The following is a 234,059-nucleotide window of genomic DNA, read 5'->3' on the forward strand; positions in this document are numbered from 1 at the left end:
TAACATGCTGAATTAAACAGTCTTATAAACTGGCGTTAGTCATGTACCAGCACTCAGCACCGTCTCACAAGCAGAAGTGACCCCTCAGCCCCATTCTGCTATGTCCCTGCCTCCTGCCACGCTGTTTGCTCTATCTTTTGAACCCTTCTGTGCAGAAATCACAGTGACAAGAAACCTACACACACCACTACTTCTCTTTCATTTCAAGGTACTCCTTTCTTTGCAATTTCTCCTTTGCATAAATCTGGCTCCTTGCATTGCTACAACGTCTGCTACTGCCTGGTCTGGGAAAGGAATCCTGGATTTCCTGGCTCTAAGAGAAGGCAGGATCAAGCCAACTGCCAAATTCCCACAGGGATAAAAATGTTTATCTGGAAATCGTGCTGGTACTGCAGATACTGGGATGGTTAGAAGTACACTGTTTCTGTGCTGTCCCACCTAAAATAATGAAGGACAGACAACAAGAGGAAGCTGTCCATGAGATCTGCCCTGACAAGGCTGCAAGTGGTCCAATGCATGGTGGATGAGCAGCATGCTGGAAGGGGCCCCTGGCATCAAACAGGCTGGGCGCACACACTCCCAACACACAGGAAACCACCACCTCTCCAAATATTAGCTGAAACCAGAACCACCTCCCCTCCCCCCTCATAGAAATTCCTGCGTCAAGCTAATGGAGTTCAAATAACTCACAGGGTTTGTTTGTTTTGGTTTTCTTTTTCTCATTCTTCCTCTTTTTTTTAATTTTTTTTTTTATTTTCCAAAGGACTTCGATCTAGCACTTCAAATTCTCTCCCCTCCATCCCATCTCCAAGCCCTGCGGTCCCCCCTTTTGAAAATGACAGCTGAATAGGGACAGGGCACAGAATAAACTGTCTTGTGAAGAACCCGTTTCTTCTCTGGTAGTTTACTGTTACTAAGACATTCTTAAATGCATGTTTCCAGCAGAATACATAGGCAAGCATTCTAGCAGCACAGCTGATGTATTTGAAGTACAAAAAGAAGCACATGGAAAATGTAAAAACAGCCCTGCAAGCAGGTCTAGTTGAACAGAAGACTCTCTTTTCAGATTAAATAAACTGTAAGGCATATATGTAAAACAAACATCTGAAACACAGTACCTTACCAATCACGATTTTTCAGCAAATTACCTGTATACTCTGCTTGGTCTTAAAGGTAAGAATTCAGACATCTTGTTGCTAGTTGAGAAGGATTGGCCCCCAGCAGTAAGCAACACAGTGTGTCTGCTTGCAGGGTTCTGAGTTGATCTTGGCCTAAGTATCCATTCTTTCCTCTGGCATAGGTTTACATGCATTTTTTAAGAATGCTTCAAGCTTCAAACTTTGTTTAGTCATTCCTGTGGAAAGCTGCCTCATCACCTCATTTACTCTTGGTTGGCAGCATAACATGCATAGATAGTTTTGAGCAGTTACATTCTCTGATCTCTGGCTCATTTCCAGGGTCATGTATCAGTAACAATCTTGCATTTAAGCTTACAGTCACTCTTTCTACTGATTGTTCAGTTCAGTTTATGCAAGATAAAAATCAGGAGAACGAAGACTTTTTTGATTCTAATTTAAGAAAGTTCTCATTCACACTGCTATCCCTTGGCAAGTTGTTATTACACTATTCAGACAAAAGGAAGGCCAAGGAAAAATTTACCCAACAGTGTTTTCAGTTTTCTAGACAAGCACGACCTATATCAAACCACTTCAAACTTTCCTTTACTATCTCTGTGGCCCAAATTGGCATGAAATGAAAGTAAATTTTACTGTAGAGAAGGTGACAGAGACAGCACCTTTATATCAGAAAGAGTTGCAAAGAGAAAAAGAGGCTATTTGCAAAAGTATGAAAAATTCTTGCTCAAAGATTGATTGATAGGTAAAAGTATTGGTTTAGTATAGCACTTCTAAATCTAGGACATTTAGTAGGGTGCATTATTAATGGCAGCTCTTGTGGTTCATTATTTTTGTGAGGAACAAAATGACTTTGTAATTTAAAGATGAGAAGATTCTGCACATATTAGCAATAAGGTAAGCATGTTTAAAATTATAAATCTTACACACCTGCTCACATAGGAACAGTTTCAGTGGGTGAAGGGGCTTGGGCAGCTCGGTTCCCATCATGAAGTTGGACATGCCTCAAAACCAAAAAAGATTTATTGTGCATGTACCATGCGTACTTCTTGCATACATATTGTATGTAGGATTTATATTATCCCATGGTTCTAAGGGGCCTCTAAGGAGCTGCGGTGCAGCTTCTGCTCATACTAACGTGTCCAGAGTTTGATCAGATTGCTCAGTGCCTTGGCCAGTCAAGATCTGAATATCTTCAGGTTCTAAAAGTCTTCCTGTCCTGCTCCCAAGCTTGGTGTCATTGATTGAGTGCACCCTTAGCAAGTTTGCAGACGACACTAAGCTGGGTGGAAGTGTTGATCTGCTGGAGAGTAGAGAGGCTCTGCAAAGGGATCTGAACAGGCTGGACGGCTGGGCTCAGTCCAACGGCATGAGGTTTAACAAGGCCAAATGCCGGGTCCTGCACTTGGGGCACAACAATCCTGTGCAGTGCTACGGACTAGGAGAAATCTGTCTAGAAAGCTGCCTGGAGGAGAGGGACCTGGGGGTGTTGGTTGACAGCCGACTGAACATGAGCCAGCAGTGTGCCCAGGTGGCCAAGAAGGCCAATGGCATCTTGGCTTGTATCAGAAACGGCGTGACCAGCAGGTCCAGGGAGGTTATTCTCCCTCTGTACTCAGCACTGGCGAGACCGCTCCTTGAATACTGTGTTCAGTTCTGGGCCCCTCACCACAAGAAGGATGTTGAGGCTCTGGAGCGAGTCCAGAGAAGAGCGACAAAGCTGGTGAGGGGGCTGGAGAACAGGCCTTATGAGGAACGGCTGAGAGCGCTGGGGTTGTTTAGCCTGGAGAAGAGGAGGCTGAGGAGAGACCTCATTGCTCTCTACAACTACCTGAAAGGAAGTTGTGGAGAGGAGGGTGATGGCCTCTTCTCCCATTTGACAGGGGACAGGACGAGAGGGAATGGCCTCAAGCTCCACCAGGGGAGATTTAGGCTGGACATTAGGAAAAAAATATTCACAGAAAGGGTCATTGGTCCCTGGCAGAGGCTGCCCAGGGAGATGGTTGAGTCACCTTCCCTGGAGGTGTTTAAGGCACATGTGGATGCTAAGGGGCATGGTTTAGTGTTTGATAGGAACGGTTGGACTCAATGATGCGGTGGGTCTCTTCCAACCTGGTTATTCTATGATTCTATGATTCTATGAGCTTGCAAAAGCTGACTTTTGTCCCATCATCCTGGAACAAAGACATTAAACATTGCTGCCACCTCCACTGAAGCATAAAGAATATAGCTAGCAACCAGACATCAGCTGGCTTTTAACTGCTCTCCATTATTTTCAAAGCCCAGTGGTCCAGTCAGTTTGATGCTCGTCTAAGAGTTCACCCACCCAGTCTCCAGCCCAATTACAAAGATATTATGGGAGACCATGCTGCAAGCTGTGTTAAAGTGAAGCTATACTACCTGTTGCTTTCTCCTCATACACTGAGTCAGTCACTTTATCATAGAAGGCAGCGAGTTTTGACGAACATTTGTTCTTAGCAAATCCACATGGGCAGTTCCCATTTGCCTTCTCCCAAGAAGATCACTTCTGTGATCTTCCCGAGGAATGACCAGTTGGTAGGTCCCTCGCTTCTCCTTCTTCCTCTTTTTGAACATGGCTGTGATGATGGCTCCTGCCAACTGGCTATAGCAGACTATTCCCTAAATCACAGCACCCCATGAAACATATGCAGTGCATGCACCACTGGTTCCGCTTACTGCCTGAGAATCTCAAGCAACTAAGTATGAAATATGTTTCTGAACTGTAATTTTATATAATACTCCACTTGGAAAGGAAGAAAAGGAAAGTTTTTTTGCCATTATGAAGCGTTTTTTCATAATTTGGGATTCACATTGAGGTCTATGGAACAGAAGGAAAACTGCAATCACAATTTATATAGAGGTCAGAATCTCTCCAAAATTGAAGTCATAGAGCATGGAGTGATTGCATTGCATATTTTTATCATTTATTCATGCTTATTTCAGACTGTCATCTCAATGGAGTACAAATACTACATTTTCAAAAGACAGGTTAATCTTTTATATGTAATATAATCTCTTTCTTGGAGACACTTAGGAATTTAAACTTTAAAGATGAAAATTATAAAATCCACGCTAAACAGCTGATCTACCATAGAACCGTACTATTTGTATCCAGTTTATACTGGCATGCTTAATAATATGCACAAATTATACATAATTTTAGGTGTATTTTATACAGTCATTACAATTTATGTGGAATTAAATAGACCAAATAAGCATATAACTAAATCCTTACCTAATCCGTACTTTGCCTTAGAGAGGTGTTAAGGAGGATACAGGTGCAGAAATCTGCTGATAAACAGAGGCTATCAAGAAAACAGAGCTAGGGTCCTCTTGGTGGTACAAAGAGAAAGAATGAAAGGCAATTTTTAAACATTGCAGCAAGGAAAATTCCAGGTGGACATAAGAAAAATGTTTTGGTTAAGCTCTGAAACAAGGTGGCTGCAGAGACTGAGAATGCCCATCCCTGCAGGTACTCAGAACTCAGTTGGGCAAAGTGTACATACATGTATCTGTACATTAACTGCGTGTTTAGAATAGGTTGTGGACTTTTGAGGATTGCATTATGGACAGTATCCTTGCCATCAGCTCTGAGACACTTCATTTCTTGGACCTGGTCCTGCATAAGCTTTCAAGGATTGCTGTAACTGATGGGTGCACCTTCACATACAATTGAATTTCACTCTAAATTTTTCTCAGCTACCTGGGAGAGAGAAGCATCCATTTGGAAACAGAACACATGAAATGCTACATTTTTCAAGGAAAGCATTGGTGATGAGAAACATTCAAGAAGAACCTGTATTTGTGACACAATTTTCTTTTAGGGTGACATTACATGAAAAGTGTTCTGACTATCTCAACAGTCCCACAGGAGTGGGACACAGTGAAACATTTATATTCCAATTATGCTTAAAAATCTTAATTGCAAACATTGACAGAACTGATCCTCATTTACTCTAGGTTGTCATTTTTATTGCCCCTCCAATTAAAGACAATGAAGCACTGGGAGTTGAAATAGATAAATTTTTAATATGCTGTAGTGCAGAAGGACAGAAAAAGCTAAATGAGGGGTTCAGAACATCCCTTCCCTCCAATATACATTGTGGTACCTCTGCCAAGATTAATCAGCCTTTGGCCCTTTAAACACAGAATAGCAGCTAGCCTGAAGCTCAGAAAAGTGTCTAACTCTTCCTTTTATTGAGATTGCTGCTTGATTGGTACTTAGAATTGTATTTTGGTTTCAATTTAGAGTAGCTAAGCTGAAGAGACATCACTCATTCATATTCTATGCTTCAAGGTTCTCCTAGCAATCAAGAGGACTGGAATTTGAAAGCAGCACATTTAAGGTTATAGCTAAAGGTCCTGAATTTATCACATTAAAACTCTGACATACTGCACGTCCTTTTACCTCTTGGGCTGTTACTACTGCTGTTTCCAGGTTATAGAGGGGATGGTGGTGTATTTTAGATTCAGTTATTCTCCTTCCTTCAAATAAATTATCGTTATGTCCTGATGTTCCTTCTAGCCCATGGTCAGCCTCTCACGCATCATTTCTTTGAGATATCATACATCAGCAATGCAAATTACTGCTGACAACTTATTGACTCACTTGCCTCTGAAGATCTTACTCCTTTTTGTTTTAAGTTTATGTGAAAGAAGTCTAATTAATCACTCTGGATAGAAAAGACCTGGTATGGACTTCTACCAGTCTGACTTCATTTCTCTGCCAAGAAAACAGTAAAAGCAGTCCAGTTATTTGTGACAGGTACATTGACTCACTAAAACCTGGTTATATATTGGCTTTTTTCTTATTTACCTGTACAGTAGGCAGTCCCAACACTGGACCCAATTGTGCATCTGCAAATATAAAGTAAATATTTGAATAAGTAAAAATGCTTTCTACATATCATCTGCAACAAGGCTGGTGCTGGAACAACTGGCTTTTAATCAACAGACCTAATTTCAGAGCAATAATCTAATAAGGGCACAAAGTGGCAAATCCCACTTCAGGTGAAAGTGAATGTGATATTACAAACATTGCCTTATTACTAGTAACATACCATTTTTCCCCAGACCATTTCTGACCTGTGTTTCTCCAGTTTTGTCTTGGAGTGCTCTGGATTTCATTTCAAGGATTACAAAACCAACATAATTTTATTTTAATCTCATTAAAATTCTAAAAATTACATTATGATGTTTTTATTCTCCTTCACATTTAATGGGAGGAGGACTTTCCCTGAAGACAAACATTTTAATTTGCGCACATTTGCCACCAATTTCACCAGGGCTATCGGATGGGCAGGTAAATACAGAACTGGCTTTGTATCTGTTTTGTCCTGTCCTGCTGGCACTCTGAGTGTCTTAGTGTGCTGGAGAAGAGCAGGATGGACCCTTTTACCCACTGAGCTGAACTTGTTACTGTCTCATGTCAACTGGAGGTCTCTTCCTAATTCCCAGTGAACTTGCAGCCACACAACGATGTGATTAAGTTTACATCTTTCACTTTCCACAAAGTAGTCTTTGTCCTGAATTCATCAGGCCTCATTGAGGGCTGTAATGAAGCCATGAAATTGGATAACAGTTGTTATGTTTTTAGTGCCAACTTCAAGATCTGAATAGCATGGGATTTTCGGAACTGGGCTTCCCATGTCTCTCCTGTCTCAAAACAGGTTTTGTGTGGCTGAGATGGAGGTAGGGAGGTACAGCTCACCACAGAAAGCATCCTCTCATGTGATCCTGAAGACTGATATCGAGCCACAAAAACCTTCTTAAGAAACCTCCATGATGAATCTAAGGATGAAAGTTCATCACAGAAACACAGAGGAAGATGGTGAGACCTATTTATAGTATTACAGCATTAACTTAATGATCTAGTGTTTATTTTGAAACCATTCACACTGAAATGCTTTTGTGAGCAATACAAAACTTTATGCAAGAGATACGGAAGTTTATCATCTTTTACTAGTGACTGAGTAATCGTTTTTTTCTCTTACATAATACTAGGAAGACTACTATTCCACCTGGATTTTCAGTTTCCATTACAAAAACCTTACAACACAGCTGCACTGCTTCCCTCCATTAGCCCCCTTTTATTTTCCCTGTACAGAATCTGTCAAATGCAGTCCTGCTTCCAAGAATCTTATTTCACTTAAGAAAAAGGGATGTTCTATGTTTTTCTGACACAAGCATCCTCTGAGACAGAGGATAATCTACAGATTATTGATCCTCCAGATATCTTTTCACAAGCTGCAAGCTTTCCAGCTTTTAGCCTTTAGGCGTGTAAGTTAGATGACAACTTCAGACTGTCTTGCTACACAATTTTAAAATATCTCAATGGCTTCTACTTAGGATTTTAAAGTCAGGCTGTTTATTGCAAATTAGCACAATGCTTCGACTCCCTAAAAGGCATGTAAAATCCAAAGAAGCCACTTTCACCTCTGATCTTCTTCCAACAGAAATACACCAGTTCTTGTTGTTGAATAATTTAGTTTTGAAAACTGCAGAGCATGGCCTTCTAATATAGTTCTCTACCCAGAAGTTACTAATGAAACATACTTCATTGTAGGGTTTCATGCAGATTGGTAGATGAATCACTGTGATTGACTGCAAAAATTGCAATGGCCTCACAATAGGGAAGACTTCACTTGGAATGTTGTAGAAGAATGCAGTATTCTTGATGCTTTCTATCATTGCTGGGTACCACAATGAAATACTGATTTCTGTTCTAGCAATCCTTTCTTAAACTCACAGAAATCAGTCCAACACATTAACTTTTTGGGTAAGAATTGCATATATAATACACTACATGTACATATTTATGCATTACATATATAAATATACATATTATATAGATTGTATGTATATATATTATACATGTACTTGTATTTATTAATGTATATTAAAACCCCATGTGGTTTCAGTGTTTTAGTGCATGTGAAAATAGTGACTTTCTTGCCAACATAGACCATAAAGTTCATAATTTCAAGTATATCTTTACTGAAAACATCTCATGGAGCTGGGAACATTTCCTATGTTGACAGCTGCCTTTGTATTTCATGAACAGCACTGGTTTTTCTCATAGAGGACCATTAACACAATGGTCTAAGTATGAAAATGCCAATTAAACAGATAAACCCAAGTAGTTCACAAGATTTGCTGAAACAGAAACTAGAATTGTGGTGGTGTGCCTGGTAACAACACATACTCAGTATCTCTAAAACATATTGGATTGCAAGGTGTCATGTCCACTGGACACATCCAATGGTTCTTACGATTTACATTTCATTAATTGTAAAGAATTATTAACACATCCACAGCCAAGAATTGTGATGTATAATTTAGTGCGCTGAGAGTAGTTAAGAAAACAAGATTTGCGCAAGAACCTACATGACAAATTAGAGGTTGAGAAGGATTGGATTTTTTTATTATCTGGCACAGATATATTTATACCATAATTTTAACAGCTACAGTGTTGTCAGCTAAGTACTTAGAGCATCCTTTAATTGTAAAATTCACTATTTGTTTCCATGTAGACTAGAAGTAGCATGCTTTATCACAGTGTGTTTGCTATTTCCTAACAGAGTTAGAACCCAGTTTTCTTAAGTGTTTTGAAAAGGTGTCCCTATTGTCATGATTATAAAGAACTAATATTATAAGAATATGAAAACACGTCAGTGCCATAAAGAATATCTGGGGACTAGGTGGATATTAACTCTAGCAAAACCCGAGTAAGTTCTCTCTCATAAAACTTTCATGAGATAACTGTGTTAGAAGGAAAGTAACAAAGTTGCTTCTGAACTCATATGATTATATTTTCACTGCTCTTATACCTTATGCAGGTCTATCTCTGAACCGTCCAGTTATATCAATACTGGGAGTTCTGCTTTCCTAGAAATGCAAAATTACTTGAACACATATGAGTTTTTTGTATGTATTTTTGAGCAGAGTGGAGTAAAACATTAAAAACCACTGGATAGCTAAAAATATTATAAAAAGTCTGACTTGCCAAGAAGAAATGTAAATGTCCTGATATGTCCAAGTCCACTAACCTGGCACTTTTGTTATTTCCATGCCAGGTGTTCAGGATGTCGAATCTGTATTCATAAGGACTGCTGATTCCAAAATAGGAAAAACTCCATCTGTTTATGAGCTCTCAAAGTTCAGGTGCGAGATGCAAAATCAAATACTCCCACATTCTTCTGCTTTGTCATTGAGGAGCTTGATAATGGTCAACAAATCCCTCCCTGTTTGGAAAATTTCTGATAAAACATTCATATCCTGGACCCATCAAGCTAAAGACCAGAGAGCCATGGATTAAATTTCCTCCCAGTGAAGTAAATGTTGGTAAAACATTTTCCACTGCATTCTCTCACAAACAGTAACAGCAGTTTTAGACCCTGAAGGTATTATGAGTCAAATAGGCTGTTCGATTATTCAATGGAGTGCATTAAAAAAGTCTTCCTGAGATCCTGTTGGAGATTTTCATGTACAAACAGGGAAGACTGACTCCTAAGGGTTTTCACAGACTAGAAGCTGATATATCTGCTTTGTAAACACCTAATGTGCTGTCAATATCTGGCATAGTTGAGGCAAATAACTAACAAAATAGTTGTCCTATATTCTCAGCTAGGCAATATTCTCTGAAAACTATGCACGGAGAACCTATTTCAAAGGAGAGAGATCTCCCAAGGACAGGCTATATCAAGAGACTCTGAAATCAATATTCCCCTAATCAAGCTTTTTCTATACTCAGGCATAGTAAAAAATTTTAGATTCAAAAAGAACAAAACATATGAAAGCAGTTAATTGTAAGCAAATTAATAAGCCTTATTTTACATTAAGTATTAAGCAAGTGGTTAAATTCTTTGCTAAATCACGATGTTTTGAAAAATCAATAAATTAATGTTTTTTGCTGTTTCAGAATTTTGTCAGGATTAATATAGGACTAAATAATATGTTTTTCATTAAGGCAAAGCTTTCTTCCTATTCATACACAGAAATATCTTCAAGGGCTCGTGATAAAGCTTCAAAATGCTTAAGCTCTGGTACAGAACTATGCATCAAAAATGTGTTGCTACCTTATACCTCATCATAATTTAAACCTATTCAGACAGAGGATTGTATTTTTGTTAGCAATCCACTTTCCCTCCCTCTTTGATCTCAGAGAGAGCTGCTGACAAGTTGAATATTTTTTTGATCATTGCTTAAAAGACAGAAAGGTTAAGAGTCGTATAAAAAGAAGTGCTTCTCTGAACAATTGTGAGGCCCATTGCAATGCAGAGCTGCAGAACATGAGCTCATTTAGACTAAAATAGTAATGTTCTTTGCAAGAACTTCCACTCCCCTGATGACTTTCAGACAGGATATAGGGATCTCTAAAGGAAAAGGAGAAAGCCTGAAAAATGCATTTTTACAAGCACTTTATTAACTCACCACCTGTGAACACCGGAACTAGCCTAATACTTCCAGAAAGCCAAAGCTTCAGAAACTAATTCCAATTTGAAGCAAGTCAGACACCTTTAAATATGGATACAGTACTTTTAAAAGTTATTTTAGAATTTTAAAAAGGAGAAACTACCCATCTAAATGCAATCTGTGAAACGCACGCATCTGGACTTCTCAGATGTGATCTTCAGTCTCCTGAATCTTAGGGCTCAGACCTCTGGTACCTAAAACTCATCAGTCTGGATTCTTTCCAGAGTCAATGGGAAAGTCTGCTGGGGGCAACATGTTCCAGCCAGCATCTCTTTGCCAAGCACAGCCCAAAGAACCTGGGCTCTTTAATTAGGCCCTTAGGTCAGTAGAATGAATTTTGAACCCAATACACAGCCCTGGTCATGAATCACGACTTCTGCAGCCTTCAAACAGGCAAATAATATTTTAATAGCATTTTCATTATGAATTATTTAGTAGAGTTTTTTTTAACAGACCTGCTCACTCTCTCCCTCAATTTCCACAACACTGAAGGCCGTTATATGTCAGAAACTTTATTCATAGAAGGAAATGACAATTTAAAATAAGTTAAATAGACACAACAAAAAAACCCTACCCTTGAACTCAAATTCTTCAATCATTTAACTAGTCCCTCATTGAGAAAAAGCTCCCAACAACGGGGCTCTCAATTCCATTTTCAAAATAAATCAGAAAACTGAAAGCAAACAGTAATCTTCCTTTTGACACAGGAATTGCTCACTTTGAAACTGCATTACGTTTTCCTGCTTTGTTTTCGAATTTTTATTTCCTCCATTTTGCACCAATGGAAACATAATTTTTTTATCTTTGTAAAAGAACAAAAAATAATTTCCTTTTCACTTTCTAGTTAGCTTGCTCTATTTTCTTGTAACATATTTTCCAAGCCTGTTCAAACCTGACCAAACCCATTTTTGTACTGTATTTTCAAGCATAAGTTATCACTATATGAAAACTTAAGGTATGCCCACAATTGGCATTGACTAGGAGAAGTCTGTCTAGAAAGCTGCCTGGAGGAGAGGGACCTGGGTGTGTTGGTTGACAACCGACTGAATATGAGCCAGCAGTGTGCCCAGGTGGCCAAGAAGGCCAATGGCATCTTGGCTTGTATCAGAAACAGCGTGACCAGCAGGTCCAGGGAGGTTATTCTCCCTCTGTACTCGGCACTGGCGAGACCGCTTCTTGAATCCTGTGTTCAGTTCTGAGCCCCTCACCACAAGAAGGATGTTGAGGCTCTGGAGTGAGTCCAGAGAAGAGCAACAAAGCTGGTGAAGGGGCTGGAGAACAGGCCTTATGAGGAACAGCTGAGAGAGCTGGGATTGTTTAGCCTGGAGAAGAGGAGGCTGAGGGGTGACCTCATTGCTCTCTACAACTACCTGAAAGGAGGTTGTAGAGAGGAGGGTGCTGGCCTCTTCTCCCAAGTGACAGGGGGCAGGACAAGAGGGAATGGCCTCAAGCTCTGCCAGGGGAGATTTAGGCTAGACATTAGGAAAAAATTCTTTACAGAAAGGGTCATTGGGCACTGGAACAGGCTGCCCAGGGAGGTGGTTGATTCACCTTCCCTGGAGGTGTTTAAGGCACGGGTGGATGAGGTGCTGAGGGATATGGTTTAGTGTTTGGTAGGAATGGTTGGACTCGATGATCCGATGGGTCTCTTCCAACCTGGTTATTCTGTGATTCTGTGATAATTAGGGCTATTACATTAAAATTCATTAATTTTTTTATAGCACAAAATCCAATTGGAGTATTCTAATAATGAACAAGAAAGCCTGAATCTCTCTCTTATAACAACAATTCATTGATTAGTTGTCCTGTTTTTTACAATAAGTTAAAGGCTGACCTACTTCAAAAACATTCTCTTTGCATTTCTTTATTTTCGTCCATAGGGAACACTATGTATATCCTAGCACAACAAATTGTTTCCCAGGTGCTCACTTTTTTTTTTTTTGCTGCGTATAACATATTGATGTTATTGTTGCTTCTTGGCAAGGAACAAGTATGTGATAATAGCAACAACTGTTACCTTCTTTGGATATTCATCTAAGAATCTGGTCTGAATGCATTTCTAGACCTCAGGCTGGCCTGGTGTCTTCTTGGAAGAGTGTTTAGGGTCTAAACTCAATGCCTACATCCCATACTAATCATAGAATGGCTTGGGTCAGAAGGGACATTAAAGTTCATCTAGTTCCAATCACCCTGCCATGGGCAGAGACACCTTCCACTACATCACACTGCTCAAAGCGTCATCCAGCCTGGTTCTGAACACCTCCAGGGATGGGTCATCCATGACTTCTCCAGGCAATCTGTACCAGTGCCTTACTTACCACCCTCACAGTAAAAGATTTCTTCCTAATGCTAATTTAAATACCCCCTTGTTCAGCTTAACTTGTGCAGCACCTTATGCAGCCTTGTTCACCTGCACTCCCTGATAAAGAGCCCATCTATTCTGTAGGCCCACTTTAAGTACTGGAAGGACTTAATGGAAGCTGATAACATGCAGGAGGTAGAGAACACTTTGAATTGTTCAGGGGGAGCTGAGTGTTCCTTGCTGAACTGAAGGTTACAGTAGCAACACATGAATACAGGAGTGACATGGGAACAGGGGAGGGAGAGGCAGAGAGGACATACCAAACCTTCGCCTGGGTACTAGAGCTTGTGCAAGTCACAAACCAGGATGAATTTGCAAGCACCAGGGGGATCCCTGGCTGTTCTAAATTCTCAGTGTTCTTGAGCTCTGCTAGGTACGTACTGAAACAAAAGGGGATTTTCTAGTTGATTCTCTGACCTTGAAATAAGGACCTCTGGGTTACACTGTAATTCCTGTTACATACATGATTTGGATCAACATTTTTTCTAATATTTTGCACTTCTATTTCTCTTATAAAATGAAGCTAAAAGTTTGCCAGTCTCATAATTCAGATTACATAATTTTGCAAGCATCTCTCTCTGCATTTACAAGATGGTCTTTCACAGCACACTCCTGGGATTTCAGCCTGCTTCTTCATAGCCAGCAATGTGAAATGTGTTGCCAAGCACCAGTATCATTTCAGTGCCATCCCGGTGATCTTGTGTACTTGCTGTCTCACAGAGAGGTTGCAGGAGACTCAGTCCTCTCTCAAAGACTGTTCTAGTTCCTATTGCTACAGAGGAATAGTTGAATAGTTGATAAAATAGTTGAATATTGTATATTTTTTTCATGTAATAATTTAAGTCTGCCCATAGGTGTTTAGTAGTTAGACATTTCTATAACCACTGTTTTCGTCTTTTCGCCTTGATCGCTATAGGCTGCCAGTGAACTTGCATGTATAGTACTAGAGAGGCTCAGAACTATGATGTGCACAATCAAGGTGGGGACCTTTACACTTTCCCTAGTGAGATATGATAATAAGCAAGTATGACTGAGGCTCTTCAAAGCTCTCTCCACACTTTTTCATGCATTGCCCTTGCAGCTTTAAGGTCACGCTGATCTGCTTATGAAACACCCGTAATTGTCCTTACGCAATTTGTTCTGTTGAAAATAATTGAGATAAGAATAACAGGAAATTGCTAGATATTGGCAATAAAGTCATTTATTGTAATTGATTGTACAGCATGCTTTATGTTATTATAAGGTTTAATAGTCAGAAACACATAACTAAGTCATCTCTAGCTGTGGAGAACCATGAACAATATGCGCCATAAAAATAGGAGCAGCTGTAGTCATTGATGTTCTCTGATCTTCTAAATGCACACTGGAAATTGTATTATCTGAGATAACAGAAAGGGAAATGTCTTGTTTCAGAAATATTATGAACATAATCAGATTTGTGAAACCAAATAATTTTAGCAATACGGGGCACTGTGCAGTGAGAGCAGAGAAATGGTTTTATGAATTATAACTCACTACTCAGTAAATAGCATAAAATAAACCACAGGGACTTCATCTTTCACTGTTAGTGTGATTCCTATTCTTGACAATCCAAAATAACTTCAGATTTCTCTGGTGCTATACATAGGAAATATCAAACGGGGAGAACACTTAGCAGAGTGGCTTCAAAGTAGACAGTTGCACTCTTAAGTAACATTGAAGAGAAGAACTGTATGGAAATAAACTAAGTCATTGAAAGTTTGCTCTAAGGATGCCTTCCTCAATGAAGTCATTATATTCCCACATTATTCATATGCAACTCCTTTGTGTATTTTAATTGCTGTTTTCCAAGTCCTGGTTTTGATCCCCCCATCAAGGGTGAAAAACAGTTAGCTGTTTTTCCTACTGGAGAAAAATAAGAGATATTGATATTCATTAAGTTGAAAAGTTACTCCTTTAAGTCAAAATACAACCCTTAACAATAGCGCCGGGCTGTGCTGAGTCATAATGCTTGAGACTATTTGTCTATATAGGCCAACTATATATTCATTATAGAGGAGCATAATATATTTGTCTGAAATTTCAGCTTTAAGGCATATCTAACATGCATTTCATGTGCTGAGCTACACAACTGGGACACTGATTTTGCCGAACCAGTGGGCTGCATAGTAGCTATCTGTTGGCTGTGACAATATGCTCTGAGGTGTACAAAACCAAACACAGAATATATCCTCATTTTACCAACATAATTTCTGTTTGGAGTGTTTGTCTCTGCATTTTCACTTCTAACTATTATTTAACAGTAAGTGGAAATTGTATTGAAATGCTCCCTTTCACCAAGAACCATTTAATGCTGTTCCAGATCACCATTTCTCTCACATTATACTCACATCTTTTTCCTGTAACTCACCTGTACTGGTGGACTGGAAGTTATCTCCTCCATATCCTCCTCCTCTTTCTGTTGTGATATGGTTCCTTGCTTTCTCCCATGCTGTCCATTGTACTGGAAAGGAATTCTTCGCTGATGCCCACAAAGTTACCTCAGTGATCTTCTTTCAGCTACTTCACTGCTCCTTAAAACTCAAACTGCAAACTGCTATATGCTTAGCAGAAGTTAAGCCTCATATGTTGGGCTGTCTCCATATCATAAAAATAAAACCTGTCTCATTGCTGCCTCTATTCAGCAACATTCTGGGGCAAAGAGTTTTCTCCCTATATAGTTACGTACATGCAAAAAGCGACGTGGACTCCATCGTGAGAGATAGCCAGGACATGCTCAGCTATGTTGAAAATATACCATCTAGCTCTTTATGTCAGTCTGATTTTGTCAAATATAATTCCCATTTATTTCTTTTCCTTTTTAAATAAACATTAATAAAACAGTGATCTAATGTTCATGCCACTGAACACTGTATTTTCTTTCCCAAGAATATTGTTAATTCATAAGCCATGGTTTGGATCCTTAGCTACTTGGAAGATTAACAAGAAAAAAGGAGCAGAGCAACTCCTCATCTGTATACTATTTACAAATATGTTAAAATAATTGCTACATTAGAACATCTGAATCAATCTGGAGGCCTATGCAGCTATAATTTTACATTAGGCTCTTTAAAGATACTTTAAAGGACGTTTGGGATGTAGGAATGCTAAAAGGATATTTAAAGATAATTTTGTATCACTTAAGGGTAAAGAGACAGAAAGTCTATTGTTTATAACCTTGATATTATTCAGTCAGATTCTCTATGAGTTAGATGAGGTGAGTAGAAATGTAAAATGAGATTCTGGAGTTTGAGCTAGGAGTTGTAGCATGTTATTTATGCTCATGGCACAGAAAAAAAAAGGGAAAAAAAACCAAAGAGGCATTTCTGCTGTGTCAGACTGCTCCAGTCAAAATATTTACAAGGCTATTTAGCAAAGAACTTCTTGATGAAGGTGAAATCTTATTTAGTGTATTTTACATTCCTGTATCACACTTCACGATTTTTTTCAATCCAGTAAGACTTCCTAGTGAAGGATTCCTAATGATGTACAGTACATCAATTAAAAGAGGAAGGTTAAAGAGAACCTACCCCCACTAAAGTTTGGGAATGTTGACCTCATATCAACCGATAACTGCTCTCCTCACCCCTGCTGGGTCATGGGACAGCAAGATCGTGACCAGAGGGTAAAAACCCTTCCACAGTAGAGGAGGATCGGGTTTGTGACCACCTCAGGAACCTGAACATATATAAGTCTACGGGATCTGATGAGATGCATCCCAGAGTCCTGAGGGAATTGGCCAATGTGGTTGCCAAGCCACACACCATGATTTTGGAAAAGTCATGGCAATGAGGAGAAGTCCCTGGTGACTGGAAGAACGGTAAGGTTGTGCCCATTCTTAAAAAGGGTAGAAAAGACGACCCTGGGAACTACCAATCTGCCAGCATCACCTCTGTGCCTGTGAAGATCATGGAACAGATCATCCTAGAAGCTCTGCTAAAGCACATGGAGGACATGAAGGTGATGAATGGCAGCCAGCATGGCTTCAGCAGGGGCAAATCCTGTATGACCAACTTAGTGGTTTTCTATGATGTGGTGACCACAGCAGTGGACACGGATAAACCGATGGATGTGATCTATCTAGACTTTTGCAAAGCCTTTGACATGGTCCCCCACAACATCCTTCTCTCTAAATTGGAGAGATATGGACTTGATGGGTGGATGGTTCAGTGGATAAGCAACTAGATGGATGGTCATATTCAAAGAGTAATGGTCAATGGCTTGAAGTCCAGATGTAGATCCATGTAAAGTGGTGTCCCTCAGGGGTCCGTACTGGGACCGGTGTTGTTTAATATCTTTACCAATTATATTGACAGTGAGATTGAGTGTACCCTCAGCAAGTTTGCAAATGGCACCAAGCTGAGTGGTGCAGTTGCCACATCAAACGGAGAAGAAGTCATCCAGAGGGACCTGGACAGTCTGGAGAAGTGGGACTGTGAGAACCTCATGAGGTTCAACAAGGCCAAGTGCAAGGTCATAAACCCGGGTCGGGGCAATCTCTGTTTTCAGTACACGATGGGGGATGACGTGATTGAGAGCTGCCCTGCAGAGAAAGACTTGGGGGTGCTGGTGGATGAGAAGCTTGACATGAGCCAGCAATGTGTGCTCACAGCCCAGAAGGCCAACAGTATCCTGGGCTGCATCTAAAGAAGCGTGGCCAGCAGGTTGAGGGAAGTGATTCTGCTCCTCTATTCCTCTCTTGTGAGACCTCATCTGGAGTACTGTGTCCAGTTCTAAAATCCTCAGCATAAGAAGGATATGGAACTGTTTCAGCTACCTTTTATTAGTATTTTTAACCAAACAATTCTCACTGTTGGATTACCAAATGCATACAAATATGCCACAAAAAACATTGGCCAAAAACTATTCCTTACAGCTAATAACATAACCAAGTATTAACCTAAGTGCAAACAGGAAAAAAATTATTCTCTTTCATATGCAATGCAAAGTCTTCCATTGTTATGGTCTTCAGAAGATTTTTGCTTTCACTTCTTGCCATTATAAAATCTACCCATAGAGCTGCTTAGTGTGATAAGGGCACAACTACATTAAATACCTGGTGCTAGCGCTTCAAGTTTAGAAACACAGAATCATTTAGATTGGAAAGGACATTTAGATCATCAAGTCCTACCATTAATCTAATACTGCTAAGTTCACTGCTAAGCCAAGCCCCTCAGCACCACATCTACACATCTTTTCAATACACCTAAGGATGATGAGATGATGACTCAACCACTTCACTGGGCAGCCTGTTCCAATGATTGGCAACCCTTTTGGTGAAGACACTTTTCCTAATATCCAGTCTAAACCTCCCCTGCTGCAACTTGAGGTTGTTTACTCTCATCCTATTACCTGCTACTTTGGAGAAGAGATCAACACCCGCATTTCTACAACCTCCTTTCAGGTAGTTGCAAAAAACAATAAAGCCTCCTCTCAGCCATCTTTTCGCCAGACTAAAATAATTCCAGTTCACTCAGCCTCTCCTTGTAAGACTCGTGCTCTTGACCCCTCAACCAGCTTCATTGCCCTTCCCTGGACACACTCTAGTTCTTCAATGTCCTTCTTGTAATGAGGTCTCAAAACTGAACACAGTAGTTGAGGTGCAGCCTCACCAGCACCGAGTACAGGGGAACAATCACTTCCCTAGTACTGCTAGCCACACTATTTCCAATAAGGCTGAGAGGAAGAAGAAAGCAATTCTAGTCTTAAAAGAGAATATTCTCTTTTATTTTGTTTGTGTGCGTTTTTTTTGTTTTGGTTTGTTGTTCGTTTTTTTTTTAAATCTAGGTCTATCTTGGATAGATCTTCAGTCATTAGATTAAAGACAGGATGGTAAAATCCAGTGGAGAAGAGTAGCTGCTCAACTGAACAGTTCTTATCACCATACCCTGGTTACCTTCTGAACAACATGTTTTTACCTGCCATGGGGTGACTAAGCAAGTCACAACTCTAACTTTTAAAGAGCAGCAGCCGTCCCTAGAGACATGTCAAAACACACTTCACACATCCTTCCCCCAAAGACAATTTCTTTCACAGGTTGTGACGATTTTGGTGCCAGAAGCCCCTTCTGGAAGGAATTGTGCCATCTTCACATGGATGGAAAGGCTCTATCTTCTCTCTTGTCCTTCCCTCGTACACCCCCTGCACCATTCAAGAGGCAGGTCACTGTTTGGAAAGGGAGATTAAAAGACAATCAACATTACTGTCCTGTTACTAACTTCATGGCAAGAGTAGAGGGTGGAGCTTGTCTGCCTTAACACCTGTTTTAAAAGCACTTTGCTTTCCTTGCATGGTATGTACTTTTAAAAAGCCAAGAGCTGTTGTTGTTACTAACACTTGGCCTGATTTTCCTCTTGCTCACAATAGGCTTCACGCTTGTTTAAGTCTGGATTGGGATGCAATAAGCAGGCTTTCTGCAGTCAGTGCAAGGGGAGACCCTGAGATGTGATGTACAAGAACCTTCAGAAAAAGAGGCAGCAGGAATAAAACAGAAAATATTTCAGTTAAGTGCTCCTTCCCTTGAAGGCTGAGCATGGAATCAAAACAACACCGATTGCATAAGCCTTTGCCCTGTATGCTGCTTTGTTGCTTGAGTGAAAAATAGTCTCATTTGGAAAATTACTTTTTCCACAAGTGCTTTTTTCCTTTTTAGTGTGTCAAACTGCTTATGATACAGCTGGAATCAAAGAGATTCCGCTGAGATGCTTTGATCAGAAAAAAGGACAAAAGAAAGAAAAAAAAGGAAAGGAGACATGGCTTGTGTTCTGAAACACTATTCTGTAAAGCATTAAGATATTTGGAGAGGGAAAAAAATACCCCAACAACCCCTATCAAGTTCTAAAATCAGTCCGAGAGGTTATAAACAAGTCACGGGAGGCCCTTTAGTTTATCCTTTATCCTTTTGAGTAGCTGGAAATGAAAACATGATGCAGAAGCTGCAGCTTCAATTGGACATAATATTGGAAAAAAAGTTGATAGTTCTTCCTTGCTAATGAGGAAAAAAAACAAGTACTTGGGAAGAATGCCATCCCGCCTTGCTAGCTGACATCAATAGAGCCATCACACACATCTAAATATTATAAAATTCAGGGGAACTCACAAACAAGTTTTGCACATTTGTCCTCCGGCTGCTTCAGAGTTGAAGCTCGATCTTTCCCTTCTCCAAAAAAAACCAATTAGGAAAGTAGGTGCTGGGTTGGGGTTTTTTTTATGTTTTGGTTATCCCCTGCCTCCAGTTTACAAATTACACCAAGGAACCAAACCAGCTGCTTCTGAAGTCACTGTTATCCCATTGGGTAACGTTGCCCTAATATTGTCGTAGAGAAGGGGTCTCTAAGCTTACACTGGACAGATAATACTAACTTAGGACAGGAGACACAAGAAGGAGCTTAAATACCAGTTTCAGTCCTCATTCAACTGAACATGGCTTGTTGTGTGCATGGATATTTAGGACTATGTAAAGCACCTGTGCCTTTGCTTTGTGCCTTTCCACTTAAGACAGTTTATTTTTCGAAGGGCAGAAAGAGGTTTGGATTAAAAAAAATCCACAACAACAAACATCCACACAAGGAAAATAACACAGTCTTTAGTCTGTTCAACTAGATTCCGATACTGCCACCAGCCTGCATGAATGACACAAGGAACAGGTAGCCTTAACTCCTAAGTTAATGTGATGATTGACAATCACGTCAGCCTGGGTCTTGGGATGGTCATGTTCAAGATCCGTATGATCAGAGTAACAGCAATGTTCATGCAATAACTGTGCACTGAAGCTCCATATGAAATATCTAAATTTTGTAGTCTACATCAAATACTTTGCAAACATTCCTCCATTTTACAATAGGACTCAGAAAAGGGCCAGAAACATGATTTTTTTTTCTTTTAAATGATCATTACTGTAGACCCAAGTAATCAAATCTCTTCCAGTTAAAAGATATTTTCTTTCCTACATTCAGAGGGTAGTAGATTCAGTTGTTTTCCTCCTACAGGTGCAAAAAGAAGTACTTTCCTAGCAAAGAGCATTGATAGGTGGGAAGAGTCAGTGTATTTATTTGAAAATAACCTTGCATTAAGCTACTTGTAATTTAAATACTGTATCAGTTACTATGATAAACTATCATTATTTTAAATATAATGTAAAATACACAGGCTACAATAACACAATAACACTCCCTTCCCTCCTCAGCATCAGCCATTGCTGCTGTCTTCTCTGGTGAGCAGAACAAGTGGTGCAGCAAAAATGAGCATCCAGAGGCCACTCAGTGACATCCCATTGGCCTTTCACCTCCTGCAGCTAAGCAGAGTGACCATTCTCACCATCAGTCCTTAATCCTACTCAACTCGGTTCTGTGCTATTTTTTCTTCTTCTTCTTTTTCCTCACTTTTTGTACATTTTGTTAAATTGAGAAATGTGAAGTGCTCTTCACTTTGTAACATTGTTTAGAAAAACATCCAGGGTCTTTCATGGCTTGCTATTTTATAGGAGAATTTACCAGCCAGATAAAGGACCGACCATTTTCTCAAGTAAGACTTGAGTAAAAAAACCAACCAAAACCACATGCACCACAACAAAAGCCTTTCAGAGTATCATACATTTCAACTTCTTCAAACAATTTGGTTTTAGAGTCTCTAGTACTACACAATTTTTGCAAGGCTTCTAGCCCAGGTTGCTCACAGAATTGCATAGCTTTGTCTGTTATAATGGAAGGTGTCAGGGAACTTTCCCAAGACTCTACTTTCAGTTAGTTTTAACTTTCCAAAACTCTAATTGCTTTATGGATTTTATGCCAAGGATGCAGACTCCCTAGATCCTATTAAAGGTACCCTTGAGAATCTTCTGTTTGCAGATTATTAGAGTCTTGCTGGACCTTGACAGCTAAGATGTCTAAAAATCTTACTGAGTATGGAGACCATGCACAGATCTTCCTGGTGATTACCTTGTACACTCAAGGTACTACAAATCAAGCTGAGTGTGTTCTAGCCTTTCAAAATGCCCTGCAATTCCTAGAGCAGTAAAATATCTGTGCAATTTGGAGACTTCTCTTCTTTCACATACAATGAAAGACAGTAAAACTGGTTTTGTGGAAAGCCCTACCCAGTTCATAGCTTTCCATACACATTTTATTCACCTACCATAAGCTAGTGTAAGCATAGTTCAGATTCAGTAACTTCACATTTTATAGCTAAAATAGCTGAAACCTCAGCATTTTCAGATGCTGAGACTTTGAAGAAGTCTTCTGCCCAGAAAACTCAGGCCTTTATTTTGAACTAGTAAGAAGAACGTACAAAAGTCATAATTGGCATTTTTACCAACAAAGACATAGATCACAGATCACCATAGAATACTAGCATTACAGATGTGCAGACCTTCTGAGCATTGCGGCAATGAAGCTGCAAGGAAAAAAACCAGGGATACTTCCAATCTATAGTTCTTACAGCCATTTATTACAGGAATTAACACTTCAAAAGTGTTTCTTATTGTAATGAAAAAAAAATATACTGCCCCAAATACATATGCCTTGTTTCTTATTCTTGTGCATGAAAACACTGTGTTTCCAATCAGCAATTTCAAAGCATATGATCACCACCACTTTCTGCTGTTTGGGATGGGCAATAGCTACACGGTTATAGAGACCACTGACAACGGTTTTAGCTTATAAAAAGAAATGGCAAGTGAATGGCAAGGTATTTTCTCTTATAGATGACTCTTCTTTGAGGAGAGACTAAGTAATTTCAGATAGAATAATTGGAGTACTTCTGCTACAGGGGACATTGCTTTTCACCATTGTGTATGGCAGAAAAACAGGACAATGATTAGGTATTCTTTTCTAGGAAAAATAAAGGCAGTTGCTTGAAATTACACTTTAACATTTTACCCACAAGGATAATATTACTACCATCTGTAGATCTCTTCAGATACGCAGGTGGAAAATTCTGTGAATAGGTTTTATAAAGCAAAACCAAAAACTTTCAGAAATAATTAGCCCTCCTCCATCATTCTTTCTTCCTTCTTTTCTGTGTTAGATGCGAAAAATAATAACATGTTTTAGTTACCATCAAGCAAAGGTGTAGGGTTATGCCAGTAGTATTCTCACGTTCTGATCTTGATTGAGTATCAGCACATCTCAAAAAAAAATTTTTACAGAAACTTAAAAAATATAGAAGACAGCAGTCCTGTGAAACTGGAGTTGGACATTCTCAGCTCATGCAGTACAAAAGGCAAGATTGGAATGCTTTTGATTAAGTCTATCCTTAATTATTGAATATGGTAGTATAAATCTGGGAGAGGGATGATGTGCTCAGGTCTGCAGCATTACTCATACTTTTCATTTCTAAGCCGGTCATTGTATAGCTAGTTTTTCAAATCACATTAATTAGCAGAAGTTGTGGTCAACTCCACAAAAGTCTTACTAGCAAAGGAGCCAGGCACGCTAGTTCACAAATGAGCTGTCAGCAGCTAAGCTAGCAAATTGTTTGGGGGATTTTTGGCAATTCCACAGAGGAAATAACTAACTTGCTCAAACAGTCTTAATTGAAGGATCTTAAGAAATGCTACACCAGCAAAAAAACCTATCAGCAACAACCCAGGCACTATGCTCAGAAATGCCTTAATTAGAAGCAGTCATGTATTCTTTGAAAATTGTTCTGAATTTCAAAGAAAGATCTAGAGCTAAATCTGAAACAAAATTTGATATTTGTATAATTTCAAAAGTATAGGAGTATTCAAATCTGAAGCCAGACACAAGCAAGCAGATTACCTATTTAAATAAAGCATGACCTTTTTAATACCTACAGTGCAATTGAGTGAAGGGGAGAGAATTATTACTCTCTTGATCAAAGTAGATTGCATTGTAATTTTCTTATCTGTTCGTTATGTTAGCATTTCATGCTTTGTTATAATGACAAAATGCATTGCATGTTGTGTATATATTGCTCTGTAAAAACAAATTATCTATATATATTAATATAAAAGGGTTTAGTTTACACCCAAATCAAGTTTTTGGGTAGTTCACAGTAAGACTTTCCTTTCCAGCAGATAAAAAGAAAATGTAAATAACTAGCTTTCAGATGAGTGCAGGTAAGAGGTGAATTCTGCCTGGTAAAATAAATCCAGAACCAGCAACCAGCAGTGCCTTTCTGAGAATATTTTTTTCCCTACTTAGTTTCTTTCAGACTTTTTTACCTCCATGAAGGGGGAATGTAATATTTTTTTTACTCCTTACTCCAAAAATACGTAATAAAATCTTCACTTTTTCTAGGACTTCCATTTAAGGTTACTAATGTAGCCTCATTTGGTGTTAGATAAGTCTTGATCTAATTTTAGTAAATTGCTAGAAAATTCCTATTTCTAGAAACATACCTGAAAGGAAAGGCCCATATTAAGTCACAGATTCTTCAATGAGGTTCATAGCACACAAAGGGCCTTAACCCTCTCAAAACCAGAAGTTTGCTCTTCATTTACAGTGCAATCTGCAGAAGTTCTCAGGGAAAGTGATGAAATAGCCGTTAATTTTCATGACTTCCCCCACGTCATTACAGCATGCAACTGGGAAGCACATCTGCAGAAGCACAAGTCATGTCTTATGCTTTTGTAATGTAAGATGACTTTTAGGGTAAGATAAGTGAAATATTACACGTCATTACAGCATGCAACTGGGAAGCACATCTGCAGAAGCACAAGTCATGTCTTATGCTTTTGTAATGTAAGATGACTTTTAGGGCAAGATAAGTGAAATATTGCAGCTGTGACAAAGATTTTCGAAGTTGAATTGTTACTCAGATGTTAAAAAAACCTGCTAATTTCTAAGATAGTGGGACAACTGCATCCTAGGCAGTTCTTCATCTTCCTCTGAAATCTCACAAGGGCAGATTGCTTGGCTGTTTTCTAATTTTGTAACACAAACAGCGATCCAGAACAGTTTCCCTTAAATCTGCAGAAATGAACTGCTAAAAGTATACTTGCTTAAAATGATTTCAAGCAAGAACTAAGTCCTGTGTCTAGGCTGCATACCACTGATTTAGGAGTTTAGGATCTATCATCTCCAAAATGACTGCAATAACTTAATTTCTTTGTGAGGTGAATAGTCCTTCCTTATTTGGAAGAAAAAAAAGAAAAAAAATTATTTTCATTGAAATGTATCTCCAGGGCACACTACTAGAACTCAAAATAATTTTTTAACAAACAAATATAAATTACTCTACTGACCACTTACAAAAGCCATCATAAAAAGTCATTCTTATCAAATTATCGGTACCCATTCAAGAGTTATGTGCACAGTAATCAAATTTAAACTCCAAAGCTTGAAGAAAAACCTCGCATAACCTTGGAGAGTCCAGCTCTTCATATTATCAACTATAAATATAAAAATAAAACCAGGTAGTACTATTGTACTGCTTGTCCTGCAGCTAAATTAAATGCAGAATCAGACACTGAATTAGTAAATCCAGTGACATCAACATATAGTCTCCAAGTTTAGTCAGAGATGATCATCAGGAGGCAGCAATTTAATTCCTGTCTCAATAGAAACAGAAATATGATTTGCAAACTTCTTTTTTTAAAAAATTGCCAGGAAAAATACCCCAAACCAGCAAAAAGAAAAAAAAAAATCCAGGCATGAAAATCTCTTACTTATGGTTTCCAAAGAACCATGTCTGTTATGAGTTTTAGCCTTGATTAAAACAGAGATGCCGTACACACTCCAGAGAAAAATACATATGCTCATCTGAACTTCTCTTTGATTCAAAGGACAATATCTTGATATTAACCATTAAATTATAAAAGCAAAAACGGTCAACACCACCACCAAAAACCCACTGTCACGTTAGCATGATTTTTACCTAAGACAAGTATGGCTGGCTGAGAACAAACTACAAAAAGTTGCCTCTTTTTGCAACACAAGATGAGCATTGATGAATGAGGTTCTTCGCTACTACAATAGTAAACTGAAATCCTGAAACAAATGACTGGGGCACTGCCAGTGTGAAGAAAGGACTGTGAAAGCATCCACAAGTAGCAATCAGTGATTAGAACTATTTTTGTTTCTGTTTGGTTTTGTTGTTGTTTGAAATAAAAATTTGTTTTCCATTTTAAGAATTTTTAGTGTTGTCTCGTATAAACTCACATTTTGCAGAGAGGGGATTTAGGCGTAGTCTTAGCCTGGCTGAATCCAGAAGCACTAGAAACATGAATCCACCACAACCAGACACCCAGAGGGCAGGAACCACCCAGAGGGCAGGAACCACCCAGAGGGCAGGAACCACCCAGAGGGCAGGAACCACCCAGAGGGCAGGAACCACCCAGAGGGCAGGAACCACCCAGAGGGCAGTACTGGAAGCTTTCTGTGTTTTCCTACCCCTCAGAAAATATAAAACAAACAATTTTGAACAAATTCATATTACTTATTAATTCCAACATATTCCAACTTCATTTTCTCTGCTGACCAATAGATCTTGAGAATCCAATATAACATCCCAAATAATAATAATGAAATATCTTTCACTTCCAAAGCACCATTGACAGTAGTAAATCATGGAACTGTAGCTCCTGAGCATCAGTGTCTTTGTCTTATCTGACCTGAGGATCTGCTCTCAGTTAAAAGTAAGTGACTGAGCAAGGTAGACTGATAACTTTTGATGAATGTTTCATAGGTATAAAATCTTTGCCTAAACATCTGGGATCTTCAAAACCGCTGTACTGTAGGACTTCCCTTTTCCTGCATGACTCTTCATTATTAAAATCCAGGAAGCACTGCTTTGATGAAAACAGCACAACACTTATACTACTGTGATCACTGAGCTGCATTTCAGTATTCAGAAATATTTCATTATTTCTAGAAAAAGGGTCCAAGAAAACTAAGGAGCACAGTATGGTTTAACTGACTCTTTAGTCACTCAATTCAGCTGTGGGCATCACGTGGACAGAGTTGTTCTCTTTTCTAGCTCCAAATGTTTCTAGCTCTGAGTAGGAAAAGCAGCTCTAGATGAGATCTGGACGCCAACCAAGTTTAGCGCCCTCCAGATTTTGCCTGATAAATACCAACTAGGTTATCTATACATTTCTACATCATTCAAGAACAAAAGGATCAATACGAGCTGAAGAAAGAAGTGACCGTTTTCAACCTTAATTTAGATTTCATTTTATCTGATCTCTAGTGGTAGGATGAAATGATCAGATACTTCTTTTGTTAGCATGACATCCAAGTGTTCATATGCCATTTCATTTTGAGGAAAGTGAGTGGATAAAGGCAAGAGACATATACAAATGGATTGCCTCTTTTCAAGGCAGTCCCCTTCTGGTACTGATTAACACAGAGGTAGCTCCAAATGAAGGTATAGATTTTGCAAAGGCATTGCCAAAAGCCTGTTGTAAAGGTCACATATGTGAAAGATGTCTGGATCCAATGACATTTGATCCACACAATCCATAATGGATTTCACCAGCACTTTTGAATACAAAAAATGCAGTATGTAACTGATCTCACATTTAATTCCTACCAACTTGTCTGCCTAAGCTAATAAAAACAAAAAGCTGGAAATGACTCAGCATGCCAGGACAGAAGCAAGCTGAGTAGATTTGCAGTTTTTATTTTGACTTGTAGTGAGTTTAACAGGATAGTTACTCCAGAGTTTAAAAGAATCACTGAGGGTTGGATAAAATTTGCCAAGCTTTACACTATACAAATAAAAAATAATTTGGTTATAGTTTAGAAAGTGAACAGACCAAAGAAGATGTTGTTTACTGGAAGTTTCAATAATTTCATTTTTAATACCCTCTTTGCTATTGGTAGGAACAGAACTACATAAAGCTGCATTTATGGAGGCTGGCTGTTTGCTGAAAATCTAACAGTTCCTTCAAATTCTGGTTGATTATCATATTGTTGCATTCTGCATATTAAACTACAATTACCCTCTTTCCATGGTTCAGCTACATTAATTTCTAGTTGACATTAGTGTTTTTCTATAGCAGATACACTTAAAACAGTTGTAGTTCCTTGTAGAGCTGTACTATTATTGAGACCATATGGCCATTATGCTGGTGGTGTTTCCTCTTTTGTCCTCTCTTCTTGACAAAATAATTTATCTGCAGTGCACTAACACTCTTCAGAGCAGACCTGAAGCCTGGTTTATTTTTATCCCCTGGGAAGCTAACAAATAATCAAAAGTCAAGGGAAGAGCATAGGAATTACAAAGGTAAAACCTGAAAAAAGTTCTCTACCTACCCCTTTCCTTCTTCATTAATATGAAGACTACAGCACAGTCTGAAAATAAACAATGCAAACAGATCACGTGCCATGCAAGTTTGTCCTCTTTTATACTTCCACTTTTTAGTGCTATAACACTGCCTGTGGCTCGAAATCGCTAAGAAAATAATTATCTGTCAGAGACACCAATTTCCAAAATTTTTGTTGTTTAACCTGACCCTGTTGAAAGATTTGCTAATGAGAAAAGCATGTAACATGCAGGATTTAAATTCATGGAACTCCACAACTAAGCTCAATATGACCACATAGGCTAAAAAAAAATTACTACCTGAAATGGGGGTGAGGGAGAAGCAGCCCTGTGGATATCAGAGAGCTGAAGATGGAAATTTGCTCGTGTCTTTGCTGCAGAAGAACAGAATTAACAGTTTAATTTTTTTGCAGAGTGCAACTCTACAACGCCTTTCCTAAACAACCTTAATTTAGTTTTAAAGTCCTGTTTGCAAGTAGTTTGTCTATATATTAAGGCTAATATATAACAAATATACATGCATATACTCGACTTAAAATTCTAAGTATTTTAAAAAGACTTGTATATTGCTGGGAAAAGCTATCTGGCAGCAACATCCTTCATTTTGAGCACAGGCTGTTATTTTAACCCTTGGTTTGATGCTTCTCCCAGTGCTTTCATAGACACATTTCAATTCATGTCAAATTTAATATTTCTAACAAATCTCTACAGCTAGAGCTGCTAAGAATGCAGTCAGAAAATCAGGAAAGAGTGACTTGCACATTGACTGGAATTTGAAATGTACCAGTTGGTAACACACGCAATCATTTCACAGTCTCTGCAGGTGTAGTCCCACAACTCATGGCTACTTCAGCTTGTGCCTGGCATAAAGATGGATAAAATTGGTAACCCAGGTGCCCACACAGATGGCTTTGTATAGAGTAAGACTCTACTGGAGAGATCTGTCTTGGGCTAGAGAGGTGCATTTGCAGCTTCCAAAGCAACAAGAAACTACTGTGTAGTTGGTGCAAAGAGAGCATCAGAGTGGAAGCAGGCTGAGACAAGCTAAAATAAGGAAAGGAAGTAGTATCTATACCTCTTGGATGCAAAAATGGAGATATTCTAATCAAGTATCTGGCAGATACAAACCAGAACCAAGCAATGCTTGTTTTTTAATCCATTTCTCTGCAGGAAGAGCAAATAAAACATTTCTAACTATTTGCCCACAGTACTGTAAGTGACAACTCAGGGTGGATATTGAAAACCCTGGATTCCAGACACTGTGGTCTCCTGCAAATGTCTTTCTGTGGCCTATTAGCATAGCTTGGTGCCATTGTCATCAGGCAGTCAGTTCAAAGCCAGGACAGGATCCTTCATGCAAACAGGAATGATGAGAACCTGAAGCTCAGGATGAGACGAGGAGGGAGAACAGCCTCTCCCAGAGTGATGCAAAATCAAACCAAGTGATTAAGTCAACACTGAAGAACAAAGTGGTAAATAACAGTTGTTTAACAGGAGGTTTTAAACATTAGACTTAGACATCTGTTAATTAGGAGCTAGAGTCCCAAAGCCTCTTAATTTTTTGATTGTTTTGTGTGTTTCTCCCCTGGATTGTTTAACTAATCTCCCTATATATCCAAACCTAGTGATGGTTTTTTTCAAAAACTTATATAGGAATTCCCAGTTAGACAAATTCACTGACTGCCCTAAGTTTTGCTTTACTTAAAAAGCAATGAATCAAACACGCACACACACAAAACACATTAACTCCCTCCAGCCCCCAACAGAACAAGCTATATAAATAAGAACACACAAATAAGAGTGGGAATAATGTACTTTTAGACATCATTCCTCCTGCTACATCAGCACAGAGGAATCTGGACAAAAGACAGAAGTAATAGAAAACTAAGGGCCAAAAAGGGAACTTAAAGAAAAGCTAGCTCACTCACTTTTCTTCCTTCTGTGCTAAAAACGTGGACTTTCTTGACTCCTCCTCCAAAAGTCAATTGCATATACTGGTAATTGCTTTAGCCCTTTAGTTATATCTGGCAAAATCCCACATTCATTAAGTAACCATTGGCAATAAACTTTTTTCATTTTTTCATTTTTGCAGTGAACTATTAATACAAAAAAAGGGAAGTGGTGTAACAGGCAATTCATATGATTTCACACAGCACTTTTTTTTTTCCTCATATGCATTTAATTTATATGCTGTTACTGCTTTATTTCTCTCTGCAGGATGGTTGCTTCTGGATTCCTTATCATCCTGCTTACTTAACAACACAGGGACATTTCCTACAGCTCTCCAGGAATGACATAACCATAGATCAATAATAATTTTCCATCACCAGTCATAATATTTTCTACAAGCTTGCATCATTATCTTGGTTCAAGTACAAGACAACCTCAGACCTAACAAAAGCCTTATTTCTGGGTTGAGAGAAAAGAAGCAACATGGTGTATTAGAAAATATGTTTCTTTAACTGTGGAACTGCATAACTATCCCTTTGATTCCGCATCTGGATTGAATCCACCTCTGGACAAGTGCTCCACTACTTGGCAACCACATGCATAGACTTATAATCCCTCCAGTCCCAGACCATCCTGGTGGGTAGTAGAATGGCAGCAAAGCCCTTACCCATAATTTAAAAAAAAAAACAAAAAAACCCCAATAACCACCACCAATAGTTAAGACAGCCCTTAACTCCTTTTCTAGCGTAGCCTGAACTCAATGCTCCCTTCAAAGTGGAGACAAGTGACCACACTACCCTCTTCGCTTGTTTTAACCCACTCACCCAGCTATGTCTAGAGGCACCAGTCACATTCTGAAGGAGACACAAGTCCTCAGCCCACAGCTTACTGTCCTCAGCAGGCCCTCTATGCATCCCAAGGACCCAAAAGACCCACCTGACATCTGACATCATCTCTACCATCACAGCTGCCAGGGACAGAGTGTAAGAAGAACCCAGCTGCGCCCTGCAGTGAATCACAGAACTACCATGTTTTACCAGAAGACATGGATCAATCCTTTCAGCCTCAAACCACTACATTTTTGGAATGACTTCCTCCTTAGACTAGTATCCAAGGACCTCTCCCAGAGTGGAGACTCTAACTGTCTGTATCTGCCACTAGAGCTAGTTACCTTGTGTTATGCAGACAGTGGGTCAGAATAGCGTTCAGCTGTGTAGGATTAACTAGCTGATGCCTCAGCTGCAGCATTTTCATCCCCTTAACCCCATGATTTACCACACACCACTTCAGTTTCTAGTAGGAGAAATTAAAATCCTACCTTGACAGGTTCAGCTGCTCTTCAGGGAAGTATGAACTCATCTTCTCCAGATAAAGACATTCAGTCTTCCAGAGAGTTGCTGGGTAAGAGCTATTGTGTAAAAAGAGGCAGTAGCAAACCCCACTTCAGCCTTCTCTGACTGCACATTTAAAGGTCCCGCTAAGTGCTCTGTGAGGAAAAAAACCCTCAGATTAGATCAAGAACTCGGAAGAAGCATGTCTCAATACCATAAGATATTTTTTTAACTTGCTTCTATTTCAGCATTTTCTTTTTTTAAAATGGGTCTAGATATGAGGATTCAATGGGGACCTGAAGGAAACTGTAGCTTGCGCAAGCTGCAGGTCCTGGTGCTTTCTATCAGATGGCAGAAGAGAGATTTGTTCCTTAGCCCCTCTGCCACTCCGCACAACTAGCAGAGTCATATCTAGGCTAGTTAATTGTGAGGCTGATGGCACTAACTGTAGTCCCTTTCTGATGATCTGAGAAGCTTTCTTGGCTGCTATGTTGCTCTAGCAGATCAATAACATTCCTTGGCTTCACGGTCCCTGTCTGATGACCAAATGCTGGAATATTAGGTTCTGTATTGACTATTTTCAGGTACATAAATTCTTTATTGGACCTAAATCTCAGAGCTATGCTAAATGAAGGCATCAATTTAATATCACCTCTGTAATTAGTCTTTCATCTTAGCTGGAAAGCTTAGCATTCCCTCATTTGATAAGAGGTCCCTGTCTCTTCTTCTAATTCTCTGTCATATCAGATATTTTTACATCAAGCCTGATCTTTTAAACTTGAAGGCTTATGAAATTGAAGGAAAATATAATAGTGAGGGGTAGAATTTATTCTAATGCAAGTTAATGCACTCTGTATTTTATTCTACAAAAAAAATCCAAACACTTGATAGGCACTTTTACACACAGTAAGAATTCAGCTATGTGGAGATCACTCAAAAATGGGGCAAGAAAGAAATGCGTCAATCCCACCACATAATATTCCAGCCTCATCTCTTGTGCTTGTGTTATCTCCATGTGATTTTGCAAAGCAAAATTTAAACATATTGTGCCCTTTCCCTTATGGATCATAGATGCAGAAAAATTGCCTTAGAAAATTTTCTTTTGATATTTTTTTTTTCCTTTTAGACAAATGGTGCAATGGCCTCTTCTTTCCTCTAGTGGTTTGAGGGCTGTGAAAAGATATTCAGACAACCCAAGTAGTGACATTGCAGAAAGATGAAGATGAAAATGAAGATGGAGTTCCTCCTCTTCATCCACAAAAATAAAAAAAATAAAAAAATCCAGTTTTAACCTCATCTGTCAGTCTAGCCATTCTCCTACAGATGGAATAAACCAAGAATGACAAAGCTGGGACAAGTATTCCCTTGAGTGGAAAACCATCTTCTGAAGGTTTGGTTGCCCTGCAGAATGGGGACTGTCAAAATGACTGTTGAGGTAGCACACACACTAGCACTTGTTCAGAAAGCAAATTGCTAAGCTGGCAAATTCCTGAACACCAAGAAAGTCTCCCAAAACTTAGATAGCTTGAAGTGCCACAGTGATGTCATTATTCTGCTTCCAAATTGAATCAGCATTTGTTGCTCCAATACAAAGGACATCTTTCCAATGAAGTGCCAGCAGAAGAAGTCTGAAGGGAGCACTGGTTGCACAGCCCAGGACAGCCATAAGCAGCTGTAGTTCAGTCTGCCTTGTCACCCTAAGATCAGCTGTAAGGTGCCTGCAGCAGCTTTTTCCCCTTCTGCCATTCATCTACACTGACAGTGAGCCAAGGTAGCTGCAGACCTCAACAGACCTGGAAGTGACTTGGCTTTGTAGCTTCAAGTGCTAAGATGAATGAATATTTAGGTATATTAGCAATATTGTTATAGTTAATTGCCCTTGTATTAAGCACCCACTAACTGCTTAAGAGTTCTGCATAAGATTCACTACTAACACTTCAGGTTGACTTAATGCAATGTCCTCACCCTCCCACTTTTTCTAAAGACAAAGTTGCACTGTGGATTATTAGAGCAGAAGCAATTGCGATATTTATATGTGAGGTTTAACAGTATAAGCAAATGAGAAGAAAAACTACAAGAAAAGACTGTTGTTGTTGCTCAACAAAAGCGTAATTTCAAGAACACAGTCCCAAAAATGTTTGGAAAGGCACTTTAACAACACACTTCATGCAAATTTTAGGACCCTAGAGAGGCACACAACATTGACATTATCTCTTCAAACACCGTATTACTATTTTCTTGCCCAACCCTTCAGTTCCTTTGCGTAGAAACTACCCTCTTACCATATTCCAGGAGAAGACCAGGGGTCAGAGTTAGTCAAAGAAGTACAGACAAGAGACCACAGCCTGCTATTCTGCCCAGATGGAAGGACATACCTTTAATGGCTTTCTCATAGGAAGCAGAGTTATGTATACTGCCTTTAGCAAGCTTATTTGACATAAAAAGCAGGACTCTCCCACCTGAGCTTTTGATTCTTGGTAGCAGTACTCAAAGCAAAGCTCTCCTTTTACATTTTCTCTTGTATATTTTTCATTTCTTGTACCTGCCACAGGATTCAGATTTTTCATGAGTAGCACCTCTGAATCCCTGCAGCAGTCTGGCTACTTCATTTATCAAAGCAGCTTCACATCTAGCATTTTACTGTGATTTGGCAGCACAGCTTTTAGTAAATTTATAATTGCTGTCATTTCCCATGAAAGGGAATATGGAGGTAACCATTGTTTCAGCTTCAAGTGTAGGTCCAAAGTCTATTCTTCTTTACAAGCCTTCCCAAAGTCTGTGTTCTAAGGGTTGTCTATTTTTAGAAAAATTGTGACATTTAATGAATAGTGATTTAAAGCCTAAGACTGTGAAGTTTCAGTGAGCCAGCAGTTCTGTTCTGGAGAGAAGGCTAGAGCCCAAATGCTGGCTTTGATTTTACAGACTGTCATTATAATGACTTGCCAGATGCTTAGACTGCTCTCAAATAAACATGACAAACAGAATTAACATATTATCTGTGGTTCCCATACTTTTCACTATGGTGATCCTATTTATTTATTACATGGCCACAAATAATTTCCAGTGAATTGCTTTGGATAAGTATTAAAGCATCACCCTAGTTGCACAAACACACAGCAATTCTTTAACTACCTGATTTAAATATTTTTTATGTGCACAACATTTTTTCCTTTTGTCAGCATCACCCTGCACTTCACTAGATAGCTGAGGTGATAATCTGACTGCTGGTGGAAGAGGTAACTAGAAATTATGAGAAGTTCCTGGTAGTCTGCACGATTGAGGTATTCAAGACAACTTATTTTCCTTGCCTCAAGAAATCAGGCATTTTTGTATCCAACGCAGTGACAGGTTGTGAATCTGCATTACATTAATACCAACAGAACAGAGAACCCTGCTGCAGATGGCACCCAATACAGCAGAGAGCAAAGACAACATCCTTGTCTCCAAATGTTATAATCCCAGGACAAGATAAAGTACAGGGATACAGACAGATGTGGAGCATTTCCGCAAAATGGAAGAAAAACAAGTGACCACAACAAATTTGTTCTCAGTACAACAGTAGCCAAGCAGTCTTTTTATCACAGCAAAAGAGAATTCCTTATGACTGAGTGAAGTTCCCTGATTTGTAATGCTCTGGACTTGCATTAAGGATCACTTGCTTCAGATATAGTTTCAATACAGACTGGCCATTAAAACTCCTGAGATATTTAGAATCATAGAATCATAGAATCATAGAATAGTTTGGGTTCGAAGAGGCCTTAAAGATCATCTAGTTCCCACCCCCTGCCATGGGCAAGGCCATCTCACTAGATCAGCTTGCTGAAGGTCCCATCCAACCCGGCCTTGAACACCACCAGGGATGAGGCATCCACAACTTCCCAGGGCAACCTGTTCCAGTGTTTCAGCACTCTCATGGTAAAGAAATTCTTCCTTATATCAAGCCTAAATCTGAACCTCTCCAATTTATACCTGTTCCCCTTTGTCATATCACCACAAGCCTTTATGAGTAGTCCCTCTCCAGCTTTCTTGTAGGCCCCTTTCAAGTACTGGAAGGTTGCTATACTATCACCTCAGAGCTTTCTCTTCTCAAGACTGAACAAGCCCAATTCTCTCAGCATGTCCTGATCATCCTTGGAGCCCTCTTCTGGACCAGTTCCAACAGCTCTATATCCATCTTGCATTGAGGATTCCAGAACTGGACACAGTACTCCAGATGAGGTCTCACAAGAGAGGAATAGAGGAGCAGAATCACTTCCCTCAACCTGCTGGCCACGCTTCTTTAGATGCAGCCCAAGATACGGTTGGCTTTCTGGGCTGTGAGTGCACATTGCTGGCTCATGTCAAGCTTCTCATCCACCAGCACCCCCAAGTCTTTCTCTGCAGGGCAGCTCTCAATCACGTCATCCCCCATCGTGTACTGAAAACAGAGATTGCCCCGACCCGGGTTTATGACCTTGCACTTGGCCTTGTTGAACCTCATGAGGTTCTCACAGTCCCACTTCTCCAGACTGTCCAGGTCCTTCTGCATGACATGCCGTCCTTCCAGTATGGCAACTGCACCACTCAGCTTGGTGTCATCTGCAAACTTGCTGAGGGTGCACTCAATCTCACTGTCAATATAATTAATAAAGATATTAAACAACACCGATCCCAGTATGGAACCCTGAGGGACACCACTTTACATGGATCTACATCTGGACTTTGAGCCATTGACCATTACTCTGAATACAACCCTCCAACCAGTTTCTTATCCACCATACTGTCCACCCATCAAATCCATATCTCTCCAATTTAGAGAGAGGGATGTTGTGGAGGACCATGTGAAAGGCTTTGCAGAAGTCTAGATAGATCACATCCATCAGTTTACCTGTGTCCACTGCTGTGGTTACCCTATCATAGAAAACCACTAAGTTGGTCATACAGGATTTGCCCCTGGTGAAGCCGTGCTGGCTGCCATTCATCACCTCCATGTCCTCCATGTGCTTTAGCAGAGCTTCTAGGACGATCTGTTCCATGATCTTCACAGGCACAGAGGTGATGCTGGCAGATTGGTAGTTCCCAGGGTCATCTTTTCTACCCCTTTTAAGAATGGGCACAACCTTACCGTTCTTCCAGTCACCAGGGACTTCTCCTCATTGCCATGACTTTTCCAATATCGTGGTGTGTGGCATGGCAACCACACTGGCCAATTCCCTCAGGACTCTGGGATGTATCTCATCAGGTCCCATAGACTTATATATGTTCACGTTCCTCAGGTGGTCAATAATTAGTGCCCCAAGAATTGCTGTTCCTTCTTTAAATTAATTTTTAGTTTATTTATCTCAGGTTAGGATTTAGTGGAGGCTCACAGGCAGTTTCAAACCCAATCTGATATGATGACATAGCACTTCAGTTGTCAAGGTTCATCTCTTGCACAGCTCCCAAAAAGCACAGGTGGATATAAAACCACTTAACTTCATGTAATCACCATAGTTGCCCCCCTATCCTTTCAGGTCAGCATCGCCTGTTTATCCAGCTGGCTTCAACTATATTTTTGCTGCAAAATTAGAAAACTGCCAGGCAGACAAGCTGGAAGAGATAGGAAAACAGCTTTATTTTGGTTGCATGCCACTCTAGCAGCTGTCTTGGGCACTGTGGAAAATGGCAACCCAACAAGGTCTGCACATGGTCATGTTGTCCTCTTCATACATCATGTGATGCTACAATCTCCACAGTAACATATTGTTTTCAAAACTTCTGGCATATTGATTGGAAAAATACTAATCAGATACTTAGTCTATCTTTACCATCTCGTGTATGGTTTTTTTGCTAATAATCCTTTCCACCTGCACTGGAGATTGTTCTACTGACTTCAAATAGGACAAGAAATGTGCAAACCAGAGGCCTACAGCACAGAAATTTGCTGCAGTGAGCTACATTTGTTTTGCGAGATGCTGCTAAAAACATTAAAATGTATGAAGTAATTTAACTATAGTCTGGAGACATAAACAGAAACAAAACAAAAAAGAAGAAAGGAATATACGGTGACTTGTCTTTGAAGCTAGTTCTGCATTTCTGCATTCTGTTTTTCTGTACTGAGTGACTGGCTTTCAATTTGTAATGAAAAGTTTGAAAGATTTATGGTATGCTCCAAATTTAAGGGCTTTACATATTCTCCAATGTAATCCTTTGCTCTCGGAACAGTAGGCTCTGTTGAAGGACAATAAGTACGGAACAACTTTATTGAGGTTAGCAGAGTTAAATGAATGAGCAAAAGCAGCCTCTTCTGTATTGACAGAGTTAACTGCAGTTCTAAACCTGATTTCCATGATCACCTCCCAGCAGCAAGAATTTAGAGGAATTTTCTCTTTACTAATTTTCAAGGAATTGTTTTCTTGAAGTCTTTCTCTTTCTGAAGTCTTGCTCATGAAAACACAGGCCAATCTCAAAAGCAGCATGCAGGAGCAGTGATAAAACAACTGCAGCCTTTGCTTTTATCTTGATACAGAAAATTTTTTTATAAAACACGTTCTCTACATAAAATGGTATACTAAGGGCTGAATATGGGAAAAAGTGAATTTCATCTAGCATTCAGCTATGGAGTGCCTGTTCTCAAAAGCCGCTCCTGTCCTACAAAAGCCAAAACTATCTCTTCTTACTGCGCCTGTGCTCTATGAGCAAGAGAAAAAGTTTCTTTAATTTCAAGCTATCCCACCATTGTTAGTCACCTTGGCACCCAGAAAGATTTACAGCTGGGGCGCATTCAGAGCTTGCAAAAGCATTGCAAAAGAGCAAGAGTACACTGATATAATGCAGGCTACACTCTGAAACTCTTCTGACAGTCTCTAAGGACTCTGAGAAATAAAAAGGTCTTTGTGCCTGTACCACCTCCACTTTATATAGTGCACAATAGTACATGACATGTTACTCCCACTTTCACTTTTCACAGTGGAGCTTAATTTTTTATCCTCCTTTTTGCTACAAGCCACTAAGGTATTCTCTATTAAAAAAAGTATTCAGACTTTGTGACTTTTTACTCTGTAGTTCAGAAGGACCTAGACTGCAACTCTTTTTACTGTCCAAATGTGCAATCCAGTGCCTTTAAATCCGGAAAATTCTCTCTCTGTTGCTACAGAACAAGCCAAGGTGACAAATTATTCTAAATGCTCTATATGTTACAGAGAGGGATATGCTAAGTATGGCTGCACTAGTTAAAGCAAAGCCTTTCTTTGTCATGTATACCACCAGTTCCATTGGACTTGGATCAGGGATTGTCTGCTGCAGGGATGTACTCTACCTTGTGCCGGCACATCTTACTGGAATTCAGATTATTATTCCTTTCAGTTTATTAACCTCACTACTTGCATATCCCTTTTGGATCTGGCACTCAACCGTCAGGAACTTTGTGCATAGTGGAAAATATAGGGAAACTTTGGACAAAACCACAACCTTGGAAAAAAATTTCCATCAGCTTTCCATCACTGTAGTTTAGCATGCTTGAGTGCATGAATACTGAATACTATAACCTCTGGAGAAAATGAAAAATCCATATAAAACAGGAGCAGATTTGTGACTGGTATAAAAGTCAGAATCAACAGTAACAATGTATTTTTCTCATGTTCTCATTAGAGAATTTTTAACAAATACATTCAATATTTCTAGTCATCCAGCAAAGTTAGCCTCTGTCTCCTGAGCTAAACAAGACTAAAATACATTAACTGAGAAAGATGGTTCTCTTCAGAAAAACATGTCAGACTTCCCCATTTAATTTGAAGGGTCAAATTAAAAGTGCAATTCAGGGAAAAAAACAACAAAAAAACCCAAGTTATCACTAAACTACTACTTAACAAAGTCATTTCAGGCTGCCGTTCATCTTCTGGAGAATGCTGTTATTTATTACTAATGACATATAGTACATTCACATTAGGATCTCTGTTATATGCGTATTATATACCTTTCTTTAGAGGACATAGATCTGACTGCATAAAATTAGTCTTGAGAATTATCTAGAATTAACAACCGAATTAATAAAGTAAATCCTTCTTAAGGAGTTTTTCACTGAGAACATTTATTTGCTAAAATTATACTGAAGATGTCTTGTAACATGCTTGTAACATTCCCAGAAAAAAACAGTGTACCCCGAGTGTTCAGTGAATACTACTACTAATAACTAGTAACAGTGAAGACAGAACATGATGTATTATCCCAGTTTTAGACCTCTAATACCAGTAGCCTGGTCATAGTGTATTACAAACCATTGAGACATGAGTTGCTTTCTCTATGATTATCTGTCTCCAGCAACTAGACTAGAAAGCTAGCTTAACATTCAGAAATTACTAAAACAAGAAATAAATATTAATTATTATATCACCAGTGTAGATAATTCTGTAATTCATAAAAACTTGAGTCCATTGGTTTTCTAAGATGTGGATTTTATATTGAGCTATATTGTCAAATCACTAAATTAGCAAGAAACAAGAGTCAGTGTATCAAAGTGGGTTTTTTAGTCAATTTAACACATTTGTTGCTATGCATTAAAGGCACAAATATACCTGGGTCCAGAATAAAAAGCTATATAAGTTACTGTACCAGCTGCTCTGTATAAAGGGTAAAATGATGTTGTCCTACAATAAGTAATGTACCTATTTCTAAATGTATTCAACATATTCTTCTGAAAGTTTGTGAAAGCATGTTAAGTAATGGCCTAAAATTGACATGTTCACATTTTCCAAGTATAATAAACCTCTTCCAAGCAGTTTTCACACAGGCCTTTTACAATTGTAACAATAATTTGGCAAAGCAGAGAATGGTTGCTCAAATGAAAGATGTTTAATATCTCTGTATAGCTCAACAGCTTTTTATTTCTAATAACAGCCTCTCTATTTTCCCCAAATGGACCCCTTTGTTTGCAGTAAGATTATGTTGTTGTTTAAAGCTGCAGGGCAATACAGAAAAATCTTAGTCATGTTTCTATGACAAAATAATTACTTCATTTCTGACAAATTCATGTAAAAATGTATATTTTTCTTAGCATATAAATCCTTTCCTTTCAAACAGTACTGAAAGGTAGGGACAAAAAGGTATTTTCCACATAACTGTATGACAGCAATTTATTAGAAATATTACTGCAGTATTTCAACACTGTATGTAGCTTCCCTAGCAGGAAAATTTCCTTCCCAGGAACTAAATTATATGCATATTTAGACCTGTGATGTGCTTGTAGGGTTGACTGAGTAGAGCAACCTTCCATTTCTTCTTTCATTGGCTGCATTGTATTCCTATTTAGAGGATCACTGCTGTAGAAAAAATGGTGGAGGATCAAGAAGTCAAAACAAATATGTGGACTAGACATTCTCGCATCTGCTGTCCTGGTCTTATGGCTTTGCTTACTGACCTAAGGATAGTGACTTAAGGACGGTCCCTTTAGAGGTTTAGCACTTGTGCAGGTTTCTGTGTTACCTTCTAGCTTTTCTCCTCCCGCATAAAATAAAATTTCAGGAAGAGATGAAGAGGAAAGTATGGCAAGGAAGTTCAGTTCCAGTAAGCTTCTGGGTTTAGTTCTGGGTTTGACCCATCCAGTTCAGACAGTGGCACTGCAAGGCACCCTAAATATTTGGAAAAGGAGGATAGGCAGCCTGGAGCTACAAAACATGGAGGGGATGCCAAAGTAAGCTCTTGCCCTGGTACTCAAGCAAGAATTAGGCACAAAACAAGTTCTTTGTAATTTGATCTCCCTGCCTCTCATGCAGGGTTATCCAAAAACTGATGTGTTAAAAACACTGACATTTTACCAGATGTAGTTATACCACAGAATGCAAAAAAAAGGCAATATTATCATAGGCAACAGTAAACAATACAGATTAGCTACTTATCCAACAGATTTTGGACAGTTTTTATTAATGTTATGTTTCCTCTAACACTTAGAAACAAATTATTTTGTTAGGTGGCACGTGCACCTTTGCAGATTTTTATGTGCTAAAACTTGTCTCTCATATAAAATGATTTGCCAACATCTTTTATTATTATCAAATACAAGTGGCAGCACAAAAGAAAACAACCCTTTACCAAACTGAAATACCATTTGTACAAACTTGCTTAAATAACAAATATCCTAACAGTCTGGAAATCTTCCCATGTATGTGTGAGAAAAAGGAAGTTACAAATGGATTTTCATTAAGTCTTAATTCATGGTTTCATAGCTCCATATTTGGAAGGGGAAAACAAGCTATGCAAATTTTCCAGAGGCAAGAGGGACGGGTTTTTAATATGAAATTCTGCTCTTACAGGAACGAAAAGAAAACCTTTTACAGAGTTGATCAAGTTTTATAAATTCACTTAATCATCCTCAGTATATACGATCTCTCATTATATGTGGAGAGGAAGAAAAAGATTTTCCAATAACATTAATGGTACTAGACACATTTGGATCATGATAACTCTACCTACTTATACCATCTGGACTGTGGCATCTTTTCTTCTTCTTCAATTTTTAAACTTAAAAATAAATAATTTTATTTGTTGATGCTTTGTTCCAAACAGTCAAATCTAGTTTGATAAGGCAGGATCATTTAGTTCTATTACAAAAGTGAAAAAAGAAACAATATCTTTTATATATAAATCGACAGAGATTCTCTTCGTAGAGATCATCTACAAAGTAAAGGTAAATAAATGCTGAATGAATTTAACAATTAACTATATTTGTTGTCAAATGTTGTCACAGGATCCCAAAACAATGTCCCAAAACTCTTTACAGCAGGTTCCAAGATGCCTAAAAGTTTCTTTAAAATGAAAGGAACCACAGAAATATTCTTTTCTATAGGTTGGTAAATGGAAACAAATGGGTTAGGAAGATCCAAAGCTTTAACGTAAGATGCCACATCTCTGAATGTCAAAGACAAAAAGCATTAAGAATTACCAGGCCCTTTCTAAAAATCAGATCCAAAAGGCACTGAGACACATCCCACACAAATCAGATTGGAATAATGTAAGAAGACAGTTGTCTTCACTTAGCACCACATATTTGCAGGCTATTGTTCCCTTGGCCAAGACCTACAGAGGCTGTTGTAAAATATTCATGGCAGAAATGACTGTTCTGGCATGAAAGACTACTGCCATTGGAGCTGTTTGTTCACACACTTCTGCTGAAGGTTACCAGCAAGCACAGGAGAACTGGCAAGGCAATAGATTGGAGCTCCTCACACCTCCCTTAGTTCAATGATGGAGAAATTGCCATCAGTTGTGTAGCACGTGGCAAAAGAAACTCCATCCAGGCAAGTTTTTGAAACAAAGTAGCAAGAAACACATCTTAAGATACAGCAACCAAACAGCATCATTTTTAATATCAAAGAAAAAATATTTTCTGTGCTGCGCGAGTCAAACCTTTATTGCTAAACCATGTTAAATTAAAGCAGGTGGCAAACTGCTATACTCTGTAACCAATAAAAGCACAAAAATCAGTTTCACAAATTATTTCTTAGCATTCCAGTTATAGCAAGCAGGAGATTCAGAAAAGCTTATTTTAATTAAAAACTTTATTTTTCATTACAATTCACAGTTTATATATGGTGAGATGAACACTCACCATGTGGACATTCAGAACACTGTGCTGGGGAGACAAGGGTCTTTGTTATAAGAGCATTGCTCGGTGCTGTGTCATGGAACTTCCTTAGTTTTAAAAGCATACTCTCTGTAAATGTTAATTGACTGATATTTACACGGAAGTGACTGAATTTACATATTAACTTATATTTATTAGAAAACAAGCTAAGCATCCAAAAAACATTAACATTCATATCTTGCATGTTATCTAATGGTCAGAGATGCTGTAAGATTTGCCACTTGAATCATGCCCAATCAGCAAAGTCTCATTCTTTTGAATTTACACAGAGCCTAAGTTAATCTTTAAGGCCTGTTCTAGTCATTTTATGTACAGCCAGGTTACAACAGACTAACATAAGAAAAAAATGCAAAATTATCCATTCCATCCTGCATTTCTTCTGAATCTCATGTACACCTATAAGCAAAACAGAAGATACAAAATTTAATGTGTTTCCTTAAATCCAGTAAAGAAAACCCATAGTCTGGTTTAGATCTGCTTCTCATCAGCCTATCCTGTCTGAACAATCATCAGTATTCAGATTGTGCTATTCATCAGATCTTCTTCATGCCTGCACTTATATTCAGAGCCATCTCTATCTGAAATGTAGAAAGTCACAGTGATACCAGTTTCAATTGCATTCCCACATTGTCACAGCTCCGGCACAGGCAGCCACTGTACAGTGTGACATTCAGGAAAGCACTCCAGCAGGATTCCTGGGTAAAATATCATATGGAGTCTGGTGTGACTTGACTTCAAGAGGAAGTTAAGGATGTTTTTCATAGAGCAAATATCTGGCTGAATGTTTATGCTTATTAAAAATCGCTGCTTATTTCTGCATGGTTTTCTGGATGTGGTTATTAGAATACATGAATTAAAAGCCTCTCCTGCCTCTCCTCAAAATGGTAATTTTCATTTGGTTTTGTCATCTACCAAATAATTTAGTGGTTGATAAGCTGCAGATTTTTTTTTTGGTACATCCGATGCAGAGAAAAACAACTGCTGAACACTGCTTGAAAAAATAAGACTCAGAGGGTCTGCAAATTCTGCAAGTCACCGTGGACAAGTATCAGCTGGACCTGAGTAAAATAAAATGTTTCTGGGGGATATGTTTGCAACTTTTGAAACTGCAGTGCCTTTAAATTTAGAGCTAAGATCATCATTTGATGATTGTTGAGTTTTGGCATTCATTCATGCTGGTTGGCATCTTCATGACAGACACCTTTAAAACACCATTGCTTCAAGAAGAATGAAAGCTCAAATGAAATACACTTCTCATGCAAAGAAAAAGAAAAACCCAAACAAACAAAAACCATACAGGAACTGTAGAGGTTCTGGTTCTTCAAAAGATAAGGCACTGACAAAAATTTCTTAGGTAAAAGGCTGCATAAGAATTTCTTGCCATTTACAAATGTGTTGTAGTCCAGAAATAGTCCATTCCTAGGCTCAGTAAGGTAGACCCTGAAATTTTAAGGACTGATCCCTCAAAGCTACATTGTTACCATAAACAAGTGTGATTCATTCTTGAGGCCATATGGCACATTAGGAGAAGTGAAAAACAGTCTGGGCAGATAAAGGCAGAAGACGTTGCTTGTTCCAGCATGTTTCGCTAACAGAAGTGCCATTCGTCTTTGTAGAGGTGTGATGGTAACTCTGGACTGTAGTTTCTGTGGAACTCATGCACACATATAAAATGCTATTAGCACTGATCACTGACAGGGTGAAGAAAAAAGGTATATGGCTAGTCTAAGCCAAGAGCTTCTCAAGGACTGAGATCCCAAGTCACAGCTACTTAATGTTTTCAATAACGGCTATCTCTTCTGCTGCACAGTGTGGTGTCAAACCATTCATGTAAATGCTGTCTGTCTTTGTTAGAGCTGGCAAGATGTCCTTCTCACTGGTGAGATGGTTGACTGACAGAGTTCTCTTGCAGGGAGTCAGGTCTTGATTGTGGTTGACGGCGAGTTCTGCAGAGAGCTTCCTTTTGATAGAGGTAGCACGCTGGAACTTGTCATAGATCTCCACACTCAGGCGCCTTCGAGTTTCTTTGAACTCTGCGGTGACATTGGCTGTCCACTCAGCAGCATGGGCTCTGAATTCCCCTACCTGTGGCAAAAGTGAGAAGAAAAGGGAAGCATTACAGGGCCAAGGACTTTAGATACTGTGTGGGCTCAAGAACCCAGTGAGAGCAATGCAGCTTTGGGGTGGCAAAGAGCTGCTGCTGCCAGCACAGATTTCTCATGCCACAGACTCACTCTTTTACTGAGAGCAGTTAAATTAGAAGAAATGTTGCACTAGTCAGATTTAACAACAGTTCTGAAGGCACAATACAATCTTTTCTTCTCGTTTTTTTTTCTTTAATTACGAGAACTCAGCAACACAGGGAAGCTGCAGAGCCCCGACAGCTGCAGAGTACCCAGCTGGTCAGGGGACACTGAAATCCCAGCAAACCAGGCCATGCTATGCATTGTTACTAGGGTACAGGGTTATTTATGAGCACTTTGACTGTCTCTGGAAAGATCCCTGGGAGACTTGGTAAACAATTTTCTAAATTTAGGCAGAAAAGCTTTTTTTGTAAAAAAAAGAAAAAAGTCAGCTGCTTGTATTCTTTCTTTTCTGTGCTTGCTCAAACGTAGCACCAATACAGCAACATCTCAGTCATGTCAGCAACATGTCTGCTTACCACCCTGACTCCACCAAAATGACATACTAAAAAGCAGCATGAAGACAATTGAAGAGCAGGATTTGGAGGTCAATTAGCAATTACACCCAGAGGAGGAAACTCAAGCTGCCAGTCACCACTACTGTACAATTACCATATGGCTGGAGGGAGATTACTTCCCCTGCTATATACAGATCTCCAGTCAGGTGGGAAGCAAGGTGAGAGTTTGTACCAGTGCTACCATTTCACAAATATCATAGAATCATAGAACGGTTAAGGTTGGAAGGGACCTTAAAGATCATCTAATTCTCATGAGCAGGGACACCATCCCACCTAGCCTCGAACACCTCCAGGGATGGGACATCCACAGCTTCTCTGGACTACCACTTCCAATGCCTCACCACTCTCATAGTGAAGAATTACTTCCTTATCACTAATGTCAATCTACCCTCTTTCGGTTTAAAACCATTGCCCCTCATTCTATCACCATATGTCTATCACTATATGTCACTATATGTCGAAAATCCCTTTCCTGGATTCTTGTAAGCCCCCTGTTGTTACTGGAATGTAACAAGGTCTCCCCAGGGCCTTCTTTTCTCTCATCTTAAAAGCTCCAACTCTCTCAGCCTGTCCTCATATGGAAGGTGCTCCAGCCATTGCCCCAGCAATTTCGGTCTTCAACTTCTATTACTCTGGGTCAGTTTTCTGTAGACTGAAAGCACTTATGTTTCATTCAACACATTTCCATGGAATAGTGAACTCTGCTTCTAACTCAGACCCAACCAACTCAGAACAACATTGGACAGAGTGATATCCAAAAGCCATTTGGATTCACATTTGAGGAATTCTTCAAGTTCCCTCGTTCGCTGGATGAAATTACTTTGTGTCCTCAGGAAACTCATTCAGTCTAGGAGCTAGGAACTTTTTGAAATCCCAGCTGTGATCTCTCCAGCTCTCTTGAGTGTTTAAGATGATAATCCTTGATGAGTTTAACATGGTTTTATTAATGTTTGGCAAACTACTCAGGATAATTAAACTGTCCAAATTGTTATGTAAGTACAATAACATAGTACCTAAAGATCAAAACTAAGAGTGAGTGATACATACAACTTCCCTGAATAAAAAAAAAAAAAAAAGATAATTTTAAAAAAAGAAGGAAAATTACTCTGCTGGTATAAATTCACACTGACTTTATTTGAGAAATATCAAATTGCATCAATGTGTACTCGGGCTCCTTACAAGGACAGAAAAAAATATTCATACTTCAAACAAGCTTTTCTTTTCCCTAACAGTAATGACCATTCCTCTTTGTGATCCAGTGAACTACAACATGAATATCTCCATGTCTTGCACAGGAAATAGTACCTGAAAGCAGAATAAGTCATTCAGTGTATCTGTTTGGTTATTCTGCTAGATGTTAGCTATATCTGGGCCTTTCAATCTACTAAGTGGCAAAGACTAGCAGTTAACTGGCTTGTCTTTGAACTATTCCTCTTGTTTTTTTCCTCTAATCTATGATTATCATAGAATCATAGAATAGTTTGTGTTGGAAGGGACCTTGAAGTCACCTTCCCTGGAGGTGTTTAAAGGACGGGTGGATGAGGTGTTGAGGTGCGTTGGTTTAGTGATTGATAGGTATGGTTGGGCTTGATGACCCTGTGGGCCTTTCCAACTTAGTGGTTCTGTGATTCTGTAAAGATCATCTAGTTCCAACTCCCCTGCCACAGGCAGGGACACATCCCAATAGATCAGATTGCCCAAAGTCCTATCCAACCTGGCCTTGGACACCTCCAGGAATGGGGCATTCACAACTTCTCTGGCCAACCTGTGCCAGCACCTCACCACTCTCATTGTGAAGCAATTCCTCCTAATGTCTAGTCTAAATCTGCCCCTCTCCAGTTTATACCCATTCCCCCTCGTTCCATTGCTACAAGCCTTTGTAAAAAGTCCCTCCCCAGCTTTCAAGTAGGCCCCTTCAGGTACTGGAAGATTGCTACAAGGTTACCTCAGAGCCTTGTCTTCTCCAGGCTGAAGAACTACAAAATTTATTTCCACCATTTAAGTGTCTCAGTAGTAGGAAAGCTGGAGCATTCCATGAGCCCAAACTCTGAGAGTAGGGCTGAGGAGGGGGAGGAAAGCATCTGCTGGTGCAGAATCCCAAATTATCTTTACTTTTGCTGACTGAGTAGCTCATCCAGAAAATAGTCTGAGGTAAACTATGGCTTTGTAAATTATAAGCTAGGTATAATTTTGCTTTTGTATTTCAACCCAACCACTGTTACAATATTAAATAAATTATACAGGTAATGAAAGGATGTACCTTTTGAGGAGATTATCTCATTATAACTACAAAGGAAATAGATTGTTTCTCATTAAATGTCTACTTTGTTGGTAGTTTAATAGTTGGAAGGTATAGCACAGGGAAGATAAACTGCTGATAAGTATAACTCCAAAGCAAAGCATTTCAGAAGAATTAACCCACTTAACTCAATTAGTCTAATTGGTACTGCTCAGTCTGGAATTTCCACCACTGGCAAGCAAGCTTGGACTTGGTGAGCACAGAAATAATACAAAAAAAACCCCCAAAACAACAAACCCACAGAAAAATATGGAGGGTATCAGAAAAAAAGTGTCCATGGGCTCATTTATGCTTTGCAGTGCAGTGGAAAAGAGGAATATAATGAAGGTAAAGAATAGTCAGTCCACCCAGGAGTGACAAGTCTCCAGGAAAACTTTCCCTCTCCAGAAACAAACCAAAAACATCTCTTTACCCAGGGGTCATTTTATTACATTTGTCTCAGCTTCAGTGAATTACCCAGATGACTAATGTGGACTCATTATGCATATATTCTAAAACAAGGATTATTATCTGTAATACACAAAGGACTCGCCCAGCTGAATGATTATTAGTATTTAAATTGTGCAACTAGGATCAGACACACTGCACTTCAGATCAGAAAGCAGTGAAATCTGTAACGCTGAAATAATTTAGCTGCTACAATATCTTTATTTGTAGTAAAGAAGTAATAAAAATAAGATAAGCAGTATCAGTGCACATGCCAAGGCAGCTTTGTCTTTCTCCAAAGCTTCACTCAAGGCAGGCTGCACAGGTTCTGGAGCATATGCTTTTGTCCATGGGAGCAAAGAACCAGTATACATGTTCCTATTTCACCTGTATAATTGTCCCTCTCACTAGCTGTGTAAGCATTCAACAGACCACTTATTTTGCTCATGCACACATCTCTGTCATTGCATATTGTCACCTTCAAGGGATGTTCAGACCAGTGGCTTTAAAATTGTGTCTTGGCAACCTACTGGAAGATATAAGCATCTTGAACTGTCTCCCTATATGCTTTTTAACCTTCCTTTTACTCATAGTTTCAGTTCCCACTTCTCTCGTGTTTTCCAAGCAATGAAAAAACAGCTGGTCATGCTTCTGACAAAAGCAAGTCTATGTAATCCCTTGGATAGGCTCAGAATTCCCTTGCCAGCCCACCTCACAGTATACCGGTGATGGGCCTGTCTTGCACAGGGTAAGCTGCTATATTTTAACTCTTGTGCATATAAACTATACAGGAGAATTTTAAATTGTAGTTATTAGGATATATGATTACTAAATTCTAATTAGATTTCTTTTGTGAAGCAAGTCTATACAGCCAGCTGAAGAACATCATTAAATATGCCTTTGGAGATGGGCTCATGTTCCAATTAAGGTGATGTGAAACATGAACATGGTGGACTCAATCCTGTCTGCTCATAGACCAGAGATCTGATGTTGCTTGGAACAATTCCAGTTTTATATTAAAATCTTAGAGGAAAAAATATTGAAAAATGCAAAGCTATTGCTAAGCAAAATTGAAATGCATTAGTAGTAAACCAGAGGTAATTGGCCAGCGTGAGAAACTAGAAGTTCAGTACTGTGTGAACTCTGTGTGTTCCAAATTACTGCTTTCAGTCCCTAGCTTCTGTGTGAACTGGAATGCACTCAAAAATATTACCTCTTCAGAATAAAACTCTTAATTCCATAGCACTTATGGACTCAAGCACAAAAGGTTATAGGAAAGGAAGTGTGCAGTTTTTAACTGCCAGTGCACATAAGCAACTTGCTTTTATAATTTGATCCCTCCTTCATCCATAGGGACATTTCTGTATATGCTCAGGTTCTTTCTGTCCTTAGGGTGTGACATTTTATTGCACCGCATTACAGCACCTCTTTATCCAAGGACTGGCAGTCACAAAATGTCTTACGCCAAGTGATTGAAATGCCAGTTGTCTATGCTGCTCAAAAAAAATCCTTAACATACCTACTTACTGCAGCAATTGTTTACTTTTCTCCAGTTCTCTTGCCTCATTACAGCACACAGGTCTGTAGACACAGAAGCTGTCATAGTTGGGAGCAATGTGACACAAGGACAAGGCCTCTTAGTCACAGAAATTCTTGACAACTAAGTACTTTATGTAAGGCTGAATGATACAAAATATTTCATAAGTAATAGGAAAAACATGTCACAGTGATAGCACCTGACTCAGACCTGCAATGAGCAGCACCGATCTGGTGGTGTTGCTCAGTCCTAGACTTTGGGGAATAGAAATGTCACCAGTAATGGGGACACAGTTCCTAGCTCAGCTCCAAGATTAACTTCCTCCATATGAAAATCCAGATTAGACTGCAAGGTGTAAGATATTTCACAAGGAACATCAACTCTCACCTATCAACTTTGTACTTTGAACATCAACAGCTAGTAACTTCATTGGGTCTCTATGAAGCAATACCCTACTGCCTTATAAGTCCAGTGAAGACAGATCTCAATGACAAAATCTCAATAAATATTGTAATGGTAACACAATTACATATTCCACACAGCTATCACATAAAGAGTGTTGACTCCATTCCTTGCACAGCACAGGGTGCCTGGTCTCTAGCTACCACTGCAGATAGATCTGGTTATCCCATATATTCTGCATCACATTTGACACCCTCATGAGGATGTTTCAAATGCCATGGGTCATTCCTAGTAGTATCTCTAAATGTCTATGTTAGGCTATCTCTGTCTGCTTGTGGTGGAAATCTAACATTATCTCTGTTAGGATATAATGAGGAATAAACTGTGAAGTATTTTGAGGTGTCTACTCATCCCTGCTAAAGTACTTTTTAATTTTTCGCTTTTGTCTGTTTTTAATGATACACTAAAAAAATCCTGCAGGAACTTCCTGAATGACCAAACAGTTCCTCGGCTGTGCATATATATCATCATCAATATCATTTAAAGACAGACATAATGAATTTGACAGCATGAGGAAAAAACATGGACATTAAGCAAACATTCCTTCACCTACTCCTACCAAAACCCACCTAAATTAATAATGACCTAAAACTGGCTTTCAGTCAATGCCACTGAGACCAAAAGTCTATTCATTTTCATTGCCACCATGTTTTAGCTTTCTTACTATCTAGCTGATCTGTGCACTTGGATGGAGGCCCAGAATGTAAGTATGTCCAAGGGGATGATCCTGTTAAAAGGAAAGAAACATCTGAAGATACTGAAGCATCTGCTTCATTTTTCAGTACATTTCTTGTAATTCCTTATACTTGTCAGGAGTTTGGGGATCTTTCCAGACAGTTTGCTCACAAGAGATATCCAAATAATTATACAATTAAAACTGCCCACCATGCAGGAAGACTACTCATCTTATTAAATGGGGTCTGGACAGCACAAACTATGTAGCCATAGCTGTTACAAGAGTAATCTGTACTGTTGAATTAAGCCACATCTGTGCTCTAACAGAAAAAAAACCCTCAAGCCTAATTAAGGACATTCTGAAATAGGCCAAAATGAATATCCGTTTGCTTAACTTCACCTTAGTTTTGCTGCTCTTTCTGGGAGATTTTACAGTATAACCAGTTAATCTACTTCTACTTACAGAGTAGGAAGACAGACATCCTGCTTAGATGGAACTCAGTTACCCAGGAGGAGCTAAACAACTAAGTACGAAACAAGAAAAAAAAACCCACAACATTATATATGCTAAGCAAGAAAAAGAAATATTTTTTCTAAATAATATATGTAGCTTTTTCTTTCATACGTGTACTCTGTGTTATTTCCTTTGGCATACAGGCACATATATTTTACCACGGCCATGTTAGTGCAAGCCAAGACAAATGAATTAAAGCAAGTAGATGAGCTGGAGACATCCATCTGACTGCATTTTAGGAAAACAAAGGGTAGTCTTCCCTACAGATGTTTTTAACACTCTAGATTTTCCTCTGTATATAATTTCTAACACTTATCTCTAGTGATTTCTCCAAATTTCAACAGCTTCATTTTTCTTCTCCAATGTACTTTCTCTGTTTCTTGAAAATAACACATCCAATTAACCTCTCCATGATATGCAACTTAGAGACAAAACTAGAAGGAGCACGTACATGTCACGTTAACCATGCAGCATAGTAAATACATAACATTTTGTCTTAGCTTTCAAGAAACTCATGCAGTGTTTGCATAGTTTGTCCTCAAAATTCCCACTTAAAAATCAAGATGTAAAAAAAGGAGGTATGGAGAAGATTGATGGATTTAACAACACAGCTTCTGGGTGGGTTGTTGCCATGCATGGGTAGGAGAGTTCCTCTATCTGCTATGTTACTTTCCTGCAGTTCTGGGCAAGTACATGGCACCTCTTCCCACCTGAGCTACCGCTGGCTGCAAATTTATGTTCACTACATCAATTTGCTATTGGCCCGAGAAAACTAGCGTGCAGAAGAGGTGAAAAAAAAAAGTTTCACAGACATTTTTATTGAAATCCATGCATGTATGTTAAAGTGGATCTCTCTAATAGTCCTACTAAATAAATTCTCATCCCAATTATCTGGCTTTTAGTATTTCTGCAATTATAGCATTATTAAGTACTCAAACTCCATTATTCTATAATCTGTGAAGAGGAAGTTAGAGAGGACTCTGCTCTACTTGTCTTCACAGGCAAAAGAAAACAGCAGCAAAATGCAACATAGGAAAATCACAGGCACTAATGAGATACCTGTGCTGAGCCTTCCCAGGTATTTAAGCACTATCTTCTACTCCTTCATTCTGTCAGGACCTCAGCTCTGTAGCAGAGAACTCTTCCGCACCAGGTTGTTAAGCTACCAGACTAATTCAAAGTGAATGGCACAAATAAAGGAGTAATTGATCCCTCCTTTGGTTCCACTGACTTGTATACTTGTCCCTTTGTTTTCAAGGCAAATATCAAAGAAGAAATTTTTTTATATTGTGAAATTGCAGTGTTCTGGTTTAACGTTTAAATTACATAGGCAGTTGTATTTTTGTAGCTATAGTGGTCAGAATTTTTGAGAACAATGCTCCCCCACTGGAAATTAGATTGTTCAGCCCTGTAATAAGTAATGTTTGTGAGTTCATTCTGGTGGGCAACGATTGTTTGGTTTCACCCACATAAATTCCATGAGCACATCTGATGCCTTGGATGAAATAAACCACATTCTCAAATGAGAATGCAGAGGGCTCGTGAATTTTGATTATTTTTTTATGGAGGAACATCTATGGTAGCAGCTGCAGGAATATATTTTGTGAAGATGTGACAGATGGCAGATGCAGAAATGGCCCTTTTGCTCTATCATGGTCTGATTCAACAAAACAAAAACAGGAAGCCTACAAAAAAAAAACAAAACCACCATGTCTACAAAACCAGAAACAGATACAGTAATAGTAGCCAGGCTCATTTTGTTTTACTTTTTCCTTTTCTAGAAATATGAACACTCCTGTGTTAGGTACCTCCTCAGAACTATCATGAATACTGCTCATCACACACTTCTCTGCACAGACCTGCATTTGTGTGTCTCAATACTGTACACAAACTATTGGTCTGGCTCTCAGTTCTGAATGTTCTGCTTTATTAATTACTTCCAAGGATTAAAAAAAAAATGATGCTGATATTTTCTTACTAAAATCAGCTGCTCTATTTAGTTATTCCATCTACCTTAGAGAGCCATCCAACCTCTCTTTCGACATGGTGAGAATGAGTGACATACACCTGCATTAACCACAAGACACTATTCAGGTTTATGCAAAGCTCTTCCAGCTGAGCTTAAGGTGATTCAGGAGAACAGCATGTATTCTCTGTCTGTACTATACGGCCAATGACTTTGCTATAGCCAGAAATAGCAAATATTTTAAGAATCATACTAGAAGCATAATTAAACCCAAGCCGCAGGCAGTTGAGAGACCATCTCAACTTTCTACCACAGGCAAAAGACAACGACTTTCATAAACTTGGGTCTTTTTGCTTAGAAAATTACTCTAAAGAAAACCTTAGAAGAGGTTTTGATTTGTTATGGAGAAAGGAATTGCTATTCTAACTACATAGTCAAATCCTGGTAAAAACTGTTTAATTCTTAACTCTCCGGTGTCAATACTTGGAGGGATACTTATCATATATTAAACCTCCACTTTGAATGTTCAACGCTGGTATTACAACTGCACTCATCCCCTGTAAAGAAAAGTATTCCATAGTTTTAGTTGTTTCATCCATGACTGCGAAGCAGTTTCCTTACTGTTAACACAGCTGCTTGAAGGGGCAAAGGTATTGTGCAGAACTGGCTCTGGGGGCTTATGATATGACAGCTATCAAATGCATATATGCTCAGCATCATTAACATGTTTTATTGTCTTTTCCTAACAATATCTAAGGTCTGAGACTAGCTTAAAAACAATAAAGATTTTAGGAATGTTAATCATGAAAGTGTGGGCTGAACAGATTCCAGGTTAAATATCACTGTCAATAGAGTTAAATCACAGCTGTATTTGCCACAGTAACCTAAAGAATCAACTAGATCTTGTCTCTAAAAATTGAGATTTCCTAAAGTAAACCATCTTAACATTCAAGTAATCTTCATGGGTAATTAGCTCCAAGAAATGCCACTGCTATAAATGAGCTCTCTTGAATCAATTTATCTAATTATGAAGTGTAAGTCACTTGCTCTGGTTTTATTTCTGCAAATTTAAGAGCTCTCACTATCACCTCCTGCTTGCGTGCAACCAGCACTGGAGGCATTTCCATCTCCCCTCAACAGTCCAGTTGGTATGGTGGGGAAAGGGAGAACACCATGGGAGTGCAGGGCCGGGCATGGGGGCTGGCTGGAGAAGTGCCAACAATGCCCCCCTGCCCTTGGGAAGCAGAGCATGCCCTGATACTCGTGGAAATGTATCTAGGTGGTGCACTTAGGAATTTGTTTAGGAGTATTTAGGAGTGTATTATAAGTGTATTTAGGAAGTATATTTAGGCATGTCTCTTGTAATCAGGAACCACACCAGCATCACTTCAGGACCTGATACTTAATATGTAATAGAAAAACAGCCCTCTCTAAAGGGTTTTAAAATGCCCAGCTAAGAGGTGTGTTGTAAATATAAAGCACACCAAAACGATAAGTGTACATGTTACCTTTGTGTGTGCGTGTTGAACTTGAAGTTAAGCAGGCATCGCATATCCAAAGTACATAAAGCTACAACAAAGGCATCTCAAAAGTGTCAAAATCCATCAGCAGATTAGTTTTCCTGGGACTCTCAGAACAACTTGTTCTGTCACACTCATATTACACATAGTACTACAGTGTAAAAGAATGATCGATACAGAAACTCGGCCTTACAGACTCCTGCTGGGGCAAGACCAAGAACAAAACCAGGATGATTTAGACTCATTCTCTCTTGAAAAGGGAAGAGATTAAATTGCATTCAAAACCAGGCCAGCCATTTCTACCTTCTCCTTGTGCCAGTACCACTCTTTATGCATCTCCAAGACTCAGAGAAGATATGAAGGGACTGTACTCCCATCTTTCATTCTTAGAGTGTTTTTTTTTTGTCCTATGCCAAATTTGTCAGGTCAGATTTGACCAGAGACCTATGGCTGCATTTCCTCTAGAAAGATCTTGTATTTTTTCCCATCTCAGAAATTATTAGAAACAATCACTTTTTTTGAATGTAGGAATTCTTTCTCAAATACACTTTTCTGTACATCTTGAGTGGACTGCAAAAAACTCAATGCTAAGTGAACTTCACTTCAGACAGCTTTTCTGTCATTATTGTAGTTCTCTGCATTCTTTCTGAAGTTTAGACCATGGATCTAGGGAGTGGTTTCTGGTAATAAACCTTTTAATAACATCTGCAGCAGCCAAATCACTCTCCTACAGAAATTCAATGATCACCTGCCTGCACATCCTAGAATTGTGTCACCCCTATTAATCATTGCCTTGCAGAAGAACTTCACGTGCAATTGCTTTCACACTATTATGTCTCCCACAAATATTTCTGATTTAGTGCTTTCTAGGAACAGGTTTCCACAAAGTCAGTCTGCCCTACTCATTAAACTTGTGGATATATGATTTTTCAAACTACTGCAATGTGGGGGTTTTTATTTTTGTAAGAAAAGGAAAAGCTCAGTTTTCTTCAACAGAAGCTGATCCTTCTCATTTAAAACAATGTATGATTGATCAGCAACTGGATCACACCTTTCTAGAAAACCTCTAATCACCAGGCTGAAGAGTTATTCTTATAACTTTCATTTCCAAGTGAACAGATTTTCTTCCTTGAAACAGTGAGAGAGGTTAAGAGCTCACTGCCACTGAAAGAACTATTCCTTCCCTCTCCTTGGCCACACGCCTTCACTGAACAGCGTATGAGGTCTACTTATTTGCCTGGTATGCCTGTTCAACTCACTAAAACCTTGCAGAACTTTTTCTCACTTGAGTCCACTCATATTTCCATATTTTCATGCATACAACTTACATTTAGGATCCTTCTGTGTGGGATATGAGAGATGGGTTGAAGTTCTCTTAAGACCAGGAGCCATATGGCATGTGAGCACTGTTAGCCTGAAGCTAGTAAAATGAAAAGGCAACAAATATTACAGGGAGTGTGATAATTTCCATGGTATCATCATGACAAGCCTAACACAGTTTTGACAGACGTGAGTGACAGTTCTGCCACAGGTGCCAAGAGGATTAAAAGAAATGATGATTCAGATGAGTCAAATTTGTTTAATTTGTTTATAAACATAAAATGTAATAGTTGCCTCTTGAATTTCCACAAGAAGTGAATGTACTACTTCTCATTAAATTTTAGGCTTTGCCTTTAAATCTTGATCCATATACTTCACAGCATCAAAATAATTTGTCTAAACAGAATTGATATCTAATACGAATCAGTCATCCAGAGTCTTGATATACAGTGAAAAGAGTGGGCTCTTCCATGATGCAATTAATCTCATATGGTAGATGCCTCAAAAAATTCAAATGGATCATGCTAGAAACACTCATTTCCTGCCACTGACTATAAATGGCATGTAGATGACTAAGACAGATGCTGATATCCACAGTGGAGACAAACGTTATGTTCACTGACTTGGATGAAGTCTGGGCTACAGCTTAACAAAGAGAGTATCATAAGGCCAAGAGACATAAGCACTTAATTTTAAAACCAGGAATTTAAAATTTATAGCCCAAATTACTAAGATTGTTGGTTGGGCAGGCATTTTTTCAGGAAATGCTGAAATTCAGAAGTTGCTGCATACTGAGGTAAAAGAAAAATATGACATGAAAAAGACCCTAGTGAAATTTTACTTTTCAAAGAGACTAAAATCAAAAGACTTTAAAGGTGCTCAGATTAATCAGAGTACAGAGAATAATGAAGAGGAGGGAGTTTAAGGCAAGTTAGTACAGCTGAAGCTGAACTTCAGAGACAAATCGCCTACTTAAGATTACAGCACACAGCATGTTCCAGTGACTTTCTGACACTTCATCTATCTTATTGTATGAACTGCTTCTAGCAGCAGATCTATCCTTCTGAAACTCCCACTTCTGTCTCTACTTGTCTTTCACTTTCCTCCTCTTTTGATGCATTCAAAACCCTCAAGAGTATTTCAGGAGACAAAAGCCACCTGAGCAACTGACAGACATTCTAGTTATCTGTATTTTAAAATCAAAATACATCATTACTGTGGATCAATGCACATCAGATTTTGTCTCAATTCCACTTGCATATGACAAACTATCTTGGTAGTATCTTGAAAAAAATAAATATTTTGTTGAAAGCGATATTCATTATTACTGCGAAGTCTTATGTAAACTGCTTTTAAGAAAAATGCAACAGCATTAAGAGATATATGAAGAGGACTATAGATATTAGGTGATATTCATTATCAGCATGCCAGCTTCCTGGGACGTCAAGTTTCCTTTCACAATATACAACCTAAATATGCTTTGATAAACTATGTTTTGGTTTTTTTTTGCTTTAGACTACAGGAAAAGGCAAAAAGGAGATTTTTATAACTGCCCAGGAAACGAGATATCAAATATGTCTGCTGATAAATAGTTTTGATTGTTGAAGGGAAGTAAAGAGAGGGGCTTTTCAACACTTGAAACCTCTCTATCTACCCTCTGGAATCTGGTACAATTCACTGGACTTGGCTATTATCAGCCCTCAGTCACAGACTGCTGAAAACAGCACAACCAATCACTACCAAATAATCTGCTTCCTCCTGTATCTAAAACATGGTAAGCTACTACTATGTTTTTCTTAAAAGGTATTATACAAACCCTACACATAACCTTGTTTATTTGTAGGTGTTGATACGCATAGTGAGTAAGTTTCGTGAAGGAAGATTTTCAGTCTTTTATTTCCTTGGAACTATACTGAAACTGTTTCAGTTTTCCGAGTGCATTAGTTGTGGTCCTATTGATTTTATCATAGCCTCTGTCTCTCAGTAGATTTCACTATACAACTTGTTTCTAATTTCAAAGGCTGCCTTTAGGTATAACAAGCTATTTCCCTAAGGACTGGTGGAATGTTTGCTTTAAAGACAGTTAAAACATGCTTAGAACTAGAATTTTCCATTGCACTCATTTCTATTATTTGAACTATGAGTAGGTTTCTCTGCTATAATCTACATCCATAGAAGCTGGAACAGACCATCGTAAATTTAGGTTTAACTGAAGAAACAGAAAATAAAAGAAATTCACAGTATCTTCTGGCTTCTGCTGGCACAGAGGAGATGTAATGACTACATGCCCACTGAACTCTCTCAGCTTCTTCATTCAAATTTTCCTAGGCAGATAGTAAGAATGGGCTAAGAGCAGCAGTTTTTATCATAAAATGCTGTCTGTAAAGTGAATATTTGTACAACGCTTCTGTTCAAATGCAGCCAATCTTATAGCAAAACACAACATATCTAAACACAACTTTCTTCCTACACAATATCATTAGGACAGAATATGGAAAGAAATTATTTTCCTACTTTCTAATTAGCACACAACTTCTGCTACATCATAAGTCAATTCTCAAACTAGTCTCTGTCACTTTTAGAACTGCATCATTTTTAAACTGCTAAAACATTTTCATTCTCTTATGAATTTTCTCAGACATGGCTGAGCAATGAGTTAAAAAGGGGGGGAAAATTTCTGAACATAAGGGATATGATTAATTGAACAAATGGTGCCAATTATGTTATGTCTGTCTTTTATCTAACATAACCCATGAGACACTTGTATATAGTAAAATCCCAAATACTTGCACCAGCCAAGAAAATGTGGATATACCTGCTGAATGAGGTTTTCCTTTCTGTAGACAAAATATGCTTGTTTAGGCCACAAAGGTGAGAAAGAATGTGAAGATGAAATAGGGCATACATTCTTGGTGACTAAGAAAGGAAAATTTGGCATGACACTGTGCTACATAACCTGGTGAACAGAATTTTACTTGCTAAAAGTAGACATGTATTTAATGTGTTAAAGGAATCCATGAGTTTGTTCAATTCATGTTTCTTGAAGTCTTCATCTAAGTGAGTCTATATTGAAATAGTTTCAGTATAAAATAAAAACAAGACATTACAGAATTCAAACATTCTTAATGTATTATCATTGTTATATTAATACGGATAATGAGACACTCTAAACAAGATTAAAATGTCAGTATGTTACATAGATTCATATAGTTAAGATAGCATCTTATCCAGAGATCTTACTGTCTGGATAAGAGAGAAGTGTATGAGAAAAGTTAGATTAAAGATCAGATTAATTCTAGGAAATAGAGTGAAGAACAAAACTGTGTCACCAGTGTCTGAGGACATGCATCAAAGCTAGTAGAACAAGGTATTTTTGCACAGTCCCAAGTCACAGTGCCTCATCCATATCCTACTTTTTTCAAGAATCTAGAAACAAGTAACTCAGGGAAACTAAATGCAGTTTAGTTGGGAACAGTTAGAAACTGGCAGAGTGCACAGGGGAATACCGCTAGAGCTTTCCCAGCACTTACTTCTTCCTACGGCAAAGGGACAAATGGGCTAGACTGATGTAATTCTGAATATTCAAATTCAAAAATTCAAAATGTTAATGAAAAATCATGCAGGTTAATGGCATTTGAAGCAATCTATTGATTTCCCTGCAGCCAGTGTAAATCATGCAGTCTGGGTTTTAAAGATTGCCTCAGTGCTTTTTCAGAAAAAAAACCAGTGACCCTGCACACTGTTGAACTTGCAAATGGGAATGCTTGTGTGATTCTCGCTGCTCTATATCTGTGAAGGATACTAGAAAAGCTCATTTTATAAGGCAAGTTATAAATATCCTTTCAAATTCACAGCACAGGGGCAAAAGTTGATACTCTTTAAATTAAACTGATCAAATATTGTCCTCCACTTCAGAGCTAAGTGCTCATGAAATGCATGGTAAAAGTGTACCTAAAACAGACCTGTCACAATGCTATCGCTAACTGTAAAGAGCTATGAGCATAGCAAGGACAATGAATAAAAGTTGCCTCACGAAGTGGACTTAATCTTGCCCAAGTGCCCAGCTCACATCCTGGCTGTCACCAGCACTGCTGCTCCCCTGGTCAGGAAGAGGAAGGGACCCTGAGGGTCTGCAAGGAGTGAAGTACTTAAGAGAAAGCTCCCCTTTATAGCAAGGTCTTTGGGAAGTTAAGGATTACCAGGATTACATCTAGGTATAGATGCCATGCCCTACAGCTAGGAAAGCAATTTAAAACAATATATGTAGTAGGCCACTGCACAGTAAACAACATATTCATTCCATCAAAAAGGAATTAGAGTCTTTGTATTTGAGTAACACAGATGAACCGATGCATGCAGAGGAACTGAAGTTAAATTAGAGGGAAATAACAAGTAGCTTAAAACAAAATTAATTTCTTTCTCAAATTTCTAGTAAAACCTGAACTGTGCTAGCTGAAATGAAAGGAAATTTTATTTATCCTTCAATGTTTCCAAAACTGGACATTTTCTTAAATGGCAAAGTTTAAAGCAAAATATTGTAGCATCATTGGAAAAATAAATACACATTTACAAGTAAAACTATATTTTAACTGAAAGCAATGCACATGACTACAAATAACTAGGCATGTCACTGAAGATGATATGGTAAAATACACTCAGGCGTATTTAAATAATTCATTCTAGTAACTTGCATAATATGAAACATTCTGTTACCGCTATAAACACAATATAAGGTATCTTGAATATAACCATTTAGTGATTTAGTATTTTTCTTTACATACCTGCATCCCATATAGAAATGATCAAAGGAGAATAAACTTTGCCTCAAAAATTAAGGACTACATTTCACAGACCAGAATAATCTTTTTAGAGATTTTTTTTTTGTAAGTCAGGTGAAATTGTACATATACAATAAATTAATCAATACATTTAATCTAATTTTATATGCAGCCACATAAAAAACCACATTTGACTAGGCTGCAGTTTGACCCACAGCATATATTTCATACATCAACAGCTTTGACCTGTGCCCCAAGACCAAAAGCAGCTATAAGGTCACCTGACTTCTAATCGAAATTTTTAAAAAGTAGTATTTCTTCCCCTTTCAAAGTGTTCTTACCTCTTCCTTTGTCTTTTTTGATATGACTCTTAGCCAGTCTCCAATCATGCTGAGGACAGCTGCAAAGTAAGCAAGCCCAACAAGGATCCAGAACCACACCACTGGCTTATAAAAATCTAGGTACTCAATATCTGATCCCCCTGAAAAAACAACAAAGTTAACAATAAAGCAGACTTAATAGTTATAGGTGGAAAACTGTTTTCAAATTAATTCTTTTCCTTAAAAAAAAAGTTGTATTTCTTACTAATCCCGTTTTCTTACCCATGCAAAAATTCATAGTGAAACATTTTGTTGAATTTGAATAAAAGATGATCTAAATTTCCCCACTCTTGAAAACAGTTTGGAGTATGCAAATTTTAGACAATGATTGCTAATCATTCATAATAATTAAAAAATGAACACAAATGGAATCAGCTTCTGCTATATCACTATTCAAGGTAGAGGCCATCGAGGACAGCTTGAATGAGAGGACTTCCCACGCTGTACTAAATTTGAAGTATTGCTCTGCGATATGTAATGTGTTCATATCCTGAGAAATCTGACTTTGCGAGGACTTTGAAACACATCTCAGTCACCTGAGTCCTTTATCCCTAGTAAAGAAGAATAGCACCTGCATTAACAAGTGTTCCTGTTGGATAAGCAAATATTATCATCTCCCTTTTGCAGAGGAAGAAACTAGGGTGCAGGGACTTGAGCAGCACTGATCATACTCAAAAAAAGGGTGGATAAAATAGATATTAGCTGAAAGCAGTTTTTTTGAATCCCACTGCTGAAAGCACCATTCATTTCCTTCATTCCAGTGTTAAAGTAAAATAGGATAAATTTCAGAGATGTCTGTAATAGAGCCTTCAGATACAATACAGCTATAGAAAACAATATAGCTGTACTTCCATGCACAAAAAAAGAGTTATGTTCATCCAGAGCACTCTACAACATGAAATAGCTCACATCTCATATCTTGCAGTACAGTAAAATGGAAGACTTCAACTTCAGCTGTTTTACAACAAATAAAATCAAGCTCCTAATTTGAGCCACTGTAAGTAAAAGTTTGATATGCGTATCTGCCCACAACTGAAGAGACTCCATAGTAAAACCTTTTCAGGCACATTAAAGTAGTCTGCATCCTCTACTGAAACAGTCAAAGGAAAACTGGCCCCAAAATACCAAACACCTTGTTAGAGTAACAGGATTAACTCTTCTAAAGATGAATGTCTTCCCTAGCTGTTATTTACCACAGAGATTACATGCAAATAAAGAATGTTACCGATTGTTATCTTGGTATGCAAGCCCTCATAGACAAAAATTTTGTTGCTCTCATGTCCATGACACTTTTCAGTGATAAACACTATTGAACTACAGGGGTTTACCCAACTGCCAAAGAGATGAATCCACATTGCAAAAAAATGGAAACACTTCTGTCTGGAACAGAAAACAGCCAACCGCCAAAGGGCTGATTTTGATGTATCCCAAGACAAAGAAAGTATCAGAAATGAAGCAATTTGTTAACATCATGCAGCTCAAGTCAATCTAGTAAAACAGGATTTTAGGGACCATGGAATCATAGAATGGTTTGGGTTGGAAGGGACCTTAAAGATCATCAAGTCCCACCCCCTATGCCATGGGCAGGGACACCTCCCAACAAAACAGGCCGCCCAAGGCCCCAACCAACCTGTCCTTGAACACTTCCAGAGAGGGGGCATCCACAACTTCCCTCAGCAGCCTGCTCCAGTGTCTGTCTCACCACACTCATCGTGAGGAATTTCTTCTTAATGTCTAATCTAAATCTTCCCCCTTACAATTTAAAGCCATTCTCCCTTGTCCTGTCGCTATATGCCCTTCTAAAAAGTCCCTCCTTAGCTTTCTTGTAGGCCCCCCTCAGGTACTGGAAGTTTGCTGTAACATGTCCCTGGAGTCTTTGCTTCTCAAGGCTGAAGAATCCAAATTCTCTCAGCCTGTCCTCATAGCAGAGGTGCTCCATTCCTCTGATCATCTTTGTAGCCCTCCTCTGGACGCGTTCCAACTGTTTCATATCCTTCTTGTGTTGGGGATTCCACAGCCAGACACAGTACTCCAGGTGGGGTCTCACAACAGCAGAGCAGAGGGGAAGAATCTCCCTCAAGCTGCTGGACATGTTTGTTTTGATGTCGCCAGGATATGGAATGATTTGCCCAAAATTTGTTGCCACTCAAAAAATGGTTGATTACCACCATATCTTTGCAGTATCAGGAGCTAGTTATGAACCGAATTTGATGGCTCATCTTCTTCTTCAGCTGTTTGTACAATGTACAAGAAAACATGATATAAAGCATCCACGCAGCTGATTCATAATTTTTGGTACATAAAGTTTATACACTGAAACTGGAACCTAACTCTGCCTATCTGCCAGTTAAGGGAGCATTTCCTTCACAGTTTATACCCAATTTGTTTACAGCAAGGTTAATTACTGTGGCAGGAGTTAGGAAACAGTCATATTCAATCAAGAGTTTTCTTTACTCTCTGGCCAGGAGATGGCTCCATCCAACCATGCCCAAAGGAATTGAGCTTTCCTAGTTAGAAAGGGACAGTCAACAACCCTCTAGGAAAAAGCTCAACAGCTAAAATTTTTATTAGCTGTTGTTTATGAATTTCAAGGACTTCTTGGGTGACATTTCAATGTAGTGGAATAGCAAGGAAAGAAACACATCCAAGGACGTTTGTCCTGAGATAACTAGTTCCTTCTCTGGCTATTGCAGGCATTCAGCACATATGCTTAAACTTCATGGAGTGCTATAATGCAGATATCTGTGAATGTCATTAAATGGTAAGTATATATGTACTGAAGTATATGAGATAATTCATCTAATGATTTTACTGGTAACATTGTAAAAAGTGTATCAACACACTACACGTTGATCCATTTGCATGGATTTTTCATAGCATAACTTTGACTCAATAATGCTATCATCTTTCTTTTGCAAAGCGTATTGTTTTATATAGCCCTTTAGCAAGCAAAATGATGAGAAGCAAGAAGCTGATTTTTGTTGTTTGTTTGGCAAAACCAATTTTGTGGGCCAAGGGACAAAACTTTTTTCCAACTTTATTTGACCTCTACCCAAAACTGTTTACAACAACCATGAAGAAGAAATATATCTCTCAACTGGAGTGCGCTTACTCTTTACCTAGAAGTATCATTGCCATAAGCTTTTATCAAGAGGAGACACAGTTCATTGCTGAGCTGTTCGGTGGTAAAGATTTGATCCAAAGTCCTTTGAAGTCTATGAGAAATCCAAGAGTTTTCCCATTCACCTTCATTACAGGATGTTGTATTGCTGCTGCCATCATTCTTTCATCTGCCAAAGAACTTTTAAACGATTTTGACACTTTGGAACGCATAGGTTGTTTTATGGCACAAACATATTCCTTACAGAGGTGAAAAGCTATGCACTTCTGTTGAGGATAGCATTAGAGAAGATTTTGGGGGTGCATTTGGACAGATTTGATTTACCAAGCAAGGGATCAGGCTTTAAAATACATATTTTATTTACATAAGAAAATTACATTTTAAGTAAATAATTTCCTTTATTGTTGCCACTCTTTTCCCCATTCTTCGTATAGCTCAAAATAGAAACATGCAATTACTTCTGTAAAGTTATCTGGTTTTGTTTGCATTTTTGCTTCCAAAGCAGAAGGATTGAATAGGAAGTTCTGTTGGCATTGAGTATCTTTAATTCCATACCAGCACAAATTTATGAGTTATTCTAAAGTTGTCCCTTCAAAGCAGTAAATGCCTTTACAACTGTAAACAGTACAAATTATTCTGTGTATAGATACGGGATTAAATCCAAGCACAGTTTTAATTGCAGTATGATGAGTAGTTATCCATCATCCTCATCGTGACAAACCTGGCCAACAGGATTGAACCAGAAATGTCATCTGTCCCACTCCAAAGAAATACAGAGGTTCAGCCCTGCAGCTTGAGAGGAGTTGCCTCCAAGGGCTACAAAAAGGGACAGAGAAAGGCTAGCTTATGTGGAGACATGGAAAAGCAGCACGCTTCAGACAAGGCAACATTGCACTCTCTGTGTGAGAGAATGTAAGTAGGCTGTACTTGATGCCACTCAGTGGAAAATGGAGAGCTGCTTCGGAATATAAAGCACAGCTATAAAACACTCCTTATATGCTGTTCTACACAGAAATCAAGCAAGACACAGCATGCTGACTTAAGCTTAAAGCAGCCTGCATAGTTCACACAAGACAGCCCCTATTTTGGACATGATGTCCTGAGGTGGCAAAGAGCATTTCCAAATGCCAAAAAAACCCACAAAGCCTGCAGGAGAGCACACAGATCTCTCACAGGATGCTTGACACCCACCTCTTAGTCTCCATGACAGCAATTTCTTTCTGTAAAGGTCTTTCTGCTGGGTAAGTAATATCATATAGGGAGAGCAGCTCAGCTGGACTGCTATGACCACCAAGTGAAGTGTTCCACTTCAGTGACATTAAATGAGACTAAAATAACCTCAGTACTCTACGAACTGTGTCTCAGGCCAAGCAATACAATGCAGACCCACATATCTGTATTACAGTGGCAATACACTAAATTCAGTTACAGAGCAAATCAGTGAAGAAGCAATAAGCAAAAAAATCAGTGATCAAACAAAGAAAAAAGAACCACCAAAACACCACCACCACCAAAAATTTAGAATACATTTTTAAAGTGGAGACTTGAAAAATTCTGTGATTTGTTGAAGTGGACTGATTGCAGCATAACCTTATAATAACATTATGTCCCACTGTAAAATAGACTACTACTGTGCTATTTATGTCTCTGCTCTCCACTTAATTCAACCAAGTTTTGGACATCTAATCTAATTTAGATTTGAAACATTCTAGTTCAACTCCTTTAGAAATATTCAACTATAACTTCCAACCCACACTGTAGTTAAAAGATTTATCTGCACATATGAACAATACAGCATTGTGTTATACATAAATATACATAGCTCAGTGCTAACTTTAGTACCCAACAATATCTCTCATTATACTAAAAGTGACATGTTTGACATGAAAAGTCCTCTTAATTTTCTTTTTCTGAGAATATGCATAAAATCATCTCAATTTTCTTCTGTTGTAGTAAACAGTTTATCTTGAAAACATGAGAAGGGGTATTTGCCTCTGTCCTGATTCTCATAATACTGCAGGCTGTAGCACAGTTTCTTTCTTTTTTATTTTGTGAAAAGCTACAACAGTAATTTTTCTTCAATTACAAGTAAATTATTTATTTCCCTACAAAAACCCACTCAAAATTATAAAAACCAAACTCTCTTATGATAGAGAAACTTTGGTTTGGGGGTTGTTTATGTTTGGTTGGTTTTTTTAATACTGTCCCCACCTTTCACATCTTTTCTTGAACATGCAATACAAGGGCTCTTTATCTTTTCCTTCCTTGCATGCACCTGAGTGATCAGTCTTTTCTTTGCCTTAGGACTTCTCTTGCTCATGGAAACTGTGCCTGAAATTTCTACAAGCTCCAATACCATTGTAGGTTCTGAATACAAAAGAAAATGTTTTGGAATTCTAGTTTCCTGGAACAGGGTACTTCTTCTCCAGTACAAATGAGAAGCTTGTAGAAAAATTCTGGAGAACTCCTTAAGAGTTTCTACTAAGGAAACCTGCTATACCGCCTTTAAAGTCATTAAATTCTTGAATTCCAAGTTGTACTGTTTGCTCCCTTTTGGTACAGCTATTCAGAAACATTCTTGCCTTTACCTGCTAAAAGATCTTCAGGGCTTCGTTTCAATTTTTAATTCCAGTGGTGCCAGAAAGTAATGAGTTCCATGTTAGTGAACAAGAATATTGCAAGATAGTGCAAGAAATGTTTCTTATAACCCGAATACATGTTATCACAAATGTATGTAGAGTTTGCAAACCCATTTTCCTTCTGGGATGGCAGTTTCCAGAAAAGAATTACCAGAATATTTGGAAATTTTCAAATATTTAGGAATTTGGGATTTTTTTGCAGGAACTTCATTAGTCAAAATTGACATATAATCATTGAATATGCTACAAGGTGTGTCCATTTTATTTTTATTGCTGAAGAGTTCACTCTATTGTAGTTTCATATTGGAGTACACCTGCCTGCCACTCTGTTTTATATTTGACTATAATTCTGAGTGGAAGATGGTGATTTTCACTCTAAGAATTATCTAAGAAACATGCCCTTTTGGTCAGAAAAGAAAAAAAACATCAGGTAAAGGAATAAATTAATGCCAAGTGTGAGGTTTTTTTTTTCTAAATGCATTGCTCCTGGGCACTAAGTGGACTGAAGTGACCTTCTGCTTGCAGCATGCCTCCCCATGATGAACCAAAACCAAGAAGAGTATGGTCTAGAGACACAGTGATTTCAGATGCTATACTTATATTCTGTCATGAAAACCTCCCCTACAACCTCATATAGCATTACATGCCTAAATCCCACATGTTTGTTTTGCCTCTGTTTATGGCACTCAGGTTTTCTAAACTTTCAGGAGGGAGTGTTCTCGATGAAGTCTACCACAAAACATCAATGGCACTTAGTATCCACATTGTAGTTATGACTTAGCTAAAGGAAAAATTAGCAAAACAAAACAAAAAAAAATAGACAACTTACTAATTTGTTAGCATGCTAAAGATTCTACATACTTTGTCAAAATTAATAAGGAAATCTAGCCCTTAAGACAAATTTTATCAGCTCTATTGAGAACTTGCAATGCCAGTTTTCTTCAAATATTTTGCATTTTTGTACACCAATGACTGTAAGCTTCCACAACGCAAAGCACAGACAATTAAAATAAAATTATGAAAAATAGGCAAGGTTTAACTAGACAATTAGTCGCTGGAATAACAAGAAAACAAATGACGCATTTTGAAAAATATTTCAGATCATCTGCCATAAACTAAGTATATTAGTCCACACAAAGATGATATTTTCAACTTAATCTCTGACAAAATATGGTCTAGTGGCAATATTAAACTCCCAATTATGATAGATATAATCATCTAACCTTGTTCTCTTGAGCATCATCTCTGCAAGTACAAATACAACTCCCACACACTGAAACCATAATTCAATAACATATTACAGTACAAATACAAGTCTTGTGCATGTTACTCTAAAAGAAAATAAAGAACATCCATGACATTTTGACATCATGCGTTTACAGTGGAACTTTAAAGTAAAAAAGTATTTATGAAGTGAACCATAAAAGGCCACAAGCTATAGAATGATACAATTCAAGAACATTCTGTAGAAAGAGAGATAATGTGTCCTGGTAAAATTAAAAAACAGGCATGATGTAGGAACAAATTATGATATCAAGTGGTCTACAAATAGAAAAACCTGCAGAAATTTAAAGTGAGAGTAATGATGAATGTACTCAGTGTTCCAGCTAGAGCCAAGTGGACCATTTCACATAATGCCTTACAGTAAATATAACCAGGCCTTTATACACTATTATTTTTATTCCCTGACATACACATAACCCTCAGGAACTAAATTTTAAAACCCTTAGACTCCTAGTTTGGAAAAACGTAATTTTTTATTGGATGCTAAGTTTGAATCTGACCAGAATCACAAATTCCACAAAATGGAAATAAGAGAAACAATATGGGAAAAGAAAAAGAACAGGGGGGAATCAGGGAGACAAATTCAAAAGAAACAAACAAACATTACAAAATACTATGCAAAAGTCTAAATGAATTTCATGTACCATTTTACAGCTCAATTCTATAATTTAGAAGAATTTTTGGCAACTTCTTATGTGACCTTTGTTTTTTTTAAACAGCTTGCATAAATTAGTATCTTCTACACTAACTAAATTTCCACTGATTTTACCTAGATCACTTATGAACTTGCTAAACAGTTCAGTTAGTCCCACAAAAATCTCTGTGCGACTTCACCAGACTGAAAAACATTTGCCAGAGACAAGATCAGTTACATTCCTGTTATCAAGGCAAACTTCAGGCAGGCCTGCAAGTAACTAGAAGAAGCTACTCAATCTAAGACCCTCACCTTGGTGCACTTTGACTCATGCAACAGCCATGGCAGCAGATGGGACATGGGAGGTGCCCACACCACATGGATGCCTACTAGGAAGATTTCCTTCCAGCAGGACAGATCACTGACAGCAGCCTAGCCCTGCTGTCCTTCTCAGTTACCTTTCACAGCTATCTCTGGTTTGCACAGAGTTCAGAAGTCAGAGAGGCATCTCATGGAAGAGAAATGATGGTGCTGCATCAGAAGAAGCATGAGATCAGGCTGAAGAAAGTAAGTCTTGGTCTCAATGCACAAAGCTCTGAATTTCCAATACTCATGTCAAAACATCACTTACTTGGACCAATATAATTCCTCAACACAGACAACTTAGTCAATCCTATTCTGAGAATTGGTCTAACACCTCTAGCACCTTTCCAAGAAAAAAATTGATGCAGAAAACTGGCCCAAGATTTCTGCTCAGTTTTACAAAATTATTTGCAACCAATCCAGTCCAGGTTAATAGAACCAGAAAAGTTGGATGCATTTAGGTTGTGCTAAACCTTCTCCTTACATTACAGAACAGACGGACAAATGCATACACAGGAAACAAAAGAAACAAAGCACAGTAGCAGCATCCAACAGCAATAGAGACATCTCAACAGCAGAAACAGAGCTCTGGAACAACGCTTTTGAAGTGAGAGATGTACACAAAAACTGCGTCATATAATTTCACAAGGTAAGACATTTTAAGTGGTTGACGCTGAAAAAAATATTCAGCAGACTAAAATACTATATTAATTCTTGCACTTCACTCAATCTGTAAGAACAAAAAATCTATCTAAAATTAAGCAAAGCATCTTTAAACAGTACAGGAGAGCAAGCAGAGTATACTGAGACAGAGACCATGAATTTCATTGTCCCACCTCCTGTCTCTAGTCTGCCACATGATCCAAGATGGGGCCAGGCCATCTCATGTGCACTTACACAAGAATGATAAAGGGTAAAATTGCGAGAGAGGCACCACAACAGGCATATGAATGTCCCAAAATAATACAAAATGCAGAAAATAACACTTTTATTATATTTTGCACAGGGAGGTATCTTTGTTTAGAAAATCTTACCTGCAACATAGTCACCAAATCCAATGGTAGTTAAAGTGATCACCACAAAGTAAATTGCATCTAGTGTGCTCCAGCCTTCTATGTGCTTGAATATAACTGCAGGAAGAGCAACAAACAGCACGCAGCCAAACAGTATGAATATTATTGTTGAAATGATGCGAATCTTTGTCTGACTGACATTCCATTTCTGGAAAGGGAAGGGGAAAGAGAGGAAACCCATCATTAATAAAACTGCACCACTGTACATAAGCACCTATCCATCCCCTTCAGTGACACTATATTGCTCAAGAGGACAGCGCATTATAATTCTCAAACAAACAGGAAAATCAAAGCAGGTTTTTACTTTGAAAAGACTTTCAAAGCAAACATGACTACCCTAGGAAACATTTGGTAGCATGATACGCAGAGCAAGGATGGACTCTTCATTGTGGCCAGGTTTGAGATCTGCGTCTCATGTAGCATTCGTCAATACTAACAGCTGATCATGCTGAAGTTTTGAGGGGAGGGGCTAGACATTCGAGTGAGCTTCAAGTAGTGCTTGCACCTGTGATGACTCTACTTTTGTGCATTCACAAAACTGAGTAAGAAAGGTGAGTTTCAATCACACAGTTTTCTCTAATCAAGCAGCTTGCTAAACAGAACCACAGAATACAAGAGCTGGAAGGGAGAGATCACCTCTTATAAAACTGCTCCAAGATAAAACCACCCCAATTAAGCCACTGCTTACACAGTACTGGCAAACACAGTAGTGGCCTGGCAAAATGTGATCATGCTTAACCATTCTTCTCATTAGAAGGCTTTCCTAATGCTTAAATTGCACCCCACCTACTTCAGTTGAAGTCTACTATTTATTGTCATATATAAGGCAAACAAAGAAACTGCTACTTTGTTCTTTCCAGCAAACTTTTGCAGGGGTTTTCTTTCAGTCATATGTTCTTGAGACCAAATATATTAATTTGTTTCAGTCTTTCCTCACTTGTCTGTTCTCAACTCCGACTAACTAATCTACATTTCATTGGGTGTTGTATTCAAAACTAGATATAAAAACCAGCATAAAATAGAATGGAAAGCTCTTTTCTTATGCTGTATCTATGTATTTATTTACACTCCTATTTATACTTCTAACTATAATGTATGCTTTTAGACAACACTGACATAAGCCCATGCTATCTTATGAGTACCTCAGCACATTACTAGAAAACTGCACCTAGGCAACTCTTTCCTGACATGTAACTGCATATTTATTGTTCTTTCAGAGAGTACTTTGAATTTTCCTTCTGGAATTGAATCCTATATATTCAGACTGCTTCTCAAAATTTTCAGGATAATTTTGAATTCTAATTCTGTCCTCCAACTTTTAGTTCTCATCATCTGAGATAATCTGTAGATGTAATGAACAAAATCCTTTATCTGTTTGTTTGAATATTAATGAAATTTAACAGTACCAAAGCTAGAACAGACCTCTGCAAAGTCACATATGACACGCCCTAACAGTCTGACAATCTTCCTCTTAGTATAGTTTTACATCCATCCAAAGAGCCTTGGTTCAACTTAAAGCAAACAAGGGATTGCACAAAATGACACCAAAAAAGTAAATCAGACTCTCCACAATGCATTTTTTCCTGTATTTAAGTTTAGTTCCAATGGGAACTGTTTTACAGTCAGCATGGCCAAGGTGCAGCTTTTGTAATCCAAATCATAGTAGTAGTTTGGGATATGGCAACATGAAATTCCCTGTTCTGACCCATCAGTGCCTCTTAGTTCTCCTTTCAGAGAAGCAGAAAACAGAACGAGTGTTTCAGACTGCAACGTATAGATCAGAGTTTTGATTTGGATATTGCCAAAAAGGGGCAAGATGCTGCTCTTCATGTTGGGGCATCCTTCTTGTAGAGATAAATCCATTCAGAAAACAGGAAAACCATTATCCTTATGAGGAACAGGCTGAGAGGCACACAATTTAATCTCGAGTCTTCTGTATTTTTAAGCAAATAATAAAGTTCAGTTACAAAACAACCCAGAAAAGATAAAAATAAAATGTTCTTATGGAGTGTTCTTGCCTCTTTTAGATTAATCTCAACTGAAATGGATGCTGTGCACCAGTACCTTCTCAAAGTCCAAAATAACTGCCTTTTCTTAAAAAGCTTTCAAGCCTGTGTTTACCCATTGCATAAGGCTACTCAACACAGCTTCAGTTTGCTTGGCTTAAAAATAAAGCCATGGCAGATTCTTCCTATAGAGAAATAGTGTTCCACATGAAAGGTTAGGGCTTGCTGCAGAAAAACAATACATCTAATGTTTGAGGGCTGATGCAAACAGCTACAAAATCAGCCTACTTATTAAGTACTCGCTGGAGTATTCTACGTATCAAAAGACAAATAGTATTTCATATGTGTTTTGACCATTAGCTAACAGTTAAATCTTTTATTAAGCCTTTTATTAAAGGTTATTAAAACCCCTAAATAATTAATTTTATAAAGTTTAATTTTACCATGTATTGTATTTCAGAAACCTCAATAAATACATTATTAATAACTATATTAGTAAATAAAACTATCTGTTTCACACTCAGAAAAAAAAAAAGTTAAGTAAATTAAGTTCACCTGCTAGAATTCAAGGCATTTGGTTGTCAAGGACTGGCTATGGCTGAACATTACCAATATCTGTACAAGCTTCTTATGTGTTTAACAGGTCTATTCCTCTACTGAAGCTGTGCCATGCTGCACAAATTAAAGATGGTACCCAAAGAAATGAAGGACATGAACCTCTCCACTGTGCTAAGCAATTTAGCAGACGAGGCTGAAAATATCCTAAAATGTAGCACATCCTAAAGTCTAGCGGGGAGAACACAAAGAGGAGTCCAATGTCAGGGAAGCACCAACAGCCTCTGTACCAGTTAGGCTGTCCTGCTTCTGTGTATGACCAAAGCTTTAGTCACCTACAGACCCATAAATCTGGAAATACGCATGTCTATGGACTATAAGCATTTACTCAGGTATGATGGCATGTGAATGGAGATTTTAAGAATTGTGATTCTAGACTTAGACCCCAAATGTATTCTGTGAATCAACTCAAAGTAGCGGCAATAATTTCCATGTTACCCCTACAGTTTCACTTTGCCATCTGAGTCACTAACTTCCTACCACAACCTATATGACAACTTTAAAGTTAAACAGGTAAACGTTACAGCCAACTTAGGAGTACTGTAAAGGCAAAACGAAAATTAAATGTTTTGGATCTTGTTCCTTTCCCCAACCATAATTATTGCAGAAAATGTTCAGCTTCATCCAACTCTCGGTTTGAAGTGTTCAATAACATATTCAGACTTGGCAAAGTTCTTCATACCTTTTGCTGGTTAAAATGTTGAACTATACCCTGTTTTTCAGACTTTTCCTTTAATTTGTTAACTTAAGAACAATGAGCAGCATGAAGAAAAAGGCAGTTGGCATACTCACAACAAAGGTATCTTCTACTTTGGCAATTCCTTTTCCAAAGATTGTGCCTAGTTGATCTCCAACACCAGCCAACAGAAAACCAAACAGAGGAATTCCAAGTAAGGCATAGATGATACAGAATATCTTTCCACCTTGTGTACGTGGGGAGATGTTTCCAAAGCCTAAATTACAAACAACTTTAGATGGTTAAGAAGTTACATACATTACATTACACATTTTAAAAGGACTGAAAGAACAGAACAAAAAACCCAGGTCCTACTAGGTTAACCATATGACACAGCAAACATTGTGAAAAATCAATTGAAACTGTTGATTATAAATCCTCTTTGAGCTAAAATGAAGCTGCTGCACAATTCACTTATTTCTCTCAGATAAACGCTATTTTTTTTCTAATAAATCACATCTTTTCTCGTCTACTACATGTAGTAAATCCCAATTAGTTAAGCTATGTCTTAGCCTCTGCTACATGGGTATGACTATTACTGGACTTGTAAATGGCAGGCTGCAGTACTCATAGATAAGATATAATTTGCCTTCAGATGTGCTGAGTTTCAAAGTTAAGCAGCTGGAAAAAACCCACATTTGGATAAGCAAACCAGGGATTTCCAGCATAAACAAGACTGCTTAGAGTCTTCATTATTAGAGGCTTTAATTCATCCAGTATAGCAAACAAAGCTTAGAGAAACACTTTATAAGTCACAGCAGTGCCCATTGGAAAGTGGAAATAATTTAGTCTTCACTGGCTTGTGTAAAAGAGCATCCTGATACCTGTGATACTTCAATAGCTACTTGCCCATTTAAAATGGAGAAACTCCAATACAAGCAACACAGGCATAAGCATCTCCAAAACATCCTTGGCAGAACCCTACAGACAAGTTTCATGAGCATCAATCCTTAGTTGTAATTCAAAAGTTTTCCTCCTACAAAGGATCACTCAGGGTTTTAGTGGAGCAGGGCTGTAGTTGCAGTAACACCTCAGCATTTTTGACCTTGTTTCACTTTTCAGCACAATGCATGCTTTGAAGGAAAAATACTTTTGTTGGGGGTCTTGGGGGCATCTTTTTGTCAGAAACAGGCTTATTTTCCATGGAGAAATTAAACAAAAGGCTTTTTTAAAATTTATGTGTTTTTTAGTACAAAAAGTAAAGTAAAACACTTTTGCAAGTAATTTCTTTTTTATTAAAGTCTTAATTTTAAAAATCCAGGTTTCAGGTGAAAATATAGACAAAATTTGTCAATTTGTCAATTTGTCAATTGAAAAATTTTATCAGCTCTATTGAGAGCTTACAGTGTTAGTTTCCTTTTTAAAATAGCTTATTATTTATGCACAACGATGACTTCAAGCTCCTACAATGCAAAGTACATTTAATGAATAGCTTCCCTATTTATCAGAATTTTCATTTAACTATTTTGAGCATGTTGCTTTAAGACAAATATAGATTTTCTTTGTTAAAACTATTATCTTAATTTTTGTTTCTTCTCTCATGTAGGTAAACTACCAAAGCTCCATTGTCAAAACTGTTTTTTCCTTTCAGTACATGGGAGACAAAGCTGTCCCTCACTGAACATCATTAAAATAAAATAATCACATTTGTAATATATTTTATTCCTAGATACTTTGCCTTAACATCAGTTACAAGATAGTAATCGTGCAAACAATAAATGGACCGTTGATAGAGTTCATTTAGATAAAAAAGTGAATATAAATTTTCCCCAAATCATGACTAGCAAACCCTGTCAAACTAAAAAAAAAGGACAAAATTAAAGGAAATATAATCAATTACAGGTTGTAGAGTCCTCCAGCTTTGTAAATTTTCCCTGCACTAACACAATGAAAAAAAAGTCTGACTTTGACAAGTAGAATAAAGTCACAGCACCTTTAGTCCAACTTAGTATCCTTCCCTAAAGCAGATCCAGGTCTAAAATTACTGCTTATTGTAACTCAGGAAATTTTAGCTCCACTGAGTTCACTTTGTTCCTTCATGCATCAAGCAGAAATGACCCTTGAGTTTTAAAATAAAATTAGCTCATCACCAACCAAAAAACGACAAACAGATCCAAGCTACTCTGGCTTTGTAAACAAGCCTGTCAATGCATCAACAGGAGCTTGAATAGTTGCCAGGGTGTAATTCCTGCAGGGTCTTAACGCAATTCAGAATCGGGGGTCTGGATACACCAGATTTATAAAACTTATACTAAAGGATTTGGAAATAGCTCTCCCCCTCCCCCCCTTTTTTTTAAATTTAAGAACTGTATTCACTTGCTCTATAAAAGTGATGTCTCATAATGGTGACAAAATACCAGTCCAGGAAAGCACACAAGCAGGCAGCTTTGCTCGGTTAGCTTCATAAAACAAACTGGCATTCTCTCTGCATCCCGCAGCTATTACAGACAATTGCTGCTGTGGCATACGTCTCATCTGCTGCTAATCAGTATGAGGACACGAAGTTCACATTCAGCTCTGTGTATTCTCCTGCCTAAATCAGAGTCATATCTTGAGCAAGAAAAGGATGGTTCTTCACTTGACTTCTGCCCTCACAAACTGCTGCTTTTCTTTCTGAGAAATGACAAATGCTTTTCTTACATAAATGACTAAAAGGTCTTGTATTATTAATTATACTTCTAAAAATATCTCACACGCTACTGGATAAAATAATATGCCAATAGGCAGCAGTTTAATTCTGTGCAGATGCTTACCACACAAACCATGGCACACTTGTGACAGGACATGTGCTTTAAGTGAACTGATCTACCAAGGGGTTCCATAACACATTAATCATATTTCCTACAGTGTCATGTTTCATAACAGTCTGCTGTTGTACACCACAGCCTACTTCACAAGTTACTCAAATTGTCCTTACATCCTACTCTTGGTTTCTCCAGTGAAAAGCTAATCCATCATTTATGCAATGGGAGAGGAAACATTTATATTTCATCAGGTTGATGTAATTCCTGAGGGTTTTGCCTCAGAAAAGTATCATTCTTCTCTTTAAAGAAAAAAAAATTAGAAGAATCCTACTGGTAAGTAAAACCAAAGAAAAGCTTCATTTTGGGCAGCATGCTTGGAGAGGAGCACAGAGCCATGGGAATGCCGCCACATCTCCTTGTGTACCACACAGCATTTCCCTACATGCAGGGCAGGAACACCTGGCACTGCTGCATGAGCTCCCTGGCACAGGGTTGTCGCTTAGGAGTCTTCACTTCTGCTCCAGAGGCTGGTATAAAATCTGTCTATGACTGTCTTGCTCACTGAGAAACCTGAGGGTTATCAGCCACATCACAGCACGCTCTCTGCGTGCTCTTCTCTCCCACCTATTTACCTAGAGGGGATGGGGACAGCGCACACTGTAATCATACAAGCAGCCTCAGTATCTTGGTTACTTTTCACACCTTCAGTCCCGTGTAACTTTTCTGTTCCTCTTGTTCTGCAAAATGGTGAGTTCCTAGAACCAGTTTGTTCCCCCATTACAGCAATTACACTTTCTTGGGAACATGGACATTAACTAAGCACTTGATTTAAACTTGCTAAATTTATCAGAAATTTTCCTTCCAAGCACTTTTAATCAACACTGTCTGCAATGAACAGCACAGAGTACAAAATTTAACTTACAGAATGGGATCAGTTTCACCCAAGGTAATGTCTGCACCATTTTCAGGCTGTCCTTCCCCAGTGCAAGCTTTCATAACCACGAGCATGATTCGCCTCCTACTTTCACCAAATCATTTTCGCATTCTGCTAAATGCTTAGTATGCCTTTAATACCTTAAGGAATTTGTGCATTAAGAATATGTTGTCTCTGACAATCAACTGTGGACAGGAAATGCATTTCAGAAGGAGCTTCCAGGAACCCTTGAGTGAATTAAGAATAAAAGGCCTTTGTAAATAGATTGAAATTAATTGCCTCATTCAACAAAATAACATATTCCATGGTTTTAGCTCCAAAACTCTTATAGCCTCCAAGATTCAAATCAAATTCAAAGGGACCCTCAGCCCCTTTGGTCAGCAACAGAGATGGAAGCAAGGGTATGCTAAATGAAAAGAAAAAAAAAATCAATACTCCACTGGAACTATTTTTTATTCCCATGTCCCTGTCCCCTTTATTGACGTAGTTCTTTGAGGATGAAAATATCTATAACTTTCCATCTGAAATAGATTTGCTATTAAGTAGAAATTAGTTATTTTAATAGCTACAAATATATTATGGCTTTTGAGCAAACCAGTGTTTGAAGTTTCGATATCTAGTAGTGGGCTTTTTTTCCCTGTGACAAACAATACGTTATATTGGAAATATAGAAAAGTTTGAAATCCTACAAGGTCTCATATAATTGGCAAGATGCTTCTGTTCAGATGAGACATGAGACTGTCTTTACATTTAAACCTTAATAGAAACAAAGGCTGGCAACTAATTTTAAAAAAAAAATCTAATCCCTGTTTTAAGTAGAGAAAAAGATCCCTTTGTTTTCTAGTTAACTGGTATCTCAGTTTCTCAGAAAGCTCTTTTAGATCCACATTTTCAAAGTGGATTTAGAAGAACAGATACTCCAAATTAACATATTTTCACAGAAAATTCCTAGACAAAGCAGGGCATCTACCGAAACTAGCTGGCTGCAATTAAGTATTACTTAGGTGAGAGATTATAGCTGCTTTTGAGAGTTCTAGGACTAGATTTTACTTGCAAAATTGACTGGAAAAGAGTGTCACTGCTTATGATTGATTTATATCAAATAGCTCAAGTGAGATTGAAAGGTCTGGGGAAGGTTTGAAGCGTTTTCTTTGCAAACAAGAAAACGTAAATTCAAACACAAGCAAATGTTTTCTCACTGTTTTTGACACACCTCACATTACACAAGACATCGTTCATCAGGTAAGAAAGTGCAAATAATTCTCAAGTAATGTCATATATTTTGAGACATGAGAAACTCAGCTATAGGTTTCAATACGTGGGCAATTGATGAAACAGTTCAATACTGAAAGATGAAAACTCAGTGATCCCACACACCCTTAATTACACAAAAATAGATTACAGAAACTTGTAACTGAGAAGACTGTATAGACTCAGAGGAAAGACTGGCTCCTTGCTGCTGATTCCCACAAGGCCAGAGCCAGCTGAACCGGCTGCCATGCCCTCACCTTCAGCCACTGGACACTGAGTAGCTGTTTACAGTAAGTTTACATCCACCCTGACTACGCAGCTCAATTACAGTGACTACCTTTTTCAAAGGGTATACATGTGTTTTGATACTGTATGTGAAATTGATTTTAAGAAGTCAAAAGATACTTTTTCCAGGCTTCAAGGAACTATCTGATGAAATCTTTATGAATGGTACCTCATTGAACTCGTAGCTAAGATGATTTTCCCCTTTGGATTGCCATTAGGGCCCAGGAGGTCAGCATTTAAATACATGCCTGCCCATCAGTGCTAAGGCGAAGATATGCGTTTATTCATAGATAAACAATGGACTGGACAGAATCATTAAACAACTATAAGTAACCATACTGGCTCTGTGGAAATCTCTTCATAAACTGCAGAAATACTGAAACTTACACATCCATTTTCACTATGTAGAAACATTTGTATTTTTACACCGATTCCCTTTCCTTTCTTTCCTCTTAACTCTGTCCTACACTCCAAAATTTTATACACTTGCATATACTCATGCCATATATATATATTTTTACAAATATACACTTTATGGCGTTTTATGGCTTTCACTAGTAATAATATAAGGGCCTTATTCATTCTTCCGTGTGACCCTCCTCCCAATGCTGTAAAGTACCTGTAAAATTCCTGTTCTCATTTGTACAAATATGTAGCAAACATAGTGAAGGGAAGTCCACATTTCTCTATATCATGTAACTCACACCAAATCTGTGACTGAGGCCAATGCAATCACATTACTTTGACCCTGAACTAGGGAAAGTTTGGCATCTAAAATCCTCAAAGAACCTCACCTAAGCTTGTTCGAGGCTACACAGAAATCTGTTGTGAATACTTAACAAAATCTGCAGAATCCCTTTCTGTCAGGGCACACACACATCCACAGGCAGATATATTTCTAAACACAGTGTAAGAGATTTTGAAGGCTGAATAAGGACAAAGACTATTTACAAATTTGAATACTTGAGTGAATTGAATATGAATTACCTTTCAGTGAAAGCAAATAGTTCTGTGTTACACATAAACACAAATTCTTTCACACATCTACATCCTATATCTTATAATCGTCGCTCACAATTTGTTGCTTGTGGGTCCCATTATGGGTATGCAGCTAATGCTCCTCCTCCAAAGTTCACTCTTCAGCTTAAAAGTTAAATACTTCCTCTAAACGCAATTAGTGAAATTGCTGCATGAATCTTGCGGGGGAAAAAAAAAGTGCCCCATGCAACTGCAAAGGAGTGAAGTAACTTCTGTTTTAAACTGCACCCTGCTATGAAACCAAAAATCTCTGCTTTACAGAAGTTAGGTGTAATATTTCTACGAGTCACCAGAGTATCTAGAAGCCAATTCTTTCAGTAGTTTTAGTCAGTTAATAGTGTTGTCACAAAGTACTGCCATTTACTTAATATCACTGCACAGCATAGTCCTCCCTTAGGTATTAGCTGGATCTCAACGTACAAAATTCTGCTTTTTAGCAATAAACCATAATTGTGTGTCACAAAAATGTTAATATATTTTGAACATTATCATGTTACGGCTTGAACCTGATAAAAGATATTTTACTAAGAAACCCTCTCAATTACCATAAGGTATAGCTCCTTTTCAACTATGAATAACATCAGGAAAAACTAGACTGACATTAATAAAACGTGTGATATTCAAGAATTGACAAGACAGAAGCTGATCTCCTTCCAGTGGTTTCTTTTCATCTGTGTTGGGGTGGGATAGGGGGATGGGAAGGGGCATAATCAAATCAATAAACTTCATTTTAAAAGAAAAGGCAATAAACATTAATAGAAATTAACTTTCTTCGAGTCAAAGTTCTGTGCTGGAGAGCTGAAGGAGCATTGTAAGGAAAGTCTCTGTAAGGATACAGAAGCTGTTGGAGTATTCAATAATTCACATTCAGTTGCTAAGGCAATTTCTCTAGCAACTGGGTAATAATTGTTAAAAGGCTTTTAAAAGCTTAAACATCAATTCAGATGGCTCTGCCTCCCAGTACAGGTTCTTCATTTCATTTAGCTGTCACTTTGCCTTGTGAAGAGTATCTTCTCATCAGCAGTAGAACTTATGTCCCTTTTTCAATTATTTCTTGTTGTTGTTATTGCTTGCATTCATTTTACCCCTAATTCTGATTCTAGTAAAACTGAATCAGCTCCAAAACCCAAACTTCCCTTTTGCTTTTTTCCTTTAAGTGAAATTGCTCCATGGGAGTCAGATATCTGGCCAACATCCCGAAAAAAACAGAATGAACTTTAAAGTAAAAAGTCAATAGTTCACAATATCACGAAACTTTTACTACCCACATATTCTCATCAAGTGAAAATGCATCAAATGTGATGCTCATTCTGCACCAAAGTCATGGACAATATCAATGTGTAGATAAAATACATTAATACAAGTAATTCACAGAAAAACAAGAATTGTGAGTTTTAGACTTACTGACAAGAACAACCTATGACACTGTGACTTTAATGGAGATTTGAAATAATTTTTCCCTTGATTTGGGGCACTTTTTTTTAATCTTTCCCTTTTTTCCCCGTAAGTAATTGAAGCAGGTTTGATTTTTTTTTTTACAATAAAGCAATTCTTGGTGCTGCGTAAAGTAAGTTCTTGCTGTCCTCTGCATTCCAAGTACCAAGCAATCCATATGCTTTTTCAGAGGACTTAAACCATACTCTGCCTACACATATTTCTGTATTCCTTACAAATAATAAAATGTAGCAAAAGTGTTAGCACATTAACAGCTATGGCAGACTTATAGCAACAAATGAGATATGAACAGGTAAAATATGTCAGGTGTCCAGCACTCACCCTTTCTCTCGAGGAGCACTGCTATTCCAAGAAATGAGAACATCCAGTTTCCCTTGTGGAAGATGTTCTGTGCCACCATAGGTATTGATGTGGCTTCAATGAAGTCATAGATTTAAAACAAGAACTAAAGACCCATAATTGTACAATCAGCAGACTCTGCTCCTGGATCCTGTTAAGCTGATATAGCTGGCCAAAATGAATACAGGTATCTTGACCTATTAAGTAAGCTACAACTTCCTTTGTTGCTTTAAACTGTTCTTCATACACCCTATTTCTCCTTAGGAGAACTGTCACCAGGTCCGTGTTTAAAAATATTTTGCCTCATCAGTATTTTACTGTTAACAACTGAATTAAAAATGAATGTCACTTATCTATTCTTGTTATAAACTACACATACACAGCCCATATATCTAGATTTTTGCCCTGAACCAGAGATAGAGAAAATCTGGGGAAGAAAGAGCAGTCCACAGGGAATAACAGGAAAGGAAACTGCCAAGAAAAATAAACTCCTCCTTTGCACAAATTTAAGTACACAGTTGCTTTATCTGAGTAAGGCAGGTAGGAAGGAAGGCTTTTCAAGAGAAAACACATATGTGTACATATATATACATATACAAATGGGTTACTTCGCACATAATGTCAAATAGCTGAGTATTCTATTAATAATAAAAAAGCCTCTTGACCAAGTTAGTCCTAATATATGCCAGCATATTAAGAAACACAATATCCTCAAAAGTGTTCACGTTAAAAAGAAAGGCAACTACCAAGTTTCTGAAAGAAAAAGCTCTAAAGATTTTTATTTGTAGCATTGTATTACTTAAAAAGACATTGAGATTATTTTTTGCCAGTGAGTTTCACCAAGTATCTGAAAGTGTGAGGTCATTCTGATATTTCAGCTTTTTCTTCCCTCCTGTCCCCGTCCCCCAACAATCTTTACAATTAGGACATATGTAGTATCTTAAAAAATAGAAAAAAATGAACCATCATGCATAAATAATGTCTACTGACTTCACATCTTGGCTTCTAGCTACTTATGTGTTATATTACTGATTCACTGAAGTAATTAACATGCTTAACGTTAAAAATGTTTAAATTTATCTCTATTCAGGTAACACTTAAATACCTGAAAACATATACACCTTCAAAGATGAACAGACATATGTTTTGTCAAATGAAACTCTTAACCGATTTTGAATTCATTTGCAACACTCTCGTGATGTGGCAGAAATCTATCCTGGAAATAATGCTGTCACTAGCTTTCTGATTTCCCAGAATTTGACACTATATATATAAAAAAATCTTCTGTTATAATGTCATTATACAAGTAATTGAAGAAAGTCCAATTACAAGACTGCAAAAATTTTAAAATCCTTTAAAGGAGCAATAATTAATGTCTACTTTCACAGTTTTCAATTTTTAGTGACTTCAAACTATGCAGATGTGTGGGGTTTTCCTCTGCAGTGAGAGTATGTCAGCAGAAAGTAGTGGAAGATGAGCACTCTGTGGCTCACCAGTGCCCTACCAACCCTTAGTACAACTCTTAAGTCTTCATCCAAGCCACTTGGTGAGATAACACACTGGAGATTCTCATCTGATTCTTTGGCAAAGACAGTAGTCTAACAATGGAGATCTATAGAAAAGAATAGTAGTTTCTCATAAGAGTTTGTGATTCTAACCAAAAATTCCTAACAAAGCAGTAATTGAATATAACATTGTCTCTGTGCATGTTGTAAAGCCATTAAAAAGATCATTGTCGGGCAATGCAAAATAACTTCCAAAGTCTGTGCTTTGAGTACGTAAAAATATTTTGGGTTTGCATGCTCAGCTTGCTTTTGAAAGAAGCCGGTGTGATTCACAGTGAACAGGGATTTCAGCAAGTAGCAAAATCATGAGCAATCATTTCCTTCGCACTTTACTTTTAAATACACAAATTTTTCTTTTACAAAGTAAGAGGAATCTTTCAGAAATCTCTTATCACTTCACCTGCACAAAGAAAATAATTCAATATGTGACAGAATGCTTTGAGACAGAGACTAGGGCTTTCAGCTACAGGTCTTAAATTTATGTAATCTTGCATTTCAATTCACAGACGGAAAACTAACATACATGTAAAAATTATCCACAAGTAAAGATACTTTTCAAACATTATTTCACTTATTCCCCTACCCCCCAAATCCCTGAGTTGCAATACAAATAGCCACCTTACTGTAGACTAAGCCACCTGAATCTACTAATACAGCTCTGAGTCTTGCTTGGACTAAGGGATATGTACTGTGTCTTGAAATCAAGAGTGAAATACAGTCTTAGACCAAGAACATAAACTGAGAGTAAAAAAACTATTTATTTGTTAAGCTATTTATAACCATTTATAGCTATATAATTTATAACTATTGTAAATAGTTTATAAACTATTTATTTGTTGAAAAATCAAAAGGAAAACATCTTGTCTTCTTGGACCTCAGTAAAGCCTTTGACACAGTTTCTCACAGCATTCTGCTTAAGAAACTGTCAGCCCCTGGCCTGGACAGGCGAACGCTCTCCTGGTTTGAAAACTGGTTGGATGGCCGGGCCCAGAGAGTGGTACTAAATGGCGTTAAATCCAGCTGGAGGCCAGTTACAAGTCGTAATCCCAGGGCTCAGTGCTGGGTCTAGCCCTGTTCAATGTCTTTATCAATGACCTGGATGAAGGCATCGAGTGCACCCTTAGCAAGTTTGCAGATGACACTAAGCTGGGTGGATGTGTTGATCTGCTGGAGAGTAGGGAGGCTCTGCAAAGGGATCTGAACAGGCTGGACCGCTGGGCAGAGTCCAATGGCATGAGGTTTAACAAGGCCAAGTGCTGGGTCCTGCATTTGGGGCACAACAATCCTATGCAGTGCTACAGACTAGGAGAAGTCTGTCTAGAAAGCTGCCTGGAGGAGAGGGACCTGAGTGTGTTGGTTGACAGCCGACTGAACATGAGCCAGCAGTGTGCCCAGGTGGCCAAGAAGGCCAATGGCATCTTGGCTTGGATCAGAAACGGCGTGACCAGCAGGTCCAGGGAGGTTATTCTCCCTCTGTACTCGGCACTGGTGAGACTGTTGCTTGAATACTGTGTTCAGTTCTAGGCCCCTCACCACAAGAAGGATGTTGAGGCTCTGGAGTGAGTCCAGAGAAGAGCAATGAAGCTGGTGAAGGGGCTGGAGAACAAGTCTTACGAGGAGCGGCTGAGGGAACTGGGGTTGTTTAGCCTGGAGAAGAGAAGGCTGAGGGGAGACCTTATTGCTCTTTACAACTACCTGAAAGGAGGTTGTAGAGAGGAGGGTGCTGGCCTCTTCTCCCAAGTGACGGGGGACAGGACAAGAGGGAATGGCCTCAAGCTCTGCCAGGGGAGATTTAGGCTGGACATTAGGAAAAAATTTTTCACAGAAAGGGTCATTGGGCTGCCCAGGGAGGTGGTTGATTCACCTTCCCTGGAGGTGTTTAAAAGATGGGTGGATGAGATGCTGAGGGACATGGTTTGGACATTGATAGGAATGGTTGGACTCGATGATCCAGTGGGTCTTTTCCAACCTAGTGATTCTGTGATTCTGTGATCTAAAAGTTCAGGTCATCAACTCAAACATTTAGTGCTCCTCTCCCTCCTGGCTGTGAAGCACAGGGCATGACCTGTCTCTTCCCAAAAGGTTTCAAGGTATTCTCCAGTCTTGGATCCTTGTGGAGACTATCAGTTTGCTGTCTCATTTAAATCTAAACTGTTTGAGGGCATTTCATACCCTGCAGGGTCAAACCCTTTGATTTTTCCATTCTCTGGTTTCTGACAGCCGACATGAAAGCAGCCAATGACTCACGAAAGATACCAGAAACAAACCAAGTTCTGTGTTGCATTCCCACTGCCAAAGAGGAAAATGGAGTCAGAAAAGAAAAGATCATCACCTTTAGGGAATGCATATGGCTGTCTTCAAATATTAAAAAAAATGTTTTAGGTTTAATGGATTCAAGTTTGATCTAGTTCCAACTTTGAACAAACACGTTCACCCGCACGCCAGTTTTATAACACAGAAGCATTAATTTACTTTTTTCTCTGTCTTTCCTTTAAGTGTCAGTACACCTTGTAAAAGCAGCAGCTCCCTTTTCATCAAAAACACAATACCTCTTTGAACTAAAAGACAAGAAAAACCTTTTCTCGAATAAAATAGTTTTGTTTCTTTTCTCATAAAACATGAAACCATATAGAGGTACAGAAAAGCAGCAGTTAGTTATTAAGATTTACTGACCTTAGCTTGCATAACTTTTAAATTGGACTCTTCCTTGTACGAGGACAGTTACATTAATTAATATATACTCCATACTTTTATTCAGCCTTAAAGAGTAAGATGGAGGCAAGAAGAGTAATATTCTTCATAGTATTTTAGCGGATAGCATTAATTTTTCTACTGTTGTTACAACATTGTGAAATGCATTGCAGAAGAGAACAAGTGTTAATTAGCCTCACTAAAGGTCACTAATGCACTACTAGAAGAAATAAGCAAATATTAGCTCAGACTCATCCTTAATTATAGGGAAAACTTCATCAATGATTTAGCTGCTGTGAATTCCACATTAGTCACTCCAATTTGACATAGCAAAATTTCAGGAAAAAGATCCTGCATAGAGAAATAAATCTACACTTATTTTCTTAAAATCTGTTTTGCCCTGTCACATAGAAAATATTATTTTCCAGAAAATGTTTAGAACGTTTTACAAATATTCTGCAGCACTGTTCATAAACTGTCTTTGAAGATCAAACTGGTGACATGTTTAAGCATGTTTCCATTCCTTTGGACTTTTAAGACACGATATTTTCATATATAGCTTTTGTTCACACAAGTATTTACTAAATCGTCGCTTGTAAGCATTTCCGTTCCGAACAGGTATTTGTGCTTATTTCACATAGCGTCCTGAAGGGACAAAGTGAAACCCCAGACATTCAGAGACTAGGTTAACACAAGAGTATTGCTCATCACACTTTAGTCCAACCCCTCCAAAGGTTTCCATTTTTATTTAGGAATATATGATCCTGAAAACCCCATGAAGGGTTTGTAAGGTGCCAAATGCTGCAAATTAGTTTCTTCAAATATTTTTGGCAAATACTAACAGATAGTTTTGCAGAATCCTGCATAACAATCACAGAGAAAAAAAAATACTTTCCCCAATCAGTATTACTTTCTTTACATTCAGCTTGAAAAAGGAAATTAGAGTAGCTAGTTTGTGCCCAATATGTAAATGAAATACACTGCCTTCTATTTAATTTATATGGAATTATCACAGAAAGATTACTAGTCAAAACATATTGTAACTCCAGCTGATTTTGCTTACAGGATCTCATTTTCCTTAAGCATCCAGTATACAACCAAACTGGGATGAAAACTGGGAAAAGAGTGGATGTTTTTTAAAAAATCCCACTCAAAGCCTAAATTAATTTGTTTACACTGCCTGATTCTACTGGATGATATTCATTCACGAGAACCTCATAACAATAATAACAATAAGTTTTGCAGAAATTAAATAATCTGTCATAAACTGAAGTCTAAAGATTTTTTTCTCGCTTTAACCAGGACTTCTTCTGTAGGACCAGAAATATTTGTAAGAGCAATCTATGTCAGTTTGGTATCTCACAGCTTCATCTGTCAGCACAAAAACGGAAAACAAATTGTTTGTTGCCATTTTGTTTTTTCAGCACAGCTCTGACACTTGCTAGAAAAACTACAATGTAAGGTATTCTTTATGTTTACACACAAACAGACCACAAATAGATGAAATCTAAATTATCGTATGTCTATTAATATGCCCAAATATTCAATGGGATTCATTAGTATAAGTCTTTTGATTCCTTTCTTTATTTAATCATATACAAATACTACGATATTTATCATCTGGCAGTTCAAATTTTTCCCCTCCAAAAAAATATCTGGCAACTACGATGCTAATGAAATCCTCACTGCCTCATAACTGTTAAAGATGAAGTAAGAAGAACTAATGCACAACATTTTTTCCCTCAAGTTAAGGTCACAAAATTAAATGTATATGTTTCTGTGGTACAACATAAATTAGCTCAAATCAAAAGGATGAAATTCTGGGACCTTGGGATTTTCCATACTATCGTTCCTGAAACTGATCTAAAGTAGTACTCCAGTATTCAGAGCATAATGAAAATGTATTGACACCATGCAAAAAAAGGGAACATCCCATTCAACAAGAATTAGAAGTGAATGAATAGCAATAACAGTTCTTCGAGATGGGGCTGTTGGCAGTTTATGTTACTTGGTAACTAAATACTACAGCACTACAAGCATTAAAATACATCAAAATTATGAAAAATTGGACTAAAAATATTTTTTTCTAAACAATTCTATGTACATTTCATTTACACTTAGTTTTACAGTTCAGAAGATTCAAAATAGATAAAAAGTTTTGAACAGAAATAAAAGGAATCCTGTTCCCAAATGTATTTTCTGACTAGAATAAAATGATTATAAGCTTTCTAGAGGAAGCCACAGAAGTATAGCTGAATGATACAAAGCTGTCTTTAATTGGAATAGCCACTATGAAAACAAGTAGATATAGGACCGTAATGAAGACACACACAGGAAATAGGATATACAAAGGTTCTCCATATTAGTATCCCATTCCTTCCATGTCTTCAATTATATCCATGTATCATACACACACACACACACAAATTAATTAAGTGCAACAGATGTGCCTTTCCTCCTTGTTCCTTACTTCAAGAAAATTGCTCCAGACACAGGGTCTTACTAAATCAAAGCAAAATACAGTAACAGTTATTTATATGAATGCATTTTTTTAATTTAAGTAAGGAAATGCCCTTCCAAAAATATATTAAGACTAAACTTTGCACACTTCTGCCTTCAGGATCCACACATACAGGTTAGAAATACATGCAGACAATAAGGAAAAGCGGCCAAATAATGAGTTTGCATACAAAAAGCCAGTCTCATATCACTTTAAGTAAAAAAGAGGAATCATATTTTAAAAATCAGAATACTCCACAGGAGTACATAACAGTCGTCAAAAAACATGTACCACGCAAGTTTTGTAAATGAAATTTCAGGTTATCTATTCTGATGAGATGCTTGAGTACTTGGACATCATAAGATATTGATCATCAAGTACATGAATCAGTTCCCTTATCTTGAGAAGATTTTTGTCAATTAAAAATGCAAATCAAGTACAAGAATACCATAATACATTTTCACAGATATGTCTAGAAAAATCATACACTTAATTTCAAAGATAGATTTTCAGATGTGTATTGACAAAAAAATTAAAGTTACATTTAACTATCTTAAAATAGGTAATGCCCTTCTCAATTTTTCTCCACAACAAGAACATACTTATAACTGGAAATAAGTATATTCAATGCTACAGAGAGAGTAACTGGCTCTATATACCACAGTTCTTTCCCTGCACATCTTTAAAAAAACAAACCACTGTATATGAGTAAGCCACTTGATGCTACCTCTTCTATCCTGAATAACAGGCTCCAGATGCTCATTTTCATAAATCAGTGAAGATGAAGGAAAAAAAAAATATAAATCTGATGTCTGCAGTGGAGAAATGCAATCTGCATTTAACAGAAGCTGGCACAGAGCTTTCCAGTGCAACCCTCTTTGCAGCTGAAAACTACTACACAATGTGCCACAGCTGTATCACATGGTCCTGTACTCAAACTCTCAGTAAACACTATGGAGTCCTAATAAACATCTAGTCCTCAATGAGTCTTTCCCATAGCACTGCTACCAGAATTTTCATTAACTGAGAATCTAGAAACTACCACATAATCTGAACACTCAATTGAACAATTTAGGCTAGGAAATAACAAGATTCCACATAAAAATATCTTCCAAACCAGTTTTCTCCAGTCAGTATATCATCTTTGCACATGGCAACATCTACCCAACAAAAAAATTAATTTCTTTTTTTATTTGACATAAGTTTTTTAGGAAGCAGGCCTGTCTGTAACAATGATGGAAGACTAGGAGAAACTAAGCAATCTAAGAGTAAAGAAAGTTCAAATTAAACTTTTAAGATTGGACAAAAAAGCTGCACATTTCTCAAAGTGGCTTATTCTTCCCTTTTACTATCTCGCTCATTTTAACCCCTACTACACTCAAGCTGATTTGAGAACAAAGGCCTCCTTGCAACACTCCTTTCACAACACCCCTTTTCGAGAAGGACAACAGGATAAACTTTAGCCCCACAGGATAAACTCTAGCCCCACAGAATTTAGCACCATTAAAACCTCTCTGGCCAAGAATGAGACCAGGATCCAGTGCTTAGCCAGAGGCTCTGACTGCAGTACCAGTTCTCTGTAAAGTTCTTGGAACAATATCTTACAAAAGCTGCAAGTATTTCAATTTTCTACCAGAGACAGAGCTGCATAAGCTAGAATTCTGCTCAAGGCTCTAAAAGTTCCTAAGAAATCCCTTAGAGATGTTACATAAAACTGGACTATTATCAAGGGATATGATAACCTCCATCCAAGATCACTCCTGCTATTGCTCAAAGCAAAAATCTCCCCTGCAGGAGGAGCAGGAGCTTCAAAAAAACCAAAACAGAAGAGCAGCCCGCACCATTCCCCCCGACCCACGCCACCACTACATGGAGAAGTATCCGGGCAAAGCAGAAGATCAAAGGAGGCAATACATCAACACCACAAGCTACTGGGTCACATAGCCTTGGTGTAGCCATTTGGCTGTGAAACTATTGGTTGTCCCATTTCAGACTGGAACTGCAGGCAAGAAAAAACAGTGTCTATTCATATACAGCATGAGGGGATCATTTGTAACTTTGTATTCCAGAGAAAAATGCATCATACAGCAATTACCAAGGTATATCAGCTACATGTGAAATAACACTGAAAACACCATCCAGAAGGAGATCTTAGGTACAAAAATCTGATTTCTCATAGCTGGACAGCATCCCTCTTCTTTCCATTAATTTGAAGAGAAATATTTGCATGAATAAAAAGTGATTAAGGTACAGTTACTTGTCTGGAAGTGGGAACAATAAGATACAACTGAAAGGTAAAGCCATATACTGCTTGTAGAGATGCCAACACATCTATTTAAAAGACCTTAATGCAAATACATATGTGTGAACATATGTTCATACCTTTAAATGTAAATTATTTATGTTAGAGAACAAAGACATTTATTGTACACAGATTGTATCATATCACTCTCCCTACTGCATGGCTGAGCCATGGTATTGTAGCCAAATACCAGGAAATCTTCATAGAATGATAGAATCATAGAGTCATTTGGGTTGGAAGGGACCTTAAAGACCACCCTGTTCCAACCCCTCAGCCATGGGCAGGGACATCTGCCACTAGACTAAGCTGCTCAAGACCCCGTCCAACATGGCCTTAAACACTTCTAGGGAGGGGGCGTCCACAGCTTCCCTGGGCCTGCCTCACCAAACCTCATTGTGAAACATTTCTTTCTTATGTCTAAATTTAAATCTTCCCCCTTCCAATTTAAAGCTATTCCACCTCATCCTATCACTACATGACCTTCTAAAAAGTCCCTCCCCAGCTTTCTTGTATGCTGGCCACGCTTCTTTTCTTGCAGCCCAGGACATGGTTGGCCTTCTGGGCTGCAAGTGCACATTGCTAGCTCATGCCAAGCTTCTTGTCAATCAGCACCTACAAGTCCTTCTCCGTAAGATATAGAATAAAACGCACCCTGGAGTTACTCTGCTGTTCAAGTTAAGTTATTTTAACCTCCACTAGCTTTAAGCAAGCTGAGATAAGTTATGGGAAGACCTGTGGCTGCACTACAACACAGCTACCAGGAACTAAATTGCTCCACCTTTAGAACAGGTAAGAGAAAATCTCTAAAACCTCACAGTGCAAAAGTACTTTACTAGGCTGAACTTAAAACCTTTCTGCTTTGTTGGCTGGGACAGTATACACAGCACTCAAAGCAGCACAAGGGTCTGAACTCAGCATCTGCAAACCAAGTCACCAGTTTTGAGTGGGACTTAGTGGAAAGTGTCCAAAATATAGTTAGCATGGGTAGCAACTGAGCCATTTATGATGAATGCAATAGCTGACTGCTGAACTTAACATGCTTTAAGGAGACTGAAAGCCAGCAAGTTGATAGAAACATAAAATTTCTATAAAAAACATTTTTTTATGTGTATATGAAAGAACAAGGATCAGCAGAGAAACTTTAGCAGTATCAAAATAAACTAATCTAATGTGTTAAAAAGAAAACTAGAATGCCACTGATTTGAAGAAATATTAAAGAATATATAGCCAAGTAACCTTGAGGTAGCTTCAGTAAAACTACCTTTACACTGGAACCTGGTGGTATTCCCCAGATTGAAAGAAAAATTTTTTCATGCTATTATTTTCAGTGTACTTAAATTAATTTGTATTGATATTATCAAAGAGTGCCTTACAGGAAACAGGAAGTATCATGACTACAGAAAGACTTCAGAAGCTTATGCTTCTGCCACAGATCAAAAACAAGAGAGTGGAAAATTATCGGTTAGACATCACTGAACTCACAAATACTGAATCCAGCTGTAACACAAAGCACCTCTTGTCTTTGCTTACCAAATTAATTCCTTTTCCACAACAGTTCTCCAAGGTCCTGACACACAGAGAACCTCCTCATGCTCCTTAAGTCAGGCATATGCACAGGTGTGTTTGTAGGCTCAGGACCTAGCTTTATAATGACATCATATCACACATGCATTATTTTCAAATGCTGGGGGCTGAATATGACTCAATCTGATTCATGTATAGATTTACTAGACGTATGCATCAATACCCTCAAATGCTGCCAAATCTGCTTTTTTTTTCTCTGGAATCTTCAGATTTTATTTCCCTAGAAATTTTTGTGATTTAGTATTAACCATAGTGCTAATGATAGTGCCATATGCAATATATTATGTTACAGGTTTATTACCAGGGTCTCACAACTGGACTATCTAGAAACTTAAGTTTTTTAAAGTGCTTCATGATAAAAAGTAGCAGCTCCCAGCAGTGCCACTTGCTGTCTCCAAGCCCCTTCTGCATTCAGATAGAGGCTACAGCCTTCCCTGCCAAGGTGTTCTGTTAGTTCTGCAGTTACTCTTCCAGGTGAGTTCAGAGGGAGGACAGATGGAGAAAAGAAAGGTGGGTGCAGAAGAACCTGAGATTAAAAGGATATCAGAAAGAGATGGGAAGAGGAGAGAGTGCTGGAGAAAGCAGTCAGCACAGGATGAAAAAAACCACACTTGGGCTTCCAAACACCTCAGAGGAACATCCCAGCTTTGATGCTTATGGTAGGTATCTCCTCTTTACAATTTCTCCAAAGGCCATATGCCAGGGAGAGGTATAACATCCCCAGAGCCAGAGCACACTTTGCACTCTTCTGTGTCCAGTGGTCATCAATAAAGCACTCACCATCTCAGCTGCTTTTTCAGCTTCTCCTGCTATGATTTTTTTGGTGTCAGTTAATAAGCAGAACTCTGTGGGAGCATTTTCACAGAGGACTGCAGCTGAAATTACCATCCTCTCTGTGTGACTACTTAGCAACATGCTGTTCTAACAAGCATCTGGTAATCTTTCATGTCTTCCAACAGCTTTCAATGCTTCATTCCTCTATGCCATCATTAGAGAAGGGTGTTTTAAGTGGAACACAAAAAAATATCTTTTGAAAAATCCTAAACTTTCTGGATGAGGACAAGGATGAGAATGAAGTAGTTCTAACTTTATATCCAACACACCAGTGGCAAGCTGTCATGATATATTTATTGTTCTTCTGAAACACATCACAGCATGTATCCTCAGCAAAGGCATAATGCTTACTGCTGCACGCATCCTGGCTAGGAGGGTATTCACACGTGCCCAAAACTGGCAGGCTGCTTTCATGATGGATAATATTATATATTCGTATATAATAAATAAATAAATCTCTGTTTTATGGCTAGTTCTAGGGGAAAGTACTCATGTTTATTTTTTGATTCCCACCTCTATTGCCTTATCATGGATGCAGAGCACAGGACAGGATTTGTTCAGCCAGCCAGAACCTGGAGAAGAGATGTCTCTAATGTGGAAGCTAATGTATTACAAATTATTTTTGTGACTGACAAATAAGTTTGACTGCTTCATTAAGTTCTATGAATCATATATCTAAATAAATTTATTCTAAACCTCTTCTCTTATTTTCACCATATTATGGAAAGAATAATTATTTTTAATTAGCCCCTGTAAGTTGCCACTCACAGAGAAATGTTAAGCAACCACTAAGGTTGAGGTACTCCAACTACGAAACATAAAACATGGAGGATGGGGGGAATAAATGAGTAGCACAGATGGATCTTTACAATTCCACTGTCTGCACTGTACTTGATATTTGTATGATGATCCAGTGGCATAACATTATGGAAATCTCATTTTAAAAATTAAGAGAAAATAATAAACATTTTAAAATGTTTTACCGTGAGAGTGGAGACATGAGTTTTTCGATGTACGCAAGATGATTCAAACATTTCACAGAGAGGCCTAATAATATTTCTTTTATAATCCGGATGGTAGAAGAATATAAGTGTGATAAAATAATAGGAAAGTGAAATGTCTTTGAGTAGAGTATCTAATACAATCAGAAAAACAACAGTATTTGTTGAGGCCTTCCTCAGCTATGCCCCAAAAGCACACCTATTCTTCCAACTGGTTTGAGTGATTCTAGTAAAAGATAAGTGCCTTTCCCTGAAAGTCATACTTCTTACAAAGATGTAATTGCCTATTATTGTATTCTAGTCATGTTGTAGACATTTTTCTCTATGATAAAATGCTGTGATTTTATAAATATGGGGTAAGACTTGCTTATAAAAGAAGAAATCCCTACAAAACACATTTTTCCAAACTTTTAATAGATCACCAAAAAATAGTGATTATAACCTACTACAATCTACTCCTTCATAAAACAATTCCCAGGATATGAACTGCCTTCAACAGACTCATCTGAGAATTATTTTGATTTTACAGATAATTTAAAATTTAATTTGAATTAATGTTTAAAATTTCCAATTTCTTTGCCATCTCTTCTTCCCTATGGTTGTTATTGATCACCAATGGTGTTTTGTAACTGTGTAAGCCTCTCTGCTGTACAGGATCAAATATTTGCCAAACTACATTGTCATGTAGGTTCATCAAGGTCTCTACCACTGGGGCAGCTGCCAGGGTTGATTACTTCAAAGGATGGAAGAAAATGGCATAACATAACACAGCTCTCTCATTGCGCTTGAAGGTTCTGTACTCTTGCCTTCTCTATGCATCATTATCTCAATGAAACAGAAAAGATGAACTTAAAATATCAAATGAACATTTTTGCTCTAATTTGTCAAGCTCCAAGACTAGGTATCCGCCATATGCAGATCTTGCAATTCCACACTTTAAAATGGAGCATGATCCTTGGTTTCTGTAACACACTCAAATTCGTCATACCAAAAAATATCTGTTTCATGAAGTCCCAAACATATTGATACAGTACACTTGGACATGCTGTTTAGGTTTCTCACTCCACCGGCGAAGCACTCCATGCAAACATTTGTCTCTCCTGTCAGTAAGTCAATGAAAATAAAAAGAAAGAAGGAAATGTTGGTGTCTTACCCATACACTAACCCAAAGTCAATTGGTTTAGTAGAAGGTTACAACTTTTTTTCCTTTTTATGCCAGACTGACCAAAACTACTCTGTTGGTAATACTGCAGCTTCAGGAGCACCTATGAATCTATATGTTTAAGAAGACAACTATCAATTAAATTCTTCATTCTTTCATCTCAGTACCTTACCTTTTATCTAACACTATTTTAAGATTAATATTCTACTACTAGCGGTTGCCATTCATCTAAATATTAATACTTCCATACCCACAATATCTAAGCATACTGAATTACTGACTTCAGGTAGACAACTGGTTTTGAGTAAGGAAGGATTCCTGCAGGTAAGGGAATCTAACTGTGACCATTATTACCAAATCATCAAATTCCCATCCAACAAGCAAGACTTGAATTTACACAGTTTGCGGTACTGCTATGAAACATCCACAGTAAAGACGTCCAAATGAAATAATGTCTTTCGTTTCGCTTCACTTTCTCTAGGCTCTGGTTACTGGTCCAGCAAAACGTGTCAGAATCCCACACGAGTGCAGAATGGACAGAAAAGCACATCTCTATTAAAGCCACAAAATTATCTGCAGATTTGCCCACACAGAACCAAAAAGCCAAAAACTTAGATCTTAATCTCTTATTACCATCAATGAGTATTTCCAACCGTTTCTCTTAAAAAAAAAAAAAATCTGAGACTGCCTTAACTAGAATAGTGTAACTTTCAGAAAGCATATTAACTAGAAGGCGTTATTCTTCCTGATCCTGCTGTCTGTGCAAATCTAGACCAAAATTTTAAACAATTAGTACTTAATATAAGAACACTATGAGAAAGAGAGTAACTCATATGTTTTACAGGCTAACAGTTGTACCACTACACATATTTTTTTTGCTTTTAGCTAATATGTAGCAGACATTTGTCCTTCCTTTTGCTTACATCCCAGTTTTTTCACACCTGGAAATCTAACTATTCATTGGTAAAACCTAGCATGACCAGGAAAGGGTGATGGAAAGGATAATGCATATGCAGGATTTTACTACTAAAGCAAATTTGCATCCCAAGAGTCCTTTATATCACCTATCTTACTACTGACCTGCAAGTAACAGGTGACTTTTGTATACACCTTCTCCTCCTAAATGAAAATACCAAAGCCATCAAAATATAACTTTTGTACTCAGTGACTGCACTTGCATTAGCAGTTCAGATTATTTTTTATCGCTTTATCCTTTTTACCTTAAGTGCTGCATACACAGGTTATATGCAAGTTACTGTAGAAATAAACTTGTACTCCTGAAAAATATGGATTCCTAACCCACATCAAGATCTGAGCTAGAATCTCAAGAATCTTCTAGTCCAATCATTCTTAGCAATATGTATATATTTTAGTATTTTAAAATATTTTTAATCAGCCTTGCCGCTCACAGGCAATGTAGGCAAAGCTACTCAGATTCAGAGGGAGAGTCCAATACAGTTGTTATTCTCCTCCCAGCTCCAGCAGGATTTCAATCTCCACCATTCAAATTAGTGACATGGTTTCCAAACTTCAACAGCAGATATAGTACACCATTGTGTCAAGTATCAGAAATAAATGATCAGAAAGTCCCTAGGTACCTCACTTGTATATCATGGGGCCACACACTTAAAACTTCATCTGGTATGAATTAACTTTGCTTGCAGTCATACTGACTGATGAAGATCTTGCAAAAACAGGATGACACCAGAGGGTGAGATTTTTCCAAAGCACCAGAGGATTCAAAACAGCAAAAGACTCACTGAAAAACGTTAATGGATTTTGTTAATTTCCTCCTCGCCTGCATTTCTACCCAGATTCCCATATGGTTTTTCATATTTTTTTAATAGAACTAAGCTGCTGGCAATAATGAGAAATCTATAAAATACAGAGAGCTCTCAGTACATAAAACCCCACCATCACTTTTATAAAATGCTAATGGATATTTTCATACATGGCAGTGATACTTCAATGATATTTTACTCCATAATACTGGTGCCACAACACATCAGATTTTATACTATGGGCAGTTCGCTTTTTCAAGAAAACTTTAAGCTTTTCTAAACTATCAATGTAACTTCCTTTTTACATTCTTTGGGGAAAAAAAATTGAAAAAAGTAGGTATCTTTCAAATGTCATTGAAATAGAATCCATCAGTTTTTTAATTCCAGCTGTCAGGGATTATACAGTACAATTTACACATCAATATTAGAGTGAACAGGGGACTAAGAGTCTATCCAGGCAAACCAAGCCTTTTTTTCAGCATATCTCCAATTCGGTACACCACAGGAATATCCAGGCCCAGATACTCCCCATGAACACTAGCTCCCGCCCTGTTCAAATCAGCCAGAGTGACAATAGGCAATCCTAGGACTTGTGAGCAGATGTGCAGTTGATGTGTACACTGAGCAAGGCCTCAGTACTACACAAATAATCTTCTGCAGATCTTAGTTCCCAGAAAAATACCCAACCCATCCTACATTCAGGTCGGTATGACAGACAAACTAAGTGGGACATGCATTGGGCAACTTCTCACCTGGTATAAAGCTCTGCTATATGCTATTTGGCCAGATTTGTCAAATTGCTCAACAAGAGACTTTCAAGTTCAGCTCTTCAAGGAGTGACTTGGAAGGACCCCCTGGGACGTGCTCCTCTGAGACAAGGGAGAGGAACAGAGCTGGAAAATACTTATGGATGCTTTCCATACACACTGTGCACAAGAGCACACAGTCCCTGTATGTACAAAACCAGGCAGGGAATGGAAGAGACCAGTGTGGCTGAGTCAAGACCTGCTGGTTAAACCAAAGAAGAAGAGGAAACTGCACAAGCAGTGCAAGCAGGAATGGGTAACCTGGGACATGTATAGGAACGCTGACCAGTTATATTGGGATGAAGTCAGGAAGACCAAGGTGCAGCTGGAGCTAAGCTTGGCAAGGGAAGTGAAGACTAACAAGAAGGGCTTCTACAGGTACGTCAATCAAAAGAAGAAGGACATAGAGAACATACCCCCACTGATGGTTGGAAATGGTGATCACATATCAACAGATGAGGAGAAGGCTGAGGTACTTAACAAATTTTTTGCCTCAGTCTTCACCCAATACTGCTCCCCTCATCACTCCTGGGTCAAGGGACAGCAAGATGGTGACCAGGGGGATAAACCGCCTCCCACAGTAGAGGAGAATCAGGTTTGTGACCACCTGAGGAACCTGAACATTTATAAGTCTATGGGACCTGATGAGATGCATCCCAGAGTCCTGAGGGAACTGGCCAATGTGGTTGCCAAGCCACACACCATGATATTTGAAAAGTCGTGGCAATCAGGAGAAGCCCCTGGTGACTGGAAGAGGAGTAACGCTGTGCGCATTTTATAAAAGGGTAGAAAAGACGACCCTGGGAACTACCAACCTGTCAGTCACACCTCTGTGCCTGGGAAGATCATGGAACAGATCCTCCTAGAAGCTCTGCTAAAACACATGGAGGACATGGAGGTGATTAATGGCAGCCAGCATGGCTTCACCTGGTGCAAATCCTGTATGATCAGCTTAGTGGCTTTGTATGGTGGGGTGACCGCATCAGTGGACACAGGTAAATGGAATGATGTGATCTATCTAGACTTCTGTAAAGCCTTTGACATGGTCCCCCAAAACATCCTTCTTTCTAAATTGGAGAGATATGGATTTGATGGGTGGAAAGTACAGTGGATAAGAAACTGGTCGGAGGGTCATATTCAAAGAGTAGTGGTCAATGGCTCAAAGTCCAGAGGGAGACCCATGTAAAGTGGTGTCCCTCAGGGGTCCATACTGGGACTGGTGCTGTTTAATATCTTCATCAATGAGTGCACCCTCAGCAAGTTTGCAGACAGCACCAAGGTGAGTGGTGTGGTTGCCACACCAGAGGGACAGGATGTCATCCAGAGGGACAGGCTGGAGAAGTGGACCTGTGAGAACCTCATGAGGTTCAACAAGGCCAAATGCAAGGTCCTACACCTGGGTCGTAGCAATCCCCTATTTCAGTACACGATGGGGGATGACATGATTGATAGCAGCCCTGCAGAGAAAGACTTGGGCATGCTGGTTGATGAGAAGCTCAACATGAGCCGGCAACATGCACTTGCAGACCAGAAGGCCAACTGCATCCTGGGCTGCATCAAAAGGGTCAGGGGAGGTGATTCTAAACCTCTATTCCTCTCTTGTGAGACCCCATCCGAAGTACTGTGTCACCTTGTGGAATCCTCAACATAAGAAGGGTATGGAACTGTTGGAACTGGTCCAGAGGAGGGCTACAAGGATAATCCGAGGGCTGGAGCACCTTCCATATGAGGACAGACTGAGAGAGTTGGGCTTGTTCAGCCTGGAGAAGAGAAGGCTCCAAGGAGATCTTATAGCGACCTTCCAGTACCTGAAAGGGGCTACAAGTAAACTGGAGAGGGACTATTCATAAAGGCTGCTGGTGGCAGGACAAGGGGGAATGGGTATAAACTGGAGAGGGGCAGATTTAGGCTTGATATAAGGAAGAATTTCTTCACCATGAGAGTGGTGAGACACTGGCATGGGTTGCCCAGGGAAGGTGTAGATGCCCCATCCCTGGAGGTGTTCAAGGCCAGGTTGGATGGGGCCTTGGGAAACCTGATCTAGTGGGACTTCCCTACCCATGGCAGGGGGGTTGGAACAGGATGATCTTTAAGGTCCCTTCCAACGCAAACTACTCCATGATTTTAAGTTTTCAGAACTCAGACCTTGTGCTAAAGGCACCTAAAAGAGCCTTACTTTCTAAAGTAATCTGTAGGCAGGAAGTCCAGCTGAGATGGTCAGCTTCACTTTCATAGAAGGTTACACACCAACACACTGCTCTTACATTGTTAGTCTCCAAAAGAAAAAAGAAAAAAAAACAAAACCAAAAACCAAAATACATAATCTGGCATTGATTAGGGCTGCCTTTCCCTTTTCAAAAGCTGGTCCTGTTCCACAGCTCAGCTAAACAGTACATGCAAACAGCTGTGATATAGCAGCATATAATGGTAAACAGATTAACACGGTCAAAAGGGAACTCACCAACAAATAACCCCTATGTAATGTAAACCCTACATATAGGTGCTTTTATTTTGACTTCTAAAACCTACACACTCAGTGACTCCCATTTTATTACTTTTTGTTTAGTAGAAACATTCACTTTGTTTTGTATTTTCCAAGATCCTGTGCCTCTGTTTCTTCATGGGATTTGAGGTTCTCATGTTTGGTTGCACTGCTCCTGATGCAATTACCAAAACAAACAAAACTGGGAGCAGGAAATACTTTCATTCATCCTGGCATTCTGCAAACAGTGTAACCGTATTCAGCAATTCTTCCTGGCAGCCTTTCCTTTATTAGTAACAACAAACTTTCGTAACCTGGAAATTAAAATGGACAGGATTGGGAGGGTCAGAAACCCTGTAGTGATCAGCCAGTGATGAGAAATCTGAATATAAACAAAATCCATTTCCATTAGCACACTAACATTAACAGAGTAAGCTGCAAAAATGTCAGTGCTCATTTTCAGTAAATTGGGGACTGTGTCACAACTGAGGAACTGATATTTTCAATCTACAGCAAGACATCAGCAGAACTGTGTTAAGCACATTTTCTTGATCAGGAAATTACAGAAGTTACCAAGAGTGATGGAAAGCTGCATACCTGGCAATTTGTTTTAACATAATTATTTTGCTGGTTTTGAGGAAAAGGAAGATTAAAAGATCAGAATGTACAAGCATATTAAACTACAAAAATGGCACGACCTCCACCTTGCTTTGCAATATCCAACAATAAATAGACAGCACACCAAAATAAAACCATCAGTGCTGTCTAGCAGGAAGCTTATCAATGAAATTAAAGAGACTTTTTTGACTAAACAAAATTTTAATGAAACCACATCAATTTTGTGAAGTATTCCAGATGTTGGGAAAAAATATTCCAAAATATAAACATAGTTGGAAACTCAGTCTTATAACTAAAATAAGTAGTGGGCAGTGCTCTGAATCAGGATTAAAAGACAAATAATGAAGACAAGAAAAATGTTTTAAAAAAAATAAAGATCAGTGCAAAGAACATATGAAAAGGGATATGAAATGTCACTGACGCCACAACCTTCCCTAAACAGACAGCATCCCTTCATACCATCACATCCCTTTAAAAAAAGTTTCTTGTCCAGCATTCAGAACTTAACCAGGTCAACAAAAGCTCCCTTGTACATTCACACTACTAAGAGGCTACATCACCCTAAGCTTTTCTAATACAGCTAATAATTTAAAGTAACAACATCATCAGAAATATCAGGTCCTTTCTGTTAGGAATATGGCCCAAGAACATGCAAGTGCTTGCAATTTACCTTACAACCACAGGTCAGATACCTGTGTATCAAAATAGGGCTATTTGTTAGAAAAAACAGCACTTCTTTGGTTAATTAAAGACGTGTATCATCCCATAAACTTGCACTTCTTCAATTTCAGAGTGTCTCTTAGTGTTGTTGAGTATTCTAGCATGTGCAGGGAAAAAAGTGGCCCTCTTCTTCTCTTAGTCTCTGTTGTTTTGGTCAGTGAAGATCAATTTCTTTCCTTTGATGTGCTCATTCAATTTAATTAATTTTTTCTGATCTACAAGACCTCAATATATCTAACTAAGCTTTTCATCTAATATAATTTCCATTCATCTTTTCACCAAGTTCCTTTCTCCTCTGCAGTTCCAGGTTCCCTAGCACTCAGCAGTCTTCTCCTAATTCTTACTTCTGAGCCTCATACAGTCCAAGTGTTATTTTCTCAGCATTTAAATAAAACAAGCCCCCTTTCTCATTGCCTGAACCAATGAAGGAGAAAATCAAAGGTTTAGTGGTAATACACACTCTAGTCCACTGTTCCTGGGAGAAATAATTACAGTGCAAATCTTGTTTAGTTGCTATTGTCCTGGGAGAGAGTATGCTCAGTTCAGATGAAATATTTGGAAAATTTCATTGTCTAACCCTAACAGGTCTCTCCACAAGTGAATTACTATTTGTCAGCAGCCAATAACTGGGTCAAATTCAGACACTTTGTCACAGGAACAACAAAAGAAGCAAAGCAGATAAATTAAAATGGGACAAATGCTGAATGAGAAGCTCAACATGAGCTAGCAATGCGTGCTTGCAGCTCAGAAAGTCAACCGTATCTTGCACTGCTTAAAAAGAAGTGCAACCAGCAGGTGATTCTCCCCCTCTACTCTGCTCTCATGTGACCTCACCTGGAGTACTGCATTCAATTCTGGAGTCTTCAGCACAGGAAGGCCATGGATCTATTAGAGCAAGTCCAGAGAAGGGCCACAAGGATGATCAGAGGGCTGGAGCACTTCCCATATAAGGAAAACCCAAGAGAGTTGTCTTGGTTAGCCTAGAGAAGAGAAGGCTCCAGGGAGACCTTGTAGCAGCCTTCCAGTACTTGAAAAGGGCCCGCAGGAAAGCTTGGGAGGGGCTCTTTAGCAGGGAGTGTAGTGATACAACATGGGGCGACAGTTTTAAACCGAAACAGAGGAGACTTACATTACATATTAGAAAGAAATATTTTACTGTGAGGGTGGTGAGGCACTGGCGCAGGTTGCCCAGAGAAGCTATGGATGCTCCACCCCTGGAGGAGTACAAGACCAGGCTGGATGAGGTTTTTAGCAACCTGATCTAGTGGAAGGTATTCCTGCCCATGACAAGGGGGGCTTCAACTAGATGATCTTTAAAGTCTCCATTCTATGATTCTATGATTCTATGATTCTGTGTCTACTTTGGTTTTTCATTTTCCTTGATAAAGGTGTAAGGATTGTAGTAAGAGACATCTCCTTTTCCACCCTGCTGCCAGTACAAAACTTTCTCAGACTATAATATGTAAGTTGTCTAGGGGGAGTGGGGTGTTCTCAGGTCTTGTCTGTATGCCCATTTCTGAGTTAAGCTGTCTGTGGAAGGAAATTATCTAGATGACAAAAAAAGCATGCACAGTATGAACAATGAGGTCTTAGAGTAAAAAGAGGTGGCATAAAGTTTATTTTCTTTTCTTCCTCAGCACTATCTCTAGCTTTATGATTGAGTTACCATTCTTTCTTGCTTTTCTTTTCAACTCTCCTTTTCCTTCTCTTTGGACATGTAGTCTTAGAACAGGACTAACTGGATAATGACATTTTCAGGTAGAAGAACAGAGTTAAGTTTTGCACTTTGCAGCATGTACAGTATCCTAGGGAGCAATGCAACAGTATTTTTCATAGACAATTTTTGCCTTCCCATTTCCCCCTGCTGCCCTTTTCTCTCTGGGAGGCTGTCTGAAACTGCTCCATAGACACAGAGTAATCACATAGTTTCATATTTCTTTGTTGAGACGAGGCATACTTGTTCTAGAAACATATCCACAAGATAGAACCCCTAACTAACCAAGCCAAACCTATAACCAGCAAGATCTCTTCATGAAACAAGTTTTATGCTATTCCACAGTAGTAAATGCAAAGCCAAATCCAATCCATCCAGACATGGGAAAAAAAGCCTACAAAGGATCTTTTCTAAATAAAGTCTTGTGAAGTTGTTTTATCCTGATCTTTCAACTAAATCCACTCCTTAGGAAAGATCCAGTAGCAGCACAACAGACTATGTTCTATTTAAACTGTGTTTAGTAATTTTAGAATATGCACTGTAACGTCTATTGGATAACACGAAGGATTATAAGAGAATAAAAAACCCTGTTACATAAATATCAAGCCATGTTTTCTATAGTGTTACCTCTGCTTTTGTTCGCTGGCTTTGAAGCTCAATAGATTTACATGCCCCCTCACAGAACCTTTCAGCAGCCTACAGGAGTCCAAGATGAGTAGGAAACTACAGATGGTTTTGGACTGCTGTCAACAGCCACCAAATTACATGGGCAATATTTTTCACTTAAATGTTTGTCACTACTGTGATACAATAACAACAGTTACTGTAAAGCAATAATCTATTGCTTAGGGAAATGCTAAAGGCTTTATTTATTATCCCCTCTTCACAGGAACCAAATACTTGGGGGATTCAAGTGCTACAGTCATTAAAGAAAGGTTTGGGAAAAACTATACATAAATAAACTCCTGGTTCCATTGGAATTTCTTGGCTTCTAAGAAGGCACCATGAAGAGTGTGAGTGAAATTATAAGATTAAATTATAGTAATAAGAGGTTTGGAAACCTAGAGAACCTGCTGCAACATTGAAAAGCTATCATTTTCTCTAAATGATAGTAATCCTTTTTTCTTCTATTGAAGTACTTCTTAAGGTATACAGTCTAAGGGACATAATATTTATAAATTTTATTCATATTTATAAAATCAGTTTTATAAATTATTTTTGTAAAGTTGTTTTATGACTTTATAAAGTCCTGTCTTTTTCCATAGAGAATATCTGTAGTTTTTTGGCTGAAATCTACAGAAACTCTCTGGAGATGCTCATAAATGGCATGCTTAATCTCTTGCTAAATTAAAATATCAAGTTACATGATAACCATATGCCCCTTTATTGTAAGGAATGTCTTCATTTTCAAAAGGTTACTCATACAAGAAAAGAAACTCTGAGCACAAAATCACTTGATGGCACGTAATAATAAAAATATAAGGGAAAGCACATCCAACTTTTATGCTTGTCACCATTGTCCCAGGTAAGTCACAAATCCAAGGGCTTTCCATGACAGCTCCAGCTGCTGTCATGCTTCAAGCCCTCAGAAGAGGTTTCATTGCAGCAAGACAGTGCCAATCACCCTAAGGCTTTTATGTAAGCACGCTGTCCTCAGATCCTACGAAACAAAGCTCCAATCTATAATTGACTAGGAACTTCCCAGAAGAAAGTAAAAATATTTCATGGAAGATTTCTTTCCCTAGTTTTTTCTGAGTTTTCTATCACAAGACCTGAAATAAATATTTACAGTTTCCTAGTCTGACCTGTTTCTGACTACTCTGGTTTACAGAAATACTAATTTTCAAATGTATTTCCTATTGGGTTATCTTGCCTCTTGGGGACAGTGGATCTGTGGCCTGAATGCCTTTGCAGATCCCACTCTCTCCTCTAAGCAGGACTTAGGCATGTTGAGATTGAATCAGGTCAATAAATCAAATCAGGAAACATTTTTATTTTGAAAAGCCTTAGTTTTACAAAATAGTAAAACAAAATGTTCCATGGCTTTAAAGTAATATTTTGAATAATTTAATTTCTTGAACAATTTTCATATGTTAACTTTTATCCTTATTCGGAACCATAACAAACATTAAGCACTTTCTACAGGACCACGGATACTTACTTACAACATAAAGTTTTATGTTGTCAGAAGAGGATGACATAAGACTGATCATAAAGCTATTCTTTCAAGGTTCTTGCTTTTCTTAGTTATAAGTTGTTAAAATCAGATTTTCCAATACTTATTTTCTTTATTACCTTGTGGACCTACAACCATAAAACCACTGTTTGCTACTAATCTCAGGGAGGTAAAAGTTTCACTAACCTTGTGCTTCAGTTATGCTAGATGTGAAAAAAATATTATACATAATATTTATACATATATATAGGCATGTACATACTCAAATACACAAAAAAATTCTAGTACTCATGCACTTCTACATAAAAAAGAGCTAAGGTACATATAGTGCTTGAAAAGAACATCCCCTTCCATCACAGTATACATATAAATATTCCATAAAGTTACTTACTGCAACAATGCTACAATTCCTTATATATTACCCTCATAATGCAAGTCTTAAATATTTCTCATTTGATTTCTTCTTCAAATTTCTGGACACCTTTGTGGATGCCCCTTATATGATCTGTGAGCTGTACTACATCTTTGAACTGTATAGCATGTGCACTATATTGTAGTCAAAGGAAGAAACTACAAGATCAAACACTGCTCCTATTCACACCTGCTCAGAGGGACAGCAGCTCTCAAATGCAGAAAGGATCCAGAAAACTGCCTGGGTTTGTGAGCACGGATAAATCACCCTAAAGCTTAGGATTTCTCTGAACGCAACATAAGCCTCAAAGTAAGTCTTTGTATGTAAATCTGCCTATCAGTACAACACTTATAACTGATTAAATTAAGCTGATCTGAATCTTTGCCATGTTGTCATCTTTTTCAGAATTTAGAGAAAACATTATAGAATGGAATTACACAGACCTGAAACTCCATAAGTCTCAGTCAAGGTTTAATGCACATGTGCTTTAAATCATGCCCTAGTTAACACTTGTGATTACACAGTTGAACAAATCCCCCCTTGAAAATGTGTCTGCAACCTCTTCTAGTCACCTCGCAGAAATAATACGGCAGCATTTTTCTTCCCTAGAAGAATTGCTTACTTAGCTAGGGATCCTTACGGATAGCTAAGATTTCTGCCCCTGCAACTAAAAGTAACTCTCTACTTTAAACCAGAAGATTTGGAAGATTTACCATTAACAAATATATATACACACTGGAAATCAAAAGAGTTTCAGCTCGTTTACTATGAAAAGATAATAAGTTGTGTCCTACCTATGGTGGTAATAACAGTGCCAGCAAAGAAGAAGGAACTTCCCAAATCCCAGTGACTGATCTGAGTAGATGTGTTTCCTAAAGGTATGATTCCTGCATTTATTGCTGCCACTACTTGCTGCAAGTTTAAAAAGATTTTTGTCAATATTCATGAAACAATGATATTAATATACATTACACAATTAATTGATTAAATCACTTTTTTAATCCAAGCAATAAACCAGAAAAGGAGCACTGTTGCTCTGCTCAGGTTTTATCATTGAGTCAGGCTACAATTTAATCTTCAGCAGACACCCCAAGCACTTCAGCATGCAGCAGAGCTGTAAAGTCCAGACCATTAAGGAGAATGCAAAACCCACAATATCAGTAACAGCATCACCTTAGCTAGATGGCAAACACAATTATTTTTACTATTGGAACTACCTGGTGAAGAAAAATATGCATTAGACAAAGATTTACAATGAGAGTTTTCCAAAATATTCATCTACTTAGTTAGGCAAGTAAATGTTCTTCTTAAAATACGGTCATTTTAAAACTCCAAGAAAAAACGTCCATGCATTGTTTTGGATCTAATGAACTCCAATTAATTAAATCACTTCTGTAGAAAAGATAATTCAGTAATTAAAGATTAACAATTACATGTATGGCTATAAAACTTTCACTATATTAATACAAAATTTAGAGTAAAATATCAAGTGTGCATCTTCATGGTTATACAAATATACATTTCATAAATATTATTCTTGAAAACTTCAGTTCTAGCAGCTAAAATGAACAAGCTTGCCACTACTGACATTTTCACAGTCTTGAGAAATATGAAACATATTCTATTTCAGCAACTCCTGTAAATTCTTATCACAAAAAGTATTCCTGTTTAATTATATCTCTATGGTAGATATACACATCGCTATGTGAGTTAAACAATACACATCAAAAGGAAATATTTTTAAACTTGTAATAAATATATTAAGGAATATAAGTTATCATTTCATTCTGAAATTTTAAAACAGGACTTGTTTCATAACAATGATCTTTATAACAATAATTGGTGTTCAACAGAAGACAACAAAAAATACTGCATTGTGAAACAGAACATTTTAGAGAACTAATAGTTTCTGCTTGGCAATTTGTCCAACAACGATTAAGCACATAAAGATATTCAGCAACAGGGCAGACCAGAATGGTTTTCTGTGTGGGCAGTCTGTTGCAGAGGAACAGTGGGCAGTAGCAATATTTTTTCAATCCCAAAATGCATTGATAATTTGCAAATGAAAACATTTTTGTTTCTAAACAGTGGCCATGGAAGTCAGTTGATCTGGACAGAAATGACAAAATACCAATGCTGGATTAACCAGGTCATCAATTTTTCATGATAGGATCTCGACTGGAATCCAGCATTTCCAGTTTGACGTTTTCAAAGCTCAGATGCACAAAGTAGCCATTTGTAAATCCACAGCTGCATCTCCACAGCCACAGGGATACTGCTACCACACCTAAGCCACTTTCAACATCCAGGGCTATCAACAGAAAGGCAGCTGGGATACTTTTACAAAGATCTTACGTTGTTTTTTCTCCTATACCATCAACTGTTCTCATTTTTACTTTTTTCCTAAAATACCGGAAAGGCAGACATCAAAGATGTGGAATTTTCAATCCTACTAAGGGAGGAGAAAAGATGGGGAAAGGGAAGGGCAAGAGAATTTAATTTTCCTTTAGGTTGGAAGAATAAAGCTTATTCTACATTTGTACATCACACACAACTTGGCAACAGCAAATACAGCAGCACTGATACTGATGTGTTTACATTACTGTAAGAAGGGGTACATATGACTAAGTAGCATGTGAAAAAAATATCTTATATTGATTTTATAATTTATGCAATACAGGTATTCCTTTGACTTATAAACCACAGTGTGCTGCATTATGAAGCCTACTGAATGCATTTTGAGTACTGTTTCATTTTGGTGCACTAAGAAATTTCATCACAAGTCTTTCTACATTCAAATGGGAACATGTTCTCCAGGGAGGACATCATATAGTAAAGCGGTGGATCAATATAGTACTGTGGGACTGTTCATGTTTTATTACAGTTTATTGTACTGGATGAACATACTACCCAGAGCAACACACCTGTTTAGGCAGTCTAGCAAAGGGAAGTTTTATACGGATCCAGATGCAAAATGTTTTCATAGCCTTATATGATCACTACACATTTTTGAAGCCATACTATCCAAACATCCTTTGTACAAAAGATTTGCCAATGTAGAGTCCAGAGGAGGGCTACAAAGATGATCAGAGGGCTGGACCACCTGCCATATGAAGACAGGCTGAGACGGTTGGGCTTGTGTAGCCTACAGAAGAGAAGGCTCTGGGGAGATCTTATAGTAGACTTTACAGGAGCTACAGGAAAGCCAGGGAGGGGCTTTTTATCTGAGAGTGCAGTGATGGGGCAAGAGGTAATGATTTTAAGATGAAAGAGGGTAGATCGAAGCGTTAGAAAGAAATTTTTTGCTGTGATGGTGGTGAGGCAGTGGAACAGGTTGCCCAGAGAAATCATGGATGCCCCACCCTTGAGCTGTTCAAGGTCAGGTTGGATGAGGCTTTAAGCAACCTGACCTGCTGGAAGTTGTCTTTGGTTGTTGTAGGGGTATTGGAACTAGATGATCTTTAAGGTCCCTTCCAACCCAAACCATTCTGTGATTCTGTGATAAGATCCATTAATGCTATGCATTTCCTAACTGCACTATACTGTACCTACAGACTTCCAGGTAAAAAAAATACTATTTATCTCCAAACTACTCTGTAGGGTCAGACTTAACAAAACACAACAGATGGCTACAAACACAAATAGACGCTATTGTTGCCTCCAATTTTAGACAAATGCTAATTAGGATAAGAACTGGGGCAAGTAGACATGTCCTAGCTTCTGACTAAGCGGAGCTTGTGGAATTTTCTGAGTGGGGGGCGCTGCATCTGCATCATGGTGCTCAGATTGGCTTGGGTGGATTGCTTTACCAAGAATTTATATATGTAAGATATTATTTATTATTATATGTAAGATATAATTTATATATGTAAGAATTGATATATGTAAGAATTTATACGTAAGCTGCTTTCGCAGCTTACATATATTTTGGGAGCAAAGTCATACTGTGGCAGTATGTTCTGATTTTACTTGTAGTTATAATTTAAAAACATTTCCCTTTTGAGATTTTTATGTGCTTCAAATTAATTTCATAAGTTCTTATGCTATGAGAAACACTTGAACAGCAAATTCTTATTTGTCTCCTTGAAGAAATTAATGATCTTATAGACCCATCAGCTGTCTCTATTTTCCCAAATTAAAGACTCTTTCTTATTAAATAATATATTTACCTATTTAAATAAATCTGTTGAATACTGTATATAAGTAATTTTTTTATTGCCGGTATTTCTCACTGACCTTCATTGTACCTTTACTGATTTACCTTATCAATTATTTTAAACATAGTTTTAGTAATAAAGGGCCAAATGATGTTTTCTTCATCATCTACTTATTAAGTTTCCAAACACACATTATTATGCTTCCTCCTGTGCCGTTCCCATGTTTGGGAGGAGCAAGCCTGAAATACTAACAAAGTTGCTGCAATATATTCCTTTAAATTCCTTTAAATATATTCCTTTTGTAAGAGTCTCTCTTACAAACAAGAATGACAGTTAGGTAAGGCTGTCGGTTTACTGAATCTCATGAAGTCTTTATATGTTGCCTGCAGATTTTTCAGGAGGGGTAACTGCATTTTCAGTCCTTTGGACCAGAGAACATCTTTTCTTCTTAGTTTGGTCAGTGACTATAAGCTTCTAAGACTATTCCCAAATATAATCTTAAAAGCAAATAATATATGACACGACTCCTAACATACATGCATTTTAGGGCACTGATTTCAGAGTAGCATCTTCTTTCTGACTATATTCACAGCACAAATTTACTTGGAATATTGGATATTAATATTTCCTTAGCCTGGAATAAAAATACAGGCTCATGCAGCTGGCTTCCACTAACTTCACTAAGGGCCAAAATTTCTCCCTCAGTGTTCAGATAGCATGGGCCCCTCACCACAAGAAGGATGTTGAGGCTCTGGAGTGAGTCCAGAGAAGAGCGACGAAGCTGGTGAGGGGGCTGGAGAACAGGCCTTACGAGGAACAGCTGGGAGAGCTGGGGTTGTTTAGCCTGGAGAAGAGGAGGCTGAGGGGAGACCTTATTGCTCTCTACAACTACCTAAAAGGAAATTGCGGAGAGGAACGTGCTGGCCTCTTCTCCCAAATGACAGGGGACAGGACGAGTGGGAATGGCCTCAAGCTCTGCTAGGGGAGGTTCAGTCTGAACATTAGGAAAAACTTTTTCACGGAAAGGGTCATTGGGCATTGGAACAGGCTGCCCAGGGAGGTGGTTGAGTCACCTTCCCTGGAGGTATTTAAGGGATGGGTGGAGGAGGTGCTGAGGTGCATGGTTTAGTTTTTGATAGGAATGGTTGGACTCGATGATCCGATGGGTCTTTTCCAACCTGGTGATTCTATGGTTCTATGATTCTATTCATTGTCAGTGCCATTCTGCCACTTTATTTTTGGTCTTTAGCCTTTTTTCTTGACTGATGACTTACTACTATAGCAAACACAACCATTTCATTTGTCACAAGTTCACAAGTTTGGCATGTCACCCTCATAATTTCTTGCTGTCACCTGAGCCCTTCATCTTATCCTAACTTACACAATAGCAGTAGTAACTCTGCGTATTTTAAATCTTGAAACAGTTCAAATCATGAAAACTCTGTATATAATCTCTGTGTTTTTAAATACATTACACAGTTTTGTATTATCGCATCTCTGTGTTCACACAGAAATATATGTCTGTATGGACCATGCTGAGCCACCCTTGCAGATTAAGACACAGATTTTTGTGACTTTTTTCTGTCAGAAAGAGGGATAAACTAGCCTTTCAAACAAGACAGTCATTTTGTGAAAACAGAAAACAACTCTTGTAGGTCAAAGATTTAAACCTCCTGTCCTCTGACACTGTTAGGAGTCACTGGAGGTGACTGACAAAAGCTGATCTGTTAGGTATAGAGATATATCCACTAAGCACAGGTCTGCAGAGCCACAGGAAAAATAAAGTGAAGCTATAAACTGAGAAAGTCTCTGGTAGCCAACTGCTGTCTCATACAGAGATCAGGCAGAAACAAGTCTTTGTCAAAACAGCCACCCTAATGTTCATCTCCTTGCTCCACACCAGACTCTTGAGTACATGCTTTTGCACCATCTTCCAGTCACTTCACTTTTATGAAATGATGTAACAGAACTTTTCAATACTCTCAGCTTTTCTATCCAAAGATTAAAATAGAAGTACCTTAAATTATGCTTCTGATAAAATACAGAGCATGGAGCCTTTCATTACCCAGCTTGTCAGCAGTTCGCTTGTGCTTCCTGGCAATCATTTAACAAGCAATGTCAAAAAGTCACATATGCCTCAAAGTTTCTGGAAACTCGTTCCTCAGCCTGGATTTCTTCCTTCACTGTCCTGCTGTCATTTGACAAGAGCACTCTCTCCCCCTCCAGTATAAAGATGAATTTCATACAGCACAGCTACTGCAGGAGCCCTGTGTTTTTATTTCAGCTTTGGTTTCCAAAGAATGGAAAAGGTAGTCCTTTGTTCAGAGGTGCAGTAGGATGCTCTTAACACTTAGCAAACAATACTCCAGCCTCCAAAAGCATATGCTTTTGATCCTAGCTGTTGAAAGAGACTGCAATTATGTTTACATTCTAATGTTTTTTGTTCTTGTTTCTATAACATATAACTGTAGTCCTCGCTGGAGACCAGTAGCCAACGTGCTGAAGAATTGTAGAACTTTTTTACCCTGTGCTCACAATCTACTTGAACTAAAACTGCAGAAACATATTAAAATACATTTATGTTTCTAAATATTCATTACAAACAGACAATGTACATAAATTTTGTGTCTGTGCATATATATATGTCTGTATACATACACATTCAGGGAGGAGGGTTTTTCTTTGCTTCTGGAGACTAAAGACTGGAAGAATTATGCAGAAAGCCGCTCAGCAAAACTGACTTACTAATGAGTCATATCTGCCACCGTTTCTAAGACAAAAGCTGTCATTCAGATGCATTCAAGCTAGCTAGGTTCTAGGTCCTGTAAAAGTGTTCAGCTGAAGTAAATGTATCCTTTAAGAGCCTCAACACCAGAAGTAGCAAAACGAATTAGAAACCAACCTGTTTGAACAAAGAAGTGATAATGGCAGTTAGAATTTAATTTTCTCAAAAATAAAAACCTCTATTGTTGTCATGCTCATGAAGAATGAAGACTTTTTGCTTAAAATAATCCTTTTGATTTAACTGCCATGTAAAAAGTAATGACAAAAAAGAGCTGTCCTGTCACTGAAGGGTATACACTGCTGGAAAACAGTTTGACAAAAATTTCCCTCCCTACAGGTGCTATGTGCAGAGCCAGAAGAAGGGATCTGGCTGCAAGAGGACAGCAGGAAACAGAGCAATCCTAAACAAGGAATGCGCACAACCCCAGGGCTTCTGCAGTCCATCTGGATTCGACCATAGCAGGAGGGTATCTGTGGGGAGGACAGGTCTGGGTAAGGTTATGATTGAAAGCCTTTCACAGAGATCTTTTATTTAATAAGCATTCCTTTGGGCTGAGGATACAGGTAGAATTGGGGGGGGGGGGTGGCTTTACTGGGGAAGGAAACAATAACATCTGAATGTTTATTTCTGATGAGTGAAGCAGAAAGCAAATACTGGAATGAAAACTAGACTTACAGACTCAGTGAGAGAAAAGAGAAACAGAACCTTACTGTATCTGCTAGGACTACCTGTATACTTTAAGAATGCATAAGCTCAAGTGCTTTGAGGGTCAGACACCTTACTGAGAACTGCCATATGCAGAAGGCAACCACCAACAAACTACAGCTCCCACCATTCATGTTTTAACTACTTTAGAAGTCATTCATTTCACATTGTTTTGAAAACAGCAACAGGCAGCTCTTCTACTGGCATGTGCACTTCGTCACAAGCTTTATGCCTTACATGCGGACAGTACACTGAAAAAATGATGCAACGGTATTCTGGATCCCTAGATATATAAATAAAATATGCTGCAGCATCAATTTCTCAAGGCTTTAGTGTTTACAAAGCATAACCACCTGCTGCTTCCAGGTCAGGATCCAGACATGGGATGGCTCCTACTTCCTTTTGGAGAAGTTGGAAGGAATCACAAAAAGGAAAGACTAATAAAATTCACGGTTTAAACTGGTACATTCAAAATCTCTCAAAAAGTTCCTGCTTAGAGGACCCATAATCTACAGCTCATAGGACTCAGAATATCTATGAATGTTGTGATTCAAAGAATTAGTAAAATATGATTCAAGCTTAATACGCTTAGCTAATAAATTTTAAATTTGTCTAAATAAATTTCAGATCTGTTTGAAAACAAGATCTTTGCACCTCTGTGATTTATTATTTCCAAAAATGATAGGGCTAGCTCCAATGCCTTCTAATCACTGGAAGAGAAAGATTTACACTTCTTTATTTTAACAGTTTCCTACATAATCAGACAGCTCAAGGAGCCTATTCAGCTGAAACAAAACAACATATTCCTGAGGATGCTGCAAAATTAGTTTCTCAGGGCTACTATGCAAGTTTTAAAATACCCTGTGAAAAAGAAACAAAATCAGCTACTGGTGGATGTGCAACTTAATGTAGCTAGCTGCCCTGACCTACAAAAATGAAGCTACAGAAAATGCATGTTTTAAAGTAAAATATTTTTTACAATAATTAATCATATAAGAAGCAACGAGGACATTCTGGTGACAACAGTTTGATGAATGGAACGTTGCTCCTATGTCATTCATAACTGTGTCAGGCTTTCCTCCAGAGAGATTAAGAAAAAAAAATTTCCCTCAAGGGAGATAAAAATAAAACACATTTTGATCTCATTCACAGTCTAACAGATGAATGGAAAGAAAAGAGAAAAAGCAGTTGATGCAAATGTAAGATGAAAACAGGCACGGGACATGACTGTGGACCCCAGCATGGAGAGCTGTTCTCCTCGTGTTAACTACAAGCCCATGCAGAACCCAAGATCAGCTTGTGGGATTGAGGTCAATTCAGCTAATCCTAGAGATTCATTAACTATTTTTTTGTTTTAAATGCAAGCACATTTTTGTGGACATTCAATTTGCAGAAGAATATACGTACCCTGAAAGAGGCTGAACTTAGAAGTCTTTTACTGCTGAAGCCTTTATTGCTGAGACAGCTTGGTGTAGCACCCTGAAAACTTGTTCTGATTTTGAAATGAAGGCTTTATGAGACAAACATTATCATTTTGAGCATATTAAAAGATCATGGTCTTTAGTGTGATACTCTATTTTCCACTTTCTAGGGTTTTCAGAATGGATGTGTTGGAAGGATGTTTCTGCTAAAGGAACCAGAAATGAGGTTCTGTTATTAAATTCGGTGCACCTTTACTTGAAAGCTCTTTATTAGGTTTCAGAATTAACTCACTAAGACAATGAACAGAATTCACACCCGCTCGCTGGGACACTCTAGATACTTAAAATAATATAACTGAAATTTATCTCATTTCCAGGTTTTGTATGCAAAAATAATACATTAAGCAACTTGATCCTTGGGTATTAAAAGGAAGAGGGTTTCCATTTTGGTTTATAAAGGTCAACACTAAAACAACTAACTGCTGAGCAATAATACATAATTAGGTGACATTTACATTAAAAAGGTCTTCTGTTTTTTTTAATCGGCTTTCTCTTTGGCAGGGGACAAATATTTTTCTCTCATTGCCAAGATATCCATCAATATGCAATACTGATCACATCCTTACCTCCTAGGAACAATATTAGTTCTGAGGGTTGGAAAGCAAATTCATTTCCCTCCTATAACTAGATGATCTTTAAGGTCCCTTCCAATTTAAACCACTCAAACCATTCTATAGAGGAATGAGGTGTACGAAACCATAATAATGACCATTTTGCAAAGTTGTTGGATATCCTATTCAGTTAGACTCACCTGATCCCAGAGACAAACTCTTAACCCCAAGAGATGTGATGAAGTTGTATTAATGTACTTTATGGCTGTGCAGCACTGCAGAAGGACATGCATGCAACCTGAACATCAGCAATGTAACCTAAGGTTTCTTTCCATTTGCTACTATGCATGGTGCACAAACACAACAGGAGATTTTTCTAGGTACTTGGCAATACACTTTTTGCATCTGAGTTTGGAAACTGTCCCCAACATTTTCAAATATTTATTAGCAAGTTTACTATAGGGACCTGTCAACACACTGGAGGAGAACTAGAACTAAACTGAAGGAATTAGAGATATAAGTTCTCTAAGTAGAGAATTTTTTTAATTCTTTCATGCTCATTGTTATTTGTGTGTGTGTAGCTAGATTACACCCAGGTTTCTATCAGCTTCTACCCACAAAAAGCTTAGTGTTGGAGAGAAAACCTGTTCCATGCCAGATGTAAAAATCCCTAGTGTAAATGAAGATTAGATTTAAATATTTTGTCACATATATATAAAATTCATACAGCCTGAACTATATTCACTATTTTATTCTGTCACCTGGCAGCTCCTTTGCAATACTTGTCAGGGCCAAGTTGAGAGCAGGCATGGACAGAGAAATCAAAACACCATCCACAATGAATTGTCAAGAGACCTTCTTCTTCCAGAAGAATGAATAGTAGCAAAGCATCTGGCCACATCCCTTTCTACACCCTGATAATGTATTAGATATTATATATATATCTTTCAACAAACCAGTGCTTTCTTATCTGTTAATAACTGAGATTCTTTCAAGACCTTCCAAGTGAAACTTTGAAAACTGAGTTTAACACCAGACCACGCACAGCTTGCTGATCTACTTAATCCTGACTAGACTCACTAAGGTAGTGTTTATATGTTCACTGGGATACTTGTTTATTTGTAGATGTAGATGTATCACCACTGATGGTTGTGCACTGCCCACATGAGCACTGTTGTGTACGGCATGCAATGATCCACTTAATATTGTTGTTAATACCAGCTTCGGGCTACAGCAAACAGAATAGAAATTGCCTCTTAAGTGTACATACACGCTCTGCATGACTTTTGCATATTTGAAGTATGGTACTAAATTGAAGTGCTCACACAATATCAAAAAAAGATCTATGTGGAAGCAGATCTTAGGGTCATACATTGCTGTTGTTCATTGCAGGTATATTTTATAATAGTGAGGCGATAAGTAAATGAAGTGGTCTACACTGATAGAGGTTTGTAACATTGGACCATGGAAGTCAGAGAGAGAGGTCATGGAGACCACCTCGTTGTCAATGCACGAACAATGCTGCTGGACAGGGCTGAAAATTTATGAGGCAGACCTAGGTCATTTTTCTGAGGTAGCTGAGGCTACTTGGCTGTAATCCTCAGAGCACTCCATTTCATCAGCTTCGCACCTTTCCTATGCTACACAGCAGCTCTCCATTGACCCATGTTTCACATGTATATAAAGTATATAAATTCTATAAAAGTATAATTCTCACTGAGTACACTCAGAGGGGGCACACAATCATCGTGAAAATATGTCTTTTCAGGAATTTGAAACCCAGGGAATAAAGCTGTGTACCCTGAAAACCTGGCAACAGTATATATTGTTGTGCTAGGAAGGTTTCTGGTAACTGGTGAGATAAAATAAGGATAGAAAAGACAGGAAGGGAAAATTCTCTATCTTGTGTGCATATATAAAAGCACACAACTCTGTGTTGTAATCAGCTCTGAGATAAAGAGATGATTTTGGCAAAGGTGATAGAAACTAGATGGCCCCTGGGTGCCAGCAAACTAGACTTCCATTCCACTTGTACAATTTTTTTTAGCTGCATTTGAGCTCTCCAACTAGTCTCCCCAATTTTCTCACCTGACTAAGCCAATGCACATTGTACTGCCAGTTAGCAGTCTTGAAATAGCCAAGCCTGCTTCCGAGTAAGGATGAAGTGGCAGATCAGAAGTTGTAAAGACTGAAAAAGCCTAGCATGATAAGCACCTTGAGTAACGACTACCACGAAACAGAGCTAAACCATTTTCTGGAATCCCAGAACACTAAGTTCAAAAGGAAAAGTTTATAATGAATATTATTATAGTTTGGCTCAAGGTAAATACTTGATTAAAGAAGACATCATAGGCTGTAAGCTCAGTAATTTTCTTCACACACACTAATTATTCCAGCTTCCTGCAGTAGTACATATTAATTTTCAATTTTATAGCTTTCAGTGAATTCTTAAATATAATTTACTTTTTCCTCCCATGCACTATTTATTTTCATTCATATAGACATCCAACTGAAGTAACAGCACATTATGGTGTAACAGCAGTCAGACATAAACCCAAAGAGACAAAATGTATTCCAATAATTTAGCTTCTGTGGCAAAGTGGTAAGTAAAGAAGAAATATGAGCCCATAGTTAGAGCAACAGTCTAGACTTGGAAAAATGGATTTGAAACTCTACTTTACCACTGATTTCCTATTCTACTTTGGGCAAGTTACTTAATTCCTGACCATTAAATAATTTGATATAACTTGTTATCTGTGTAAAGAAAGGACCCCAAATGCACTTCCAGGACCAGGCTCCCTATACCTCAGCTCCCCTCCTATAAAAGGATCGTTAACAGAATGCTCCTACCTCCATATCATGGTGTTTTTCTTCACAGAGGATCAGAAGGGAACAAGAAGAATTTAAGTTTTCCATTCACCCCAACAACGAGCAAAGCGTACTCTTCCCACAACTATCTTTCCTCCATGTGCTGTGGGATGCTGTGTCACCCCCTCACGCTTCAAAAGCCTGTGTCTTTCTGGTCATGCCAAGATTGCTAGCAAAGACGGGAGATAACGCTGGTATCGGTATCTGTGCTGTGATAATTGTACTGAAACTGTTGTCTGTTTTACACAGAACATCAAATAGAAACTGAATGCTGATGAGGTGTTTTTCCTGCACTTAGGGCACAACAACCCTATGCAGTGCTACAAACTAGGAGAAGTCTGTCTAGAAAGCTGCCTGGAAGAGAAGGACCTGGGGATATTGGTTGACAGTGACTGAACATGAGCCAGCAGTGTGCCCAGGTGGCCAAGAAGGCCAGTGGCATCTTGGCTTGGATCAGAAATGGCGTGACCAGCAGGTCCAGGGAGGTTATTCTCCCTCTGTACTCGGCACTGGTGAGACCGCTCCTTGAATCCTGTGTTCAGTTCTGGGCCCCTCACCACAAGAAGGATGTTGAGGCTCTGGAGTGAGTCCAGAGAAGAGCAACAAAGCTGGTGAAGGGGCTGGAGAACAGGCCTTATGAGGAACGGCTGAGAGAGCTGGGGTTGTTTAGCCTGGAGGCTGAGGGGAGACCTCATTGCTTGCTAGAACTACCTGAAAGGAGGTTGTAGAGAGGAGGGTGATGGCCTCTTCTCCCAAGTGACAGGGGACAGGACAAGAGGGAATGGCCTCAAGTTCCACCAGGGGAGATTTAGGCTGGACATTAGGAAAAAATTTTACACAGAAAGGGTCACTGGGCACTGGAACAGGCTACCCAGGGAGGTGGTTGAGTCACCTTCCCTGGAGGTGTTTAAGGCACAGGTGGACGAGGTGCTAAGGGGTATGGTTTAGTGCTTGATAGGAATGGTTTGACTCGATGATCCGGTAGGTCTCTTCCAACGTGGTTATTCTATGATTCTATGATTAATTAGCAATCTGCGCTTCTGAGTAGGGAATCAGAAATGCTAAAATATCTAAGTACTCCAGGGCAAGTTGCAAGAGTTTTTGCCTTAAGGACCACCACATAGGTGATGTAAGATAACACTTCAAAATTTCTGGTTTTATCTTCACAAGTAGAGTATCTAACCTAAAAATTTCATATGGGGATATTTATACTACCTGCAAGAAATTGTTTCAATCAAAACATGTCTATCTATTTCTCTGAAAGGTTGTCTCACATTCTGCTGGTAAAACCACGGAAACATGGTTATTACACAGCAGCTAAATTCTCATGGACAGCACCTCCTCAGGCATGTCCAGTCAAGACACGGAGATTGGAACTCTGACAGTTATTTAAAGGGTGGCAGTTTTGGAACACGTTTTAGCAACAAGGCTGGGAAGATACCACAAAATACAAGACATTTTCCCAATTTGTCTTTAAAATTCATTAGTAGCATGCCATAAAAATAACTTAGTACATCTGAGCTCTGCTTTAAAACTGAAAAAAAGCAGGTGTCCATGCTAACATTCAAGGCAGATTGGTCTAGAGAGGCAAAATCAACTTCTAAACTCACAGCCAGGTCGGCTTAAAAAAACAGAAAGCTTTACCGCCCATGCAACTGGCCTGCTCCAGAGCTCATACTAGCCAGTGTCTGGATACCCACCATCCTCCACTGTCTCATCTCAGGGTCTGCAGACCCAGATGTCCCCACAGATTGTCCTTATGAAGGGGTCAAACCTTGCCAACTCTTGGCCGTTCACTCCAGCCTCTGTCTCATCCTCAAAACTGACATTATTTGGCAGCCCCTTGCTGTTCCCTGCAGTGCCACTGGATATTCATAAGAACATGGAAACATGGGATTTAAGTTGGAAAGGGCCTCATAAGGCTCTAGATCTAGTTCTGTGCTACTGCAAATAAATATTTCCTATGGTTCTGAGGCAGATGACCTGCAAGGGTGAAGTCACGTTAGCTGGATCACAACGATGTACACCAGTTGTGGGTATGCCTTTAAGAAGCAGAGAATAACGAGATTTAAGATCAAAATAGCAATTCCATGGTACTTTCCTGTACTTAAAGCAAAATCAATAAAAAGAAGCATACAGCTGGAAGGAAAGCTAGTTTGATGCAATCACAGTAAATTATAAGTCCTTTAAGGCAATGGACAGTGTATTTCCTTCTTCAGAATTAGGGATTTCAGATATTGACAGACCTGGTAAGGCACAATCAATGTATCAATTCCTTTGTGAACTATTAATTGTATATATTGCTGATGAACAATCATTTCATTAGTATAAAGGGGGGCTTCAGAAAAAAAAGGCCGTCTACCAAGCATACTGGACCTAAAAATAGCAAGAGCTTTCCAACCATGAGGCTTTGCATGAAAATGCTATTGCTCAGCTTGTGGTCTTAACACTTGTTACAGCGCTCAGCCAATATAGAGCTTTGCTAAAAAAGTTATTTGTCACAGCAGTGCTGCCATATATAATTTGTTGTTCTAAGGCATGGTGACAAGGGTTTGGATTACCTGAATCAGTTCATCAAGCTCTGTTGCATTCACACAGGAATGCTGAGATACAAACGTCTGCTTCTGAATCACAATGGTTGTTCTCTGGGAGGTCTCATGAGGCTGCTCCAGGGCTTTAAATACTGTTGCTCCAATTATTAAATATACGACTACCACCAGAAAAATTGTTGAGACTGTCTTCCATTTCATAACATTAATAGCTGAATCACTTTCCTCCCGTGAAGAAAGCACGGTAGGCTTGGTGGAAAATGATAATCTTGGTTTGGAGTTCTGAGTGGCTGATTTGGGATCCAGCAAGTCAGGTGCCGCCACTGGCAAAACAGAAAAAGAAAGTTCATTTTTACAGTGCTGTTCAGGTTTTGTCAACTTCTTGCCAAGCTTACATAAATTCTGTTGCTTCCAACTGAAATTCTTAACCTGTTGAATCTTTCACATAAACCTCGCGCCACTTTATAATGAAGCTGCTGCTCTGAGTAGTATTATCCAGTTCACACGTCTGAACTTTTTCTGTATGTGTCTGCCTCCTTCTCCTATTCAATCATTTCATGAACAGAGATTTCCGCTATGCTCTTGTATTTAAATTAGTATAAAATGGTATTTTGTGGCAGATTCTTTACATCCACTGCTTTCTTAAGCACTGCGAAGCAGCCTTTCGGTTATGTTCTACCTCAGCATGACAAAGGTAACAGAAAAATAGAAATCCTCCTTTCTCTCAGCGATTTTGTCCTGCGCTCCGACAAACGCTCTCTGACAACAGTTGTATGATCACCTGCGAATTCCACAGACACATCCATAAACACAATATACCGCTTATCATACCGGTCCTAAAGTGTTAACTGCGTATTGATTACACCTTTCAGAAAATACCAGTAAAACATACGTGTACTTACTGGAAAAGTCACCCATTTATTAAGGCGTGTATTTTTATTTACAGCTACACAAACCCCACTGGCTTAGGAAAAGAGCAGCTGAGTGCGTTATTGAGTATCTCGATAACCCATGTGACTACCAGCAACTACACAGGCACTAAAAAAAAAATCCACCACATCAAGTGCAGGTGAAGGTCTCCTGGGGGAAGGCGGCCACAGCAGTTGACCGCACAAGCTATATTTAAATCGTTTTGAATTTCATGTGCGTTTCGAACGGCCACGACACCGCTTCCAGCTGCCAGTGGGAAAAGCCCAGATCTAAACCTAGAGGGAAGTCTCCCTCCGGGTGACGGAGGCGGGACGCGTCCCCAGCAGGGTCGGCGGTGGCACCTGGGCATCCCGGCCCCGGAGAAGAGGGCGGGGGGGAGCGAGCCAGCGCGGTCCCGGGTCGGGCCGGGAGCCGGAGCATCCCCCGGGGCGGCAGCCGCGGAGCCGCCTCCCTCCCTGCGGGGGCCCGGAGCACGGGCACGGCTCCCCCCGCCCCGTACGCCCCTCTCCTCGGCGGGGGGAGCCCCGCGACCCTCCAAGCCCCCCCAGGCCGGTGCGAGGGTTCGGGCAGCTCCCCTCCCAGCCGGCCCCGCCGAGCTCGCCCCCCGCCTGCTGGCGGCGAACAAAGAAGCGGGTACCGGGCACCGCCGCCACCTCCCCGCGGCCGGTGCGGCGAGCCGGGGGGTGCCCGGGGGCCCCAAGCGGGTGCAACGGGCCGGGGGGTGCTCGGGGGCCCCAAGCGGGTGCAGTGAGCTGGGGGATGCCCGCCGGTCCCGAGCGGGTGCAGCCCCGGCGCGGCGAGCCCCGAGCCTCCGCCGGCGGGGATGCTCCCGGGGGGCGACGGAGCCGGGAAGGAAAGGGAAAGGGAGGCAGGGAAAGCAGCCAGGCGAGGTACAAAGGGGCCCGGGCCGCGGGGAGCATCGCGGGGTCCTCGGAGAAGCAGAAGCGCATGCAGCATCCGCAGGGCTGGGAGCGGGGAGGAGCGCCATTGTGCTCGTACTCACTTCTTATTTACCGACCCGATGCCCTCTCCTCGCTCCACGGGCAGGCATTTTTTCTGGGCTTCGGTAGATACAGTCAGATTAAAAAAAATTAAAAAAAAAAAAAAAGGTTGGGGGAAAAAAAAAAAAAGCAAAGAAAGGAAAGAAAGGAAGGAGGAGACCGAGAGGAAAAGGCGCTGATGGATGGGTCTGGAGGAGAGGGAGCGGTAGGGGCGGGCGGGCTGGCAGCGCGGATCCCGCCGGCTCCCCCCGGCCCCGGGGCGTGCGAGGTGCCTCACGTCGCGCATCGCGCATCGCACATCGCGGCGTCCGTGCGTGTGTGTGTGTGCGGGAGGGGGGTGTGAGTGTCCGTGTGTGTGTGTCCGTGCGTGCCCCGGGGCGTGCGGAGCAGCCCGAGCCCGGTGATGCCTTTTGTGGGGCGGCGTGTGTGTGTCTGTGCACCCTCTGCCCTCCGGTGCTGCAGGGGCGCAGGGGAAGAAAAAAAAAAAAAAAAAAGGGAGGGGGGAGAGACAGAGCGGTACCTGCGGAGACCGAGGTCTCGCTTGGAAAACGGCGAGGAGAGAGGCAGGAGGGAGGAGAGGCAGGACCCGCTGGCGGTCCCCCTCCAGCCCACACGCCAAAGCCTCCCCGTGAACTTTTGAACTAGGGGAAATGTCACCGCCGGGGACAAGCCGGGGGACCCCCCCACCACCACCACCACCGCGGGGCTGCGGAGCTTGGCCTGATTTTTTAACCCGTGTGCTTTGCCAGCCCGGTGTTTTGCTGCAAGGAGTTAACTAGGTGGGATCTGGGAGTCAGGGATGGTGGCTGCTCTCCTATCACACGCGCTGTCAGCGCGCTGCCTCCTTCCATTTTAGTCTGATAGATACATCAGAAATGCTGCTTCAACTGTGATTTCTGGCGCTAAGAAGCCCGAAATTATTCTTGTTTTATTTGCTAACTCCCCGATTTCCCTGTCATGTGTCACCTGTGACATTATCCGCTGGTCAGCTGTTCGCGCTGAGGTGATGATCTCGCCTAAGACAGCAGGATTTACCCAGAGAATCCAAAAACTGCTCTCACAACCGCTCTCTAAAAGTCTCTGCAAACACGTTAAAAAATTACTCCCTGTAACAAATGGGTGTAGGTCACGAGCATTTAAAGCCAGAGGCTCTATCTGTAAAATGGCCAAAGTCAGTCACACATCGGGTGTTTAATGGGCTATAATCCTGCTCAAATCAGCAGCGCCATCAGCAAACACTTTAGAAGTCACTTATTTTAATGCTTCTCGGTATCAATGTGACATAATACAAATGAGAGTAATATTGAGTTCCTTAGGACTCTGATTTCAGCAACATCAATCACACCTGTCTTCCCTAGTGTGTTCACACGTCTCCGCAAGGTGCAGTTCAGTTTGAGCTGCAGCCTATCGCTCCCTATCACTGTGAACCAGCAAAGCAGCTATCAAGTGGCAAGAGCCATTGAACCCAATACAGCAAAATCTTTTGCAGGTAGACCTTCAGTCATATAGTTGACTTCATCCTCAAACAACAGTAGAAAAGTAAAATGCCCCCTCCTGCCTATGGATTCTCCCTTGCTCAAGGGATTCTTGAAGATTCAATATTTTCATGCCTGGATCTTTTTTATTTAAAAGAAAAGAAAAGAAAAGAAAAGAAAAGAAAAGAAAAGAAAAGAAAAGAAAAGAAAAGAAAAGAAAAGAAAAGAAAAGAAAAGAAAAGAAAAGAAAAGAAAAGAAAAGAAAAGAAAAGAAAAGAAAAGAAAAGAAAAGAAAAGAAAAGAAAAGAAAAGAAAAGAAAAGAAAAGAAAAGAAAAGAAAAGAAAATATATCTCCCGAAAAGATTTCTTAACTATCAGCCTATATAAACAATCTGTGTTCCTACCTCATGGAAAAGAATCCTTTAAGAGGATTTCTTCCAACATCCTATGGGAAAACAGGCATGAAAGTCTTCCTCCATGCTGTCCTGTGTCTGTCTGAAGTATTGTGGAAACTAGTGCTATATGCCTTTCTTTGGCAATCTGATTATTTGGAATACAATTTTGCTTTTCCTTGAGTGAAGGAATAATTATTGAAAGTTGAAAAAGGATCAGACTTATTGCCTACAGTGAACTCAGTGGGGAGCTTATCAATAGCTTCAGGAAGGTTTGACAAAGCTTTAAATATAGGCATTCCACCCAAAGGGCAGAAACGGTTTGAGATCAACTCCAGGAATGACTGCATGGGTGCCTTAACTTTAATAGCTGAAGAGCTGTCTCTGTGAAAGTAATTATTTCCATTAATTACCTAGTAAATATCTCCAATGTCTAGTTTCACTGGTATTTTCCACCTGTTGTGATCCCAGATGAAATCCTCAGCTAGAGTTTACCACATACTTCAAATGGATTCTCGAAGTGGTCTTAGGCTGGTTTTTCTCACTTTTACCAGGTGTATAAACACTCCACATATGGCAGGCACCTTTAATGACAGACATCTTCAAATCCAGCAAGAACACCAGCAATTCTTTTTGTACTATACAACAAAAACTATTGCATATAGCAAATCCTATTTTCTGGAGGCTTTATATAGCACTAGTATTTATTCTGTGGAGTCTTACCCTCCAATATTTTTATTGTAATGTATGCCACACATTGTTTGAATATTGTGTGTGACCATTTTGCCCTCAAATTTGAAACTATCGGTTTAACCAGTTTGAGCTTCACTAAACAAACACACTCAAATGCAGTATATCACTGACAAAATATACCACCAACCACCACTGACAAGATTAGGTAACAAAAGAAGCTACAACACAGAGCTCCAACCTTGCAAGCAAATGGGCTTGCTGCTGTAACAGAGAGATGTATCTGAGCAAACTAAAAAAAAAGCTTGTAACATTAAGTACATGCAAGTTTGTGTATTTCCTACTAACATGAGAAAGACTCATAAATGCTTTCTAAAAATGTGTTGGCTTGAGTTCTGGATGGCCACTTTACACACAGACAGTGGCTGCTGGAAGCTGCTCAACTCTTTGAAGTGTTAAAAGTGAGCTCAGCTGAGAGAGATGGGCATGCAGCATGCAGAGGAAGTCGGAATATGAAAAACATAGTGATTGCATATTCATGCAAATAACATCTGTAGATGAACTAAACATAGTTTTGGTAGGACAGGAGAAAACTTGTAAGGAAATAGTTATTCCAGAAAAATGTTGCCCTGGAAAGACCAATTTTAAAAGCTTACATAAAAAGCACCCTTATCTGTTAATAATGCTTTCTTTTCCTCTGCCCAGTTGCAGGAGCCATCCCCTCCTTGAAAGGCCATGAAGAGCTTTTGCTTTGTGCCTGGAGCAAGGGGCTTTTGCTAGGCCCCCACCTCTGGGTGTAGCAAATGCTCTTCTCAAACCAGCTGTGTTATAGGAGTTGCCTCAGATTCCAGCCTTCTTCACTCTTATTTGTTTGATGTGGATTTCTACATTCTCAAGGGACTGTTATGGCCAGGCTTTCAGTGAGGGCACTTCCCTCACTGACTTCAACACACTGTTCATATGGTCACCTATTTAATTCACTGCAGGGGACCCACACCTTTGATATAACCATGTATTGCTATGGGCTTCAGGCCTTACTGTGGACACAGCATCTTCCCCTCTAAAGTAAATTATGCTTTCTCGTGGCATGAGAGCGGAAAACCTCCGCCGCTCTTCAGAATGGGCCAAACCATATACTAAGTTAAAGTCAAGGATAAACGTTTGCTACTACTAAGTTTTATTACAGCAGAGCTAAGCAGAAATACATATTTACTAAGTAAATTTTAGGGCTCATTTTACCTATGCAGTGGGACTTACAAATTACTTGTCTCTTGACTTCTTTGGAGACATTAAAAGGTCTCTGATGGTTCTTTATGGATAACTGTAACATTAAGGCCATGCCATGTTACTGTATTCTGCCATTAAACTATTAGTCGTGTCCTTCTATGGGAATTTACACTAAAGAAGAAACTAATGGAATACAGTCTGCTTCTCCGTTGGGCAAACGAGCAGACAGTGTGCTTTGCAGGCAGTCAGGACGTGAGGACATGAGGCTGCTTCCAGTGACCATGCTGAGATTGCACCTTCCCAGCCCAACACCAGTGCTAGGAGGGCAAAGAGAAGGCAATAGGCAGGAGACATTTGCAGGTAGCTAAGTGATATTCAGCCCTCATCTGCCTCTGAAAACCATAAAGCCTTAAAGCAGTCTCATTTAAAAATATGTCATTACTTTTAATTCACATTTTTAAATTAGTTAAGCATATGCAGCGGAACTAGAATATGTATTAATGAGTTTTACCTCACTGGCAAGCTATTACATCTACCATGAATGCCTGTCTCAGGGTGACAAATTATTTGTTGAGCAGAAAAGCCATTGTTTCTCACCTCATCAATTATTAGCAAAAATGTCTACATGTGCCCATCTATTTTCATACAGCTCAGTTGTCAGTTTTAATTAGGGTCTAATTCTTTCCGTCACTAGTACTTCTTATCTATTTATCCACGTGGAGCAAGTGGGAAGTTGTTTTAGAAACCATAAAGTATTCACGGTTGTAATTAATATCGTGAATGCATATTTTTCTTTACCGGCTTTCATATCTCCCACTGGGTTTCCTCCCTGCCTGTGTCATGTTACCAGACCTAATGGGATTTATTTGTCACATGTTCTGCCACTGTTTTTTTGTATTTGCTTTCACAAATCTGTTATGGTTGGACAGCTTCAGAAGCAACAATTATAACTGACTTTTCAATGCCATTATCATCAGTGCTAAATGTGAATTGCAATATGTCACCTCTGTTATGGATTATTTAGGCACAGGAAAAACTTACTACTGCCTTGAATTACTGATCTCCTCAAGGGAAAGCTTGTGATAATTTGGGATTATTACAAGATGTTTTTCTGTAATCACCAAAATGTTCTACAAAATTGCTGATTTGTGATTTGTTTTCCACTTTTGCTAGTTGTGGTCTCTTCAAAATAGGAGAGTGACAGTGGGAATTTTATATCTGTCTGTCCAGTGGGAATTTTATATCTGGCTGTCCACACACATTAGTACCAATCATGAAACTGTCCTCATAGATTTTTGTGGTGTTACTGGGTGACATATGAGATGGAAACCTAAACTCTGTGTTGTCTTTGCAGAGTGGAAAAGAACATGGAGTATTTTGAAAGAAAAAGAACATGCATGTAAGACTGCATGCATCGGGCCTGACAAGACAATGGCCAAAGTTCATTCTGTCTCTAAAGATAGTTTTCCATAAATAAGTAAGCAGGTGCTTACTTTTAAACTGTGTCTTGAGGAGCTGAGGATTTGAGTTCTATATTTTTAAAGTACTACATCCACGTTTCAGGGAACTCTGGAAATAGTGACACAGACCTACGGCACAACAATCTGTAAATAAAATAAAAAGCAGAGGACGCTGGAAATCACCTAAAATAGCATTAGTGCTTTTCTTGTAGAGCAATCCACAAATAAAACTTGGAAGAAACAGAACAAACTAGAAAGAGACAAGAGAAGAGAAAGTAGCCCAGGCAATACCAAATAAGTATCATGCAGGGGTAATTAAAGAACTTTCTTGCAGAAAAAAATAATACAAATGAGGAGATAAAAAAGGAGAACATTAATTATCAACTGTGTTTTAAAACCACCAGACTTCTATGTGGCAGTAGCCGTAAAAGAGAGTGAAATTAAATCTATGAGTTATTTTCAAACGTGCACCAAAGACCACATTTTCTGGCAATCTCTCTGTATTCAGCTACACAGAGATATGTCTGGAAATGATGATACAGATTTTTTATTGGAAGACAATATTTGGTACTTTGGATGGTTTGTTTTTTTTTTGATAGCTTGTTCTAAGGATAGACATCTAATTTTATCTCTTTTCAATTATTTTGTCATTTTCTCCTGCCCCCATGCCAGGCATAGAGCTCACAAATCACAGTGTGAAACTAAGCTGTGCACTAATGCTTGTGTCAAAATATGGCAGTTGTAGGTAATGGTTAGTTAATTTAAAGAAGCATCGAGCTTCACCTTTTAAAACTGAGCAAAAGAAGTATCTCCCAGATTCACCACTCAGCATCTAAACAGAGATGAAGAGGTAATTTCATATCACACTAAAAGTCTGACTTTGAAAATCAGTGCATCACAACTTCATAGTTCTATCTGCAAAGTATCACCTGCCCCTTCCAGTGACCACGTCTTTCTGCTATGATAAAGATACGACTAGCACCATGGAGGCAGAAAGCTGGGTGAACACAGCCCAGTTTTCACAAGATGCTTGGATAGCAGGAAACATTAAATTGCTGCCATTCTGACGCATGGTGCATTGGCATTGCTCAGCACTTCCATCCTTGAACTCTCTTCCCTCTATATTCTTTCATGTGTAGACCTTGAAATTCTGGGCTTGGGGGTTTAATCTTGAGCTGGCAGCTATGGACTGCTGACAGAAGAACAGGCTGCAGGTTCATACTCATCTTTTCAGCTTTAAAGTATCCGCTAATCTACTTTTACATTTTTGCTAGAAGTAAGGTCTTTTATTTGTGTTGTACCGCTGATGTTAAGTATGTAAGGAAATTGATACACTGTTTTGTATAGTTTCCTGCTTTATTTTCAGTTGTTACAGAGAGTATTAAGGCTGGTCTCCAAGGAAAATGTAGATACAATATATAGGGGAAGATGGGATCACCTTTTTCCTCTTTGCATAATAAATATAAAAATACGCCAGTTATAACTGCACCAAATAGAACCAGACGCACTTAGGAATATGACTAGTGAGAAAGTTACTTTAAGATAACCCGTTCATGTAAAACAGCTAAAATTAAAATAAGGAAATTTCCATGACATCTTAGGAGCCTCGACATGAAGGACGTTCTATTTCTAAAATCCTCAACATCTTAGTATTTTTATAATCACTTGCCCAAGAAAGTTAACTCACCCTATTGCATGAAAGGGCAAAGTGAGATTGTAAAAAATTCATTACATTACTATAAAAGGTAATCTTCAATAAAAACTATTAATTTTCTAAATTGTTTTTCTAAATATTTTTTTCTAAATAATATATTGGCAACAGAATAACATAGGAGAACCATTGTAACAATTCCTATAACTTTGTATGATTTCTTTTTGTTAAAATGAGAGTTTAGCAGTTTAAGAGGCATGGATGCCAAAAATGTTAATAGAAAAGCCCTAGGGAAACCAGTTCCTGAAATTATTGGTTTCCTAACTTTTCTTGCTCTCTTTTTCATAACAACTTCAGATATTAAGGGGATTAATACTCAAAATTACTTAAGGTTTTATCCAGTGAGAATATCTCAATGGAAGAAATACAACAAAAGCAGTCAGTAAGAAAGCCTCAGGCTGAAGATATGTACCAGATTCTTGGGGAATCATTGGCAATTTCTTCCTTTGTTTTAGAGGGAAGATCTGATGATTTTTCTTACTCATAAAAATTGCCTAGAATATTTTGGAAAGTCAGCTAATATTGTAACGAGCAAAGTGACTTGTGGAAAAAATATGCCTTATTCCTAACGTGCAGGTCACAGGGGTTAGGTCCTGCATCCTGCTAGAAATAACATGTAATCCAGATGTCAAGGATTTTATATATATACGTGTATGTAACGGCACAACCCCACACAAGGAGCCATGGGGGAATTCAGAGCAACCTGCTGCATGCATAAGATTGTGCAGCATATCACAAAAATATCCTCAAGGTAGGGCAGGTATGATCTTCACAGCAGCACATTCAAACTAGTAACTCTGACCTCCCAGCAGTACTCAAATGCAGTACTTCCATGGCAGGTATGTGCTGCCTCCAGTTCTGGAGTTGCTTCTATGTCAGCTACTTTGGGGTTTTCTGTATCATTGTTCAGGTGACTTGCAGAATAACTCCACAACTCCAAAGTTGTAAGGTAGGTATGTGAAGTAGGTATCTCCATATCACAGGGAACAGACGTGTCATCTGATGTGGACAGAGTTGCCTTTGTGCAAAATTGTCATTCTGAAAACCTAATTTCTTTTAATTTCCATGAGGCTAAGTTCTCAACACTGAATCATAGAATCACCAGGTTGGAAGAGACCCACCGGATCATTGAGTCCAACCATTCCCACCAATCTCTAAACCATGCCCCTCAGTACCTCATTCAGCCACACCTTAAACACCTCCAGGGAAGGTGAGTCAACCACCTCCCTGGGCAGACCTAGGGTCATTGCCTAATGACCCTTTCAGTGAAGAATTTTTTCCTTATGTCGAGCCTGAACCTTCCCTGGTGGAGCTTGAGGCCATTCCCTCTTGTCCTGTCCCCTGTCACTTGGGAGAAGAGGCCAGCTCCCTCCTCTCCACAACCTTCTTTCAGGTAGTTGTAGAGAGCAACCAGCATTCTTTAGCAAGATTTCTGTTCCTGGACACAAACACACTTCCCACTAATGGCATTCTTATGCCCAACTGATCCAGAAAATAAGCCTTCCTTACTTATCTCCTCAGGGGAGTTTATTTGGTAGGCTTTTCTGGAAGACTGACAGAACAAACTTTATGTAAAATGTAGGGATGGTTACGACTTTATTTTAAAACATAAATGAAAGAAACCAGATTTTATGCAATAGTGCAATGATTGGAGGACTCTGTTCTCACTTGCATATTTCTGCAAAATAAAGTTTACACTTGAGTGCTATAAATACTAATATACTTACATGAGTGCTTAGAAAGTCTGACCTCCCTTGCCATCAGCAGAAATAATTTTACTGAAAAGAGGTAAATGGCCTATTTACCCCCAGAGCAAGTACTGAGCTTGTCATTATGTTTTGCCTTCCTATTGCACAAAAGGTTTCTTCAGAGTCAGTTGGCTGCTGACTTCCAGCTGAGCCTACACTGTCGCAGAGGGGCATTCAAAAGGCATCTTTGTAGAGCAAAAGACTGACCCATGGCAGGCAGGTCACAAGAGAGCTGGATCTCAGCGCCAGAGGGTGACAATTATTTTGGAAATTATTTTGGCTTAAGTGCCTACTAGCTACATGGCAAAGACAAATCACCTTGATGTCTAACTAGAATGAGATGTATCCACAACATGTTTTTTTGTTTCCTTTCTCATACCTCTCTCCATAAATAGTCACTGTTCTGGTTTTGGCTGAGGTTTATTTGAACTTAACATTTTAGTATAATTGATTTTATTTTTGACTAAAAATAGTCAGAGCCAAGATGGGTTTCAGGATGGCTGACAAACCTTAAGCAGTAATCTCCTTAGTATGGGGCAAATGCTTCAGTATATGTCAGCCTATTCTTACAGTCCCAAGCATCCCAAGTGTCTTCTCATGCAATCCCAGTTCTTCATGTAGAATTCAGGATTTGTGAGGTGGGAAAATGACAGAGGAAGAAAAAGAGAGAAAACATTCCTAGCTTAGTGGTTATGTATTCTCTTGGCAGAGGGAGACAAGAGTTTCTGCTCCAAGGACTGTTTATGCATTTTAACCAATGACAGTTTCAATGAAATATCCAAGTATGAAAACAAATTGCATCTGATCACTTCTACAGATATTTATCACTCATAGTCATCATCAGTCTTAGGCAGTAAATACTACACTGACACCACCTCCCTTCAAATTCTTTACCAAGTTTCCTTGTTTGGCACGCAAGATGACAAACCATCAAGGATGCCGCAACATGCAAAAAATTCCTGCTAACTCAGTTCAAGCAGAGTAATTACCAGAGTTAATCAGTTTCAACTGAATGAAAGCAAAGAATTCTTCTATCAGTTGACTGTTTGGAATAATTCAGGGAAGATTAATTTCTATCCCAGTGTTCTCTTGATCGCAATAGATTGTTAATGGCCAAAGAGTGGAAAGAAAGCTTTTTATCATCAATCACTTGCATTATTACTTGAATACCCACGGTGTACAAGGATGCACACATTCCTCTATTTTTAGACAAGAAAGCAACTTTTCAGTAACTGCTGAACTATTAGCTATTCAAAATGACCACTTCGAGAATGCAGGCACAATAGCTGCTGTGTAGAATATCTAACAGTAAACTATATACAGAAAACCACAATTTCTATTTAAAACATCATACCCAGCCATATTTCTTTTCCAGTAAATAACATTAAAGCTATATGTAAAAATTACTGTTGAACTAACAGCAATGCATATTTCAGCACACCACTTGCATGTTTTAGACAGGTATACATCTGTATTATGTACACATACTGCATTTACATACCAGTTATAAGCTTTAATTATTACCACAATATTTAAAAATTATATTAGTATACTGTAAGCAGTTTATAATAATGAAACAAATATCAGTAATTTAATGAACTTGTTTATACGCTCCTATAATGCAACAAAGATAAAGAAATCACTTTGCTGAACAGACTACTGGCATTGAAATACGTGACTTTCTGACCTGCAGCATGGAACTCCCATCTTACCATAAGTATTCCCTAAGGCCCCTTCCTACAGACATACTGACCTACCAGATGCTGAAGTAGTAAAGCCTGTAACTTTATGTTCCTTACACTCATATTCATTTAAAGCTGAAGAATGTATAATGTCAGGCTGGAGACTGGACACTCACCAATTTATGAAAGACATTACATTATGAAAGACAATAATGGGGTACAAGAGTAGATGACCCAGTCTTCCTTCCAGTCCAGATTCAAATCTCATCTGTTACTGTATATTGATGGGAACTCACTGGCTTAGATCACACCACTCTAAATAAAGTCAGCCAAGCTTTTGTCATTATTTCTTGTGATTTCATCTCACTCTCATTGGACTTTGAGCTTAGGCAACACAGTGATTTAAAAGTCACCATGCTCTGCAGTGATGCACCTATCTTTAATTAATTACAGCAGATGCAGACCAAAGTTAGATCCCAAGTTCCCTGCATAACACATGGAGAAAGCCAGTCACCCAAGAAAGAAACTCACAATGGTCTTCCAGGAACCGCTATCAACTAGCCACTGGCCAATGCTACAGAAAATAAAGAAGTGTGCCAAACCACGTCAAGCTCTGGGATTTACGTAGGAAGGAGAAGGAGACAACAAAGAACTAAAAGGCACCACTCAGTGCAACTCAGGAGCTGAAGCATCTACCCAGGAGGCAGGAGAGTAGATTGGGCTCACATCTTCTACCTCCCTGTGAATGATTTAACCAGCAAGCCATTAGGTGGAGTATTCTTAATCCCCAAATATTCAGCTGCTTATGATTTTGGCAAAAAAGGATTTGCTATTGGCATCCCTGTCCTAACAGGCTAAAACTGAAGACTTTTATTCCATTTTTACATGTACCTTATTCAGGCAAATTCCAATCGACTTCAAAGGAAGCCTAAAAACTTACAGGCATTCAAGTCTTACATTATCTGTGGCTGTGTGCACGTTCCCATGCATGCCTTGGCACGTCTCAGGGTCCTGCTCCACAGAGTGTTCAGACCAACACCCAGATACAACGTGCCAAGGCTCATGCCGTGGCTTTGGGCTTGAGCTTTCCTTGGCATAGAAACTGTGTCTGAGAGGTGCCAGGACAAGGGGGTGGTGTAAGCTTGAGTCTTGCCCCAGTACAGCAGTGGCATTCAGCCTTTATGTGCTTCTGAGCCCAGGGAAATGAGGAGGACTCCCACATACCATGACACAGAAGAAGCCTGCCTGCTTGAAAAGTTTGTGTGGGCATTCAGCGGGGCACAGCTCTCAGAACATACTAACTGCAGGAAAGCACAAAAAGCAAACACTGCAAAAAGTGTACCTGAAAAATGTGTACAGAGCTTAGTTTTGGATAAAGCGGAGCTGTGGTAGAAACCCACTTATCTATTGTATTTAAAATCAGTGTATGAACCAAGCCAAAACACAGTCACCTGTTAATTTAGAATGAAGGGCATGCCCATTATTCAAAGTGGCTTATTCCTTTAGTCCTTATCATATTTTTTTCTCACTAGTACAGACTGTAAAGTCTAGCCAGGTAAGGTGTGTATTGGCCTCATTACAATAGCATATATGTGTTAAGCCTTGTGATGTTCTCTTTATGTCATTAATTCCTTGAGGTGGAAAAGTGCTGTTGTGCATTTATTCCATTATTATCAAAGGGACCTAGAAAATACTGGCTTGATGACGTTACATATAAAATTCTCTGTGGACAAGGAATTTTTAACAAGTTGTGGTTTAGCTCTTTGTGTGCTCAGTTGTAAAGGTGCACTGAGAGAAGTGGTCCGGTTTTCTCTTTTGTAATGGACATCTGTTTCTAAAAACCCCAAAACATACAATGGATATCATCACGGAGAGAAAGTTTATTTAATCATGCGTGTGTGTTTAAACACTTTTCATCTTTGTAATACATTTTCCTTAGTGTTGTCTTACAACTATAATGACTATTTCAGTTCTCTTTTTTCTTTGTGAAATTTGCCTTATGCTTTTTTTTCTTTGCAGTCTAAACTGATTTAATTTGGGGTTTTTTGGTTTTAGTCTGTTTTTCTTTCTACCTCCAAGTGCTTCAGGCCTTCTAGCTTATTCATTTTCCCTGTGAGTTGACGTAACACATGCATTTCCAGATTCTGTCTCCTTGAATAATAGGAAAAATCCCATGTTTTCAAGAGATTACTTTGCAATTACATTTAGTTTGTATACGGCTATTATGGAACTGAGTTTGTCACAGCACAACCTGGGCTTTTCCATTTGTACTCAAATCGACTTAAGATTTCATATTGACATGGATATCAATATCCAGTTTATAAGCAACAGCAATTCCATTAATGTACAAGGGGGCATTTCAGTCATCTAAAATAGCTCTCGATCTCAGCAGTTTCCACAGGACGGTCTTCTTCACTGTGCAGGATACTTACACCTAATCTCCTTTTAGGTACAGCTTCAAACAGATAGTTTTGTTTCTTGCCAAATTAGTAGCTCTACCCGAGGCCAGGCATTGTTTAGTTCCCCAGCAACTTTGTCTTCAAGTGTAAACTTTCACATTACTTCTTGCAAATTCACTCCACATGAGAATTGAACTGCTGAAGTTTTTTCACTTTGTCTATCCATTTTTTTAATATGACTAGTTTGTCAGCCCAGTCTACTGTGCCATAACCTCTTTTGTTTCTAAAATCTGTATTCTCATGCAAGAGTGTTCAGCAGCTGTGGCAAACTAACACAGCTGCTTCTAAAGTCAGAATCTCATATGTTTCTCTCTCAATTTTGGTCTCTGCTGCAATCTGATCTCAAAATTAGGATCCCATAAACAGGGAAAAGTACATGGCTTTTTTTTTTTACAGGTATTACATAAATATCTCTTTTGGGTGTTTCACCTGCAATTAATCTTCTCAGAATCAAGCTAGTGGAGAGTGTCCAGAGGAGGGCCACAAAGCTGATGACGGGTCTAGAGGGAAAGTTGTAAGAGGAGCGGCTGAAGTGACTTTATCTGCTCAGCCTGGAGAAGAGGAGACTGAGGTGGGACCTCAAGGCAGTTTACTGCTTCCTCACAAGGGAAGGAGGAGAAGCAGATGCTGATCTTTTTTCTCTGGTGATCAATGATAGAACCTGAGGGAATGGCAGGAAGATGTGCCAGGGGAGATTTAGGTTGGATATTAGAGAAAGGTTCTTCACTCAGAGAGTGGTGAAGCATTGGAACAGGCTCCCCTGGTAAACAGTCATGGTGCCAAGCCTAACAATATTTGAATAGCATTTGGACAATGCTCTCAAACACATGGTGTAAATTTTGTGGTTGTCCTATGCAGGGACAGGAGTTGGAGTTGATGATCCTTGTGGGTCCCTTCCAACTCAGGTCTGTGAATTCCATTCTTTCAAACAGTGTGACTACCTTGACTTGGTTTTTTTTAGAGCAAACTGGTAATTAGACTGCTTTTTAATTGTAGGTTATTAAATAATATCCACTGCCTTTGGCCTGAGGTTGCTGGAAAAAGGAGTAGCTAATTTCTGCCCACCTTCCTCCTTAGAAACTTTTCTTTTTGAAGAAAAGTTTTTCTTTTTTCTCCTTTAATCCCTCTGCCTGTCACATTTCTTGAGAACTGCAGAAAAAATAGCTGTGGTCCTTAGATGCTATTCTAGGTCCTTCATGCCCCATATATTCTTCCACTTTTCTGCCTTTGAATGCATGTTTCTTTTCTGTCTCTTCTTCAGGTACCAGCCATAATTAATGCAAGTGTCAAGGTTGTATTGTGTAACTGTGATGAATCTTTCTAATTGTAGTGGGTAAACTGACAAAACATATATTGAGTATATACAACATTGGAGCTTGGGAGGGAGGGAAGCCAATCCTTTTCTTCTTCCTCTTGCTGTTGATCTCTTCTGGTCCAAACCAATACATTGTACAGGGAATGTTACACTTCTGCCTTAGACTATTCAAGGCCCAATTATCCTTGAACTCTTGTCTCACCCTGAGTCTAAAATAAGCTTTGTGGCCATGGGAAGGAGATTCTTATAAGCCGTAGGTCTTCTGTAGGAGAATGGAGAGAGTTAGCACTTTCTGGATGGAACCCAAAGTGGCCAGCTCCTGAGAAGAAACTCCAAATATCACATGTTTGGGGTACTGATTCTTTCAGATCTGCCTACAAACAGTGCTACCCATGTTGGCCAGCATGTTCTGATTTCTGATCCTGGTGTTATCACTGTATGAATACAAGAAGTGCCACATAACAGGCTGGACCTTTTGTTTTAAACAAATTTATTAGAAGTCCTGTTAAATCCACCGTCTTGTTTATGCTGATTATTTTTGCTAGTATTAACGTATGCAGGAAGTGAAGTTTGGCCAGCACATGCTATCAGAGTGCTGCATGCCAGCCTATGGGCCCCAGCAAAACATCAGCAGGAAAAGTGCACTTAGTTCTAGTTATTGGTGCTCCACAAAAATTAACGCAAGGAGGAGCAGAAAAGACTTGTAGATGGATTTTTTCAGAGGAAACTGGAAGAGCTCAGCTCACACACTCTGGCAAAATGAAGGCTGAGAAGACATCTGATTGCTGTGTGTAGATCAATCAAAAAGACTTTTTTGAGCTAATGGACCACGTTGGCACAAAACCAAAACCATTCCGTGAATAAATTTTGGCTGGAAATCACAAAAAGCATGAGAAGAGCCAGCTTCTAGAACAAACTTTCAATAAGAAGGATGGGGAAAAAAACCCTAGCATTGTAGAATTGAGGCTGGTCAGTTTATAAAAAAGTTTTATCAGACATGCTGCCTGCAAAAACAGGACATTGGTCTCCAAGGCTCAGCAGAGAGATGGTCAACCTTCCTGACCCCATAAGCCACATACTCCAGTCTTCAGAGAGCCACATAGACTTCAGAGAGCTGTGGGGAGAGTGAATAGCTCAGCAAGTCCCAGCTTTTTATTGTTCCCTTGTGGATTTGTTCTGGATGGCCTCTACATGCCAGACAAAGTCATTGGCTCATGTTCCCCAACAGCCTCCTGACCAATGCAGCCCACAGCTGCATGAACATTGTAACCTCAGCATGGGAATTCATTTGGTGTGCAGCCCAAAAAAACCCAAGACCTTAATCTCAAACCCTTTCAGTCACACAAACTAAGATGTAACATTTTTCCTGCCCACAACTCTGAGGTACCAGGCTGTTCCTTCTCCAAGCTAAGGAGAAGAAAAATCATCTGGAATAATATCTTTCAGGATATGGTTTTTTTTAAGAACTTTTTCTCTGATATCCTGCATTTCTAGTTACAGTAGCACTAAGACCACAGTGAAAAGTGAACATTTTTATGCTAAGTTACCATCATCATCAACACTGTACTGATGATTTGAGATTTAGGAGGCAATAATGGTGTTCTGGACTGCGTGTTCTACCAAAGCCAAAACTCTCACAGCAAGTAGGTGTCAAAGCCAAGGAAATGTGCCATTTATTAACAGAAGGAGAAGGTATTGCTGAGTCAAGAAGTAGCCTCAAGTTACTAATATAATTAAAATTTGTGATTAAATATTAAGATGAATGGAAAAACTTAAACTATGAGCTCTCAAAGTGCCAAGTAAATGATTTAAAGACAGATTTAAAAAGCAGTGGGAACACCGTTTTTCTGCTTTTCTTCTTCTTCACATTACTAACCCCTTTTCACCCTTTCTAACATAATCCCCACATTCTTCTCTGATATTTGCATAGGTTAGAAAGGTTATTTTCCCCTACAATATATTTCTGTTTATAATATACATCTGGAAATTGCAGAAGAAGCTGTGTTTGTTCCCACGTGAAATAGAAAAAATGTCATAGTGGATAGGAGTATAACCCTTTCTGGGGTAGTCACAGGGAACAAAATATGTGTTTGCAGATAGAGCTAGGAAAGTGAATCAAAAGAATGGACACAGCCTGACTGTGGATTGTTTGGTCATCTAAATGTTTTCTTTTCAGGATTTTTCCATCTCTGTTTTCTCTGCTGTTAAGAGTTATTCTTCTTACTTTGGGTAAATAAAAACCTTCTCTTGTTTCAGCTAAAGAGGGTCAGAGGCTAGCATGACTTATTTGCTGCTGAGAAGAATCTAAGAAGCGAGGCAAGAAGGAAGCGTGTGCACAGGCTGCATAGGTAGACAGAAGCTGGATCATCCCACAGTTGTGGATGCCCCTTCTCCATATACTGTGAGAATGAAAACTTAAAATTTTTTTGTTGCTGTTATTACGAACTAAGTGAAAGACCCTCACACATCCTGCAAGAGCAACTAGACTGTAGGTTAGATCCCCCACCTGGAACTGGAAGAGTCAAGACACAGTATTAATCTGCTTGATCCAGTAACCTTAACTAGCCTAGCAGTATCAAGTAGTTGCACTATCGTGTCAATGCGGACCTGGAATGTAGGTTCCTATGGGAAATTTCAGTTAGACCAGGGCTTTCATGTGAGCAAAGGTTTTTTTTGTGAAGCACTGACTTCTGTCATCAAAGACATTTTACTACACCTCAAAAAAATTTCTCACTATCTCCAATTCATGGTAGCAAAGAATAGAATCACAGTCTTGTCCCCTCTATGCCAGATGTGCATACCTGCTATCTAGTTCTGTCTTGCCACCAGCATGGATGAAAGAATTAGTCTTTCATGTGTGTTGTACACCCCTATTACTGTAAGCTAACTCTGTAATGATTCCAATAGATGACCATAGCTAGAATACATGGTATAATTACTTTCAAGCACAAAAGCTCTGCATGGTTAAGGCACTATGCAATGTTGAATAAACTCAGTAAGAGTTCCCACTCTATCATTTTTTCCCTACAGATTATGAGAAACAGAGCTCTGATGCACACTTTAACATCAGTTTAAAATGAAAAGTGCACAGTACCTAATGGGTCACTGTATAAATTTTGGAGGAGACAATGCAGAGGTTCCCCTACTTAGTTGGAGAATTTGAAAAGGATGGTTAGGAGTTAGTAAAGAAGACCGTAGGCTTCCCTGACATCCTTAACTCTGAGGACTGCCAACTTATGCCAGGAACAAACCTTTGCTTAAGAGCTGATGATTTTCTGTCTAGAGATCTGTCATACCGGTTATCTTACAACACACTCCAAAGTCATACAGCTGGAGGCATCCACAGTTCTCCCATCACTGTGCTGTTACAGTCCTTTCTCCCCATAGCTTTAAATATGCTTGAATTTTTTTTGCAAAGAAGCTGTTCTGTACTTATGTGTAAAAACATGATTTCTGCAGTGTTTGTTATAGTTTACTAGAAATTCCAAACACTTTTGCAAAGCTTCTGGATAAATGTATTTCCTGGGTATAGCTGCATGTTTCTTCCCTGTCATTACATCTCTGTTGAGAGACATTTTATATCCACCAGTTTTCAATTTGATCTTCTAAGCCATCCGACTCAATGGCTTTGGATTTGCATTAAGCATGTTTGCATTGTAAAGATGTTCTCTTCCTTGCACAAGTGTTCAGTTCTCTATGGAAGCAATAGCATTCGTAACTTTCAGAAAGCTTCTACACAGAATTTCATTCTTCATCTGTGCCCCTTCTTTTTACCACACAATAGCAATCTGGATGAGCTCTTCATGGTGGTGCTCCTTTTGCTGGATCCTTCTCTCAGTTGCATAGAAACCTGAAGTAAATTCTTGAATATAGTTATCTCAGCCTCCTTACAGTCTATATGAGGACAAGATTAATGGAGTGGAGCATATAAATGACCAAAAATGTGTATTTTGCAAGGTCAGTCACATGTTTTTTTCTCTCTCAGGATTTTACTTATGCTAAAACATTTTTTCCCTTATATTCATAAAGAATATGATGCAATTTTCATCAAAAGATGTAATATTTATATATATTGTATATTTTTCTTAAGAATATCAGAAGTATACCATTGCTAACGATTTCTAGTTCATTAAACTAATCTTTTCTTAGTCTTGGTAAAAAAGCACAAGTTATATATCAGCTTCTTTGGGATCATGTTGCATTTATGTAGCAAGAGAACCAAGACTGTTGCAGCAGTTTTAAGCACCTAAAGAAAAAACTCCCAGAACATTTGCTATCAGTTCACTTGCAGCACCCAGACAATGATGAAGAAAAGCTTTTTAGTTAAGTATCTGAAGTGAAACATTGGTTTCACTGAGTTTCGGTATTGATGTCAATGGAGTTTTAATCTTACTTTATATCTTACACTTTGGTAAAGGCAAGAATTCTTTCTCACCTTGAAGAGAACGAGTACTGTTATGTTCTATGTTGGTTCATTGACCTTTATTCCACTGGCTGAGATCTGGTCATTTCTCAGTAAATCATAGAACCACCATAAAGCCATTGCTGTCACTGTAGGTGGTAATTACCATAGTCTCAAAAAGGACTCAGCTACAAGCAGCACGTACAAGGGGAGCTGCAGCATCCAGCATCTCCTCTGTGTCTTGCCTCTCTGTTTGCTCATGGTGTGAAGAATGATGATCGTGGCCCAGAAGACAGATAGCAAAGTATAACATATGTTTTGAAATACTGAAAACATCAAGGGTGAGCTACATCAGCAGAGCTCTGCATTCAGGCCCTTATCTGCCATTTTCATGCAGCTGTCCTGTTCATCAGAAATTCATTCCAGAGGTCATCAAATGCAAACAGCAGTGACTCATACTTTACCTGGATTTTACTTTCAGTCTCCTACAGTTTGTTCTTTATGTGGGTTTTTCAAATTAAAGCAAAAGTATGATCATAGAATCATAGAACAGTTAGATTTGGAAAGGACTTTAAAGATCATCTTTAAAGATGTCCATGCCATGGGCAGGGACATCCCACTAGATCAAGCTGCCCAAGGCCCCATCCAACCTGGCCTTGAACACCTCCAGGGATGGGGCAGCCACAGCTTCCCTGGGCAACCTGTGCCAGTGCCTCACCACTCTCATGGTGAAGAAATTCTAAGTCTGCCCCTTTCCAGTTTATAGCCATTGCCCCTAGTCCTATCACTATAAGCCTTTTTAAACAGTCCCTCCCCAGCTTTCATGTAGCTTTCATGATGATCCCTATCACTTTTTGTCATGATATTTCTCCATGTACATCAGCAACATGGGCTGTACATATTTCCAGTCTCAGACCATAATATTTTTGCAACTGCCTTTTCTGTACTCTTCTTGACTGATAGCTTTCAAAATTCCTTAAAATAATTACAATAACATTTAAAAATAATTAATGTCTCATCTGACACATCACAACACTCAAAAAAAAGCCTTAAGAAAACTTTAGATACCTTTTCCTACATGAATTGGTAGTGGATATTGTTTCAGTATTTGATTTGGTTCTTTGCAATAGCCAAAGTTATACAGGAGGGAGCACAACTTAAAAAAAAATTATATGGTACAAGTTCATTGTGATTTGCAAAATGTTGTACTTAACTCCAATGTTTGATTTCTACCTGCCTGGAATTCTTTGGAAGTAAATGCTTATTCATGTGAGAGACCAGACTATGTACATCAGGCTCAGCCTGAAACATGTACACACTACAAATAGCCTCTGCTGGTCTGCCTCCTGTTTCTACAGGAGAATTAAAGAGCAGCAGTTCAGGCAGCACTGGCACTGGAATAGGCCAATATGGTCTGTTATTCCAATGTGTAACCAGGTGTTCAAGGTTCTGCTTTCTCCATACTAAGGGAACAGTACATCTTTTCTAATATACGTGTGGTTCAGCCAGTACAGCTATCAGCTCTCATGGCCTCATTGACTTAGGCTATGAGAAAGGTTCAAAAAGGGGGTAAAGATTCAGCTCACAGGATTATTTAGACTGCACACTCTAAGGCCATGCCTTTATAGATTGGGATGTGTTCTAAGCTCCTGTCTTCCATATGACAGAGGTCACCTTCACAACCTCTGGTACAGTTTCTGCATCCCTCCTGCCACTTCTGGTGTGGTGGTGACATCTCTGAAGCTATCCTCATCAACCAAGGAACTGGAGCAGCATGAGACTTCGAAGGGAGCCTGCATCAACCCCTTAACAATCCTTTGGAGGTAAAGTTACAAGTCAAAGAAAACAGAGCATGGTGTCAGCACTTTTGCATTCCGCTAACTTTCCTTTGTGTATATAAATGCACACAATACACTAAGTTGTTTTGTAAGCAAATATAAAGCAAATGGTAGGTGGGAAAATTTAAAGATCTGCTTAAGAGAATTGGGCAATATTAGCAAGATAAAGTCATTATGTAGGCATGTCTCCCACTGAGAAGATTTTGTTTTGTACATGTGCTTTTTGTGAAGATTTAGAAAAAATAAAAGAGGTATTAGATGCAGCAGGGAAAATCCAAACAAATGCCATTCCCTCAACCAAACAAGAACCCAGAACATATCTAAAGAAAAATCAATGGGAATTTTTACTTATCAGTGCTACACTACCAGGCTCTCTTAATGATAATGTTCTTTATTTTATATTATACTACAACCCAGAAATTGTTTATTTTTGCTCATATAATGTGGTTTCTATTTAAATTTAAGTTATGTGGTTTACCAGTTTGCAAGAGATTTGACCTTTCACTTGCTTTTCTGTGTTACCTACCAATGCATTTTTAGACCATGATATATTTCTGGTTTGGAACATGATGAGAATGAAAACAGAACAACAAAACAGCAGGCATTTCTCAGTGGCCTGAAGGATAATAAAACTGGAGATTCTATGATTACTGTGCAACTTGATGAGTTTTCAAATGAACAGTGCAGTAACCACCACTCCATCATTCAAGTGACCGTCAAGAAAGATTTTTTCTTGTATTGATAGACACTCAGTTTATAATATGATACAGTATATATTACTCCAGATCTTTGGGAGCAAGAGTGAGTTAAAATAATTTTTCCCCTAAATAATCTACACATAACATTTTTTAATATTACACAAACATAAAACATATGAAATGAAATGAAATTTTTTTCAGCTTTTTTGCAAGGCTTTGTCCATGTTAAGTGCAGAAATAAGCAACTTGGTTTGGCTTAGAACATAAGGTTGGCAGAGGTTTTTTCTATTTGTCAATAAATTCTGAACACATTTCTATGTCTGCATAGAACCCCACTGGTTTTGTATATGGAGACTTGTATAATTATCAGGTAGCAAGAAGAAGTGGGGTTATAAACTCCCTTAAGTTGCGGAAAGCAACTTAAGATGTATTTATTTCAAGAACTAAAAGACATGGTATTACTTTTGGAGGGCTGATCTATCCCTGTCCAATACATTGTTCTGGTACAACAACTTGTAAAATTAGTGAATCATTTTGTGGAAAAAATATTTTTGTTCTCTGGGCTTGTCTTTTGACCACATATCATCAGTTTAAAGCATTATGTTATAAACTTAATCCTGATCCCAAAGTAAATAAAATACTTTCTTAATTAGGGTTATGTATATTGAATCACTTGATTTCACCATCAACCTTTTAAATAAGTGACTGTTTCATCTTGTAAAGAGTCCAAGATTAGAATAAAAATACAATCAAGATCCAAGGAGCTAGTAGGATACCCTAATGGCTCTTAAATTGTTTTATATGCAGATTCAAAACTAAAAAGAAATGGTGGGTTTTTTTATTACATGTAGCCAACAACAGATGTTTCCCTTCTAACATCTTCAAGTCAGACTAAAATTGAAATAACTAATGAAGGAAGTACTGATCTCCCTGAAAATCCTCCTAAGTAAGACACTCCACCTGATGGTAGTAGCCTTTAATTTGACCCAAAAATCAAACTTGGAGATTTTGATGATTATCACTTTACTGCCATAGTTCCAGGAGTCACTATCCTTTTGACTGTTAATTCCAAACCCAAATATCCTGTAGTAATGAAAGCAACCTTTCAGTTTTTGTGATGGTTTATTTTGAACATATTTCAGACTTTTTTTTCATTCAGAAAAAAAAGTGATGTTTGTGGATCTATAAATGCCTTAAATCAGTTTTTAAAAATCAAAACAGTATCTTTAAAATATCCCCATTTTTACTCCAAACAGGCAGAGAACATGAACAAACATCACATGCAGGTACCTCTTCTGTTCAGTCCCTCCCATACTAGAGTTTTACCAGCCCGTGGCCTCACACTTCTACAAACCTCTACATAGTCAACACATTTCTAGAATGTAATTTCTTGCCTGCTGCAAGCAGACTTTCAAGGCAGACTTTTGTAGTTTTTGCTTGTTTGTGAATCTACTTGGTAAGATAGAATCAAAGATGTGGCTCTAAAGTTAAAACTAGAAAGTTGCCTAGAAGTGCTACTTTGTGGGAGAGTTGCACGCTAAAAGATGAATATTCATCCAGGAAAAGAATGAAGCTCTGCAGTTTTAGCTTCTATTTAAGAAAAATGTGGTACTCCATCTAGCTCTGTATTTATTATGCGCACTAGATCAGGGAGGAAATACCTTCCTTTTTCCTTAGGCATTATTTAAAGCATTTTAGATATTATGGAGCAAAGAAATAATGTACTACTTCTTTTTAAACAATCCTGATTCACCTTCTACTTTTAAAACTAGAACTTTACAAAATTAGATGTTTCAAGCCCACTAGTTGGCAATTTAATGTTTTTGCTGTTTCATGTGGATTAATGCCTAGCAAGTATTGGTTTTAATTTTATGTTTTTCTGAAATAAATGTAGTAGATAAAATGGCTTTCTGCTTAAAATTATGGACTGGCAAAGTAATTTTGCCTTTACAGCTAAGAACAGCATGGCTTTATAGATCTGAAAGTGCAGTTTCTTGCAGAATGTGTGTAAAGCACATTGTAGAGCGCAATTTTAAAAATCTTTTCTCAGTGTTTCATAATATAGAACATGAGTATTTTTTTTAAAAATTAAATAAAACAAAATTGATTACTTAGTTAAACATCCCTGCAATGAGATGTATTTATTTCAAGAACTAAAAGACATGGTATTACTTTTGGAGGGCTGATTTAACTGAACAAAAAAAAATTATTGCTCTGTAAATTATCAGCGTTTCAGCAAATGGATTAAAGTAAGAATCCAGAACTCAATTTGTCTCTTTTCTTTTCTGAGGAGGGCTTGCTTTAGTCTAAGCGCAGAAAGGACTTCAGTTCTTTGAAGCACACAGTGATGAAAAGCTGCAGAGTTCTACCGAGATCAATTGGATCTAGTTTGATAGAGGGGAAAGTTAAAAAGCACTACCACCAGGCACCCTCTTTCTGACAATAGGGCCTCTCTTGCCTGAATTCATACTTGGTTCTTCTCTGTCCTTCCCCGGTCCATGCAGGCTAAGCACTAAATGTCACAGCCTCATCACTGGTGGCTCTTGGCCACTCACCTTCCCTTGGTCCCACTGTCAGAACCCCTCACTTGGACATCATGTCCTTGCACAGTTGTAAAGCAGCGTTTTGTCTATCACAGTTTCAGTAATTTACAGAGAACATAGCATCTAGTTAATCCTCTAAGTGCTAGTCATACTATTTCAAGGAATGAGGAGTGGCCAAAGAAATCTCATCTCCACCTCTTTCCAAAACGCTTGGAACAGAAGCTGAACATGGAAGATAGGCTGGTGTTCTGCAACTGTTGCCACGGGTTTTGATTTAGGAGAGTTCTACTACAAGAAGGCTTCAGGAGGCCAAAATTGAAAAGTCATGGCTATTATTACTCAGTGTGTATTAAGGAAAATCACACTGGACTCTTTTTCCCAAACATTTAGGATTGCTTGTATTAACAGGGACCAGAACCTGCCCAGACTTCAAGGGTTTGATTAGTCAAAGTGTGCAGACAGAACAGTTAGGAAAGGAATTTTTAGATCTTAGCCTAAACTACTGGGGATGTTAAAGAGATGATAGAAGAAAAACACAGCAAACTTGTGCTAGATTGCCATGGAATCCTGGAATACAGTATATTACATTGCATTGTTAACATGCATTTTATCTTTACAGGAAACACTGCATACTCTTGGATGTACAAAAAATATTTGCAAGGTGAACACTTAGTTAAACAATGACTGACTGTCTGAGACAGCCTTCTGCTTTTTCTCCTTTGTTTTCAAACATAACACCTTATTCTAAGGCGTTTAGAAATACCTGAAATACTTTCTCTCTTTTTTTTTCTTAACAGACTTTCACCTCAGCTTCTCCAGCCTCCTCAGAGAAAGAAGTTGAGGTGTTGTTTGTGGCTGTTTATGATTTTTCCTTATTTCTGCTCTTAGGTCACCTTTCTCAGTTTAGATTATGACTTTTCCTGCAACACCTGTCTTGCAAATATTGAAACAGCATCGATATCTCTAGAGACATACAGATTAAATGTCTATTAGACACAACATTCAAAGAAAATCACATATGATCTTGCTGGCTCATGAGCATTATGTTTTGATTTTCATATGAAAATGGTTTTGTGCTGAAGCCCACGGCTAATATTTACCTCCACCTTCCTCTTACATGTGGTGCGTACCGCCTTTCTTTTGAGATATATACTAATGTACCCATCAGATTTAATGCCACAGATAGATGCAGAAAAGGATCCAACTGATCCAAGTTCCTATATGAAATTTCCATGCCACAAGGACAGAGTTGATACCTCCTTTCCTTTTCTTTTGAAAAGTACTTTTTGTTTTTAAATATCAAGGTGGTGCAATTTCAACCAATAGACAGCAAATAGCTGAAGTTATACTCACACATTTCAAAAAATGCAGACTGCTTAATATAGCATGATGGCTCTGTTCTGTAATGGCTTCATTACTAGGTTGAAAATTACTGACACTTTACATTTTTCTCTTCAGTATTCCATCATTTTAAATCATTATAAGTTACTCTATGTAGTAAATAATCTAAAAACATTTCCTGTCTGGCGCCTGAATAGTGAGCAACACCTTCCTTCCTAAGGGGTCCTGGAGCCTTACTTAAATTCTGGGTAGGTATTTACATTCCACCTGCTTGAGGTCTCCTCTAGATTTTGCAAATGTATTCTTTATTTGTCATGACTTTGTAGTGGTGCTGCAGGCTACAGAACAGTTGGACTTGGATGCTATAGTAGTCTTGGTACCTCAGGATAACTTACTTGTTTTCCTCGTTTTTTAAAATCATGGCATAAAAAAAGAGAGAAAATAACTTGACGATGGTGATGGTGCTGTTTGTTTTCAGTAATTAAAAATAAATGTTCATCAGCTTCTATAGATTCAAAGTTACTCATTCTTTAGCTGTAATGCTAATGGTTGAGAGGTTATCTAAAGCCTCTGACATTGCATCAGAAAGCACTGTTAAATTCAGAAAAAGGATGTAACCACTGATACCCTGAGAGAGCAGAGGAAAGAAAGTAAAACAATGAGGAATCACTGTAGACTGGGCTTTTAAATCAGTAGTTCCAGCCTGAAGATTCACATCCATGGTAAACACCTTAAAGCAGTAAAAGGAATCTAAGATAAAGGATTCAATTAATTAAAGGAAAAGTGGTTCTTCAATAAAAAGCATTAAGTATTTTAGAAGGCATTATTTCAGTATTTTTAAGTATTCAAAATAACGATAAATTCTAATTCATTTTCAGAAATGTTGAACAGTAGACAGTCATCCAAAGGAAACACATAACTCTGCAAACAATAGAACTGAATCAAAGGATAAGGTTCCATTACATGGCACTAAAGGTTACATCACAAAGGTGATAAATTTTTTATCCCCAATGCAATTACTCAAGATTATGTTTACCCTCATGCTCATAGTCCTTATATGAGGACTACAGACATCCAAGCAAAAGGAGAAAAATCCTGCCAACAAACAAAAATCACTCATATATCACACTGGAAGGAAACAGAGATTTTCTAAAGGTTTTTTTTCAGGGTGGTGGGGTAAGAAAATATTTTAAAAAAAGAGTAAAAAACACACAAAAGCAAAAAGAAATGTTCTAAACTCAGAGCGTTTTTTTCTGTGGTGGCTCACAAGACCCATCTCTAATTCAGAAACCTACAGTGCAAGTCCCTAGTCTGGCAGAGATTTGCATTTCCTTTTTCATGCAGTCTAAGAACTAGAGTATTAATTTGTTCTCTCAGATTTTGGCTAGAATTTTCCTCAGGCCCTGAGAAAACTTTCCAGTCAAAATTTACATATCTACTAATAATTTCCAAATAAATCCATAAGAGCCTCTAGCATCTGACTAGAGTAGGGACTACTCACAGAAATATGTTTAAGTGAAACCAGGTTTTAAATGTTTGTTTTGTGGGTGGTTTTGGGTTTTTAAAATAAAGATTCATTTATTCAAAATTTTCTTAATCACCAAGCTCCGAATTAATCATCACATTGTTATACATAAATAAATATGTACAATATTTAAGTGATATTTGCAATCAGATCAAAGTTAAAGACATCTTCAGCTTCCCAAATAAGCATTCTCATTAATAGCATACTGGATAACTGATGCAATTTGTCTAAATTATGTCATTCAGATAGAGGGAATCTTCAATACATACAAGTATTGTGTTTAAACAGACCTTACTACAAAAACGTAATTTCAAAAGAAAGGTCCTTAACTGAAATAAGGCATCTTCATTTAGAATAGACACATATGTCATCAAGGCATTTTTTTATTATTTAACTGCCAAACAATTAATCTAATGCTACATTCTAGTCCACTCTCTCAACTTATGGAAACTGATTAAAAACTGTGAAGTTTAAGTTAAGTATTTGGTTATAGTAGTGGTACTTACAGTAAAAATTATGTCTTGCTTGTGGGTTCCTCATTTGGTGATGTAATATTCAGAAGTCACCATGCTTTTGTTATAAGATAAAGCATTTCCTTTATGGGTCTCTTCAGGGAGTCTTCTGAACAAGTCATTTCGTCATTACAGATTCTCTTCCAAAGTACACATATATCCGCTTTCTCTATTTCCTGTCCAAAATACTCAATGTGCACATATAAAAGTAAACTAGTGAGTTACAAATTATGATACATGACATTTATATCATTTTTGATGGCTTCATAGTACTTTACAAAGGGCAGTTCATTGAGCACTTTAGGAACCTGAACAAAAATTACCCAGAGTCCCTTAAACTAATCAATCATTGTATTTCAAATGTCCAGGTCTTTAGAGACCATAGCTTCTTTACTACAGATGAATAGAAAAAATATAGCATTCCTAGTAATTATTCCTTTCTTAAGCATCATTCATGTGAAACATGCATATGCAGCATGCAATGTAATTGCTGCTGAAAGATTCCCAGTATGCTTTAAAGAGTCAGGTGTGCCTTAAAGTACACAATTTGCACCATTATTTAAAGGAGGAAGACTTGCATTACTCCAATTTCTTTTTTAATTTATGAGTTTGCAATATAGCAGTCACAAACAAGAATCTTTTCTCAACTATATCAATAATTATTGATAAGGACAAGGGAGAAGTGAATAACATAACCTTTATAGCGTGCAATTTTTTTTATGTATTTTTACTTTAATTTTAATTCTTCATGTCTTTTGTATCCACTCTTCCTCTCTATGGGCTGCAGCATTGTGATTATACAATTATAAAGTCTGAAAAAGGATTCTGATTTATTTAGTTCCCTACCTTCTGTTTCCCAGATTTACCAAGTTCAGGTGTCAGTGATTTGAGCCATGCTGTTTATATTTTTTCTGAATTCATTAAAAAAAGTTATTCCATGTCCTAGAAAATCATGTCACATTGGAATCTTACACAGAAACCTGGCCTGTTAGTTCTAATATCTGTGAAAATGCAGTCACAGTAGTCACTTAACAAAGTAAACAAATAATACTATTTTAAGTAATGTGGTGACATGGGAGATTTATAACCTTAATCTTAAATTTCTGATATATCAATTTAAATATTTGAAGATATGTAGAGGAGTTAAGAGAATAAATATAACTATCCCTCTTAACCATTCTGTAATCTGCTTTTAAATATCTCCTTCCTCAATCAAAGAAACATTATCTTCAATGAAGGAGAGTCTGTCTTGAACCTTTGGACTTTAACTTGTAGCCACGCTTGATTTCCAATCCACTACTTATAATTCCAGTTCTTTCATGGCGAATAGGTGAACTCCTCTAGACAGAAAAAAAAACAAACCCTGTTTTTGAAGGCTGTGTTACTGAGAACTCATTCCCATTCTTGTTGAAGTAAAAAGAAACTTTTAGGAATTTCACAGGTAATCTGGGCCCAGACTCTGGAAACAGACCCATATGTGATAGCATTAAAGTAATTATAGCGTTTGTGGCCAGTCATATGGTGTCATTTCTTAAGATTTTCAGAGAACCTCTTAATATGGAGATGTGCTGAATGCGAGTCCCTCTGACAGATTCTTCAATAGTATAATTTACCTAACTTTCACAACTTTACACTAGGAGCTGTAAAACTGCTAATATTTTTCTTAAAGCCCTGATGTCTAAAGTCAGGCAAGTATTTTAGAATGTCACATTTTTATTTGATTTCTTGGTCTTTCATTTGCAATGAGGAGCTGGAAATATGAGTTGTAGCTGACAAAGACCAAATAAAATAAGACTGTAGTAATATGTTTTTATTCACTTTAAAACTTTATGCTTACCAAAAGCCTAACCACAAAGCTGTTGAACAGCTATGATGAAAATGTAGATGTAAGTTAAAGAAAAATCTGCCTTGCAGCAAGACTTAACTATGCATTATTTGTTAATGAATTGCTAGTGTAAGGAGTTGTTTAAATTAGAGATTGTTTGCTCTTTTTATGCATTTTAAGTACAGGGTCCCAGCTATTCTTTAAGCAACTCCTTAACGTAACAATTCAAACAGATTATGTGGCTCTGCTCCCAATTAATAGGAAGTGATAGTTCTTTTGATCTAGCTTTCTGTGTCTCTGTGAAAAAAAAAACCAAACTACCAACAACCAAACCCTACTTGAATGCTGCCACCTAAGAACCAACAAAAATCAATCCCAAAGAAAACCAAGCCTCAGGAATTAGGAATAAAAATTAGTAAGAAGTTCTTAGAACTGTAGGAAGCAAAGACTATCAAAGCTAACCCAACACTGTGAGATGAAAGCATAAATTGTCGATAAAGATTCTTTGTGTAGCATGCATTTTGATTCTGTTTCTGATTGGATTGTTTGGCTTTTTTCTACTGGCAAACCCACTGTCCTGCTGTGCATCCTACAAAAACACTTTCAGATGATCAATTATCTTTATTTAGGCCATTTTTGATTATTTGGTTATTACACAATCACACAAATTGCTTGTTCTCATTTCCAATTTCTTTAAGTTTTGTAAGTTGTTTCTGTGAGCAATTGCCACAACTCTCTGTAAATCTGGTGTGTCTGCAGTTGGATACTGACAATAAGTAGAATGTATGAAATGAATTTGTTTAATGTGATGCAGTCTTCACTTCAAGTGCAAATCCAGCGTAGGGAAAGAGTCAGACTGTATGAATCAGAGACTAATTAACAGGTTTGCAAGCAATTCCTGGACAACTGGGAACTCTGAAGGGTGGTCCTTCTGAGAATTAGGGCAATCAAGTTATCTTTTCTTTGATAAAAGGGAGGAGGACTTCTTTGATAAAAGGGAGACAGGGGACAGGACAAGAGGGAATGGCCTCAAGCTCCGCCAGGGGAAGTTTAAGCTGAACATTAGGAAAAAAATTTTCACGGAAAGGGTCATTGGGCATTGGAACAGGCTGCCCAGGGAGGTGGTTGAGTCACCTTCCCTGGAGGTGTTTAAGGGACAGGTGGATGAGAGGCTGAGGGACATGGTTTAGTGTTTGATAGGAATGGTTGGACTCGATGATCTCATGGATTTTTTCCAACCTGTTGATTCTATGATTCTAAGCTCATTTGTAGATTATGCAGCTGTAACTCTGACATCATGTTTCTCACAGCCTTCAACCTGTAGTCATATGAATTTTCTAGGAACTGAAAAAAGCATTGCATCTAGTAGATCTTCAATTATAGCCATTTTGTCCTGTTTATTTCCTTCCTCTCTTTCCCCTGTCATCTTCTCTTCAACCTTGCCTGCAGAAAATATTTTTTTTCAGGACCTTTTTGGTCTCTGCTATAGAATACACTTACACTAGGTGGCCCATAAGTTCTTAGTGTCAGATAGGGCAATTTTAGATTAAAAAAGAATAGTAAGTTCCATAAGTTTATCTGCTTTATGAAATGGTTTCTGCATTTTTTTTTTTGCTTAATTCCATATTTTATGTATTTGGGGTTTTTTTCCTGAGTTGGTTGCAATTTGCAGTTGTGAACATATTTCCCAAAAAGCTTGAACAGTACCTTTCAACAGAGTTCAAGAATACTCTCAAACATTCAAAATGACTCTGCCTTTTTCTCCTTTTCCATCACATCACAAACTCCATTAATCAGTTTGAAGTTTCTCTTTTTGTGATTTTAGACCAAGAAGATACAGTCAGTTTTGAAGAATGTGATAAAAACGCATGTCATCTCTCAGTTACATGCAATACGTATGCATAATAATCTATGCTTTTGAGCGTAGTAGCAATATATGGCTAACCTTGGAACAGACCCCAGAGGCATTTTCCCTAGTGTGTCAGAGAATATTTCACTGTTTTATACCAGCTGAAAGAAGACAACACAAGAAAACAGTCAAAGATTCAAATGCTTTTTTGGTCTTCTACCATTATACATAAACCTGTTGACATTTTGCAGCAAATAAAACAAATTACTCAAATTGCCCTTCTCTGAAGAAAGTCATAGAAGACTTTCCTGTTTACAAAGTGCAACAAAGTTCAGATGCTTGTCTCACACCTAAGGCATGGAAAGCTACTAAAAAAGAGAAGCAGGAAACACTTGCTTGTCCCTTTTCACATTGCAAGACAATTAGCAACAGTCAGTTACTATAAATGCTAGGCTAAGGACATCCCTTTACTTCCTCATTTGGAGTAACTGGCTTCAATTCCCAGTATCAGAAAATGAGCCAGTTCCAAATATGGTCCAGGTTCAAAGCCAGTGCATGGGGACAAAGGTGCCTCAAGGGCAGGGATGGTTGCCCTTGCAGGCTTCAAGCTCAGCACCCACGAGCGCATGAAGTTGCTCACTCAAAGTTTCACCTCATGAGCATTCAATCCATTTCAGAGGGAAAAAAATATATCAATCCTCATATATCTTCCTAAACTCCCCACTTGCAGCAGAAGGCATGTCCTTTTTCTGCATCAACACAAAGTCAAGCAGATGAGTTTCAAGCATTGCTGGAGTTAATTTTAAATAAACTCTCTGTCTGTCCTGAAACAGCAGGAGGACTGCTCCCATGTTGCCTTAAAGTGAATCAGCATTGAGTAATCTGTTGTTTCCTACCTCGTACCTTCTAGCTGTCTGTTCTCATGCCATAGATAGTTCCTGAAAGTGGCTGTATAGATAGGTTGTAAACCTGCTAATCCATGAAATGCAGGGGCAAATTTAGCATTTCAGTGTGCAAACCCTAAATGAACTTTGGTAAATAAAGCAGTGGTGCACTCTTTGAATCTGCAAGTGTCTTTTCTTATTTAAAGACATCAACTACCTTAACCTGTGAAGCTGTAACTTGGCTAAAAATGTGATGGTTTACATTCTCATACAACATACGCCATTTATAGGGATAAGAAAAATGTGCACAATTGAAAGAGTGACATCATTATGTTATTAGCAAAATATTCAAATTATTTTTTCTTATTAAATCTTATCAGTTTAATTCCATTCCTTTTGAAATCTATGGCAAAACAGCACTTTGGAAAATTCCCATACACCTCTTCAGAGATAGAAATAAAAACTATCTTACTAAACAAAAATTCATCTCTTTCAAAGACATAAGAATCCTATCTAATCAATCCACTATATTCTTTACAGGTTCCATAATGCCTCTCTATTCAATCTCATGCCATTTTACTGAGGTAATATTGACTGTATTGTATTCCACTCATACAAATACTTGGGCAAAATAAGGTACATGCATGTATGATGCCATGAAAATATTATTAGACAACAGGAACATCATACTACACTGATACTCAACTGTAACTGCAGTGATAGTAAAAGGTGATGAATAAAAAACTGAAGAGAAAATCCTTTTCACTCAGTGTGACAAGAATTTACAGGGTCAAAATTAGTTAAGCGCATATGTGACTTTTTAATGTAAAAGAATTATGTACTTGTTATAAAAGTTTAAAAAAGGAATTAAATAATTTGCAGCAATTCTTAATAAAATATCTCTTAGCTAATATCTGAGATATGGACTCATACAAAAATTGTGAAAAAGCCACAGGACCAAGGATGAATATGAATAAATAGTACAAGAATGCAATAAAAGAGTCAGAAAGTCTATGAAGGAAGTTTTAAAAGCAATGATTGTGGGGAAAAGAAGTGACCAAGAAATGTTCTATTAATACTTTAAGTGAAAAACAAAGGAAAGTATAGGTGGATTGTACCTCATGAGGAAAGAGCAAACAGAAGGTTGAGGTCCAGTGTAATAAAGTAGACAACATAATTAATATAGTTTCAGTTTTAACATGGTCTCACCTTGCTGAGCTAGATTTCTCCCCAAGAATAAGGTGCCCTATATCTCCGTGAAAAATCTACATAACTGTGAGGTAACTATATTGGAAGTCATAAAGTTGGTGTTAAAATAACCTTTATGCTATAGCCATGAAAATGTCTCAGAAGGAAAAATGAACCACTACGGCTATTTTACAGGAAGTAGTGTGGCATACAGATATGTCTGGGTTTTAGGAAAAGGACAGGAGTATGGCAAGAATTTGTGCACATAAGAAAAGCACTCTCATCTTGAATGATATTGCATCCATCTGAGAAATGGCCTCTCAGCCAACATTTAGGGGAAGGAATAAGTGTTGGTGGAAACAGCTGCCAATTTGGAGGAGAGGATGGACCATTAAATAGGAGAAATTTGGGACACCAACAGTCCCATTTTGTCCTGTTTTGATCTGGTGCAACAGCTCTCATCTATTTACTGCATTCATTTATACTTGTAAGATCATCCTCCTCCAAAGAACACAGAAACAGTGTTTCCTTAAGCAGCTGGTCTCTTCACGCTTGCAAACTGCCAACTTGAGCACAACCAAAGATGGATTATAAAAGCTAGTTTCTGTTCCCCCTGGAGGAACAGAACCAGATGAATGCTGTTTGCGGCTAAATCTGCAGTAACTCGCTGTGCCCAACAGGTCTGTAGAGACAAGAATAATTTGAAGACCGTGAGAAAATGTCATTAGAAAGAGACAGCATAACTCAATATCCCTAGCATGAAAATGGAGTTATTTACTGTCACTTTTCAGAGAATTACTATAACTTTTTTCAATTATACAACAGCACACAAGTGTTAGAAAATATGAGTGATTTTGTATACTTGAGGCAGATGGATAGCTGTTGTGTCATAGAAAGAAGAACAGGGCTGCATTGTTAGAAAAGCAATATCCCATAAGTTAATATTTAAATATTTATATATCAAATAGGTGACACCAGACACGCAAACATCTTGCACTTGTTATTTGCATTAGATTAAGCTGGCTTGCTTAACGATGGGAATGTGACATTAGGAAATTATAATGAGTCTTTTTGATGACTCTGACTGTCATCCGGGTAGCATCTCTGGAGCAACACTGGCTTCACAAGTTGTTCACATCCCCACCACCCACTCAGTATTTATGCCGTAAGGCTCAAGTCTACATTGGTATCATAGAGAGATAAGAAATCTTAACCAAGACATAAACAACACATATATTAGTTGAACCAGCAGCTAGTCTAAGAGTTACATTTTAGTGTCACTGCTGCTGGGCAGTGCATTCTGGATGGTATGGATGCTGTGAACATCTCCAACTGCCTTCCATTGAGGGAAGGCAAAAGCTCCAAAGTCCTTTGGAAAGACTAACACTAGTGTCTTTCTCAGTAACAGCATTTAGAGAATCCAAACCTGCAAGTTCTCTGTTATTAAAATATAATTAGTATACATTACAGTTTTACCTCAGTCTTCCTAACAATTTCAAAACTATGAGTAACAAGATTATTTCTCTTCCCATGGAGCACATATGTCAGATTTAATGGTCTGAAAGATAGATAAGAACTGAGCTGCTAAATCCATACTAGCATTCAGTATCCATCAATAACAAAATGTTCTCCATTGCACTTAAACAGAGAGAATTAGAGATTTTCAGATCATAATCTAAAACATAATGTAATCTTTGCCCAGAAGGAAAAGGAGTAAAGAGAAATATTTCCATTCATTTTTGTACAAAGTATAGAGAATCATTCTAAACAGTGAATCTGCTTAAATATATACCCAAACTACATGAAAGTATAGGTACTTCAAATTCCCATGGCCTTACAGGCAACTCTACTCTGATAGATACTCTTTCAACAAATAAATTGTTGAGATCATGGATTTCCTTCTATGATAAGACCTTGAGATGCTGCTGATTGGTGTGCTTGAGGAAGGAAAGAGAGAATTTATTCTTCTCCAACTGACCAGGCGAGGGAAGAGTGATACCAAAAATAAATCTTGTTCCTGCTTCATCCTGTCATGCTTGTTACATAGTCAAGAAAAAATCTTATGAGGATATGGGGTTGTCCTCCTACTCCTGTGCCACATAAACATGCAGTTCAAAGCTAGCAGGCAAAGATGAATACAAGAGAATACTCCATCTCTACTACATGGACTGCAGCAACTTGGAAAAGTGAGCTGAAGGCAGGGCAGGAAAACTGTTGAAGCTTTCCTGACTTTTGTCTAACCCAGAGCCTTTATAATCTAGAGACAGTTGTGATTGTCCAATGGTGGGCTGGGGACAATGTTGAGATAGATAGAGAGAGAGATAGAGAGATAGAGAGATAGAAAGATAGATAGATGTATTACATTAGATAGATTCTTGCCACCACCTATGGTCAGGAGCAGTTAACCTGATTCCAGCCTTAGCCTCAATGACTAACTTTTGCAATAGAAATGAAAATTATTTCCCATGTTGCTGGAAAGATTTGCAGCAGCTCTATCACAACACAAGGTGCAAGAAAAAAACTGATCTTCAACTTTTTTTAGTCTATATCTTCCCCCTGATGTGGAAATTACATCTATCTGATCTTCCTTCTCACCAGCCTATCATCTTACTTCTTGTTTCTGCATTTCATCCACATGTTGCCACATTACCAAATCAAAAACCCAAATCATCACACATTTTCCTAAATCCACTTGAAGGCACTAAACACAACAATATGATAAAATGGCACCTATTACATTACATTAAAAATCCAAGCACCTAAAAGCATGAAAATGAATAATTAAGAACATCAATTTGCTACTCACATCACAGCCTAATTATGCCTATTTCATTGTAATGCCATTTACTGTCACACCTTGACTGTTTTTTAAAAGTATACTTTAATTTTCTTGATGTCAGTGGCTAAATGTGCTCACTGAAAAAGAGAGGGATCTAGATGGAAGGTACACAGAAACAGGGGAAAAAAAAAAAGGAAATGTTACTCAGCTTTTAGAAATAGGTTGTATTGAATATTGCTCCTTGGCTTTTACTGATGTCTAATGGGGAACGAAAGACATGAGGCACATTAACTTGTACCCATATAGCAATGTAGCAATGAAGGTCTAGCAGAATCAGAAAAAGTAAGCTCAAAATACAAAGGCCATTTGATCATTTAGTCCAGAGATAGCAGTTTTTAGGACGGCGGAGTGAAACATCTGTTGTCATTTTATTTGAGGTCATCCAAACCAGAAAATTTAATCTGATCTCTTTAATGTAAGGAAGCTGTACTTCAGCTAGACCTGCCTGAAATTTTTACATAAAAATATAAATGAGTTTGACTAAGCATTCATACAAATATTTACAATGCAAGAACATCAGTCATCTCTTTTTTTAAACTGACAAGAGACATGTCATAGAGCTGAACATGGAAAACACATTTCAAAACTGCGTTTGCAAGTCTGAATTCTACAATTTCACATGCAGGAATTGGGATATAATCTGAAACCATGCACTTTTCCAAGTCCATGCCAACTGGGCCATTCACATCACTCTAGTTAGAATGTCACCCATGTATCCATTTAACCCAGAGACTGAAACGTTGGGGCTGGATTTTGCACATTTGTCTTTGCATAGCCTATTTTATTTGTTTCTGTTAAGCAGAACTCCTTACAGAACTGAGAGCCTGCTCATGTTATTAGAACCATCATCCTGAAGGGAGACAAGCACAGCTGTGAAAAGATTCAGGTAGTATGTGGATAAATACATGAGGGAGCTGAAATCTGAAGATGGATTTCACAAGCTTAAATAGAATAGATCAAATTGAATTATTCATCCAGTTCCAAACCTTGATTAAATCCATAGCTGGTGGCTGAGGGCTCAAGCCAACATAGATTTACAACTGAATAAAATTTAGTACCAGCAATAGTTCCATCAGTAGTGTTTGCAGAGCAGACTGCAATTTCCTCTTCTCTCATTTTTGAGATACGCTCCGTTAATATCTCATTATCTAGGTTGTGGAAGGGAGGGAAGGAAGAAGACTTACATTTTTCTAACCTGCAGTTCAAAGAAATAGATATCTCTTTGCTTAACAAAAACAGACTTTTCTATAAAATTATATTTAATATTTTTTGTAATAACACAAGTATATAAATTCAGGCAATATTTAGAACTATGTTTTTAAGATAATCTTAACTAACAGTCGATGAATATGCATACTTTATTTACATTATTGAAGCTGTGATGAGAGCAGGTAGAAGTTACTTTCTGTCTTTAAGGTAGCCACATCTCAATACTGGCTATTTGCAGCTGTGAAGTATTAGATCATAGCTATTGCAGGAACCAAGATATCTTGACTTCATCAGTCAATACTCTAATGTGATTCAGAGTCATGTGTCCCTATCTCATCTAAATCCCACAGAAATATAAATGTTGTACAAGTAGACCTGATAAAATCAAGCTGCTTTCATGGTCTATTTCTAATGCTCAAGGCAGACTTCTACTGGTGCATCAAGCATAAATTCAGTCATATCAAATGGTTCTTGAAAGATACAGCTTGTTGTTTATGTTCTGCCTATCAAGAGTTTCACTAAGAGAGGCCATGTACTGATGAAATGTCAGGGCTTTGCAGGCTCACTTTTATGCTGATGACTATTTCTTCTGAAGTCCATCAAACTGGAGGAGTAAGATGCAGCAGAATGCCCTGCAAAGCACCAAGATTCCTGTACCAGCAGAGCACATGCATATATGTAATTCATACTGAAATGACATTTGGCATGCCACACGCTTTCCTGTGTTGTTTTCAGGACACAAAATAAACCAAAGGGAGGCATATTTGGTTTGTGCTTTTCAACACAGAAAATAGAAAATGTCAGACTTGACTTATGCATAAAGCTTTACAATGGATAAGTTTTTCTAGGGTGGTTCTCCTATTTGTATTTGGGGTTCTGTTGGCAGAATTATATTTACTAGAATGGAATCACTGTTGATTTACTCAAGTGTGAGAACAATTCCTGATTCCTATGTCCACTTCAAATCAGCACCGTTGTGATACTCCCAATTCCTTCTACTCTTTATGATTTTCAAAAAATATCCTGGTCTTCAAAAAACTGGTCTTCTTTAAGCTGTTTTACCTTGGTCGAGGTCCAAGCTTCAGATGATTTTTGTTGCTAATATTAACTCATTTAAAAATAAGTCTTTGTACATTTTTTCAGCTCATAACCTTTCTTAATATAATTGCTATAATTGTACTTTAGCAAGAGCACTTGAATGCTTGAGAAAAATACCTTATTTAATCTATGATAAAGTAGCGAGTGAGCAATTATATGCTGGAAGGGGAAAAAATCACCAGCAACCGCACATTACAAAGGTTGCAAAGTGCCTTGATGAGCTGACTGTGGCTCTCTGATTGATGAACAGCAGTAGATATGCATAAAAGAGTATGGGTGCCTCAAGCACGTCTCTGCCTTCAGTCAAAGTCAGAGAAAAGGGAAAACAAATTGTTTTACTGAAACCCACTCTCTTGCCTGGACTGATAAGCCTGAAAAATAAACAGTATACATTAAACAAAAGTAAGAGAATATATGTCGTCATATATATACTATGTTTCAGTATATTCATCCAACTTAATCCTTTCTCTGGAGCTATTTAATGCAGGGCAAATGTGGCTCACTATTGACTTGTTTTCTGATCTGAATCAAACCAGTGATGATAGCTGTGTGAAAATCTAGGACTGAGATACAGAAGTGAGAAAAGAGATTACTCCAAGTCGCAGAAAACATGTAGTCCCCATGTCAGAAGATACCTACAATGGCATATACTCCTTCTGCAACTATACAGTCTTTGCAGAGGCAAGTAGTCCATCTATTTCCTAGACTCCATGGAACAACCAAATGTCAATCCCACACAACTTAAGCCATTAAAAATGTGGGAAAAAAAAGTAATCATATGAATTCGTCAGGAAAGGAGAGCTGTGAGAATCTGCAGATCACAAAAATGACAGTAAAACTCCTCTCTTTTTGCAATATCTGTATACATCAGTGACCATACTTCAAAACACTCCCTAAGATTATTCCCTAGAAGCAGCATTAGCATCTGCAGCTTACCCCAGTCTTTGCAGATGGTGGTTTTTACGGGCTACTTGGCAAATACAAATGCAAACTTTCCCTATTATGAGACGGAGATATGAAAAATTAAAGCACAGAAGAACAAGTTCTTAAGGTTTCAGGAAATAAAATGTTATAGAATTTTGGAGGGGGGCAGGAGGGCTTCTGTTTGTTTGGTTTGGGAATGAGTGAAATCAAATGATGAGGAATTGATGTTTGTACTCTCTTGTGTTAAACTTTCAGTGTACCCACTGATTTCTTACCTGCATGCTGATAGGTTTCTTAGAAAACCCATGCCACTGTTATTCATCTGCACTGGGCTACATTTTACCCACTGCTATAGCAACAAGCTCCCCAGTTCTCTCTCCTCCAATAATTCCTAGAAGGAACTGAAATTTTCAGCAACACATAGATCTTTTCTGTAGTTACAACTTATGGTTCATGACTAATTACGTGCTGCATCGATGGCAAAATTCCAGTGACTGGAAAATGAGGTACCAACACTGAGTTCCCTAGAGAAAAATCCACATTTGTACTGGTAAAGAAATAATCAAGTCCCTAGTCTTTAGCTAAAGCAATACTACTCCTTGCTACTATATCACAGAGAAATTCCTGCTAAATCATTCCCGTAGTTTAAACTCTGTGGAGACTCAATGAAATGGAAGATAAACATCTGTTAGATGTCAGCAATGGAAGACCATTTCCTGCCAGTTTTTTGATCAATATCTTTCCAATACCATCCCCTTTTGAAATTATAAATAAATCCCTGTGAAAAAAACCCGCACCAACATTGCATACTGGTCCTTTTAGATTTTACTATTTGTAAAACTGTATATTGGATTAATTTCTTTTTTTAGCCCAAGTTGTTTCAGTGTCCAATTGTGATCTGACCCAGATATCCCAAAACCTAGAAGTAGGTACTTTTATCAATGCATGGCCATTAAGAAACATCACACCCAAACAGTTACCATGCTTTCAGTTGCATCTTGCCTTAAAACTCAAGAGCCAAATCAACTTCCAGATCATCACAACTTAGTGGACAGCTCTTGTTTCTCTTGCACTCTCTGCTCCTTATTTCCCTCCATATGATTTAAGTTAAACTTGGAAAGCCTATTTACCTTGCAGATGTTCTCACAGAAAGCCATCCTAAAGCAAGTAAATTATCATCTAGGAACTTATATCTGGAATGTGGCCCTTTTGTGTATGGGTACAGTTCAAGGAGTGGATCAGCATGCTGTAATGCAGTCCCGTAATCTAAGAAGGTCTTCTGTTTGTAATGAGATCAAAGGTGTGTTGGCTTTGGCATTTAGAAATCTAGATACCGATTAAAATTCTGGAATACTCTGACAACAACTGTTTTAAGCAGAAGTTACCAGATGGTAATTGTTGTGTGGGTACTACGTTGTCTGGCAAGGAACAAGCTAATGATGCACAAAAACACTTTAATGCACAGCCTTCAGGCTGTAAAATTAAATTGACAAGAGGCTTCATACTCATCTACCCTGCTTTCCAGTTACGTGCAATGCAAATAAATTTACCAATACAAGTGTACAGGTAAGGAGAGACAAAGTTATTTGGCACATAAGTGTTGTTTGGATTAAAATGAGTGTAATCCCTCAACATGACTAACATTTGTGAACTTCTGCATAAATTTGCAGAAAGCTATAGATCATGATTTAGATGTATTGCAGTTACAATGGTGGGTGTTTAGAACATAAAAATCAAGCAGACACGTGGAGATTAAAGCACAGGTCTCTTTCGGTCATGTTTTGGAAATGCAACACAATGACAGCCTAAACCCCCAAATCCAACTAAGCCTGTCAAGTTTAAGGAAAACTGCAGAAAAACTAAGTAAATACCATAGGTGCTATTCATATTGTTATATCATGAATACAAACAAGACCAGAGCTGTTCCCAGCAAAGAACTGTGCATTTTAACTCAATTAATTACAGTGCTATCTGTTGTATGTACATGCATAAGAGGCCCTGATTAGATTCCTTTGGCATGAATGATGTGATTGATATCAGAAGAATGACAGAGAAAGTAAGACGATTACTTGCACTGCTCTTGCAAGGATGTGTGAAGTTCCCAATGGCTCAAAGCATCATCAATATCCTAGGATTTATTTACTGAAGAAATCCACAGAGCATTGTTCATGCAGAAATAAAAGCAACAGTATCTCTTCAACTGGGTGCTGTTTAAAGAAATACATGGTTACAGTCTACTTTTCCACTCTTACGCTAGAGATCATGCACAATATTTGCTACCAACCTGGCCATGCAAAATGCAAAACTAAAAACAGACCTTCACATGCACCTTGATTTCGCTTTTTCATTCAACCGTTCAGCACTTGTACTACAAGGAGCCTGTTTAAAGTGTATCTGTCTGCATATCAGGGCTCAGTTGGAATCTCCCTGAAAATCACATTGAACAGGTACCTTGCTGATTTAAATTGCAGTGTTGAAATCTTTATCAAAGAACACAAAATAATGCTAAGTGATTATTTCAATACTTTTCTGTGCTGGAAAGCTCACTGAATTTGGTTGGGTTTTTTTTGTTTTACTGAAAAGTAAGTATGACAGGCTTGCTCTGAATTAAATAATCTATTTCTCATAAAATACATTTTTCATAAAAGAAGAGAATTCTGTTAAACAAATAACAGACAACCAAAGCTTGACCATGGTCAGGCAAATTATGTTCATGAATATATACCCCTATGAAGCACATTTATACTGCTCATGACTGTTATCATTTCTCTTAGGAAAGAGTCTCTTAAATATACATATTCTAAAGAAGAAACCATTTAAAAGGAAGTAAATCAAAATTCACTAGAGATAGTCTAAGTCAGTCAGTGGTCTGTGACTCTGGTAATCATGCTTTCTTCCTCTTTCTTGCTGTTTAGGACTTCTGAGAAAGAAATTAGAGTGATAATTTTTGTCCCTAGAAATGTAAGACAGAATAATGACATCAAATCATATCAACTAATTTATGTATTTTTTTATTTGTTCTGTTGGACCATTTCTCCAGGACAACTATTATATTCAATATCCTCAGTATATTAGCATCCTGCAGTAATGTATTTAGGTTGGGCATGTTTATTGTATTTATTAACCAGAGGACAAAAATAACAGAATGAAATGTAATAGAACACATACATCTTGTGTGTAGTTAGAAGGCAATATATATAATTGTTTCTCCTTCATGTTTGTTGATTTAAATGAAAGTCAACAACCGATTTTAAATTCAATATAATTCAATACTCAGTACAGACCAAATTCTGTTCCAGTTGTCTGAGCATCCCTGAACTTTAAGCACTACAGCAGCCCTAGGTGCTTCTGCAGCAATGGTGAGGAATTCCCACTGGAATGAATCTGTATGTCTGCAGTGGGGAAAACAGAAGCGTCCTACAGATCCCTCTGTCCATCAGCAAGAATGTGGTCGCATAATGTCCTACCTACCTGTTTTGTGTGGCACTTACACATGGAGAAATCTGGCCCATCTACTCCATTTTTCTCAACACCTGATGTGTGAAAGAAGCTTTTGTGCAAGAGTGAAAAACCAGAGTGCAGCTATGCTACCTAGAATAAGCTGGGGTCTAGACGAAAGTGAGAACTACAACTCTCCCAGAATGCCAGTGGCAGAAGGCCAGGGATTCAGTGTCAGCAGAGGCAACAAGTACCCGGGGTCACTGTTGAGTCACTGCCATCACTGTCCAGTACTCCTGGACATCAAGGATGTGAAAGAACAGCATATGGCATAGCCAATTCCCATATGCAGGGGGGAAATGGGGCAGCTCCCAAAAACTTCCACATGTGCCTGGACTAAAGGTCCAGCCCGCTCAGTAACTACCTCTGAGAATGGACACGCACGTGTACATGGAACAGAGTAGAAGATTAAGGTAAGCAAAAATCATGTCTCTTGGCAGATCCTCAAACACCTACCACAATACGGTTACCTCTTTTTAAATGGATGAGTTGTCACTGTTTTATCCTATTGTATTCCATCAACACTTCTGCTTTCCCCAGAGAGCGGTTTAAGCCACAAATTTCACATGCAGCTCTAAATTCCCCTGAATTTTCAGATGAAGAGATATGCCAGGAATTTTAAATTTATTTTCCCGTAGCTGGGAAATTATTCTTACAAAACAATAGTTATCTCCTGCCCAAATACAGTAAGTGAGCTCATGTTTTATTCTCCTAAACTGTGCAATTGTACAATTAAATGGGTCCAATGCCATTTATTTGTCATGATTTCACTTTGATCACATCCACATATTGAAGTGTTCAGCTGATAGAACAACTGCTCTTCTTTGAAATAATGGATGAAGAGTGATGAAAGTAGAGAAAATGTGCATCCAGCACAATGCTGGAATTTAGATGCATGATAAAATATCTAAAATGCTAAATGATCTTAGGGCCTAAGGAGCATTTGTGTCTCCTGAATAGGACTTTCTGAATGTTACATGGAATTGGGTCTGGAAACAACACAAAAAGACATTTAGACCAGGCATTGCAGTCTTTAAATAAAATATAGATGAAAACTGTAGAAACTCTGGAGGTCATCCTACCATCAGCAAAACAACTTGCAAGAATTTTTGCAAGACAGTGAGGGAGCAGGAGCCAGCAATCTGATAAGTTATTAAATATTGAGCCCTACTTAAAAATATGAAATTTCTTTGATACTCAATCTTCAAAGCAATTTGTCATACACTATCTAGTTAACCTTTATACTGTAAGCATTGTTCCAAGATTTTGAAAATAGGGCAACTAGGAGTAATTTAGCAATCCCTTAGAAAAAAAATGGGATAACTGTGCCTCAGGAGCTGTCTCATTCTTTCTGGCTGTGCATAAATGTCAGTATCAGGATTTAAAAACAAAACTTCTTGGCTGCTCTTCTCAGGACAATATCCAAACCGCTATCTCACTTTCTACGCTGCATGAAAACAGAATTAAAACAACACCAGAATCTTCCACCTTGTACTTGTATAATCCCTTCATTTAAAAAATATTTCACATAACTCTATTCAAGCTTAATGAACAGTGCTGGCAATCTTAATCAGAAAGTACCAAATACAGCACTCCTCAAGCTCACAGCCTCACTAGCTTTATTACACCTGTGCTATACCTCCAGCTAAAATAGTTACCCTATGGGCTAACTTCTGGAGAAACTCTTGCTTTTGCAGATCTGTTGTTGGTAACAATATAAAATTTATATTAGGGTTGCCAACCTTTTGATCATCTCTTTACATCCTGAAGGCAGACAAGTACAATTAACACAACTCAATCCCTTAAATCAAAACCTATGAGATCCAAGAATTTCATGGTTTTCTAACAGTGAATCCATCTAACCCACAGCAATGAAACACGAATTGAATATAAAGTAGCCATAATGCCTTAGCAAATGTCCTAGATTAACATTTCAATTACTTTTACTACCTGAATAATAAAGAAAAATTAATAAAATAACTGCAGTATTAGGCAGTTACTGCCTAATATTTCCAGTCTTATTATGATTTGTTAAACCTTTTACAGATACTTATATATAACAATTCTCAGAGAAGGAAAATGCAACACATTTAGGTTCAAAGATAATGTATTATAATATTAGAAAGCATTCTTAGTGATGCACAGGTCCTAACAAAACCAGAAGATGGATAGAACAGAGGCAGTGTGCTCCTTAAAGACATTTAGCAAATGGGATTATCATGTCAATCTGGACCTGCCATTTTAAAGCTGTCCCACCTGAACATCTGCAAGAAGGGGTAAATGATGTTAGCAGTTTCCTAGTTTTGTTTTTGGTTTAACAGGCTAATATAAAAACATGATCCTCATTTATTTTTTAAAGATGCTCATGGGGTTTTTCATTTTGCTTATCTTTCTTATCAAGTAAAAACTTAATGTCAGCATGAATCTACCATGACCGGTTAAGATAATCATAGAATCATAGAATCATAGAATGACCAGGTTGGAAGAGACCCACTGGATCGTTGAGTCCAACCATTCCTATCAAACACTAAACCATGCCCCTTAGCACCTTGTCCACCTGTCCCTTAAACACCTCCAGGAAAGGTGAATCAACCACCTCCCTGGGCAGCCTCTGCCAGGGACCAATGACCCTTTCTGTGAAGAATTTTTTCCTAATGTCCAGCCTAAATCTCCCCTGGCGGAGCTTGAGGCCGTTTCCTCTCGTCCTGTCCCCTGTCAGTTGGAAGAAGAGGCCATCACCCTCCTCTCTACAACCTCCTTTCAGGTAGTTGTAGAGAGCAATGAGGTCTCCCCTCAGCCTCCTCTTCTCCAGGCTAAACACCCCCAGCTCTCTCAGCCGTTCCTCGTAAGAGCTGCTCTCCAGCCCCTTCACCAGCTTTGTTGCTCTTCTCTGGACTCGCTCCAGAGCCTCAACATCCTTCTTGTGGTGATAATGACAGTGGCCTCCTTTAAATTACTTGTTTCTCACTCTGTTTACACCATTAAATTGCACTAAAATGTGTCTTTTGCTTTGGGGTATCCCATGTCTTTTTAAAAGCCTCTAACAGTACTTAGATTATCCACTTCAAGATTCCGTTGTAGCTTCCTGTGTAGGTAAGCAGGATTTAGCACAAATAAGAGCCCAACTCCAAATATAGACAGTTGTGTTTAGCACTGTGTTTGTTACCATATTAATTTCCTACATTCCCATTGCATCAGTTCCTAGTGCAGAGAAGCCCCAGTTGTAGACAGTTTACAGACTTCATTCTCAGGCCACTAATACTCTGGAAAAGAAATTTTTTCCATGGAGTTCCATGCCATCTCTGGGATGAAGGCTGATTTGTAGCCTTTAAAACTGTGAGGAAAGAAAGACTGTTTTCTGACTGCCAGCAAGGAGTGATTGCACAGGACATAGGGAAGCAAACACGAAGGAAAGAAAAAAGTGTGTGCTTGGGTTTGGTTTTTGGTTCCCTATCTATGCAATCGTCCACAGAGATTCATGCCAAAGCAGCATCTCATAGCACATATTGCCTCATGTAGAGTTAAATCATTTTTTAATTTGGAAACGTAATAATCAGCAAGAATGCTAGCTGGCAGTACACAGCAGCTCCTTCATCCAAGGAAGGATTCACATCTCCAAGACAGACATATTCCTTCTGTTGTCAGTGAGCCATTTTCTACTTTGCGCCAAAGCGTCTGCAGAAGGTCTGTCAGTCAAGACAAAACACACAGATTCAAAGCCATGGTGTACACTCGGCCATGCCATTTCCCACAGTCAGCTAGAGAACATAGGAAAAAACATATAGCATCTGTGGTGGATATGGGAGAACAGGTGATTTCCAGTTCACCATTGTGTGTGAATGGGTAGGAGAGACATATTGCTTTTAGTGTTCTGAATGCATCTCGCTCACACCCCCGTGTTTACTCATGTGTATGCAAACCAGTACTGAATCCCACAACACAACATGCAGCTTTGTGTCTTTGCACATGCATTTGGGACATGCCAAGAAGGATATCTACCCATCCTCCCTGTACAACATCACACGTGGGACCATCCCTCCCTCACATTGTCTTTGTTACAGTTCTGGCTTTTCTAATCTCCTTAATTTCTCAGTTTCTCTGTGAATATCATTGTATCATTGCAGTTGCCATAGGGTAGCCATTCTTACCTTCACATCTTGCACCAGGATCTTCACTAGCAGCATCTAACATAGCTCATGTGACTTATGATCACATGCCATGTATATCGTCTGTAGCACTGGCTGGATACGGTAGAAGCTCTGCTTGGAAACAGAAGACTCAGGAAATAAAGATGGATGTACTATTCATCTCTCAGATATGTCTGGAGGTACATGTTGCTGCAACAGATTTACAAGTAAACTAACATTTTTTTTTCAATTTGTTTTCAGTGCTCAGGGTTATTTTTGGCCACGAATGTTATTCTTTGACTGTCTGAGCTCCTCTGGAGGCTTCTTCTTCTTCCTGTGAACCATGGACTGGTTCACAGAGCAGCCTCCAAGTCGTGTGTGGTACGCTATCAGTTCCAAGAAAAATGAGTCAAGTGTTAGCCCACATGAAATTAATTCCCTGTTATTTTAGGAAGAGGCAGAGAGGCTCATAAGTCATTTTCATCACTGCTGGGAAGCAATAACCAGGCCTGTTGCACAATGCGGTGAACAGGGCTTTCACAGTAATTTAGGCAACATAATGATACAGCCAGGGTAACACATGACATGGCAATGCCATGGAATGTGCCATTGAAACACAAATACTTCAGTGGATATCCCTGCACTTCAGTTCTACAGGGATCATCCTTCTGCATCCAAGTTGAGATTTGTTGAAAATATAAAACAGATTCTCCTAATTATTTTTAAACTTTTTAATGAAATAATTATATTACTAGCAATGACAATTATAATTTGAATTGCTTTCAGTACCATGATTTAATACACAGATTTCCACCAACATCTATGCTAGTCATTTTTCCTTTGAATGCGAAGGACTTGGAATCCCTGGGTCATAGGTTTCATTTTGGAAGGGTGAAGCTCAATCTGCAAACCCATAGTCTGGAAAAAGACTGAATCTGTGTTAATCCTTACTTTAGCTGCACAAATGTATCTTCTGCAGTGACACAATACTCAGCAGGGTCTCAGGTGAAGGTGTTAACTCCTCCACTCCAAGCCCGACTTGACACAGGGCCTAAAGATAATCTCCATTATCAGACTTCAAAATTGTATCTGGAGTGCCACTGCAGAATAAAATACTGCAGTGCTCCATATGGTTGGTGGATGGGTTCACCCAGTCTGAGATACTTTACAATTGTAACGTCTAATTAGCTTCATGACTTCAGGAATTCTAAAATCCACCAACTCCACTTACAAAGTCCATAGCATGAGTAAAAACATTGATGGTGTACCCCCAAACAGGGCTTAGAGAGCAAACATCTTGCACCAACTCCCAAATCCTGCCTTCTCTTATGGGGTTGTACGCAGTCATATAGTTTCCTATGAAGGATCAAGGGGCAGTGTCTGCTCTACAGATGCATGACAAAACAGTAATAGCACAGAAAACAATGCTATATAAAAAGAGAGTGGCAAGTGGTCACTGTAGCTGAGACTGAGGTTAAATTTATTTCTAAAGCTTCTCTGTCAACAAGTTATTTAAGGCTTGCCTCTATATTTTTATCCTTCCTGCTGGTTTGAGTTTCTGGATCATTACTGCAAATTAATGACAAAGATATTAGTAAGATAGACTTCCTTCCAGTGGCTGGAAACATGTACTTTAGAAACGTGTTCCTCTACTGGTTTATTGCAGGCAGAAATTATAGGTTTCCAAGAATCAAATCAGGTTATTTGTATATTAGATGAGAGACACAGAGGACAGATTTTACTTTTAAAATTTCAGCAACAACAAGAGTAACTTGGAACTGTACTCAAGTACTCTTAAGATAACTGAGCAGATTTATACATTTATAAGTACATGTCAGTTTTTCTTTGACTGAGAATGTAGATTCTGTACAATATACACAAAGAAGATGATGAAAACAATCTCACAGCAGCTTAATTCTGCAGTTTTTATGGTGTGCTTAGATTTGCAGGGTACACAATCTCCACTAAAGTTCACAGGGTAGCATAAGCATTGGCAATTGGTATGTTCCCTAAAGAAGAAAATCTTCAGCTTTAGAGAGCCCCTTAGGAGAATTGTCTCCTCCCCAAGTGATAGTTGTATGTATCAATGATAAACAATAATACTTTTCAATTCCTCTACTATAGTAGTCTCCATTTAATAGTTTAAATCTCATATTGATTTAAATGTGATTCTTTGCTGAAGTGACCACTTCACAATGTAAGATGAATGTTGGTTAAATTCATGTGACTTCAGCTTCCTGGAAAGACAATTTATAATAGTAAATCCACAGAAACCTGCAGAGAAAATGCTGAATACATTGTAGTACACCTAGCTTCCAATAATATCCCCTGAAAGACACACAAAAGGAAAGCAAGCAGAAGACCAAAGGATAACATGAATTTGTATGAAAATCCCACAGATAAAGATTGCCAGAAGTTAGGAGTATTCAGTTATTTCTGATACTTATATGTCTGAAAGTTAGGCTCTGAACCTTCTAATGACTTTTTGCAGTACAATTACATTTCAAGTCTTAGTCTTGATGTTTGTTTAAACTCCAGTGTTGTCCACTGTGGTTGGGCTAGCCCTTATATCAAGATGGTGACTAAAGAGTGCAGTAAAACAGCTAGAGAAGCTCTTTAGATCTCATTCAATGATTCAGCAAGAAGGACACTGTCATAGATTGGTTTAGGTTTTAAAATGGAATGGTACCTCTCTTCTGCCTCCCTTACCAATTCTCCCTTACCATATGCAAGTGGGGAAAAATTTGCTGGTGTTGATCTGCTTGTGCTACTTCAGACAGAGGACACAGGGAGAGGAAAGTAGAGGGGAGGGGGAAAGGCACAGAGAGAGGAAGAAAGGGCAAGCTCGTTAATGTTTTTCTTTCTGCTTGTTTTTATGAGTCACTCCACTAAGTATTTGCATTAGCAGGTCTCCTGCTGCTGCTAGATCATTCAAGTGCTTGTTTAGTTGCTGTGCCTCTCGAAAAGTCCAACAACCCTGAATTTCTATACAGCTTTGTATTTTACTAATTAAATCTTTCAGGACTTCCCATCACTGTGGTCCGTGTAGCAGCACCCGTTCCTCAAACTCAGTACTATCACTCGAGAAAAGATTACAGGCATTTATTGCTGCTTCTTCATATGTTGTCTCCTGACCAAGTTGTATCAGAAAAGGTGCTAATAACGACATAACTTGAATGTCACAATAATCAAGTTTATAGTTCAAAGTTTTTTTTCCTATCTGAGAATTGAAACAAAAAATTTGCTTAACCTTGGACGACATTTGCAAACACAAACACTGAGTATAACAGATCAACTCACATTGAGAGTCGTATTTCTCTGTTCAGATATGAGACTAAAATTGCTCAGAAATGTATCAAATCAGAAACTATATATGCACTGATGCTGCCTTATTCCCACAGAACAGGGTTTTCAAAAACATCTTGCAGTTGAGTTAAACAACAGGTAGGGCTGTAAGCAAAACTATATCACGGCCAGCATGAAAGGGATCTGCTAATTCTAAGGAAAGCAAAGGAAGAAAGAACAGCAGACTGCTTTTTCTGTCTGTATGAGATAACCAGAAATTTTCTGTTTGACCTCCTTTATCTCTTGCTTATTCCTCAACATTCAGAATTTCTTTAACAGTTTTCTTTCAATAAACCTTTTCTTTTCCTTTTCAGAGTGACAGAATAAGGTATGTTAATTAAATACGAACTAGCAACCTGACCGTTAGATTAAAAGGTGATAAAACCATCAGAACTTACCTGCTCACATGCAAGGATTTTTCAGATAAGAAGTTCACTCTATGTGAGAGATTGTGTCCCAAGAGGAGCATTTGCAGAGGAAGCTCATCAAAGTAGCTCTATATCTTCTGCATAACTTGTTTGTTCTGTTTTTCCTACTTTTCAATCAAAACAATGGCTGACAGGAGAAAAATGGGTGCTTAAAGGATGTAAAAGCCTTATATTGGTTCTAAAAGAGCCAGCACACTAAAAGCAACTTTTCTTCATTGCAGTCTCATGATCTAGACAACTTTCTCCCAAGCATGGTTCAATCCCAAACAGTGACTGTGTATAAACTGTATCCTCTTACTTTTTACATCTGTTCCCAGTGTGAATTCAGAGATGCATGTGCTGACTCCAGTAACAAAAATACTTTTTTTTTTAGTTACTTGTTATTCTTGCTACATTAACATAATTGAGGAAGTGTGAGCTACAGCTCTTGCCTATCACCAGCAGAACTATGGGATAATTAAAGAACTAGTTAGTTATTTGCATGCAAATTAACTGCCTAGGTGAAATGCCCTTCAGAACATTTGTCACATATAGTGATCTGCTAGGAGACATGAAACTAGAAGATTAAAATACTTAGTTGCCTGATTTAACCTAAAGACTTTTAGGGAAGAAAGCCTGTCTTCTACTTGGACCCTGGGCATATTTTATTTTGAAGTGGCTGGAAACATTAAACACAGTTTTCTATAGCCAAAAGTTTAATTTCCATCCTGTATAAATGTTGCTTTATGCTAGATATATTCTTGCCCTGTATGTCACTTAGGATCAATCGTAGAATCATAGAAAAGTTAGAGTTGAAAGGGGTCTAGAAGGTCACCTAGTTCCACTCCCTACGCCATGGGCAGGGACATCCCACTAGATCAGGTTTCCCAAGGCCCCATCCAACCTGGCCTTAAACACCTCCAGGGATGGGGCATCCACAACTTCCCTGGGCAACCTGTTCCAGTGCCTCACCACTCATGGTGAAGAAATGCTTCCTAATGTCTAGTCTAAATCTGCCCTTCTCCAGTTTGTAGCCATTCCCCCTCATCCTGTCACCACAAGCCTTTCTGAACAGTCCCTCTCCAGCTTTCTTGTAGCCCCTTTCAGATACTGGAAGGTCACTATAAGATCTCCTTCTCTTCTCCAGGCTGAACAAGCCCAACTCTCTCAGCCTGTCCTCATATGGAAGGTGCTCCAGCCCTCTGATCATCCTTGTAGCCTCCTCTGGACCCATTCCAACAGTTCCATATCTTTCTTTCATTGAGGATTCCAGAACTGGACACAATACTCCAGATGAGGTCACACAAGAGAGGAATAGAGGGGCAGAATCACTTCCCTCGACGTGCTGGCCCCGCTTCTTTTGATGCAACTGAGGATATGGTTGGCTGCCTGGGCTGTGAGTGCACACTGTCGTCTCATGTCAAGCTTCCCATCAACCAGCATCTCCAAGTCCCTCTCTGCAGGGCTGCTCTCAATCACATCATCCCCTGTCATGTACTGAAAACGGAGATTGCCCTGACCCAAGTGAAGGACCTTGCACTTGGCCTTGTTGAACCTCATGAGGTCCTCACAGGCCCACTTCTCCAGCCTGTCCACGTCCCTCTGGATGACATCCCATCCTTCCGGTGTGGCAACTGCACCACTCACCTTGGTGCAATCTGCAAACTTGCTGATAGTGTGTTTGATCTCGCTGTCAATATCCTAGATGAAGATATTAAATAACTCTGGTCCCAGTAGGGACACTTGAGGGACACCACTTGTCATGGATCTCCATCTGGACTTCGAGCCATTGACCACTACTCTCTTATCCAACATACTGTCCACCCATCAAACCCATATCTCTCCAATTTAGAGAGAAGAATGTGGTGGGGGACTGTGTCAAAGGCTTTACAGAAGTCTCGATAGATCACATCATTCCATTTACCTGTGTCCACTGCTGTGTTTACCCCACCATAGAAAGCCACTAAGCTCGTCATATAGGATTTGCCCCTGGTGAAGCCATGCTGGCTGCCATCAATCACCTCCATGTCCTCCGTGTGCTTTAGCACATCTTCTAGGGGGATCTGTTCCATGATCTTCCCAGGCACAGAGATGAGGCTGACAGGTTGATAGTTCCTAAGGTCATCTTTTCTGCCCTTTTTAAAAATGGGCAAAATGTTACCATTCTTCCAGTCACCAGGGACCTCCTGATTGCCATGACTTTTCAAATATCATGGTGTGTGGCTTGGCAACCACATTGGCCACTTCCCTCAGGACTCTGGGATGCATCTCATCAGGTCCCATAGACTTATAAATGTTCAGGTTCCTCAGGTGGTCACAAACCTGATCCTCCTCTTCTGTGGAAGGGGGTTTACCCCCCTGGTCACCATCTTGCTGTCCCTTGACCCAGGAGGGGTGAGGGGAGCAGTTATTGGTGAAGGCTGAGGCAAAATGTTGTTAGGTACCTCAGCCTTTTCCTTATCTGTTGATATGTGATCACCATTTCCATCAGTGGGGTATGTTCTCTTTGACCTTCCTCTTTTGATTGACGTACCTGTAGAAGCGCTTCTTGTTAGTCTTTACTTCCCTTGCCAAGCTTAGCTCCAGCTGCGCCTTGGTCTTCCTGACTTCATCCCTATACAACTGGGCAGCATCCCTATACACATCCCAGGTTACCTGTCCCTGCTTGCACTGCTTGTGCAGTTTCCTCTTCTTCTTCAGTTTAACCAGCAGGTCTTGACTTAGCCACACCGGTCTCTTCCCTGCCTGATTTTGTACATGGAAAGTGACCTTGATTATTTTCCAGCTTTGTTCTGCTACCTTGTCTCAGAGGACCATGTCCCGGGGGATCCTACCGAGTAATTCCTTGAAAAGCTGGAAGTCTGCTTTCCTGAAATTCGGTGTCCTGACTGTACTGCTCACCTGTCCCATATCCTTCTGGACCCTGAACTCCACCAGTGCATGATCACTGCAGCCCACACTGCCTCCTGTCCTAATATCACTGATGAGTTTGCTTGTATTGGTGACCATCATGTCCAGTATTGCATCTCCTTGGGTGAAGGTCTCTATCAGCTGGTCTAAGAAGTTATCCTCAATGCACTCCAGGTGTCTTCTGGATTGCCTGCAGCTTGCCGTTCTACTTTTCCAGCATATATCGGAGTGGTTGAAGTCCCCGAGTAGGATGAGAGCTTGCAAGCGTGAAGCTCCTGCAACTGAAGGAAGAAGACTTCATCAGTTAGCTCTCCTTGATGGGGTGGCCTGTAGTGTACACTAACAACAAGGTTCCCATTGGTTCTTCTGTATTTAATTTTTACCCACAAGCTCTCAGCCTGTTCGTGGCTACTCTTCAAAAACAGCTCTTCACCTTCTATCCCTTTCCTGAGACAGAGGGCAACACCTTCACTTCTCCTTCCTGGTCTATCCCTTCTTAACAGCCTGTAGCTGTCAATAGCCACAGTCCAGTCATGGGATTCATCCCTCCATGTTTCCATGATGGCAACTAGATCATAGCTTTCTAGTAGCACGGTAGCTTCCAGCTCATCTGAAGGAGAAGGACCTGGGGGTGTTGATTGACAGCTGACTGAACGTGAGCCAGCAGTGTGCCCAGGTGGCCAAGAAAGCCAATGGCATCTTGGCTTGTATCAGAAACAGTGTGGCCAGCAGGTTCAGGGAGGTTATTCTGCCCCTGTACTTGGCACTGGTGAGACCCCACCTCGAATACTGTGATCAGTTCTGGGCCTCTGAGGTTCTTGAGCGTGTCCAGAGAAGAGCCAGGAAACTGGTGAAAGGCCTGGAGAACAAGTCTTACAAGGAGTGGCTGAGGGAAATGGGGTTGTCTAGCCCGAAGAAGTGGAGGCTGAGGGGAGACCTTATTGCTCTCTACAGCTACCTGAAAGGAGGTTGTAGAGAGATGGGTGCTGGTCTCTTCTCCCAAGTGACAGATGATAGGACAAGGGGGAATGGCATCAAGCTGCACCAGGGTAGATTCAGATTGGACATTCCAAAAAAATTTTCACCAGAAGGGTCTTCAGACACTAGCAAAGGCTGCCCAGGGAGGTGGTTGAGTCACCATCCCTGAAGGTGTTTAAAAGGTGGGTAGATGAGGTACTTAAGCATATTGTTCGGTGGCAAATTGGTATGGCCGGACTTGATGATCTCAGAAGTCTTTTCCAGCCTGGTGATTCTGTGATTCTATAATTCTATGAACATCAGAAGACCATTTTTCCTGTGAGGGTGACTAAGTGCTGGCACTGGTTGCCTGGTGGAGTGTCCATCTTTGTCCATCCATGGAGACATTCAAAAGCTGTCTGGACACGGCCCTGGGCAACTAGACCTGGGTGACCCTGCTTGAGTACGGTGACTGCACCAGCTGACCTCCAGACGTCCCTTCCCACTTCAGCCATTCTGTGATTCTGTGAAATCCTGTAGAACCTCACTCAGAATTTCCAGAGCTGAAGATCATTCTTCACTGAAGAATTCCAGTATTGTATTTAAATTTAACAATAGCTTTGTAGTCCGTTGCTGCTGGTTGTGGCTTTATGGTGGAGAAGATCCCTTAGCACAGACTTTGATAGCAACTGGAAGACCTACAGTAGAGAGCTGCCTGTACCTTAAGAGAGTGAGCAGCAGGGAATTACATTTAATGTCTCCTCCTTTCAATTCCAGCATTCTTTCAGCAAGTCGCAGCGGGGTTTCCCTACAATTCTGTATGATCTCACTCTGTTCACTAATTTCCCCTTGTAACAGGAATGCTCTTGCTTGCACAATATAAAAAAAAAAGATCATGTGGCTGTAAAACCTGGTAGTTTAATGGTACTGTAGTTTTAAACAATGTAAATTTGTCCTGCTGAATGCTCTGCTTGCATTCTGATCTAACCTGTGTCTTACTTCATTTGAGAAGTTAAGAAAAAGCAAATAATCAAAAAGAATAAGACTGTCCCATTTCACCCTCAGCTGTTTTTTTTTAACTGAGAAGAAGAGCTGGGTCACCATGATGAAGACAGGCAGCATTTTGCTGCAGCAGCATAGTCAGTAGTCTATTAAAAGTGCTCATGCATCTGAAGATTCTCAGTCCTGCTTCACAGAGATTCATTGTAATTAGGTACATTTTTTGTTGTTGAACTGCTAGCAGAAAATAGCTTCTTTACAGAAAATGGAAAATTTAATTGCAGTGGTTCAGTTTTGCTACACATTTTGGAGGGTTCATTCTATGATGTCTGTAGCTGCCAACAAAGTCTTTGTCAGCTAAGCCCTGCTTATATTTGAAGAAACTATTTTAGTATTCAGATTTAGAATACAAGACGGAGATATGGCCTCTCTATTGCTCTCACAAATACACACATACTTGCCCATATTTCTTCATATCTTCTGCTTGAAAACACCCGTGAGCTTCTAGAGGATCAAACTGTGACCTTGTTGATGTTGATGTCAATGTCAAATCATTATGGACTTCAGTGGGGTCTGGAGCTGCAATCAAATTTACAATGGTGACTGAAGATCAAAAGTAAAATGTATTTGCCTATTAGAATCACTATTTGTAAAGTATTTTACCGGGCCAATTTTGTAAAGGATAAGCATGTAAAAAAGATTTTATGTTTTTTTCCCCCTTTTTTTAAAAGGAATTACTGAGAAATGAAAATACGCAAAAAAACCTGTCCCTATGGTTTCTTGACTAGCAGAAAATGAAAAATATCAAGAAATTGCAACAAAATAAATATGTTCCTATCTAAATAAATGGAATAGTTACATAGCTGAGGTTATAGAAACATGCTCATTCATGTAAGAAGAGCTGTCTGTTGCCTAAATGTGTGGAGACCTAGCATCTTTTCTAAGAAACACCAAGGAATATAGAGGTACAGATAGGTAAATACAGACTCAAAGATCTGGCTAGTGCAGGTAGCCTGGTCCATTAAGATAATAAGGAAGTCTTACCTCTTTTAGATATTTACAACTGGTTGGCCCCATTCTCTATGAGAAGTGAATTCTTCCTGAATGCCTTTATGCCCGTCACTCAGGAAAGAAGAATTATAATATTATTATAATCCTGTAATATCTGATTAGTCAAGCCAAAACCACACAAACATGTCATGCTAACTTTACAACTTAAAATTCTCCCAAAAACCTGTTGGTCTCAGCAGCAGCTGAGTTTATCATTAGTATCTGATAGCATATTTTTCCCCGTCCTTCAACACCATATTAACTTTGTGACAGTATAACTTTAGAGAACTTGGCTGTAAATCATGGGTTTAATTTTATCTCAGCAGATGTAGATATCAGCGACTGTCTTTAATTATATAATTTAAAATTTGGAAGTTGTTAATTTGGCCTCATTAATCAGTGTCACAGTATATAGTTAACAGGAGGAGTATTTGGAAAATCTGCACATATTGAATTAATTTTCCTTAGCAATTTAGAGGAATTGAAATTCTTTCAAGGCAGCTGCCGAAATTATTGGTAATACTACAAAGTATTGGTAAATACAAAGATCTTGTTTGTCATCCTTTTAATTGTGTTTAGAGATGACACAAACTGATGTATCAACTACTCCATAATGAATTCTAATAGATTTATTAGGAAGAAGAATACTAAATCTCTTCCTTCTTTCAGAAGCTAACTCTGGGTGTTAGAAGATGTAGTATGAGGACAAAAAGAGGTTGGTTTTTCTGTATGTACTTGCTGAAGGTTTTTTCAGGGACTTAAAAGGCTGGATACCAGTGGTCAAATGTTGAACTAAATGGACTGCCTTTCTGATACAAAAAAACACATTCATTTTATTGACATATTTCACTAAATAGTTACAGAAAGCTCATCTTCTTGGTCTGACAGTGTTTGTAACCTGGCTCAGTAGCTATTCTCTGAACTGGGCTTTATACATCCCCTTGTGGCGTTGGTTTTGGCCTGTAGGAACACACACAACACTGTTCCTGCTATCCTTATGCTGGAGGCTTTATGGATAGATAGAGTGGAGCTATTTTATTGACTTTTGGCCACTGGAAGTTTTTTGCCTACTCTGGAGATGTTTCCAGTTTGCTAGCATCCAGTGCTTCACCATCCCTTGTCACTGGTGTGGCCACAGTTGTGGCTGATCTTGGCTTTGCTTTGTGACACCTGGCACAGATTATTCCTCACCAGTGCCAAAGGTGCTGTAGTAAACTTCCTGCAGCCCCACCAAGCACACAGCATGCCCTGAAATGACATAAAGAAAATGAAAAAGTTCCCAATTGTTTTCCTCCTTTTCCAGCCATCATTCTGTTATTTCTATCTGCTGCAGCTGCTGCAGGAAGAGGCTGTATTACCTCTATGAACTGCTGAAACTTGTAGCTAACTGCTGTGAGCCAGCAGGTTTCAAATGTGAAATGCGGTTTGCTGTGAAGATCTTGTGTTCAAGATGGTCACCTTTGACCTACCACATGGCACACCAGCAATGATGTTCAGTCCAGTGTGTTAGAAAAATGGAAATAATAGAATGATAATAAAAACATGATAATTCAGTGGAATAAAATTATTTTCTTGTCAAAATAAATGATACTTATTCATGTAATTGATTCTTGTAATATTGTAGCTCCAACAACTGTACTAAACAATTGTTGTATTTGACAAAAAAGAGATAAAAGTCAGTAACTCTTCACTGTAGAGAACAGAAGCTGGCTTCAAAATTTCTTGCTTTGTCAGGCAGTAACAAATCAATGTCATATTGTGTAGAAAAAGTCAAAGCATGTGCATGAGCAGAGAAAATCCAGTCAAGTAGAGAGAAAAATATCTAAAAATCAAGGAAGAAGAGACAGCAATTGCCAGCTGCTCTGATTAAATATTCTTTTCTGTTCTCATCTTCATTCTTTTGATTTAATGTCTTTTTTAAAGTACCTTGTTATTTGTAAATTAATATAGCTCACACTTGCCCTGCCATTCTTTGGCGTTTAGGGATTAAGATAAAATTAACAGAATATGTTTTATGAAGGCCTGTTAGTAAAGAATCCATTTGCTCAGCCTTTTTTTTTCATTAGGCTTTACTTTCAGTATCAGTCTTTAGAGGCAAGAGGAGTCCAAAATATAAATAAAATATAAATATAAAATTTATAATACGATTTATGATTTACAAGTAAAAGAAACTGTAAAGTGGCAAAACACTTTACCATTGCTGCCCTACATCTGACTAGAAGTTCATCTAGAAGTTCATCTAGAAGTTCATCTAGTCAGATATGTCTCCAATACTGGCCATAAGTAGATCCCTGGGAAAGTATAAAACCAGGGCAAGAATACAATACTTTCCTCTTATACTGTCCCTCCTCCCTTTTTTCCTTTCTCAGCCCTTTGGGGAAAAAATGGCCTACAGTCTTTCGCTAACCAATGTGGTGGACACATAAACCTCAGAGTTTTTTAACAGCACCCATCTCATGTTTCAGTGTTTTTTTGTACTTAGATGAGTTCTCTTGATTTGCTGGTTGTTCTGTGTTAGTGTTTAAGTATGACAGATCAAGAGTCCTTCCGAGAAGCACATATCTGCATAGAGTGAAGGACAACTATTGCCTTGAGATACCTTAAACCTCTATTTTAACTAGACAAGACAGGTTGGAAAGGGAAAAGGTACATATCGTGATCCTTGGTGCTCTAAATTATGCACTAATTATAAATATATACCTGAAGTCATTTTCCATCTGGTAGATAGAATGTTGCTACAGAGCCAAAGCAGCATAACCTTACATAGTGATTTGAAGCTCAAGGAAATTTCCACTGCCACAGCATCCAACTGCCTTCACAGGATGCAGAGAGAAAGCATTTGCTTTCTCTAGGGGAGAGCAGATCATGCTGGCGGAGAAGGCTGGACATCCTTGGCTGGATGCTGCCACAAACCTCCCAGTGAGTAGAGAAAGTGTTACTACAAACCATGTCCGAGGTGACTCTTGGGCACCAGGAGAAGAGGGAGACTGTGTTGCGCCTATCCTGCTGAAGTCATCCTTCTTCCTGCTGAAGAGAAGAGAAATAGGATTTTGGAAGAGACATGGAAGCACAAGTGATTTTAGGGCTTGAATTCTCAAAGGAGTCTAAAATAAATGTGCCAGCAGCAGGTTCGTATCCATCACCAGAGACAGCATAAATTTACTTTACCTGCCCAGGATGGAGCCATTACTTGTTGATAAAAGCAATCTGAAGTGCTTCACTTACAACGTTCTTATTTTAGAAACTTGGAAAAGGGTTTCTGCCTTTATTGAAATAACTACTTGACTGTGTTGCCCTCTGAAATCTATGAGCCACCACAGCATGGCTGCGTACTTGGGTGTTAGCTCAGTTGCTTTCTCAGGCAATCAAGTGATTTTCTCTTCATCAACTAGAGTTTATATATTAGTGAATAGACTTCCTGCTGTTAAGAAGCTCTCTCATTTGGATACTGTGTTAAGGACAACAATCTGCAGATGAGTTCTGGTCCGTGAAAAGCCCAATAAGAGTGATTCTTTATCCTGCAAGGCAAGAGTATAGACTAATCAGTACTTGAGCAGCCCTGAGCTATTTAATTGGGGTGACAAAATTATGGTGCTGTTTCTATTCATCTTGAAAGTGTTACTAGGAAATTATGAATATGGCCTAGATGAGAAGAAATAACTGATCTGTATGCAGCTATGTAGAAATGATGTGCAGAAGGGAGTGCAAATGTCTGAGCTCTTATAAAAAGAAAGACAACTTTCTAGAATATGTTGCTATTTAAACCACATTGTGTTCTGTTAATGAAAAGATATGGAGACTAAAGAGCAGAGTTGTAATTTTTCCACATGCTTTGATGGTTTTCTTATTATTTGTCTTCTATTCTTATTTTTCTGCCTGTACATATACCCAAACTATAACATCTCCCTTTTACATCAAAGGCATTTGATGAAGGATTGCCGTGATCTTTCTTCCTTTCATCTGTCTCTCCTTGCTTCTCCATATTTTCTCTGTAGCTACAAGTGGATACCACCCAGTGACAGCAAAGGCATTTGAAAAGGAGTGTCTTTGCTCTGCTGAAGGGCCTTGCAGCTGACAAGCACACTGCTAAAATTGGATCCTGCTGATCAGTGGGAGGATGGCCTGGGTACAAGTTCGTACATATCTTCATAGGGACTCTCTAGGGTATCGCTTATATAACTGTAACAGTTGCTTAATTTGCGTCCAGCTCTTAAAGTTAATCATGTGGCTTAAGATATCACAAAATTAAGTACTACAAAATACAAACATCGGCATGTCCATCCAATACAAGTATGGCAGGGTTTAGTAGAGGCAGTCAAGGGGCAGAACACCTATTCCACATGAAGGGCAAAAATTAAGGAAAGTAAAATGATGCCTTATTAGAGCATCTTTAAATTCATTTTTAAAAATTCATTGAATCTGGAAGTTCCGAGATCCCAGGGTTTCCACATTTTTAGCTATTTGTACCAGAGGGTTTCCCAAGGCTTCATGACTCACAGCTTGGGCATAAGCTGAGTTCTCAAAGGTGTCAGGTTTCCTGCTGCTCAATTGGAAGTCCAAATGTGACACGCAGCTTTTTGGTTCACAAGAGAAAGAGGATAGTCTTGTTACTTTCACAAAGTTGGGGTGCCTGGAAATGGCAGGATGGAATGTCCAACAGTCAGGAGGCCATACTGTGGGACTGCTTTGGGGCTGTGGGTCCTGGGAGGCTGTGCTCTTCTGCAACATGCCAGCTGAGGTGGCCTTTCTTCTGAAGTTCAGTGAAACCCTGTTCTTTGCTTGAGAAATATTTCTATTTTGACAAGTTGACAAAAAAAAATAATCCTGCAGAAGTCCTGTTTTTCTGGAGACCTTTCAAATAGATTTAAAGTTATGCACAAACAATAGTCAAGTTGCGTTTAACATTCTGGATTAAGTTTGAAAATGTTGCTTCCATATCTGATATCTGACAAGGGATGTGGGCTTCTGCAGGTATTCAAATATGGACCTGAAGCAATTTCAGTGCATGAGGAAATTCACGTGGATTTTAGGATGCTGACAAAGGATGCATATCTAATAGTTCTGAACATCGAATGCCATACACATATCTCAGATAATGCAGTTCTGTATTCTTGTGGATGAAGGTCTTCTCCTTTCTACCAAAACTTACTCTATCAATTGAAAATCCTAAGAACATTTTAATGCATAAATTCCGTTGCTTAATATGTATGATAAGATCCGTTTCTGTGTCAGAACTATGCTAAACTTTCCTCATTCCTATCAGTGAGAACAGCCTAATACGTGGCTAATTTTATCTCATGATAAATGAGTGATAAATCCTTAAGTATCAATATGTGAAACAGTGTATCTAATCACCAGTGATTAATAGTACAGGGGGTTAGGATGATGCCGAAGCCTTCGTAAAAACTGCACTTATCACTTTCGTGCTTCGAGTCAATTGTTGCAACATGCGAAGTCCTGCAAATGTCGCTCAGGAGCTTACTGGAGGCAAGTACAAAGCTTCAGAATCAAACCTCTTGTTTATTTTAGAGTGATCATCTCACAGCAGTGACTGCTTTGCTGTACGCTTTAATCTATTTCATTGTACATCATTCAAAATATTTAGTCTGTCCTGCATCTTCTGTGAATGCCACTAGCAATGTCATGTTTTATCTGTGCATTATTATTAGCTAAAATGTAAAAAAAAAATCTCTCTTCTCTAACTTCTATGCAGCGTTTTTACTGTTATCCTTTTTAGGTGTGCTGTGTTTTGCATTCAATTGGAACAAATCACTGTGAAGCATTTTAGCGTCTATCTGTCTGCCACCAGAAAGACTTGATTTCTTGGTCTCAAGTCTCTTGGTCTCAACTTTTAACTTGGTCTCAAGTTAAAAGAAATGTGCATTGATGTAAAATAGCAAAGTATAATACTTACTCATTAAATTGCTTTGTTATAATACAGTGAAGTTAAAGCAGTTTGGCACAAATTAAAGTAACTACTGCAGCATTTGTGTAGGGAGACAGATTCAGGTATTATAGAAATGCAGAAAATACAAAGGAACTGAAGAGACTGTTGACAACAGAACACATCATTAAATAGAAACCGAGCTTTGCTAGATGTGGGACTTGTTCCCTTATTTAATGGCTGCAAAGACCAGGGCTCAGTTTATAGCAGGATAAGTAACTAGTGCAGTATAGATTCCTTAATGTGTCTTATACAGGTTTAATGGAGATGGTCATAAATTATGACAGATTTAGGAAACTCCTTTCTGAAGTTATCCCAAAACATAGCAGCTTCTGTTGCTATATATGAGTTTAAGCAGAGATGAGGCAGGAGCTCTGCTCTCTCTCAGTTTGCTATGGCTCAAATGAAAAGCTTCACAAAAATTAACATAATTCTTTCAAAGGCTATATACTACTTCTTTTCATTCCAAGAAAAGACTAAAATAATAGCATCTGCATAGCTGCTGAATTATTTTCATAACAGTACTAAAGTATGGTTTTACAAAGTCAGTGTGCAAAGCTAACAGGACTTAAGCTTGTGGTACGGAGCATTGCCAAATCACTAGGTTCAAGAGATCGTACCCTTTGGAATCAGAAACTCCATCAAATAGTTCCCTTGTTTCACTTTAGAACCTTTGCTTTGGAAAAGGATGTTCATTATTCAAGGCATGATCTTGAAATTAACTGCAGTATATTGCTAGCGGCATTACCCTACATATGTGCTGGTTCCGTGTGTGGTGTTGGACCAACACAATGAATTATCGTAACTTGAACACAATAGGTTTAATACTACCATCTCATTGGTTTTCAAAGTGCTCTTCCCAAAATAATTTCCTTTTAATATGATGTTCTATGGTGAAACCAACTGTTTCTAAAAACTTTTAGGGCTCTGTTGGTCAAAAATGGTTGCAGCTATGGAAACATTGTAGAATTTTTTCTCATGAGAAAGAAAATTCTACATGTTAGATATTTAGATAAAGATGAAAATAGATGGCCTGAGGTTTAGGTTCTGGTCTCATACTCAGGAAATCAAGTTTCATATCTCTGCCACTAACTGTCTTGATCTTGTTACAATGAATAAATCATTTAATATTTTTCATACTCTGAAATTAAGACAATGCTTTCCCCCACACACATGGTATTTATCTGGTTTGCAGACTTCAGTTGTAAACTCTTTGGGTACGATAATGAGTGACTGACTGTGCAGAGCCTGGGACAGCGATGTGACCGAGACTTCAGGAATTCAGGCCACAGCAATAACATCAGTTCATGAGTTAACTGGTGTCAGTGCTCATGTAAAGGACTAGTTACTCAAAGATCTGCCATTATGGTAACGTGTATTCAATCATAACAACTATTTGGTGCCTGCATCACAAGTTTTACATAACATGTATGTATTAAATTAGCTGTATTTGTGTCAAACAATTACAATATTTGATGTGTGCTTGTTCCATTTTCATCTGTCCTCACTGTGAGTGGTTTTCTCCTGATATTTTTCACTTGAAATTATAATGGAGTAACTGTTGATCTAAAATAGCACTATTGCACCACAAGAAGATAAAAAAGTACTGTCTGTTCTAAAGTTACACATGATTAGTAGCTCTTTTCAGTATAGTACCCTTCTATTGGTCATGCCTTTCGCAAATGTTTGACATAAAAAAGAAAAACCCCAAATAAGTGAGGATTTACCCAGAGATATTTTGTATTTCAAAAGAATCAAAATTTTTGTTAGTAATACACAGTGTGATGAAGTGAAACTAATTTTGATGAAGTGAAACTAATTTGTTTTTAAGTCTTTAGCTAGTATATGTGAAGCTATGATTAAGTTGCACTAGTTTTCAGAAAAATGAATAAAAATGCTTAAGAAATCTATCTAAATAAATATATCTTTTTAAAAATAATCAGATGTTTGATGCGTTACCTTGGATTTGAGATTGATAACCTCCTTTATTTGTATCCTGTTGTGACTATAGAAGGTTGTCTTTAGAAGACAAAAAAAAACACTGACCTTTTGACGATTTTATTCAGTTAGGAACTCATGACAATTAGAAATATGAGCAAAGAGGAAAAGCAATAATATTTACTCAGGTCCCATTTATTTCATGGTGGTTTTATTTTAGGCCTGTAGTGTAAGGTGGCAGAAATTGATCCAAAAAAGCACTACCCATAACCTTTCCAGTTTTTTTTATTTGAGGACTCTCTGATGCCTTCATCCTTTTATCTTTAAGAAAGATGTCCCAGAGAGGTGATTTTGCCAAAAAATAAGTTACCAGTGGTGATACTTAAATTTCAGAACAGGCTGAGAATGCACTTTCTAAAAAAGCGGGCTTTTTGTCAACTGTAACCAAATTCAAAGCCTGAAATCACTTTCTATAAAGTCCCTTAGGTTTTGATTATAGGTGTGTAAACACAAAGTTTGCAATGTTGTGGCAATGTCTTTAAAGAAAAAAATTATCCTTAACTGTGCATAGGAGAACAAAAGTAAAGGTTTCATTCTTTAAGCATTAGACACCCCCAGTTCCTCCCCCAAATTACAATGTTGCCATGAGACCAGAGAAAGAATTGCATTGATTATTCTAGTTCTGATGGCACTTGGCATGTCCTTTGACATTCAGGATCATCTCTAAGGAGATGTTTCCTTTGCAACTCACAAATTTAATCAGGCAAAAATATAAATTCACAGTTAAGGCATTTTGGGTGGGCAGCCCTTTGGAATACGAAGCTACTGAGCTTTAGTCTCCTATATGCCAGTCGGTTTATCTGATTAAGAGGTATGGACTTTTAACATGGATTCAAAGTGATAAGATTTACCTGGTGGAGAAGATTATGTATACACTTTGTACTAGTGACTGGCTAGCTTAAAGTTAACAAGGAATAGGATTAAGATGAACCAAAATAATTTTTTAAATGGGAAAAAGTCTATTTAAATTATAATTCAAGTTATTGCTTGAAATTTTGCATAAAGACAAATCTCTTAACTAAGTTTAGAGTTAAGTTAAAAATGAGGACTGAACTTGAGTCTCCATGACCAGACGTGCAAACTAGGGTACTCACTTCTCCTGAATTTAGTGGGAGTTACGAACACGATTGTGTTGAAAAGCATACCACTGGACAGGCAAGGACTGGAATCTCCTGAATTTCCTATGAATCTGTATCTATTTGACTCCTGCAAACCTAAGTAACTTTTGAAATTTAGACATAGTGGTCAACAGTTCAATATGCAGATGGATATCCATGACAAGCGGTGTCCTCAGGGGTCTGTACTGGGACCAGTACTTTGTAATATTTTCATTGATGTTACAGATAGTGAGATCAAGTGCACTTTCAACAGGTTTGCAGGTGACACCAAGCTGAGTGGTGCAGTTGTCACATCAGAAGGATGGAATGTCTTCCAGAGGGACTGGACAATCTGGAGAAGTGGGTCTATGAGAACCTCATGAGATTCACCGAGGCCAAGTGCAAGATCCTACACCTGGGTTGGGACAATCCACAGTTTCAATACAGGATGGAGAATGACATGATTGAGATCAGCCCTGCAGAGAAGGACTTGGGGGTGCTGATTGATGAGAAGCTTGACATGAGCCAGCAATGTGGCTCCTCCTTTTGACTTGAAGATTTGTGTTTAGCAGAGATCTTTCAGGCTGCAAAACATGACATTTACACAATGCTATGGTTTGGTTTTGTGACATGCAGAGAACAGCCCTGTAGATGGCTGCTTTAACTAGGAATTTTCCCTCATAACTGGTCAAAAGAGTCATAATAATTTGTAGGCATTAAAGAAACAGAAGTAATCTGATGGGGAAAGTAAACTTGAAAGTGCTAGACTTTTCATACTTGGGTCAGTTGTAGTGTACCATTCTGGCCAGGAGATGACTCTTTTGTAATCCCCATAGGACCTGCAGAAAGATAATCATGTTTCTTAATTCTTCTGTAGTAGGTAACCAGTGCATTTACCTTCCCTACCAGGGGGTAGGGAATGTAGCTCTAAGTATTCGGGTTATTACTTAAGAGGTGCCTATGTGCTCCAATTTTGGATTAACAGCTTGAATATTATGAGATTATTAAAAATAAATATTTTACAATATTTTCTTACAAGATCTTTTAATATCTTCTGTTATGAAAATCTCACTTTCCTAAATCAGCAAACAGTTTCCCTGGTCCGGATCTTTGCCAAGCACCTGCAGAAGAATTGCTAGAAACCTGTTCTGCCTGAAGCTTCCCTCCTTGGAAAAGCTGTTCTCCAGATCCATATAGTTTCAGTCCTTAATTAGATGTTGGCAAACACACCACCACTACTAGCACCTCCATCCACCATGTTGTCCTTTTTGCCCTTTGTCCCTCCTTTAACGAAGCTCAAGCTGCAGACGGATGCATTTTGTTCTCATAATTTCATTCATGCTCTCTGAGACAAACACAGAGTGAAGAGATGTTCCCTCTCCCCTCCAGCTTTAGGCTTTAAATACAAGATGAAGAAATAGACAGATACAGATGCAGGACCTTAACTGTGAATTACTGCTTATGGTTCAAGATAGCTCTTTCCTTGTGGTGCTAGACAGATACTTTCATCAGTTTACAAAAGGCAAAGCCAGGGATGTTGCAGAGGTGGTTCCCACTTGCAATTTGTGTGAAGGATAGATAAGTATTTGACAGTTCTAAGCTTTTGAGGCTTAAGTATCACTGAACAGTTTTTATTTGTTGATTATAAGGGTTTGTCCCCACATTGTGAAATTTCCACTTGTAGGGATTAGCAGTTAGCCATGGTATGAACTACATGCAGTACAGCAGCACTGTAGGAAGAGTAAAACAGTATTCTTGAGAATATGTTTTTTTGTGCTCCTATAAGAGGCAAAAAGTAGTGGCATTGTGAATTAGCAGTCTGGTGAGGAGTAAAGTCACCTCTTGTGTTTTTCAAAAGCATATTTTTGTTTTTCAGCTACATGGAAAAGACATGTTTTATTACTGTCATTGTGTATCAGTCAAACTTTAATACTACTATGACTAAATTTATGACATGACATTATAGCTCTGGACAGGATATATTCTCCAGCCATGATTTGCAGAAGTAATCTCTTGCAATTGAATCAGTGGAAACTAGGTAAATTAGTCATCATACAAATACACGTTCAGGATTATAATAAATTACTAGGAAAGTCATTACAAAATAAGAAATAAAAAGTCTCAGTGTTGAGAGAGTTGTCACTGTTCTTTATTGCTTGTTCTTGGATTTGTGTTTCCCGGACATCTTTCCTCATAAAAGGAAGCAAGATATAAATGTCTTGAAAGTACTACCGTATTCAAAGGTTAGAAAGATTTTCAAAAGCAGGCAACTTCCTGTAGGTACGTCTGTGCTGTTATGTAGAAAATGTTGTTACCCTGAAATGTTGAAAACTTGGATAAAGCGGATTGTGAAATGTTGCAAGCAAATGAGAACTATGAAAGATAGCAGAAAATACAGAAGTTTTATGCTGTTCAGACATGGGCTTGAGAACTCTGCCTGTCTCTACAGTACTAAAAAGGGCTGTTTCAATTTGACCTGACATGTTTGCCCCGTCAACAGAGCCTCGTAACAGGGCTACTTAACATTTCTGGAAGATTTCTGTTTAAAATTCCCCTCAAATTGAAGATATTCAAAGCTGTAAAAGAAAATGAAAGATCTGTTAAAGAAGTGTGAGCTTTCCACTGAGCTCAAATAAGATCACCTTCTCTAGGTGTGAGAAATATTTAGATGGGCGCCCACTGAATCTCCACATCTAAATGTTTTTATTTTTAAAATTTCCTAGAGAAATACAAGCATTTTTTCATGTTCTTTTTTCAGAGAATGAGTCACGGAAAGACAAAATTACTTGCCAAAGTTCAGCAGAAAGTCTCTGGCAAAGAAAATAATTTGTTTTTTCTTTCCTTACATAGGAATAACCACAATGCTGTTTATTGCACAATGTTAGTAACTTTCTGGACACAGGATAGAGTTAGATTTTGTGAAAGACAAAAAATTAGATTAAAATACTAGTTCCTTGTGTATCTTCAGTATTTCATATTTGGGGTGGTAATTCATTTTGAGGAGAATGTTCTTTTTATAAATGGATTTTACATCCCTTTTTAATCCTCAGATATTGCTTGGATTATCACATTGTTCTTATGTCGTGCTGTCTTTGTTACTGCATATATTGAAATCAGGCTGTCACTGACAATCAGTGAAAAAAACGAGTAATTTCCTGAAATACTATTTTCCTTAGTGACAAAAGCCTCTAGCTGCTGTGATTTAGGACATTGCCATTCTTTGAACTCGGTAGAGCTGCCCCACCTCACAGCAGACAGGGATGGCGCTGAATATTACTGAAGAGCTTGTTTTGACTACTTTTGCCAGCAAGAGGTCAGAGCACAACTGGCAAAATTCATGAAAAAAGACTAGGTTTTTGAAATTTTGGAAGTGAGTCACTACTGGCCTCAAGCACAAGAGCCGTGAAACAGAATAGTATTCATTTTAAGTATTTGATTTTATTTCTGGCCCCCATGAGTGGTCTCCCCGACTGAAATTGGACACATGGGAAATGTTCATTATTAGAAATTTTACGAGCTTTATATTTGTTTGCTCCGAGTATCAGATTCCTATATGGTACCTGTACCACTCATGGTAAATTTCATTGAGAGAAGAGCTAAATGGAGCTTAGCCATAATTTTGCACCAAGTTCCCTATTGCTTTCTAGCAAGCATAGAATCATTGTTTCTTTTGTTCTTTCTTTACTTGTTTGTGTCATAATGTAAGAATTCTTGCTCTGCCTATATGTTCAATGAGCAATCAGAATGAATGGTCCTGGAGCTGAAGTAACACCACTTTTCTGTGGCTGGTTGTGTTGGATTGTGATGCTGCTTCTGCACAGGCTACTGAAAGGAGATCTTCATGCTAGTGTCCTTCTGGCAGCCCTTTAGTCACTTGCAGGGGCACATTAGCAAATAATACTACATGAAGCAACAAACACGGTATTAGGTGTTTTTTCCCATTCTTTCTTACTTTGCTTGTTCAAAAGATGACACAATGAACTGAATGTAGTCAAACTCCTTGACAGTGCAAAACAGTTTGTAGCACTGTCTCACTTGGTAGGCAGACATTTACATGAGGAAAAGCAACACACAGCAAGAAAGCAGCCAAACTGAGGTTAGAAGTATTGATTCCCAGACTCTCAACCCGAAGTGTCGTATTCTTTCAAAATGCACTAAAAGCTTTGAAACTAAATTATTAACTGAAATTGTACATTGGGAACATGAACAATCATTTGCTTCATTGTGTGAGAATGCCAAATCTGAACAGGTTGAATGGGCTGATTATCTCAGTGTAAGGGCTATTTTGTGTTTGTGGATGGAAGACCAAAGGCACGTAAGAATTGCATTTGGTTTTTAACTATTTGCTAGCAACATTCCATCTACAAATCCTGTCTGATGATTTGAGAAGGAATCCAGAAATAATATTTTTGTTCAGAAACAGATCGAAACACATTGATCTATCTTAGCTGCCCTACCAGTTTAAACTTTAGAACGAGTGAATGCTTATCTATGTCTTGACTTTTTTCCTGGGCTAATGAACTTCTTTAAGATACAGAGACACATTCTTCCTGATCTGAGAAGTCTTACGGGTTAGAAAGTCAGAGGACTGTCATAGTCAGCCTGTGTGTAACACATTTCTGTTCTACATCCTGGCTTCTTTTCTGGCTCTGCTTCTCTCCTTGTGTGTATACAGTCCGTTTGCCTCACTGTAGAGTAGTAAAGTGAGGTCTGGTATTACCAAGAGGCAAGATATTCATATGTAGTTTTTTACAGTATTTAGTCCTACTCTCTGGTATTAAATCCTTCAAAAATATAAACACTTTTTATTATATCAGATTTTAAACAGTGAGATCCTCTATTATTCTCCAGAGTGCTACAATATGCAAGGCTCCTACATTACTTACTGCAAGCGATAATTCTCAGGTATTCAAAAATAAGAAAAATGAGAAAAATTTACCACTTTTTCATGTTACATTTTGAGTTACCCTTACTTTTTAAAATAAATGAATGAATATTGACATGATTTTTATTGCAAACAGAAGAGGATAAATATTAAAATATTTTTAGAGCTGTTATTGCTCAAGACATTTCTTGCTCCGCTGAACAAACTAAGATTTTTCCCTCTTGCAGCTTTTCCTTGTGGACTGTCTTGCAAGCTCTCCAGCCAGTATATCATTCAAGATCACATGGCTGTTCATCACAGAAACAATTATGCCTGCCAAAGGTAAATACAGTCTTTAATGACAACTATATCTATATAGCTGAAATATGAAATGCTAGTCAAAGGATGTTGGTTGCCCTTAGTTTTGGCTGGCTGCTGTATTTCTCCCCCTTTCTTTCCCCTCTCTCACTGACACAAAATCAATAGTGTAGGGGAATTTAAAAGTGAGGTATAACATGGTGTGCCCTAAGAGGGGCATGTGTAGAACACTCAATTGGAACTGTAAACTTATCTTGAGAGAAGGAAACCTAACTGTTGAGAGGTGTAAAGCCTACAAAGTCAAATCACTCTTCAAAATGACAAGTTCATGATAGGAAGGGAAATATTATTGAGGTCCACTGTGTTATTTTAATAGTGTTTTCTGTTTAGATGCATACGATTAAAAAGAAAAGTAAAATGGGAACTAGGGCAGGTATTTGTTTAATAAGGAGAAACCACTGAAGAGTAGCAGGGAGGTTACAGATTTTGATGCATAGAAAGCTACAGTATGAGTCCTGAATAACTTAGAGGTAAGTTGCATTAGCATGCAGTCATGTCTGTGATGGGTCTTCAAATGCCCCCACCTCCTGTAAACAGCTGCAAACACTAAAAAAAAAAAAATTGGAGTTAAAAAATATCCTCCATGAGTTGGCTGGAGCTGCGTAAACTTCCTGGTGCTTCAGATGCAGATGAAAACAACTGGAGTTGAATAGTCTTGGTTGTAGTTAGGTTACTGCAAGACTTCCAGTCCTTGGGCTCCCAAGGATTTCAAACTGAACAATTCACTGAAAACATGCTGTGAGCTTTATTATAATGCATAGCTGTTGAACAATAGATAAGAATGCTGCTGTATTTTTTTTCCAGAAAATCAGTCCTTTCATCAACTTGCAGTGCTAAGTGCTTCATCTGAAACTGCCTAACTCAAATCTAGTTCATCTTTTTATTGTGGTATCAGAGCCATGATTTAAAAGTTTTGTTACCTCTGCTGTGCTATGGTTCATTACCATCCCACTTATATTGGTAGCTGGAGGCGAGATTGCTGCCGCATACTTTTGTACTTAAGTGACATTTGCTTTTCTATGGCTAATGGCACAGAAACAGTGAACTCTAAGAACTGTAGAATTCAAATCCTAGTGTATTGCTCATGAATATACAGAAGCATCAAGACTAATTAAGAGCAGCAAAGATTGCCATATATAATTGAAATTTGTTATATTCTCAACTGGTGAAGCCTAAATGAGGGAGCAAAGTTCAAAAAATAAAAGGAAGAAAACAAAGATGTTTTGGAGTATTTTTGCTTATTACATTCTTAAAGCTCAAAATAAAATATGCAGAAGATATTCTTGTCATGAAAGGACCCAAGTGCTTTGTTCTCAAGCAGATTTCAATTTTCTTTTCTTCAAATGTTAGCCTTCAAATGTTGCTTGTCTGTAGCAGAATTCAGTAACTAGAGAGAGATTTTCACAGTACATGCTAATCAAAATTTCCAGAGGCTAAAATTTCTAAGCCTTAGGTATTTCACCATCTGAAGTTATAGTTCTCAAGAGTCTGTGGAAAATACTAGACCAGGAACCTTCAATATTAAACCACTTAGTTTAGTTATTACAGTGCTTCATCATCATTCTTACAGGTTTTCTTGAAGAGGTAAACTTTTGCATACATATTAAAAATTGAAATACTGCAAGACTATCAAGGTTCATTATTCATGTACTCATCCTTGGAGGAGACAATAAAATGTTGTGCCTCTGAAAAATCTGGTCCAGGTTTTCTAAAGACTTTCTCCAGTATCATTCCAAATATTCTCCATTCTTTTTCTAAATATAGCTGCTTTTCTAAATACAACCTATTTGGCCTCACTCCAGACAGTACCTAGCCCTGCATGTCTGAAACTTTGTTTGGAGTACATGTACAAACTCCAATTTTCTGTGACATTTGGCAGTAATCATGAAAGTGTCTTGGATCGAAACGGGAGTCAGCGTCCTTCAAATGAAACTGGAATACTGAACTTATCCTAGGTGCTTGCTTTTCCCTCCACAGTCAAAAATAGCATTTCCCCATATATCTCAGTTACATCCAGGCATATGCAATGAGATACACAGTTCCATTAACATCCATACTATCTCCTGTGTGGACACATAACTTAATGAAGATTGTGCAGCACTAGAGTTACAGGGCTTGAAGCTCACTTCATTTAACCTTTCATAATAAAACCAAACAACTGAATAACAAAAAATGCTGTGTACAAAACTACCTATGTAATTGTATAATCAAATAACTCCTATTGCTAGAAAGATTATGAAAGCACAGATGACCCTGAGCCTAGGTACAACTCGAATTTCATTCTCAGAGCATCACTTGGCAGTTTCCCTTGGCCAATAGCAGCAGTACTACTCGTCCTTGAAATGTAAACTTTCTGGGTAGCAGTATATATCAATACAATGTTAGTACAGCTTTTCTAATGTTGTAAATTAAAATGAAAGTTAATAAATGTATCTGTACTGGTTCTTGTATCTGTGTCTAAGTAAAGATAGGCAAAAGCCTCAAAATTCAGACCCAGGTTTGATAGCGAACCAACAAAAGTGCTGCCAAAGTACTTACATTATGCTTTCACCCAGATAAAGACAAAGGGTCAAATTCTCAGTTAGTATAATTGCAGTTAGTTTGCTAGGTTTTGAGAGCTGACAGTTGGCAAAGACAATAGCAGGAAATAGAAAGAAAATAGCACACATCACTAGGGAAACACTAGGATTTGGTGGTTTGTAGATCTGCATTATTAATAATGCTAATATTATGCAGACTGGTACCATATTCCCACAAGGAATTCAACACCTTAGGATGATCAGTTCTATCTCTATCCACTTCTGTATGATTATTAGTGATGTCAGTGCTTCATTAGACAGAACCTTCTTTTTGTTAATACAGCTGCTGGTGATTGATCTGCACCAAAGAGTTTGCATACCGGTGCTAAATATGAGTAGTTTTGTTTTGGTTGTCTGGGGGTTTTTTTTGTTTGTTTTGGGTTTGGGTTTGGTTTTTTGTTTTTTTTTTTTTTTTTTCAAAATAGCTCTGGCTTCATTTGTTTGGTTTGGAAATACTTGTCTTCTTTTACGTTAAAGGTGTTCTGAAGAGCCATATACATGCCAAAAATATCCACCATTGTGGTTAAGCTAATAGTATCTAGTATATAATATCTAATATCTAATCTAGTATTTGACTTAATAGCTGTATCTAGCTGTTGGTTCCTGTTTGTACAGATACGTAACTTGCAGGCTGTGAGACTATGATATAAGTACTTTACAACATGGTTGTTGAGGGCATAATTTGCTTTAGTTTTCCAGCCTAAACTCGGATAACTGGCCCTTTGAATTCTTTGCTACTGTATTTTTCATTTCCTTAACTTCTTCGTGTTTTCTCTGGACATCAGGCATACAATGATTAAAACAGGTTTTGAGAAATGAATGGGAGTGTCAGTAAAGGAACATAGCGCTGCATCTTAACGCCACCTCATGGCTGAAGCCTGCAGTACTCAATGTGTAGGAGAAGTCACTCCTGCCCTTCCTTTTTTTGAAAGGAAGATGGATGAAAAGCAATACACAAATCTTTCCTCTGGAAACAAAGCATTCATTTTGGAACGTGTTTACTTTTCTTCATCCACCCAGCTGTGAGGCTTATGCTGCTTCTCTCTTTGGTGGTTATACACAGCACAGACACATGCGCACCATTTTAAAATGAAATTTTAAAAGCTGGAAAAATGAAAGCCTCTATTTTTCCATGGTGCATGCTTAGTGGGAACCATGTATGAAAGTTCTCCAATAAGCTTTTGCTCTGAGCAATGTAGTGTATAATGTACTTGGAAGCAAAGATAGCTAAAAGGCAATGGTGAGATGCACACAAGCCAACAAGGTAAATATAACTCTTGCCCCTAAGGATTCAGAAAAATGTATCACGTGAGATCTTCAGTACAGAAGAGCAAGAGAATAAGTTCAGGATTGTAACATATCATAATCAAGATTCTCTTCTCTTTGTTTTTTAATTCCTCATGCTCAACAGTATGGTTGTGTTTTTTCAGTGCTCTCTTTTATATAGTAGTTTTAAAATTAGTATTTTTGATTACGCATCTTATGAAAATAGTGCTGTAGTAACAGAAAAAAATGCCACAGAAAGCTTTCCAAGAATGTTATCTTGACAGAGAGATGATTCAAACACAGAAGTGCATGAGGAGTAGAATCTCATCTACTTGAGAAAATCAAGAGGACACAGAATTTGTTCAGCTACCTGTGTTAGCTGCAATAGTAAATTGTCCTAGAAGATATATCAGAGGGAAACATTATCTGTGTTTCTTATAATGCTTTCTTAAGAAGGTATTCCTCTTACAAAGCTAAGTAGGATGGTACTGTTGTGTGGAGTTTCTGTTAATTTAAAAACCGACATGAGTACTATATGAGATTCTAAGTCAGGGAAAGCTAGGACCCAATACAATTTTTGTCAGTAGACCACTGGGGAAATGCAAATCGCCTTTGTTGTTTAATGTTTATATCCACTAAAAGATACTAAGTATCAACTAAGTCCTTTTTCTGACAGGTTGGCTCCAGACATGTCTGCCTTGGCAAAAGAGGTTTTGTGCCTTGAAGGATAAAATCAAAATTTAGAAGTCACAATGAAAAGGTGCATTAGAACTTATGTTTTCTGAAATGTCAAGTAGGGCAGTAGCACAATGGAGGAACAGTTGCTGCTAATGGAGTTGATGTACAAATCATTTGAGCAGTATAAAATGACTTTATGCCTACAAAAATAGGCTTCCATTTATCATCTGCGTATTCAAACACACAAAATAAATGAAGGCTGTTTTGCCAGCCTACTAGAATAATAGGAGGACAAATCTAATTTTCTGCTTAGTACAAGATTACAGCGTTTTCTTCTTTTCATGTAAATTTTTTTTTCCCACAACATTCTCCCACTATTGCCATTAGTAATTACTAAGTGTGATGTGTTTTAAAAACCTTGAAAGTTGTCAGAACTTTAACAGATACACACTTGGATACAGGATAATTTCTTACCCGATCTTGATCCATACTCTCAGATAGGTATAACCTTGTTTTCCGTATGTGTTTTCTGTGTTGGATACCATGTGTTTCAATGGCAGGCTGCAAGAAGAAAATTCAGGTCACTCAGTAGTGATGCAGGCATTTGTAAACCTATTAAAAGAGAGAAAACTCAAACATCTATGAATATTAGTTCTGAAAAAACAGAAGGAAATACAATGTGTAATGCTTTGTTCCATTTTGAGAATAAATGCAGATAAAACACTGTAAATAATTAACTCTTTTGATAATCTGGAAATGTACCCTTTCACAAGCTGTCTGTATCTTTGCCCTTCAGATTAAGAACTGTATAGACAAAGTGGAAGACATTCAACATATAGGGCTTTCTCCTGAACGTTTGCAGGTATATCTTGGACTTTCAATTCTAGAGTTTGGAAGGACATTGTTTAAAGTGTGGTGCTTCACTGGGCATTTTGGTGGTTTAGATTTCATGAAGTTAGTAATATTGCAGTCAGTAAGCATGCCATTGAATTAGCTAAGTTTTATTGATATAAAAAATTCTTCCAATGACCTCTAAATATAAAGCACTGCAAGTGCTAGCTTTTATCAGTTTCCGTGAACAGCATAGCACAGAACAGAGCAGAACAGAACAGAATATTTCAGTTGGAAAGGACCTACAACAATCACCTGGTCAAACTCTCCAATCAATTCAGACTGAGCAAAAGTTAAAGCTTGTTATTAGGGGCATTGTCCAAATGCCTTTTAAACACTGGCAAGTTTGGGGCATTGACCACCTCTCTAGGAAGCCTGTTCCAGCGTTTGACCACCCTCTTGGTAAATGAGTCCTATGAATGGATACCAGGGTGAAATACTTGTGTGTCTTTACCATCAGAGTAGCATTCAAAATGCTATTGAAATTGTACAAACTTATGACAAAAGTTATGGAGAAAGAACTTACATGAAGCCTCCTGAGCAGTCTTTTCTCTCCAATATGGATCTAGGTTTATTGTAGTAATAAGACTGCACCTCTAGTGTTCTCATGCTAAGAATCATGGTCCTTTTTTCAGCTCTCATCAAAGGATGGAAACATTTATCTATCGCCTGCCTTAAGACAAAATATATTTGCTGGAGATGCATCCGAGATCAGGAGTACTTCAGGAGACACTTCATCATTGTAAGTGTTCTTGTGGAGGTGTTTTGAAAGTCCTGAGCGCAGCATGACTTATGAAACGACTGTGAAAACAGTGATTCTGTGGCCATCCCAGTGTGGCAAATATCTGACTAGGAGAATGTTTACATTTCTTACTCTTGACAGAAGACGCATTTGCTAGTAAGATCATCTAATGCGTACAGAAAGAGCATTAGTGTGCTACCAAACATGTCAGTGATGAGGTTTCAGAAGAGTGTCTTAGCAATCAAAAACAATTTCTTTTCCAATGGAAATGGGTGAATTCTGGAAAAAAACAAATCCATTATGAGGCATTATTTCTATTTCAACAAAGGAGAAAATTTGAAAAAAAATTGTTTTAAATCAGATACCTTATTTATTTATATAGCATTGAGCTTAAGACTTAAGCTTACCTGTGGCACACAGAAATCCTCCAATTTTTTCAGTTACTAGGGATCACTAGTTAAAAATTAATTAATAGTAAGCAGCTGAACTACACTCTTGGACTTTGGAAGCATGAGACAGTGTTCCCATGGCCAGCCCTAGAAGTCTCTTCCAACAATGATACTATGATGCTCTGCCCCAGATTAACAGAGACCAAGTTTGAGTCAGACCTCGTGAGGCTGATCAGCTCAGTAAGCAGAGCAGAAACCTTGGCTAGTGTGCATATGAAACTGTCCCAAATGAGCTGGCAGAAAACGAGGAAAAACTTGACACTTATGAAAGAATAATCAAAACCAGTCCTAAAGACGGGAATCCGTAAAGGTAACCCACACTTCATATGGGAAAATAAGCCACCCAAATCATTAGTTGGTCCTGTAGTTCTGAAAGTCCCTTACATCTCAGGTCTTTGGTGCATTCACAGACTTAGCCCACCACTCCACAGAAGCATGGTGGTCCCAGGCACCCTGTCCTGATCCTCTTCCTACTCTCACATTCCAGGAATGAGAATGACTCCACCAAGTAATGCTCTGATGTATTGTTTTTCTCATTGTTTTGCAGTATCTGCTCTGCTTTCGTTAGTGGAGCATTGGGTAGCAGTAAAATAGGCACAACAGCATGGTGGAGCTGTGGTAAGAAGTGGCCAGGTGCTTCAGTCTCACTCTACCCAAGTCAGGAATCTCCTGAAAGAAGACTTAAAGTAAATCTGGCTCTCTGGGCACACCTTTAGATTGCCATGATCTTGGTGTTAAGACAAAGCTATGCCTCTTCTCTCTGTTGAGCTACAATTTGATTACTAAGCCAAGGTCAATTACTTACAATGGCAAGCTATTCAGACCATATTTTATGTTTTGCCCAATTTATTTGCACTTTTAAGAGCACAGGGTATACATTTACCCAAAAGGAATTACAAATAACTTTAAATGTAAGTACGTGAGGCCATGTAACTGTTTCCCATTCATCTTTTACGGAGTGTTGATCATGTAATTACTCCATGTGCTGTGACTCATTTTTATAAATATGAAATCCAAACATACATACAAGTGTGTGCAGAAACACACATGCTTTAGTAATTGGAAAAAGGAATAGTAACTTTCTTTGAGAGTAATTTTATTTTTAACAAGTACCAGCAGAGTCCTTAAGTGCTTAGATATGCACACTGTTCTTTTTATAACCTGTGTTTTTCTCTAATTCTCTGCATGAAACAGACATTAGTCAAAATAATAATTTCCATTTGGGTTTTACCCAGTGTAAAACAAAGTTGCTTTGTGACTTTCAAGACAGTAACACCTATGAAAAGGATCAAGTTGTTTCTCCAGACAGTTCAAAGACATACAAAATTGCAGCATTTTATCTTCAATGTGTGTGAATAATCTATACAGTCAATTATATAAACATAATTTTATCCTTACAGATGTAGAATCTTCATTGTCACTAACCTCAGGCAATTGACTGGATCATTTAGCAATCAGTGGAAATTAATGTATTTATATATGCAAACATCAATTTTCTGTCATTGCAAGTTTACAGAGTGTTAGTGAGATGGTTTTTAATAACAAATTTTGCAGTCTGTAAAAAATAAATTTGTACATTACTGTTACAAGGGAACTGCAATGAAGGGAATATCAAATGTATGACTACACTGTGTCATTCAACTATCAATGATTAAACAGCTATTCTGGTTCATAAATTGTTCCACACTTCAAATCTTATGCTATTCTAGCAGCTCCATTTGAGATCTGAGTTCCTTTTACAGTAGCCACTGCACAGTTTAAAGATCATCTTCTGGGAATATCTGCCAAAATTGATATGCCGGCTAGAAAAGAGTAAATGTGTACTATCATTCCTTTTTACAGGGAAGAAATTAAGACATCAGAGACAAATTAACATACCTCTGATCACACTGGAGCCTGTTGTAAAACTTGGAATTCAATGATAGTTCTCTAAGACCTACCACAGACCACAAAACCAACCTTCCCATCAATTTCAGAGTCAGCACTGTTGAAAGAAGCATTTGTATGAATGGAGGAAGAAGGTAGTGGGAGCTACTGAAGGATGCAGAGACCAGGAGTCTGTCATAACTATTGCACACTGATTGTTTTAATTTTGCATTCCTGCTCTCCTGCCAAAGGAGAAAACCAGCCAGTTTTCTGGAGCAACCAGCCAGTACTTTAAACAGGGCTAAAGCATCTTAGCATTCCTCTTGTACTCCTAGAATTCCTTTCCTCCTTTGATACCTCCCTACAGTATCAGTATTAAAAAAGTGCTGCTACCCCTCTAAAGTCTTGTGTGTTCTTGTCAGTGATCTGCAGACAAATGTTATGAATTCTACTTCTGGCCTTACCAACATCTTTTCACACAAAATATAGAATCAGTTCAATTATGAGTGACTCAGCTCTAAGAAATTCTGCTTGCCAAAGTAATAGAAGTTCTAGGAATAGTTCCTGATCACTCCTCAACATAAAACAAAGTTGACAAATGAGCATCCCCTGACCTGCTTCCTGTTGGCTTCAGGTAAGAGGTGAAAATGTGTAGCTTGTCTAAAGAACCTTTAAAAATCAAAAGCAACGATGCTGGATGTTTCCTTCTGTTGGACCACCATTTCACAGTGTAAATTACCATCGTAAATCTGTACTGACATAAGGTAGGGAGGGAGACCTTGGCTTTTGTATCAGAAATGTGCTGAAACATGCTTTACATGAGAAAAAGGCTGCAAGAATGGGAGATACTCTTAAATGCCTGAGTTTGCTCTTATTTGTTTATGCAGGAAATTGTGATTAATTAGTAGTAAAGAACAAGTGGTAGTTCCAGAGCTGTGAAACTAGCCTTTGGAATACATCTCATTTATACTTTCCAAAAGATTAAGAAAAATAGATTACTTTCCCTACATAAATAAAACAAGCACCAAATCTTGTTTTTGCTCAAACAAGAGCCAAGCCCTTCTTGTCTTCCTCCTGGGGAAATTCCTGTTACTGTCATCATGAGCACTCACATTAGCAAAACGTGCGGAATTTGGCACGGGATTAGAAAAAAAACATGGAAAACAACAACAGGCAGTGTTGCTTAGCAATGTTTCCTGAGTATATCTGGTATTCTGGAGACTTCTAAAATCATTGTTATCCACTCACTTGATATTATTTCAGCATTTAAATATTGCTTAAAATATGGAATGCTGAACAGAAGCTTCAGGCTTAAAAAACACCCAGGGACTGTAGTTTAATGTGCCAACACAGGCTTTTCATAATGATAACTAGCATGGCAAATAACATCTGAAATAAAATCTAAGCATTTGAGCCTCACTTACCATTGGATCCTGTTGAAGGAATGGTCTTTTTGCTCTGAAATGCTAAGATAAGCAATTCCTGCACCAGACAAACTGTTACCAGTGTAGACTGCAGCATTTGGCCCATAGAGGTGAACATCACAAGTAACCATCTTCGTATCTCTTTATTTTGCATTGGCCCAAAATCTGAGATTGCATCACTTTAAAAAAAGCAGTATAAGATAGGAAAAAAATTAATTTCAGAGAAGTTGATAGGTGTTCCATGATGACTGGCACGTGTCACAGAATTTCATAAACACAGTGAGTATAGAATCATGGAATCATCAAATAGATAGGATTGGAAGGGACCTTAAAAATCATCTAGTTCCAACCCCCCTGCCATGGGCAGGGACATCCCACTAGATCAGGTTTCCCAAGGCCCCATCCAACCTGGCCTTAAACACCTCCAGGGATGGGGAATCCACAACTTCCCTGGGCAACCTGTGCCAGTCTCACCACTCTCATCGTGAAGAAATTCTTGCTAACGTCTAGCCTAAATCTGCCCCTCTCCAGCTTATATCTGTTCCCCCTTGTCTTATCACCACAAGCCTTTATGAATAGTCCCTCTCCAGCTTTCTTGTAGACCCCTCTCAGGTACTGGAAGGTCACTACAAGATCTCCTTGGAACCTTCTCTTCTCCAGGCTAAACAACCCCAACTCTCTCAGCCTATCCTCATATGGAAGGTGCTCCAGCCCTCTGATCATCCTTGTAGCCCTCTTCTGGAACCGTTCCAACAGTTCCATATCCTTCTTTCATTGAGGATTCCAGAACTAGACACAATACTCCAGATGAGGTCTCACAAGAGTGGAATAGAGGGGCAGAATCACCTCCCCTGACCTGCTGGCCATGCTTCTTGTGGTGCAGCCCAGGATACTGTCGGCCTTCTGGGCTGCGAGCGCACATTGCCAGCTCATGTCAAGCTTCTCATCAACCAGCATCTCCAAGTCCTTCTCTGCAGGGCAGCTCTCAATCACATCTTCCCCCAACATGTACTGAAAACAGGGGTTGCCCCAGCCCAGGTGTAGGATCTTGCACTTGGCTTTGTCGAACCTCATGAGGTTCAATAAATTCAGCTCCTTAAATCAGTCACCAGGAAGAGTGTTTTCCAGACTTCATCATTCTTATTCTCTGCATCCTTCCCAATTTATAAATACTTCTTAAGTAGTGAAGTTTTAGGGTAAGACAAGTAATTCCAGCATCAGTCTTCCACCCGTCAAAGGAAACTGCAGTAAAGGATTGCTGTATTCACAGCTGAGATTTCCACTCTTAATAGGCAATGATATTACACTAGCTTTGGCTACACTGTTCCTGTGGGAAATCATGAGCAGCTGTTTGTCCAGGAGAAGGTATGAATTTTTTTCATTGACACTCATTCCCAGATAAGACTTACATCCTTTAATTAAGAGCCTGCATTTTCTGAACAGAGACGTTCTGTTATCCATGCTGAAAAGTGTAGTGCTTGTCTAAATTTGCTTGCCTACATTGAACTCACTGAGCGATGCAATTTGTCGCAGTAATCCACACCATGAGTTCCCCAACTCATGAATATAACTAAAATAAAGACTTTGATAATATATCTATCAAATACCCTTGCATGAGAAAGACCACTTCTAATCACATTTTCAGATCTGCCAGTTAGCCATTTTGTAAACACATGATTTTGTAGCATTCTAATTTATTAGTCAAAATGTGATGCAGAACAAAGCCAGGGAGCTAAGTCTTTTAAACCAACACCTTTATTTCATTCAATCACAATCAGTATCTCCTTCAAGTTAGCACAATGATTTTTTTTAACTTTTTGATTGGTATTGCTTACACATTTTACTTTAACTGAGTCTTGCAGCTGCCATTCAGTTATTATGCTTAGTACTGATATAAATCTGTCAGGCCTGGAGATCATTCACCACTTTCGCTCTTTTTTCCCCACAGTCCTTTGAAAACTTCCTTGCTGTTTCAAAACTCATCAGGAGTTAAACTCAGCCAACTCATTTAATGCACTTGGTAGGCATTAAACCAGAACTTCCCCTGTGAGCCAAAAGTGAAGGCATGAGCCAAGGTGAGGGTTGTATTTATAACTATGATCACTGAGTTTTGTAACATCTGGTAAACAGCTTAAGGAAAGCCTGTTCCGGTTTTATATCCCACGTTCATACTTGGCCATAATGTTCTGTCTTAGACTGAAAATAACCTTCTGTTTTAGGAGGTAACTGTGGAATCAGTCTAAAGTGTTTGCCAGCACTTCTTACTAGTTAAGATAAAGATAGTAGAATTGAAAGGCGCCAGATTTAAGAAGAGAAAAAGTGGTTTAGTTTTATCGGTTAAACTGCTTCTAGTATGTCAATTAAGTTTGTGTCCACTCATTTTGAACACAGGCTTTTCGCACAGCACGAAGGGAGAGACAAGATGTTTTATTAACTGGAAAGCAACAAGAACTGCCAGGAAAACAGAGTGGGGTCTACAGTATCTGAATATTCCCGTGCTTTTAAAATGACTAGATTTCAACTAAATCCATTTTATTTTTTCTACTTTTGTTGCATTGACAAGTACCAGATACCAATATAAGTACCAGTGAAATTATATGATAGCACTGCTAAATTAATACCTGCCACAGCAAGAAGGATGGTAAGTTAGCAAATAAATTAGCTTAACAGAAAGGTTGTTGAGTACATTTGCCTAAATAACTGATGCACTGTCCCTACTATATGATTCTGTTCCCAAGGAGGCAGCAAAAAGGAAATCAAGAGATACTAGCAGTTGCAGAAATAAAGACAGTCATGTCCTGTAAGAGGATCCCAGTGGCACACTGAATCAAGGTATGCTTCTGTAGGTGAAATCTTCACCACACCTCCTCCAATTAATTATTCCCAGTTATGGTTTTAACCATAAACAAGAGCCAGTTCATCAACACTTCAGCTAGGACAAAAGATCAGAAAACAAGGGATGTCAATTTTTGCTTTTCTAAAAGAAAAAGAGCCAAACATTTTTCATTTAGGATACAGACTTTGCATGTTATTTTCTTTTTCATGCTTGGTTATGGCAAGTGTACTCTCAGTACTTAGTACTCGTATAAAAAGTAATTGGAGAAAGGCTGAAAAGGCAGGTGATCTCTTTTTCTCCTTATGCAGTCCTTGCAGGTGAGCAGTCTACAACAGTGGGACAGGCTTCTCAGTGTGGTATGTTCACAGCTTACTTTAAAGAGAACTTTAAGGAGCATGGGAACATGTGGTCCTTCACCCAAGAAAAAGCATGTGAAAGCTAATAATATGACTTACATACCTAAAAATAACTTACACTTTTGGGCCCTTCATTCACGTATTTGGGGAGCATGCCAGGTTACCACAGAGCAAAGTCATTTTAGGAAGAGAAGTGTATGAGAGGAGAGGCTTAGAAAGGAAGCAACTCGGAGCTTTACTGGCAACCAATGGGCACTGGGAGCAGGTGGGAGTCTGCAGCCCTGGAATCATAAGAAGGAGCATAGGGAAAAGCATCAATGAGAAAAAATGGTAGTGAGGAAATAGAAACTGGAGAGTGTAGGGCTAGAAGGTGGTGAGGTAAATAAATCCCTTAGCAGACGTGTCAGCAAAGTAGGATGTGCTGCAGGACCCTTGAGGCACATGGAAAATTCAGCAGTCTGGGCAATGAAACCCAGCATCTATTAGCGAAGGGAAAAGAGAGTTGCTATGAGATGTTCTGGCCCAGGAGCTTTTGCTCACTACTCATAAAACTAAAATGCAGTGGAACAGTACTTATTTGAACAGGTTTAATGCTATGTGGCATGCAACCCACATTTATAGTAAAACTATAAGCGAAATACTAGACCAAGTCTGTTTAAAAGCTGTGGCTCTTTGACCTGCAACATTCTGTTTTCTTGTCCTCAGCCATGCCTTGGGCAGACAGTTGTTGTCCTGCCTCACCTGAATACAGAGCATCTCATGCAGAAACACAGATGGCTCATGCAGAAAAGCAGAGATTGACAACAAGTCATTGGCACTGCCATGAAAGAAGCCAGGTATCCTGACTGGCAGCGCTGTTGCATAAACGCTACAGCAAGCCTTGTCATTTTTCATATGGCTGCAGAATGCAAAGTTTTTAATCAAAATTGAGGAATATTTTGATTTGGCACTGTACAAACCTAGATAAAAGGGGAAGGTATTAATCTCTGCACAAATGCAGCTGAGCAAGTACATTTTGTTATTTGTTCCAGTGAGTTGTATAATCCTGCTTCCCAGTCATCCAAATAGGATTTTGAATTGTCAACATGTCTTTCTTAATAGGATGATGCTACAAACTCATGTCCATATACGACTGGAAAGCCAGATTGTATGCCTCAGGAGACTCTATATTGCTTTTAGCTGCTAGTGAAATTTGTTTTCTCAATGACGAGGCCACAGCCTTGAGGCCACCTTACCACAGAATCGTCAAGAAATGTTGTGCTGCATACAAGAACAAGCATAAATTTTGGAGGAGCCAATCATTCAGTGCATTATCTAAGTGAGTTTAAAAAAAAATCTCAGCTATTCCTTTTCCAAAATAAACATTACTTTAAGAGTAACTAAAACCTTGTAACCCTTCTGCTGATTCAGAAATGTTCGATACTAAATTCAGGTGGATGCATCTCCTGCTCAGAAGAAAATCTGCAATAAGTGCTTCTTTAACAGGTTTCAAGCATTATTCTCTCACATCATTAGTGAGACACACTGCAATTACATCAGTTCAGAGGAGAAGGAATTATTTCTTATTAGCAAAATAATGCAGCATATTGGGAACAAACATTCTAGTACATCGCTACAGTTGCGATTTAAGGGGGCCTTAGGCTAATCAAGAACCAATTGTATATTTTGTCAGGAATAAATCAGTATTGTTTACAGTAATATCACCATTATTCACAATCATATCATCTAGCCAGGAGTCTCATTTCACCAACCCACCTGAAACCTTCGTAGCCCTTTCAAATTGCCTGTTTGAGAAGCATCCACAGCTGCACCCAGAGAGGAAGGAGTAAAGCACGTCTCTCTGCTGGCCTACATAGCAGTATTGGCATGCGCCACCATGTCGCCATGTGCCAGAGCTCCACAGTGCAAGAAAATTCTGGCAGAGCAACATTTTCAACCCAAAAGAGCCATATGTATCTTGTGGGACCTCAGGGGACCCAACTTAACCAATATTTTGTGTGTTAATCCTTAATTTCGTCTAGAGCTGCTGGGGCTACTGTTTTTTTAAGCACCATCTAGAAAGAGAAAGTGGGTTTTTTTCACAACACAATTCATATCACTTTTCTGAGCTATGCTTGGAAGGAACATGGCAGGTAAACAGGTTGGAAAATTTTGTTTACATTGCTAAAATAAGGTTCTGACAAAAGATGGAGAATTGTGAGGCTTTGCATTATTTATAAATGTACCCCGGAAAACACTGGCGTCTGGAAGACACTAAGCTGGATGGAAGTGTTGATCTGCTGGAGAGTAGGGAGGCTCTGCAAAGGGATCTGAACAGGCTGGACCGCTGGGCTGAGACCAATGGCATGAGGTTTAACAAGGCCAAGTGCCGGGTCCTGCACTTGGGGCACAACAACCCTATGCAGAGCTACAGACTAGGAGAAGAGTGACTAGAAAGCTGCCTGGAGGAGAAGGACCTGGGGGTGTTGGTTGACAGCCGACTGAACATGAGCCAGCAGTGTGCCCAGGTGGCCAGCATCTTGGCTTGTATCGGAAACGGCGTGACCAGCAGGTCCGGGGAGGTTATTCTCCCTCTGTACTTGGCACTGGTGAGACTGTTGCTTGAATACTGTGTTCAGTTCTGGGCCCCTCATCACAAGAAGGATGTTGAGGCTCTGGAGTGAGTCCAGAGAAGAGCGATGAAGCCAGTGAAGAAGCTGGAGAACAAGTCTTACGAGGAGTGGCTGAGGGAACTGGGGTTGTTTAGCCTAGAGAAGGTGGTGGGGGGGGTGACCTTATTGCTCCCTGCAACTACCTGAAAGGAGGTTGTAGAGAGGAGGGAGCTGGCCTCTTCTCCCAAGTGACAGGGGACAGGACAAGCAGGAATGGCCTCAAGCTGTGCCAGGGGTGGTTCAGACTAGAGATCAGAAAGAAATTTTTCACAGAAAGGGTCATTGGGCACTGGAACAGGCTGCCCAGGGAGGTGGTTGATTCACCGTCCCTGGACGTATTTAAAAGACGGGTGGATGAGGTGCTATGAGGCACGGTTTAGTGGCAGATAGGAATGGTTGGACTTGATGATCCGGTGGGTCTTTTCCAACCTGGTGATTCTATGAGTCTATGATTCTGTGGTCTTGCGCAACTCATATCCCCTTTTTATTCTTATGTATTCTTCTTATTACTTTATAACCCTTAATATTTTATGTATACATATAAATATATACTATAATACATTATAATTATGTTTTTTATGAGAATAAGTATTCTTATGCCTACTCTCACTGGTATACTTCCAGTGAGAGCAGAAGATCCTGAGGACTAAGTCAGTTTCTATCCTTTTTGTATATGGGGTGCTAGCAGAAGTGTTGCACTACTCTTCAGCCTGAGTTTGACTAATACAGAAAGTGCACTTTCTTGGCTTTTCAGTCTGTGTAGACCACAGTGGCAGCCCGATATTGATCACTCAACTTTTAGTATATAGACTTGAACCCTTACTTGATTGCCTCTGCTTTTCTTCTGTTTTGACTTTTTCAGCTCCTATCCAGGACAGAGGAAAGAACAGTCAAGGTGGTGGGAACAAAGTGTTGTCATACTCTCTTAGTCCTCCAGCAGCTCATTACTTACTGTGTGAGTGATGCAACTGGGTTCTGGGTTGTGTTTATTTCAAATTCAGATGCGTGCTGAGTACAGATACAGCAAGAACCAACTGTAAAAAAGTAGAGTGATTTTCCTCTTTGGCTACTACAAAGAGGCATTGGTATTAAGAAGAGTAATCAGAATAGTCTTTACTGGCAAAAAAAAGAATGAAAAGTGTGCTCTATGATTTGACCATTGATTAAACTGGAAATGGTTGTATTTACATATTGACACGTGCAGATAAGGATCAGCAGAAAAGAGACAGATTAATTCAAGCCATTGAGAAATGTAAGAAGGATTTTGTACATGGTCTTCTTGCCTCACTGCTCAACTCCAGAAGTGTTTCTCCAAGCCAGTAGAAGGTATGTGATATTCTGACAAGGTAGGACCTGTCACTGAGTCGCATGGAAGAGGTCAGTTTCCCCTTATCTGTACTCTGAAGTGCCTGTACCACAGCAGTTAAGTGCAGGCTTATTCAGTGTGGCTTTTTATATTCTAGTCAAATTGAGATAATATTTGACTCAGTTTTGGCAAATGGTATCTATCCTCTCATCTAACTGTTGCTATCCCCACATGGCCTACAATGGCAGGTACCCATGTCATGACAACAAGCACATGTCTAAAATGTGTCGCTGCACTGAGAACATGAGTGTACACATGCCACTCAAAAGCCCTTATTTGTTCTGTTTGTTCCTTTGGAAAAATGGAATTAGAATTTTTACTAAAGTATTACATGGGTGCCCAGAAAAAAAAAAAAAAAAAGAAATAATGACTTCATTGAATTAATTTGCTGATGTGTGTGACAGCATTATTATTAGGATGATTTCTGCACAGTATTTTCAAGAGAAATAAATCCCAGTGATTTTTTTAGTGTTCCCACTGAATGCAATGCAACGACTTCTTTTTTTTTTTTTTTTACAGTATCCTCTGACCTTCAGAATGGTATTTACTAGTAAAAACAGGACCCTAAAGTAATTAATCCTAACTCTCTATATTCTGCCATATACCAGCAAACTGATGCTAGTGTAAATAGGTCTGATCTTCACCAAATTCTGCAAATGGACCTCACCTCAACAGATAGTCTTGCAAAACATTTCATTCTGCCATTGACCGGAGTCTCCCTGAGGCAAAAATTCCTCAGCAGACTGTATTTAGATTGTAAAACTTTCTATTTGTTGAGAATTATACTGAGCTTACCACTAGATTACCCATCATGCTGTTTATAAAGAATGTCATCCAATTCAATCGTGTATTCTTTTGTTTTGTAGGATCTTGCTCCTACTGAGATAAATAGTAAATGATAGGCTACCTGTGGTATTTATGAAGATAACAGTGTTCTGTTTGACTCTGAGCTCATGACATGGAGTCATGCTCACATCTATATGGGCATTCAAGGAAAGATAATGAAAGATGCCATTGAAGAAAGGCTGTAAGATTGCCATTGAGGCATCAGTTCCATAGATGAGGATGCACGCCATCCAAGGAAGAAGAAAATCTTCTATTCTCCCTCTGTGGGCCCCAGCAAGCAAAATGGATTTTCTGTAATTTCCCAACACTACTCGTCATTAGCAACCTCAGCCTTGTAAAGAGAAGGAAAGAAAAAAAAATTAGAAAAGCTACGTGTTAACTAGCTCTAGCACAGTGGCAGGGTGACTTTACTCCTAACTGTAGTTCCTAAAACTCAGCAAGTCCTTTAGACCATTTGAGACAGTTTGAAAACAGTTTCTTAACATTCTTCCTAGGAGATACAGTCAGCAATGTTTTTGCAATTTTTCTGTCAGTTATTTTATTCTTTAACTTACAGATGAGATGGTCATTGTTGGGAAAATAATCACCTATATTTGACATCTGGTCAGAACAACTGTTCTAGAACAAAGAAAGAGCAGGCCCACCTGTATTTTTCAGAAGCTCACTTCAAGGACTCTGATGCCAGCTTCTCCTGCAAGAAAGACTATCCTAAGCATTGCTTAGAATGGTTTGTCTCAGACTCCCATTCAAAAATCTAATATAAAGAGATCATCAGCTTCTCCACTTTTGCAGTCTCATATACATTTATGCAGCTGCAACAGGAAGAAGGTATTTCAAAACTCTTTAATGAAAATACGCTCTGGGGACCTCCTTGATGAACGTGCAATTTACTTCAAAGAAAAGCAGCATTTTACCCCTCAAATCTCAAAGACATTACACAAATCTTTTCTTATAAAACACAGGTATTATGATCCTCCCCAAAAAAAAGAGTTTCTCCCCTGGCAGACCATCATTTAAATCAGCAGATGTCAATAATGAAAAGAAAGTTGCACGGATACTTACTCAGTGCTAAAAGTTCAGTAGTTTTCCGTTCGAACACATTTTAAGTATAACCATTTTGACACTGTGCTTTTAATCTTTCAGATTTTTGGAGGATGCACATGTGGGACCACAATCAGGTCACATTTCACTGCAGCTAGTTGAGATTGATGTACTTGATTTGTTATGAAGGAAAAGAATGGAGCCCACTGTTCATACACAAAAGTTGTCCACATTGTACGGATATGAGATGGAAAACTACCATGGTTTAGCCCCAGCCCAGCTTGATTGGTAGCAAAATGTGAGCAGTTGTGATCTCAATTCCTGCTCTCCCCGACCCCTCCCACCAGGGAAATGAGAAAAAAAGACTTGTGGGTTGGAATCTAAAACTAAAGCAGCTTTAATGAAACAAGAATAATAATAAGGAAAATACTATTAACCAAAAAACAATAAAATATATACAAATATATAAAATCAACTCCTTCTCCCCTCCCCCACCCTCAAAGACTATGTCACCACAGATGCTGCAGAGCAGGTATGGGGAAAGGTCTCGGAAGGGCGATGGACTCAGGAATCGGATTTAGGAATGCAAAGATCCAGGGTCAGGACAAAAAGACAGATGAGGTCCTAACTGGACATCAGCCATCAAAGAAGAGAGACTGACCCTTGTGATCCCTCAGTTTTATACAGAGCTCGTTAATTTTGGGTCAGCTGTCCTGTCCACTCCTCCCTGCAGATGCGACCTTTTTTTGCCTCTTTCACTTAGGCATTCCACCAGCTCAAGGATGGCTTTGGTTTCTATAGGAATAAGTATCAGAAATGGCCTTTCTGCATACCAATGCCCATGTTATCACTCCTAGAGTGAAACACTGTCTGAAAAACATGCACCTAACAGTCAGGAAATTAAGTTACTCAGAGGAGGCTTATCTGAAGTTTGAAAACTGATTCTACTTTAGCTCAAACCAGAATAATGGAATTACTGGCTTTGGTGAATATATGTTAGAAGCAAACCCAAAAATTAAATCATCTTGTGAGAAGTCACTAAAATGGGATTTCATAAATATAACATGTGTGGCTAGGAAGGGTCAACAAGCTTCTATGAATGAAACAGGAACAACTAAAGTAACTAGACTCTCTGAGAAACACAAAAGAGGCATTATGTGATGACAAAAACTATGTATTCCAACACAAATCCATTCTTTTGAAAGCAGAACTTTTTCTTACTTGACTGACATCATGCTGCACCCTTAGCATTCTAAGCAGTCATTTCAGCTTTTAATTGAGTTACAGCCTTTCACTTCTTCCAAATAATAACTTGGAGCCCATAAACATCCAGGCAAAAAGCTAATCATTCAGCCTACAGTCAGTACTGTAGTATGCCATACAAGACTTCACCTGTAAGTTGCGCTTCATTAGTCATCAGGATTTTTAAAATGAGTGAGGGATTAATTTAGTAAATTTCAGTGCTCTTAAAAATAAGGCATACTTAATAGTAGCCAAAGCCATGCATGATATAGAAGTTATGTAAGATTCTTTGGCCTACTCTTTACTTCACAAAAACAGTGTTGAATTTCTATATAGCTCTGCCAGGGTAACGCAGGCATGATTAGTGCTAACCCTATCCTAGCTGAGACTATTCCATACCTTGTTCCAAACACCAAAACCTTCATTTCACACCTTTACAAGGAGAAGCTTCTATTCCCATTTGACAATACACAACAAAATATAATTTCAATATAAGTCTGGTTTTCTAAGTCTTCTTTTAAAGATACAAATGCACTTTGCGCATCCTTTTAAAGAAAAAACTGTCTTATTTGAATGATATCTGCAAATATTTTCTGTTTTGTCAGGACTTCTGATTGCCTTTATAGAGTTTGCATGATTTTTCTCAGGTTACACAAGGTTGTTTCCATTTCTGACCACACAAACCTACCTAATAATAATACTTTTTCTTTATTTATATGAGTCATTGACACTTAAGACACTTCGGTAGGATGCTGTTGTGATTTTGATATGTTATGAAATCAGATCATTTCCCCGTGGTGCTCAGGATGGAAATATATAATGTGAATACAAAGGTAATTAAAAAAAAATCTACATTTCCTCTTGTCTGCAGCAGGACTATGAATTATGGATTCCTGATTCTGAAATGCCACTTTCCCCAGGATCACAACCCAATGAAAAGTAAGTTAAATATTTGTTTGTCCCATTTAACTGTTTCTAAGATTCCAATCAAAATATTACAGTAGGAATCTGGTGGAAAATTGAAAACACGACACAAAGAGCTGATTACAAATGGGTATATGTGGTGGGCAGAAGATTCCTTTAGGGATACAGAATTCAGCGTCTTGCTTGGGAAGCGTGGGACCAAAAAGTTGGAGTGTTACATCTTACTGTATGCAAATATATATGTTAAGAATAAGTAAATATAAATAAACAAAATTGTTAAGAATTTGTCTTTTGGTACCTGCACTTTTTATGACAGAACTTTTTTTTCAACTCATTATTCATGAGAGGCATAGATATTCTTGATTAATGAAATTAATGGATTAAATTAATGGGTTCAAGTTATTAGGGAGCTAACCAACAGAGCTGTGAAAATCAGTCATTTAAAAAAGTATAAACCTGGATAATGAAAAAATGCAGACCACTAAATAGATTCACCATTCTTCAATATGTTGGCGAAATTCTTTATTTGAATTACTTTAATTACTCTAAAACAGCTGAGCCTTTGGATGATATTATAAACCTTATTTGTATTCAGTGTATATTAAAGATGCTGGCAGCTTCTGTATTTGTATAGATTATCTTTGTTTTCTTCAGGATCTCACAAATGATATTTTGATTAGAAGTTGTTATCACAAAGAGTAAGTGCTTTTCATATCTTATTTATTCCTTTGAGTAACAAAATTCTGACCAATTATTCAATCAGTGTGAAGAAGTGGTGGGTTTAATGAAATTAAAGTGAAACGTGAAATCAGTTTTTGATGAATACTTTTGTGACTGCACATTGTGGGAGTGACAATTTAAACTGAGCAGCTGAACAGAAAATATTTTTAGCCAACCTTGTATTTCCCTGTGACTTCCTGTGGAAACACAGAAAACTGTTCTCTGACCCTATTCTGAAGCTCATTCCTTTACATGGTACAGTGATAGACTTTATTGTTACTACAGTCTCATTGCAGTTCCCAGTCAATCCTGAGCTAGTAAGCCATGAATGTACAACGAGTCTCCTTAGCAAAGTGCATCACAATAAAAGATTTTGTATTTAGAGTTGTTCCTTCTTTGTATAAGAGCAAAATAAATAAATGTAATAATTGTTTTCATCGGTATGTATGGGCTGTCAAATTAATGATCCTCCACTGGGTGCCAAATGCACCCAGTGTTGCTGGTGTCTAACTGCATCATCCTTTTCTGGTTTCATGTTTTGTATGCAATATTGTGTAATCCACACATACACACACCACCTCATAATCCCATTTATAAAAGAAATCTATCACATTTTTAATATCTAGAGAGCTGTGATAAACCACAGGTCTGTTTGTAGGTCTGCTAGAAGTGACAACGTTGTGTGCTCCTTTTCTGTGCCATTTCCTGGCATGCATCTTATATGGGATAAACTCTTCATTTGGTAGAAGGTTTAATCCCATTGTTTCAGATTTCAGTCGCTATCAAATGCTGTGCTTTGATGATGGAGAGGTGCTAATCCCCTGAAATCAATCAAAATCAGTCTGACATCAAACCAAGATATTTTCATTTTAATCTAGAGAATTTCAGTTAAAACCTCTAAGGCTCTTTTAAATATTTTTCTTACCAGTTATTAACACAAGTGGTTGGTTTGTTTTCTGAGCAGTCATAGAATCATAGAATCATAGAATAACCAGGTTGGAAGAGACCCACCGGATCATCGAGTCCAACCATTCCTTCCAAACACTAAACCATGCCCCTTAGCACCTCGTCCACCCGTGCCTTAAACACCTCCAGGGAAGGTGACTCAACCATCTCCCTGGGCAGCCTGTTCCAGTACCCAGTGACCCTTTCTGTGAAGAATTTTTTCCTAATGTCCAGCCTAAATCTCCCCTGGCAGAGCTTGAGGCCATTCCCTCTTGTCCTGTCCCCTGTCCCTTGGGAGAAGAGGCCTGATCCCTCCTCTCTACAACCTCCTTTCAGGTAGTTATAGACATCAATGAGGTCTCCCCTCAGCCTCCTCTTCTCCAGGCTAAACAACCCCAGTTCCCTCAGCCGCTCCTCGTAAGACTTGTTCTCCAGCCCCTTCACCAGCTTTGTTGCTCTTCTCTGGACTCGCTCCAAAGCCTCAACATCCTTCTTGTGGTGAGGGGCCCAGAACTGAACACAGGATTCCAGGAGCGGTCTCACCAGTGTCGAGTACAGAGGGAGAATAACCTCCCTGGACTTGCTGGTCACACCATTTCTGATACAAGCCAAGATGTCATTGGCCTTCTTGGCCACCTGGGCACACTGCTGGCTCATGTTCAGTCGGCTGTCAACCAACACCCCCAGGTCCCTCTCCTCCAGGCAGCTTTCTAGACAGACTTCTCCTAGTCTGTAGCACTGCATAGGGTTGTTGTGCCCCAAGTGCAGGACCCAGCATTTGGCCTTGTTAAACCTCATGCCATTGGACTCTGCCCAGCGGTCCAGCCTGTTCAGATCCCTTTGCAGAGCCTCCCTACCCTCCAGCAGATCAACACTTCCACCCAGCTTAGTGTCTTCTGCAAACTTGCTAAGGGTGCACTCGATGCCTTCATCCAGGACATTGATAAAGACACTGAACAGGGCTGGACCCAGCACTGAGCCCTGGGGAACCCCACTTGTAACTGGCCTCCAGCTGGATTTAACACCATTTCCCACCACTCTCTGGGCCCGGCCATCCAACCAGTTTTCCACCCAGGAGAGTGTGCGCCTGTCCAGGCCAGAGGCTGACAGTTTCTCAAGCAGAATGCTGTGAGAAACTCTGTCAAAGGCTTTACTGAAGTCCAGGAAGACCACATCCACAGCCTTTCCCTCATCCAGCAGCCGAGTCACTTTGTCATAGAAGGTGATCAGGTTAGTTTGGCAAGACCTGCCTTTTGTGAACTCGTGTTGACTGGGCCTGATCACCCGGTTCTCTTGCATGTGCTTCATGATAGCACTCAAGATCAACTGCTCCATGACTTTCCCTGGCACTGAGGTCAGACTGACAGGCCTGCAGTTTCCTGGGTCCTCCCTGCGACCCTTCTTGTAGATGGGCACAACATCAGCCAACCTCCAGTCCAGTGGAACTTCCCCAGTCTTCCAGGACTGTTGGAAGATGATGGAAAGGGGTTTGGCCAGCACATCCGCCAGCTCCTTCAATAACCTTGGATGAATCCCATCCAGCCCGATAGACTTGTGGGTGTCTAGCTGGGCTAGCAAGGCTCTGACCACCTCCTCTTGGATCACGGGAGCCTCATTTTGCTCCTCTAGCTCCTGGGTTTGTACACAGATGGAACAACTTTCTTTACAATTAAAGACTGAGGCAAAGAAGGCGTTAAGTACCTCAGCCTTTTCCTCATGCCCTGTCACTGTTGTTCCTTCTGCATCCAATAGGGACTGTATGGTCTCCCTAGTCCTCCTTTTATTATTTATATATTTATAGAAAGATTTTTTGTTATCTTTCACAGACTTTGCCAATCTGATTTCTAGTTGAGCCTTAGCCCTTCTGACTTTTTCTCTACACAATCTCACTTCCCTCCTGTAGTCCACCCAAGAGGTCTGTCCCCTCTTCCAGAGCCCATAAACGTTTCTCTTCTTCTAGATATCACTGAAGATCTCTCTGTTCAACCAAGCTGGTTTTCTCCCCTGCCGGCTTTTTTTCCAGAACATGGGGTTGGCTTTCTCCTGAGCTGCTAGGATTCCCTTTCTGAAGAGCTCCCAGCCCTCCTGGGCTCCCTTGCCCTTAAGTACTGTCTCCCATGAGACTTTGCCAACCATCCTTCTGAAGAGTTCAAAGTCAGTTAAAGGTAAGAGTTCTATTTCTTCCTTCTAGGTACAGCAGTTTTCAGACAAACCTCAAGGCCCAAATTAGAAGTGAATTTTCTGGTTACATTGGAAGGAAAAGTCATAGACTTGAAAAATACTCGCTTATCACATATTGAAAAGGTTGCTAAGTATCGTGCTTGCACAATACTTTGCTCAGAAAGCTATTGTGGCAGCCCTCATATTAACAGCAGGATTAGTATGCTTCAGAAAATAATTTTTTTCTCTATAGACAGTGAAAACCAAACAAGAGAGCACAAACTTGTACCTGCATGCTGTATCGTCTGTGCTTCACGTTAAGTCCAACTTGGAATGCTGTGGAGCACCAACGCGTCTGTGCTCAGGCTTATAGGGTGATGGGACCTCCCTGTTGTCTTTCAATGGGGGTTGTTTAGTCAATGTGCACTCTTTCCGCAAAAATAAAGGTTACTAAAAATACATGAAAAGTCATTCACTGTTCTCTTGGGTAGTGTCTAATAACAAAACTTAATTTCTCTACAGAATAAAAATGAATAATCAATAGTGGCCTTTCATTTTAAATCAGAAGTTGAATTTCTAAATAGATTTTGTGACAGACTAAAACATACGCAACTCATGGCCTCAGCTAACCTGCTGCATATTTTTAGATGTTGATTTATTTAGACCAGTTTCTCTACAGATAAAATCATAAATGCCCTCCCAGTTCAAATATATAGCATTCAATCAAAACAGCTCTGCTGAGCCCTCCATCTCATTGCAGACATTTTTGGGGTTTATGATTGTTTGAAAATGCAAACACTGAGATAGATTTAACTGTTGTATGATTGATAAATCTAAAGGCCTAGTTTCCCTAGTCAGTTAGGTCTTTATTTTTACTGATGTGCATCACCATGAACGCGTCTTTTGTTTGCAGCTGGTCATAGGCATCAAGAAAAGCATTGAGAGCACTTTCTTAAGACATTTCATCCTTTCCTACTATGTGTGGGAACACATAGTTAACAAAACTATGACCATGGAAGTTCAACCTTCAGTCTTTCCCTTTAAAGTTAATAAAAAGGAGGCCTAAGAACAAAGAGATCTTGTAAACTTCCTTTGGAGGTCTAAAAAAGTGCTGTCTAGAGGCAGTTTAAAAGTCCTTTGAGTAATGCAGTATCTCAGACAAAGGAACTACAGCTATAAATGAATCTAGGAAGCTACTGCGGTACTTTCTAGCACCCGCTGCAGTTTCACCTAGTTAATTTTGTGGGACAGTACTTGACGGTAATAACAGAGGGGGACTGCTACATTGCAATGGAAAGCACCAATACTCATACTAAATCTGGAAGAAGAAACTGGATTTATGTACATGAAAGACTGTCCCCATCAGAGTTCCTGCCAAACTGCATACAGTTGGAATAAGAAGATTCAACAGCCTTAAAATATTTAAGATTTTATCTTTTAAATTAATTTACAGATATGATGCAGATAGGGAGGGGATGGAGCAAGAGTGAAATGTTAAAATGTATTTAAAGTGATCTGAAAGATTGAGTGTTATTTTTCATTTGGAAGTTTGTGGCCTTTGAACAGGTTTTTTTTTGCACAGGTGTTCCTTTTTACCCTTTTTTTTAAGGGCATTTGAAGATGTATTTCAAATGCACATTAAAAGCAAGAGGCATAACCTTGATGAGGTGAGCAAAAACCATCTATTATTAAATACTCTGTCATCTCCAGTAGAAATGTTTTACATCAATGCTGAGCAACAATTTATGGCAGATTGACTGCTATGTAATTTTAATACACAGTGAGGAGAAACTACTTCTATAAAAGCAGCAGAAGGGTGTTTTCCATGGAGGACTGATAATGAGACATTATTCTCTACAGTTTTGTGTATTAGTCTAATAAGATTTCTAAAGGACAGATAATATGGTATAGCATGCATAATGGCTTTTATTTCATAAAACCTGTTTATGCAGAATATTTGTTGCTGCAATTTTTTTTGCTCTGAAAGCTGTTTTCTGGAGTAGACTGGCAAAATAAACTGTAGGCTATGACTACATCTGGTAAGAAGACCTTGGTTTTTAATAGGTTGCTTTTAGGAGTTTGGACAACAGAGCAGAATTCAAAACTCTTAAGTTCAACACTAAGGATCCCCATGTAGTGCATGCTAAGAATTATACACCTCAAAATGGTTATCTGAAAAGGGATGCTGGGGGGAAGCAGCCAGTGGAGAGACAACAGGAAACGCCAGGCAGAAATACATGGCCACTGTCCTGTTTCTCTCCTCTGTAAGTCTGGCATTTTATCTAGGATGACCTAAAGCACCTTTGCCTTCCCCAGACTGGGGAGACTCAAATCCAACACCACACCTCATAAGCAGATGACTCAGTTGGGCTTTTGAACTAATTCTTCTAGGTTAGATACAAGGAGCAAAATGGGAAGCACTTAGTGACTTTTAAATGAGTGTTGCAATCTCAGCTTATTGTGCTAAGTTTTCCTTCTTCCCAACAACTGTCAAGTATAAATTCTTTAATTCTCTCTTCTTTACAGTTTCTATATATAAAAAAAAAAGGGAAAGAAAAACACATTCCTAAGGGCCTGGAGTGGAACTCTGAGGTCTACAGAAAATGCAAGAGTTTAGCCAGTCTTCTACTTGTATTGCCTGCCAGCTCCTTCTTGGAGGGTCCCTGCCCAGTACACAGGACTTGGGTTATGGGGCTCTTTTGTCCTACACTTATCCCATGTCCTGCAGGGAGTAAGGGAGTAAGGCTGTTAATTCTAGCCTTGAGAGGGATCTGATGCTTGCAGATCCTCTAGATCTGACTTAAGGGCCTTTATACAAGAAAACGTTTTGTTTGGTCTGATGATCCAGAAGACTTCTGATTCTAAAGTTCATATTGCTGCAGCAGATTCAGGTGGGAGCAGTTCTGAGGAAGTAGCATAGTGTGGCTTTTAAAGGGGTTACCTTTGCGTATTTGTTTCTGCAAATTTGAAATGCTGCAACTTAGAATTGTACTTTCTTCAGCACTGGGCCTGTGGGGATTATGCATATGCTTGATAAATAAATGACAATTGAAGAAATTAAAAAATAATTTAGAACACAGAAGGGTATTTTGTCTTTTGAATGATTACACAATTAAAAGAGGTATGGCGTTTTTGTATCTGTTTAGATGCTGGTCTGAGCAATAATCAGTGGGTGGCAAGAGTGTTTGAGGAATGATCTAAGCTGAAATAACCATCAACAGAACCTTAATTTAAAAGAATATTTAGTTTACATCTGTGTAGAGGGTACTGATCATATTTCTAAGGTCAACTCCTGCAAGGCTCTGAGTGCCTTAGAGATAATGCTGAGAATCCTTTAATAGGAGATGGAAGGTATTTGATTCCTACTTCCAGAAGGATGACTTTGTAAGCAGTAGTGGATTTTGAATATATTTTTTTGTGACATGTTTGATACCTAGCAATGTATTGTTCTGTACATGAGTAGAGCTTAAGCTTAGAGTTTTCTTCTGAAAAAAAAAAAAAAAAATCTGACTGAAGAGTTTGAAGAAAGTCAGAAAAAGTGAATAAAATTAATTGGCAGAGAACAGATTTAAAGCATTTTTTTTAAAATCATATGTTTGCATGTTTAGTCATGCAACAAAGAAAGGAAAAAGACAAAACTGCCTCTATATGTTAGAGGGAGGTGGCATGCACAGGGAAAGGAATTATTCTTTGGAAAGATTAAATGAGAAGTGTAAGCACAACCTACATCAAGAGAAGTTTATGGGCAATGACATTTATTAGAACAGGCACAGTTCCCACAAGAGAAGTAGTAGAAGCTGAATCACTTTGAGACTTTTAAAAGTGAATTGGCTTGTGGATGGACAGGAATTCCATACTGCAAGTTCATGCATTGTGAGGATACTTAAATTCATCCAGCTGCATTGCTTGACCCACTGTCCATTTTTGGCCCTGCATCAGCCAAGCAATCCCCACCACCCACCAGGGAACTCACAACTGCAGTAACTGTAACCTCTTCCCTAGCTTTGGGAAGACAGTAGCACTACTTTTCCAGGAAGAAGAGTATGCGCTCAATGGGATGTTACATGGGGACTGAGGAATAAAAGAAAGCAATTAATTGCTTAATTCTGTTAGGAAAAAAAAACCCCACAGTAATTGCATAGCAGTTAAGGAGAGAGTGAAGAAAGAATATAGGAAAATACATATGGAGGAAAGGACAGTGCTTCAAAGACAAGAGTCTTTTAAAATGACTAGCACCTTCTGTCTTGATGTTCTTCTCTGTGTACCTACATGGCATAGTTATTGATGTAAAGTATATTCAATTCAGTTCATCAAGGTATGTCTGAGGAGCAAGTTTCTTTGCACTTTCAAATAGCATGCCCAGGAGAAAGCATGCACCACCCCTCCTACCAAGATTTATTTCTTCTGTTCGTACTGTTTTATCACCTCTGCAGACTGTATTCTGTGTTCTGCTTAGAAATCTCCAGCTGACGGTGCTTTTCACCTGCCCAAACTGGACAGTCAAACATTCCTTTATGTTTTGGAACTTCAATTTTTTTCTAGCATATTTATTAAAAAAATTGAAAGTTTTTCTAACAAATTTTCACTCTGTGAACAGCTTCCCCCATTTTGTGCAGTAATTAAATTTTCTCCACTCAGGAAAGCTTGTAAAAGCTTTGGGTTTTTTTTATCTAGCTACTTGCTAAAAAACAACATCAGGCAGTTTTATACCTTTAGAATTGCAAGGGTGACACATTTCAGCTTGCAAGATAGTGGTCTCAAAACCTGACCCATACTCAGATACAATTCAAGAAGCCATCAATTCCATGAAAAAAATATTTCCTTAAAAAGGAAAAAATGCTAGTTCTTGCTATGGGGGACATGTAAAAGAGTAGCCCTTAGAATCCAGGAGAGTGGAAAAGATGTCATTCTAGTCTTAAAACAGACCCATTTCAGTGGCTGTAAGTGCATCATTTCAGGAAATTGATGGGAAACTAACAGCATCTACAGGGGTGCAGGATCCAGTGCCCATCTATCTTCCAGTGAGCAAATTGTTCAAGTAATTTATTTCCTGGAATTTTATCATATAAAGCCAGAAGCTCCTGAAGACACAAAGTAATACCTTACACTTGGTTTATGCCTTTGCTTTTAGGAGGATCGTAAAATGTTTGTTCTCAAAAGAAAAAAAAATACAGTGTAAAGACATGAAAAGATTTAACTCAGGTAAGTGGGAGGTGGAAGACGGCTGATAAATGGCATCCAGCAGTGTTGACAAACATTTCAGGACAAGAACACGGAAGAGCAAAGGCAGCTGAACACCTCAGTGGTGTAGAAGCTGAAAGGTTGTTTTACTCAACTGAATAGAATTATAGTTACTTTGATTACTGTGCGGCTACAGTCTCAGTGATAAGACCTGACAGGAAGCGTCACAGGGTCTTTCATAACCAGTAGTGGAAAGGTCTCTTTTTAAATTTCTAAGGCAAAAAAAATCCATTTTTATGTACCACGCCCCAGCAGTGTCCTGAGTCACACTGAAGCAGACATGAGAGAAAGCAATCTCCACTTAATCCCTGGCACAATCTCCTACATGTTCTTTGCCCTTCCCTTCTTCAAGTGCCATATTCTTTCTACTTAGCTCATCACATCTCATGGGATTGCCTTAGGAGGAGATATATCAGTACATGAGTATGTTTTAGGATGCTAAAGCAATAATTACTGGCTTAATAATCAAAATGAATAAGCAATTTACCAACAGTCCCTTTCAGCACTGTGCATTGTTGCCATTTAAATACACATTTTTGTAATGTACCATAATTAGATATTGTTCATGGGAAAGTTTTACAAGTAAACCAGTAAAAATGAAAATGATTGCTCCGGAATGATTATAGGACCCAAGTTTACTCTTCTCACAATGGAAAATGTCAGTTCTCTAGTGTGTGGAAACTTTCTTCCTAACCAGTACTGACGCAGTGGCCCCGTTGTAGGCAGAAGGGGAAATGTCCTGTGAAACAAGTTCTCTTCTGCATGGGACTTGATGTAGGAATCTTCTATTTTGGCAATGCGACATGGCTAATATTTTTAGGAATGTCAGTGTGAATAGCTTTATTTCAATTTCTTAATTTTCTACTGAAGTTTCAACTAGACATTCTCATTCCACTGCCTGCTCCGGAAGTATATACTGCATAGGTGAGTATACTGAAATGCTGCTTCAGCTCTTTCCGTTTCATATGCATATTCAACTATGTGTGTACAGTGGCAAATAACACTTTCTTTAAAAACACAGGTGCCTGTCTGTGTAAACCAGGGCTCCGTACATGGAGACAATTGGAAAATATGAACAGATGAGTATCACTAAATACAATCCGTCTCACAACCACAGGACATGCATACAATAGAATCTTCACACCTGAGTAGCTGGCAGCTTTCATTACTTTAGCCACTGAAAGCAAGTCCAACTCAGACCATGCTTTAATTATATGTCAGCAAGACCTAAAGGGAGAAAGAGAGAAAAAGGTGACATTCACATAGTTAGAAAACAGGATTGAATCTTCTGGGCCAGCACTATGTATGTCTGGTCAAAAGCTCTCTCCATCCTCAGCCTTCCATAGTCTTGATCACCATACTCGATTTTTCCCTTTTGTTGAAGGTTCACTTTAACAGTCAACTCATCATAACAGAACACAGAAAATATAAAATTACCTTAGAGTATTTACAAAGCTTTTTGGATAGCTTTTAATAACTTTTAGAAACTTTTAGGTCAGAAATTATTAAAAGAATCACGTCAGAGCCATGGAGGATGCTTTAAAGTTGCTCTTTCCACTTTTCTTGGGCATTTCTTAATACCTATTAGGCCATAAATGTCTCACAAGAAAATAAATCACTTGACACTGAAGACTGCAAATCTCATTTGTCAGTTTAGCGAAGCATGTTCACACAGAAATCCATTGGATCTCTGTCACAAGGAGTTTGAATTTTTTTCTGAACACCAGTCTGTTGAGCTAGAAAAGTGATTCCTTTTAAAGTACTGGACATTCTGTGTTTCTAGCTCACAGAGAGTGGATTATCCATCATCCTTAACATGTTACAATGAGAAGAACAAATTTTCCATTAAAGTGCTTAAGATTGAATGCCCATTGTAATGACCTTCAAATTGAACTCAAGTCTTAAAATTTTCCCAGTGTGTTTCTCAGAATCTATGGAACAGCTGCTAACTCTATATATTCTTTTCCTTTCTGCGTGGCATCTTCTAGACTTCATTTTGTGTTATGAACACCCATGGGTTGTCTTCCACAGAACAAAGAAAGACCATCAAGATTGTCATCACTTAATTAAGCAAAATTCCATGGGGATGCTCTAGTAATCCTAATTGATTAATCCATAATCCATTTTCCTCTTGATTCATTCTTACTATTAGATTGATACTTTTCTGTCTTGATAAAGTCAAACTGCATCGGTCAGGTGTCCTCAGTCTACTCAGCAGTCATCTGCCAACCAGAATCTATTTCTTCAGATAGTAAGCAGTCAAAAGGTTCACCCAACTGTCAGAAATTCAAACTGCAGACTACATATTTCATCACTGGTTTGTTTTCTACCATTAGGATTGTACTGGATCACTGAATTATTTAGTGTAAATGGTCTTGGCTCTTTGTAAGCAGAAATAAAAAAAATTCATGGGTCACAGGAAAACATTAAAAAAATTTTTCTCCAATGGGTTCTACAACTTCGAAAAAGTTGTCTTACATCTGAAGAACCTGTGCGTGTGGTAGGCTGAACCTTAGACTACTAAATCAGCCCATGATTTAGTAGCAGTGTTCCACGTTATTCTTATACAGAAAAGTTAAATTTGCTGCTACCTCATGCCATGTGTTCCAGGGAGTTGGTGCTCATTGATAGCTTACTGCACGCAGGCTCTTACCTTCTCATAGGCATTAATGGCAGAACAGATCACACCAAGAGAAGGGGGATAAAAGTGAGAGCCAAGAGCTTTCAAGCAGTTATCTGCACTGTAGATGCCTGAAGATATTCCTGTCTAGGCATGGAATTACCCTAGATGTTGCTCAAGCATTGCTACTGCTGTAATGGTGGCAATATTGTAAAGCAGTACTTGCTACTAACTTTTGTAGTACTTAGTGTAAACAGGTACTGCATTTGCAATGCTAAAACTAAACTCTTCACTGCAGTTACAAGAATGTTCCTGTAATCTATTGGGACACCTGAATAACCGAACTGTCATGCTGTTACTGCAGCACTATTTCAGGCATGTGGTTTTTTGCCATGGCCGGTTTAACAGCTTTCTCAGTCAGCTGTGTTTTGCCTACCTACACTCACTGCAATTTTGATTTGATATTGGATTGCTTTTCACCACCTCTTCTGCAGTCTAGCCTCTGTGTTTCTTCCCAGCACGGAATACATTTTCCAGGGGCATTTAGGTATGAGAGGGCTAATCTGAACTGCAAAATTTCTTGCAAATGAAAGATAAAATCTCTGAGACTACTTGTGTGAGCTAGAGGAAATAAATGAATGAGATAGTAAGGACAAAAATGAAACACCTACTCAACTGAAACCTCAGCTCAGCCTTTTTCTCCAGTTAATTAAGTATTGAGGAAAATGGATGTAGAAAGCACATTTTAAAGCAATCAAGTACCGTGAAAAATCAAACCAGCAATTTGAAAAGAGAATGCTGCTTTCTGGCATCTGACAAAATAAGGTGTTTGACAGGAACAATGTGTATAGTACCGGCCAACTGAGAGGCAAGGAGAATAATAATCATAGCTGCTTTACTGAATTTTTAGAAGTATCTCCAGTGTGTAACAGGGATGATGTGAATTTGTGGAAGCCTCCTGCCTGCTACAGCAAGCCAGCAATTGCTTAAATTCCCATCAACATTTTTACCATGTACCCTAGGCAGCAATACAGAAATAGCAACTCTGGTAGCTGAAACCAGGAGATTTGTCATTAAAATGATTGTAATCCTACACTTTCCTCTGCTGGTGAAGAGATACAGAACAAGACAGGAGTGGGGAAGAAATTTTCATTAAGTTTGCTCTGTCCTCAGCATCCTTTTTTAGACCTGTGCAACCCTTTGCCCATTCACGTGGCATCGGATATGGTTCTTCCAGCACCAGCCCTATGACAGGTTGTGTGTTTTATCGAAGTGTCAGCATCAGAGCAAAGACAAGACCTTTAGTCTGCCTGCCTTTTAGTTCTGAACTGTAGCCAAACACAGTGTGAACTCTACCCATGAACCTATCCACATTTTGGAAGCTCTGGCAGAACTTTGAAGGCTATGTTCCCTTCCTGCAGTTAGTCACCAAACTTCCATTTTTTCCATGTTATGTTAGTGCATTAAAATGATGCTTACAACATAGGCAGCATGCTGCTGTGTCAAAGAATCCAGCAAAGGGGACTGAGACACTCATCATATGGTACCCTTCCCATTCATACTAAAAACACTATTTAAGGTTAAAAGCAGTTAACAAGAGCTTGTTATTTAGATTCTTTGATATAAGTCAATATTTCCACAAGTAACAGCCTGTCTCAGCAAAACATTTGTTGATCTGAAGATAGAATCAGGAGCCAGTCACCAAGCACTTAAAAATATAATAGAGGTAAAGGAGAAGCTAATCAGCTTAAACAAGGAGTTAAGCAAGTAGAAGATCTGGAAATCACAAGCCAGATTCTTTCTTTTTGTAATTTCTCACAAGAAATTGATATGAAAAAAAATCCAAAAGGGTGAGGTGTCAGTCATCTCAATTACTACTCTTAGCCTCCATGATCTGAACCTAAGTTAATTAAAATGGATTTAAACTATGCTCCTGAGGAAAATCAAACCTTCAAGCACTGAGTGCCATAAAATTACAAAAGCCACACACGTACTTAAAAATCAAAAGTAGTATTAAAACCAGATTATTTTGGGGTGAAAGGAATACAGAAGATTTTCTCTACAGTGAAAAAATCAAAGTGGTCTCCAAACACCATTAATAATTTCCCACTTCCCTGTTTTGCTTCTAAAAATAAGCAGTGATCTGATGTGGATACACAGACTTCGTGAAAAAGACAATCCTCCTTCACAATATCAGATGAAGTTAAGCTGTGTTTCATGTGATACTCAGCAGGCCTTCCAAATAAAGAAGCCCTGAAACACTATGCAGTACTGAGAGCAGATTCTCATTAAGCTTTCATCTGTTTAATTTATAAAGCACAGTAGCAGAAAAGCAAAATACAGAAAGTGGCTGGTTTTTCTATGCACCCATCAGTCAGCAGTGTGTTCACTAAAGTACATCAACAGTTGAATTGTGAATAGTGATCATGATTTATCTGCTGCTAAAAAAAGCTCCCAAGAAGGCAAATGAAACAATGTCAAAAGCTAAGCAGATTTAGCTATTTTATAGCTATAACCTGTTTTTCGAAGTTCCATACAGCTTTTGAACTCTGCTCTAAATAAGTGCTTGGATGTGTCTGTAAGTGTGTCAGAGAACACATAGTGCAGAGGAGATATGCCTATCTCCTGTCCATATTTTAAGTAAATCCACAGCATTACTTTTGAATAATGCTATTGCAATCTGCTTTCACAGTAGTCCACCATGTATTCAGTTGTCAACATCTGTAAAAAGTTAGAGCTGTTTTCAGTTACTTTTTTTCTACAGAAAATTACCAGCAGCCTTATTGTAATTTGTGGCTCTGAAGGTTAAGGTAGCAAGGTGGCAAAAGCAGAGGGAGATGGAGTCATTTCAAGGGGTAGACATCTAAAATTTCAAACAGCAGGAACAAGGATCAGGCAGCTGAAACAAGTTCTGGGAAAAATTTGGAGTGTCCTCACCACAGAGGTGGCACTGGGCTATGGAGCGACACTACTTTCCCAACTGTACAGAGTGTTGACGTCATTCAGCTATGTTTCCCCATCTAAAAGGAACTCATTTGCAATGTGTAGTACAAAGAACATTCCCATTAGATGTGTGTTACATTTTCCTCTGTCATCACCTTCAAGGCCTTACGGGGCTATTGTATAATACACACACATGAGACTAGATAGGTTTACATCTACCTCTGTCCCAGCTGGTTTTTTTCTTCCTCTATTTAAAGTATATTAATTTGCATCAATTGTAGGGCAGATCAACAAAACCAGTAAGCTGGATAGTGATAACATGTTTCCTTTTTCAGCTCCATCCTTCCCTCCCACTATTCATTACTGGACTGGCAGACTCTTCCGACTGATCCTCAGGAAGCACAGGGCTGTCTCAGGCTTGCCAATTTGTGCTATTCCTGTGCTTAAGGCTTGAGAAACTGAGCATCTCTGCAGGTGAGAGGGCTACAAGAAATCAGGGCAGGATATGACCTGGGAATATTTTTTATTCTGACGTATGAGAGATGAGGTCAAATATTAGCCATTAATAATTATCCAGAAAAGCAGCAGTCAAACATATTTCCATTTTTGTTTTCCTTTCATTATTAGGTAAAAAGGAGAACATTAGTTCAAAGCCTGAGAAAGAGCCGAACATCACAAACCAACTAGACCCTTCCATCAGCTGTAAGGGTGCATGGCAAAAGGACACCAGCATTCCTGCAACATGATTTTACCCTACAACTTTGGGCATTTCAGAGAGCATCCTAAATTAGTTGAGACAGAAGAATAAATTTTATACCAATTACAATGTAAACCTTGAGCAAACAGGAAAATGAAGAGATCAATGCATCTTCCTGCGCCTCTTTTCTATGGCAACAATCAAGTTAACACGCTAAGAACAATATTGGAGCACCAAAGACACTATTTTTACAGGGACTTTCACAGTCAGAATAGAATGCAAGGTACAAGTGCCCTTTCATTCATTACACATAGCTGACACTGACAAAACACGCCCCATGCAATGCTCTTACTAGGAATTCTGATGACGTATTTGGATTCCTACTGCATGCTTGACTTACAGATAGGTTGGAAATTATGACTTCAATATAGTTTTCAAAACCCTACAAGAATTGGGTCCTAAGGTCTCATCAGTTTGTTACAGGATGTAGAATATTAAGTTCCATTTTCAAGTGATTTAGATATTAATGTAAGTAACTTAAGGTCGCTTGAAAGGCTTAACCTATATTAGCTCATATACTGAAAAGCTAAAATTAGCTAGTACTACAATACATATTAGATACTGAAAAATAACAGGCACTGTAATATTTCAGAATGCAAACATTTCACATTTACCAAAATGTAAAGGCTTATAAATACAAACAGGGACAACCTAGAACATATTTAAGTACTAAAGCCTCAATCCTTTCTTTAAGCAATGGGATTCACCTACTTCATTATAACATAGTTATTTAAATTTGTCTGGTTAAGATTAAGCAGTTTTCTGAAGGCAGATGTTTTTGCCACAGTCTTCTCCAAGTGGGGACACTTTTCAAGGCATCAGATTAAAACAGAAAAACAGTGATTTGGTTAAATAAAATACACCAGATTTGTGGTGGTTTTTTTCTGTTGTCCACTACCGAGGTGTTTTGACACCCATACTTCTACCTCAAGAGTCATGTTTTTTGAAATATTGCTACGGTTCCACAAATGATCCCTAAAATAATTGGAAGATCCATGAAATTATCTGAAATAATTTAATTTTTATGAGCACATTTTAGGGTATACTGACAGAAGCTGAGGTAATCAAAACGCATCCTTTAAGATAGGCCTCTTTCAGTCTCCCTAGAAGATGCCTCTAGACATAGTGCCACAAGGATTGCTTTAATTCCTAATATTTGAGTCAACAAACAACTGCAGTTGTTGAAGAAAAAGCTACAAGATCCACTGACCTGACCCCAGCCATAGGTCAATCTAGTTAACGAAGGAGAGCTTGTATATAAAGTTTTTGTTCATTTTAACTATATGCTTGTGTTGTTTTGTTAGACATATTTAAGACAAATGCTGAATTTCTTTAAAGACCTTTCAGTTAGACTGGCGAATAATGTTGTTTATGTATATAAAAATAGAGAAAACCAGCCTGCTTTGAGGGTAAAACTAACCCCACTTCAAGTAGGATCTTACTTTTGTATCATTAGGAAAGCATCAGTTAGTTACACTTTGAAAGTTCACCTTGAAACAAAAGTATTTGATTTTAAGTTAAGGAATCTTTTTTTCAAGTAGTAGAAAACATTACCCACTTTTCTTGAAAGGAGAAAGAATAATGTGAAAATGCCTCTTTGCCACACAGCTTGGAGGCTTAGGACATTACTGCTCACGTCCAGGAGCTTGATTTTCCTAATACCTGGCCTAGGTAGGCAAATCAAAGCAACACGAAATATTAAGAAGTAATTGCTGTTCAGCTGAGTAATGACTGATACAGCTGATGTCACCCTTTTCTCTTGCACAGAATTGGTTTTTGCCACTGAGTAAGCTCAATTAGACCTTTGAAAACCACAAGTAAAAGCTTCTTGTAGTGAGATAATTTGTAATATATGATCTTAAATTCAAGTGCGCTATCATGAACTAGATGAAGTTATTTTCTTATATTGATGATACCAGAATCTCAAATGCTATTTCCAGGTGAGTTTCCTTCTTTGGGAATCTCAAATAGGATTTTTCTTGAATGAAAAGTGGCTAACTCAGGGCATCCCATGTAGATATTTCTTGACACCACAAACTTTCTCCAACATATCCACTCTCAGTATATGAAAATCTTTGCAAACTTGTACCTAATGGAAAGCAACACATTGGAGGCAAAGCACTGTCAGGGTGAATAGTGACCTGCAGAGAATTACTAGGCAGCCGTTACTGGTGGAGCAGGCAGTTTGTTCATATGGTGTCCTTTCTGGCCAGGTACATAGTGCCCACTGCCAGCCTGCCACAGATTATTTGCTGCTCAAGGGCCATTTTGCAGAGGTGAAGATTAACATTGTAAGACTTTTGGCTACGGTCAAAGTTAACTCCATGGAGTTAGGGAGTTAAATCCAGCTGGAGGCCAGTTACAAGTGGGGTTCCCCAGGGCTCAGTGCTGGGTCCAGCCCCGTTCAATGTCTTTATCAATGTCCTGGATGAAGGCATTGAGTGCACCCTTAGCAAGTTTGCGGACGACACTAAGCTGGGTGGAAGTGTTGATCTGCTGGAGGGTAGGGAGGCTCTGCAAAGGGATCTGAACAGGTTGGACCGCTGGGCAGAGTCCAATGGCATGAGGTTTAACAAGGCCAAATGCCGGGTCCTGCACTTGGGGCACAACAACCCTGTGCAGAGCTACAGACTAGGAGAAGTCTGTCTAGAAAGCTGCCTGGAGGAGAGGGACCTGGGGGTGTTGGTTGACAGCCGACTGAACATGAGCCAGCAGTGTGCCCACGTGGCCAAGAAGGCCAATGACATCTTGGCTTGTATCGGAAACGGCGTGACCAGCAGGTCCAGGGAGGTTATTCTCCCTCTGTACTCGGCACTGGTGAGACCGCTCCTTGAATCCTGTGTTCAGTTCTGGGCCCCTCACCACAAGAAGGATGTTGAGGCTCTGGAGCGAGTCCAGAGAAGAGCAACAAAGCTGGTGAAGGGGCTGGAGAACAAGTCTTACGAGGAGTGGCTGAGGGAACTGGGTGGCTGAGAAAAGGAGGCTGAGGGGAGATCTTATTGCTCTCTACAACTACCTGAAAGGAGGTTGTAGAGAGGAGGGTGATGGCCTCTTCTCCCAAGTGACAGGGGACAGGACAAGAGGGAATGGCCTCAAGCTGTGCCAGGGGAGGTTCAGACTAGATATCAGAAAGACATTTTTCACAGAAAGTGTCATTGGGCACTGGAACAGGCTGCCTAAGGAGGTGGTTGAGTCACTGTCCCTGGAGGTATTTAAAAGACGGGTGGATGAGGTGCTATGGGGCATGGTTTAGTGGTTGATGGGAATGGTTGGACTCAATGATTCTGTGGGTCTTTTCTAACCTAGTGATCCTGTGAAAGCCTGGGCATGTTGGGAAGTACAAGAGGTGGCTTGGCAGATGCTTAGTTTCAGGGAAAACAGACAGTCCTCTCCGGGTTTGTATGTATCAGGACTCACCCCCCTTTGCACGATGTTATTGCATCTGGAAGAAGGTATACCAATACACAGCGCACTGGACACAGCTTATAACTGCTTTAATATTTGGTTTTACAGTTACAAAATGAA

General features: G+C 38.7%; 1 protein-coding gene and 1 pseudogene across 4 annotated transcripts; one reads left to right on the forward strand and one right to left on the reverse strand.

Annotated features, from left to right (window-relative positions):
• Positions 1–41,361: 41,361 nt before the first annotated feature.
• Positions 41,362–173,915, reverse strand: KCNK2 (potassium two pore domain channel subfamily K member 2). 4 transcript variants are annotated; one of them, XM_069852808.1, is made up of 8 exons: positions 173,786–173,915; positions 150,596–150,789; positions 121,665–121,975; positions 107,351–107,468; positions 74,219–74,379; positions 70,767–70,953; positions 61,653–61,792; positions 41,362–45,198 (listed from the first exon to the last, which is right to left on the reverse strand). In XM_069852808.1, exons 2-8 carry the CDS (start codon positions 150,627–150,629, stop codon positions 44,881–44,883), a joined length of 1,269 nt encoding a protein of 422 aa, XP_069708909.1. In that variant the 5' UTR covers positions 150,630–150,789; positions 173,786–173,915; the 3' UTR covers positions 41,362–44,880. The 4 variants fall into 4 exon arrangements, with proteins under 4 accessions (XP_069708909.1, XP_069708908.1, XP_069708911.1 ...); XM_069852807.1 differs by lacking the exon at positions 173,786–173,915 and adding an exon at positions 170,064–170,262; XM_069852810.1 differs by lacking the exons at positions 150,596–150,789; positions 173,786–173,915 and adding exons at positions 123,586–123,643; positions 124,104–124,211.
• Positions 173,916–208,954: 35,039 nt separating this feature from the next.
• On the forward strand, positions 208,955–230,523 carry LOC138717378 (spermatogenesis-associated protein 7 homolog; annotated as a pseudogene).
• The last annotated feature ends 3,536 nt before the right edge of the window (positions 230,524–234,059 follow it).

The sequence above is a fragment of the Phaenicophaeus curvirostris genome, chromosome 2 (assembly GCF_032191515.1).
Source record: "Phaenicophaeus curvirostris isolate KB17595 chromosome 2, BPBGC_Pcur_1.0, whole genome shotgun sequence".
Lineage (NCBI taxonomy): Eukaryota > Metazoa > Chordata > Aves > Cuculiformes > Cuculidae > Phaenicophaeus > Phaenicophaeus curvirostris.

Excerpts from the sequence above, each read along its gene's own strand:
- KCNK2 (XM_069852808.1), bottom strand. The coding sequence starts at position 150,629 with ATGAGGAACCCACAAGCAAGACATAATTTTTACT. Across the intron at positions 121,976-150,595 it reads AGCAAGACATAATTTTTACT|TGGCGGCACCTGACTTGCTG; the intron begins GTAAGTACCACT and ends CTGTTTTGCCAG. Across the intron at positions 45,199-61,652 it reads CAAAAAAGACAAAGGAAGAG|GTAGGGGAATTCAGAGCCCA; the intron begins GTAAGAACACTT and ends CTTTTGCCACAG.